General features: G+C 40.3%; 1 protein-coding gene, 1 long non-coding RNA gene and 128 other non-coding genes across 130 annotated transcripts; 129 read left to right on the top strand and 1 right to left on the bottom strand.

Annotated features, from left to right (window-relative positions):
* Positions 1-820: 820 nt before the first annotated feature.
* TRNAL-UAA (transfer RNA leucine (anticodon UAA)) lies at positions 821-903 on the top strand. Its single transcript has one exon. It is a non-coding gene; the product is annotated as a tRNA-Leu (tRNA).
* Positions 904-29,268: 28,365 nt separating this feature from the next.
* Positions 29,269-29,351, top strand: TRNAL-UAA (transfer RNA leucine (anticodon UAA)). The gene has a single exon. It is a non-coding gene; the product is annotated as a tRNA-Leu (tRNA).
* A 721-nt stretch (positions 29,352-30,072) lies between these two features.
* TRNAL-UAA (transfer RNA leucine (anticodon UAA)) lies at positions 30,073-30,155 on the top strand. The gene has a single exon. It is a non-coding gene; the product is annotated as a tRNA-Leu (tRNA).
* An 813-nt stretch (positions 30,156-30,968) lies between these two features.
* TRNAL-UAA (transfer RNA leucine (anticodon UAA)) lies at positions 30,969-31,051 on the top strand. Its single transcript has one exon. It is a non-coding gene; the product is annotated as a tRNA-Leu (tRNA).
* Positions 31,052-31,863: 812 nt separating this feature from the next.
* Positions 31,864-31,946, top strand: TRNAL-UAA (transfer RNA leucine (anticodon UAA)). Its single transcript has one exon. It is a non-coding gene; the product is annotated as a tRNA-Leu (tRNA).
* A 41,950-nt stretch (positions 31,947-73,896) lies between these two features.
* TRNAL-UAA (transfer RNA leucine (anticodon UAA)) lies at positions 73,897-73,979 on the top strand. Its single transcript has one exon. It is a non-coding gene; the product is annotated as a tRNA-Leu (tRNA).
* Positions 73,980-84,883: 10,904 nt separating this feature from the next.
* TRNAL-UAA (transfer RNA leucine (anticodon UAA)) lies at positions 84,884-84,966 on the top strand. Its single transcript has one exon. It is a non-coding gene; the product is annotated as a tRNA-Leu (tRNA).
* Positions 84,967-101,039: 16,073 nt separating this feature from the next.
* TRNAL-UAA (transfer RNA leucine (anticodon UAA)) lies at positions 101,040-101,122 on the top strand. The gene has a single exon. It is a non-coding gene; the product is annotated as a tRNA-Leu (tRNA).
* Positions 101,123-101,933: 811 nt separating this feature from the next.
* Positions 101,934-102,016, top strand: TRNAL-UAA (transfer RNA leucine (anticodon UAA)). Its single transcript has one exon. It is a non-coding gene; the product is annotated as a tRNA-Leu (tRNA).
* An 809-nt stretch (positions 102,017-102,825) lies between these two features.
* TRNAL-UAA (transfer RNA leucine (anticodon UAA)) lies at positions 102,826-102,891 on the top strand. The gene has a single exon. It is a non-coding gene; the product is annotated as a tRNA-Leu (tRNA).
* Positions 102,892-103,701: 810 nt separating this feature from the next.
* On the top strand, positions 103,702-103,784 carry TRNAL-UAA (transfer RNA leucine (anticodon UAA)). Its single transcript has one exon. It is a non-coding gene; the product is annotated as a tRNA-Leu (tRNA).
* Positions 103,785-104,595: 811 nt separating this feature from the next.
* Positions 104,596-104,678, top strand: TRNAL-UAA (transfer RNA leucine (anticodon UAA)). Its single transcript has one exon. It is a non-coding gene; the product is annotated as a tRNA-Leu (tRNA).
* Positions 104,679-105,487: 809 nt separating this feature from the next.
* TRNAL-UAA (transfer RNA leucine (anticodon UAA)) lies at positions 105,488-105,553 on the top strand. The gene has a single exon. It is a non-coding gene; the product is annotated as a tRNA-Leu (tRNA).
* Positions 105,554-106,363: 810 nt separating this feature from the next.
* TRNAL-UAA (transfer RNA leucine (anticodon UAA)) lies at positions 106,364-106,446 on the top strand. The gene has a single exon. It is a non-coding gene; the product is annotated as a tRNA-Leu (tRNA).
* An 811-nt stretch (positions 106,447-107,257) lies between these two features.
* Positions 107,258-107,340, top strand: TRNAL-UAA (transfer RNA leucine (anticodon UAA)). The gene has a single exon. It is a non-coding gene; the product is annotated as a tRNA-Leu (tRNA).
* A 1,685-nt stretch (positions 107,341-109,025) lies between these two features.
* On the top strand, positions 109,026-109,091 carry TRNAL-UAA (transfer RNA leucine (anticodon UAA)). The gene has a single exon. It is a non-coding gene; the product is annotated as a tRNA-Leu (tRNA).
* Positions 109,092-109,900: 809 nt separating this feature from the next.
* Positions 109,901-109,966, top strand: TRNAL-UAA (transfer RNA leucine (anticodon UAA)). Its single transcript has one exon. It is a non-coding gene; the product is annotated as a tRNA-Leu (tRNA).
* Positions 109,967-110,775: 809 nt separating this feature from the next.
* Positions 110,776-110,858, top strand: TRNAL-UAA (transfer RNA leucine (anticodon UAA)). The gene has a single exon. It is a non-coding gene; the product is annotated as a tRNA-Leu (tRNA).
* Positions 110,859-111,667: 809 nt separating this feature from the next.
* On the top strand, positions 111,668-111,750 carry TRNAL-UAA (transfer RNA leucine (anticodon UAA)). The gene has a single exon. It is a non-coding gene; the product is annotated as a tRNA-Leu (tRNA).
* An 810-nt stretch (positions 111,751-112,560) lies between these two features.
* On the top strand, positions 112,561-112,626 carry TRNAL-UAA (transfer RNA leucine (anticodon UAA)). The gene has a single exon. It is a non-coding gene; the product is annotated as a tRNA-Leu (tRNA).
* A 1,684-nt stretch (positions 112,627-114,310) lies between these two features.
* On the top strand, positions 114,311-114,393 carry TRNAL-UAA (transfer RNA leucine (anticodon UAA)). Its single transcript has one exon. It is a non-coding gene; the product is annotated as a tRNA-Leu (tRNA).
* Positions 114,394-115,201: 808 nt separating this feature from the next.
* On the top strand, positions 115,202-115,284 carry TRNAL-UAA (transfer RNA leucine (anticodon UAA)). Its single transcript has one exon. It is a non-coding gene; the product is annotated as a tRNA-Leu (tRNA).
* Positions 115,285-116,094: 810 nt separating this feature from the next.
* Positions 116,095-116,160, top strand: TRNAL-UAA (transfer RNA leucine (anticodon UAA)). The gene has a single exon. It is a non-coding gene; the product is annotated as a tRNA-Leu (tRNA).
* An 812-nt stretch (positions 116,161-116,972) lies between these two features.
* On the top strand, positions 116,973-117,055 carry TRNAL-UAA (transfer RNA leucine (anticodon UAA)). The gene has a single exon. It is a non-coding gene; the product is annotated as a tRNA-Leu (tRNA).
* A 2,560-nt stretch (positions 117,056-119,615) lies between these two features.
* On the top strand, positions 119,616-119,698 carry TRNAL-UAA (transfer RNA leucine (anticodon UAA)). Its single transcript has one exon. It is a non-coding gene; the product is annotated as a tRNA-Leu (tRNA).
* Positions 119,699-120,507: 809 nt separating this feature from the next.
* On the top strand, positions 120,508-120,590 carry TRNAL-UAA (transfer RNA leucine (anticodon UAA)). Its single transcript has one exon. It is a non-coding gene; the product is annotated as a tRNA-Leu (tRNA).
* An 807-nt stretch (positions 120,591-121,397) lies between these two features.
* TRNAL-UAA (transfer RNA leucine (anticodon UAA)) lies at positions 121,398-121,463 on the top strand. Its single transcript has one exon. It is a non-coding gene; the product is annotated as a tRNA-Leu (tRNA).
* A 1,690-nt stretch (positions 121,464-123,153) lies between these two features.
* TRNAL-UAA (transfer RNA leucine (anticodon UAA)) lies at positions 123,154-123,236 on the top strand. Its single transcript has one exon. It is a non-coding gene; the product is annotated as a tRNA-Leu (tRNA).
* Positions 123,237-124,043: 807 nt separating this feature from the next.
* Positions 124,044-124,109, top strand: TRNAL-UAA (transfer RNA leucine (anticodon UAA)). The gene has a single exon. It is a non-coding gene; the product is annotated as a tRNA-Leu (tRNA).
* Positions 124,110-124,919: 810 nt separating this feature from the next.
* Positions 124,920-125,002, top strand: TRNAL-UAA (transfer RNA leucine (anticodon UAA)). Its single transcript has one exon. It is a non-coding gene; the product is annotated as a tRNA-Leu (tRNA).
* Positions 125,003-126,686: 1,684 nt separating this feature from the next.
* Positions 126,687-126,769, top strand: TRNAL-UAA (transfer RNA leucine (anticodon UAA)). The gene has a single exon. It is a non-coding gene; the product is annotated as a tRNA-Leu (tRNA).
* An 807-nt stretch (positions 126,770-127,576) lies between these two features.
* Positions 127,577-127,642, top strand: TRNAL-UAA (transfer RNA leucine (anticodon UAA)). The gene has a single exon. It is a non-coding gene; the product is annotated as a tRNA-Leu (tRNA).
* An 812-nt stretch (positions 127,643-128,454) lies between these two features.
* TRNAL-UAA (transfer RNA leucine (anticodon UAA)) lies at positions 128,455-128,537 on the top strand. The gene has a single exon. It is a non-coding gene; the product is annotated as a tRNA-Leu (tRNA).
* Positions 128,538-129,345: 808 nt separating this feature from the next.
* Positions 129,346-129,411, top strand: TRNAL-UAA (transfer RNA leucine (anticodon UAA)). The gene has a single exon. It is a non-coding gene; the product is annotated as a tRNA-Leu (tRNA).
* An 812-nt stretch (positions 129,412-130,223) lies between these two features.
* Positions 130,224-130,289, top strand: TRNAL-UAA (transfer RNA leucine (anticodon UAA)). Its single transcript has one exon. It is a non-coding gene; the product is annotated as a tRNA-Leu (tRNA).
* Positions 130,290-131,101: 812 nt separating this feature from the next.
* TRNAL-UAA (transfer RNA leucine (anticodon UAA)) lies at positions 131,102-131,184 on the top strand. Its single transcript has one exon. It is a non-coding gene; the product is annotated as a tRNA-Leu (tRNA).
* Positions 131,185-131,991: 807 nt separating this feature from the next.
* On the top strand, positions 131,992-132,057 carry TRNAL-UAA (transfer RNA leucine (anticodon UAA)). Its single transcript has one exon. It is a non-coding gene; the product is annotated as a tRNA-Leu (tRNA).
* An 812-nt stretch (positions 132,058-132,869) lies between these two features.
* Positions 132,870-132,952, top strand: TRNAL-UAA (transfer RNA leucine (anticodon UAA)). Its single transcript has one exon. It is a non-coding gene; the product is annotated as a tRNA-Leu (tRNA).
* An 807-nt stretch (positions 132,953-133,759) lies between these two features.
* TRNAL-UAA (transfer RNA leucine (anticodon UAA)) lies at positions 133,760-133,825 on the top strand. Its single transcript has one exon. It is a non-coding gene; the product is annotated as a tRNA-Leu (tRNA).
* An 812-nt stretch (positions 133,826-134,637) lies between these two features.
* TRNAL-UAA (transfer RNA leucine (anticodon UAA)) lies at positions 134,638-134,703 on the top strand. Its single transcript has one exon. It is a non-coding gene; the product is annotated as a tRNA-Leu (tRNA).
* An 810-nt stretch (positions 134,704-135,513) lies between these two features.
* Positions 135,514-135,579, top strand: TRNAL-UAA (transfer RNA leucine (anticodon UAA)). Its single transcript has one exon. It is a non-coding gene; the product is annotated as a tRNA-Leu (tRNA).
* An 812-nt stretch (positions 135,580-136,391) lies between these two features.
* Positions 136,392-136,474, top strand: TRNAL-UAA (transfer RNA leucine (anticodon UAA)). Its single transcript has one exon. It is a non-coding gene; the product is annotated as a tRNA-Leu (tRNA).
* An 807-nt stretch (positions 136,475-137,281) lies between these two features.
* Positions 137,282-137,347, top strand: TRNAL-UAA (transfer RNA leucine (anticodon UAA)). Its single transcript has one exon. It is a non-coding gene; the product is annotated as a tRNA-Leu (tRNA).
* Positions 137,348-138,157: 810 nt separating this feature from the next.
* On the top strand, positions 138,158-138,223 carry TRNAL-UAA (transfer RNA leucine (anticodon UAA)). The gene has a single exon. It is a non-coding gene; the product is annotated as a tRNA-Leu (tRNA).
* An 813-nt stretch (positions 138,224-139,036) lies between these two features.
* Positions 139,037-139,102, top strand: TRNAL-UAA (transfer RNA leucine (anticodon UAA)). The gene has a single exon. It is a non-coding gene; the product is annotated as a tRNA-Leu (tRNA).
* Positions 139,103-139,912: 810 nt separating this feature from the next.
* On the top strand, positions 139,913-139,978 carry TRNAL-UAA (transfer RNA leucine (anticodon UAA)). The gene has a single exon. It is a non-coding gene; the product is annotated as a tRNA-Leu (tRNA).
* An 810-nt stretch (positions 139,979-140,788) lies between these two features.
* On the top strand, positions 140,789-140,871 carry TRNAL-UAA (transfer RNA leucine (anticodon UAA)). The gene has a single exon. It is a non-coding gene; the product is annotated as a tRNA-Leu (tRNA).
* Positions 140,872-141,680: 809 nt separating this feature from the next.
* TRNAL-UAA (transfer RNA leucine (anticodon UAA)) lies at positions 141,681-141,746 on the top strand. The gene has a single exon. It is a non-coding gene; the product is annotated as a tRNA-Leu (tRNA).
* Positions 141,747-142,557: 811 nt separating this feature from the next.
* Positions 142,558-142,640, top strand: TRNAL-UAA (transfer RNA leucine (anticodon UAA)). The gene has a single exon. It is a non-coding gene; the product is annotated as a tRNA-Leu (tRNA).
* An 809-nt stretch (positions 142,641-143,449) lies between these two features.
* On the top strand, positions 143,450-143,515 carry TRNAL-UAA (transfer RNA leucine (anticodon UAA)). The gene has a single exon. It is a non-coding gene; the product is annotated as a tRNA-Leu (tRNA).
* An 812-nt stretch (positions 143,516-144,327) lies between these two features.
* Positions 144,328-144,410, top strand: TRNAL-UAA (transfer RNA leucine (anticodon UAA)). Its single transcript has one exon. It is a non-coding gene; the product is annotated as a tRNA-Leu (tRNA).
* Positions 144,411-145,219: 809 nt separating this feature from the next.
* TRNAL-UAA (transfer RNA leucine (anticodon UAA)) lies at positions 145,220-145,285 on the top strand. The gene has a single exon. It is a non-coding gene; the product is annotated as a tRNA-Leu (tRNA).
* Positions 145,286-146,971: 1,686 nt separating this feature from the next.
* On the top strand, positions 146,972-147,054 carry TRNAL-UAA (transfer RNA leucine (anticodon UAA)). Its single transcript has one exon. It is a non-coding gene; the product is annotated as a tRNA-Leu (tRNA).
* An 809-nt stretch (positions 147,055-147,863) lies between these two features.
* On the top strand, positions 147,864-147,929 carry TRNAL-UAA (transfer RNA leucine (anticodon UAA)). The gene has a single exon. It is a non-coding gene; the product is annotated as a tRNA-Leu (tRNA).
* Positions 147,930-148,740: 811 nt separating this feature from the next.
* TRNAL-UAA (transfer RNA leucine (anticodon UAA)) lies at positions 148,741-148,823 on the top strand. The gene has a single exon. It is a non-coding gene; the product is annotated as a tRNA-Leu (tRNA).
* Positions 148,824-149,634: 811 nt separating this feature from the next.
* Positions 149,635-149,717, top strand: TRNAL-UAA (transfer RNA leucine (anticodon UAA)). Its single transcript has one exon. It is a non-coding gene; the product is annotated as a tRNA-Leu (tRNA).
* Positions 149,718-150,526: 809 nt separating this feature from the next.
* On the top strand, positions 150,527-150,592 carry TRNAL-UAA (transfer RNA leucine (anticodon UAA)). Its single transcript has one exon. It is a non-coding gene; the product is annotated as a tRNA-Leu (tRNA).
* Positions 150,593-151,403: 811 nt separating this feature from the next.
* TRNAL-UAA (transfer RNA leucine (anticodon UAA)) lies at positions 151,404-151,486 on the top strand. Its single transcript has one exon. It is a non-coding gene; the product is annotated as a tRNA-Leu (tRNA).
* A 1,683-nt stretch (positions 151,487-153,169) lies between these two features.
* On the top strand, positions 153,170-153,235 carry TRNAL-UAA (transfer RNA leucine (anticodon UAA)). Its single transcript has one exon. It is a non-coding gene; the product is annotated as a tRNA-Leu (tRNA).
* Positions 153,236-154,038: 803 nt separating this feature from the next.
* Positions 154,039-154,121, top strand: TRNAL-UAA (transfer RNA leucine (anticodon UAA)). Its single transcript has one exon. It is a non-coding gene; the product is annotated as a tRNA-Leu (tRNA).
* An 807-nt stretch (positions 154,122-154,928) lies between these two features.
* Positions 154,929-154,994, top strand: TRNAL-UAA (transfer RNA leucine (anticodon UAA)). Its single transcript has one exon. It is a non-coding gene; the product is annotated as a tRNA-Leu (tRNA).
* Positions 154,995-155,804: 810 nt separating this feature from the next.
* On the top strand, positions 155,805-155,887 carry TRNAL-UAA (transfer RNA leucine (anticodon UAA)). The gene has a single exon. It is a non-coding gene; the product is annotated as a tRNA-Leu (tRNA).
* A 1,687-nt stretch (positions 155,888-157,574) lies between these two features.
* Positions 157,575-157,657, top strand: TRNAL-UAA (transfer RNA leucine (anticodon UAA)). The gene has a single exon. It is a non-coding gene; the product is annotated as a tRNA-Leu (tRNA).
* Positions 157,658-158,464: 807 nt separating this feature from the next.
* Positions 158,465-158,530, top strand: TRNAL-UAA (transfer RNA leucine (anticodon UAA)). The gene has a single exon. It is a non-coding gene; the product is annotated as a tRNA-Leu (tRNA).
* Positions 158,531-159,342: 812 nt separating this feature from the next.
* TRNAL-UAA (transfer RNA leucine (anticodon UAA)) lies at positions 159,343-159,425 on the top strand. The gene has a single exon. It is a non-coding gene; the product is annotated as a tRNA-Leu (tRNA).
* An 809-nt stretch (positions 159,426-160,234) lies between these two features.
* Positions 160,235-160,317, top strand: TRNAL-UAA (transfer RNA leucine (anticodon UAA)). The gene has a single exon. It is a non-coding gene; the product is annotated as a tRNA-Leu (tRNA).
* A 1,687-nt stretch (positions 160,318-162,004) lies between these two features.
* On the top strand, positions 162,005-162,087 carry TRNAL-UAA (transfer RNA leucine (anticodon UAA)). Its single transcript has one exon. It is a non-coding gene; the product is annotated as a tRNA-Leu (tRNA).
* An 809-nt stretch (positions 162,088-162,896) lies between these two features.
* Positions 162,897-162,979, top strand: TRNAL-UAA (transfer RNA leucine (anticodon UAA)). Its single transcript has one exon. It is a non-coding gene; the product is annotated as a tRNA-Leu (tRNA).
* An 809-nt stretch (positions 162,980-163,788) lies between these two features.
* TRNAL-UAA (transfer RNA leucine (anticodon UAA)) lies at positions 163,789-163,871 on the top strand. The gene has a single exon. It is a non-coding gene; the product is annotated as a tRNA-Leu (tRNA).
* A 1,687-nt stretch (positions 163,872-165,558) lies between these two features.
* Positions 165,559-165,641, top strand: TRNAL-UAA (transfer RNA leucine (anticodon UAA)). Its single transcript has one exon. It is a non-coding gene; the product is annotated as a tRNA-Leu (tRNA).
* An 807-nt stretch (positions 165,642-166,448) lies between these two features.
* TRNAL-UAA (transfer RNA leucine (anticodon UAA)) lies at positions 166,449-166,514 on the top strand. Its single transcript has one exon. It is a non-coding gene; the product is annotated as a tRNA-Leu (tRNA).
* An 811-nt stretch (positions 166,515-167,325) lies between these two features.
* Positions 167,326-167,408, top strand: TRNAL-UAA (transfer RNA leucine (anticodon UAA)). The gene has a single exon. It is a non-coding gene; the product is annotated as a tRNA-Leu (tRNA).
* An 809-nt stretch (positions 167,409-168,217) lies between these two features.
* On the top strand, positions 168,218-168,283 carry TRNAL-UAA (transfer RNA leucine (anticodon UAA)). The gene has a single exon. It is a non-coding gene; the product is annotated as a tRNA-Leu (tRNA).
* Positions 168,284-169,968: 1,685 nt separating this feature from the next.
* TRNAL-UAA (transfer RNA leucine (anticodon UAA)) lies at positions 169,969-170,051 on the top strand. Its single transcript has one exon. It is a non-coding gene; the product is annotated as a tRNA-Leu (tRNA).
* A 1,685-nt stretch (positions 170,052-171,736) lies between these two features.
* On the top strand, positions 171,737-171,819 carry TRNAL-UAA (transfer RNA leucine (anticodon UAA)). The gene has a single exon. It is a non-coding gene; the product is annotated as a tRNA-Leu (tRNA).
* An 809-nt stretch (positions 171,820-172,628) lies between these two features.
* On the top strand, positions 172,629-172,711 carry TRNAL-UAA (transfer RNA leucine (anticodon UAA)). The gene has a single exon. It is a non-coding gene; the product is annotated as a tRNA-Leu (tRNA).
* An 812-nt stretch (positions 172,712-173,523) lies between these two features.
* Positions 173,524-173,606, top strand: TRNAL-UAA (transfer RNA leucine (anticodon UAA)). The gene has a single exon. It is a non-coding gene; the product is annotated as a tRNA-Leu (tRNA).
* Positions 173,607-174,416: 810 nt separating this feature from the next.
* On the top strand, positions 174,417-174,482 carry TRNAL-UAA (transfer RNA leucine (anticodon UAA)). Its single transcript has one exon. It is a non-coding gene; the product is annotated as a tRNA-Leu (tRNA).
* Positions 174,483-175,294: 812 nt separating this feature from the next.
* Positions 175,295-175,377, top strand: TRNAL-UAA (transfer RNA leucine (anticodon UAA)). Its single transcript has one exon. It is a non-coding gene; the product is annotated as a tRNA-Leu (tRNA).
* An 812-nt stretch (positions 175,378-176,189) lies between these two features.
* Positions 176,190-176,272, top strand: TRNAL-UAA (transfer RNA leucine (anticodon UAA)). The gene has a single exon. It is a non-coding gene; the product is annotated as a tRNA-Leu (tRNA).
* Positions 176,273-177,082: 810 nt separating this feature from the next.
* TRNAL-UAA (transfer RNA leucine (anticodon UAA)) lies at positions 177,083-177,148 on the top strand. Its single transcript has one exon. It is a non-coding gene; the product is annotated as a tRNA-Leu (tRNA).
* An 812-nt stretch (positions 177,149-177,960) lies between these two features.
* On the top strand, positions 177,961-178,043 carry TRNAL-UAA (transfer RNA leucine (anticodon UAA)). The gene has a single exon. It is a non-coding gene; the product is annotated as a tRNA-Leu (tRNA).
* Positions 178,044-178,855: 812 nt separating this feature from the next.
* On the top strand, positions 178,856-178,938 carry TRNAL-UAA (transfer RNA leucine (anticodon UAA)). Its single transcript has one exon. It is a non-coding gene; the product is annotated as a tRNA-Leu (tRNA).
* An 810-nt stretch (positions 178,939-179,748) lies between these two features.
* Positions 179,749-179,814, top strand: TRNAL-UAA (transfer RNA leucine (anticodon UAA)). The gene has a single exon. It is a non-coding gene; the product is annotated as a tRNA-Leu (tRNA).
* Positions 179,815-180,627: 813 nt separating this feature from the next.
* On the top strand, positions 180,628-180,710 carry TRNAL-UAA (transfer RNA leucine (anticodon UAA)). The gene has a single exon. It is a non-coding gene; the product is annotated as a tRNA-Leu (tRNA).
* Positions 180,711-181,520: 810 nt separating this feature from the next.
* Positions 181,521-181,586, top strand: TRNAL-UAA (transfer RNA leucine (anticodon UAA)). Its single transcript has one exon. It is a non-coding gene; the product is annotated as a tRNA-Leu (tRNA).
* An 812-nt stretch (positions 181,587-182,398) lies between these two features.
* Positions 182,399-182,481, top strand: TRNAL-UAA (transfer RNA leucine (anticodon UAA)). Its single transcript has one exon. It is a non-coding gene; the product is annotated as a tRNA-Leu (tRNA).
* Positions 182,482-183,291: 810 nt separating this feature from the next.
* Positions 183,292-183,357, top strand: TRNAL-UAA (transfer RNA leucine (anticodon UAA)). The gene has a single exon. It is a non-coding gene; the product is annotated as a tRNA-Leu (tRNA).
* Positions 183,358-184,169: 812 nt separating this feature from the next.
* On the top strand, positions 184,170-184,252 carry TRNAL-UAA (transfer RNA leucine (anticodon UAA)). The gene has a single exon. It is a non-coding gene; the product is annotated as a tRNA-Leu (tRNA).
* Positions 184,253-185,062: 810 nt separating this feature from the next.
* Positions 185,063-185,128, top strand: TRNAL-UAA (transfer RNA leucine (anticodon UAA)). The gene has a single exon. It is a non-coding gene; the product is annotated as a tRNA-Leu (tRNA).
* An 812-nt stretch (positions 185,129-185,940) lies between these two features.
* TRNAL-UAA (transfer RNA leucine (anticodon UAA)) lies at positions 185,941-186,023 on the top strand. Its single transcript has one exon. It is a non-coding gene; the product is annotated as a tRNA-Leu (tRNA).
* An 812-nt stretch (positions 186,024-186,835) lies between these two features.
* Positions 186,836-186,918, top strand: TRNAL-UAA (transfer RNA leucine (anticodon UAA)). Its single transcript has one exon. It is a non-coding gene; the product is annotated as a tRNA-Leu (tRNA).
* Positions 186,919-188,453: 1,535 nt separating this feature from the next.
* Positions 188,454-190,710, top strand: LOC142295080 (uncharacterized). The gene is made up of 3 exons (XM_075338151.1): positions 188,454-188,552; positions 189,350-189,787; positions 190,019-190,710. Exons 2-3 carry the CDS (start codon positions 189,350-189,352, stop codon positions 190,604-190,606), a joined length of 1,026 nt encoding a protein of 341 aa, XP_075194266.1. The 5' UTR covers positions 188,454-188,552; the 3' UTR covers positions 190,607-190,710.
* A 246-nt stretch (positions 190,711-190,956) lies between these two features.
* Positions 190,957-191,532, bottom strand: LOC142295081 (uncharacterized). The gene is made up of 3 exons (XR_012751359.1): positions 191,399-191,532; positions 191,263-191,313; positions 190,957-191,182 (listed from the first exon to the last, which is right to left on the bottom strand). It is a non-coding gene; the product is annotated as an uncharacterized LOC142295081 (long non-coding RNA).
* A 6,611-nt stretch (positions 191,533-198,143) lies between these two features.
* On the top strand, positions 198,144-198,226 carry TRNAL-UAA (transfer RNA leucine (anticodon UAA)). The gene has a single exon. It is a non-coding gene; the product is annotated as a tRNA-Leu (tRNA).
* Positions 198,227-199,914: 1,688 nt separating this feature from the next.
* On the top strand, positions 199,915-199,997 carry TRNAL-UAA (transfer RNA leucine (anticodon UAA)). The gene has a single exon. It is a non-coding gene; the product is annotated as a tRNA-Leu (tRNA).
* Positions 199,998-201,685: 1,688 nt separating this feature from the next.
* Positions 201,686-201,751, top strand: TRNAL-UAA (transfer RNA leucine (anticodon UAA)). Its single transcript has one exon. It is a non-coding gene; the product is annotated as a tRNA-Leu (tRNA).
* An 812-nt stretch (positions 201,752-202,563) lies between these two features.
* On the top strand, positions 202,564-202,646 carry TRNAL-UAA (transfer RNA leucine (anticodon UAA)). Its single transcript has one exon. It is a non-coding gene; the product is annotated as a tRNA-Leu (tRNA).
* An 811-nt stretch (positions 202,647-203,457) lies between these two features.
* Positions 203,458-203,540, top strand: TRNAL-UAA (transfer RNA leucine (anticodon UAA)). Its single transcript has one exon. It is a non-coding gene; the product is annotated as a tRNA-Leu (tRNA).
* An 812-nt stretch (positions 203,541-204,352) lies between these two features.
* On the top strand, positions 204,353-204,435 carry TRNAL-UAA (transfer RNA leucine (anticodon UAA)). The gene has a single exon. It is a non-coding gene; the product is annotated as a tRNA-Leu (tRNA).
* Positions 204,436-205,247: 812 nt separating this feature from the next.
* Positions 205,248-205,330, top strand: TRNAL-UAA (transfer RNA leucine (anticodon UAA)). The gene has a single exon. It is a non-coding gene; the product is annotated as a tRNA-Leu (tRNA).
* An 811-nt stretch (positions 205,331-206,141) lies between these two features.
* TRNAL-UAA (transfer RNA leucine (anticodon UAA)) lies at positions 206,142-206,224 on the top strand. The gene has a single exon. It is a non-coding gene; the product is annotated as a tRNA-Leu (tRNA).
* Positions 206,225-207,036: 812 nt separating this feature from the next.
* On the top strand, positions 207,037-207,119 carry TRNAL-UAA (transfer RNA leucine (anticodon UAA)). Its single transcript has one exon. It is a non-coding gene; the product is annotated as a tRNA-Leu (tRNA).
* An 813-nt stretch (positions 207,120-207,932) lies between these two features.
* On the top strand, positions 207,933-208,015 carry TRNAL-UAA (transfer RNA leucine (anticodon UAA)). The gene has a single exon. It is a non-coding gene; the product is annotated as a tRNA-Leu (tRNA).
* Positions 208,016-223,426: 15,411 nt separating this feature from the next.
* TRNAL-UAA (transfer RNA leucine (anticodon UAA)) lies at positions 223,427-223,509 on the top strand. Its single transcript has one exon. It is a non-coding gene; the product is annotated as a tRNA-Leu (tRNA).
* Positions 223,510-224,314: 805 nt separating this feature from the next.
* TRNAL-UAA (transfer RNA leucine (anticodon UAA)) lies at positions 224,315-224,397 on the top strand. The gene has a single exon. It is a non-coding gene; the product is annotated as a tRNA-Leu (tRNA).
* Positions 224,398-225,620: 1,223 nt separating this feature from the next.
* Positions 225,621-225,703, top strand: TRNAL-UAA (transfer RNA leucine (anticodon UAA)). Its single transcript has one exon. It is a non-coding gene; the product is annotated as a tRNA-Leu (tRNA).
* A 1,225-nt stretch (positions 225,704-226,928) lies between these two features.
* On the top strand, positions 226,929-227,011 carry TRNAL-UAA (transfer RNA leucine (anticodon UAA)). Its single transcript has one exon. It is a non-coding gene; the product is annotated as a tRNA-Leu (tRNA).
* A 1,225-nt stretch (positions 227,012-228,236) lies between these two features.
* Positions 228,237-228,319, top strand: TRNAL-UAA (transfer RNA leucine (anticodon UAA)). The gene has a single exon. It is a non-coding gene; the product is annotated as a tRNA-Leu (tRNA).
* Positions 228,320-229,546: 1,227 nt separating this feature from the next.
* On the top strand, positions 229,547-229,629 carry TRNAL-UAA (transfer RNA leucine (anticodon UAA)). Its single transcript has one exon. It is a non-coding gene; the product is annotated as a tRNA-Leu (tRNA).
* A 1,224-nt stretch (positions 229,630-230,853) lies between these two features.
* Positions 230,854-230,936, top strand: TRNAL-UAA (transfer RNA leucine (anticodon UAA)). Its single transcript has one exon. It is a non-coding gene; the product is annotated as a tRNA-Leu (tRNA).
* An 811-nt stretch (positions 230,937-231,747) lies between these two features.
* Positions 231,748-231,830, top strand: TRNAL-UAA (transfer RNA leucine (anticodon UAA)). The gene has a single exon. It is a non-coding gene; the product is annotated as a tRNA-Leu (tRNA).
* A 1,225-nt stretch (positions 231,831-233,055) lies between these two features.
* On the top strand, positions 233,056-233,138 carry TRNAL-UAA (transfer RNA leucine (anticodon UAA)). Its single transcript has one exon. It is a non-coding gene; the product is annotated as a tRNA-Leu (tRNA).
* A 1,225-nt stretch (positions 233,139-234,363) lies between these two features.
* Positions 234,364-234,446, top strand: TRNAL-UAA (transfer RNA leucine (anticodon UAA)). The gene has a single exon. It is a non-coding gene; the product is annotated as a tRNA-Leu (tRNA).
* Positions 234,447-235,257: 811 nt separating this feature from the next.
* On the top strand, positions 235,258-235,340 carry TRNAL-UAA (transfer RNA leucine (anticodon UAA)). The gene has a single exon. It is a non-coding gene; the product is annotated as a tRNA-Leu (tRNA).
* Positions 235,341-236,565: 1,225 nt separating this feature from the next.
* On the top strand, positions 236,566-236,648 carry TRNAL-UAA (transfer RNA leucine (anticodon UAA)). The gene has a single exon. It is a non-coding gene; the product is annotated as a tRNA-Leu (tRNA).
* Positions 236,649-237,874: 1,226 nt separating this feature from the next.
* TRNAL-UAA (transfer RNA leucine (anticodon UAA)) lies at positions 237,875-237,957 on the top strand. Its single transcript has one exon. It is a non-coding gene; the product is annotated as a tRNA-Leu (tRNA).
* Positions 237,958-241,369: 3,412 nt separating this feature from the next.
* On the top strand, positions 241,370-241,452 carry TRNAL-UAA (transfer RNA leucine (anticodon UAA)). Its single transcript has one exon. It is a non-coding gene; the product is annotated as a tRNA-Leu (tRNA).
* Positions 241,453-247,036: 5,584 nt separating this feature from the next.
* Positions 247,037-247,119, top strand: TRNAL-UAA (transfer RNA leucine (anticodon UAA)). The gene has a single exon. It is a non-coding gene; the product is annotated as a tRNA-Leu (tRNA).
* A 1,225-nt stretch (positions 247,120-248,344) lies between these two features.
* Positions 248,345-248,427, top strand: TRNAL-UAA (transfer RNA leucine (anticodon UAA)). Its single transcript has one exon. It is a non-coding gene; the product is annotated as a tRNA-Leu (tRNA).
* A 1,225-nt stretch (positions 248,428-249,652) lies between these two features.
* On the top strand, positions 249,653-249,735 carry TRNAL-UAA (transfer RNA leucine (anticodon UAA)). The gene has a single exon. It is a non-coding gene; the product is annotated as a tRNA-Leu (tRNA).
* An 812-nt stretch (positions 249,736-250,547) lies between these two features.
* On the top strand, positions 250,548-250,630 carry TRNAL-UAA (transfer RNA leucine (anticodon UAA)). The gene has a single exon. It is a non-coding gene; the product is annotated as a tRNA-Leu (tRNA).
* An 812-nt stretch (positions 250,631-251,442) lies between these two features.
* Positions 251,443-251,525, top strand: TRNAL-UAA (transfer RNA leucine (anticodon UAA)). The gene has a single exon. It is a non-coding gene; the product is annotated as a tRNA-Leu (tRNA).
* An 808-nt stretch (positions 251,526-252,333) lies between these two features.
* On the top strand, positions 252,334-252,419 carry TRNAL-UAA (transfer RNA leucine (anticodon UAA)). Its single transcript has one exon. It is a non-coding gene; the product is annotated as a tRNA-Leu (tRNA).
* An 812-nt stretch (positions 252,420-253,231) lies between these two features.
* TRNAL-UAA (transfer RNA leucine (anticodon UAA)) lies at positions 253,232-253,314 on the top strand. Its single transcript has one exon. It is a non-coding gene; the product is annotated as a tRNA-Leu (tRNA).
* Positions 253,315-254,126: 812 nt separating this feature from the next.
* Positions 254,127-254,209, top strand: TRNAL-UAA (transfer RNA leucine (anticodon UAA)). Its single transcript has one exon. It is a non-coding gene; the product is annotated as a tRNA-Leu (tRNA).
* A 12,068-nt stretch (positions 254,210-266,277) lies between these two features.
* TRNAL-UAA (transfer RNA leucine (anticodon UAA)) lies at positions 266,278-266,360 on the top strand. The gene has a single exon. It is a non-coding gene; the product is annotated as a tRNA-Leu (tRNA).
* Positions 266,361-267,172: 812 nt separating this feature from the next.
* TRNAL-UAA (transfer RNA leucine (anticodon UAA)) lies at positions 267,173-267,255 on the top strand. Its single transcript has one exon. It is a non-coding gene; the product is annotated as a tRNA-Leu (tRNA).
* An 812-nt stretch (positions 267,256-268,067) lies between these two features.
* On the top strand, positions 268,068-268,150 carry TRNAL-UAA (transfer RNA leucine (anticodon UAA)). The gene has a single exon. It is a non-coding gene; the product is annotated as a tRNA-Leu (tRNA).
* A 1,881-nt stretch (positions 268,151-270,031) lies between these two features.
* Positions 270,032-270,114, top strand: TRNAL-UAA (transfer RNA leucine (anticodon UAA)). The gene has a single exon. It is a non-coding gene; the product is annotated as a tRNA-Leu (tRNA).
* The last annotated feature ends 9,213 nt before the right edge of the window (positions 270,115-279,327 follow it).

Genomic DNA, 279,327 nt, shown 5'->3' with positions numbered 1-279,327 from the left:
TTTTTGTTTTTCTACATCATTCTTCACACATAAATTCACCATCAATATATACTAATATACATCATTTTTATTTATTTTTACTTTCTTTTATGACACACAAACCTTTGTCTTTTTATTATATTTAATTATATATTGAACACTTTAAACACAGTTTTTCTTTTTCCGTTTTTTTCTTTTTCTTTTTCCTCTTTTTCGTCCCTTTTTTTTCTCTCTTTTTTTTTCTCTTTTTTTCTGTTTGTCAATGTGGCAACTTTATCCACAGATGCACGTGTCTATGAGTCACGAAGGGGAGGATGACGTAATATCTGAATACGTGGCTGCATTCTAACACATATATAGGAGCGTAGGGCTCCTTGTTTGCTATAGTCTTTCTCTGTACATTGTCCTGATGATGAGGACGGATGTGTCCTCGAAACACGTAGACCTGTGTAAAAAATAAATAAAGGGATTTACTAAAAAGCATCTGGATTCCCTGTGGTTTGGCGCGGTATTTCAAACCTGCTTTCTCCTCTACCTTTTGGATAATCCCTACACTGCGGGACCGCTGCCTTCCACATTTACTACGTGCCTTCATAGGGGTTGTGACTTGCACGTGTCATACCGGGTAAAACCCTATTTGCGCCTTTTCTTTCCACAGTTATTCTCACCAAAGTTGGAGTATGAAATTTCCAGTGAAGACTATGGTCTACATTGGTGGCCGGTCTACAGCTCTTGATAAGTCACCTTATAAAAAAAAGCTATCTGTTCGTGCAAATGTAATGATTTCACTGTTTTTATCAATCATCAGCTCCAGTTACAAGCTAAAAGATGAAACACAACCACCAGGATGGCCGAGTGGTTAAGGCATTGGACCTAAGATCCAATGGATATGTATCCGCGTGGGTTCGAACCCCACTCCTGGTATGAGTTTTACTCTTGAAAATCTTCAAGGCATCTCAAAATCTACATAGTCTGAACAACAGAAAAGATATTGTTGCTCGGTAGCACAGTTGTACAGTATACCTGTAATATCCATGAACATTGCAATTAATTGAGTGGGGTTTTTATAATAAACTGAAGCTCTAGTACGACGTATGATGATTAGAGTTGAGCGTGGTTCGTGGTTTTAGGTTCTCCAGTTCACGGCTCAAGTGATTTTGGGGCTGTTCTAGATCGAACTAGAACTCGAGCTTTTTTGCTAAAGCTCGATAGTTCTAGATACGTTCGAGAAGGGTTCTAGCAGCAAAAAAAACAGCTAATTCCTAGCTGGCTTTCCGCTGTAATAGTGTAAGTCACTCTGTGACTCACACTATTATGACATTTCAGTGTATAGTGTGCGGGAACAGCGCATTCAGATCACTGCTGTTTGGATAATGGCGATCGCCATTTTTTTTTTTTTCCTTGTCTTCCTTCCCTAAGCGCGCGCGTGTAGTGGGGCGGGCCAGCATGTCAGCCAATCCCAGACACACACACAGCTAAGTGGACTTTTAGCCAGAGAAGCAATGGCATGTGTGATAGGATGTCCATGTCACATGTCCCTGCATTATAAAACCGGACATTTTCCTCCAGCACGCCATTATCTGCCTTCTGCGTCCTTGGTGTCAGACATCACTGGCGCAGCTCCTATCGCCGATACTGCTGTATACGCTCCATACACAGTGCTGGACAGCTTAGGGGTAGCACTTTCTATCAGTCCTTTTAAGGGCTCATACCGGCAGGGTCAGAGCCATAGGTGACAGAGTTTAAAACAGAGTTTAACAGCTACACAAGATGACAGCGTCTGTGTAGCTGAGGTCAGGGATTTCCTCACTGCATTTCCCCATTAGGAGGGATAGAAAAGCAGGCTTCCTTTCCTCTACCCAGAGACCCACAACCCTGCCACTGTACCCTCCTGCCCTTTGCACACTAAAACTCATTGTTACTAAGCCATTATACTGACAAACACTAAGTGAACTTAGTGGCATCCTAAACGTGCCTGTTGGACTGCTGTATTGCCCCAGTAGTGCAAAGATATTTGCAGCACGTCTGCCTGCATTGCACACTCCAACTCATTGTTACTAAGCCATTATACTAGCAAAGACTGAGTGAACTTAGTGGCATCCTAAACGTGGCTATTGGACTGCTGTATTGCCCCAGTAGTGCAAAGATATTTGCAGCACGTCTGCCTGCATTGCACACTCCAACTCATTGTTACTAAGCCATTATACTAGCAAAGACTGAGTGAACTTAGTGGCATCCTAAACGTGGCTATTGGACTTCTGTATAGTCCCACTAGTGCAAAGATATTTGCAGCACGTCTGTCTGCATTGCACACTCCAACTCATTGTTACTAAGCCATTATACTAGCAAAGACTGAGTGAACTTAGTGGCATCCTAAACGTGGCTATTGGACTTCTGTATAGTCCCACTAGTGCAAAGATATTTGCAGCACGTCTGCCTGCATTGCACACTCCAACTCATTGTTACTAAGCCATTATACTAGCAAACACTGAGTGAACTTAGTGGCATCCTAAACGTGGCTATTGGACTTCTGTATAGTCCCACTAGTGCAAAGATATTTGCAGCACCTCTGCCTGCATTGCACACTCAAACTCATTGTTACTAAGCCATTATACTAGCAAACACTGAGTGAACCTAGTGGCATCCTAAACGTGGCTGTTGGACTGCTGTATTGCCCCAGTAGTGCAAAGATATTTGCAGCACGTCTGCCTGCATTGCACACTAAAACTCATTGTTACTAAGCCATTATACTAGCAAACACTGAGTGAACTTAGTGGCATCCTAAACGGGGCTGTTGGACTGCTGTATTGCCCCAGTAGTGCAAAGATATTTGCAGCACGTCTGCCTGCATTGCACACTCCAACTCATTGTTACTAAGCCATTATACTAGCAAACACTGAGTGAACTTAGTGGCATCCTAAACGTGGCTATTGGACTTCTGTATAGTCCCAGTAGTGCAAAGATATTTGCAGCACGTCTGCCTGCATTGCACACTCCAACTCATTGTTACTAAGCCATTACACTAGCAAACACTGAGTGAACTTAGTGGCATCCTAAACGTGGCTATTGGACTTCTGTATAGTCCCACTAGTGCAAAGATATTTGCAGCACCTCTGCCTGCATTGCACACTCAAACTCATTGTTACTAAGCCATTATACTAGCAAACACTGAGTGAACCTACAGTCATGGCCAAAAATTTTGAGAATGCTACAAATATTAATTTTTACAAAGTCTACTGCTTAAGTTTTTCTAATGGCAATTTGCATATACTCCAGAATGTCATAAAGAGTGCAAGTAATTGCTGTTAAGCTGATCAAAGTCAATATTGCCTAAGAAAATGAACTTCAACCCCCAAAACACATTTCAACATCATTGCATTCCTGCCTTAAAAGGAGCAGCTAACATTGTTTTAGTGATTGTTCCATTAACACAGGTGTGGGTGTTGATGAGGACAGGACTGGCGATCAATCACTCATGATTAAGTAAGAATGACACCACTGGACACTTTAAAAGGAGGCTGGTGCTTGGTATCACTGTTTCTCTTCAGTTAACCATGGTTATCTCTAAAAAAACACGTGCAGCCATCATTGCTCTACACAAAAATGGCCGAACAGGGAAGAGTATCGCAGCTACAAAGATTGCACCTCAGTCAACAATCTATCGCATCATCAAGAACTTCAAGGAGAGAGCTTCCATTGTTGCCAAAAAAGCTCCAGGGCGCCCAAGAAGGACCAGCAAACGCGAGGACCGTATCTTAAAACTGTTTCAGCTGTGGGATTGGACTACCAGCAGTGCCGAGCTAGCTCAGCAATGGCAGCAGGCTGGTGTGAGTGCTTCTGCATGCACTGTGAGGCGGAGACTGCTTGAGCAAGGCCTGGTTTCAAGGAGGGCAGCAAAGAAGCCACTTCTCTCCATAAAAATATTCAGGGACCGACTGATATTCTGCAAAAGGTACAGGGAGTGGACTGCTGAGGACTGGGGTAAAGTCATTTTCTCAGATGAATCCCCTTTTCGATTGTTTGGGACATCTGGAAAACAGCTTATTAGGAGAAGAAGAGGTGAGCACTACCACCAGTCTTGTCTCATGCCAACTGTTAAGCATCCGGAAACAATTCATGTGTGGGGTTGCTTCTCAGCCAAGGGAATCGGCTCACTCACAGTCTTGCCTAAAAACACAGCCATGAACAAAGAATGGTACCAGAATGTCCTCCAAGAGCAACTTCTCCCAACTGTCCAAGAGCAGTTTGGCGCCCAACAATGCTCTTCCAGCATGATGGAGCACCTTGCCATAAAGCAAAGGTGATCACTAAATGGCTCATGGAACAAAACATAGAGATTTTGGGTCCATGGCCTGGAAACTCCCCAAATCTTAATCCCATTGAGAACTTGTGGGCAATCATCATGAGACAAGTGGACAAACAAAAACCAACAAATTCTGGCAAAATGCAAGCATTGCCTATGCAAGAATGGACAGCTATCAGTCAGGATTTGGTCCAGAAGTTGATTGAGAGCATGCCAGGGAGAATTGCAGAGGTCCTGAAGAAGAAGGGTCAACACTGCAAATATTGACTTGCTGCATTAACTCATTCTAACTGTCAATATAACCTTTTGGTACTCATAATATGATTGCAATTATATTTCTCTATGTGATGTAAACATCAGACAAACACAATTAAAAACCAGAGGGCAACAGATCATGTGAAAATATAATTTTGGTGTCATTCTCAAAACTTTTGGCCATGACTGTAGTAGCATCCTAAACGTGGTTGTTGGACTGCTGTATTGCCCCAGTAGTGCAAAGATATTTGCAGCACGTCTGCCTGCATTGCACACTAAAACTCATTGTTACTAAGCCATTATACTAGCAAACACTGAGTGAACTTAGTGGCATCCTAAACGTGGCTATTGGACTTCTGTATAGTCCCACTAGTGCAAAGATAATTGCAGCACGTCTGCCTGCATTGCACACTCCAACTCATTGTTACTAAGCCATTATACTAGCAAACACTGAGTGAACTTAGTGGCATCCTAAATGTGGCTATTGGACTTCTGTATAGTCCCACTAGTGCAAAGATATTTGCAGCACGTCTGCCTGTATTGCACACTCCAACTCATTGTTAGTAAGCCATTATACTAGCAAACACTGAGTGAACTTAGTGGCATCGTAAACATGGCTATTGGACTTCTGTACAGTCCCACTAGTGCAAAGATATTTGCAGCACGTCTGCCTGCATTGCACACTCCAACTCATTGTTACTAAGCCATTATACTAGCAAACACTGAGTGAACTAAGTGGCATCCTAAACGTGGCTGTTGGACTGCTGTATTGCCCCAGTAGTGCAAAGATATTTGCAGCACGTCTGCCTGCATTGCACACTCCAACTCATTGTTACTAAGCCATTATACTAGCAAACACTGAGTGAACTTAGTGGCATCCTAAACGTGGCTATTGGACTTCTGTATAGTCCCACTAGTGCAAAGATATTTGCAGCACGTCTGCCTGCATTGCACACTCCAACTCATTGTTACTAAACCATTATACTAGCAATTTATGCTGCCAGTTTAAGGGCCGTAGTTGCATTGTCAGGGATAATTATTCTGTATTATTCTGCTGTTAATAAAGCTAGACCACCGCTGCAATCTACACCACCTCTCAATTTTTACTACCACATTTTAAGTACACAATCTTGTCGCAATCAACATGAGTGGCAAAATGACAGATGCTGGTGGAAAGGGGAAGAGGCGTGTTGGAAAAGGAAAAAAAGGGTTTGTCCGTGGGGAAGGTGGCAAAGCTCCATTAACATCTGCTGAAGATAGACCATCTACCAGCAAAAGTAAGATGTCTACTACTTACCGTGGACAATCCGATGTGCTCCCTTTTTTACGGACACGAACAACAGGAACAAAGGTAGATGATGGCCAAAAAAGGAAAATGCTTGAATGGATCTCAAGTGGTCCAACAAGTGCCCTCTCAGCCACCTTAACTACCGCATCCAAAAAACACCAGTCCTCTGAGTTGTCATCCCAATCAAACTTGCTTTCTCCCAGCTCTGAAGTCTCCATCAGCCCTGCACAGTATGGTGGAACTGAGATGGCTGTGTCTGCAGAGCTGTTCAGTCACACTATAGCCTGGGAATCAGAGGTCTGCTCCCAAGCTAGAGTGAGTACAGACCAGGAAATGGTCTGCAGTGATGCCCAGAACCTTTGTGACTCTGATTCAGGCCGTGAGGACCAAGTTTCTGAGCATAATGTTGACCCTTTGTCACAAACTGTAACACCTGTGGTTATAGACAATGAGGAACATACTGATGACGATGAGACGCAGATACCAGATTGGGATGACAACTTAAATATTCGGTCAGGGCAAGAAGAGGCTCGGTCTGAGGGTGAGGGGAGTGCAAACACAACAATTGATGAGGAAGTTCTAGATCCCACCTACTGTCAACCCACAGTCAGGCACTCAAGGAGGTCAACAGAGGCGGTGGAGGAGGATGCAACCGACGACGAAGTTACCTTGCGCCTTCCTGGACAGAGTCGGAGCACTGGTAGCACGTCTACAACTGCATCATCAGCCACCACTCTGCCTCTGAGCACTAGTCGGGGGGGCTCAGCAGGTCGCATGCCCTCTAAGCCTTGCCTAGCCTGGTCCTTTTTTGACATAGAAAAAGGTCGCCCAAATTAAGTGATGTGTAAAATTTGTCGTGATTCTGTTAGTAGAGGTCAAAACCTCAGCAGTTTGTCAACTTCTTCCATGAATCGTCACATGAATAAATATCATAGGTCCCAGTGGGAAGCTCACCGTGCTGCAATGCGGCCTAGCGGAGCGAACCATCCACGGCCTGCCCCTTCCAGTGCATCCGTGCGCTCTTCATCTTCTAGGACTGTGGGGACAGCTGTCACACCTGGTTTTCCACGCACAACTTCCACCACTGTAACCGCAACAGGCAGTTTGCTTGGTAGGTCGTCAGTTGGTTTGGAAGGGGAAACAAGTGCGTGTGTACAGCTCTCTCAGACATCGATAGCACCAACGTTGGATGAAGGCAACATCATGTCTCCGACTGCACTTTCCTCACAAACCTGCATTTTTCCAGGGACACCCTACTCAACAACGTCTACACACAGCAGCCAGATCTCTGTCCCTCAGATGTGGACAAATAAAAGGGCATTTCCTGTGACCCATGACAAAGCTAAGAGGTTGACTTTATCCCTCTGTAAGCTCTTGGCTACCGAAATGCTGCCTTTCCGCCTGGTGGACACACAGGATTTTAGAGACCTTATGTCTGTCGCTGTGCCCCAGTACCAGATGCCCAGTCGCCACTACTTCTCTAAGAAAGGTGTGCCCGCGCTACACCAGTATGTCGCACACAACATCACCGCTTCCTTGAGAAACTCTGTGTGTGAACGGGTGCATTTTACCACCGATACTTGGACCAGTAAGCATGGACAGGGATGTTACATGTCGCTGACTGGGCACTGGGTAACTATGGTGATAGATGGTGAAGGGTCTGCTGCACAAGTCTTGCCGTCCCCACGACTTGTGTGTCAATCCTCTGTCTGTCCAAGTTCCGCCACTGCTTCTGCCTCCTCCACCTCATCTGTGTCCTCCACCTCCGCCCCAAGCCTGCCTGGTCAGGCCACCAGCGTTCTAACTGCGCAGAAGGAATCACGCACCCCTCATTACTATGCTGGCAGCAGAGTGCAACGTCATCAGGCGGTCTTTAGCTTGAGATGTCTTGGGAATAAGAGTCACACAGCTGAGGAGTTGTGGTCAGCTCTGCGGTCCGAGTTTAATAAATGGTTGTCTCCCCTCAACCTGCAGCCTGGTAAGGCCGTGTGCGACAATGCTGCAAACCTGGGTGCGGCCCTTCGCCTGGGCAAGGTGACACACGTACCTTGTATGGCTCACGTGTTAAACCTTGTTGTCCAGCAACTTTTAACACACTATCCCGGCCTAGATGGCCTTCTGACCAGGGCACGAAAACTGTCTGCTCACTTCCGCCGTTCAAGCGCCGCAGCTGAGCGACTTGCATCGCTAAAGAAGTCTTTCGGCCTGCCGGTTCATCGCCTGAAATGCGATGTGCCGACACGCTGGAATTCGACTCTCCACATGTTACAGCGACTGTGGCAGCACAGCCGAGCCCTGGTGCAATACGTCAAGACGTATAGCCTGGGCCAACGAGATGCAGAGGTGGGGCAAATCACCCTGATGGAATGGTCTCAGATCAAGGACCTATGCACCCTTCTGCACAGTTTCGACATGGCGACGAATATGTTTAGCGCTGACAATGCCATTATCAGCATGACAATTCCAGTCATTTACATGCTGGAGCACACGCTAAACACTATTCGGAGTCAGGGGGTGGGACAACAGGAAGGGGAGGAAGTACAGGAGGATTCATATGCGCAAGACATAACAACATCTCCAAGGTCCAGACGTTCATCATCACCAACGCGGTAGGCATGGGACCATGGGGGACAGGGATCAACAAGGGCGCATGGTAGCAGGCGAAATGTAGAGGAAGGTGCAGGAGAACATGAAGAAATGGAGGACGAACTGTCCATGGACATGGAAGACTCAGCGGATGAGGGAGACCTTGGTCAAATTTCAGTTGAAAGAGGTTGGGGGGAGATGTCAGAGGAAGAAAGAACGGTTAGCACCTCTATGCCACAAACACAGCGTGGACTTGGTCCGCATGGCTGCGCAAGACACATGAGTGCTTTCTTGCTGCACTACCTCCAACATGACCCTCGTATTGTCAAAATTAGAAGTGATGATGACTACTGGCTTGCCACACTATTATATCCCCGGTACAAGTCCAAATTTTGTGACATAATTCCAGCCATTGAAAGGGACGCACGTATGCAGGAGTATCAGCAGAAGCTGTTACTCCATCTTAGCTCGGCTTTTCCACCAAAGAACCGTGCAGGTGCAGGGAGTGAATCTCCCAGTTGTAACTTGACAAACATGGGACGGTCTCGTCATCTTCAACAGTCTACCCGTACCAGTAGGACTGTATCTGGTGCTGGTAACAGCAATTTTATGGAATCTTTTCATAATTTTTTTAGACCCTCCTTTTCAAGGCCAACAGAGACAACAAGTCTAAGGGTACTTTCACACTTGCGTTGAACGGTATCCGTTGCATTGCGTTGTGTAACGGATGCAACGGATGTGTTGCATATAGTGGCACAACGGATGCAACGGATGCTGCAAAACAACGCAATTCGTTTTGGTTTTTTTTTGGTTTTTTTTTTACAGTTTTACCAGCGGCAGACTATTGTGAATGATCAGCTGATCGCTCCCAGTAGCCGGCCGCCGGGTGATCAGCTGATCGCTCCCTGCAGCCGGCCGCCGGGTGATCAGCTGATCGCTCCCAGTAGCCGGCCGCCGGGTGATCAGCTGATCGCTCCCTGCAGCCGGCCGCCGGGTGATCAGCTGATCGCTCCCAGTAGCCGGCCGCCGGGTGATCAGCTGATCGCTCCCTGCAGCCGGCCGCCGGGTGATCAGCTGATCGCTCCCAGTAGCCGGCCGCCGGGTGATCAGCTGAGCGCTTTCACTTGCCGGCGCCCGGGCATGCCGGCGGGCGGGCGCTCAGCTGAGCGCTGTGACTTGCCGGCGGCCGGGCATGCTGACGGCCGGTCGCTCAGCTGAGCGCTGTCGCTTGCCGACGGCCGGGCGCTCAGCTGAACGTTCGGCCAGCGCAAGACAAAATAAAGTTTGATTTAAAAAAAAAAAAAAAGAGCATGCGCAGTGAATTCCAGAGGATTCCGCTGCTCAAAATAACGTTACATGCTGCGTTCCTCCCGCTGGGCGGAAGCAACGGAGCGTCGCCCAACGGAAGCAACGCAGGTCCTTTTGGTACAATCCGTCACCCATACAAGTCTATGGGAAACAGCGGAATCCGTTAACGGATTCCGCTGTTTTCCAAAAGGGCGGATTGTAACGGAAGGAAATAAACGCAAGTGTGAAAGTACCCTAACACATAGTCAACGGCTGGAGAGGATGATACAGGAGTATCTCCAAATGAACATCGATGCCATGACTTTGCAAATGGAGCCTTGCTCATTTTGGGCTTCAAATCTTGAAAAATGGCCAGAGCTCTCCACTTACGCATTGGAGATTTTGTCGTGTCCAGCTGCCAGCTTTCTCTCTGAACGTGTCTTCAGTGCTGCTGGGTGTGTGCTGACAGACAAGCACACGCGTCTGTCCAGTGACAATGTGGACAGACTAACGTTAATCAAAATGAACAAGTCATGGATCCACAAGGAATTTACTACCCCTGTGTCATCCTGGGGAGAGTAAATGCTTGTGGATTTGGAATGTGCTTGATGCAAATCAAAACATCCTGTTTGCAACTAGGGCACAAGTGCTGCCACTGATGGGGTGTCTGTGTGGCCCAATTTTTGGAAAAAAGGGAGACTCCGCTTGCAGTAACCCTTGCTTACATTGTTTTTAAAAATGATCCAAGATGAACAGAGCTGGGATCAGGAAAGACTTTGCTACCTACCCCGGTGTCATCCTGGGGACAGTTAATTATGGCGTATTTTTGAATGTGCTTGATGCAAATCAAAACATCCTGTTTGCAACTAGGGCACAAGTGCTGCCACTGAATGGGTGGGTGTGTGTGGGGCACAATTTTTGGAAAAAAGGGAGACTCCACTTGGAGTAACCCTTGCTTGCTGTGTTTTTTAAAAATGATCCAAGATGAACAGAGCTGGGATCAGGAAAGACTTTGCTACCTACCCCGGTGTCATCCTGGGGACGGTTAAGAATGGCGTATTTTTGAATGTGCTTGATGCAAATCTAGCTGTGAAGTGTACAACTAGGGCACAAGTGCTGCCACTGAATGGGTGGGTGTGTGTGGGGCACAATTTTTGGAAAAAAAGGGAGACTCCGCTTGGAGTAACCCTTACTTACATTGTTTTTAAAAATGATCCAAGATGAACAGAGCTGGGATCAGGAAAGACTTTGCTACCTACCCCGGTGTCATCCTGGGGACAGTTAATTGTGGCGTATTTTTGAATGTGCTTGATGCAAATCAAAACATCCTGTTTGCAACTAGGGCACAAGTGCTGCCACTGATGGGGTGTCTGTGTGGCCCAATTTTTTTAAAAAAGGGAGACTCCGCTTGGAGTAACCCTTACTTACATTGTTTTTAAAAATGATCGAAGATGAACAGAGCTGGGATCAGGAAAGACTTTGCTACCTACCCCGGTGTCATCCTGGGGACAGTTAATTATGGCGTATTTTTGAATGTGCTTGATGCAAATCTAGCTGTGAAGTGTACAACTAGGGCACAAGTGCTGCCACTGAATGGGTGGGTGTGTGTGGGGCGCAATTTTTGGAAAAAAAGGGAGACTCCGCTTGGAGTAACCCTTACTTACATTGTTTTTGAAAATGATGCAAGATGAACAGAGCTGGGATCAGGAAAGACTTTGCTACCTACCCCGGTGTCATCCTGGGGACAGTTAATTATGGCGTATTTTTGAATGTGCTTGATGCAAATCAAAACATCCTGTTTGCAACTAGGGCACAAGTGCTGCCACTGATGGGGTGTCTGTGTGGCCCAATTTTTTGAAAAAAGGGAGACTCCGCTTGGAGTAACCCTTGCTTGCTGTGTTTTTTAAAAATGATCCAAGATGAACAGAGCTGGGATCAGGAAAGACTTTGCTACCTACCCCGGTGTCATCCTGGGGACGGTTAAGAATGGCGTATTTTTGAATGTGCTTGATGCAAATCTAGCTGTGAAGTGTACAACTAGGGCACAAGTGCTGCCACTGAATGGGTGGGTGTGTGTGGGGCACAATTTTTGGAAAAAAAAGGGAGATTCCGCTTGGAGTAACCCTTACTTACATTGTTTTTAAAAATGATCCAAGATGAACAGAGCTGGGATCAGGAAAGACTTTGCTACCTACCCCGGTGTCATCCTGGGGACGGTTAAGGCTGGCATATTTTTGAATGTGCTTGATGCAAATCTAGCTGTGAAGTGTACAACTGGGGCACAAGTTCTGCCACTGAAGGGGTGAGTGTCTGTGTGGCCCAATTTTTGGAAAAAAGGGAGACTCCGCTTGGAGTCACCTTGCGGTGTTTTACATGATTTTAGAAGGGCGTGCCATGCCTATATCTGTGTCTCCTCTTTTTCCTTGTCCAGCTGTTTTGTTTTCGCATGAGTATATGTCACTTTCCCATGTGTTTGTGTTGTGTTGTGAGTTGTTTATCACCTTTTGGACACCTTTGAGGGTGTTTTCTAGGTGTTTTTATGTGTTTGTGATTGCCTGCCATTGTTTCCTATGCGGTTCGAGTTCGGTTCGTCGAACGTTCGACGAACCAAACTCGAATGGGACCTCCGTTCGGCGAACCGACCTCGAGCCGAACCGCGACCGGTTGGCTCATCTCTAATGGTGATCACTAGAGGAAGTTTCCAGTTTCAACCAAAGAAAAGCCATAGAAAAAAAATGTGGAAAGTTTTGGGAAAAAGATGTAGTTGATTTATTGAGGTAAATAATCGTACTGTAGCTCCAAAAGAAGTTTTAAAGCACATGATGTCAAAATAATATGAGCGAATCAGAAGTATGATAAAAGAAATTAGTATAAAACATGGTCTTCTAGAAAGGTTAGATCAAAAAAGGAAAAGGACAGGGTGCATAGGTAGTGATGAAATGTTAAATCTGCTTAGGAAAACATGGGGTATAGTGAAGTGACGAACTTGTCATTGACATTATGTAGAAAGATTAATTTGTATTAGGAAACTCAATTTTTTAACTTAGTGTTGTTGATAAATCCAGGTAACATTTTATTCCAATGATCAGTTTTGGTCATCATTCTAAACACAGAGCAAAAATGAAAGCCAATATACAGAGGAAAGTTAAAGTTGGAGTATGAAATTTCCAGTAAAGAGTATGGTCTACATTGGTGGCCGGTCTACAGCTCTTAATAAGTCACCTTATAATATAAAGCTGTTAGTGCAAATTTAATGATAGCACAGTTTTTATCAATCATCAGCTCCAGTTACAAGCTAAAGACTGTAACACAACCTCCAGGATGGCCGAGTGGTTAAGGCGTTGGACTTAAGATTAGAGATGAGCGAACCAGTCGCGGTTCGGCTCGAGCTCGGTTCGTCGAACGGAGGTCTAGTTCAGGTTCGGTTCGGCGAGCCACTCAAACCCATAGGAGGCAATCACAAACACTTAAAAAAACACCTAGAAAACACCCTCAAAGGTGTCCAAAAGGTGACAAACAACACAAACACATGGGAAAGTGACAAGGACATATACTCATGTGAAAACAAAAGAGCTGGACAAGGAAAAAGAGGAGGAGACACAGATATATGAGTATATGCAAGGGAACATCGATGCCATTACTGTGCAACTTGAGCCCTGTTCATTTTAGGCTTCCAATCTGGATAAATTGCCTGAGCTCATCACGTACGCCTTGGGGATCTTGTCGTGTCCCGCAGCCAGCGTTCTCTCTGAACGTGTCCTCAGTGCTGCTGGGGGTGTGCTGACAAATAAGCACACACGTCTGTCCACTGACAATGTGGACATACTAACGTTCACCAAGATGAGGAAGTCATGGCTCTCAGAGGACTTTTCTTCCCCTGGCTCAGCCAGGGGAGGCGAAAGGCACGTGTATTTTTGAAAGTGCTTCATGCAAAGTATCTTTTTCATCTTGAAAAGGGGGTTCAACTAATGGATGCCAGTCAAGTGGGGTGTGTATGGCCCAATTAGTGGAAACGAGGGAGACTGTGGTTGGAGTCCCCTCGCTTTTGAAAAAAGAACCAAGATGAACAAGTCATGGCTCTCAGAGGACTTTTCTTCCCCTGGGTCATCCAGGGGAGGCGAAAGGCATGTGTATTTTTGAGAACATCTGTCATGGTGGGACTGGCAGATTTCGATAAGGTGGTATATACTATGTTACCGCTATATAAAAAAATTAAGAAGAAAAGAAAGAGAAAGGTATATATCTTAATCGCCATTCGGTGTCCACCGTGCTCCCAGATGGAAAAGGAGAGGTTGGCAACTGGAAGGTTAGGTGGAGGATACAGAGCAGGTTGACTCTGAAACAAATAGTAGCCTGAACCGAGTTAGACACCACTTGGATCTGGAGACTGGGAGCCCTGTTAGCGTCACAGGGTCCACACGACCACCCAGCCCCGGAACTCCCTGTTAACAACACAGGGGCCATTGGGTACACTGTCTGTGTGCATAGGGGACATGTCGCGGGCAGGGAGGACGCCACTGCGCTGTGCTCGCTAACGCTCGGGTCCGGCGCTGCTGCTCGGTGGATCGAACGGTGGGCCGGATCCGGGGACTCGAGCGGCGCTCCTCGCCCGTGAGTGAAAGGTGTGGTTGGTTTGGGGGATTTAGTCCGTGACACCACCCACGGGTCGTGGTGAGGATGGGCACCACCGCTGCTGGTGACGGGGATCCCGGGAGCGATGGTAGGGAGCAGCTGAGATGTTGTTTTCCCCCTCCGTGGGTAGGGGTCGGTGGTCCCGGAGCCCGATGATGTGACGGGGAGGCAGGGTTGGTGAGGTGCAGGGTTGCAGGGACAGCGCGGCGCGGTGCCGGATGGCACGGGTGTACTCACTCAGCAAGAAAGGTACAAAGTCCTCGGTAAACCAAACGGCTGGATGGACGGGTCCCGCAGCCAGCTGCAGTGTCTTTCCCCTGACAGGTGATGGTGGCTGACTTTCCCTGCACCCTGATGTTCTCTTTTGACTACTATGGATTCCCAACGGTAGTCCGCTCCCCAGTGTATGGGTACTGGAGGAGCCCGTTTGCCCGCAGGCGCTGACTCTTGGGTCTCTAGACGTAGGCGGTAGCTGTATACCCTCACGGTGTGGGCGGTTGCCTTCAATAGGGAGTTTTGCTGTTAGGAAACCCCTGGGGTTCCAGTCACATTCGGATTTGTCTATTGTCGGCGACTCCAAGCCTGGTCGGGGTCCCATGGCCCAGCCTGTGTGTGCTGGCTTCACTTCGCTCCCCGGTCAGTACCGGCGGGCCAATGCCCGACTCCGGTCCTACGGTTCCGCGTTGCTTCACCACTCCTGCAGACGGCCACCACCGTCTGCCAACCTTGCTGTCAGTACCTGGGCCACAAACCCAGACACCCAAGTGTTTACTCCTCTCACTTCCACCTCCTGGACTAAACTCTTCTACTCCTCACTTCTAACTTCTAACTCTATCTGTCATTTTTCCCGCCTACAGGCCTGTGAACTCTTTGGTGGGTGGAGCCAACCGCTTAGCTCTGCCCCACCTGGTGTGGACATCAGACCCTGGAGGGAGGCAACAAGGGTTTTGTGTTTGGCTGGTGTCCCTATCTAATGGGGGTGGGGGTGTTTGTGTGTTATCTGTGACGACCTGGCTAGGCCAGGGTGCCACATTCCCCCTTGGTGAAATACAGACCGTCCGCGGGCTGCCCGTCCATCACCGGTTTTATTTTTCAAAGCTGTAAAAATATAAATTAACATGTAAAACATTTTAAACATATGTATTTTTGTGAGGACACTTAAACGTTGCACATATAAAACATTTTTAATGACGGACGGACGTCTTCCGCTCTCCCACCCAAGCAACCTAGCCCTGATGTTGCCCCTAAGAAGTGGGCAGCACCCCTTGACCACAGTCCAGGTTCAGCCTGCCCGAACGGGAACGGGTACGGTTACTCGCACCCGGCTGTCATTTCAGTGGACCCCACGTCCTTGGGGGACCCCTGACCCTGGAGCATGGCCACCGGTCCTGGTGGTAGCCGGGCCCCAGCCTGCTCTGTTGCGGGCCCTTCCTCCAATCTGCCTCTCCGGAGGCGGCTCCGACGGAAAATCACCCCTCAACTTATTTACAAGCCCACAAGTTCGTGGGTGGCCTGCCAGTTCTCGGCCATGTCCATGAGTAGTCTCTCATGCAGGGGGGGTAAAACTCAGAAAGTCCCTCCGGGGACAACTTGCCAGCAACGGCCGGAATAATCACATGGACAATCAGATGAAAGTTCACGGTTCATTAAAGTCATTCAATCAAACTGCTGAGGGTCCCAACTGCTTGCAATGGCGAACCGCTGCCACTACTTAAGGTCATACTCCTTTAGGACCTCTTCCTGCTCCACATCCGGACGGCTTGGTGGAGGAGGGGGTTGGGGCCGCATCCGCTCACTGCGGCTCTCCCTCTGCTTAACGTTCAGGGCGAACCAGCCCCTCTCTCCGCAGTGGCGGGTATAAGTCACTAGGTCGCCCGGCAATAGATCACGACCTGGATGGCCCGTGGGGAGGTGCGAATTGACATTGCGGCAGACCACAAATACTTCGGCCTCCAGGCCCGGCTCATAGATGAAGCCAAACCCCCTCCGTTGGTCGAACTGCCGGACTTGACCCTCGTACACCGGGCCCCGCACTCGAAAGGTGGCATGGCGGAGTGCATCCTTCTCTTTGATCACTTCCGCCATCACTTCGGCCCTCTGCTGCTCCCTGGCGGCAATCTCCCGGCCCAACGGGTTCGGTTCCCTGTCCCAATAAGGGACGTTGGCAGGCCCCTGCGCCCGAGTCGGGCCCCGCTGAACCGCACCCACACCGGACACTACCGGTTCTCTTTCGTGGGGGTCCTGCGGTGTCGTGGCCTGTACTGCTGCTTGGCATAGGCGGCCCGGCGCAGCCTCAGCCGAAGCGGGGGGATTCAGGGTTAGCTGACCTCACCGGTTAGGCCAGGCCGGTCTGTGGCGCCCAGCCTAGGCCAGGGCGCCACAGACACACCTGTGGACAGAAGGCGCATCAGCAGCAGGCCTGATTATGCCACTGGGCTGCACTAGCAGGACTGGTAGGACAGGAGCTGGTCTTAAACGTTCTGCATTACCAACTGTGGTGGCGGCCTGCATTGACGCCCTATCCCTGCCTACCTCTGGCCTAAAGCCACAATGGGTTCAACACATGGAGGTGTGCTCTTTTGGAGCATAATAGAAGACTGGGCACCTTCGTGTTGGCTCCAGCCCCTTTTATAACCTGGGTCCGCCCCAAACCAGGGTGGACCACAATGCACCTCCTGGAGACAAAAGCAGAGTGACACATCATGAGTGGCATAACTAGCATCCTATTTGGAACTGCCACTTGAATGATGACCTCATGGCTGCCACGACCCAAACACTTCACCAGTCATCGTCTGACCAACAACAATGAGGTGACAAGTCATAGGGGCGGGCCTCTGCAAGCCAGTTGGGAGTGGCCTGGCCACATCGTCAGGACACCTGATGCCCTGTGGTCTATATGGGCCCCCCACATCAGGGGCAGGTCCAAAGAGTTCATTACCGGACCTAGCCTCTGATGCAGTAAGTGTCTGAGCATGCTCAGTAGCATGAAATACAGTTTCTGAAAAAAGACTATCCGCTTCAGCATGCTGTCTAGGCACAACACAGGACTTAAGGCCCTGTCACACACAGAGATAAATCAGCGGCAGATCTGTGGTTGCAGTGAAATTGTGGACAATCAGTGCCAGGTTTGTGGCTGTGTACAAATGGAACAATATGTCCATGATTTCACTGCAACCACAGATCTGCCAAAGATTTATCTCTGTGTGTGACGGGGCCTTTAGACCCGACACGGAGTGCAAGTACCTGTGCAAAGAGGCTTTTCGCAGTAAGTGTGAAGCCCCACAGGTGTTGTGTCGGTGCATTACCTTCAGGAACTCCACGTGGAGTAAGTCTGGTCACAGGTAGGTTGCTTCTTTATACGTATTTTTGTGACACCACTCTTGGTATTGCGATCAGTGGGGACTGCCACTGCAGTGTAAGGGGACACTTGGGGCTGATGTTGGGTGCAGTTAGTTGTAGTGGCCTCCCGACAGTGAGGCAAGCCCCAGGGCCCTGTGTAAGTGTGTGGAACCGCAGGTCGCAGAATGACTCAGGCACAGTCCAAACGAGCATGCGCTGTAGCCCAAACATTCCACAGTGGTGTAAACCCAATCGCACTTGCTTCATAACTGCTCTCAAGTTTTCACCAGCCCTGCTGAATAAGGGGTAACAAAGATTGTTAAGTCTGCAGAGCCGTTCAGTCACACTGTAGCCTGGGAATGAGAGGTCTGCTCAAAAGCTGCAGTGAGTACAGACAAAGAAGTTCTTCTTCTTCTTCTTATTATTATTATTATTAATATTTATTTATAGAGCACCATTGATTCCATGGTGCTGTACATGACAAGGGGGTTACATACAGAATACATATACAAGTAACAATAGACAGACTGGTACAGAGGGCAGAGGACTCAGCCCTTGCGGGATTACATTGTAAAGTATTTTGGGGAGGAGACAGTAGGTGGGGTGTAGGTTGGGCAGAATCTCCGCACGGTGGTGGTGTCATTTAATGGTTATAGTAATTTATGAACAGATGAGTTTTCAGGTTCTGTTTGAAGCTTGCGGGTGTAGCAGATAATCTGATGTGTTAAGGCAGCGAGTTACAAGAGACAGGGGAAATTATCTGCACAGATGGCCAGACGGTTTGTGAGTTGGATCCAGGCCCCGATGAAGAAGGTGCTGAGCATAATGTACACCCTCATTTCCAAATCGTACATCATCCTGGTGGAGACAATGGGTAACATGATGAGGAGACTCATATACCTGATTGTAACGTCAACTTTGCTATTCGGTCAGGGCAGGAAGAGGTTGTCACAGAGGACTCAGGACGAGGGGAATGAAAACACACAGGGTGATGATGAGGTTGGAGACACCACTTACTGTCAAACCAAAGTGAGCCAATCGATGACGTCAGCAAAGGAGGTGGAGGAGGATGCTACTGACGACGAGTTTACTTTGTGTCTTCCTGGACAGAGACAAAGTACTGGAAGCACGTCAACAACCGAATCCTCGGCCACAACTCTGCCTATGAGCATAAGTCATGTTGGCTATGCAGTTCGCATGGGCTGTAAGCCTTGCCTAGCCTGGGAATTTTTTGGACATAGCAAAGGATCACCCAAGTCATGTAATCTGTAACAATCTCTAAGTAGAAGGCAAAAAATCTCAACTTCGAGTACTTCCACCATGAAGTGTCACATGGATATGAATTGATAGCGTGAGGATGTATTGCTCAGCTTTAGCCACTGTCAATGCAACATGCTTATTTGCCATTCATTGCATGCATTGTTGCAGACTACACACAAGGGGCTGCTGTTTTTTTGGAGCTGCTTTTCTCTGTTTGGTCACTATAGTAATAGCAAACAATCTTCGGGTGTGGACTTGGAGATGCTGTCTATGAACATAATGAAAAGATAAAGGTGTGTGTTACAGGAAGGAGCAACCACGGAAACACTTCGTTCAATTGTGAGGGGAGTCATTTTGTAGTTTGGTGAGGAGTACGCCAGTGAGCAGCATCCTGTCCCACAGACCAACATTCTTCCGGTGCTGTCTATACTGTTTACCATGAGAGGAGCGTAAAGTCTGTATTTATGGCAACTGGACATCACAGTACCCGGGTACGGTAGGCTGTGCCCAGACATTAATGCGTGCACGGAACACTTTATCAAAACACATATCTGTTCTGGGTAGGACAACTATATAGACAATCAGACTTACTGCCTCTGCACTGTCAAATTGTCACGTACAGTTTAAATCATAGAGGGACAGCGACGCATGTTTGCATTGACTGTTGCTTTTTAAGATTTCCATGACTGTGTTACAGAGCTGTGTGGTTTGCATTCACACTGTTATCATCTGCCTTATCTGTGAGGCTTCAGCTAACAAAGGTATTCAGGGTGGTTGATGTGTTTTGTCTATGTTTAGGTACATAACTGGGAAGCTCTTGTGATGCGCCACTAGTAAGTTGTGTTCACATGCACACACACACACACACACACACACACACACACACACACACACACACACACACACACACACACACACACACACATACACACACACACACACAATTACTGCTGCTACGCAGAGGGATCAGCAAGTAGTAGGCAACTGAATAGATTGTTCTATTATTTCAATTTTATGCATGGTTCTTATTGTTTGTTTTGGGAAAGTTAAACAATCATTTATGAACCCAACTGCATACAGTGCTTTGCATGTTGCATGGTTTTGGGGGAGCCCACCAAATACAAGACTTAAAATGAAGCATGTCGCAATGGGAATTTCACTGTTCTACAATGCGGCCTAGCGGGGCTGTGCTACCACCGCCTGCCCCATCAAGTGCATCTGCATGCTCTTCATCCTCTGTGACTGTGAGGACAGCAGTCACATATGCTTTTTCACACTGAACTTCCACCCCGTTACCCGTAAGCGGGAGTGTGATTGGCAGGTCATCACTTGTTTTGTAAGTGAAAACAGATGTATTGTTGAGCTGTCAGACATCGAGAGAACCACCATTGGATGAAGGAAGCATTATATCCACGCCTGCACCTTCGTCAAAGATTGGCTGGACTACCTGCAGTTAATAATTGCGTTCCACAAATAGAAAGGAGTGTAGAATGCCCATGTGTTGCACCTTGCTTGGCAGCAAAGGAACACTAACTTAGTATTCCAAACAATTTTAGGATGGCAGAAAAAGAGTCAGCTCTTTGGGCAAATTAAATAGCATGGCAAAAGTGGGCAGGTGGATACAGTGGCCGTGTCCTGTGGGAACCAGGACAGTAAAGGAAGCCTCACTTTCTATCCCTCCTAATATTGAAATGCAGCAAGGAATTCCATGAGTTTGCTATAAAAATAGCGTAGCAAAATGAGCAGGAGGGTGTAATGCAGAGGTGCTGGAAATTGCTTTGCACCTGTGGGGCACAAATGGAGTACAACAGCCACTTTTTGGATGCCACTAAGTTGCAGCATTTTTTGCTATTATTATAGCTAATTAAAAAATGAGCAGGAGGGTGTAATGCAGAGGTGCTGGAAATTGCTTTGCACCTGTGGGGCACAAATGGAGTACAACAGCCACTTTTTGGATGCCATTAAGTTGCAGCATTTTTTGCTATTATAATAGCTAATTAAAAAATGAGCAGGAGGGTGTAATGCAGAGGTGCTGGAAATTGCTTTGCACCTGTGGGGCACAAATGGAGTATAACAGCCACTTTTTGGATGCCACTAAGTTGCAGCATTTTTTGCTATTATTATAGCTTTTTAATAATTAGCAGGAGGGTGTAATGCAGAGGTGCTGGAAATTGCTTGGCACCAGTGGGACACTAATGAAGTCCAACAACCTCTTTTTGGATGCCACTAAGTTTCCTCAGTGTTTGCTATTATAATGGCTTAGTAAAAATGAGCTTGAGGGTGCAATGCAGAGGTGCTGGAAATTGCTTGGCACCAGTGGGACACTAATGAAGTCCAACAGCCACTTTTTGGATGCCACTAAGTTTCCTCAGTGTTTGCTATTATAATGGCTTTGTAAAAATGAGCTTGAGGGAGTAATGCAGAGGTGCTGGAAATTGCTTGCCACCAGTGGGGCACAAATGGAGTACAACAGCCACTTTTTGGATGCCACTAAGTTGCAGCATTTTTTGCTATTATTATAGCTTATTAAAAAATGAGCAGGAGGGTGTAATGCAGAGGTGCTGGAAATTGTTTGCCACCAGTGGGGCACAAATGGAGTACAACAAACACTTTTTGGATGCCACTAAGTTGCAGCATTTTTTGCTATTATTATAGATTATTAAAAATTAGCAGGAGGGTGTAATGCAGAGGTGCTGAAAATTGCATGCCACCAGTGGGACACTAATGAAGTCCAACAGCCACTTTTTGGATGCCACTAAGTTTCCTCAGTGTTTGCCATTATAATGGCTTAGTAAAAATGAGCTTGAGGGTGCAATGCAGAGGTGCTGGAAATTGCTTGGCACCAGTGGGACACTAATGGAGTCCAAGAGCAACTTTTTTGGATGCCACTAACTTGGAGCACTCTTTTCAATTAATATGGCTTTGGAAAAATGTGCAGGAGGGGAGAATGCAGAGGTGGTGGGACTTGCTTGGCACAAGTGCCACAATAAAGCAGGACAGCAGCCACTCTTTGGATGGCACTAACTGGCAGCAATCTGAAATTAAAAGGGCTTTGCTAAAAAGGGCAGGAGGGTACAGTGGCCGGGTTGTGGGTCAGTGTAGAGGAAAGGAAGCCTCACTTTCTATTTCTCCTAATGGTGAAATGCAGCAAGGAAGTCCCTGAGCTTAGCAACACAGACACTGTTATCTGTAGCTGTTAAAAACTGTTTTCACGGACCTGACTGTCACCTATGGCTCTGAGCCAGCTGTAATTAGCCCTTAAAAGGGCTGAAAAAAACTTCTTTTCCTATTCTGTATAGCGCTGTGTATAGAGCGTACACAGCAGGATCGACGGCAGGAGCTGCGTCTGCGGTGACTGTCACCCAGAAGCAGAAGGCAGATATTGGTGTCCAGATGGGCAGATGCCCGTATTTATAATGCAGATACATGTGACATGGAAATCCTATGACACATGCCTTTGCTTGTCTGGCAAAAAGTCCACTTAGCTGTGTGTGTGTCTGGAATTGGCTGACATGCTGGCCCGCCCCACTACACGCGCGCTTAGGGAAGGAAGGAAAAAAAAATGGCAATCGCCATTATCCCAGCAGCAGTGATCTGAAAATGCAGTCCCCACACACTATACGCTGAAATTTCATATTAGTGTGAGTCACAGAGTGACTTAAACTATTACAGCAAAAAGCCAGCTAGTAATTAGCTTGGCTTTTTACTGATAGAACCATTCTCGAACGTAACTTGAGCTAACGAACTTTTAGCAAAAAGATCGAGTTCTAGTTCGATCTAGAACACCCCCCAAAATCACTCGAACCGTGAACTGGAGAACCACGAACTGTGCTCAACTCTACTTAAGATCCAATGGATATGAATCCACGTGGGTTCGAACCCCACCCCTGGTATGAGTTTTACTCTTGACTATCTTCAAGGCATCTCAAAATCTACATAGGTCTGAACAACAGGAAAGATATTGTTGCTCGGTAGCACAATTGTATACCTGTAATATGCATGAATATTGCAATTACTTGAGTGGACGTTTTATAATAAACTGAAGCTCTAGTACGACGTATGATTATCACTAGAGGAAGTTTCCAGTTTCAACCAAAGAAAAGCTATTAAAAAAAATGTGGAAATTTTTGGGAAAAAGATGTAGTTGATTTATTGAGGTAAATGATCGTACTGTAGCTCCAAAAGAAGTTTTAAAGCACATGATGTCAAAATTATATGAGCGAATCAAAAGTATGATAAAAGAAATTTGTATAAAATATGGTCTTCTAGAAAGGTTAGATCAAACAAGAAAAAGGACAGGGTGCATAGGTAGTGATGAAATGTTAAATCTGCTTAGGAAAACATGGGGTATAGTGAAGTGATGAACTTGTCATTGACATTATTTGGAAAGATTAATTTGTATTAGGAAACTCAATTTTTTTAACTTAGCGTTGTTGATAAATCCAGGTAACATTTTATTCCAATGATCAGTTTTGGTCATCACTCTAAACATAGAGCAAAAATGAAAGCCAATATACATAGGAAAGTTAAAGTTGGAGGATGAAATTTCCAGTGAAGAGTATGGTCTACATTGGTGGCCGGTCTACAGCTCTTGATAAGTCACCTTATAAAAAAAAAAGCTATCCATTAGTGCAAATTTAACCTCATAACGACGGCCGTACGACTTAAAGCGGCGCCAAAACAGGGTACTTATTCTGTTCCGCCGCTTTAAAGCGTCGGTCCGAAAAAGCCCTGTAGCGCCCCCCAGCAACCAAAAATCTCGGGGGTTTCAGCTACCGGGGGTAGCTGAGACCTAAGATTATGAATCGGGGTGTTTTTTTTGGACCCCGATAATGTGATCGCCAGTATACACCGTATACCGATGTACACATAAAAAAAAAAGAAATGGCCGGTAAAACTGATTTCTTTTTCATCTGACGGGATCAAACCATTCAGATGAGAAAGAAATATAAACCCCTCGTGCCCCCAGAGTCCCCCCCCACCCCTACCCCCCCTCCTGAACAGTCAAAATGGCGCCGAAGCACACCGAAAACTGCCGCCGCCTCCGGCTCTGCATTCATTTCCCTCCGATCTGAAATGATCAAACATTTCAGATCAGATGGAAATGTCCTCCCCCTGACCCCTCCTCCGGTACACCGGAGCTTTCTGGTGCCCTGGAGCCCCCTCCGGTTCTCCAGAGCCGCCCCCCTTCCCCCCTTTGGAGGATGCAAGATGGCGACGCATAGCGCACAGTAGCGTCCGGCCGCCTTCATCCTGCTCTTTCTGCCGCATGTGACACGCCACATGCGACAGAAAAGTTGTCCCCAGGTCCCGCCAGGTCTCCCGCCATCACCCCCTGTCAGCCCCCGGTCTTCCCCATTACCTGTCTGCTGCTCCGTCCCCGCGATCACTCCGCCTCCTTCTGGAAAGCTGGCGGCGCATGTGCAGACAGCGGCTGTCAGCTGGATCCTTGCAAGCAGGGACACTGACCTCGCTGCTGCACATGCTGCTGTACTGTGGACCAGGGGAGAGTGAGTGCAGTAATCTGCAGCCACACTCCTCAAATGGAGAGCCTGCTGTTCTAGAAAATGGGGGGTACGTTCTGTGAGCGTGCCCCTCATATTCTGGAATGAGGTTACTGCAGGTCACTCTGCCCTAGGTTGGACCGGGGCAGTGTGAGTGCAGTATTCTCAGATTACTGCACCCACACTGCTCATGGAGAGCTTGCTCTTCCAGAAAATGGGGGATACGTTCCCTGAATGTGCCCCCATATTCGAGAAAGGTCCAGAGTCGTCGTGGGACCTCCAAAATGGATTACAGCGACCGGAATTTGCTTATTTTCAATAAATTGGTGAAAGAGGGAATGTTTCGGGGAGTGTTTTTTCAAATAATTTTTTTTTTTGTCTTTATTTTTTTCTATTACTGACTGGGTTAGTGATGTCGGGTATGTGTTTAGATGCTGTGACATCACTAACCCCAGGGCTTGATGCCAGGTGACATTACAGCTGGTATCACCCCGTATATTACCCCATTTGCCACCGCACCAGGGTGCGGGATGAGCTGGGGCAAAGTGCCAGGATTGGCGCATCTAATGGATGCGCCACGTCTGGGGCGGCTGTGGCCTGCTATTTTTAGGCTGGGAAGAGTCCAATAACCATGGCTCTTCCCACCCTGAGAATACCAGACCCCAGCTGTCCGCTTCACCTTGGCTGGTGATCTAAAGGGGGGGGGGACCCAACGCTTGTTTGTTTGTTTTTTTTAAAAAAAAAAAAAACGCCTGGGGAGCCCTCCAAATTGATCACCAGCCAAGGTGAAGCTGTCAGCTGTGGTTTGCAGGCTACAGCTGTCTGCTTTACCCTAGCTGGCTATCAAAAATAGGGGGGACCCCACGTCGTTTATTTTAATTATTCATTTTTTGGGGGGCTAAATATAAGGCTATGTTAGGGACCCCATAAATAAGAGATTACCGTGAAGTGGTTATGGGGCAGTAATGAATTGATCAATACATTAGCTAAATATCTCTTTTTTTGAAAAATAATCCTCAGCAGTTATGCAATATCACCAAAATATTTTTTTTTCCATTTTTCATATGGCTAGTTGATAGAGGTAACATTTGGTTAGGTACCCCATAAATAAGAGATTACCGTGAAGTGGTTATGGGGCAGTAATGAATTGATCAATACATTAGCTAAATATCTCTTTTTTTCAAAATAATACTCAGCAGTTATGCAATATCACCAAAAATGTTTCTTCCATTTTTCATATGGCTAGTTGTATTTTTCATTCTTTATGTATCATCAAGCAGTTATGCTTGTTCATATTACTCTGAATTTGGTGTGCAGCTTTCACTTCATATAGATTATGTATTTTTTGGCTAGCACCCTGTTCACATTTACAATGGAGTTCCAGCAGTCATTTTGATTGTTATGCAGTTTGTTTTTTTTCTGTCTGAGAACCCAGTCCCGCCCTTTGGCCATGATTATTCAACTTCCTATATAGCCAGGTCCCTTGCTTCCCATACACAGCAGGTTTCAGCTGCACATAGAGGTAACATTTGGTTAGGTACCCATGCACACAAGCAGGTTTTAACCGCATATAGAGGTAACATTTTGTTAGGGACCCCATAAATAAGAGATTACCGTGAAGTGGTTATGGGGCAGTAATGAATTGATCAATACATTAGCTAAATATCTCTTTTTTTTAAAAATAATCCTCAGAAGTTATGCAATATCACCAAAAAATTTTTTTTTTCCATTTTGCATATGGCTAGTTGTATTTTTCATTCTTCATGTATCATCAAGCAGTTATGCTTGTTCATATTACTCTGAATTTGGTGTGCAGCTTTCACTTCATATAAATACAAGGCTAGGCACCCTTTAGTGCCACATGAAAGGCACTAAAGGGCGCCAGCTTAGAATATGCAGGGGGTGTGACGTTATATTTGTTTGACATCTATCTATTCATCCATTGTAGCATTTTAGGCTGTGCGCCCACAATCGGGGTTTGCAGCGTTTTGGGTGCAGAGTGTTTTCCCTGCGTCCATAACGCTGCGTTGTGCAGTAAAAGCACAGTGGAAGGATTTTTAGAAATCCCATGCCCACTGTGCTTCTCTTCTCCACAGCATACACTGACCTGTGGTGCACCTTCCCGAACCTCAGCATGTCAATTTATGCTGTGGAGATGAGTGTTCTCAGGTAGCATAGAGCTCCACAGCAGCATGAACCCAAATCGTGGACATGGGCAGCTGCGTTCTCCCGTGGACAACACTCACATCTTTGTAGAAAGGCTGACACTGTGTACTAGACGCCGTGTCGCTGGATCATGGCCACATAGCCTAAAAGTGAGAAATTTGTTGCTACAGCAACATTTTTGTGAAGTACTTGTGGATTCAAAATGCTTACTATACTCCTGAATAAAATCCAGTTTCCAAAATGGGGTCACTTGTGGGGGATTTCTGCTGTATAGGCACCCAAGGGGCCCTGCCAATGTGACATGGTGCCCGCAATTTATTTAAACTTTTCCAGAATTCAAATGGTGCTCCTTCCTTTCCAAGCCCTCCCATTTATCCAAACAGAGGTTTTTGGCCACATGTGGGGTATCTCTGTGATCATAAGACATTGGATAACAACCTGTTGGGTCCACGGTTTGTTATTGCCTTTTCAAAAAGTAAAAAATTTGATGCTAAAGCAACATTTTTGTGAAAAAAATGAAAATTTTCAATATGGCAACCTAAGCTTATCAAATGCTGTGAAGTACTCTTGGATTCAAACTGCTCACTATACACCTAGATAAAAGCCTTGAGGTGTGTTGTTTCCAGAATGGGGTCACTTGTGGGGGACCTCCACTGTTTAGGCACCTTAGGGGCTTTCCAAATGCAACATAGCATCCGCTAATGATTCCAGCCAATTGTGCAGTCAAATGGCGCTCCTTCTCTTCCGAGCCCTGCTGTGCACCCAAACAGTTGATTTTCATCACACATAAGGTATCAGCATACTCAGGAGAAATTGCACAATAAATCTTATGCTGAATTTTTTCCTTTTACGCTTGTAAAAAAAAAGCTACCTGGTTGAAGTAACAATTTTGTGGTTAAAATGTATTTTTTTATTTTCACAGCTCAACATTATAAACTTCTGTGAAGTACCTGAGGGTTCAGGGTACTCACCAAACATCTAGATAAATTCCTTCAGGGGTCTATTTTCCAAAATGGGGCCACATGTTGGGGAGCTTCACTGTATAGGCACCTCAGGGGCTTTCCAAATGCAACATGGCATCCGCTATTGATTCCAGCCAATTTTGCAGTCAAATGGCACTCCTTCCCTTCCGAGCCCCGCCGTGTGCCCAAACAGTTGATTTCCACCACATATAAGGTATCGCCAAACTCAGGAGAAATTGCACAATAAATTTCATGGGGATTTTTTTCCTGTTATCCTTGTGAAAAAAAAGCTACCTGGTTGAAATAACAATTTTGTAGTAAAATGTTATTTTTTTATTTTGATGGCTCAACATTATAAAATTCTGTGAAGCACCTGGGGGTTCAGGGTACTCAACAAACATCTAGATAAATTCCTTGAGGGGCCTAGTTTCCAAAATGGGGTCATTTGTCCGGGGTTTCTGCTGTTTAGGTACCTTAGGGGACCTCCAAATGCGACATGGTGCCCGCAATCTTTTTCAGCCAAATTTCCTTTCCAAAATTCAAATATTGTTCCTTCCGTTCCAAGCCCTCCCATTTGTCCAAACAAAGGTTTCAGACCACATGTGAGGTATCACCGTGCTTATAATAAAGTGGGTAAAAAACCTTGAGGTCAAATATTTGGAATTACCTCTTGAAAAAGTGAGAAAATTGATGCTGAAGCAACATTTTTAAGAAAATTATTAAAATTTTCAATATAACAACGTAACGTTAACAAAATCTGTGAAGTACCTGTGGATCCAAAATGCTCACTATACGCCTAGATAGAAGCCTTGAGGGGTCTAGTTTCCAAAATGGCGTCACTTGTGAGGGGGTTTCTTCTGTTTAAGTACCTTAGCGGACCTGTAAATGCAACATGGTGCCCGCAATCTATTTCAGCCAAATTTGCTTTCCAAAATTCAAATATTGCTCCTTCTGTTCCGAGCCCTCCCATTTGTCCAAACAGAGGTTTCTGACCACATGTGGGGTATCCGTGTGTTCATAAGAAAGTGGGGAACATGTTTTGGGGTCCATTTTGTTGTGTTATTTCTTCTAAAAGTGAATAAATTTGGGTTAGAGCAACATTTTTAGGTAAAATTTAATTTTTGCTTTTTTTCATTCCACATTGCTTTTGTTCATGTGAAGCACCTGAAGGGTTAATAAACTTCTTGAATGTGGTTTTGAGTACTTTGGGGGGTGCAGTTTTTAGAATGGTGTCACTTTTGGGTTTTGTAAATTTTGATGTAAAAATGAGAAATCGCTGATAAATTTTGAACTCTTCTAACTTCCTAACAAAAAAAAATTTTTTTTCCAAAATTGTGCTTATGTAAACTAGACATGTGGGAAATGTTATTTATTAACTATTTTGTGTCACAGAAATCTCTGGTTTAACTGTATAAAAATTCAAAATTTTTGCCAAAATTCAATTTTTTTCATAAATAAACGCAAAAAATATTGTCCTAAATTTGGTACTAACATGAAGTACAATATGTGATGAAAAAACAGTCTCAGAATCACCGGGATTCGTTGAAGCGTTCCAGAGTTATAACCTCATGAAGTGACACTGGTCAGAATTGCAAAATATGGTCTGGTCAATAAGGTGAAAATTAGCTCCGTCTCTAAGGGGTTAATGATTGCACTGTTGTTATCAATCATCAGCTCCAGTTACAAGTTAAAGGCTAAAACACAACCACCAGAATGGCCGAGTGGTTAAGGTGTTGGACTTAAGATCCAATGGATATTTATCCGCGTGGGTTGGAACCCCACTTCTGGTATAAGTTTTACTCTTGAAAATCTTCAAGGCATCTCAAAATCTACATAGGTCTGAACAACAGGAAAGATATTGTTTCTCGGTAGCACAGTTTTATACCTGTAATATCCATGAATATTGCAATTAATTGAGTGGATGTTTTATAATAAACTGAAGCTCTAGTACGACGTATGATGATCACTAGAGGAAGTTTCCAGTTTCAACCAAAGAAAAGACATCTAAAAAAATAAATGTGGAATGTTTTGGGAAAAAGATGTAGTTGATTTATTGAGGTAAATAAATATGGTCTTCTAGAAAAGTTAGATCAAAAAAGGAAAAGGACAGGGTGCATAGGTAGTGATGAAATGTTAAATCTGCTTAGGAAAACATAGGGTATAGTGAAGTGACGAACTTTTCAATGACATTATGTGGAAAGACTAATTTGTATTAAGAAACTCAATTTTTATAACTTAGCGTTGTTGATAAATCCAGGTAACATTTTATTCCAATGATCAGTTTTGGTCATCACTCTAAACAAAGAGCAAAAATGAAAGCAAATATACAAAGGAAAGTTAAAGTTGGAGTATGAAATTTCCAGCGAAGAGTATGGTCTACATTGGTAGCCGGTCTACAGCTCTTGATAAGTCACCTTATAAAATAAAGCTATCTGTTAGTGCAAATTTAATGATTGCACTGTTTTTTTTAATCATCAGCTCCAGTTACAAGCTAAAAGCTGAAACACAACCACCAGGATTGCCGAGTGGTTAAGGCGTTGGACTTAAGATCCAATAGATATGTATTCGTGTGGGTTCAATCCCCACTCCTGGTATGAGTTTTGCTCTTGAAAATCTACAAGGCATCTCAAAATCGACATAGGTCTGAACAACAGGAAAGATATTGTTGCTCGGTAGCACAGTTGTATACCTATAATATCCATGAATATTGCAATTAATTGAGTTCTGGTTTTATAATAAACTGAAGCTCTAGTACGACGTATGATGGTCACTAGAGGAAGTTTCCAGTTTTAACCAAAGAAAAAACATCTAAAAAAAAATAAATGTGGAATGTTTTGGGAAAAAGATGTAGTTGATTTATTGAGGTAAATAATCGTACTGTAGCTCCAAAAGACGTTTTAAAGCACATGATGTTAAAATAATATGAGCGAGATAGAAGTATGATAAAAGAAATTTGTATAAAACATGGTCTTTTAGAAAGGTCAAATCAAAAAAGGAAAAGGACAGTGAGCATAGGTAGTGATGAAATGTTAAATCTGCTTAGGAAAACATGGAGTATAGTGAAGTGACGAACTTGTCATTGACATTATGTGGAAAGACTAAGATGTATAAAGAAACTCGATTTTTTTAACTTAGCGTTGTTGATAAATCCAGGTAACATTTTGTTCCAATGATCAGTTTTGGTCATCACTCTAAATATAGAGCAAAAATGAAAGCCAATATAGAGAAGAAAGTTAAAGTTGGAGTATGAAATTTCCAGTGATGAGTATGGTCTACATTGGTGGCCGGTCTACAGCTCTTGATAAGTCACCTTATAAAATAAAGCTATCTGTTAGTGCAAATTTAATGATTGCACTGTTGTTATCAATCATCAGCTCCAGTTACAAGCTAAAGACTGATACACAACCATCAGGATGGCCGAGTGGTTAAAGCGTAGGACTTAAGATCCAATGGATATGTACCTGCGTGGGTTCGAACCCCACTCCCGGTACGAGTTTTACTCTTGAAAATCTACAAGGCATCTCAAAAATCTATATAGGTCTGAACAACAGGAAAGATATTGTTTCACTGTAGCACAGTTTAATACCTGTAATATCCATTAATATTGCAATTAATTGAGTGGACGTTTTATAATAAACTGAAGCTCTAGTATGACATATGATGATCACTAGAGGAAGTTTCCAGTTTCAACCAAAGAAAAGACATCTAAAAAAAATAAATGTGGAATGTTTTGGGAAAAAGATGTAGTTGATTTATTAAGGTAAATATTCGTACTGTAGCTCCAAAAGAAGTTTTAAAGCACATGATGTCAAAATAATATGAGCGAATCAGAAGTATGATAAAAGAAAGTTGTATAAAATATGGTCTTCTAGAAAGGTTAGATCAAAAAAGGAAAAGGACAGGGTGCATAGGTAGTGATGAAATGTTAAATTTGCTTAGGAAAACATGTGGTATAGTGAAGTAACGAACTTGCATTGACATTATGTTGAAAGATTAATTTGTATTAGTAAACTCAATTTTTTTAACTTAGCGTTGTTGATAAATCAAGGTAACATTTTATTCCAATGATCAGTCTTGGTCATCACTCTAAACATAGAGCAAAAATGAAAGCCAATATACTGATGAAAGTTAAAGTTGGAGTATGAAATTTCCAGTGAAGAGTATGGTCTACATTGGAGGCCGGTCTACAGCTCTTGATAAGTCACCTTATAAAATAAAGCTATCTGTTAGTGCAAATTTAATGATTGCACTGTTTTTATTAATCATCAGCTCCAGTTACAAGCTGAAGGCAGAAACACAGCCACCAGATTTGCCGAGTGGTTAAGGCATTGGACTTAAGATCCAATGGATATGTATCCGCATGGGTTCAAACCCTATTTCTGGTATGAGTTTTACTCTGGAAAATCTTCAAAGCATCTCAAAATCTACATAGATCTGAACAACAAGAAAGATATTGTTGCTTGGTAGCACAGTTGTATACTTGTAATATCAATGAATATTGCAATTAATTGAGTGGAGGTTTTATAAAAAACTGAAGCTCTAGTACGACGTATGATGGTCACTAGAGGAAGTTTCCAGTTTCAACCAAAGAAAATACATCTAAAAAAAACAAATGTGGAATGTTTTGGGAAAAAGATGTAGTTGATTTATTGAGGTAAAAAATCGTACTGTAGCTCCAAAACAAGTTTTAAAGCACATGATGTCAAAACAATATGAGCGAATCAGAAATATGATAAAAGAAATTCCTATAAAATATGGTCTTCTAGAAAGGTTAGATCAAAAAAGTAAAAGGACAGGGTGCATAGGTAGTGATGAAATGTTAAATCTGCTTAAGAAAACATGGGGTATAGTGAAGTGACGAAATTGTCATTGACATTTTGTGAACTTATTAATTTGTATTAGGAAACTCGATTTTTTTTAGCTTAGCGTTGTTGATAAATCCAGGTAACATTTTATTCCAATGATCAGTTTTGGTCATCACTAGAGTTGAGCGCGGTTCGCGGTTCAATGTTCTCCAGTTCGCGGTTCGAGAGATTTTGGGGGCTGTTCTAGATCGAACTAGAACTCGAGCTTTTTGCTAAAGCTCGATAGTTCTAGATACGTTCGAGAACAGTTCTAGCAGCAAAAAGACAAGCTAATTACTAGCTGGCTTTTCGCTGTAATAGTGTAAGTCAATCTGTGACTCACACTATTATGAAATTTCAGCGTATAGTGTGCGGGAACAGCGCATTCAGATCACTGCTGTTTGGATAATGGCGATCGCCATTTTTTTTTTTTTCCTTGTGTTGCTTCCCTAAGCGCGCGCGTGTAGTGGGGCGGGCCAGCATGTCGGCCAATCCCAGACACACACACAGCTAAGTGGACTTTTAGCCAGAGAAGCAACGGCATGTGTGATAGGATGTCTATGTCACATGTCCCTGCATTATAAAAACAGACAATTTCCTCCAGCATGCCATTATCTGCCTTCTGTGTCTTGGTGTCAGTCACCGCTGGCGTAGCTCCTGTCTCTGATACTGCTGTGTACGCTCTATACACAGCGCTATACAGAATATGGATAGAAGTTTCTTTCAGCCCTTGTAAGGGCTAATACCGGCAGGGTCAGAGCCATAGGTGACAGTCAGGTCTGTGAAAACAGATTTTAACAGCTACACAAGATGACAGCGTCTGTGTAGCTAAGGTCAGGGATTTCCTCGCTGCATTTCCCCATTAGGAGGGATAGAAAGGGAGGCTTCCTTTCCTCTACCCAGACCCACAACCCTGCCACTGTACCCTCCTGCCCTTTGCACAGACAAACTCATTGTTACTAAGCCATTATACTAGCAAACACTGAGTAAACTTAGTGGCATCCTAAAAGTGGCTGTTGGACTTCCATTAGTGTCCCACTGGTGCAAACCTATGTGCAGCACCTCTTCATTGCACACTCAAACTCATTGTTACTAAGCCATTATACTAGCAAACACTGAGTAAACTTAGTGGCATCCTAAAAGTGGCTGTTGGACTTCCATATAGTGTCCCACTGGTGCAAAGCTATTTGCAGCACCACTGCATTGCACACTCAAACTCATTGTTACTAAGCCATTATACTAGCAAACACTGAGTAAACTTAGTGGCATCCTAAAAGTGGCTGTTGGACTTCCATTAGTTTCCCACTGGTGCAAACCTATGTGCAGCACCTCTGCATTGCACACTCAAACTCATTGTTACTAAGCCATTATACTAGCAAACATTAAGGAATAACGTTTGGAACTCCATTCTATGTCTGAACTGGGTGCAAAAACCTAAAAAACATCACTATGGGGAGATAAGGTATGCACACCAGTGACTATGGAAGGGGAATACATGTAATAGCAGAAACTGCTGTGTGAATACTGACATGAAAAATTCAATAGCTATTTGTAAGAATGAAATGTGAAAAATGGAACCGGCATTACTGCCATGAATATATGAATAAAGAGAAATTTAGCTACTGAATTGATCAATGCAATAGAGCCCCAACACTACGCCAAAGTATTTCTCTACATTGGGGTCCCTAGCTTGTGTGTGTCCTCTCATGCAGTTAAAAAAAAAAAAAAAAAAACTTACCATGTATGGGAAGCTGAGACCCAGGCTATATATACGATGTGGATTGGCAATAGGTGTGTGTGGGGAGGGTTCACAAACGAAAAACTACTAACATTAAGGAATAACGTTTGGAACTCCATTCTATGTCTGAACTGGGTGCAAAAACCTAAAAAACATCACTATGGGGAGATAAGGTATGCACACCAGTGACTATGGAAGGGGAATACATGTAATAGCAGAAACTGCTGTGTGAATATTGACATGAAAAATTCAATAGCTATTTGTAAGAATGAAATGTGAAAAATGGAACCGGCATTACTGCCATGAATATATGAATAAAGAGAAATTTAGCTACTGAATTGATCAATGCAATAGAGCCCCAACACTACGCCAAAGTATTTCTCTACGTTGGGGTCCCTAGCTTGTGTGTGTCCTCTCATGCAGTTAAAAAAAAAAACAAAAAAAAAAACAAAAAACTTACCGTATATGGGAAGCTGAGACCCAGGCTATATATACGATGTGGATTGGCAATAGGTGTGTGTGGGGAGGGTTCACAAACGAAAAACTACTAACATTAAGGAATAACGTTTGGAACTCCATTCTATGTCTGAACTGGGTGCAGTTTTTTTTTAACTGCATGAGAGGACACACACAAGCTAGGGACCCCAACGTAGAGAAATACTTTGGCGTAGTGTTGGGGCTCTATTGCATTGATCAATTCAGTAGCTAAATTTCTCTTTATTCATATATTCATGGCAGTAATGCCGGTTCCATTTTTCACATTTCATTCTTACAAATAGCTATTGAATTTTTCATGTCAGTATTCACACAGCAGTTTCTGCTATTACATGTATTCCCCTTCCATAGTCACTGGTGTGCATACCTTATCTCCCCATATTATACTAGCAAACACTGAGTAAACTTAGTGGCATCCTAAAAGTGGCTGTTGGACTTCCATTAGTGTCCCACTGGTGCAAACCTATGTGCAGCACCTCTGCATTGCACACTCAAACTCATTGTTACTAAGCCGTTATACTAGCAAACACTGAGTAAACTTAGTGGCATCCTAAAAGTGGCTGTTGGACTTCCATTAGTGTCCCACTGGTGCAAACCTATGTGCAGCACCTCTGCATTGCACACTCAAACTCATTGTTACTAAGCCGTTATACTAGCAAACACTGAGTAAACTTAGTGGCATCCTAAAAGTGGCTGTTGGACTTCCATTAGTGTCCCACTGGTGCAAACCTATGTGCAGCACCTCTGCATTGCACACTCAAACTCATTGTTACTAAGCCATTATACTAGCAAACTAAAAGGGTTTGTCCGTGGGGAAGGTGGCAAAGCTCCATTAACATCTGCTGAAGATAGACCATCTTCCAGCAAAAGTAAGATGTCTACTACTTACCGTGGACAATCCGATGTGCTCCCTTTTTTATGGACACGAACAACTGGAACAAAGGTAGATGATGGTCAAAAAAGGAAAATGCTTGAATGGATCTCAAGTGGTCCAACAAGTGCCCTCTCCGCCACCTCAACTTCCGCATCCAAAAAACACCATTCCTTTGAGTTGTCATCCCAATCACACTTGCTTTCTCCCAGCTCTGAAGTCTCCATCCGCCCTGCACAGTATGGTGGAACTGAGATGGCTGAGTCTGCAGAGCTGTTCAGTAACACTATAGCCTGGGAATCAGAGGTCTGCTCCCAAGCTACAGTGAGTACAGACCAGGAAATGGTCTGCAGTGATGCCCAGAACCTTTGTGACTCAGATTCAGGCCATGATGACCAAGTTTCTGAGCATAATGTTGACCCTTATTCACAAACTGAAACACCTGTTGTAATAGACAATGAGGAACATACTGATGACGATGAGATGCAGATACCAGATTGGGATGACAACTTAAATATTCGGTCAGGGCAAGAAGAGGCTCGGTCTGAGGGTGAGGGGAGTGCAAACACAACAATTGATGAGGAAGTTCTAGATCCCACCTACTGTCAACCCACAGTCAGGCCCTCGAGGAAGTCAACAGAGACGATGGAGGAGATTGCAACTGACGACGAAGTTACCTTGCGCCTTCCTGGACAGAGTCGGAGTACTGGTAGCATGTCTACAACTGCATCCTCAGCCACCACTGTGCCTCTGAGCACTAGTCGGGGTGGATCAGCAGGTCGCATGCCCTCTAAGCCTTGCCTAGCCTGGTCCTTTTTTGACATAGCAAAAGATCGCCCAAAATATGTGATCTGTAAAATTTGTCGTGATTCTGTTAGTAGAGGGCAAAACCTCAGCAGTTTGACAACTTCTTCCATGAATCGTCACATGAATAAATATCATATGTCCCAGTGAGAAGCTCACCGTGCTGCAATGCGGCCTAGCGGAGCAAACCATCCACCGCCTGCCCCTTCCAGTGCATCCACGCGCTCTTCATTTTCTAGGACTGTGGGGACAGCTGTCACACCTGGTTTTCCACTCACAACTTCCACCACTGTAACCGCAACAGGCAGTTTGCTTGGTAGGTCGTCAGTTGGTTTGGAAGGGGAAACAAGTGCGTGTGTACAGCTCTCTCAGACATCGATAGCACCAACGTTGGATGAAGGCAACATCATGTCTACGCCTGCACTTTCCTCACAAACCTGCATTTTTCCAGGGACACCCTACTCAACACCGTCTACACATAGCAGCCAGATCTCTGTCCCTCAGATGTGGACAAATAAAAGGCCATTTTCTGTGACCCATGACAAAGCTAAGAGGTTGACTTTATCCCTCTGTAAGCTCTTGGCTACCGAAATGCTGCCTTTCCGCCTGGTGGACACACAGGATTTTAGAGACCTTATGTCTGTCGCTGTGCCCCAGTACCAGATGCCCAGTCGTCACTACTTGTCTAAGAAAGGTGTGCCCGCGCTACACCAGCATGTCGCACACAACATCATCGCTTCCTTGAGAAACTCTGTGTGTGAACGGGTGCATTTCACCACCGATACTTGGACCAGTAAGCATGGACAGGGACGTTACATGTCGCTGACTGGGCACTGGGTAACTATGGTGATAGATGGTGAAGGGTCTGCTGCACAAGTCTTGCCGTCCCCACGACTTGTGTGTCAATCCTCTGTCTGTCCAAGTTCTGTCACTGCTTCTGCCTCCTCCACCTCATCTGGGTCCTTCACCTCCGCCCCAAGCCTACCTGGTCAGGCCACCAGCGTTCTCACTGCGTAGAAGGAATCACGCACCCCTCATTACTATGCTGGCAGCAGAGCGCAATGGCATCAGGCGGTCTTTAGCTTGACATGTCTTGGAAATAGGAGTCACACAGCGGATGAGTTGTGGGCAGCTCTGGAGACTGAGTTTAATAAATGGTTATCTCCACTTAACCTGCAGCCTGGTAAGGCCGTGTGCGACAATGCTGCAAACCTGGGTGCGGCCCTTCGCCTGGGCAAGGTGACACACGTGCCTTGTATGGCTCACGTGATGAACCTTGTTGTCCAGCAATTTTTAACACACTATCCCCGCCTAGATGGCCTTCTGAACAGGGCACGAAAACTGTCTGCTCACTTCCGCCGTTCAACCACCGCTGCTGAGTGACTTGCATCGCTCCAGAAGTCTTTCGGCCTGCCAGTTCATCGCCTGAAATGCGATGTGGCGACTAGAGTTGAGCGCGGTTCGTGGTTCTCCAGTTCGTGGCTCGAGTGATTTTGGGGGCTGTTCTAGGACGAACTAGAGCTCGAGCTTTTTTGCAAAAGCTCGATAGTTCTAGATACGTTCGAGAACGGTTCTAGCATCAAAAAAACCAGCTAATTCCTAGCTGGCTTTCCGCTGTAATAGTGTAAGTCACTCTGTGACTCACACTATTATGAGATTTCAGTGTATAGTGTGCGGGAACAGCGCATTCAGATCACTGCTGTATGTATAATGGCAATCGCCATTTTTTTTTTTTTCCTTGTCTTCCTTCCCTAAGCGCGCGCGTGTAGTGGGGAGGGCCAGCATGTCAGCCAATCCCAGACACACACACAGCTAAGTGGACTTTTAGCCAGAGAAGCAACGGCATGTGTGATAGGATGTCCATGTCACATGTCCCTGCATTATAAAAACGAGTATCTGCCCTTCCGGACGCCATTATCTCTTCTGCGTCCTTGGTGTCAGACATCACTGGTGCAGCTCCGTCCTGAGTCCTATCGCCGATACTGCTGTATGCGCTCCATACACAGCGCTGGACAGCTTAGGGATAGCACTTTCTATCAGTCCTTTTAAGGGCTCATACGGGCAGGGTCAGAGCCATAGGTGACAGGTCCTGAAAACAGAGTTTAACAGCTACACAAGATGACAGCGTCTGTGTAGCTAAGGTCAGGGATTTCCTTGCTGCATTTCCCCATTAGGAGGGATAGAAAGGCAGGCTTCCATTCCTCTACCCAGAGACCCACAACCCTGGCACTGTACCCTCCTGTCCTTTGCACACTCCAACTCATTGTTACTAAGCCATTATACTAGCAAACACTGAGTGTACCTAGTGGCATCCTAAACGTGGCTATTGGACTTCTGTATAGTCACACTAGTGCAAAGATATTTGCAGCACGTCTGCCTGCATTGCACACTCCAACTCATTGTAGCTAAGCCATTATACTAGCAAACACTGAGTGTACCTAGTGGCATCCTAAATGTGGCTATTGGACTTCTGTTTAGTCCCACTAGTGCAAAGATATTTGCAGCACCTCTGCCTGCATTGCACACTCCAACTCATTATAAATAAGCCATTATACTAGCAAACACTGAGTGTACCTAGTGGCATCCTAAACGTGGCTGTTGGACTGCTGTATAGTCCCAGTAGTGCACAGATATTTGCAGCACGTCTGCCTGCATTGCACACTCCAACTCATTATTACTAAGCCATTATACTAGCAAACACTGAGTGTACCTAGTGTCATCCTAAACGTGGCTATTGGACTTCTGTATAGTCCCACTAGTGCAAAGATATTTGCAGCACCTCTGCCTGCATTGCACACTCAAACTCATTGTTACTAAGCCATTATACTAGCAAACACTGAGTGTACCTAGTGGCATCCTAAACGTGGCTATTGGACTTCTGTATAGTCCCACTAGTGCAAAGATATTTGCAGCACCTCTACCTGCATTGCACACTCCAACTCATTGTAGCTAAGCCATTATACTAGCAAACACTGAGTGTACCTAGTGGCATCCTAAACGTGGCTATTGGACTTCTGTTTAGTCCCACTAGTGCAAAGATATTTGCAGCACCTCTACCTGCATTGCACACTCCAATTCATTATAACTAAGCCATTATACTAGCAAACACTGAGTGAACTTAGTGGCATCCTAAACGTGGCTGTTGGACTGCTGTATAGTCCCAGTAGTGCACAGATATTTGCAGCACGTCTGCCTGCATTGCACACTCAAACTCATTATAACTAAGCCATTATACTAGCAAACACTGAGTGAACCTAGTGGCATCCTAAACGTGGCTATTGGACTTCTGTATAGTCCCAGTAGTGCACAGATATTTGCAGCACGTCTGCCTGCATTGCACACTCAAACTCATTATAACTAAGCCATTATACTAGCAAACACTGAGTGAACCTAGTGGCATCCTAAACGTGGCTATTGGACTTCTGTATAGTCCCACTAGTGCAAAGATATTTGCAGCACATCTGCCTGCATTGCACACTCAAACTCATTGTTACTAAGCCATTATACTAGCAAACACTGAGTGTACCTAGTGGCATCCTAAACGTGGCTATTGGACTTCTGTATAGTCCCACTAGTGCAAAGATATTTGCAGCACGTCTGCCTGCATTGCACACTCCAACTCATTATAACTAAGCCATTATACTAGCAAACACTGAGTGAACTTAGTGGCATCTTAAACGTGGCTGTTGGACTGCTGTATAGTCCCAGTAGTGCACAGATATTTGCAGCACGTCTGCCTGCATTGCACACTCCAACTCATTATAACTAAGCCATTATACTAGCAAAAACTGCTGCAACTTAGTGGCATACAAAAAGTGGCTGTTGTACTCCATTTGTGCCCCACAGGTGCCAAGCTATTGTCACGCTCCCCGGTTCCTCTGCCATGCTCCCCGGCTCCCCTGCCATGCTCCCCGGCCCCTCTGCCTTGCTCACCGGCTCCCCTGCCACGCTTCCTCGCTCTCCGGTTACGCTCCGCCGCTCCCGTTCTAGGCTTCCCTGTCCCCCGCTCCACAGCCTTCATGCCCCATCACCTGCGGTCCCCAGGCAGCCCGGTCCTCGCTCCCGGCGCCCATCGGTAACGCTGAGCCAGCCCGGCACTCCTGCCTCCTGTGCACCGCTCCCTGCTCTGGCTTCTGGCACCCGGGCCTCGCGCATGCGCATTAGGGCATGCGCGCGGTCATTAACCCTCTCTTAAAGGGCCAGTGTCCTCCAACAGGATATTGAAGAATCAGGTACAGGGTATATAGGGGGATCCTTTCTAAGTGGGCGGGGCCTGTTCTTCGTGTTTGCTAAGCTAGGAGTCAGGTCTCCTTGTGTCTTGTGCCATACTTACCTATCTGTCTTGTAGAGTCACCCCCGTCTCGCCAACCGGTCATGACGACTCCCGAACCCCGAACGGTGACTGCCTGCCATCCCGTCAGTCCCTACCATCTTCGATCCCTGGATCCGTATGGTGACCCACCTCCTCGCTCCGTTGGTTCCGGATTCTGCCTGACGTCATCTCGGCCTCCGAACCTGAGCTCCGTCACCCGGACTACATTCAGAGACTCCGTGGTCCCAGGGACTTCTTCACTCCACTCCTCTGAACGGACTGTCCTGCTACCTGTAGTACTCCGGCTACCGGGCACCTTGCCCTCGGTGAGGTGTTCAGCCCAGTGGATCCACCTTCTGGGCCTACCCGTGCTCCTGGTCCTAACAGTAGGAACAGGCCATGGATCCCGCCGAAGCTCTAGCGGCCCAGCTGGGCAACTTGCAGCAGGAACTCGGACGACAGCGCGAGACCCAGTCCCGCATGCTGGCCTTCATGTCCTCGGTGGATACCCGCCTGAACACGCTGCAAACAACTGCCACGTCCCTGGCATCTCAGGATACTACAGCACAGGCCACGGCCACAGTTCCCGTAGCGGCTACCTCGGAAGCTTCTAAACTCCGCTTGGCCTCTCCACCCCGCTATGCCGGAGATCCCAAGACCTGCAGAGGATTCTTAAATCAGTGCTCCCTCCACTTTAAGCTGCTTCCGCACCTGTTTGCCTCCGACCAAGCCAAGGTGGCGTTTGTGATGTCCCATCTGGAGGGTGAGGCACTGGCCTGGATGAACCCCTTGTGGGAGAAGGAGGACCCTGTAACTGCGAACATCCAGGACTTCCTTCAGGCGTTTAGAACCACCTTTGACAAACCCGGACGTGCCGCCGCATCCGCCTCATCACTCCTCAGGCTACGTCAGGGGACCCTGACGGTGGGGCAGTATGCCATCCGCTTTCGCACCTTGGCCTCAGAATTGAGGTGGAACAATGAAGCCCTCACCGCCGCCTTCTGGGAAGGACTCTCCAGTCGTATTAAGGACGAGCTAGCAGGCCGCGATGTTCCTTCCACACTGGATGCCCTAATTGGATTAGCCACCCGCGTGGACCTCAGATTCCAGAAACGATCCAAAGAGGTGTCCCGCGAGAGACGTCCGATACGGCATTCCTCTCCTCCGCAGAAGCCCGTCGTACCTCAGTCGGCATCATCTGGCGTCTCTGTCCATGAACCCATGCAGATTGACCGTCTGAGGCAGTCCGAACAACGCCGAGCAGAACGGCTCGCTAAGGGTCTCTGCTTCTACTGCGGAGAGGGCACACACCTGCTACGTTCCTGTCCAGAGAGGCCGGGAAACTCCAAAGCCTAGGGTTGGTAGGAGAGGCCACCCTAGGTGCTGGGACTCTCTCAGACCCGGTTACGTGGACCGTTCAAGTGACAACGGGAGAGACGCGGTTCACGGCCGAAGCGTACCTAGATTCCGGGGCAGCAGGCAATTTCATCCAGCAGGCCACGGTGGACAAGTACTAAGTGCCGGTTACTCCACTCGACAAACCCCTCGTGATTGCCTCTGTAGATGGGAGACCCCTCTCTGACACCATCTCGTGGATCACCAAGCCAGTAGGACTACGTATCGGTGCCCTGCACACCCTGCACACTCTCTACGTCCTCCCACACATGTCTCATCAAATCCTGCTGGGACTCCCCTGGTTACGGACACACGAACCGTCGGTCAGCTGGCGTGCTGGTGAAATCACCCGATGGGGCTCCTCTTGCCATGAGAACTGCCTGAAGTTCATACAGCCCATCCGACGACCTCCGGTTCCGGAGTCCCTACCAGGACTGCCTTCGGCCTACTGGTCCTACGCGGACGTCTTTGATAAAAAGGAGTCAGAGGTACTGCCGCCACATCGTCCTTACGACTGTGCCATCGACTTACTCCCGGGAACTACACCACCTCGAGGACGGATATATCCTTTGTCTCCTGCTGAAACAAGGGCCATGTCTGCCTACATCACTGAAAACCTGGCAAGGGGATTCATCCGGAGATCCTCCTCTCCTGCCGGAGCAGGCTTCTTCTTCGTTAAGAAGAAAGAGGGTGACCTACGCCCATGCATTTGTCGCGGGTGGAGGAGGGGACGCCGCGCTCTCCCACTGCTCGGGTCCGGCTGCCGCGGCTGCTGCGGCCTGCCGCTGCTCGGTGGCTCGAGCGATGGGCCGGATCCCGGGGACTCGAGCGGCGCTCCTCGCCCGTGAGTGAAAGGCGGTTTTTGGGTGTGGGGATTGTTTATTGTCCGTGACGCCACCCACGGTTGTGGTGATTTGTTGACACCACCGCTGCTCTGTATGGGGATCCCGGGAGGGATGGTATGGAGCAGCCAGTTGTTGTGTTGCCCCTCCGTGGGTAGGGGTTGGTGATCCCGGGGCCCAGTGATGAGGTGGGTGATGCATGGCTTGGTGGGCGCAGGGACGCGGGGGCAGCGCTGTGCCTTGCGGCACTGTGGTACTCACTCAGCCTGAGACGATGACACAGTTCTCGGTAAAACACACGGCTGGAAAGACAGTTCCCACGGACGGCTGCACTTGCTCTCCCCAGTAGGTGACGGTGACGGTCCCTCTGTCCTGCACCTATGATGATAATGGTTGCGATGGGTTCCCACCGGTAACCCGCTCCCCGGCTTGGATATGGGCCGGAGGAGCCCTACTTTGCCCGCAGGCGCTGGCCCTGAGAAACTGGTGCCCTGGCGGTGGCGGTGTCTCTCCGTTGCGGTTGGACTGTTGCCTTCAATCGGGACTTGGTTGTTAGGAGACAGACGTCCCCTTCACTGACGGATTTGGCAAATTATGGCAACTCCTAGCCTTGCCGGGATCCGAAAGGCCCCTGCCCTGGTGCTGACTGTTCTTCGTATACTGCTCCAGACCGCCGGGTCACCACCCGTCCGCGGTCCTTCCAGCAACCTCCGAGCAGTCCCCCTGCAGACTATCACCGCCGTCTGCTGACCTTGCTGTCACTGTCCGGGGCACACACCCGGACTAACTTCAGGCTTTCCTAACTGTCACTTTCCACTGTCTCTACTCTCACTGTTTACTCCTTCCACTTCTTCCTCCAAACTCTATCTTGCTTCTTCTCACTTTCACTTCCCTAGCTTGACTGCCTGGTTTCTTCCCGCCTCCAGGGCTGTGAACTCCTCGGTGGGCGGAGCCAACCGCCTGGCCCACCCCCTGGTGTGAACATCAGCCCCTGGAGGAAGGCAACAAGGATTTTGGGTTAGCCTTGGTGTTCCTAACTGGGTGTAGGGTATGGTGGTGTTGTGACCTGTGACCCCTGGCTTGCCCAGGGCGTCACATTCCCCCTTAGCAAAATGCAGACCGTCCGCGGGCTGCCCGTCCAACACCGGTTTTATTTTCTGAAAAATATATAAAAAGGTAAAACGGTAACATAACAACTTATGACATCATCCCACATCGGGAGGTTCAGTACTTAAACGTTGCAAACGGTTTACGGTTACGGTCTCCGCTCTCTCCCACCCAAGCAACCTGGCCCTGATGCTGCCCCTAAAACCCAGGCAGCATCCCTTGACCCAAGTCCTGCACCAAGTCACCCGAGTGGGATCTGTCCTTCCCCTCCAGAGGGTAGCCACCGGTTCCTGTGGTGGCTGGGCCCCAGCCTGCTCTGCTGAGGGCCCTCCCTCCAACCTGCCTCTCCGGAGGCGGCAACTGTGGAAACGGTAACGGTAGAACAACTTATTTACATGCCACTAACGTTTGTGGTTGCCCTGCAAGTTCACGGGCTTGTCCATGGAAAGTTCTCCATGCAAAACTTTTTAAACGGTCCCCACGGGGACAACGGTGCCGGCAACGGCCGGTTTTCTCACAATCACTGTAGAATCAGGTGAAGCTTCGGTTCCATTTTTGCTTATCATTTTCATTTTTAACTTTCAAACACAAACATAGTGGTGGTCCCAACGGGGACTGGACAACGGTGCTCCGCTGCCCTACTCCAAGTCGTCAGCCTCATCTGAGGGAGGGGGCACGGCGCTCACTCGGGACTCCTGGCTGCCCCTTAGCTTAGCGTCCAGCGCAAACCACCCCCTCTCCCCGCAGTGCCGGGTGTATTGCACAATGTCGCCCGGCATTAGGTTATGGCCGGGATGCTCCTCAGGCAGGTGGGCATTCACATCCCGCCGGGCTACAAACACTTCGGCCTCCAGGCCCGGTTCGTATATAAACCCATAGCCCCGGCGGGCATCAAACCGCCTCACCTGCCCTTCGTACAGCGGGCCCCGGACCCGGAACGTTGCTTGACGGAGGCTCTCTTTCTCTCTAATTGCTCGGGCCACCAGCTCCGCCTTTTTCCTCTCTCTCTCACCGATCTCCAGGCCCAGCGGTACCGGCTCCCTGTCCCAACACGGCGCTGCTGCAAGCTCCGGCGCACAGGTCGGGCCCCGCGGGACATTCTGAACGTTGCCCACTGTCAGGGATCTGGGCGGCAAGTCCCGCGGTGTCTTGGCCTTGGGCGCCACCTTGCAGCGACAACCCGGCGCTACCTCAGCCGAGGTGTGGGGGAGGGGCACAGGGGCTTTCCGCAGCTGGGCCTCCGGCTCGGAATGGTTCATCAGCTCCGGCTCGGGGACTTTCTCTGGAGACGCCTCCGGTGCGGTTTTCGGAGCCTTCCAGGGCAACACCTCCGGTCGACCACGGGCTCCGGCTACAGGTCGGCCCGCCTGGCCGGGGATGCTGGGTATTGCTACCGGTTGCGGTGGTAGCGGCCCTAGTGGCGGGGTCACGGCTTCCGAGACGGGTGGCGAGGGAGGCAGCGGGGGGAGAGGGCTTGGACCGGGTCCCGCAGCCGCGATGACCGGCCCTTCAAGGGCATCGGGGCGTGGGTCACTCACCCTCCCTTCCTCCGCTTCCTCCTCGCGTCTCCGCACGGCTGCTATAACGTCCGCCATGTCGGTCTCCCACTCCTCCATGAGGAGCTGCATCCTGACCTGCAGCCGTTGGTAGAGCTGCGCGGTCCGGATCCCCACCCACGCCGCGGTTCCAGGCGCGGGGGCTACGGTGTCGCGGGACGGCATCCACATGCTGCTGGCAGCTTTTCCCAGGAACAAGATGTCTGCAGAGTCCTGGCGTCCCTGCTTTTATAGCTGCGCTCACATGCAGCCAGCCGCCATCGCGTCCCCCTTAGCTTCTTTCCGGCCCCTCCTCTATTGGGGCGGGGTTTTGGCCTTCGCGCCTCTGCTACTCGAGAAGACGCTCGAGCGGGAACTTTTCGCGCCAAAGATGGCGACTTCCGAAATTTATCAGCCGGATACCTCCGGCGGTCACAAGGCGCACCTCTACCCAACGGCAGAGCGGTAAGATCCTGTTCGTGACGCCAAGTTGTCGCGGGTGGAGGAGGGGACGCCACGCTCTCCAACTGCTCGGGTCCGGCTGCCGCGGCTGCTGCGGCCTGCCGCTGCTCGGTGGCTCGAGCGATGGGCCGGATCCCAGGGACTCGAGCGGCGCTCCTCGCCCGTGAGTGAAAGGGGGTTTTTGGGTGTGGGGATTGTTTATTGTCCGTGACGCCACCCACGGTTGTGGTGATTTGTTGACACCACCGCTGCTCTGTATGGGGATCCCGGGAGGGATGGTATGGAGCAGCCAGTTGTTGTGTTGCCCCTCCGTGGTTAGGGGTTGGTGATCCCGGGGCCCAGTGATGAGGTGGGTGATGCAGGGCTTGGTGGGCGCAGGGACGCGGGGGCAGCGCTGTGCCTTGCGGCACTGTGGTACTCACTCAGCCTGAGACGATGACACAGTTCTCGGTAAAACACACGGCTGGAAAGACGGTTCCCACGGACGGCTGCACTTGCTCTCCCCAGTAGGTGATGGTGACGGTCCCTCTGTCCTGCACCTATGATGATAATGGTTGCGATGGGTTCCCACCGGTAACCCGCTCCCCGGCTTGGATATGGGCCGGAGGAGCCCTACTTTGCCCGCAGGCGCTGGCCCTGAGAAACTGGTGCCCTGGCGGTGGCGGTGTCTCTCCGTTGCGGTTGGACTGTTGCCTTCAATCGGGACTTGGTTGTTAGGAGACAGACGTCCCCTTCACTGACGGATTTGGCAAATTATGGCAACTCCTAGCCTTGCCGGGATCCGAAAGGCCCCTGCCCTGGTGCTGACTGTTCTTCGTATACTGCTCCAGACCGCCGGGTCACCACCCGTCCGCGGTCCTTCCAGCAACCTCCGAGCAGTCCCCCTGCAGACTATCACCGCCGTCTGCTGACCTTGCTGTCACTGTCCAGGGCACACACCCGGACTAACTTCAGGCTTTCCTAACTGTCACTTTCCACTGTCTCTACTCTCACTGTTTACTCCTTCCACTTCTTCCTCCAAACTCTATCTTGCTTCTTCTCACTTTCACTTCCCTAGCTTGACTGCCTGGTTTCTTCCCGCCTCCAGGGCTGTGAACTCCTTGGTGGGCGGAGCCAACCGCCTGGCCCACCCCCTGGTGTGAACATCAGCCCCTGGAGGAAGGCAACAAGGATTTTGGGTTAGCCTTGGTGTTCCTAACTGGGTGTAGGGTATGGTGGTGTTGTGACCTGTGACCCCTGGCTTGCCCAGGGCGTCACACATTGACTACCGGGGATTAAACCAAATCACCATAAAAAATAAATACCCCCTGCCGCTCATCCCCGAATTGTTTGATCGGAATAAGCCCGCTACACACGATTCAATATATCTCACAATCCGTCGTTGGGGTCAAGTTGTAAGTGACGCACATCCGGCATCGTTTGTGAGGTATCTGCGTGTGACATCTACGTGCGATCAGGATTGAACGCAAAACCGTTGATCGCAAACACATCGTATCTTTGTCTAGAATTGAGCTTTTGTTGCACGAACCTAGTCAATTGTAACGTGTGACATCCCTCATACGATTTTGGTGTCTGATGCTATGTGTGCACGTGTGCGCTCTGCACCGCAGCTTAAAAAAGGTCCGCTTCAGAGCGCAGCTGGAAAGCTGCGTTCTGAAGCGCCTCACAATGTCTGTCATTCACTAATCTTTGTCAGTCGGTCACTATCTCTGTCCCTCACTCTCTGTCCATGTCAGTCTATCCCCCTCTCTCATATACTCACCGATCCCCGATCCCCGGCGCTGCACGGCGTTCACACTGCTCCGGCGGCTTTTACTGTTTTGAAAAAGCCGGCCGCCCATTAAACAATCTCGTATTCCCTGCTATCCCCGCCCACCGGCGCCTATGATTGGTTACAGTGAGACACGCCCCCACGCTGAGTGACAGGTGTCACACTGCACCCAATCACAGCAGCCGGTTGGCGTGTCTATACTGTGTAGTGAAATAAATAATTAAATAATTAAAAAAAACGGCGTGCGGTCCCCCCCAATTTTAAAACCAGCCAGATAAAGCCATACGACTGAAGGCTGGTATTCTCAGGATGGGGAGCTCCACGTTATGGGGAGCCCCCCAGCCTAACAATATCAGCCAACAGCCGCCCAGAATTGCCGCATACATTAGATGCGACAGTTCTGGGACTGTACCCGGCTCTTCCCGATTTGCCCTGGTGCGTTGGCAAATCGGGGTAATAAGGAGTTATTGGCAGCCCATAGCTGCCAATAAGTCCTAGATTAATCATGTCAGGCGTCTATGAGACACCTTCCATGATTAATCTGTAAATTACAGTAAATAAACACACACACACCCGAAAAATCATTTATTAGAAATAAAAACACAAACATATACCCTGGTTAACCACTTTAATCAGTCCCAAAAAAGCCCTCCATGTCCGGCGTAATCCAGGATGGTCCAGCGTCGCTTCCAGCGCTGCTGCATGGAGGTGACCGGAGCTGCAGAATACACCGCCGGTCCGGTCACCTCCACACAGCAACTGAAGACAGCCGTGCGATCAGCTGAGCTGTCACTGAGGTTACCTGCTGTCACTAGATCCAGCGGTGGCCGCGGGTAACCTCAGTGACAGCTCAGCTGATCTCGCTACTCACCTCAGTTGCTGCGTGGAGGTGAGAGGAGCGGCGGTGAGTATCGCGATCAGCTGAGCTGTCACTGAGGTTACCCGCGGCCACCGCTGGATCCAGTGACAGCGGGTAACCTCAGTGACAGCTCAGCTGATCGCACGGCTGTCTTCAGTTGCTGTGTGAAGCTGACCGGAGCAGCGGCGGTGTATTCTGCAGCTCCGGTCACCTCCATGCAGCAGCGCTGGAAGCGACGCTTGACCAACCTGGATTACGCCGGACATGGGGGCTTTTTTGGGCTGATTAAAGTGGTTAACCAGGGTATATGTTTGTGTTTTTATTTCTAATAAATGATTTTTCGGGTGTGTGTGTGTTTATTTACTGTAATTTACAGATTAATCATGGAAGGAATCTCGGGGAGACGCCTGACATGATTAATCTAGGACTTATTGGCAGCTATGGGCTGCCAATAACTCTTTATTACCCCGATTTGCCAACGCACCAGGGCAAATCGGGAAGAGCCGGGTACAGTCCCAGAACTGTCGCATCTAATGTATGCGGCAATTCTGGGCGGCTGTTGGCTGATATTGTTAGGCTGGGGGGCTCCCCATAACGTGGAGCTCCCCATCCTGAGAATACCAGCCTTCAGCCGTATGGCTTTATCTGGCTGGTTTTAAAATTGGGGGGGACCGCACGCCGTTCTTTTAATTATTTAATTATTTATTTCACTGCACAGTATAGACACGCCCACCGGCTGCTGTGATTGGGTGCAGTGTGACACCTGTCACTCAGCGTGGGGGCGTGTCTCACTGTAACCAATCATAGGCGCCGGTGGGTGGGGAAAGCAGGGAATACGAGATTGTTTAATGAGCGGCCGGCTTTTTCAAAATAGTAAAAGCCGCCGGAGCAGTGTGAATGCCGTGCAGCGCCGGTGATCGGGGATTGGTGAGTATATGAGAGAGGGCTGCTCAATTCAGTTACTCAGGAGATTAGTGGTCACCGGTGAGTCCTTCACAGGTGACCGCTAATCAGGGCGCGACACAGACAGAGCCGCAGCATGACAATGAAGTCGGGGGAAGTTCACCCGAGTTCATTCTGATCGTGCGGCTCTGTCTGTGTCTGCTGTCATCTGCCATTCAGCTCTGCTACATGGCTGTCTGTGTCTGCTGTCAGCGGCCATGTAGCAGAGCTGAATGGCAGATGACATAGTAAAAACGCATCCCTACACATTACACACGCTTGTCAAGTCCATAAATAAAAAAAAAAAAAAAAAGGTGCCCAATGCATATGTCACAGAACACATGATCTAAAGGATCGCACATAAAATTGATCAGTTTAACATAGACTACTAACGCTCGTGTGACAGCAAATGAACGACCTACGTGCAATCTCATAAGATCTCGTATGCAACCTGGGCGTGTCACATCGCAAATGCGATTGTACAACTAATTGCAACGTGTAAAGCAGGCTTTAGAGGAGCTCGTGTGTTTACCAAGTTGGATCTTCGGGGTGCCTACAACCTGGTCCGCATCCGCTCTGGGGACGAATGGAAGACCGCATTCAATACTCGCGATGGGCACTACGAATACTGTGTGATGCCCTTCGGCCTGTGTAACGCACCAGCAGTCTTTCAAGAATTGGTGAACGACGTGTTCCGGGACCTTCTCTACGTCTGTGTGGTGGTGTATCTGGATGACATCCTGGTCTTCTCTCCGGACCTCCAGACCCACAGAGAGAACGTGCAGCTGGTACTACAAAGACTGAGAGAGAATTGTCTGTACGCCAAGTACGAGAAGTGTGTCTTCGAGCAGTCCTCTCTTCCCTTCCTGGGTTACATAATGATACCGGTCTGCAGATGGACCCAGAGAAGGTCTCTTCCATTCTCAACTGGCCCCCTCCTTCCGGACTGAAGGCAATCCAACGGTTTCTTGGATTTGCGAACTATTACCGTCAGTTCATCCCTCACTTCTCTGCCCTGACTGCGCCTCTCTCCGCCTTGACCAAGAAGGGGGCTAATCCAAAGGACTGGTCACCTGCGGCCGACGCCGCGTTTGGCTCCCTGAAACAGGCGTTTGCTTCCTCTCCTGTGCTCCACTGTCCTGAGTTAAACCGACAGTTCACCTTGGAGGTGGATGCCTCCTCCTCGGGAGCCGGAGCAGTGCTCATGCAGAAGTCCTCCTCTGGGAAGATGGTTACTTGCGGTTTCTACTCCAAGAGCTTCTCAGCGCCTGAACGCAACTACACCATCGGTGACCGAGAGCTATTAGCAGTCAAACTGGCTCTGGAGGAGTGGCGCTACCTTCTGGAGGGAGCAGTGTACCCCGTGATCATTTACACGGACCACAAGAACCTGGAATACCTGCGGTCTGCTCAGCGACTGAACCCACGACAAGCCAGGTAGTCCTTGTTCTTTGCCAGGTTCGATTTTCAGCTCTATTTTCGGCCCGCGGATAAGAATGTGCGAGCAGATGCCTTGTCCAGGTCATTCGTGCCCATGGAACAGGAGGAGGAGACATCTCAGCCCATCATCTGCCCAAGTAACATCATTCCGGTGGCCCCTGTCACCCTGGCCCAGATACCGCCCGGGAAGACCTATGTCTCTGAGACTGACAGACAAAAAGTGTTGCATTGGGGTCATGCCTCGGAAATAGCCGGCCATGCTGGTCAGAAGAGAACATGGAGTACAATTGTACGTCACTACTGGTGGCCATCCCTTCGCACGGACGTCGCGTCCTTTGTCGCAGCCTGCTCCTCTTGTGCTCGGAACAAGATGCCCAAACACCTGCCATATGGTCGCCTTCTGCCTCTGCCAATTCCCTCCGTTCCGTGGCAACACATTGCTATGGACTTTATTACAGACTAACCCTTGTCCGCCGGACACACAGTCAAATGGGTTGTGGTGGATCGGTTCTCCAAAATGGCTCATTTCGTCCCTATGGCTGGATTGCCCTCTGCCCAGGAACTCGCTGATGCCTACATACAGCACATCTTCCGATTGCATGGCTTTCCATCACACATTGTGTCCGACAGAGGAACTCAGTTTACCTCCCGCTTCTGGAGGGCCCTCTGCAAACATCTGGGAGTGGCTCTGGACTTTTCTTCAGCCTACCATCCTCAGTCGAATGGCCAAGTGGAACGAGTCAATCAGATCCTGACCTCGTTCTTGCGTCACTACGTTAATACCCATCACGACAACTGGTCCACGCTTCTTCCTTGGGCTGAATTCTCCCATAACCACCACGTCAGTGAGTCCTCCTCCAGCTCTCCCTTCCATGTGGTTTACGGACTTCGGCCTTCCATCCCATTACCTGTATCTTCTTCCTCGGATGTCCCTGCTGCTGATGCTGTAGTCCGTGACTTTACAACAATTTGGGACTTTGTCAAGACGTCCCTTGGACGTGCTTCCCTGCGGATGAAGAGACACACAGACAAGAGGCGTCTGGATCCTCCGTGTTTCTCTCCAGGAGATCTGGTCTGGCTTGCTTCCAAGTACGTCCGATTGAAGCTACCATCATACAAGCTGGGTCCTCGCTACATCGGGCTGTTTAAAGTCATCAGCAAGATCAATGAGGTCTCCTACAAGCTGCAGCTCCCGGCCACGATGAGGATACCCAACTCCTTCCACGTCTCCCTGCTCAAGCCAGTTGTCCTTGGTCCCTTCTCCGCTGTTGCCAGTTCTGCTCTTCCTCCTATTGCTGATGATGACATCTATGCGGTAAGGGATATCGTGGCCATGAAGACCGTGCGGGGCCGACAGTTCTTCCTGGTGGACTGGGCTGGGTATGGTCCTGAGGATAGGTCCTGGGAACCCCGGGAGAATGTGGGTACTCCTCTGATATGTGCCTTCCTGTCCCGGTTGCGAGGAGGGGGCGTGGGGAGGGGGTACTGTCACGCTCCCCGGTTCCTCTGCCATGCTCCCCGGCTCCCCTGCCATGCTCCCCGGCTCCCCTGCCATGCTCCCCGGCTCCCCTGCCTTGCTCACCGGCTCCCCTGCCACGCTTCCCCGCTCTCCGGTTACGCTCCGCCGCTCCCGTGCCAGGCTTCCCGGTCCCCCGCTCCACAGCCTTCATGCCCCATCACCTGCGGTCCCCAGGCAGCCCGGTCCCCGCTCCCGGCGCCCATCGGTAACGCTGAGCCAGCCCGGCACTCCTGCCTCCTGTGCACCGCTCCCTGCTCTGGCTTCTGGCACCCGGGCCTCGCGCATGTGCATTAGGGCGCGCGCGCGGTCATTGACCCTCTCTTAAAGGGCCAGTGTCCTCCAACAGGATATTGAAGAATCAGGTACAGGGTATATAGGGGGATCCTTTCCAAGTGGGCGGGGCCTGTTCTTCGTGTTTGCTAAGCTAGGAGTCAGGTCTCCTTGTGTCTTGTGCCATACTTACCTATCTGTCTTGTAGAGTCGCCCCCGTCTCGCCAACCGGTCCTGACGACTCCCGAACCCCGAACGGTGACTGCCTGCCATCCCGTCAGTCCCTACCATCTCCGATCCCTGGATCCGTGTGGTGACCCACCTCCTCGCTCCGTTGGTTCCGGATTCTGCCTGACGTCATCTCGGCCTCCGAACCTGAGCTTCGTCACCCGGACTACCTTCAGAGACTCCGTGGTCCCAGGGACTTCTTCACTCCACTCCTCTGAACGGACTGTCCTGCTACCTGTAGTGCTCCGGCTACCGAGCACCTTGCCCTCGGTGAGGTGTTCAGCCCAGTGGATCCACCTTCTGGGCCTACCCGTCCTCCTGGTCCTAACAGCTATTTACAGCACCTGTGCATGACACCCTCCTGCTCTGTTTTTAATAAGCTATAATGATAGCAAAAAATACTGCCATTTAGTGGCATCATAGAACTGGATGTTGTATTCCATTATTGTCCCACTGGTGCCAAGCTATTTCTAGCACCTGTGCAGGACACCCTCCTGCTCTGTTTTTAATAAGCTATATTGATAGCAAAAAATACTGCCATTTAGTGGCATCATAGAACTGGCTGTTGTATTTCATTATTGTCCCACTGGTGCCAAGCTATTTCTAGTACCTGTGCAGGACACCCTCATGCACATTTTGCTACGCTAATGTTATAGCAAACTCAGGGAATTCCTTGCTGCATTTGATAATTCGGAGGGATAGAAAGTGAGGCTTTCTTTAGCTTTTCCTTCTGTTCATAGACAGCATCTCCAAGTCCACACCCGAAGAGCAATTTCTCCTCCACGTGTAAGTGTGGAGAGGCAGCTAGTGCGCATGTGTGTGCCGATTTACTCCAGCTGCAGCCTAACTACAGTGTTTTGCATAGTGAGTATGCTCAGCCTGACTGTGCCATTCCTGAGGCTAAGTCTTCATTTCGGGATACAGCGCATGCTCCCACAGTGTGAAAAGCCTCTTTGCACAGGTACTTGCATTCCGTGCCGGGTCTAAGTCCTGTTTTGTGCCGAGACACCATGCTAAAGCTGATAGTCTTTTTTCAGAGACTCTATTTCATGCAACTGACCATGCTCAGGCACTTACTGCATCAGAAACTAGGTCCAGTAATGAACTCTTTGGCCCTGCCCCTGATGTGGGGGGGCCCATATAAACCACAGGGCATCTGGTGTCCTGACGATGTGGTCAGGCCACTCCCAAATGGCTTGCAGAGGCCCACCCCTATGACTTGTCACCTCATTATTGATGGTCAGACGATGACTGGTGAGGTGTTTGTGTCGTGGCAGCCATGAGGTCATTATTGAAGTTGTGGTTCCAAATAGGACGCTAGTTATGCCACTCATGACGTGTCACTCTGCTTTTGTCTCCAGGAGGTGCATTGTGGTCCACCCAGGTTTGGGGCGGACCCAGGTTATAAAATGGGCTGGAGCCAACAAGGAGGTGCGCAGTCTTCTATTATGCTCCGAAAGAGCACACCTCCATGTGTTGAACCCATTGCGGCTTTAGGCCAGAGGTAGGCAGGGATAGGGCGTCGATGCAGGCCGCCACCACAGTTGGTAACGAAGAACGGTTAAGAAAGACCAGCTCCTGTCCTACAAGTCCTGCTTGTGCAGCCCAGTGGCATTAACAGGCCTGCTGCTGCTGATGCGCCTGCTGTCCACAGGTGTGGCCCCAATGCACACGGTCAGCATACTCAATGGCCCCTGTGATGTTAACAGGGAGTTCCTGGGCTGGGTGGGCGTGTGGACCCTGTGACACTAACAGGGCTCCCACTTTCAAGATCCGAGTGGCGTCTAACTCGGTTCAGGCAACTATTAGTTTCATAGCCACACAGCTCTGTATCCTCCACCTAACCTTCCAGTTGCCAACCTCTCCTTTTCCATCTGGGAGCACGGTGGACATTGACTGCTGATGGGGATATATACCTTTCTCTTTCTTTTCTTATTAATTTTCATTATATATTGCTAACATAGTATATACCACCTTATCCAAATCTGCCAGTCCCACCGTAACAGATGGTGTTTATTCATCAAATGTTACTTTTGCTTAACCACCAAACCCACGGACAAAAACCTTTTTCCCCTTTCCAACACACCTGTTCCCCTTTCCACCAGCATTTGTCCTTTTTCAACTCATTTGGTATATGACCAAAAGTGCAACTCTGCAGGGACACCGTACTCAATGCCATCTCAGCACAGCACAGCAGCCAGCCCTCGGTCCCTCAGATGTGGACAAGTAAAAGCCCATTTCCTCCTATCCATGACAAAGCGTTGAGATTCACTCTGTGCAGCACTGGTGTTTACTGGAAAAGCAGATCTAAGAATCCATACCACCTTCCGCAGATACTCCTGTATACGTGCGTCCCTTTCTATGGCTGGAATTATTTCTTGTACCGGGGATCTAACAGTGTGGCAACCCAGTAGTTAGCATTACTTCGAATTCGTACAATCCGAGGGTCATGTTGTAGGTAGTGCAGCAAGAAGGCGCTCATGTGTCTTGTGCATCCAGGAGGACCAAGTCCTTGTTGTGTTGGTGGCAGAGAGGTGAGAATCGTGCCTCCTTCCTCTGCCCTCTCCCCCCAACCTCGCACAACCGAAATGTGAGCAAGCTCTCACTCATCTGCTGAGTCTTCCATGCCCATCGCCAGTTCGTCCTCCATTTCTTCATGGGCTCCTGCACCTTCCTCCACAATTTTTGCTGATACTATGCGCCCTTGTTAATCCCTCTCCCCCACCGTCCCTTGACTTCCGCCTAGGTGCCGCTCACCGTCTGGACCTTGTAGACCTTATTATCCCTTCTGCATATGACTCCTTCTGTACTTCCTCCCCTTCCTCTTGGACCAACACCTGACTCCGAATAATGCATACAGTGTGCTCCATCTTGTAGATGACCAGAATTGTCACGCTGAGAATGGCATCGCCAGTGCTAAAAATCTTCGTTGATATTTGTAAACTGTGTAGAAGGGTGCATAGGTCCTTGATCTGACACCACTCCAGCAGCGTGATCTGCACCACCTCTGGATCAAGTTAGCCCAGGGTATACGTCATACCGTATTTCAGCAGGGCTCTGCGGTGCTGCCACAGACGCTGAAACATGTGCAGATTCAAATTCCTGCGTGTCAGCACATCGCATTTCAGGCGTTTAACCGCCAGACCCTAAGACTTCAGGAGCGATGAAAGTTGTTGAGCTGCTGGGTGCGAAGGATGAAAGTGAGCACATAGCAGCGTGCCCGCTGCACAAGGCCATGTAGGCCGGGATGGTATTTTAAAAATTGCTGGAGAATCAGATTCAACACGTGATCCATACAAGGCACGTGTGTCACATTGCCCTGACGAAGGGCCGCAGACAGGTTTGCATCATTGCCGCAGACGGCTGTTAAGTCACCAACGTAGTCCACTCAATCAATTTGTACTCCGGTCGCCAGGTGACAACGTGTTCCTTTCGTGCATAGTGCTGATGATGGGAAAGGAGTCGATGCCTGCGGCGCAGGTGGACGCAGGTTATGGTCACCCACTGGGTTGCGTTACCTTGACAGATTCAGAACCACAGGCTGAATGTAGGTGGTGGGTATCTCACAGATGAAGTACCATCATTCAGCTACAACCAATGGGAAGACACCACACCCTTTTTTAGACCCCTCCTGTCTGCAGACCACTGCCAGACAAAGCTATGAACCTCTTGTTACTGTTACCCCCAGTTCAGTTTTATGAGTTTGTGTGCTTGTTACCTGACTACTTTTCCTGCTTGCTGTTTATGTACCTCATTGGCCGATCCGCATTTCACCTCTGCTTCTTTTCTGATTAAGTCCTGGCCATCCAATTCTGTTCCTCTTACTCAATTAATGTTTTTGAGCCTGCATGACTACTATTCTCTGGAACTGCAGCCTTCCACAGGTATTGATCAACTTGGGCCCTGTGTAATTCCAAATCACTGTATAGGGGTTAAAGGGTTTCAGGGTTCTGGGTGTAATAATAATAATAATAATAATAATAATAATAATCTTTATTTCTATAGCGCCAACATATTCCGCAGCGCTTTACAATTCAGGAGGAACATATACATATCATATACATAAACATATACAAACAAGTAATAATTATAGAGGATACAATATTTAAAAGGAAAAATGGCAACCCTGCTCGTGAGAGCTTACAATCTACAATGAGATGGGGGGAGGGGCAAGGTACAAGTGTTTATTTAAAATGACAATCCAGCCAGCTCATGGGGGATAGATGATGGCTTCCTGGACCAGTTGGCCAGAGCCTTGAGATGCATTTGGGTGCCATGGAGTTTGACGTGGGGTTATGTTCTGAGAAGTTGTAGAGGGATTAGGTGAAATTAGTTTGGCTAGTGAGTGTGATAGGCCACCCTAAAAAGATGCGTTTTTAGGGAGCGTCTGAAGCTGTGTAAGTTGTGATTTGTCCTAACTTCTTGGGGTAGAGCGTTCCAGAGGTTTGGTGCAGCTCGGAAGAAGTCTTGGATTTGGGAGTGGGAGTTTCGAATTAGTGTGGATGTTAGTCGAAAGTCATTTGCAGAGCGTAGAGAACGGGTGGGATGATAGACAGAGAGGAGGGTGGAGATGTAGGGGGGTGCTGCACTGTGGAGAGCTTTGTGGGTGAGAACAAGCAGTTTGAATTGGATCCTGTGATATATGGGCAGCCAGTGCAATGACTGGCACAGAGCAGAGGCATCCAAGTAGCGGTTGGCCAGATAGGTGACCCTGGCTGCTGCATTAAGGATGGACTGTAGAGGAGAGAGTCTAGTTAGGGGGAGACCAATTAATAGAGAGTTACAGTAGTCAAGGCGAGAGTGGATCAGGGCCACGGTGAGGGTTTTTGTCGTTTCCATTGTGAGAAAGGGGCGTATTCTAGCGATGTTCTTGAGGTGCAAGCGGCAGGTGCGGGCAAGAGATTGTATGTGGGAGGTGAAGGAGAGATCAGTGTCAAGTATAACCCCCAGGCAGCGGGCTTGCGGCCTGGGACTTATCGTTGTGCCACACACAGAGAGGGAGATGTCAGGTTTAGGAAGGTTGGGAGATGGAGGGAAAAGCAGAAGTTCAGTTTTGGAAAGGTTAAGTTTCAGATAGAGAGCAGACATGGTGTTGCAAACTGCAGTCAGGCAGTCACTTGTGTTCTGTAGTACAGCGGGGGTGACCTCAGGGGATGAGGTGTATAGCTGTGTGTCATCAGCATAAAGATGGTACTGAAAGCCAAATCTGCTGATGGTCATTCCAATTGGGGCAGTGTAGAGGGAGAAAAGAAGAGGGCCAAGGACTGAACCTTGAGGGACCCCAACAGTGAGAGGGAGAGGAGAAGATGTGGAGCCAGCAAATGATACACTGAACGAGCGGCCAGAAAGATAGGAAGAGAACCAGGAAAGCACAGTGTCCTTTAGGCCAATAGAATGGAGCAAAGAGAGAAGGAGATGGTGGTCAACAGTGTCGAAGGCTGCAGAAAGGTCAAGAAGAATAAGCAGAGAGTGGTCACCGTTACGTTTTGCTGTCAATAGGTCATTGGTCACTTTGACAAGGGCAGTTTCTGTTGAGTGTAAAGGGCGGAAGCCAGACTGTAAAGGATCTAGAAGAGATCTAGAAGAGAGTGAGTGGAGAGGTAGCGGGTGAGACGAGAGTAGACCAGGCGCTCCAAGAGTTTAGAGATGAAGGAGAGATTGGAGACTGGTCTGTAGTTGCTTGTGCAGGACGGATCAAGGGAAGGTTTTTTTAATAATGGAGTAATAATAGAGTGTTTGAGGGAGGAAGGGAAGATACCAGAGGAGAGAGAGAGATTGAAGATTTTAGTTAGGTGAGTGGTGACAACCGGAGAGAGTGTCTGGAGTAGGCGTGAGGGGAAGGGATCAGTAGGGCAAGTGGTAGGATGAGAAGAAGAGAGGAGCCTGGAGACTTCCTCCTCTGTGACTGGGTCAAATGTGGAAAGTGAGCTGGATGGGATGTGGCGAGGGATGGGATTCACAAAGCTTGGTGACTGGGAGCTGATCTCTTGGCGGATGTTTTCTATTTTCTCTGTGAAATACGAGGCCAGGTCGTCAGCATGAAGGTCTGTGATAGGGGTCTGTGCTTTGGGACTGAGGAGGGAGTGAAAGGTGTCAAAGAGCTTTTTTGGATTGTTGGCTAGTGAGGAGATAAGGGTGGTGAAGTAGGTCTGTTTGGCGAGGTGAAGGGAAGAGTTGTAGGTCCTTAACATGAACTTGTAGTGGATGAAGTTTTCTGGTGTGCGGGATTTCCTCCATAGGCGCTCGGCACTCCTAGAGCATCGCTGGAGAAATCGAGTTTGTGATGTGAGCCAAGGTTGTTTTACTCGGTGTTTGGAGGTTCTGAGGGTGAGGGGTGCTACTTGGTCCAGGGTGCTTCTGAGTGTGTCATTGTAGTGCTTTATAGCCAGATTACGGCATGAAAGTGAGGAGATAGGGGATAGTGAGAAGTGTAGAGAGTCTGTAAGTGTTTGAGAGTCAATGGCCTGTAGGTTTCTGAATGTGTGATAGGTGGGAGTGTGCTGGGGCGGACGAGGGTTTGTGAGCTTGAAGGAGAGGATGTTGTGGTCAGAGAGGGGAAGAGGTGAGTTGTCAAAGTGAGAGATTGAGCAGAGGCGGAAAAAGACCAGGTCAAGGGTGTTACCATCTTCATGTGTCTCTGAGGATGAGAGTTGTGAGAGGCCAAGGGAGGTGGTGAGAGATAGAAGCTGGGATGCAGAAGGGGAGGAGGGGCTGTTCATGGGGATGTTAAAGTCTCCTAGGATGAGGGTTGGCAATTCAGAGGACATGAAGTGTGGCAGCCAGGCTGAAAAGTGGTCAAGGAACTGGGTGGTGAGCCTGGGGGACGGTATAGGACAGCTACTCTGAGGGGAAGGGGATGGAAGAGCCTGATGGTGTGAACCTCAAAGGATGGGAATGAGAGTGATGGAGCTGGGGGGATGACCTGGAAAGTGCATTGTGGATACAGGAGTAAGCCGACTCCACCACCATGTCTGTTTCCAGGTCTTGGTGAATGGGTAAAGTGTAAACCACCATGAGAGATGGCAGGGGAAGTAGTATCAGAATCCTGAATCCAGGTTTCAGTTAGGCCTAGTAAGTTAAGAGAGTTATTGAGAAAGAGGTTGTGGATATAAGGAAGCTTGTTACATACAGACCGTGGATTCCATAGAGCACAATTAAAAGAGGGAAGTGAGGGTGTACAGGGAATGTTAATAATATTATCAGGGTTTCTATGGGAGGTGGGGGAGGGGGTAAAGTTAGCATGGGGTGGACTGGGATTAGGAGAGATATCACCTGATAGAAGTAGGAGTAGAAGAAGGGTCAGATGGTTTTTGGACGTGTGACATGTCTTTTTGTGTGATACCCTGGAGCATGAAGGATTGAGGTTGTTCAGATAGGTGAAAAGAGCCTGGGAACTGTACATAGGAGAGGGGAGGAGAGAGGGGCTGATGTGGATGAGTGGTGGTGGAGGGGGGACAGGGCGGTGAAAGTGGGCAGTAAAGGCACATAGGATGATAGAGAGAGAAATAATAGTCATGGTGGAAACAGAGTGTCAAGGATTAGTTTACCTGACTCCTGCCCTGACTAACTGCCATTGAAGTAACTGCCCAGCACTTGGCAACGTTGGCACTTAGCAAAAGATGGCACGCATGCAGGCACCCCGCACGCGTGCACCCCTTAGAACAGCCCCAGATATATAGGGCAGACTAGAGGGGTAGGTGAGGGGGATTATGGGAGCTCAGCTTGTTAAGGAAAATTAACAAATGCTGATCACACCAGGGAATGATTAAGGAATCAAAGGAAACAGAACATTTCACCCCCACCCGGACTCTAGTCTACACAGATTCACACCTTCCACCATCAGATAAGATGTACAAAGAGGAAGATACAGTCATACATCAGTGAGTATTAAACATAATGTAAAAATGACATAGCATAAGTCACAGCAAGCAGAGATATATACCAGGAGAGTGAATTCAGCAGCAGAGGGGAGCAGACATTACACTTCAGCAGCAAGCCAGCTTGGTGAGTGGCTTGCCTCTAGCCTATCTTTTACAGCCCATCTGAGTGTGTCGATCCAGGCAGGCATTACACCGTGCCCTGTGCAGAAGGCCATGTAGGCCGGGATAGTGATTTAAAAATTGCTGGACAACCATGTTCAACACGTGAGCCATACAAGGCACGTGTGCCACATTGCCCTGAAGAAGGGTCGCAGACTGGTTTGCATCATTGTCGCAGCCAACCTTCCCTGGCTGCTGGTTGAGTGGAGACAACCATTGATGAAACTCGGTCTCACTCTCCAGAGCTAACCGTCCACAATTCCTCAGTGGTGTCTCACATTTCCCTACATTTCAAAGTAAACATTTGACCGCCTGATGGCCTTCAGCTCTGCTGCCAGCATAGTAAGGAGGTGTGTGGGATTCCTTGGGCGCAGTTACAAGGAAGGGTGGACTGACCACACAGGGTTTGGGCCGAGGTGGAGGACCCACATGAGGTTGAGGAGGCAGAAGCAGTGGAAGAACTTGTACATACAGAGGAAGGATTGACACACAAGTCGTGGGGACGGCAAGACTTGTACAGCATCTCTCACCATAGTTACCCAGTGCCCAGTCAGCAACATGTAACTCCCCTGTCCATGCTTACTGGTCCAAGTATCTGTGTTCACCCTGTCACACACAGAGTTTCTCAAGGAATTGGTGAGGTTGTGTGCGACCTACTGTGGTAGCGCGGGCATGCCTTTCTTGGAGAAGGAGTGACGACTGGCCATCGGCTCTTGGGGCACTGCAATGGGCATAAGGTCTCGAAAATCCTCGGTCTCAAAAGGGTGTAAAGGCAGCCTTTCTGTTGCCAACAAGTTGCAGATGATGTCTCCCTCGTTTACACTAATTGGGCCACACACACCCCACTTGACTGGCATCAGTTAACCCCCCTTTTGAAAAAGAAAAAGATGCTTTGCATGAAACACTCTCAAAAATACGCGTGCCTTTCCCATCCCCTGGCTGACCCAGGGGAAGAAAAGTCCTCTTTGAGCCATGACTTGTTCATCTTGGTTCTTTTAGAAACACAGCGAGGGGACTCCAACCACAGTCTCCCTCGTTGCCACTAATTGGGCCACACACACCCCACTTGACTGGCATCACTTGACCCCCCTTTTGAAAAAGAAAAAGATGCTTTGCATGAAACACTCTCAAAAATACACGTGCCTTTCCCGTCCCCTGGCTGACCCAGGGGAAGAAAAGTCCTCTGAGAGCCATGACTTGTTTATCTTGGTTCTTTTAGAAACACAGCGAGGGGACTCCAACCACAGTCTCCCTCGTTGCCACTAATTGGGCCACACACACCCCACTTGACTGGCATCACTTGACCCCCCTTTTGAAAAAGAAAAAGATGCTTTGCATGAAGCACTCTCAAAAATACGCGTGCCTTTCCCGTCCCCTGGCTGACCCAGGGGAAGAAAAGTCCTCTGAGAGCCATGACTTGTTCATCTTGGTTCTTTTAGAAACACAGCGAGGGGACTCCAACCACAGTCTCCCTCGTTGCCACTAATTGGGCCACACACACCCCACTTGACTGGCATCAGTTAACCCCCCTTTTGAAAAAGAAAAAGATGCTTTGCATGAAGCACTCTCAAAAATACGCGTGCCTTTCCCGTCCCCTGGCTGACCCAGGGGAAGAAAAGTCCTCTGAGAGCCATGACTTGTTCATCTTGGTTCTTTTAGAAACACAGCGAGGGGACTCCAACCACAGTCTCCCTCGTTGCCACTAATTGGGCCACACACACCCCACTTGACTAGCATCACTTGACCCCCCTTTTGAAAAAGAAAAAGATGCTTTGCATGAAGCACTCTCAAAAATACGCGTGCCTTTCCCGTCCCCTGGCTGACCCGGGGGAAGAAAAGTCCTCTGAGAGCCATGACTTGTTCATCTTGGTTCTTTTAGAAACACAGCGAGGGCACTCCAACCACAGTCTCCCTCGTTGCCACTAATTGGGCCACACACCACACTTGACTGGCATCAGTTGACCCCCCTTTTCAAAATGAAAAAGATGCTTTGCATGAAGCACTCTCAAAAATACGCGTGCCTTTCGCCTCCCCTGGCTGACCCAGGGGAAAAAAAGTCCTCTGAGAGCCATGTCCACATTGTCAGTGGACAGACACGTGTGCTTATCTGCCAGCAGACCCCCAGCAGCACTGAAGACAGGTTCCGAGAGAACGCTGGCTGCAGAACACAACAAGATCCCCAAGGCGTACGTGGCGAGCTCAGGCAATTTATCCAGATTGGAAGCCTAAAATGAGCAGGGCTCAAGTTGCACAGTAATGGCATCGATGTTTCCTTGCATATACTCATATATCTGTGTCTCCTCCTCTTTTTCCTTGTCCAGCTGTTTTGGTTTCGCATGAGTATATGTCCTTGTCACTTTCCCATGTGTTTGTGTTGTGTTGTGAGTTGTTTATCACCTTTTGGACACCTTTGAGGGTGTTTTCTAGGTGTTTTTATGTGTTTGTGATAGCCTGCCATTGTTTCCTATGCAGTTCGAGTTCGGTTCGTCGAACGTTCGACGAACCGAACTCGAACTGGAGCTCCGTTCGGCGAACCGACCTCGAGCCGAACCGCAACTGGTTCGCTCATCTCTAGTGGCGACACGCTGGAATTCGACTCTCCACATGTTACAGCAACTGTGGCAGCACCGCCGAGCCCTGGTGCAATACGTCATGACGTATAGCCTGGGCCAACGAGATGCAGAGGTGGGGCAGATCACCCTGATGGAGTGGTCTCAGATCAAGGACCTTTGCACCCTTCTGCACAGTTTCGACATGGCGATGATTATCTTTAGCGCTGACAATGCCATTATCAGCATGACAATTCCAGTCATTTATATGCTGGAGCACATGCTAAACACTATTCGGAGTCAGGGGGTGGGACAACAGGAAGGAGAGGAACTACAGGAGGATTCATATGCGCAAGACACAACAACATCACCAAGGTACAGACGTTCATCATCACCAACGCGGCAGGTATGGGACCATGGGGGACAGGGATCAACAAGGGCGCATGGTAGCAGGCGAAATGTTGAGGAAGGTGCAGGAGAACATGAAGAAATGGAGGACGAACTGTCCATGGACATGGAAGACTCAGCGGATGAGGGAGACCTTGGTCAAATTTCAGTTGAAAGAGGTTGAGGGGAGATGTCAGAGGAAGAAAGAACGGTTAGCACCTCTATGCCACAAACACAGCGTGGACTTGGTCTGCATGGCTGCGCAAGACACATGAGTGCCTTCTTGCTGCACTACCTCCAACATGACCCTCGTATTGTCAAAATTAGAAGTGATGATGACTACTGGCTTGCCACACTATTAGATCCCCGGCACAAGTCCAAATTTTGTGACATAATTCCAGCCATAGAAAGGGACACACGTATGCAGGAGTATCAGCAGAAGCTGTTACTCGATCTTAGCTCGGCTTTTCCACCAAACAACCGTGCAGGTGCAGGGAGTGAATCTCCCAGTTGTAACTTGACAAACATGGGACGGTCTCGTCATCTTCAACAGTCTACCCGTACCAGTAGGACTGTATCTGGTGCTGGTAACAGCAATTTTATTGAATCTTTTCATAATTTTTTTAGACCCTCCTTTGCAAGGCCACCAGAGACAACAAGTCTGACACATAGTCAACGGCTGGAGAGGATGATACAGGAGTATCTCCAAATGAACATCAATGCCATTACTTTGCAAATGGAGCCTTGCTCATTTTGGGCTTCAAATCTTGAAAAATGGCCAGAGCTCTCCACTTACGCCTTGGAGATTTTGTCGTGTCCAGCTGCCAGCGTTGTCTCTGAACGTGTCTTCAGTGCTGCTGGGTGTGTGCTGACAGATAAGAGCACGCGTCTGTCCAGTGACAATGTGGACAGACCAATGTTCATCAAAATGAACAATAGACAAATTAATCAACCAAAGCATTGCTCCATAAGATGTTATATGTAAAAAATAAATAAAGTCAATAATGGAGTAGGAGAGGACTAGGGCAGTCGTAACAAAGCACATAAACAGAGGAAGGAAGACGACCAAAGAGCCCAATTGCAAACAGTGATTCTTTATTAGGTTATTGGTGAGCGGCATACATAGCAAGAAAGACGCTGGCACAGGGTTTCCCAGAGTAAAAGTGAAATTGCACAATAGGTATAACCATAAATAGGGGTATATCATATACACAGTATAGAGAATGGTGAATCTCTATTCCTATAAGGATGGATACAAGGATATACACAGTATAAAAGCGGTGCAACCATACCCAATAAAGACTAAATAGTCATAACCATCCATTATAGAAGAGGATAAGCCAAAAGGATCACACATATAGGAATAGAGATTCACCATTCTCTATACTGTGTATATGATATACCCCTATTTATGGTTATACCTATTGTGCAATTTCACTTTTACTCTTGGAAACCCTGTGCCAGCGTCTTTCTTGCTATGTATGCCGCTCACCAATAACCTAATAAAGAATCACTGTTTGCAATTGGGCTCTTTGGTCGTCTTCCTTCCTCTGTTTATCAAAATGAACAAGTCATGGATCCACAAGGAATTTACTACCCCTGTGTCATCCTGGGGAGAGTAAATGCTTGTGTATTTTGAATGTGCTTGATGCAAATCTAGCTGTGAAGTGTACAACTAGGGCACAAGTGCTGCCACTGATGGGGTGTCTGTGTGGCCCATTTTTTGGAGAAAAGGGAGACTCTTCTTGGAGTAATTCTTGCTGTGTTTTTAAAAATGATCCAAGATGCACAGCGCTGGGATCAGGAAAGACTTTGCTACCTACCCCGGTGTCATCCTGGGGACGGTAAAGTATGGCGTATTTTTGAATGTGCTTGATGCAAATCTAGCTGTGAAGTGCACAACTGGGGCACAAGTGCTGCCACTGAAGGGGTGGGTGTGTGTGTGGCCCAATTTTTGGAAAAAAGGGAGACTCCGCTTGGAGTAACCCTTGCTTACATTGTTTTTAAAAATGATCCAAGATGCACAGAGCTGGGATCAGGAAAGACTTTGCTACCTATCCCGGTGTCATCCTGGGGACGGTAAAGTATGGCGTATTTTTGAATGTGCTTGATGCAAATCTAGCTGTGAAGTGTACAACTGGGGCACAAGTGCTGCCACTGAAGGGTTGGGTGTGTGTGTGGCCCAATTTTTGGAAAAAAGGGAGACTCCGCTTGGAGTAACCCTTGCTTACATTGTTTTTAAAAATGATCCAAGATGCACAGAGCTGGGATCAGCAAAAACTTTGCTACCTACCCCGGTGTCATCCTGGGGACGGTTAAGTATGGCCTATTTTTGAATGTGCTTGATGCAACTGTACCTGTGAAGTGAACAACTGGGGCACAAGTGCTGCCACTGAAGGGGTGGGTGTGTGTGTGGCCCAATTTTTGGAAAAAAAGGGAGACTCCGCTTGGAGTAACCCTTGCTTGCTGTGTTTTTTAAAAGGAGCCAAGATGAACAGAGCTGGGATCAGGAAAGACTTAGCTACCTACCCCAGTGTCATCCTGGGGACGGTCAAGGAAGGCGTATTTTTGAATGTGCTTGATGCAAATCTAGCTGTGAAGTGTACAACTGGGGCACAAGTGCTGCCACTGAAGGGGTGGGTGTGTGTGTAGCCCAATTTTTGGAAAAAAGGGAGACTCCACTTGGAGTAACCCTTGCTTGCTGTGTTTTTTAAAAGGAGCCAAGATGAACAAGTCATGGTTTAGCAAAGACTTTGCTACCTACCCCATGTGTCATTCTGGGGACGGTTAAGTATGGCATATTTTTGAATGTGCTTGATGCAAATGTACCTGTGAAGTGAACAACTGGGGCACATGTGCTGCCACTGAAGGGGTGGGTGTGTGTGTGGCCCAAGTTTTGGAAAAAAGTGAAACTCCGCTTGGAGTAACCCTTGCTTGCTGTGTTTTTTAAAAGGAGCCAAGATGAACAGAGCTGGGATCAGGAAAGACTTAGCTACCTACCCCGGTGTCATCCTGGGGACGGTTAAGGATGGCGTATTTTTGAATGTGCTTGATGCAAATCTAGTTGTGAAGTGTACAGCTGGGGCACAAGTGCTGCCAATGAAGGGGTGGGTGTGTGTGTGGCCCAATTTTTGGAAAAAAGGGAGACTCCGCTTGGAGTCACCTTGCGGTGTTTTACATGATATTAGAAGGGCGTGCCATGCCTATATCTGTAACACGGAGAAAAAGCTGTGGAAAAACAAGCGCATAGGGTCTTACCCCAATATGTGAGGGGTGGGGGTGGGGGAGTGAAACTACTCACCAGATGTAGTTGTGAGAAGCCACAACTACTGTAATCGCATGTATCACACAATCCAAGGCTGCAGCCACCAAAACGGTAGATAACAGAGAGCACAAGAGAGTGGTGTTTTAATGCCGCGCCAATAGATCACTTCAGATGATGTTCAGACCAGTGTTACTTTATTGTTTTCCAGGTCAACGCGTTTCTGGGGCATCTGCCCCCTTCATCAGGACCACCAAAGAAACAGATAACATCCAATCTGTCTAGTACAGACAATGTATACAATATATAGAAACATTGACATCACAGGCACATCCCCTAAAGAAAAAAACGAGCGGGAAGGACTGCCACGTTGCATGGAATGACGTCAAACAAACACTTAACATAAAAAAAAAAAAAAAAAAAAAAAAAAAAAAAAAAAAAAAAAAAACCAACACAACAAATAAAAATAAAAATAAAGATTCATCCATATTTGACATGTATTAACATATATTTCCTTATACAGGGATACACATTATTTTCCGTATTGTGTAAAAGAGAAATAAATATATATATATATGCGCAATAAAAGACAAATAAAGAAAAGTGTGTAAAACCATTCATCTGCAATATGTGAAATAATACGTGTACACCCATGGATATTAAACTTGTCTTATACGCCGGACAAGTCAGCGATTTCACAAGGGAGGGATGAGAACCCTCGATTTAATATGTGTAATCCACTTCAGACATTTCAAAGCCACGGCATTATAACCTGCCGCCACCTGTGCTTTTACATCTTTCAACCACCACCATGAAACAGCAAGTGCAGTGTGCCTAACAAAAGAACTAAAGAGATTCAGAAGAACCGCTTCTGATCTGTGAACTCAGACCGCAGTTCAACCCAGGACAAGACCGTGGGAAAAAAAGCAAGAGAGCATGCGCCGAAGCAAAGTACAGGTAGTGAGCCGGCACAAGTTCACGGGAGTGCAGGAGCGTGGGAACCAAAACCATTACGCATGCTCAGCCAATCTAATTCATAGACGCCCTGCAACAACCTATAGAACCCGTATAACCTCAGACTTTGAGCCGACCATGAGATTACTCATGATCGCGCTAAGATCACACTAGGGTCAAAGAAACCACAAAACTAACAATAGTGATTTAAAAGCACATCGCCTGTGAACCGGCGAGAATCACAAACCCCCGTGTGGGACAAACAGATAGAATATGGTACAACCTTAAAAATCAGGGTATTTAACCAACATATAAATATAAAAAATTTGCATAAGCAACCATAAATATACACATATACAAACAGTAAAACTGGTGGTCCACTAAAACCGATACACAGAATTTCACAAGTTATGACAATAAAAACAACATAAAATCGCCTAAGAAAGCATAAAACATACACCAAACAAATATTAAAATACATCAGTGAAATAGGTCTGTGACCTCATTGAGGCCATGGGGTTTTAACGTATTAAGTTTATAAATCCAGTACGTCTCTTTTTTGTTTAGGGTCTCCATCCTATTTGCAACTGACACAGGTACATGCTCAATAGGGGTCACTTTCAAGGCGATTTTCTTGTCATGGAAAATGGTGGTATGACGGGACAAACCATGTAACATATACCCTATTTTAATATTATGTCTATGAGAATTGATGCGGTTATGGAGGGCTTGGATCGTCCTCCCCACGTACCGTTTGTCACAGTCACATTCAATCAGATATATGACATAGTCCGATTGACACGTGAGATGTCCTCGTATACTAAACTCAATACCCCCAGGATCACATCCGAAGCTAACCCGCCCATGCTGGATGGACCTGCAGCAAAGGCAGTTTTTGGTCATACATTTATATGATCCCATGGGTTTGTTTGTCCCTACACAACTGGGGGGACCCCTTAACCTGCTAGGAGCCAGCTGGTTTTTAATCGTCATGGCCCTACGGAAGGTCACCCCCGGTCGGGATGGCAGAACGCCCTTAAGGTAAGGGTCATTACATATAACTGGCCAGTGTTTTCTTAAAATCCCCTTAATGACCTCTCCATCACAGCTAAAAGTGGTTAAAAAATTGGATGAAAAACTCCCATTGGTGGGGGTGGGTACCACTCTACCAGATCCATTGTCAACATCAAGGCTCAAATTCCGCCCCTGGCCTCTAGCTTCTTGATATGCCTTCTTAACTAACGTTAGCGGATATTTCTTCTCCAAAAATCTCTCTCTAAGAATCTTCGCCTGATTAGAATCAATACCAAAGGATACGAAGGAACTGTACGCTAGACATTGATTTTAATAATCAGGCGAAGATTCTTAGAGATACGAGGACATCTCACGTGTCAATCGGACTATGTCATATATCTGATTGAATGTGACTGTGACAAACGGTACGTGGGGAGGACGATCCAAGCCCTCCATAACCGCATCAATTCTCATAGACATAATATTAAAATAGGGTATATGTTACATGGTTTGTCCCGTCATACCACCATTTTCCATGACAAGAAAATCGCCTTGAAAGTGACCCCTATTGAGCATGTACCTGTGTCAGTTGCAAATAGGATGGAGACCCTAAACAAAAAAGAGACGTACTGGATTTATAAACTTAATACGTTAAAACCCCATGGCCTCAATGAGGTCACAGACCTATTTCACTGATGTATTTTAATATTTGTTTGGTGTATGTTTTATGCTTTCTTAGGCGATTTTATGTTGTTTTTATTGTCATAACTTGTGAAATTCTGTGTATCGGTTTTAGTGGACCACCAGTTTTACTGTTTGTATATGTGTATATTTATGGTTGCTTATGCAAATTTTTTATATTTATATGTTGGTTAAATACCCTGATTTTTAAGGTTGTACCATATTCTATCTGTTTGTCCCACACGGGGGTTTGTGATTCTCGCCGGTTCACAGGCGATGTGCTTTTAAATCACTATTGTTAGTTTTGTGGTTTCTTTGACCCTAGTGTGATCTTAGCGCGATCATGAGTAATCTCATGGTCGGCTCAAAGTCTGAGGTTATACGGGTTCTATAGGTTGTTGCAGGGCGTCTATGAATTAGATTGGCTGAGCATGCGTAATGGTTTTGGTTCCCACGCTCCTGCACTCCCGTGAACTTGTGCCGGCTCACTACCTGTACTTTGCTTCGGCGCATGCTCTCTTGCTTTTTTTCCCACGGTCTTGTCCTGGGTTGAACTGCGGTCTGAGTTCACAGATCAGAAGCGGTTCTTCTGAATCTCTTTAGTTCTTTTGTTAGGCACACTGCACTTGCTGTTTCATGGTGGTGGTTGAAAGATGTAAAAGCACAGGTGGCGGCAGGTTATAATGCCGTGGCTTTGAAATGTCTGAAGTGGATTACACATATTAAATCGAGGGTTCTCATCCCTCCCTTGTGAAATCGCTGACTTGTCCGGCGTATAAGACAAGTTTAACCCTTTCACGACCGGCCGATTTTTCGCTTTCCGTTTTTTTTTTTCGCCATTCTTTTTCTGAGAGACGTAACTTTTTTATTTTTCAGTCAATATGGTCATGTGAGGGCTCATTTTTTGCGGAACGAGCTGTACTTTTAAATGAAACCATCAGTTTTACCATATTATGTACTAGAAAATGGCAAAAAAATTCCAAATGCTGAAAAATTGCAAAAAAAGTGCGATAGCACTATGGTTTTTGAGATATTTTATTCACTGTGTTCACTATATGGTAAAACTGATGTGTGGGTGGGATGCCTCAGGTCAGTGCGAGTTCGTAGACACCAAACATGTATAGGTTTACTTTTATATAAGGGGTTAAAAAAAAATCGGAAGTTTGTCCGAAAAAAGTGGCGCACATTTTACGCCATATTCCGTGACCCGTAGCGTTCTCATTTTTCGGGATCTTAGGCTCAATGACGGCTTATTTTTTCCGTCTCGAGCTGACGTTTTTAACGGTACCATTTTTGCGCAGATGCTACGTTTTGATCGCCTCTTATTGCATTTTGCGCAAAAGTTGTGGCGACAAAAAAACGTCGTTTTGGCGTTTGGAATTTTTTTGCCGCTACGCCGTTTACTGATCAGATTAATTGATTTTATATTTTGATAGATCGGGCGTTTCTGAACGCGGCGATACCAAATGTGTGTATATTTTTTATTTTTTTAACCCTTTAATTTTTAATGGGGCGAATGGGGGGTGATTTGAACTTTTAGGTTTTTTTGTTTTTTTTTAATTTTTTAAAACTTATTTTTTTACTTTTTTTTTTTATTTTACTAGTCCCCCTAGGGGGCTATTGCGATCAGCATTCCGATCGCTCTGCAGTATCTGCTGATCACAGCTGGAAGGCTGTAAACAGCAGATACGCTGTCTTTCTCTTTTGCTGTGCTCCGGGCACAGCGAAAGTGAAACCAATTCATGTGTAGTACAGGAGTCATCACATGACCCTGTACTACCATGGCAACTATCGGGAGTCACGTGATCGCGTCACGTGACTTCCGGTTTCGGCGGTAAGTAAAACTTTACCGCGATTGCGCTTATAATGGCGCTGTCATGTATTGACAGCGCCATTATAAGGGGTTAATCGGCACGAGCAGATAACGATTCTGCTCGTGCCTAGCAGGCACACATCTCAGCTGTGAAAATCAGCTGAGATGTGTGCCGATCGCGGCATGCTGCCGCCGGAGGACCGCGGGCAGTAAGATTATGTCATTTAGGACGTAATTTTACGGCCCGCGGTCGTTAAGGGGTTAATATCCATGGGTGTACACGTATTATTTCACATATTGCAGATGAATGGTTTTACACACTTTTCTTTATTTGTCTTTTATTGCGCATATATATATATATTTATTTCTCTTTTACACAATACGGAAAATAATGTGTATCCCTGTATAAGGAAATATATGTTAATACATGTCAAATATGGATGAATCTTTATTTTTATTTTTATTTGTTGTGTTGGTTTTTTTTTTTTTTTTTTTTTTTTTTTTTTTTTTTTTTTATGTTAAGTGTTTGTTTGACGTCATTCCATGCAACGTGGCAGTCCTTCCCGCTCGTTTTTTTCTTTAGGGGATGTGCCTGTGATGTCAATGTTTCTATATATTGTATACATTGTCTGTACTAGACAGATTGGATGTTATCTGTTTCTTTGGTGGTCCTGATGAAGGGGGCAGATGCCCCAGAAACGCGTTGACCTGGAAAACAATAAAGTAACACTGGTCTGAACATCATCTGAAGTGATCTATTGGCGCGGCATTAAAACACCACTCTCTTGTGCTCTCTGATGCCTATATCTGTGTCTCCTCCTCTTTTTCCTTGTCCAGCTCTTTTGTTTTCACATGAGTATATGTCCTTGTCACTTTCCCATGTGTTTGGGTTGTGTTGTGAGTTGTTTGTCACCTTTTGGACACCTTTGAGGGTGTTTTCTAGGTGTTTTATGTGTTTGTGATTGCTTGCCATTGTTTCCTATGTGATTCGAGTTCGGTTCGTCGAACCGAACTCGAACGAGACGTCCGTTCGGCGAACCAAACTTGAGCCGAACCGCGACCGGTTCGCTCATCTCTAGTCATCACTCTAAACATAGAGCAAAAATGAAAGCCAATATACAGAGGAAAGTTAAAGTTGGAGTATGAAATTTTTCGTGAAGTGTATGGTCCACATTGGTGGCCGGTCTACAGCTCTTGATAAGTTACCTTATAAAATAAAGCTATCTGTTAGTGCAAATTTAATGATTGCACTGTTTTTATCAATCATCAGCTCCAGTTACAAGCTAAAGGCTGAAAAACAACCACCATTATGGCCTAGTGGTTAAGGTGTTGGACTTAAGATCCAATGGATATGTATCCGTGTAAGTTCAAACCTAACTCCTTTTATGAGTTTTCTTCTTGAAAATCTTCAAGGCATCTCAAAATCTACATAGGTGTGAACAACAGGAAAGATATTGTTGCTCGGTAGCACAGTTGTATACCTGTAATATCCATGAATATTGCAATTAATTGAGTGGAGGTTTTATAATAAACTGAAGCTCTAGTACGAAGTATGATGATCAAAAGAGGAGGTTTCCAGTTTCAACCAAAGAAAAGACATTTTAAAAAAATGAATGTGGAATGTTTGGGGAAAAAGATGTAGTTGATTTATTGAGGTAAAAAAATTGTACTGTATCTACAAAAGAAGTTTTAAAGCATATGATGTAAAAAAAATAATATGAGCGAATCAGAAGTATGATAATAGAAATTTGTATCAAATATGGTCTTCTAGAAAGGTTAGATCAAAAAAGGAAAAGGACAGGGTGCATAGGTAGTAATGAAATGTTAAATCTGCTTAAAAAACATGGGGTATAGTGAAGTGACGAACTTGTTATTGACATTATGTGGAAAGATTCATTTGTATTAGGAAACTCGATTTTTTTAACTTAGTGTTGTTGATAAATCCAGGTAACATTTTATTCCAATGATCATTTTTATTCATCACTCTAAACATAGAGCAAAAATGAAAGCCAATATACAGAGAAAAGTTAAAGTTGGAGTATGAAATTTCCAGTGAAGAGTATGGTCTACATTGTTGGCCGGTCTACAGCTCTTGATAAGTCACCTTATAAAATAAAGCTATCTGTCAGTGCAAATTTAATGATTGCACTCTTTGTTATCAATCATCAGCTCCAGTTACAAGCAAAAGGATGAAATACAACCACCAGGATGGCCGAGTGGTTAAGGCGCTGGACTTAAGATCCAATGGATATGTATCTGCGTGGGTTCGAACCCCACTCCTGGTATGAGTTTTACTCTTGAAAATCTTCAAGGCATCTCAAAATCTACATAGGTCTGAACAACAGGAAAGATATTGTTTCTCGGTAGCACAGTTGTATCCATAAATATTGCAATTAATTGAGTGGAGGTTTTATAATAAACTGAAGCGTTAGTATGATGTATGATGAGGAATAGAGGATGTTTCCAGTTTCAACCAAAGAAACGACATCCAAAAAAAAATAAATGTGGAATGTTTTGGGATAAAGATGTAGTTGATTTATTGAAGTAAATATTCGTACTGTAGCTCCAAAATAAGTTTTAAAGCACATGATGTCAAAATAATATGAGCGAATCAGAAGTATGATAAAAGAAATTAGTAGAAAATATGGTCTTCTAGAAAGGTTAGATTAAAAAAGGAAAAGGACAGGGTGCATAGGTAGTGATGAAATGTTGAATCTGCTTAGGAAAACATGGGGTATAGTGAAGTGACGAACTTGTCATTGACATTATGTGGAAAGATTCATTTGTATTAGAAAACTCGATTTTTTTAACTTAGCGTTGTTGATAAATCCAGGTAATATTTTATTCCAATGATCAGTTTTGGTCAACACTAGAGTTGAGCGCGGTTCGCGGTTCGAGGTTCTCCAGTTCGCGGTTCGAGTGTTTTTGGGGGCTGTTCTAGATCGAACTAGAATTCGAGCTTTTTGCTAAAGCTCGATAGTTCTAGATACGTTCGAGAACGGTTCTAGCAGCAAAAAGACAAGCTAAGAGTCACACTAATATGAAATTTCAGCGTATAGTGTGCGGGAACAGCGCATTCAGACCACTGCTGTATGTATAATGGCGATCGCCATTTTTTTTTTTTTTTCCTTGTCTTCCTTCCCTAAGCGCGCGCGTGTAGTGGGGCGGGCAGGCATGTTAGCCAATCCCAGACACACACACAGCTAAGTGGACTTTTAGCCAGAGAACCAATTGAATGTGTGATAGGATGTCCATGTCACATGTCCCTGCATTATAAAAACGAGTATCTGCCCGTCCGGACACCATTATCTCTTCTGCGTCTGGGTGTCAGTTACCGCTGGCGCAGCTCCTGTCTCCGATACTGCTGTGTACGCTCTATACACAGCGCTATACAGAATAGGGATAGAAGTTTCTTTCAGCCCTTGTAAGGGCTAATACCGGCAGGATCAGAGCCATAGGTGACAGTCAGGTCCGTGAAAACAGATTTTAACAGCTACACAAGATGACAGCGTCTGTGTAGCTAAGGTCAGGGATTTCCTCGCTGCATTTCCCCATTAGGAGGTATAGAAAGGGAGGCTTCCTTTCCTCTACCCAGACCCACAACCCTGCCACTGTACCATCCTGCCCTTTGCACACTCAAACTCATTGTTACTTAGCCATTATACTAGCAAACACTGAGGAAACTTAGTGGCATCCTAAGCGTGGCTGTTGGACTTCTGTATTGTCCCACTAGTGCAAAGATATTTGCAGCACGTCTGCCTGCATTGCACATTCAAACTCATTGTTACTAAGCCATTATACTAGCAAACACTGAGGAAACTTAGTGGCATCCTAAAAGTGGCTGTTGGACTTCCATTAGTGCCCCACTGGTGCCAAGCTATTTCTAGCACCTCTGCATGACACCCTCCTGCTCTGTTTTTAATAAGCTATAATGATAGCAAAAAATGCTGCCATTTAGTGGCATACAAGAAGTGGCTGTTGTACTCCATTAGTGCCCCACTGGTGCCAAGCTATTTCTAGCACCTCTGCATGACACCCTCCTGCTCTGTTTTTAATAAGCTATAATAATAGCAAAAAATGCTGCCATTTAGTGGCATACAAGAAGTGGCTGTTGTACTCCAATAGTGCCCCACTGGTGCAAATCTATGTGCAGCACCTCTGCATGACACCCTCCTGCTCTGTTTTTAATAAGCTATAATGATAGCAAAAAATGCTGCCATTTAGTGGCATCATAAAAGTGGCTGTTGGACTTCATTATTGTTCCACTAGTGCAAAGATATTTGCAGCACGTCTGCCTGCATTGCACACTCAAACTCATTGTTACTAAGCCATTATAATACCAAACACTGAGTAAACTTAGTTGCATCCTAAAAGTGGCTGTTGGACTTCATTAGTGTCCCACTGGTGCAAAGCTATTTCTAGCACCTCTGTATGACACCCTCCTGCTCTGTTTTTAATAAGCTATAATAATAGCAAAAAATGCTTCCATTTAGTGGCATACAAGAAGTGGCTGTTGTACTCCATTAGTGTCCCACTGGTGCCAAGCTATTTCTAGCACCTCTGCATGACAGCCTCCTGCTCTGTTTTTAATAAGCTATAATGATAGCAAAAAATGCTGCCATTTAGTGGCATACAAGAAGTGGCTGTTGTATTCCATTATTGTCCCACTGGTGCCAAGCTATTTCTAGCACCTCTGCATGACACCCTCCTGCTCTGTTTTTAATAAGCTATAATAATAGCAAAAAATGCTGCCATTTAGTGGCATACAAGAACTGGCTGTTGTATTCCATTATTGTCCCACTGATGCCAAGCTATTTCTAGCACCTCTGCATGACACCCTCCTGCTCTGTTTTTAATAAGCTATAATAATAGCAAAACATGCTGCCATTTAGTGGCATACAAGAACTGGCTGTTGTACTCCATTATTGTCCCACTGGTGCCAAGCTATTTCTAGCACCTCTGCATGACACCCTCCTGCTCTGTTTTTAATAAGCTATAATAATAGCAAAAAATGCTGCCATTTAGTGGCATACAAGAACTGGCTGTTGTATTCCATTATTGTCCCACTGGTGCCAAGCTATTTCTAGCACCTCTGCATGACACCCTCCTGCTCTGTTTTTAATAAGCTATAATAATAGCAAAAAATGCTGCCATTTAGTGGCATACAAGAACTGGCTGTTGTATTCCATTATTGTCCCACTGGTGCCAAGCTATTTCTAGCACCTCTGCATGACACCCTCCTGCTCTGTTTTTAATAAGCTATAATAATAGCAAAAAATGCTGCCATTTAGTGGCATACAAGAACTGGCTGTTGTATTCCATTATTGTCCCACTGGTGCCAAGCTATTTCTAGCACCTCTGCATGACACCCTCCTGCTCTGTTTTTATAAGCTATAATAATAGCAAAAAATGCTGCCATTTAGTGACTTAAAAGAAGTGACTGTTGGACTTCCATTAGTGTCCCACTGGTGCAAATCTATTTGCAGCACCACTGCATTTCACACTCATGCACATTTTGCTACGCTAATTTTATAGCAAACTCAGGGAATTCCTTGCTGCATTTGATCATTCGGAGGGATAGAAAGTGAGGCTTCTTTTACTGTCCTGGTACCCACAGAACACGGCCACTCTACCCACCTGTCCACTTTTGCCACGCTATTTAATTTGCCCAAAGAGCTGACTCTTTTTCTGCCTTCCTAAAATTGTCTGTAATACTAAGTTAGTGTTCCTTTGCTGCCAAGCAAGGTACAACACATGTGCATTCTACACTCCTTTCCATTTCTGGAATGCAATTATTAAATGCAGGTAGTCCAGCCAATCTGTGACGAAGGTGCAGGTGTAGATATAATGTAGCCTGCATCCAATGTTGGTTTTCCCGATGTCTGACAGCTCAACAATACCATCTGTTTCCACTTCCAAAACAAGTGATGACCTGCCAATCACACTCCCTGTTGCGTGTAAAGGGGTGGAAGTTCAGTGTGAAAAACCATGTGAGACTGCTGTCCCCACAGTCACAGAGGATGAAGAGCACGCAGATGCACTTGATGGGGCAGGCGGTGGTTGCACAGGCACGCTAGGCCGCATTGTAGCACAGTGAAATTCACATTGCGACTTATGCTTCATTTTAAGTCGTGTACAGGGTGGGCTCCCCAGTATGCAGCAAAACCAGGCAACAGGAAAAGGACTCTAGTCAGTTGGGTTGATAAATGATTGTTTAACTTTACCAAAACAAACAATAAGAACCATGCATACAATTTAAATAATTGAACAATCTATTCTGTTGCCTACTACCTGCTAATCCCTCTGCGTAGCAGTAATTGTGTGTTTGTGCGTGTGTGTGTTTGTGTGTGCGAACACGAATTACCAGTGGCGCATCACAAGAGCTTCCCAGTTATCTACGTAAACATAGACAAAACACATTACCCCCCCGAATACCCTTGTTAGCTGAAGCCTCACAGATAAGGCAGATGATAACAGTGTGAATGCAAACCACACAGCTCTGCAACACAGTCATGGAAATCTTGAAAATCAACAGTCAATGCAAACATGTGTCGCTGTCCCTCTATGATTTAAACTGTACGTGACAATTTGACAGTGCAGAGGCAGCAAGTCTTATTGTCTATAAATAGTCGGCCTACCCGGAACAGATATGTGTTTTGCTAATAAAACAAAGTGTTGCGTGCCTGCATTATTGTCTGGGCACAGCTTACCGTACCCGGGTACTGTGATGTCCAGTTGCCAGAAATACAGACTTTACGCTCCTCTCACGGTAAGCAGTATAGACAGCACCGTAAGAATGTTGGTCTGTGGCACAGGATGCTGCTCACTGGCGTTACGGTACTCCTCACCAAACTCCAAAATGACTCCCCTCACAATTGAACGAAGTGTTTCCGCGGTGGCTCCTTGCTGTAACACACACCTTTAGCTTTTCCTTCTGTTCATAGACAGCATCTCCAAGTCCACACCCGAAGAGCAATTTCTCCTCCACGTCTAAGTGTGGAGAGGCAGCTAGTGCGCATGCGTGTGCCGATTTACCCCAGCCGCAGCCTAACTACAGTGTTTCGCCTAGTGAGTATGCTCAGCCTGACTGTGCCATTCCTGAGGCTAAGTCTTCATTTCGGGATACAGCGCATGCTCCCACACTTAGTGCGAAAAGCCTCTTTGCACAGGTACTTGCATTCCGTGCCGGGTCTAAGTCCTGTTTTTTGCCTAGACACCATGCTAAAGCTGATAGTCTTTTTTCAGAGACTCTATTTCATGCTACTGAGTATGCTCAGGCACTTACTGCATCAGAGACTAGGTCCGGTAATGAACTCTTTGGCCCTGCCCCTGATGTGGGGGCCCATATATACCACAGGGCATCAGGTGTCCTGACGATGTGGCCAGGCCACTCCCAAATGGCTTGCAGAGGCCCGCCCCTATGACTTGTCACCTCATTTTTGATGGTCAGACGATGACTGGTGAGGTGTTTGTGTCGTGGCAGCCATGAGGTCATTATTGAAGTTGCGGTTCCAAATAGGACGCTAGTTATGCCACTCATGACGTGTCACTCTGCTTTTGTCTCCAGGAGGTGCATTGTGGTCCACCCTGGTTTGGGGCGGACCCAGGTTATAAAACGGGCTGGAGCCAACAAGGAGGTGCGCAGTCTTCTATTATGCTCCGAAAGAGCACACCTCCATGTGTTGAACCCATTGCGGCTTTAGGCCAGAGGTAGGCAGGGATAGGGCGTCGATGCAGGCCGCCACCACAGTTGGTAACGCAGAATGGTTAAGACCAGCTCCTGTCCTACAAGTCCTGCTTGTGCAGCCCAGTGGCATTAACAGGCCTGCTGCTGCTGATGCGCCTGCTGTCCACAGGTGTGGCCCCAATGCACACGGTCAGCGTACTCAATGGCCCCTGTGATGTTAACAGGGAGTTTCTGGGCTGGGTGGGTGTGTGGACCCTGTGACGCTAACAGGGCTCCCACTTTCAAGATCCGAGTGGCGTCTAACTCGGTTCAGGCTACTAGTAGTTTCATAGCCACACAGCTCTGTATCCTCCACCTAACCTTCCAGTTGCCAACCTCTCCTTTTCCATCTGGGAGCACGGTGGACATTGACTGCTGATGGGGATATATACCTTTCTCTTTCTTTTCTTATTAATTTTCGTTATATAGCGGTAACATAGTATATACCACCTTATCCAAATCTGCCAGTCCCACCGTAACAGATGGTGTTTCTTCAGCAAATGTTACTTTTGCTTAACCACCAAATCCACGGACCAAAACTTTTTTCCCCTTTCCAACACACCTGTTCCCCTTTCCACCAGCATCTGTCCTTTTTCAACTCATTTTGTATATGACCAAAAGTGCAACTCTGCAGGGACACCGTACTCAATGCCATCTCAGCACAGCAGCCAGCCCTCGGTCCCTCAGATGTGGACAAGTAAAAGACCATTTCCTCCTATCCATGACAAAGCGTTGAGATTCACTCTGTGCAGCACTGGTGTTTAGTGGAAAAGCAGACCTAAGATTGCGTACCACCTTCTGCAGATACTCCTGTATATGTGCGTCCCTTTCTATGGCAGGAATTATTTCGCCAAATTTTGTCTTGTACCGGGGATCTAACAGTGTGGCAACCCAGTAGTTAGCATTACTTCGAATTCGTACAATCTGAGGGCCATGTTGTAGATAGTGCAGCAAGAAGGCGCTCATGTGTCTTGTGCATTCAGGAGGACCAAGTCATTGGTGTGTTGGTAGCAGAGAGGTGAGAATCGTGCCTCCTTCCTCTGCCCTCTCCCCCCAACCTCGCACAACCGAAATGTGAGCAAGCTCTCACTCATCTGCTGAGTCTTCCATGCCAATCGCCAGTTCGTCCTCCATTTCTTCATGGGCTCCTGCACCTTCCTCAACACTTTTTGCTGATACTATGCGCCCTTGTTAATCCCTCTCCCCCACCATGACTGCCGCCTAGGTGCCGCTGACCATCTGGACCTCGTAGATCTTGTTATCCCTTCCGCATATGACTCCTCCTATACTTCCTCCCCTTCCTCTTGTCCCAACACCTGACTCCGAATAATGCTTACAGTGTGCTCCATCATGTAGATGACCAGAATTGTCACACTGAGAATGGCATTGCCAGTGCTAAACATCTTCGTCGACATTTGTAAACTGTGTAGAAGGGTGCATAGGTCCTTGATCTGACACCACTCCAGCAGCGTGATCTGTACCACCTCTGGATCAAGTTAGGCCAGGCTATATGCCATAACGTATTGCAGCAGGGTTCGGCGGTGCTGCCACAAACGCTGCAACATGTGCAGATTCAAATTCCTGCGTGTCGGCACATCGCATTTCAGGCGTTTAACCACCAGACCTAAAGACTTCTGGAGCGACGAAAGTTGTTGAGCTGGTGTGTGCGAACAATGGAAGTGAGTACATAGCGAGCGTGCCCGCTGCACAAGGCCATGTAGGCCGAGATGGTGTTTTAAAAATTGCTGGAGAATTAGATTCAACACGTGAGCCACACAAGGCACATGTGTCACATTGTCACGGCAAAGGGCCGCACCCATGTTTGCATCATTGTCACACTCGGCCTTCCCTGGCTGCTGGTTGAGTGGAGACAACCATTGATGAAACTTGGTCTCCAGAGCTAACCGTCCACAACTTCTCAGCGGTGTGACTCACATTTCCCATACATTTCAAAGTAAACAATTGACCGCATGATGGCATTGAGCTCTGCTGCCAGCATAGTAAGGAGGAGGTGTGTGGTTTTCCTTGTGCGCAGTTACAAGGAAGGGTGCCCTGACCACACAGGGTTTGGGCCGAGGTGAAGGACCCACACGAGGTTGAGGAGGCAGAAGCAGTGTATTAACTTCTACATACAGAGGAAGGATTGATACAACTCGTGGGGACAGCAAGACTTGTACAGCAGACCATTCTCCATCTCTCCCCATAGTAACCCATTGCCCAGTCAGCGACATGTAACACCCCTGTCCATGCTTACTGGTCCAAGTATCTGTAGTGAAATGCACCCTGTCATACAGTTTCTCAAAGAAGCGGTGATGTTTGGTGCAACATGCTGGTGTAGCGCGTGCACGCCTTTGTTGGAGAAGCCTGAGCATCGGCTCTTGGGGCACTGCGATGGGCATAAGGTCTCAAAAATCCTCGGTTAAAAAGGATGGAAAGGAAGCATTTTGGTAGCCAACAGTTTGCAGATGCTGAAAGTCAAGCTCTAAGCCATGTCATGCCCTTCTAAAAGCATGTAAAACACAGCAAGGGGACTCCAACCACAGTCTCCCTCGTTTCCACTAATTGGGCCACACACACCCCACTTGACTGGCATCAGTTGACCCCCATTTTCAAGATGAAAAAGATGCTTTGCATGAAGCACTCTCAAAAATACGCATGCCTTTCGCCTCCCCTGGATGAGCCAGGGGAAGAAAAGCCCTCTGAGAGCCATGACTTGTTCATCTTGGTTCTTTTTTCAAAAGCGAGGGGACTCCAACCACAGTCTCCCTCATTTCCATTAATTGGGCCACACACACCCCACTTGACTGGCATCAGTTGACCCCCATTTTCAAGATGAAAAAGATGTTTTGCATGATGCACTCTCAAAAATACACGTGCCTTTCGCCTCCCCTGGCTGAGCCAGGGGAAGAAAAGTCCTCTGAGAGCCATGACTTGTTCATCTTGGTGAACGTTAGTCTGTCCACATTGTCAGTGGACAGATGCATGTGCTTAGCTGTCAGCACACCCCCAGCAGCACTGAGGACACGTTCCGAGAAAACGCTGGCTGCCGAACACAACAAGATCCCCAAGGCGTACGTGGTGAGCTCAGGCAATTTATCCAGATTGGAAGCCTAAAATGAGCAGGCCTCAAGTTGCACAGTAATGGCATGGATGTTCCCTTGCATATACCCCTATCTGTGTCTCCTCTTTTTCCTTGTCCAGCTGTTTTGTTTTCGCATGAGTATATGTCCTTGTCACTTTCCCATGTGTTTGTGTTGTGTTGTCAATTGTTTGTCACCTTTTGGACACCATTGAGGGTGTTTTCTAGGTGTTTTTATGTGTTTGTGATTGCCTGCCATTGTTTCCTATGCGGTTCGAGTTCGGTTCGTCGAACGTTCGCCGAACTGAACTCGAACGAGACCTCCGTTCGACGAACCGAACCCGAGCCGAACCACGGCCGGTTCGCTCATCTCTAGTCAACACTCTAAACATAAAGCAAAAATGAAAGCCAATATACAGAGGAAAGTTAAAGTTGGAGTATGAAATTTCCAGTGAAGAGTATGGTCTACATTGGTGGCCAGTCTACAGCGCTTGATAAGTCGCCTTAAAAAATAAAGCTGTTAGTGCAAATTTAATGATTGCACTGTTTTTATCAATCATCAGCTCCAGTTACAAGCTAAAGGTTGACAAAACCACTAGGATGGCCGAGTGGTTAAAGCGTTGAACTTAAGATCCAGCGGCTATGTATCCACGTAAGTTTGAACCCCACTCCTGGTATGAGTTTTACTCTTGAAAATCTTCAAGGCATCTCAAAATCTACATAGGTCTGAACAACAGGAAAGATATTGTTGCTCGGTAGCACAATTGTATAGCTGTAATATCCATGAATATTGCAATTCATTGAGTGGATGTTTTATAATAAACTGAAGTTTTAGTACGACGAATGATGATCACTAGAGGAAGTTTCCAGTTTCAACCAAATAAAAGACATCTAAAATAAATAAATGTGGAATGTTTTGGGATAAAGATGTAGTTAATTTATTGAGGTAAATAATCGTACGGTAGCTCCAAAAGAAGTTTTAAAGCACATGATGTCAAAATAATATGAGCGAATCAGAAGTATGATAAAAGAAATTTGTATAAAATATGGTCTTCTAGAAAGGTTAGATCAAAAAAGGAAAAGGACAGGGTGCATAGGTAGTGATGAAATGTTAAATCTGCTTAGGAAAACATGGAGTATAGTGAAGCGACGAACTTGTCATTGACATTATGTGGAAAGATTATTTTGTATTAGAAAACTCGATTTGTTTAACTTAGCGTTGTTGATAAATCCAGGTAACATTTTATTCCAATGATCAGTTTTGGTCATCTTTCTAAACATAGAGCAAAAATGAAAGCCAATATACAGAGGAAAGTTAAAGTTGGAGTATGACATTTCCAGTGAAGAGTATGGTCTACATTGGTGGCCGGTCTACAGCTCTTGATAAGTCACCTTATAAAATAAATCTATCTGTTAGTACAAATTTAATGATTGCACTGTTTTTATTAATCATCAGCTCTAGTTGCAAGCTAAAGACTGAAAATCAACCACCATGATGGCCGAGTGGTTAAGGCGTTGGATTTAAGATCCAGTAGCTATGTATCCGCGTGGGTTCACACCCCTCTCCTGGTATGAGTTTTACTCTTGAAAATCTTCAAGGCATCTCAAAATCTACATAGGTCTGAACAACAGGAAAGATATTGTTGCTCGGTAGCACAGTTGTATACCTGTATTATCCATGAATATTGCAATTAATTGAGTGGATGTTTTATAATAAACTGAAGCTCTAGTACGACGTATGTTGATCACTAGAGGAAGTTTCCATTTTCAAGCAAAGAGAAGACATCTAAAAAAAACAAATGTGGAATGTTTTGGGAAAAAGATGTAGTTGATTTATTGAGGTAAATAATCGTACTGTAGCTCCAAAAGAAGTTTTAAAGCACATGATGTCAAAATAATATGAGTGAATCAGAAGTATGATAAAAGAAATTTGTATAAAATATGGTCTTCTAGAAAGGTTAGATCAAAAAAGGAAAAGGACAGGGTGCATAGGTAGTGATGAAATGTTGAATCTGCTTAGGAAAACATGGAGTATAGTGAAGTGACGAACTCGTCATTGACATTATGTGGAAAGATTAATTTGTATTAGGAAACTCGATTTTTTTAACTTAGCGTTGTTGATAAATCCAGGTAACATTTTATTCCAATGATCAGTTTTGGTCATCTTTCTAAACATAGAGCAAAAATGAAAGCCAATATACAGAGGAAAGTTAAAGTTGTAGTATGAAATTTATAGTGAAGAGTATGGTCTACATTGCTGACCAGTTTACGGCTCTTGATAAGTCACCTTATAAAATAAAGCTATCTGTTAGTGCAAATTTAATGATTGCACTGTTTTTATCAATCATCAGCTCCAGTTACAAGCTAAAGACTGTAACACAGCCACCAGGATGGCCGAGTGGTTAAGGCGTTGGAATTAAGATCCAATGGATATGAATCTGCGTAGGTTAGAACCCCACTCCTGGTATGAGTTTTACTCTTGAAAATCTTCAAGGCATCTCAAAATCTACATAGGTCTGAATGAAAGGAAAGATTTTGTTGCTCGGTTGCACAATTGTATACTTGTAATATCCATGAATATTGCAATTAATTGAGTGGATGTTTTATAATAAACTGAAGCTCTAGTACGACGTATGATGATCACTAGAGGAAGTTTCCAGTTTCAACCAAAGAAAAGACATCTAAAAAAAACAAATGTGGAATGTTTTGGGAAAAAGATGTAGTTGATTTATTGAGGTAAATAATCGTACTGTAGCTCCAAAAGAAGTTTTAAAGCACATGATGTAAAAATAAGATGAGCGAATCAAAAGTATGATAAAAGAAATTTGTATAAAATTTGGTCTTCTAGAAAGGTTAGATCAAAAAAGGAAAAGGACAGGGTGCATAGGTAGTGATGAAATGTTGAATCTGCTTAGGAAAACATGGGGTATAGTGAAGTGACGAACTTGTCATTGACATTATGTGGAAAGATTAATTTGTATTAGGAAACTCGATTTTTCTAACTTAGCATTGTTGATGCATGCCTTGAGCAGCCGTTCGAGGGTGAATATGTCTGCACTCGATGCAAGCATGTTGCGTATTTGGAAGCCAAGGTAACTGATCTAAATAAGCAGCTTTCAACACTCAGGGGCATTGCAAACCTGGAGAGGAGTTTAGAGCTCACTGAGCTTTCTCTGGCTGGGGCCAGTGATATGGAGGAGAGTGGAGGTGGAGAAGATCAGGACCCAGAGGTAGGTAGTTGGGTAACAGTTAGAAGAAGAGGTAGGGGGAAAAGTGTCAGGGAGCCTAGTCCTGACCTGGCACAACCTAGTAAATATGCCTGTTTGGCTGATATTAGGAATGAAGGGCCAGGACTAGGGTCACTACAGCAGGACGTTGCTCCTAGCAACCAGGAAAACAACTGCTGTAGGAAGGAGGGAAATAGGAGTGCAGCAAAGCCCAGACAGATGTTCGTGGTAGGGGACTCTATAATTAGGCGGACAGACAGGGTCATCTGTTGCCGAGACCGTGAATGCCGAACAGTGTGTTGTCTGCCGGGTGCTCGGGTTCGGCATATTGCGGATCGGATAGACAGATTGTTGGGTGGGGCTGGGGAAAACCCAGCGGTCATGGTGCACATTGGTACTAATGACAAAGTTAGAGGCAGGTGGAAGGTCCTTAAAAATGATTACAGGTAACTAGGAGAGAAGCTGATGTCCAGGACCTCCAAGGTGGTGTTTTCAGAAATACTACCGGTGCCACGAGCGTCACTAGAAAGACAGCGGGAGCTTAGGGAGATAAATACGTGGCTTAGAAATTGGTGCAGGAAGGAAGGGTTCGGGTTCATGGAGAACTGGGCTGACTTCTCAGTCGGCTACAGGCTCTACGGTAGGGACGGGCTGCACCTCAATGGGGAAGGGGCAGCTGTGCTGGGGGAGAAAATGGTCAGACGGATGGAAGAGCTTTTAAACTAGGATCTGGGGGAAGGGAGGGTAGTGGAGCAAAAAAGGGGATAGATAGAGCAGATAGAGACAGTGAGATGGTAGGGGTCAATGAAGAATTAGGGGGGATGGGACATGCAAGGAACGTAGGGAGGCTAGGAGTAATAAAGGTGTTAATAGGATTAAATGTCTACTGGCAAATGCAAGAAGTCTTGCAAACAAAATGAATGAATTGGAGACTCTTATGTCAACCATGGATTATGATATGGTCGGTATTACGGAAACCTGGCTGGATGAAAGCCATGACTGGGTGATAAACATACAGGGTTATAGTACATTTAGGAGGGACAGGAAAGACAAAAAAGGTGGTGGGGTGTGTATATTTATCAAATCTAACCTAAAACCTGTGTTGAATGATGACATTGGGGGGAACTGCAACAATGTAGAGTCAGTATGGGTAAATGTACATGGGGAGGGGAATAATGGAAAAATTGTAATTGGAGTTTGCTATAAGCCTCCTAACATACCTGAACATATAGAGGGTGAAATGCTGGAACAAATTGAAAAGGCAGCTAATAATAATAATCGGATTCTTATTATGGGGGATTTCAACTATCCAGACATACAGTGGGACATAGAATCTTCTGGTTGTGCTAAAAGCTGTAAATTCTTATCTACCATTCAAGACAATTACCTCTCTCAGATGGTAGATGAACCGACGAGGGGAGATAATTTGCTAGATTTGGTCCTGTCAAATAGACCGGATACAATTTCAGATCTACAGGTCCGGGAGCACTTGGGCACCAGCGATCATAATATGGTAAGCTTTAACGTAATATTCAATAAAACATTTCAAAGGGGAAATGCTAAAACCTGGAATTTTAGGAAAGCTGATTTCAACAAATTAAGGGAAGAGCTTAAATGTGTAGATTGGGACAAAGTCATGGTAACTGGGGATACTGAACATAAATAGGGAAAGTTTAAGGATATACTGCTAGAGTCCTGTAAAAAACGTATACCCTCTGGTAATAAAACGTCCCGGAATAAAAAGAAACCACTATGGATAAATAAGACTGTACAAAGTATAATAAAACAAAAACAAAGGGCATTTAAAATCTTGAAGGCTGAGAATACAGAAATAGCATTTCAGGAGTATAAAGATATCAATAGGCAATGCAAAAAAGAAATCAAACAAGCAAAACTAGCTACTGAAACAAAAATCGCCAATGACATTAAAATAAATCCCAAAATCTTTTATAAATACATTAATGCCAAAAGGAAAACAAAGGATAGTATTGGCCCCTTAAAATATAATAACAAGTTAGTTATAGAGGACAAAGAAAAGACTGAGATATTAAATAGGCATTTCTCTTCTGTGTTCACAAAGGAACTGACTGTAGCAGGCATCATTCAACAAGTGAAAAATCAAAGTTCACAACCCGATATAATTAATTTAACACAAGAAGAAGTACGCCTACGTCTGAGTAAATTAAACATTGACAAATCCCCAGGGCCCGATGGCATTCATCCACGAATATTAAGGGAATTGAGCTCCGTAATTGACAGACCGCTGTATCTTATCTTTTTAGACTCGCTTGTAACAGGGTTGGTGCCTCAGGATTGGAGGATTGCTGATGTGGTACCGATATTTAAGAAAGGTAAGAGGGTAGATCCAGGCAACTACCGTCCAGTAAGCCTGACATCAGTAGTATGCAACGTTTTTGAGGGCATTTTAAGGGATGACATGCAAAAATATGTTGCAGAAAATAATATAATAACTGACAGACAGCATGGATTCATGAAAGATAAATCGTGTCTAACCAACCTGTTGGGGTTCTATGAGGGGGTAAGTGCAAACCTGGATATTGGTAATGCAGCTGATGTGATTTATTTGGACTTTGCAAAGGCATTTGATACTGTACCACATAATAGCCTTATACTAAAGCTCCAGAAGCAAGGACTAGGGGAAACTATATGTAACTGGGTAAGGAATTGGCTAAAAGATAGAAAACAAAGAGTAGTCATAAATGGAACATTCTCTAAATGGGCTATAGTCAGCAGTGGGGTGCCGCAGGGATCTGTGCTAGGACCAATTCTTTTTAATCTCTTTATTAATGACCTTGTGGATGGGATTGATAGTAAAGTGTCAGTCTTTGCTGATGACACCAAACTATGTAGGATATTAAAAACTGACCTTGATAGTATAATATTACAAAAAGATCTGGATAAGATGTCAGAATGGGCAGATACTTGGCAAATGAGATTTAATATTGATAAATGTAAAGTAATGCACCTAGGACGGAGTAATCCTATAACTGCGTATACATTAAATGGAAGTAAACTCGGGACTACAGAACAGGAGAAGGACTTGGATATTCTCATTACAAATAAGCTAAGCAGCAGCACTCAATGTCAAGCAGCAGCTGCAAAAGCAAACAAGATTCTAGGGTGTATAAAAAGAGAGATTAGATCCCGTGATCCCAACGTATTGTTACCCCTCTATAAATCACTTGTAAGGCCACATCTGGAATATGGGATTCAGTTTTGGGCTCCACATTTTAAAAAGGACATTCAGAAGTTAGAGTCAGTTCAAAGGCGGGCAACTAGACTACTACAAGGAATGGAAGGCCTCCCATATGATGACAGGTTGAAAAAGTTAGATATGTTTAGCTTAGAAAAAAGACGTCTCAGAGGAGATCTCATTTATATGTATAAATACATGTGTGGTCAATATAAAGGACTGGCACATGACTTATTTCTTCCGAAGACAATACTAAGGACCAGGGGGCATTCACTGCGAGTGGAAGAAAACCGATTCCGACAGCTAAATAGGAAAGGGTTCTTTACAGTTAGAGCAGTCAGATTGTGGAATGCCCTATCACAAGAGGTAGTAATGGCAGATACTATAACAGCTTTCAAAAAAAGGCTGGATGATTTCCTCAGTACACACAACATTGTTGGTTATAAACGACTTTGTGACCAAATGTAGAACTGGTGGAGGAAGGTTGAACTAGATGGACCTAGGTCTTTTTTCAACCTTAGTAACTATGTAACTATGATAAATCCAGGTAAAATTTTATTCCAATGATCAGTTTTGGTCATCTTTCTAAACATAGAGCAAAAATGATAGCCAATGTACAGAGGAAAGTTAAAGTTGGAGTATGAAATTTCCAGTGAAGAGTATGGTCTACATTGGTGGCTGGTCTACAGCTCTTGATAAGTCACCTTATAAAATAAAGCTGTTATTGCAAATTTAATGATTGCACTGTTTTTATCAATCATCAGTTCCCGTTACAAGCTAAAGGTTGAAACACAACCAACAGGATGGCCGAGTGGTTAAGGTGTTGGACTTAAGATTCTATGGATATGTATCCGCGTAGGTTAGAACCCCACTCCTAGTATGAATTTTACTCTTGAAAATCTTCAAGGCATCTCAAAATCTACATAGGTCTGAACAACAAGAAAGATATTGTTGCTCGGTAGCACAGTTGTATACCTGTAATATCCATGAATATTGCAATTAATTGAGTGGATGTTTTATAATAAACTGAAGCTCTAGTACGACGTATGATGATCACTAGAGGAAGTTTCCAGTTTCAACCAAAGAAAAGACATCTAAAAAAAAATAAATGTGGACTGTTTTGGGAAAAAGATGTAGTTAGTTTATTGAGGTAAATAATCGTACTGTAGCTCCAAAACAAGTTTTAAAGCACATGATGTCAAAATAATATGAGAGAATCAGAAGTATGATAAAAGAAATTTCTGTAAAATATGGTCTTCTAGAAAGGTTAGATCAAAAAAGGAAAAGGATAGGGTGCATAGGTAGTGATGAAATGTTAAATCTGCTTAGGAAAACATGGGGTATAGTGAAGTGACGAACTTGTCATTGATATTATGTGTAAAGATTATTTTTTATTAGGAAACTCAATTTGTTTAACTTAGCGTTGTAGATAAATCCAGATAACATTTTATTCCAATGATCAGTTTTGGTCATCACTCTAAACATAGAGCAAAAATGAAAGCCAATATACAGAGGAAAGTTAAAGTTGGAGTATGAAATTTCCAGTGAAGAGTATGGTCTACATTGGTGGCTGGTCTACAGCTCTTGATAAGTCACCTTATAAAACAAAGCAATCTGTTAGTACAAATTTAATGATTGCACTGTTTTTATTAATCATCAGCTCTAGTTGCAAGCTAAAGGCTGAAAAACAACCACCATGATGGCCTAGTGGTTAAGGTGTTGGACTTAAGACCCAATGGTTATGTATCTGCGTGGGTTCGTACCCCAATCCTGGTATGCGTTTTACTCTTGAAAATCTTCAAGGCATCTCAAAATCTACATAGGTCTGAACAACAGGAAAGATTTTGTTGCTCGGTAGAACAATTGTATACCTATAATATCCATGAATATTGCAATTAATTGAGTGCATGTTTTATAATAAACTTAAGCTCTAGTACGACGTATGATGATCACTAGAGGAAGTTTCCAGTTTCAACCAAAGAAAAGACATCTAAAAAAAACAAATGTGGAATGTTTTGGGAAAAAGATGTAGTTGATTTATTGAGGTAAACAATCGTACTGTAGCTCCAAAATAAGTTTAAAGCACATGATGTCAAAATAAAATGAGCGAATCAGAAGTATGATAAAAGAAATTTGTATAAAATATGGTCTTCTAGAAAGGTTAGATCAAAAAAGGAAAAGGACAGGGTGCGTAGGTAGTGATGAAATGTTGAATCTGCTTAGGAAAACATGGGTAATAGTGAAGTGACGAACTTGTCATTGACCTTATGTGGAAAGATTAATTTGTATTAGGAAACTCGATTTTTTTAACTTAGCGTTGTTGAAAAATCCAGGTAACATTTTTATTCCAATGATGAGTTTTGGTCATTACTAGAGATGAGCGAACCGGTCGCGGTTCGGCACGAGTTCGGTTCGCCGAAAGGGCGTCTCGTTCGAGTTAGGTTCGGCGAACGTTCAACGAACCGAACTCGAACTGCATAGGAAACAATGGCAGGCAATCACAAACACATAAAAACACCTAGAAAACACCCTCAAAGGTGTCCAAAAGGTGACAAACAACTCACAACACAACACAAACACATGGGAAAGTGACAAGGACATATACTCATGCGAAAACAAAAGAGCTGGGCAAGGAAAAAGAGGAGGAGACACAGATATAGGCATGGCACGCCCTTCTAAAATCATGTAAAACACCGCAAGGTGACTCCAAGTGGAGTCTCCCTTTTTTCCAAAAAGTGGGCCACACACACACCCACCCCTTCAGTGGCAGCACTTGTGCGCCAGTTGTACACTTCACAGCTAGATTTGCATCAAGCACATTCAAAAATACGCCATACTTAATCGTCCCCAGGATGACACCGGGGTAGGTAGCAAAGTCTTTGCTGAACCATGACTTGTTCATCTTGGCTCCTTTTAAAAAACACGGCAAGCAAGAGTTACTCCAAGCGGAGTCTCCCTTTTTTCCAAAAATTGGGCCACACACACCCACCCCTTCAGTGGCAGCACTTGTGTCCCAGTTGTACACTTCACAGCTAGATTTGCATCAAGCACATTCAAAAATACGCCATACTTAACCATCCCCAGGATGACACCGGGGTAGGTAGCAAAGTCTTCCCTGATCCCAGCTCTGTTCATCTTGGATCATTTTTAAAAACAATGTAAGCAAGGGTTACTCCAAGTGGAGTCTCCCTTTTTTCCAAAAATTGGGCCACACACACCCATCCCTTCAGTGGCAGCACTTGTGCCCCAGTTGTACACTTCACAGCTAGATTTGCATCAAGCACATTCAAAAATACGCCATACTTAACCGTCCCCAGGATGACACCAGGGTAGGTTGCAAAGTCTTTCCTGATCCCAGCTCTGTGCATCTTGGATCATTTTTAAAAACAATGTAAGCAAGGGTTACTCCAAGCGGAGTCTCCCTTTTTTCCAAAAAATGGGCCACACACACCCATCCCTTCAGTGGCAGCACTTGTGCCCCAGTTGTACACTTCACAGCTAGATTTGCATCAAGCACATTCAAAAATACGCCATACTTAACCGTCCCCAGGATGACACCAGGGTAGGTTGCAAAGTCTTTCCTGATCCCAGCTCTGTGCATCTTGGATCATTTTTAAAAACAATGTAAGCAAGGGTTACTCCAAGCGGAGTCTCCCTTTTTTCCAATAATTGGGCCACACAGACACTCACCCCTTCAGTGGCAGCACTTGTGCCCTAGTTGCAAACAGGATGTTTTGATTTGCATCAAGCACATTCAAAATCCACAAGCATTTACTCTCCCCAGGATGACACAGGGGTAGTAAATTCCTTGTGGATCCATGACTTGTTCATTTTGATGAACGTTAGTCTGTCCACATTGTCACTGGACAATGGCTTATCTGTTAGCACACACCAGCAGCACTGAAGACACGTTCAGAGACAACACTGGCAGCTGGACACTACATAATCTCCAAGGCGTAAGTGGAGAGCTCTGGCCATTTTTGAAGATTTGAAGCCCAAAATGAGCAAGGCTCCATTTGCAAAGTCATGGCATCGATGTTCATTTGGAGATACTCCTGTATCATCCTCTCCAGCCGTTGACTATGTGTCAGACTTGTTGTATCTGGTGGCCTCGCAAAGGAAGGTCTAAAAAAATTATGAAAAGATTCAATAAAATTGCTGTTACCAGCACCAGATACGGTGCTACTGGTACGGGTAGACTGTTGAAGATGAAGAGACCGTCCCATGTTTGTCAAGTTACAACTGTGAGATTCACTCCCTGCACCTGCACGGTTGTTTGGTGGAAAAGCCGAGCTAAGATCGAGTAACAGCTTCTGCTGATACTCCTGCATAAGTGCGTCCCTTTCTATGGCTGGAATTATGTCACAAAATTTGGACTTGTACCGGGGATCTAATAGTGTCAATACGAGTGACAATACGAGGGTCATGTTGGAGGTAGTGCAGCAAGAAGGCGCTCATGTGTCTTGCGCAGCCATGCGGACCAAGTCCACGCTGTGTTTGTGGCATAGAGGTGCTAACCGTTCTTTCTTCCTCTGACATCTCCCCCCAACCTCTTTCAACTGAAATTTGACCAAGGTCTCCCTCATCCGCTGAGTCTTCCATGTCCATGGACAGTTCGTCCTCCATTTCTTCATGTTCTCCTGCACCTTCCTCAACATTTCGCCTGCTACCATGCGCACTTGTTGATCCCTGTCCCCCATGGTCCCATGCCTGCCGCGTTGGTGATGATGAACATCTGGACCTTGGTGATGTTGTTGTGTCTTGCGCATATGAATCCTCCTTTAGTTCCTCCTCTTCTTGTTGTCCCACCCCCTGACTCCGAATAGTGTTTAGCGTGTGCTCCAGCATGTAAATGACTGGAATTGTCATGCTGATAATGGCATTGTCAGCGCTAAACATAGTCGTCACCATGTCGAAATTGTGCAGAAGGGTGCAAAGGTCCTTGATCTGAGACCACTCCATCAGGGTGATCTGCCCCACCTCTGCATCTCGTTGGCCCAGGCTATACGTCATGACGTATTGCACCAGGGTTCGGCGGTGCTGCCACAGTCGCTGTAACATGTGGAGAGTCGAATTCCAGCGGGTCAGCACATCGCATTTCAGGCGATGAACCGGCAGGCCGAAAGACTTCTGGAGCGATGCAATTTGCTCAGCTGCGGTGGTTGAACAGCGGAAGTGAGCAGACAGTTTTCGTGCCCTGGTCAGAAGGCCATCTAGGCAGGGATAGTGTGTTAAAAATTGCTGGACAACAAGGTTCAACACGTGAGCCATACAAGGCACGTGTGTCACCTTGCCCACGCGAAGGTCCGCACCCAGGTTTGCAGCATTGTCGCACACAGCCTTACCAGGCTGCAGGTTGAGTGGAGACAACCATTTATTAAACTCAGTCTCCAGAGCTGCTCACAACTCAGCCGCTGTGTGACTCCTATTTCCAAGACATGTCAAGCTAAAGACCGCCTGATGCCGTTGCGCTCTGCTGCCAGCATAGTAATGAGGGGTGCGTGATTCCTTCTGCGCAGTGAGAACGCTGGTGGCCTGACCAGGCAGGCTTGGGGCGGAGGTGGAGGACCCAGATGAGGTGGAGGAGGCAGAAGCAGTGGCGGAACTTGGACAGACAGAAGATTGACACACAAGTCGTGGGGACGGCAAGACTTGTGCAGCAGACCCTTCACCATCTATCACCATAGTTACCCAGTGCCCAGTCAGCGACATGTAACGTCCCTGTCCATGCTTACTGGTCCAAGTATCGGTGGTGAAATGCACCCGTTCACACACAGAGTTTCTCAAGGAAGCGGTGATGTTGTATGCGACATGCTGGTGTAGCGCAGGCACACCTTTCTTAGAGAAGTAGTGGCGACTGGGCATCTGGTACTGGGGCACAGCGACAGACATAAGGTCTCTAAAATCCTGTGTGTCCACCAGGCGGAAAGGCAGCATTTCGGTGGCCAAGAGCTTACAGAGGGATAAAGTCAACCTCTTAGCTTTGTCATGGGTCGCAGGAAATGGCCTTTTATTTGTTCACATCTGAGGGACAGAGATCTGGCTGCTGTGTGTAGACGGTGTTGAGTAGGGTGTCCCTGGAAAAATGCAGGTTTGTGAGGAAAGTGCAGGTGTAGACATGATGTTGCCTTCATCCAACGTTGGTGCTATCGATGTCTGAGAGAGCTGTACACACGCACTTGTTTCCCCTTCCAAACCAACTGACGACCTACCAAGCAAACTGCCTGTTGAGGTGACAGTGGTGGAAGTTGTGCGTGGAAAACCAGGTATGACAGCTGTCCCCACAGTCCTAGAAGATGAAGAGCGCGTGGATGCACTGGAAGGGGCAGGCGGTGGATGGTTCGCTCTGCTAGGCCCCATTGCAGCACGGTGAGCTTCCCACTGGGACATATGATATTTATTCATGTGACGATTCATGGAAGAAGTTGTCAAACTGCTGAGGTTTTGCCCTCTACTAACAGAATCACGACAAATTTTACAGATCATATAATTTGAGCGATCTTTTGCTATGTCAAAAAAAGGACAAGGCTAGGCAAGTCTTAGAGGGCATGCGACCTGCTGATCCACCCCGACTAGTGTTCAGAGGCACAGTGGTGGCTGAGGATGCAGTTGTAGACGTGCTACCAGTACTCCGACTCTGTCCAGGAAGGCGCAAGGTAACTTCGTCGTCAGTTGCATCCTCCTCCACCGTCTCTGTTGACCTCCTCGAGGGCCTGACTGTGGATTGACAGTAGGTGGGATCTAGAAGTTCCTCATCAATTGTTGTGTTTGCACTCCCCTCACCCTCAGACCGAGCTTCTTCTTGCCCTGACCAAATATTTAAGTTGTCATCCCAATCTGGTATCTGCGTCTCATCGTCATCAGTATGTTCCTCATTGTCTATAACAACAGGTGTTACAGTTTGCGAAAAAGGGTCAACATTATGCGCAGAAACTTGGTCCTCACGGCCTGAATCAGAGTCACAAAGGTTCTGGGCATCACTGCAGACCATTTCCTGGTCTGTACTCACTGTAGCTTGGGAGCAGACCTCTGATTCCCAGGCTATAGTGTGACTGAACAGCTCTGCAGACTCAGCCATCTCAGTTCCACCATAATGTGCAGGGCGGAATGGAGACTTCAGAGCTGGGAGAAAGCAAGTTTGATTGGGATGACAACTCAGAGGACTGGTGTTTTTTGGATGCAGTAGTTGAGGTGGCGGAGAGGGCACTTGTTGGACCACTTGAGATCCATTCAAGCATTTTCCTTTTTTGGCCATCATCTACCTTTGTTCCAGTTGTTCGTGTCCATAAAAAAGGGAGCACATCGGATTGTCCACGGTAAGTAGTAGACATCTTACTTTTGCTGGAAGATGGTCTATCTTCAGCAGATGTTAATGGAGCTTTGCCACCTTCCCCACGGACAAACCCTTTTTTTCCTTTTCCAACACGCCTCTTCCCCTTTCCACCAGCATCTGTCATTTTGCCACTCATTTTGATTGCGACAAGATTGTGCACTTAAAATGTGGTAGTAAAAATTGAGAGGTAATGTAGATTGCAGCGGTGGTCTATCTTTATTAACAGCAGAATAAATAACAATAACTATGCCTGACAATGCAACTATGGCCCTTAAACTGGCAGCATAGTTTGCTAGTATAATGGCTTAGTAACAATGAGTTTGAGTGTGCAATGCAGAGGTGCTGCAAATATCTTTGCACTAGTGGGACAATAATGAAGTACAACAGCCACTTTTAGGATGCCACTAAGTTTACTCAGTGTTTGCTAGTATAATGCCTTAGTAGCAATGAGTTTGAGTGTGCAATGCAGAGGTGCTGCAAATATCTTTGCACTATTGGAACAATAATGAAGTCCAACAGCCACTTTTAGGATGCCACTAAGTTTATTTAGTGTTTGCTAGTATAATGCCTTAGTAGCAATGAGTTTGAGTCTGCAATGCAGAGGTGCTGCAAATATCTTTGCACTAGTGGGACAATAATGAAGTCCAACAGCCACTTTTAGGATGCCACTAAGTTTCCTCAGTGTTTGCTAGTATAATGACTTAGTAACAATGAGTTTGAGTGTGCAATGCAAAGGTGCTGCACATAGATTTGCACCAGTGGGACACTAATGGAAGTCCAACAGCCACTTTTAGGATGCCACTAAGTTTCCTCAGTGTTTGCTAGTATAATGGCTTAGTAACAATGAGTTTGAGTGTGCAATGCAGAGGTGCTGCACATAGGTTTGCACCAGTGGGACACTAATGGAAGTCCAACAGCCACTTTTAGGATGCCATTAAGTTTACTCAGTGTTTGCTAGTATAATGGCTTAGTAACAATGAGTTTGAGTGTGCAATGCAGAGGTGCTGCACATAGGTTTGCACCAGTGGGACACTAATGGAAGTTTAACAGCCACTTTTAGGATGCCATCAAGTTTACTCAGTGTTTTCTAGTATAATGTCTTAGTAACAATGAGTTTGAGTGTGCAATGCAGAGGTGCTGCACATAGATTTGCACCAGTGGGACACCATTGGAAGTCCAACAGCCACTTTTATGATGCCACTAAGTTTCCTCAGTGTTTGCTAGTATAATGGCTTAGTAACAATGAGTTTGAGTGTGCAATGGAGAGGTGCTGGAAATATCTTTGCACTAGTGGGACAATAATGAAGTCCAACAGCCACTTTTAGGATGCCACTAAGTTTACTCAGTGTTTGTTAGTATAATGCCTTAGTAACAATGAGTTTGAGTGTGCAATCCAGAGGTGCTGCAAATATCTTTGCACTAGTGGGACAATAATGAAGTCCAACAGCCACTTTTAGGATGCCACTAAGTTTCCTCAGTGTTTGCTAGTATAATGGCTTAGTAACAATGAGTTTGAGTGTGCAATGCAGAGGTGCTGCACATAGATTTGCACTAGTGGGACACTAATGAAAGTCCAACAGCCACTTTTAGGATGCCACTAAGTATTCTCAGTGTTTGTTAGTATAATGGCTTAGTAACAATGAGTTTGAGTGTGCAATGCAGAGGTGCTGTACATAGGTTTGCACCAGTGGGACACTAATGGAAGTCCAACAGCCACTTTTAGGATGCCACTAAGTTTACTCAGTGTTTGCTAGTATAATGGCTTAGTAACAATGAGTTTGAGTGTGCAATGCAGAGGTGCTGCACATAGGTTTGCACCAGTGGGACACTAATGGAAGTCCAACAGCCACTTTTAGGATGCCACTAAGTTTCCTCAGTGTTTGCTAGTATAATGGCTTAGTAACAATGAGTTTGAGTGTGCAATGCAGAGGTGCTGTACATAGGTTTGCACCAGTGGGACACTAATGGAAGTCCAACAGCCACTTTTAGGATGCCACTAAGTTTACTCAGTGTTTGCTAGTATAATGGCTTAGTAACAATGAGTTTGAGTGTGCAATGCAGAGGTGCTGCACATAGGTTTGCACCAGTGGGACACTAATGGAAGTGCAACAGCCACTTTTAGGATGCCACTAAGTTTACTCAGTGTTTGCTAGTATAATGGCTTAGTAACAATAAGTTTGATTGTGCAATGCAGAGGTGCTGCACATAGGTTTGCACCAGTGGGACACTAATGGAAGTCCAACAGCCACTTTTAGGATGCCACTAAGTTTACTCAGTGTTTGCTAGTATAATGACTTAGTAACAATGAGTTTGATTGTGCAATGCAGAGGTGCTGCACATAGGTTTGCACCAGTGGGACACTAATGGAAGTCCAACAGCCACTTTTAGGATGCCACTAAGTTTACTCAGTGTTTGCTAGTATAATGACTTAGTAACAATGAGTTTGAGTGTGCAATGCAGTGGTGCTGCAAATAGCTTTGCACCAGTGGGACACTAATGGAAGTCCAACAGCCACTTTTAGGATGCCACTAAGTTTACTCAGTGTTTGCTAGTATAATGGCTTAGTAACAATTTGTTTGAGTGTGCAATACAGAGGTGCTGCACATAGGTTTGCACTAGTGGGACACTAATGGAAGTCCAACAGCCAATTTTAGGATGCCACTAAGTTTACTCAGTGTTTGCTAGTATAATGGCTTAGTAACAATGAGTTTGAGTGTGCAATGCAGAGGTGCTGCACATAGGTTTGCACCAGTGGGACACTAATGGAAGTTCAACAGCCACTTTTAAGATGCCACTAAGTTTACTCAGTGTTTGCTAGTAAAATGGCTTAGTAACAATGAGTTTGAGTGTGCAAAGGGCAGGAGGGTACAGTGGCAGAGTTGTGGGTCTGGGTAGAGGAAAGGAATCCTCCCTTTCTATCCCTCCTAATGGGGAAATGCAGCGAGGAAATCCCTGACCTTAGCTACACAGATGCTGTCATCATGTGTAGCTGTTGAAATCTGTTTTCACTGACCTGACTGTCACCTATGGCTCTGACCCTGCCGGTATTAGCCCTTACAAGGACTAATAGAAACTTCTATACCTATTCTGTATAGCGCTGTGTATAGAGCGTACACAGTAGTATCGGAGACAGGAGCTACGCCAGCGGTGACTGACACCAAGACGCAGAAGGCAGATAATGGCGTGCTGGAGGAAAATGTCCGTTTTTATAATGCATGGACATGTGACATGGACATCCTATCACACATGTCGTTGCTTCTCTGGCTAAAAGTCCACTTAGCTGTGTGTGTGTCTGGGATTGGCTTACATGCTGGCCCGCCCCACTACACGCGCGCGCTTAGGGAAGGAAGACAAGGAAAAAAAAAAAATGGCGATCGCCATTATCCCAACAGCAGTGATCTGAATGCGCTGTTCCCGCACACTATACGGTGAAATTTCATAATAGTGTGAGCCACAGAGTGACTTACACTATTACAGTGGAAAGCCAGCTAGTAATTAGCTTGTCTTTTTGCTGCTAGAACCGATCTCGAACGTATCTAGAACTATCGAGCTTTAGCAAAAAGCTCGAGTTCTAGTTCGATCTAGAACAGCCCCCAAAATCACGTGAGCCGCGAACTGGAGAACCTCGAACCGCGAACCGCGCTCAACTCTAGTCATTACTCTAAACATAGAGCAAAATGAAAGCCACAATACAGAGGAAAGTTAAAGTTGGAGTATGATATTTCCAGTGAAGAGTATGGTCTACATTGGTGGCCGGTCTACAGCTCTTGATAAGTCACCTTATAAAATAAAGCTATCTGTTAGTGCAAATTTAACGAATGCACTGTTTTTAATCAATCCTCAGCTCCAGTTACAAGCTAAAGGCTGAAACACAACCACCAGGATGGCCGAGTGGTAAAAGCGTTGGACTTAAGATCCAATGGATATGTATCCGTGTGGTTTTCAATCCCATGCCTGGTATGAGCTTTACTCCAGAAGATCTTTAAGGCATAATCTATATAGGTCCGAACAGCAGGAAAGATATCGTTGCTCGGTAGCACAGTTGTATACCTGTAATAACCATGAATATTGCAATAAATTGAGTGGAGGTTTTATAATAAACTGAAGCTCTAGTACAACGTATGATGATCACTAGAGGAAGTTTCAAGTTTCAACCAAAGAAAAGACATAAAAAAAAACAAATGTGGAATCTTTTGGGAAAAAGAAGTAGTTGATTTATTGAGGTAAACAATCATACTGTAGCTCCAAAAGACATTTTAAAGCACGTGATGTCAAAATAATATGAGCGAATCAGAAGTATGATAAAAGAAATTTGTATAAAATATGGTCTTCTAGAAAGGTTAGATCAAAAAAGGAAAATGACAGGGTGCATAGGTTGTGATGAAATGTTAAATCTGCTTAGGAAAACATGGAGTATAGTGAAGTGACGAACTTGTCATTGACATTATGTAGAAAGATTAATTTGTATTAGGAAACTCGATTTTTTTAACTTAGCGTTGTTGATAAATCCAGGTAACATTTTATTCCAATGATCAGTTTTGGTCATCTTTCTAAACATAGAGCAAAAATGAAAGCCAATATACAGAGGAAAGTTAAAGTTGGAGTATGAAATTTCCAGTGAAGAGTATGGTCTACATTGGTGGCCGGTCTACAGCTCTTGATAAGTCACCTTATAAAATAAAGCTATCTGTTAGTGCAAATTTAATGATTGCACTATTTTTATCAATCATCAGCTCCAGTTACAATCTAAAAGCTGACACACAACCACCAGGATGGCCGAGTGGTTAAGGCGTTGGACTTAAGATCCAATGGATATGTATCCGCGTGGGTTCGAACCTCACTCCTGGTATGAGTTTTACTCTTGAAAATCTTCAAGGCATCTCAAAATATACATAGGTCTGAACAGCAGGAAGATATTGTTGCCCGGTAGCACAGTTGTATACCTGTAATAACCATGAATATTGCAATTAATTGAGTGGAGGTTTTATAATAAACTGAAGCTCTAGTACAACGTATGATGATCACTAGAGGAAGTTATAAGTTTCAACCAAAGAAAAGACATCTAAAAAAAACAAATGTGGAATCTTTTGGGAAAAAGAAGTAGTTGATTTATTGAGGTAAACAATCATACTGTAGCTCCAAAAGACGTTTTAAAGCACGTGATGTCAAAATAATATGAGCGAATCAGAAGTATGATAAAAGAAATTTGTATAAAATATGGTCTTCTAGAAAGGTTAGATCAAAAAAGGAAAATGAAAGGGTGCATAGGTAGTGATGAAATGTTAAATCTGCTTAGGAAAACATGGAGTATAGTGAAGTGACGAACTTGTCATTGACATTATGTAGAAAGATTAATTTGTATTAGGAAACTCGATTTTTTTAACTTAGCGTTGTTGATAAATCCAGGTAACATTTTATTCCAATGATCAGTTTTGGTCATCTTTCTAAACATAGAGCAAAAATGAAAGCCAATATACAGAGGAAAGTTAAAGTTGGAGTATGAAATTTCCAGTGAAGAGTATGGTCTACATTGGTGGCCGGTCTACAGCTCTTGATAAGTCACCTTATAAAATAAAGCTATCTGTTAGTGCAAATTTAATGATTGCACTATTTTTATCAATCATCAGCTCCAGTTACAATCTAAAAGCTGACACACAACCACCAGGATGGCCGAATGGTTAAGGCGTTGGACTTAAGATCCAATGGATATGTATCCGCGTGGGTTCGAACCCCACTCCTGGTATGAGTTTTACTCTTGAAAATCTTCAAGGCATCTCAAAATATACATAGGTCTGAACAGCAGGAAGATATTGTTGCCCGGTAGCACAGTTGTATACCTGTAATAACCATGAATATTGCAATTAATTTAGTGGAGGTTTTATAATAAACTGAAGCTCTAGTACAACGTATGATGATCACTAGAGGAAGTTTCAAGTTTCAACCAAAGAGAAAACATAAAAAAAAAACAAATGTGGAATCTTTTGGGAAAAAGAAGTAGTTGATTTATTGAGGTAAACAATCATACTGTAGCTCCAAAAGACGTTTTAAAGCACGTGATGTCAAAATAATATGAGCGAATCAGAAGTATGATAAAAGAAATTTGTATAAAATATGGTCTTCTAGAAAGGTTAGATCAGAAAAGGAAAATGACAGGGTGCATAGGTAGTGATGAAATGTTAAATCTGCTTAGGAAAACATGGAGTATAGTGAAGTGACGAACTTGTCATTGACATTATGTAGAAAGTTTAATTTGTATTAGGAAACTCGATTTTTTTAACTTAGCGTTGTTGATAAATCCAGGTAACATTTTATTCCAATGATCAGTTTTGGTCATCTTTCTAAACATAGAGCAAAAATGAAAGCCAATATACAGAGGAAAGTTAAAGTTGGAGTATGAAATTTCCAGTGAAGAGTATGGTCTACATTGGTGGCCGGTCTACAGCTCTTGATAAGTCACCTTATAAAATAAAGCTCTGTTAGTGCAAATTTAATGATTGCACTATTTTTATCAATCATCAGCACCAGTTACAATCAAAAAGCAAACACACAACCACCAGGATGGCCGAGTGGTTAAGGCGTTGGACTTAAGATCCAATGGTTCGAACCTCACTCCTGGTATGAGTTTTACTCTTGAAAATCTTCAAGGCATCTCAAAATATACATAGGTCTGAACAGCAGGAAGATATTGTTGCCCGGTAGCACAGTTGTATACCTGTAATAACCATGAATATTGCAATTAATTTAGTGGAGGTTTTATAATAAACTGAAGCTCTAGTACAACGTATGATGATCACTAGAGGAAGTTTCAAGTTTCAACCAAAGAAAAGACATAAAAAAAAACAAATGTGGAATCTTTTGGGAAAAAGAAGTAGTTGATTTATTGAGGTAAACAATCATACTGTAGCTCCAAAAGACATTTTAAAGCACGTGATGTCAAAATAATATGAGCGAATCAGAAGTATGATAAAAGAAATTTGTATAAAATATGGTCTTCTAGAAAGGTTAGATCAAAAAAGGAAAATGACAGGGTGCATAGGTTGTGATGAAATGTTAAATCTGCTTAGGAAAACATGGAGTATAGTGAAGTGACGAACTTGTCATTGACATTATGTAGAAAGATTAATTTGTATTAGGAAACTCGATTTTTTTAACTTAGCGTTGTTGATAAATCCAGGTAACATTTTATTCCAATGATCAGTTTTGGTCATCTTTCTAAACATAGAGCAAAAATGAAAGCCAATATACAGAGGAAAGTTAAAGTTGGAGTATGAAATTTCCAGTGAAGAGTATGGTCTACATTGGTGGCCGGTCTACAGCTCTTGATAAGTCACCTTATAAAATAAAGCTATCTGTTAGTGCAAATTTAATGATTGCACTATTTTTATCAATCATCAGCTCCAGTTACAATCTAAAAGCTGACACACAACCACCAGGATGGCCGAGTGGTTAAGGCGTTGGACTTAAGATCCAATGGATATGTATCCGCGTGGGTTCGAACCTCACTCCTGGTATGAGTTTTACTCTTGAAAATCTTCAAGGCATCTCAAAATATACATAGGTCTGAACAGCAGGAAGATATTGTTGCCCGGTAGCACAGTTGTATACCTGTAATAACCATGAATATTGCAATTAATTGAGTGGAGGTTTTATAATAAACTGAAGCTCTAGTACAACGTATGATGATCACTAGAGGAAGTTATAAGTTTCAACCAAAGAAAAGACATCTAAAAAAAACAAATGTGGAATCTTTTGGGAAAAAGAAGTAGTTGATTTATTGAGGTAAACAATCATACTGTAGCTCCAAAAGACGTTTTAAAGCACGTGATGTCAAAATAATATGAGCGAATCAGAAGTATGATAAAAGAAATTTGTATAAAATATGGTCTTCTAGAAAGGTTAGATCAAAAAAGGAAAATGAAAGGGTGCATAGGTAGTGATGAAATGTTAAATCTGCTTAGGAAAACATGGAGTATAGTGAAGTGACGAACTTGTCATTGACATTATGTAGAAAGATTAATTTGTATTAGGAAACTCGATTTTTTTAACTTAGCGTTGTTGATAAATCCAGGTAACATTTTATTCCAATGATCAGTTTTGGTCATCTTTCTAAACATAGAGCAAAAATGAAAGCCAATATACAGAGGAAAGTTAAAGTTGGAGTATGAAATTTCCAGTGAAGAGTATGGTCTACATTGGTGGCCGGTCTACAGCTCTTGATAAGTCACCTTATAAAATAAAGCTATCTGTTAGTGCAAATTTAATGATTGCACTATTTTTATCAATCATCAGCTCCAGTTACAATCTAAAAGCTGACACACAACCACCAGGATGGCCGAATGGTTAAGGCGTTGGACTTAAGATCCAATGGATATGTATCTGCGTGGGTTCGAACCCCACTCCTGGTATGAGTTTTACTCTTGAAAATCTTCAAGGCATCTCAAAATATACATAGGTCTGAACAGCAGGAAGATATTGTTGCCCGGTAGCACAGTTGTATACCTGTAATAACCATGAATATTGCAATTAATTTAGTGGAGGTTTTATAATAAACTGAAGCTCTAGTACAACGTATGATGATCACTAGAGGAAGTTTCAAGTTTCAACCAAAGAGAAAACATAAAAAAAAAACAAATGTGGAATCTTTTGGGAAAAAGAAGTAGTTGATTTATTGAGGTAAACAATCATACTGTAGCTCCAAAAGACGTTTTAAAGCACGTGATGTCAAAATAATATGAGCGAATCAGAAGTATGATAAAAGAAATTTGTATAAAATATGGTCTTCTAGAAAGGTTAGATCAGAAAAGGAAAATGACAGGGTGCATAGGTAGTGATGAAATGTTAAATCTGCTTAGGAAAACATGGAGTATAGTGAAGTGACGAACTTGTCATTGACATTATGTAGAAAGTTTAATTTGTATTAGGAAACTCGATTTTTTTAACTTAGCGTTGTTGATAAATCCAGGTAACATTTTATTCCAATGATCAGTTTTGGTCATCTTTCTAAACATAGAGCAAAAATGAAAGCCAATATACAGAGGAAAGTTAAAGTTGGAGTATGAAATTTCCAGTGAAGAGTATGGTCTACATTGGTGGCCGGTCTACAGCTCTTGATAAGTCACCTTATAAAATAAAGCTCTGTTAGTGCAAATTTAATGATTGCACTATTTTTATCAATCATCAGCACCAGTTACAATCAAAAAGCAAACACACAACCACCAGGATGGCCGAGTGGTTAAGGCGTTGGACTTAAGATCCAATGGTTCGAACCTCACTCCTGGTATGAGTTTTACTCTTGAAAATCTTCAAGGCATCTCAAAATATACATAGGTCTGAACAGCAGGAAGATATTGTTGCCCGGTAGCACAGTTGTATACCTGTAATAACCATGAATATTGCAATTAATTTAGTGGAGGTTTTATAATAAACTGAAGCTCTAGTACAACGTATGATGATCACTAGAGGAAGTTTCAAGTTTCAACCAAAGAAAAGACATAAAAAAAAACAAATGTGGAATCTTTTGGGAAAAAGAAGTAGTTGATTTATTGAGGTAAACAATCATACTGTAGCTCCAAAAGACATTTTAAAGCACGTGATGTCAAAATAATATGAGCGAATCAGAAGTATGATAAAAGAAATTTGTATAAAATATGGTCTTCTAGAAAGGTTAGATCAAAAAAGGAAAATGACAGGGTGCATAGGTTGTGATGAAATGTTAAATCTGCTTAGGAAAACATGGAGTATAGTGAAGTGACGAACTTGTCATTGACATTATGTAGAAAGATTAATTTGTATTAGGAAACTCGATTTTTTTAACTTAGCGTTGTTGATAAATCCAGGTAACATTTTATTCCAATGATCAGTTTTGGTCATCTTTCTAAACATAGAGCAAAAATGAAAGCCAATATACAGAGGAAAGTTAAAGTTGGAGTATGAAATTTCCAGTGAAGAGTATGGTCTACATTGGTGGCCGGTCTACAGCTCTTGATAAGTCACCTTATAAAATAAAGCTATCTGTTAGTGCAAATTTAATGATTGCACTATTTTTATCAATCATCAGCTCCAGTTACAATCTAAAAGCTGACACACAACCACCAGGATGGCCGAGTGGTTAAGGCGTTGGACTTAAGATCCAATGGATATGTATCCGCGTGGGTTCGAACCTCACTCCTGGTATGAGTTTTACTCTTGAAAATCTTCAAGGCATCTCAAAATATACATAGGTCTGAACAGCAGGAAGATATTGTTGCCCGGTAGCACAGTTGTATACCTGTAATAACCATGAATATTGCAATTAATTGAGTGGAGGTTTTATAATAAACTGAAGCTCTAGTACAACGTATGATGATCACTAGAGGAAGTTATAAGTTTCAACCAAAGAAAAGACATCTAAAAAAAACAAATGTGGAATCTTTTGGGAAAAAGAAGTAGTTGATTTATTGAGGTAAACAATCATACTGTAGCTCCAAAAGACGTTTTAAAGCACGTGATGTCAAAATAATATGAGCGAATCAGAAGTATGATAAAAGAAATTTGTATAAAATATGGTCTTCTAGAAAGGTTAGATCAAAAAAGGAAAATGAAAGGGTGCATAGGTAGTGATGAAATGTTAAATCTGCTTAGGAAAACATGGAGTATAGTGAAGTGACGAACTTGTCATTGACATTATGTAGAAAGATTAATTTGTATTAGGAAACTCGATTTTTTTAACTTAGCGTTGTTGATAAATCCAGGTAACATTTTATTCCAATGATCAGTTTTGGTCATCTTTCTAAACATAGAGCAAAAATGAAAGCCAATATACAGAGGAAAGTTAAAGTTGGAGTATGAAATTTCCAGTGAAGAGTATGGTCTACATTGGTGGCCGGTCTACAGCTCTTGATAAGTCACCTTATAAAATAAAGCTATCTGTTAGTGCAAATTTAATGATTGCACTATTTTTATCAATCATCAGCTCCAGTTACAATCTAAAAGCTGACACACAACCACCAGGATGGCCGAATGGTTAAGGCGTTGGACTTAAGATCCAATGGATATGTATCTGCGTGGGTTCGAACCCCACTCCTGGTATGAGTTTTACTCTTGAAAATCTTCAAGGCATCTCAAAATATACATAGGTCTGAACAGCAGGAAGATATTGTTGCCCGGTAGCACAGTTGTATACCTGTAATAACCATGAATATTGCAATTAATTTAGTGGAGGTTTTATAATAAACTGAAGCTCTAGTACAACGTATGATGATCACTAGAGGAAGTTTCAAGTTTCAACCAAAGAGAAAACATAAAAAAAAAACAAATGTGGAATCTTTTGGGAAAAAGAAGTAGTTGATTTATTGAGGTAAACAATCATACTGTAGCTCCAAAAGACGTTTTAAAGCACGTGATGTCAAAATAATATGAGCGAATCAGAAGTATGATAAAAGAAATTTGTATAAAATATGGTCTTCTAGAAAGGTTAGATCAGAAAAGGAAAATGACAGGGTGCATAGGTAGTGATGAAATGTTAAATCTGCTTAGGAAAACATGGAGTATAGTGAAGTGACGAACTTGTCATTGACATTATGTAGAAAGTTTAATTTGTATTAGGAAACTCGATTTTTTTAACTTAGCGTTGTTGATAAATCCAGGTAACATTTTATTCCAATGATCAGTTTTGGTCATCTTTCTAAACATAGAGCAAAAATGAAAGCCAATATACAGAGGAAAGTTAAAGTTGGAGTATGAAATTTCCAGTGAAGAGTATGGTCTACATTGGTGGCCGGTCTACAGCTCTTGATAAGTCACCTTATAAAATAAAGCTCTGTTAGTGCAAATTTATTGATTGCACTATTTTTTATCAATCATCAGCACCAGTTACAATCTAAAATCAAACACACAACCACCAGGATGGCCGAGTGGTTAAGGCGTTGGACTTAAGATCCAATGGTTCGAACCCCATCTTGGTATGAGTTTTACTCTTGAAAATCTTCAAGGCATCTCAAAATATTCATAGGTCTGAACAGCAGGAAAGATATTGTTGCCCGGTAGCACAGTTGTATACCTGTAATAACCATGAATATTGCAATTAATTGAGTGGAGGTTTTATAATAAACTGAAGCTCTAGTACAACGTATGATGATCACTAGAGGAAGTTATAAGTTTCAACCAAAGAAAAGACATCTAAAAAAAACAAATGTGGAATCTTTTGGGAAAAAGAAGTAGTTGATTTATTGAGGTAAACAATCATACTGTAGCTCCAAAAGACGTTTTAAAGCACGTGATGTCAAAATAATATGAGCGAATCAGAAGTATGATAAAAGAAATTTGTATAAAATATGGTCTTCTAGAAAGGTTAGATCAAAAAAGGAAAATGACAGGGTGCATAGGTAGTGATGAAATGTTAAATCTGCTTAGGAAAACATGGAGTATAGTGAAGTGACGAACTTGTCATTGACATTATGTAGAAAGATTAATTTGTATTAGGAAACTCGATTTTTTTAACTTAGCGTTGTTGATAAATCCAGGTAACATTTTATTCCAATGATCAGTTTTGGTCATCTTTCTAAACATAGAGCAAAAATGAAAGCCAATATACAGAGGAAAGTTAAAGTTGGAGTATGAAATTTCCAGTGAAGAGTATGGTCTACATTGGTGGCCGGTCTACAGCTCTTGATAAGTCACCTTATAAAATAAAGCTCTGTTAGTGCAAATTTAATGATTGCACTATTTTTATCAATCATCAGCACCAGTTACAATCAAAAAGCTAACACACAACCACCAGGATGGCCGAGTGGTTAAGGCGTTGGACTTAAGATCCAATGGTTCGAACCTCACTCCTGGTATGAGTTTTACTCTTGAAAATCTTCAAGGCATGTCAAAATATTCATAGGTCTGAACAGCAGGAAGATATTGTTGCCCAGTAGCACAGTTGTATACCTGTAATAACCATGAATATTGCAATTAATTGAGTGGAGGTTTTATAATAAACTGAAGCTCTAGTACAACGTATGATGATCACTAGAGGAAGTTTCAAGTTTCAACCAAAGAAAATACATAAAAAAAAACCAAATGTGGAATCTTTTGGGAAAAAGAAGTAGTTGATTTATTGAGGTAAACAATCATACTGTAGCTCCAAAAGACGTTTTAAAGCACATGATGTCAAAATATTATGAGCGAATCAGAAGTATGATAAAAGAAATTTGTATAAAATATGGTCTTCCAGAAAGGTTAGATCAAAAAAGGAAAAGTACAGGGTGCATAGGTAGTGATGAAATGTTAAATCTGCTTAGGAAAACATGGAGTATAGTGAAGTGACGAACTTGTCATTGATATTATGTGGAAAGATTAATTTGTATTAGGAAACTCGATTTTTTTAACTTAGCGTTGTTGATAAATCCAGGTAACATTTTATTCCAATGATCAGTTTTGGTCATCTTTCTAAACATAGAGCAAAAATGAAAGCCAATATTCAGAGGAAAGTTAAAGTTGGAGTATGAAATTTCCAGTGAAGAGTATGGTCTACATTGGTGGCCGGTCTACAGCTCTTGATAAGTCACCTTATAAAATAAAGCTCTGTTAGTGCAAATTTAATGATTGCACTATTTTTATCAATCATCAGCACCAGTTACAATCTAAAATCAAACACACAACCACCAGGATGGCCGAGTGGTTAAGGCGTTGGACTTAAGATCCAATGGTTCGAACCCCACTCCTGGTATGAGTTTTACTCTTGAAAATCTTCAAAACATCTCAAAATATTCATAGGTCTGAACAGCAGGAAAGATATTGTTGCCCGGTAGCACAGTTGTATACCTGTAATAACCATGAATATTGCAATTAATTGAGTGGAGGTTTTATAATAAACTGAAGCTTTAGTACAACGTATGATGATCACTAGAGGAAGTTATAAGTTTCAACCAAAGAAAAGACATCTAAAAAAAACAAATGTGGAATCTTTTGGGAAAAAGTAGTTGATTTATTGAGGTAAACAATCATACTGTAGCTCCAAAAGACGTTTTAAAGCACGTGATGTCAAAATAATATGAGCGAATCAGAAGTATGATAAAAGAAATTTGTACAAAATATGGTCTTCTAGAAAGGTTAGATCAAAAAAGGAAAATGACAGGGTGCATAGGTAGTGATGAAATGTTAAATCTGCTTAGGAAAACATGGAGTATAGTGAAGTGACGAACTTGTCATTGACATTATGTAGAAAGATTAATTTGTATTAGGAAACTCGATTTTTTTAACTTAGCGTTGTTGATAAATCCAGGTAACATTTTATTCCAATGATCAGTTTTGGTCATCTTTCTAAACATAGAGCAAAAATGAAAGCCAATATACAGAGGAAAGTTAAAGTTGGAGTATGAAATTTCCAGTGAAGAGTATGGTCTACATTGGTGGCCGGTCTACAGCTCTTGAAAAGTCACCTTATAAAATAAAGCTATCTGTTAGTGCAAATTTAATGATTGCACTATTTTTATCAATCATCAGCTCCAGTTACAATCTAAAAGCTGACACACAACCACCAGGATGGCCGAGTGGTTAAGGCGTTGGACTTAAGATCCAATGGATATGTATCCGCGTGGGTTCGAACCCCACTCCTGGTATGAGTTTTACTCTTGAAAATCTTCAAGGCATCTCAAAATCTACATAGGTCTGAACAGCAGGAAAGATATTGTTGCCCGGTAGCACAGTTGTATACCTGTAATAACCATGAATATTGCAATTAATTGAGTGGAGGTTTTATAATAAACTGAAGCTCTAGTACGACGTATGATGATCACTAGAGGAAGTTTAAAGTTTCAACCAAAGAAAAGACATAAAAAAAACAAATGTGGAATCTTTTGGGAAAAAGAAGTAGTTGATTTATTGAGGTAAACAATCATACTGTAGCTCCAAAAGACGTTTTAAAGCACGTGATGTCAAAATAATATGAGCGAATCAGAAGTATGATAAAAGAAATTTGTATAAAATATGGTCTTCTAGAAAGGTTAGATCAAAAAAGGAAAATGACAGGGTGCATAGGTAGTTATGAAATGTTAAATCTGCTTAGGAAAACATGGAGTATAGTGAAGTGACGAACTTGTCATTGACATTATGTAGAAAGATTAATTTGTATTAGGAAACTCGATTTTTTTAACTTAGCGTTGTTGATAAATCCAGGTAACATTTTATTCCAATGATCAGTTTTGGTCATCTTTCTAAACATAGAGCAAAAATGAAAGCCAATATACAGAGGAAAGTTAAAGTTGGAGTATGAAATTTCCAGTGAAGAGTATGGTCTACATTGGTGGCCGGTCTACAGCTCTTGATAAGTCACCTTATAAAATAAAGCTCTGTTAGTGCAAATTTAATGATTGCACTATTTTTTATCAATCATCAGCACCAGTTACAATCAAAAAGCAAACACACAACCACCAGGATGGCCGAGTGGTTAAGGCGTTGGACTTAAGATCCAATGGATATGTATCCGCGTGGGTTCGAACCCCACTCCTGGTATGAGTTTTACTCTTGAAAATCTTCAAGGCATCTCAAAATCTACATAGGTCTGAACAGCAGGAAAGATATTGTTGCCCGGTAGCACAGTTGTATACCTGTAATAACCATGAATATTGCAATTAATTGAGTGGAGGTTTTATAATAAACTGAAGCTCTAGTACGACGTATGATGATCACTAGAGGAGGTTTCAAGTTTCAACCAAAGAAAAGACATCTAAAAAAAACAAATGTGGAATCTTTTGGGAAAAAGATGTAGTTGATTTATAGAGGTAAACAATCATACTGTAGCTCCAAAAGAAGTTTTAAAGCACATGATGTCAAAATAATATGAGCGAATCAGAAGTATGATAAAAGAAGTTTGTATAAAATATGGTCTTCCAGAAAGGTTAGATCAAAAAAGGAAAAGTACAGGGTGCATAGGTAGTGATGAAATGTTAAATCTGCTTAGGAAAACATGGAGTATAGTGAAGTGACGAACTTGTCATTGATATTATGTGGAAAGATTAATTTGTATTAGGAAACTCGATTTTTTTAACTTAGCGTTGTTGATAAATCCAGGTAACATTTTATTCCAATGATCAGTTTTGGTCATCTTTCTAAACATAGAGCAAAAATGAAAGCCAATATTCAGAGGAAAGTTAAAGTTGGAGTATGAAATTTCCAGTGAAGAGTATGGTCTACATTGGTGGCCGGTCTACAGCTCTTGATAAGTCACCTTATAAAATAAAGCTCTGTTAGTGCAAATTTAATGATTGCACTATTTTTATCAATCATCAGCACCAGTTACAATCAAAAAGCAAACACACAACCACCAGGATGGCCGAGTGGTTAAGGCGTTGGACTTAAGATCCAATGGTTCGAACCTCACTCCTGGTGTGAGTTTTACTCTTGAAAATCTTCAAGGCATCTCAAAATATACATAGGTCTGAACAGCAGGAAGATATTGTTGCCCGGTAGCACAGTTGTATACCTGTAATAACCATGAATATTGCAATTAATTTAGTGGAGGTTTTATAATAAACTGAAGCTCTAGTACAACGTATGATGATCACTAGAGGAAGTTTCAAGTTTCAACCAAAGAAAAGACATAAAAAAAAACAAATGTGGAATCTTTTGGGAAAAAGAAGTAGTTGATTTATTGAGGTAAACAATCATACTGTAGCTCCAAAAGACGTTTTAAAGCACGTGATGTCAAAATAATATGAGCGAATCAGAAGTATGATAAAAGAAATTTGTATAAAATATGGTCTTCTAGAAAGGTTAGATCAAAAAAGGAAAATGACAGGGTGCATAGGTAGTTATGAAATGTTAAATCTGCTTAGGAAAACATGGAGTATAGTGAAGTGACGAACTTGTCATTGACATTATGTAGAAAGATTAATTTGTATTAGGAAACTCGATTTTTTTAACTTAGCGTTGTTGATAAATCCAGGTAACATTTTATTCCAATGATCAGTTTTGGTCATCTTTCTAAACATAGAGCAAAAATGAAAGCCAAGATACAGAGGAAAGTTAAAGTTGGAGTATGAAATTTACAGTGAAGAGTATGGTCTACATTGGTGGCGGGTCTACAGCTCTTGATAAGTCACCTTATAAAATAAAGCTCTGTTAGTGCAAATTTAATGATTGCTCTATTTTTATCAATCATCAGCACCAGTTACAATCTAAAATCAAACACACAACCACCAGGATGGCGAGTGGTTAAGGCGTTGGACTTAAGATCCAATGGTTCGAACCTCACTCCTGGTATGAGTTTTACTCTTGAAAATCTTCAAGGCATCTCAAAATATACATAGGTCTGAACAGCAGGAAGATATTGTTGCCCGGTAGCAGAGTTGTGTACCTGTAATAACCATGAATATTGCAATTAATTGAGTGGAGGTTTTATAATAAACTGAAGCTCTAGTACAACGTATGATGATCACTAGAGGAAGTTTCAAGTTTCAACCAAAGAAAAGACATAAAAAAAAAACAAATGTGGAATCTTTTGGGAAAAAGAAGTAGTTGATTTATTGAGGTAAACAATCATACTGTAGCTCCAAAAGACGTTTTAAAGCACGTGATGTCAAAATAATATGAGCGAATCAGAAGTATGATAAAAGAAATTTGTAAAAATATGGTCTTCTAGAAAGGTTAGATCAAAAAAGGAAAATGACAGGGTGCATAGGTAGTGATGAAATGTTAAATCTGCTTAGGAAAACATGGAGTATAGTCAAGTGACGAACTTGTCATTGACATTATGTAGAAAGATGAATTTGTATTAGGAAACTCGATTTTTTTTAACTTAGCGTTGTTGATAAATCCAGGTAACATTTTATTCCAATGATCAGTTTTGGTCATCTTTCTAAACATAGAGCAAAAATGAAAGCCAATATACAGAGGAAAGTTAAAGTTGGAGTATGAAATTTCCAGTGAAGAGTATGGTCTACATTGGTGGCCGGTCTACAGCTCTTGATAAGTCACCTTATAAAATAAAGCTATCTGTTAGTGCAAATTTAATGATTGCACTATTTTTATCAATCATCAGCTCCAGTTACAATCTAAAAGCTGACACACAACCACCAGGATGGCCGAGTGGTTAAGGCGTTGGACTTAAGATCCAATGGATATGTATCCGCGTGGGTTCGAACCCCACTCCTGGTATGAGTTTTACTCTTGAAAATCTTCAAGGCATCTCAAAATCTACATAGGTCTGAACAGCAGGAAAGATATTGTTGCCCGGTAGCAGAGTTGTATACCTGTAATAACCATGAATATTGCAATTAATTGAGTGGAGGTTTTATAATAAACTGAAGCTTTAGTACAACGTATGATGATCACTAGAGGAAGTTATAAGTTTCAACCAAAGAAAAGACATCTAAAAAAAACAAATGTGGAATCTTTTGGGAAAAAGTAGTTGATTTATTGAGGTAAACAATCATACTGTAGCTCCAAAAGACGTTTTAAAGCACGTGATGTCAAAATAATATGAGCGAATCAGAAGTATGATAAAAGAAATTTGTATAAAATATGGTCTTCTAGAAAGGTTAGATCAAAAAAGGAAAATGACAGGGTGCATAGGTAGTTATGAAATGTTAAATCTGCTTAGGAAAACATGGAGTATAGTGAAGTGACGAACTTGTCATTGACATTATGTAGAAAGATTAATTTGTATTAGGAAACTCGATTTTTTTAACTTAGCGTTGTTGATAAATCCAGGTAACATTTTATTCCAATGATCAGTTTTGGTCATCTTTCTAAACATAGAGCAAAAATGAAAGCCAATATACAGAGGAAAGTTAAAGTTGGAGTATGAAATTTCCAGTGAAGAGTATGGTCTACATTGGTGGCCGGTCTACAGCTCTTGATAAGTCACCTTATAAAATAAAGCTCTGTTAGTGCAAATTTAATGATTGCACTATTTTTTATCAATCATCAGCACCAGTTACAATCAAAAAGCAAACACACAACCACCAGGATGGCCGAGTGGTTAAGGCGTTGGACTTAAGATCCAATGGATATGTATCCGCGTGGGTTCGAACCCCACTCCTGGTATGAGTTTTACTCTTGAAAATCTTCAAGGCATCTCAAAATCTACATAGGTCTGAACAGCAGGAAAGATATTGTTGCCCGGTAGCACAGTTGTATACCTGTAATAACCATGAATATTGCAATTAATTGAGTGGAGGTTTTATAATAAACTGAAGCTCTAGTACGACGTATGATGATCACTAGAGGAAGTTTCAAGTTTCAACCAAAGAAAAGACATCTAAAAAAAACAAATGTGGAATCTTTTGGGAAAAAGATGTAGTTGATTTATAGAGGTAAACAATCATACTGTAGCTCCAAAAGAAGTTTTAAAGCACATGATGTCAAAATAATATGAGCGAATCAGAAGTATGATAAAAGAAGTTTGTATAAAATATGGTCTTCCAGAAAGGTTAGATCAAAAAAGGAAAAGTACAGGGTGCATAGGTAGTGATGAAATGTTAAATCTGCTTAGGAAAACATGGAGTATAGTGAAGTGACGAACTTGTCATTGATATTATGTGGAAAGATTAATTTGTATTAGGAAACTCGATTTTTTTAACTTAGCGTTGTTGATAAATCCAGGTAACATTTTATTCCAATGATCAGTTTTGGTCATCTTTCTAAACATAGAGCAAAAATGAAAGCCAATATTCAGAGGAAAGTTAAAGTTGGAGTATGAAATTTCCAGTGAAGAGTATGGTCTACATTGGTGGCCGGTCTACAGCTCTTGATAAGTCACCTTATAAAATAAAGCTCTGTTAGTGCAAATTTAATGATTGCACTATTTTTATCAATCATCAGCACCAGTTACAATCAAAAAGCAAACACACAACCACCAGGATGGCCGAGTGGTTAAGGCGTTGGACTTAAGATCCAATGGTTCGAACCTCACTCCTGGTATGAGTTTTACTCTTGAAAATCTTCAAGGCATCTCAAAATATACATAGGTCTGAACAGCAGGAAGATATTGTTGCCCGGTAGCAGAGTTGTGTACCTGTAATAACCATGAATATTGCAATTAATTGAGTGGAGGTTTTATAATAAACTGAAGCTCTAGTACAACGTATGATGATCACTAGAGGAAGTTTCAAGTTTCAACCAAAGAAAAGACATAAAAAAAAAACAAATGTGGAATCTTTTGGGAAAAAGAAGTAGTTGATTTATTGAGGTAAACAATCATACTGTAGCTCCAAAAGACGTTTTAAAGCACGTGATGTCAAAATAATATGAGCGAATCAGAAGTATGATAAAAGAAATTTGTATAAAATATGGTCTTCTAGAAAGGTTAGATCAAAAAAGGAAAATGACAGGGTGCATAGGTAGTGATGAAATGTTAAATCTGCTTAGGAAAACATGGAGTATAGTCAAGTGACGAACTTGTCATTGACATTATGTAGAAAGATGAATTTGTATTAGGAAACTCGATTTTTTTTAACTTAGCGTTGTTGATAAATCCAGGTAACATTTTATTCCAATGATCAGTTTTGGTCATCTTTCTAAACATAGAGCAAAAATGAAAGCCAATATACAGAGGAAAGTTAAAGTTGGAGTATGAAATTTCCAGTGAAGAGTATGGTCTACATTGGTGGCCGGTCTACAGCTCTTGATAAGTCACCTTATAAAATAAAGCTATCTGTTAGTGCAAATTTAATGATTGCACTATTTTTATCAATCATCAGCTCCAGTTACAATCTAAAAGCTGACACACAACCACCAGGATGGCCGAGTGGTTAAGGCGTTGGACTTAAGATCCAATGGATATGTATCCGCGTGGGTTCGAACCCCACTCCTGGTATGAGTTTTACTCTTGAAAATCTTCAAGGCATCTCAAAATCTACATAGGTCTGAACAGCAGGAAAGATATTGTTGCCCGGTAGCAGAGTTGTATACCTGTAATAACCATGAATATTGCAATTAATTGAGTGGAGGTTTTATAATAAACTGAAGCTCTAGTACGACGTATGATGATCACTAGAGGAAGTTTCAAGTTTCAACCAAAGAAAAGACATCTAAAAAAAACAAATGTGGAATCTTTTGGGAAAAAGATGTAGTTGATTTATAGAGGTAAACAATCATACTGTAGCTCCAAAAGAAGTTTTAAAGCACATGATGTCAAAATATTATGAGCGAATCAGAAGTATGATAAAAGAAATTTGTATAAAATATGGTCTTCCAGAAAGGTTAGATCAAAAAAGGAAAAGTACAGGGTGCATAGGTAGTGATGAAATGTTAAATCTGCTTAGGAAAACATGGAGTATAGTGAAGTGACGAACTTGTCATTGATATTATGTGGAAAGATTAATTTGTATTAGGAAACTCGATTTTTTTAACTTAGCGTTGTTGATAAATCCAGGTAACATTTTATTCCAATGATCAGTTTTGGTCATCTTTCTAAACATAGAGCAAAAATGAAAGCCAAGATACAGAGGAAAGTTAAAGTTGGAGTATGAAATTTACAGTGAAGAGTATGGTCTACATTGGTGGCCGGTCTACAGCTCTTGATAAGTCACCTTATAAAATAAAGCTCTGTTAGTGCAAATTTAATGATTGCACTATTTTTATCAATCATCAGCACCAGTTACAATCTAAAATCAAACACACAACCACCAGGATGGCGAGTGGTTAAGGCGTTGGACTTAAAATCCAATGGTTCGAACCTCACTCCTGGTATGAGTTTTACTCTTGAAAATCTTCAAGGCATCTCAAAATATACATAGGTCTGAACAGCAGGAAGATATTGTTGCCCGGTAGCACAGTTGTATACCTGTAATAACCATGAATATTGCAATTAATTTAGTGGAGGTTTTATAATAAACTGAAGCTCTAGTACAACGTATGATGATCACTAGAGGAAGTTTCAAGTTTCAACCAAAGAAAAGACATAAAAAAAAACAAATGTGGAATCTTTTGGGAAAAAGAAGTAGTTGATTTATTGAGGTAAACAATCATACTGTAGCTCCAAAAGACGTTTTAAAGCACGTGAAGTCAAAATAATATGAGCGAATCAGAAGTATGATAAAAGAAATTTGTATAAAATATGGTCTTCTAGAAAGGTTAGATCAAAAAAGGAAAATGACAGGGTGCATAGGTAGTGATGAAATATTAAATCTGCTTAGGAAAACATGGAGTATAGTGAAGTGACGAACTTGTCATTGACATTATGTAGAAAGATTAATTTGTATTAGGAAACTCGATTTTTTTAACTTAGCGTTGTTGATAAATCCAGGTAACATTTTATTCCAATGATCAGTTTTGGTCATCTTTCTAAACATAGAGCAAAAATGAAAGCCAAGATACAGAGGAAAGTTAAAGTTGGAGTATGAAATTTACAGTGAAGAGTATGGTCTACATTGGTGGCCGGTCTACAGCTCTTGATAAGTCACCTTATAAAATAAAGCTCTGTTAGTGCAAATTTAATGATTGCACTATTTTTATCAATCATCAGCACCAGTTACAATCTAAAATCAAACACACAACCACCAGGATGGCGAGTGGTTAAGGCGTTGGACTTAAGATCCAATGGTTCGAACCTCACTCCTGGTATGAGTTTTACTCTTGAAAATCTTCAAGGCATCTCAAAATATACATAGGTCTGAACAGCAGGAAGATATTGTTGCCCGGTAGCACAGTTGTGTACCTGTAATAACCATGAATATTGCAATTAATTGAGTGGAGGTTTTATAATAAACTGAAGCTCTAGTACAACGTATGATGATCACTAGAGGAAGTTTCAAGTTTCAACCAAAGAAAAGACATAAAAAAAAACCAAATGTGGAATCTTTTGGGAAAAAGAAGTAGTTGATTTATTGAGGTAAACAATCATACTGTAGCTCCAAAAGACGTTTTAAAGCACGTGATGTCAAAATAATATGAGCGAATCAGAAGTATGATAAAAGAAATTTGTATAAAATATGGTCTTCTAGAAAGGTTAGATCAAAAAAGGAAAATGACAGGGTGCATAGGTAGTGATGAAATGTTAAATCTGCTTAGGAAAACATGGAGTATAGTCAAGTGACGAACTTGTCATTGACATTATGTAGAAAGATGAATTTGTATTAGGAAACTCGATTTTTTTTAACTTAGCGTTGTTGATAAATCCAGGTAACATTTTATTCCAATGATCAGTTTTGGTCATCTTTCTAAACATAGAGCAAAAATGAAAGCCAATATACAGAGGAAAGTTAAAGTTGGAGTATGAAATTTCCAGTGAAGAGTATGGTCTACATTGGTGGCCGGTCTACAGCTCTTGATAAGTCACCTTATAAAATAAAGCTATCTGTTAGTGCAAATTTAATGATTGCACTATTTTTATCAATCATCAGCTCCAGTTACAATCTAAAAGCTGACACACAACCACCAGGATGGCCGAGTGGTTAAGGCGTTGGACTTAAGATCCAATGGATATGTATCCGCGTGGGTTCGAACCCCACTCCTGGTATGAGTTTTACTCTTGAAAATCTTCAAGGCATCTCAACATATACATAGGTCTGACCAGCAGGAAGATATTGTTGCCCGGTAGCACAGTTGTATACCTGTAATAACCATGAATATTGCAATTAATTGAGTGGAGGTTTTATAATAAACTGAAGCTCTAGTACGACGTATGATGATCACTAGAGGAAGTTTCAAGTTTCAACCAAAGAAAAGACATAAAAAAAACAAATGTGGAATCTTTTGGGAAAAAGAAGTAGTTGATTTATTGAGGTAAACAATCATACTGTAGCTCCAAAAGACGTTTTAAAGCACGTGATGTCAAAATAATATGAGCGAATCAGAAGTATGATAAAAGAAATTTGTATAAAATATGGTCTTCTAGAAAGGTTAGATCAAAAAAGGAAAATGACAGGGTGCATAGGTAGTGATGAAATGTTAAATCTGCTTAGGAAAACATGGAGTATAGTGAAGTGACGAACTTGTCATTGACATTATGTAGAAAGATTAATTTGTATTAGGAAACTCGATTTTTTTAACTTAGCGTTGTTGATAAATCCAGGTAACATTTTATTCCAATGATCAGTTTTGGTCATCTTTCTAAACATAGAGCAAAAATGAAAGCCAATATACAGAGGAAAGTTAAAGTTGGAGTATGAAATTTCCAGTGAAGAGTATGGTCTACATTGGTGGCCGGTCTACAGCTCTTGATAAGTCACCTTATAAAATAAAGCTATCTGTTAGTGCAAATTTAATGATTGCACTATTTTTATCAATCATCAGCTCCAGTTACAATCTAAAAGCTGACACACAACCACCAGGATGGCTGAGTGGTTAAGGCGTTGGACTTAAGATCCAATGGATATGTATCCGCGTGGGTTCGAACCCCACTCCTGGTATGAGTTTTACTCTTGAAAATCTTCAAGGCATCTCAAAATATACATAGGTCTGAACAGCAGGAAGATATTGTTGCCCGGTAGCACAGTTGTATACCTGTAATAACCATGAATATTGCAATTAATTGAGTGGAGGTTTTATAATAAACTGAAGCTCTAGTACGACGTATGATGATCACTAGAGGAAGTTTCAAGTTTCAACCAAAGAAAAGACATAAAAAAAACAAATGTGGAATCTTTTGGGAAAAAGAAGTAGTTGATTTATTGAGGTAAACAATCATACTGTAGCTCCAAAAGACGTTTTAAAGCACGTGATGTCAAAATAATATGAGCGAATCAGAAGTATGATAAAAGAAATTTGTATAAAATATGGTCTTCTAGAAAGGTTAGATCAAAAAAGGAAAATGACAGGGTGCATAGGTAGTGATGAAATGTTAAATCTGCTTAGGAAAACATGGAGTATAGTGAAGTGACGAACTTGTCATTGACATTATGTAGAAAGATTAATTTGTATTAGGAAACTTGATTTTTTTAACTTAGCGTTGTTGATAAATCCAGGTAACATTTTATTCCACTGATCAGTTTTGGTCATCTTTCTAAACATAGAGCAAAAATGAAAGCCAATATACAGAGGAAAGTTAAAGTTGGAGTATGAAATTTCCAGTGAAGAGTATGGTCTACATTGGTGGCCGGTCTACAGCTCTTGATAAGTCACCTTATAAAATAAAGCTCTGTTAGTGCAAATTTAATGATTGCACTATTTTTATCAATCATCAGCACCAGTTACAATCTAAAATTAAACACACAACCACCAGGATGGCCGAGTGGTTAAGGCGTTGGACTTAAGATCCAATGGTTCGAACCCCACTCCTGGTATGAGTTTTACTCTTGAAAATCTTCAAGGCATCTCAAAATATTCATAGGTCTGAACAGCAGGAAAGATATTGTTGCCCGGTAGCACAGTTGTATACCTGTAATAACCATGAATATTGCAATTAATTGAGTGGAGGTTTTATAATAAACTGAAGCTCTAGTACAACGTATGATGATCACTAGAGGAAGTTATAAGTTTCAACCAAAGAAAAGACATCTAAAAAAAACAAATGTGGAATCTTTTGGGAAAAAGAAGTAGTTGATTTATTGAGGTAAACAATCATACTGTAGCTCCAAAAGACGTTTTAAAGCACGTGATGTCAAAATAATATGAGCGAATCAGAAGTATGATAAAAGAAATTTGTATAAAATATGGTCTTCTAGAAAGGTTAGATCAAAAAAGGAAAATGACAGGGTGCATAGGTAGTGATGAAATGTTAAATCTGCTTAGGAAAACATGGAGTATAGTGAAGTGACGAACTTGTCATTGACATTATGTAGAAAGATTAATTTGTATTAGGAAACTCGATTTTTTTAACTTAGCGTTGTTGATAAATCCAGGTAACATTTTATTCCAATGATCAGTTTTGGTCATCTTTCTAAACATAGAGCAAAAATGAAAGCCAATATACAGAGGAAAGTTAAAGTTGGAGTATGAAATTTCCAGTGAAGAGTATGGTCTACATTGGTGGCCGGTCTACAGCTCTTGATAAGTCACCTTATAAAATAAAGCTATCTGTTAGTGCAAATTTAATGATTGCACTATTTTTATCAATCATCAGCTCCAGTTACAATCTAAAAGCTGACACACAACCACCAGGATGGCCGAGTGGTTAAGGCGTTGTACTTAAGATCCAATGGTTCGAACCTCACTCCTGGTATGAGTTTTACTCTTGAAAATCTTCAAGGCATCTCAAAATATACATAGGTCTGAACAGAAGGAAGATATTGTTGCCCGGTAGCACAGTTGTATACCTGTAATAACCATGAATATTGCAATTAATTGAGTGGAGGTTTTATAATAAACTGAAGCTCTAGTACAACGTATGATGATCACTAGAGGAAGTTATAAGTTTCAACCAAAGAAAAGACATCTAAAAAAAACAAATGTGGAATCTTTTGGGAAAAAGAAGTAGTTGATTTATTGAGGTAAACAATCATACTGTAGCTCCAAAAGACGTTTTAAAGCACGTGATGTCAAAATAATATGAGCGAATCAGAAGTATGATAAAAGAAATTTGTATAAAATATGGTCTTCTAGAAAGGTTAGATCAAAAAAGGAAAATGACAGGGTGCATAGGTAGTGATGAAATGTTAAATCTGCTTAGGAAAACATGGAGTATAGTGAAGTGACGAACTTGTCATTGACATTATGTAGAAAGATGAATTTGTATTAGGAAACTCGATTTTTTTTAACTTAGCGTTGTTGATAAATCCAGGTAACATTTTATTCCAATGATCAGTTTTGGTCATCTTTCTAAACATAGAGCAAAAATGAAAGCCAATATACAGAGGAACGTTAAAGTTGGAGTATGAAATTTCCAGTGAAGAGTATGGTCTACATTGGTGGCCGGTCTACAGCTCTTGATAAGTCACCTTATAAAATAAAGCTATCTGTTAGTGCAAATTTAATGATTGCACTATTTTTATCAATCATCAGCTCCAGTTACAATCTAAAAGCTGACACACAACCACCAGGATGGCCGAGTGGTTAAGGCGTTGGACTTAAGATCCAATGGATATGTATCCGCGTGGGTTCGAACCCCACTCCTGGTATGAGTTTTACTCTTGAAAATCTTCAAGGCATCTCAAAATATACATAGGTCTGAACAGCAGGAAGATATTGTTGCCCGGTAGCACAGTTGTATACCTGTAATAACCATGAATATTGCAATTAATTGAGTGGAGGTTTTATAATAAACTGAAGCTCTAGTACGACGTATGATGATCACTAGAGGAAGTTTCAAGTTTCAACCAAAGAAAAGACATAAAAAAAACAAATGTGGAATCTTTTGGGAAAAAGAAGTAGTTGATTTATTGAGGTAAACAATCATACTGTAGCTCCAAAAGACGTTTTAAAGCACGTGATGTCAAAATAATATGAGCGAATCAGAAGTATGATAAAAGAAATTTGTGTAAAATATGGTCTTCTAGAAAGGTTAGATCAAAAAAGGAAAATGACAGGGTGCATAGGTAGTGATGAAATGTTAAATCTGCTTAGGAAAACATGGAGTATAGTGAAGTGACGAACTTGTCATTGACATTATGTAGAAAGATTAATTTGTATTAGGAAACTCGATTTTTTTAACTTAGCGTTGTTGATAAATCCAGGTAACATTTTATTCCACTGATCAGTTTTGGTCATCTTTCTAAACATAGAGCAAAAAAGAAAGCCAATATACAGAGGAAAGTTAAAGTTGGAGTATGAAATTTCCAGTGAAGAGTATGGTCTACATTGGTGGCCGGTCTACAGCTCTTGATAAGTCACCTTATAAAATAAAGCTATGTTAGTGCAAATTTAATGATTGCACTATTTTTATCAATCATCAGCACCAGTTACAATCAAAAAGCAAACACACAATCACCAGGATGGCCGAGTGGTTAAGGCGTTGGACTTAAGATCCAATGGTTCGAACCTCACTCCTGGTATGAGTTTTACTCTTGAAAATCTTCAAGGCATCTCAAAATATACATAGGTCTCAACAGCAGGAAGATATTGTTGCCCGGTAGCACAGTTGTATACCTGTAATAACCATGAATATTGCAATTAATTGAGTGGAGGTTTTATAATAAACTGAAGCTCTAGTACAACGTATGATGATCACTAGAGGAAGTTTCAAGTTTCAACCAAAGAAAAGACATAAAAAAAACCAAATGTGGAATCTTTTGGGAAAAAGAAGTAGTTGATTTATTGAGGTAAACAATCATACTGTAGCTCCAAAAGATGTTTTAAAGCACGTGATGTCAAAATAATATGAGCGAATCAGAAGTATGATAAAAGAAATTTGTATAAAATATGGTCTTCTAGAAAGGTTAGATCAAAAAAGGAAAATGACAGGGTGCATAGGTAGTGATGAAATGTTAAATCTGCTTAGGAAAACATGGAGTATAGTGAAGTGACGAACTTGTCATTGACATTATGTAGAAAGATTAATTTGTATTAGGAAACTCGATTTTTTTAACTTAGCGTTGTTGATAAATCCAGGTAACATTTTATTCCAATGATCAGTTTTGGTCATCTTTCTAAACATAGAGCAAAAATGAAAGCCAATATACAGAGGAAAGTTAAAGTTGGAGTATGAAATTTCCAGTGAAGAGTATGGTCTACATTGGTGGCCGGTCTACAGCGCTTGATAAGTCACCTTATAAAATAAAGCTATCTGTTAGTGCAAATTTAATGATTGCACTATTTTTATCAATCCTCAGCTCCAGTTACAATTTAAAAGCTGACACACAACCACCAGGATGGCCGAGTGGTTAAGGCGTTGGACTTAAGATCCAATGGATATGTATCCGCGTGGGTTCGAACCCCACTCCTGGTATGAGTTTTACTCTTGAAAATCTTCAAGGCATCTCAAAATATACATAGGTCTGAACAGCAGGAAGATATTGTTGCCCGGTAGCACAGTTGTATACCTGTAATAACCATGAATATTGCAATTAATTGAGGGGAGGTTTTATAATAAACTGAAGCTCTAGTACGACGTATGATGATCACTAGAGGAAGTTTCAAGTTTCAACCAAAGAAAAGACATAAAAAAAACAAATGTGGAATCTTTTGGGAAAAAGAAGTAGTTGATTTATTGAGGTAAACAATCATACTGTAGCTCCAAAAGACGTTTTAAAGCACGTGATGTCAAAATAATATGAGCGAGTCAGAAGTATGATAAAAGAAATTTGTATAAAATATGGTCTTCTAGAAAGGTTAGATCAAAAAAGGAAAATGACAGGGTGCATAGGTAGTGATGAAATGTTAAATCTGCTTAGGAAAACATGGAGTATAGTGAAGTGACGAACTTGTCATTGACATTATGTAGAAAGATTAATTTGTATTAGGAAACTCGATTTTTTTAACTTAGCGTTGTTGATAAATCCAGGTAACATTTTATTCCACTGATCAGTTTTGGTCATCTTTCTAAACATAGAGCAAAAATGAAAGCCAATATACAGAGGAAAGTTAAAGTTGGAGTATGAAATTTCCAGTGAAGAGTATGGTCTACATTGGTGGCCGGTCTACAGCTCTTGATAAGTCACCTTATAAAATAAAGCTCTGTTAGTGCAAATTTAATGATTGCACTATTTTTATAAATCATCAGCACCAGTTACAATCAAAAAGCAAACACACAACCACCAGTATGGCCGAGTGGTTAAGGCGTTGGACTTAAGATCCAATGGTTCGAACCTCACTCCTGGTATGAGTTTTACTCTTGAAAATCTTCAAGGCATCTCAAAATATACATAGGTCTGAACAGCAGGAAGATATTGTTGCCCGGTAGCACAGTTGTATACCTGTAATAACCATGAATATTGCAATTAATTGAGTGGAGGTTTTATAATAAACTGAAGCTCTAGTACAACGTATGATGATCACTAGAGGAAGTTTCAAGTTTCAACCAAAGAAAAGACATAAAAAAAAACCAAATGTGGAATCTTTTGGGAAAAAGAAGTAGTTGATTTATTGAGGTAAACAATCATACTGTAGCTCCAAAAGACGTTTTAAGGCACGTGATGTCAAAATAATATGAGCGAATCAGAAGTATGATAAAAGAAATTTGTATAAAATATGGTCTTCTAGAAAGGTTAGATCAAAAAAGGAAAATGACAGGGTGCATAAGTAGTGATGAAATGTTAAATCTGCTTAGGAAAACATTGAGTATAGGGAAGTGAAGAACTTGTCATTGACATTATGTAGAAAGATTAATTTGTATTAGGAAACTCGATTTTTTTAACTTAGCGTTGTTGATAAATCCAGGTAACATTTTATTCCAATGATCAGTTTTGGTCATCTTTCTAAACATAGAGCAAAAATAAAAGCCAATATACAGAGGAAAGTTAAAGTTGGAGTATGAAATTTCCAGTGAAGAGTATGGTCTACATTGGTGGCCGGTCTACAGCTCTTGATAAGTCACCTTATAAAATAAAGCTATCTGTTAGTGCAAATTTAATGATTGCACTATTTTTATCAATCATCAGCTCCAGTTACAATCTAAAAGCTGACACACAACCACCAGGATGGCCGAGTGGTTAAGGCGTTGGACTTAAGATCCAATGGATATGTATCCGCGTGGGTTCGAACCCCACTCCTGGTATCAGTTTTACTCTTGAAAATCTTCAAGGCATCTCAAAATATAGATAGGTCTGAACAGCAGGAAGATATTGTTGCCCGGTAGCACAGTTGTATACCTGTAATAACCATGAATATTGCAATTAATTGAGTGGAGGTTTTATAATAAACTGAAGCTCTAGTACGACGTATGATGATCACTAGAGGAAGTTTTAAGTTTCAACCAAAGAAAAGACATAAAAAAAACAAATGTGGATTCTTTTGGGAAAAAGAAGTAGTTGATTTATTGAGGTAAACAATCATACTGTAGCTCCAAAAGACGTTTTAAAGCACGTGATGTCAAAATAATATGAGCGAATCAGAAGTATGATAAAAGAAATTTGTATAAAATATGGTCTTCCAGAAAGGTTAGATCAAAAAAGGAAAAGTACAGGATGCATAGGTAGTGATGAAATGTTAAATCTGCTTAGGAAAACATGGAGTATAGTGAAGTGACGAACTTGTCATTGATATTATGTGGAAAGATTAATTTGTATTAGGAAACTCGATTTTTTTAACTTAGCGTTGTTGATAAATCCAGGTAACATTTTATTCCAATGATCAGTTTTGGTCATCTTTCTAAACATAGAGCAAAAATGAAAGCCAATATTCAGAGGAAAGTTAAAGTTGGAGTATGAAATTTCCAGTGAAGAGTATGGTCTACATTGGTGACCGGTCTACAGCTCTTGATAAGTCACCTTATAAAATAAAGCTCTGTTAGTGCAAATTTAATGATTGCACTATTTTTATCAATCATCAGCACCAGTTACAATCTAAAATCAAACACACAACCACCAGGATGGCCGAGTGGTTAAGGCGTTGGACTTAAGATCCAATGGTTCGAACCCCACTCCTGGTATGAGTTTTACTCTTGAAAATCTTCAAGGCATCTCAAAATATTCATAGGTCTGAACAGCAGGAAAGATATTGTTGCCCGGTAGCACAGTTGTATACCTGTAATAACCATGAATATTGCAATTAATTGAGTGGAGGTTTTATAATAAACTGAAGCTCTAGTACAACGTATGATGATCACTAGAGGAAGTTATAAGTTTCAACCAAAGAAAAGACATCTAAAAAAAACAAATGTGGAATCTTTTGGGAAAAAGAAGTAGTTGATTTATTTAGGTAAACAATCATACTGTAGCTCCAAAAGACGTTTTAAAGCACGTGATGTCAAAATAATATGAGCGAATCAGAAGTATGATAAAAGAAATTTGTATAAAATATGGTCTTCTAGAAAGGTTAGATCAAAAAAGGAAAATGACAGGGTGCATAGGTAGTGATGAAATGTTAAATCTGCTTAGGAAAACATGGAGTATAGTGAAGTGACGAACTTGTCATTGACATTATGTAGAAAGATTAATTTGTATTAGGAAACTCGATTTTTTTAACTTAGCGTTGTTGATAAATCCAGGTAACATTTTATTCCAATGATCAGTTTTGGTCATCTTTCTAAACATAGAGCAAAAATGAAAGCCAATATACAGAGGAAAGTTAAAGTTGGAGTATGAAATTTCCAGTGAAGAGTATGGTCTACATTGGTGGCCGGTCTACAGCTCTTGATAAGTCACCTTATAAAATAAAGCTATCTGTTAGTGCAAATTTAATGATTGCACTATTTTTATCAATCATCAGCTCCAGTTACAATCTAAAAGCTGACACACAACCACCAGGATGGCCGAGTGGTTAAGGCGTTGGACTTAAGATCCAATGGATATGTATCCGCGTGGGTTCGAACCCCACTCCTGGTATGAGTTTTACTCTTGAAAATCTTCAAGGCATCTCAAAATATACATAGGTCTGAACAGCAGGAAGATATTGTTGCCCGGTAGCACAGTTGTATACCTGTAATAACCATGAATATTGCAATTAATTGAGTGGAGGTTTTATAATAAACTGAAGCTCTAGTACGACGTATGATGATCACTAGAGGAAGTTTTAAGTTTCAACCAAAGAAAAGACATAAAAAAAACAAATGTGGATTCTTTTGGGAAAAAGAAGTAGTTGATTTATTGAGGTAAACAATCATACTGTAGCTCCAAAAGACGTTTTAAAGCACGTGATGTCAAAATAATATGAGCGAATCAGAAGTATGATAAAAGAAATTTGTATAAAATATGGTCTTCTAGAAAGGTTAGATCAAAAAAGGAAAATGACAGGGTGCATAGGTAGTGATGAAATGTTAAATCTGCTTAGGAAAACATGGAGTATAGTGAAGTGACGAACTTGTCATTGACATTATGTAGAAAGATTAATTTGTATTAGGAAACTCGATTTTTTTTAACTTAGCGTTGTTGATAAATCCAGGTAACATTTTATTCCACTGATCAGTTTTGGTCATCTTTCTAAACATAGAGCAAAAATGAAAGCCAATATACAGAGGAAAGTTAAAGTTGGAGTATGAAATTTCCAGTGAAGAGTATGGTCTACATTGGTGGCCGGTCTACAGCTCTTGATAAGTCACCTTATAAAATAAAGCTCTGTTAGTGCAAATTTAATGATTGCACTATTTTTATCAATCATCAGCACCAGTTACAATCTAAAATCAAACACACAACCACCAGGATGGCCGAGTGGTTAAGGCGTTGGACTTAAGATCCAATGGTTCGAACCCCACTCCTGGTATGAGTTTTACTCTTGAAAATCTTCAAGGCATCTCAAAATATTCATAGGTCTGAACAGCAGGAAAGATATTGTTGCCCGGTAGCACAGTTGTATACCTGTAATAACCATGAATATTGCAATTAATTGAGTGGAGGTTTTATAATAAACTGAAGCTCTAGTACAACGTATGATGATCACTAGAGGAAGTTATAAGTTTCAACCAAAGAAAAGACATCTAAAAAAAACAAATGTGGAATCTTTTGGGAAAAAGAAGTAGTTGATTTATTGAGGTAAACAATCATACTGTAGCTCCAAAAGACGTTTTAAAGTACGTGATGTCAAAATAATATGAGCGAATCAGAAGTATGATAAAAGAAATTTGTATAAAATATGGTCTTCTAGAAAGGTTAGATCAAAAAAGGAAAATGACAGGGTGCATAGGTAGTGATGAAATGTTAAATCTGATTAGGAAAACATGGAGTATAGTGAAGTGACTAACTTGTCATTGACATTATGTAGAAAGATTAATTTGTATTAGGAAACTCGATTTTTTTAACTTAGCGTTGTTGATAAATCCAGGTAACATTTTATTCCAATGATCAGTTTTGGTCATCTTTCTAAACATAGAGCAAAAATGAAAGCCAATATACAGAGGAAAGTTAAAGTTGGAGTATGAAATTTCCAGTGAAGAGTATGGTCTACATTGGTGGCCGGTCTACAGCTCTTGATAAGTCACCTTATAAAATAAAGCTATCTGTTAGTGCAAATTTAATGATTGCACTATTTTTATCAATCATCAGCTCCAGTTACAATCTAAAAGCTGACACACAACCACCAGGATGGCCGAGTGGTTAAGGCGTTGGACTTAAGATCCAATGGTTCGAACCCCACTCCTGGTATGAGTTTTACTCTTGAAAATCTTCAAGGCATCTCAAAATATTCATAGGTCTGAACAGCAGGAAAGATATTGTTGCCCGGTAGCACAGTTGTATACCTGTAATAACCATGAATATTGCAATTAATTGAGTGGAGGTTTTATAATAAACTGAAGCTCTAGTACAACGTATGATGATCACTAGAGGAAGTTATAAGTTTCAACCAAAGAAAAGACATCTAAAAAAAACAAATGTGGAATCTTTTGGGAAAAAGAAGTAGTTGATTTATTGAGGTAAACAATCATACTGTAGCTCCAAAAGACGTTTTAAAGCACGTGATGTCAAAATAATATGAGCGAATCAGAAGTATGATAAAAGAAATTTGTATAAAATATGGTCTTCTAGAAAGGTTAGATCAAAAAAGGAAAATGACAGGGTGCATAGGTAGTGATGAAATGTTAAATCTGCTTAGGAAAACATGGAGTATAGTGAAGTGACGAACTTGTCATTGACATTATGTAGAAAGATTAATTTGTATTAGGAAACTCGATTTTTTTAACTTAGCGTTGTTGATAAATCCAGGTAACATTTTATTCCACTGATCAGTTTTGGTCATCTTTCTAAACATAGAGCAAAAATGAAAGCCAATATACAGAGGAAAGTTAAAGTTGGAGTATGAAATTTCCAGTGAAGAGTATGGTCTACATTGGTGGCCGGTCTACAGCTCTTGATAAGTCACCTTATAAAATAAAGCTATCTGTTAGTGCAAATTTAATGATTGCACTATTTTTATCAATCATCAGCTCCAGTTACAATCTAAAAGCTGACACACAACCACCAGGATGGCCGAGTGGTTAAGGCGTTGGACTTAAGATCCAATGGATATGTATCCGCGTGGGTTCGAACCCCACTCCTGGTATGAGTTTTACTCTTGAAAATCTTCAAGGCATCTCAAAATATACATAGATCTGAACAGCAGGAAGATATTGTTGCCCGGTAGCACAGTTGTATACCTGTAATAACCATGAATATTGCAATTAATTGAGTGGAGGTTTTATAATAAACTGAAGCTCTAGTACGACATATGATGATCACTAGAGGAAGTTTTAAGTTTCAACCAAAGAAAAGACATAAAAAAAACAAATGTGGATTCTTTTGGGAAAAAGAAGTAGTTGATTTATTGAGGTAAACAATCATACTGTAGCTCCAAAAGACGTTTTAAAGCACGTGATGTCAAAATAATATGAGCGAATCAGAAGTATGATAAAAGAAATTTGTATAAAATATGGTCTTCTAGAAAGGTTAGATCAAAAAAGGAAAATGACAGGGTGCATAGGTAGTGATGAAATGTTAAATCTGCTTAGGAAAACATGGAGTATAGTGAAGTGACGAACTTGTCATTGACATTATGTAGAAAGATTAATTTGTATTAGGAAACTCGATTTTTTTAACTTAGCGTTGTTGATAAATCCAGGTAACATTTTATTCCACTGATCAGTTTTGGTCATCTTTCTAAACATAGAGCAAAAATGAAAGCCAATATACAGAGGAAAGTTAAAGTTGGAGTATGAAATTTCCAGTGAAGAGTATGGTCTACATTGGTGGCCGGTCTACAGCTCTTGATAAGTCACCTTATAAAATAAAGCTCTGTTAGTGCAAATTTAATGATTGCACTATTTTTATCAATCATCAGCACCAGTTACAATCTAAAATCAAACACACAACCACCAGGATGGCCGAGTGGTTAAGGCGTTGGACTTAAGATCCAATGGTTCGAACCCCACTCCTGGTATGAGTTTTACTCTTGAAAATCTTCAAGGCATCTCAAAATATTCATAGGTCTGAACAGCAGGAAAGATATTGTTGCCCGGTAGCACAGTTGTATACCTGTAATAACCATGAATATTGCAATTAATTGAGTGGAGGTTTTATAATAAACTGAAGCTCTAGTACAACGTATGATGATCACTAGAGGAAGTTATAAGTTTCAACCAAAGAAAAGACATCTAAAAAAAACAAATGTGGAATCTTTTGGGAAAAAGAAGTAGTTGATTTATTGAGGTAAACAATCATACTGTAGCTCCAAAAGACGTTTTAAAGCACGTGATGTCAAAATAATATGAGCGAATCAGAAGTATGATAAAAGAAATTTGTATAAAATATGGTCTTCTAGAAAGGTTAGATCAAAAAAGGAAAATGACAGGGTGCATAGGTAGTGATGAAATGTTAAATCTGCTTAGGAAAACATGGAGTATAGTGAAGTGACGAACTTGTCATTGACATTATGTAGAAAGATTAATTTGTATTAGGAAACTCGATTTTTTTAACTTAGCGTTGTTGATAAATCCAGGTAACATTTTATTCCAATGATCAGTTTTGGTCATCTTTCTAAACATAGAGCAAAAATGAAAGCCAATATACAGAGGAAAGTTAAAGTTGGAGTATGAAATTTCCAGTGAAGAGTATGGTCTACATTGGTGGCCGGTCTACAGCTCTTGATAAGTCACCTTATAAAATAAAGCTATCTGTTAGTGCAAATTTAATGATTGCACTATTTTTATCAATCATCAGCTCCAGTTACAATCTAAAAGCTGACACACAACCACCAGGATGGCCGAGTGGTTAAGGCATTGGACTTAAGATCCAATGGATATGTATCCGCGTGGGTTCGAACCCCACTCCTGGTATGAGTTTTACTCTTGAAAATCTTCAAGGCATCTCAAAATATACATAGGTCTGAACAGCAGGAAGATATTGTTGCCCGGTAGCACAGTTGTATACCTGTAATAACCATGAATATTGCAATTAATTGAGTGGAGGTTTTATAATAAACTGAAGCTCTAGTACGACGTATGATGATCACTAGAGGAAGTTTCAAGTTTCAACCAAAGAAAAGACATAAAAAAAACAAATGTGGAATCTTTTGGGAAAAAGAAGTAGTTGATTTCTTGAGGTAAACAATCATACTGTAGCTCCAAAAGACGTTTTAAAGCACGTGATGTCAAAATAATATGAGCGAATCAGAAGTATGATAAAAGAAATTTGTATAAAATATGGTCTTCTAGAAAGGTTAGATCAAAAAAGGAAAATGACAGGGTGCATAGGTAGTGATGAAATGTTAAATCTGCTTAGGAAAACATGGAGTATAGTGAAGTGACGAACTTGTCATTGACATTATGTAGAAAGATTAATTTGTATTAGGAAACTCGATTTTTTTAACTTAGCGTTGTTGATAAATCCAGGTAACATTTTATTCCAATGATCAGTTTTGGTCATCTTTCTAAACATAGAGCAAAAATGAAAGCCAATATACAGAGGAAAGTTAAAGTTGGAGTATGAAATTTACAGTGAAGAGTATGGTCTACATTGGTGGCCGGTCTACAGCTCTTGATAAGTCACCTTATAAAATAAAGCTTTGTTAGTGCAAATTTAATGATTGCACTATTTTTATCAATCATCAGCATCAGTTACAATCTAAAATCAAACACACAACCACCAGGATGGCCGAGTGGTTAAGGCGTTGGACTTAAGATCCAATGGTTCGAACCCCACTCCTGGTATGAGTTTTACTCTTGAAAATCTTCAAGGCATCCCAAAATATTCATAGGTCTGAACAGCAGGAAAGATATTGTTGCCCGGTAGCACAGTTGTATACCTGTAATAACCATGAATATTGCAATTAATTGAGTGGAGGTTTTATAATAAACTGAAGCTCTAGTACAACGTATGATGATCACTAGAGGAAGTTATAAGTTTCAACCAAAGAAAAGACATCTAAAAAAAACAAATGTGGAATCTTTTGGGAAAAAGAAGTAGTTGATTTATTGAGGTAAACAATCATACTGTAGCTCCAAAAGACGTTTTAAAGCACGTGATGTCAAAATAATATGAGCGAATCAGAAGTATGATAAAAGAAATTTGTATAAAATATGGTCTTCTAGAAAGGTTAGATCAAAAAAGGAAAATGACAGGGTGCATAGGTAGTGATGAAATGTTAAATCTGCTTAGGAAAACATGGAGTATAGTGAAGTGACGAACTTGTCATTGACATTATGTAGAAAGATTAATTTGTATTAGGAAACTCGATTTTTTTAACTTAGCGTTGTTGATAAATCCAGGTAACATTTTATTCCAATGATCAGTTTTGGTCATCTTTCTAAACATAGAGCAAAAATGAAAGCCAATATACAGAGGAAAGTTAAAGTTGGAGTATGAAATTTCCAGTGAAGAGTATGGTCTACATTGGTGGCCGGTCTACAGCTCTTGATAAGTCACCTTATAAAATAAAGCTATCTGTTAGTGCAAATTTAATGATTGCACTATTTTTATCAATCATCAGCTCCAGTTACAATCTAAAAGCTGACACACAACCACCAGGATGGCCGAGTGGTTAAGGCGTTGGACTTAAGATCCAATGGTTCGAACCCCACTCCTGGTATGAGTTTTACTCTTGAAAATCTTCAAGGCATCTCAAAATATTCATAGGTCTGAACAGCAGGAAAGATATTGTTGCCCGGTAGCACAGTTGTATACCTGTAATAACCATGAATATTGCAATTAATTGAGTGGAGGTTTTATAATAAACTGAAGCTCTAGTACAACGTATGATGATCACTAGAGGAAGTTATAAGTTTCAACCAAAGAAAAGACATCTAAAAAAAACAAATGTGGAATCTTTTGGGAAAAAGAAGTAGTTGATTTATTGAGGTAAACAATCATACTGTAGCTCCAAAAGACGTTTTAAAGCACGTGATGTCAAAATAATATGAGCGAATCAGAAGTATGATAAAAGAAATTTGTATAAAATATGGTCTTCTAGAAAGGTTAGATCAAAAAAGGAAAATGACAGGGTGCATAGGTAGTGATGAAATGTTAAATCTGCTTAGGAAAACATGGAGTATAGTGAAGTGACGAACTTGTCATTGACATTATGTAGAAAGATTAATTTGTATTAGGAAACTCGATTTTTTTAACTTAGCGTTGTTGATAAATCCAGGTAACATTTTATTCCACTGATCAGTTTTGGTCATCTTTCTAAACATAGAGCAAAAATGAAAGCCAATATACAGAGGAAAGTTAAAGTTGGAGTATGAAATTTCCAGTGAAGAGTATGGTCTACATTGGTGGCCGGTCTACAGCTCTTGATAAGTCACCTTATAAAATAAAGCTCTGTTAGTGCAAATTTAATGATTGCACTATTTTTATCAATCATCAGCACCAGTTACAATCTAAAATCAAACACACAACCACCAGGATGGCCGAGTGGTTAAGGCGTTGGACTTAAGATCCAATGGTTCGAACCCCACTCCTGGTATGAGTTTTACTCTTGAAAATCTTCAAGGCATCTCAAAATATTCATAGGTCTGAACAGCAGGAAAGATATTGTTGCCCGGTAGCACAGTTGTATACCTGTAATAACCATGAATATTGCAATTAATTGAGTGGAGGTTTTATAATAAACTGAAGCTCTAGTACAACGTATGATGATCACTAGAGGAAGTTATAAGTTTCAACCAAAGAAAAGACATCTAAAAAAAACAAATGTGGAATCTTTTGGGAAAAAGAAGTAGTTGATTTATTGAGGTAAACAATCATACTGTAGCTCCAAAAGACGTTTTAAAGCACGTGATGTCAAAATAATATGAGCGAATCAGAAGTATGATAAAAGAAATTTGTATAAAATATGGTCTTCTAGAAAGGTTAGATCAAAAAAGGAAAATGACAGGGTGCATAGGTAGTGATGAAATGTTAAATCTGCTTAGGAAAACATGGAGTATAGTGAAGTGACGAACTTGTCATTGACATTATGTAGAAAGATTAATTTGTATTAGGAAACTCGATTTTTTTAACTTAGCGTTGTTGATAAATCCAGGTAACATTTTATTCCAATGATCAGTTTTGGTCATCTTTCTAAATATAGAGCAAAAATGAAAGCCAATATACAGAGGAAAGTTAAAGTTGGAGTATGAAATTTCCAGTGAAGAGTATGGTCTACATTGGTGGCCGGTCTACAGCTCTTGATAAGTCACCTTATAAAATAAAGCTATCTGTTAGTGCAAATTTAATGATTGCACTATTTTTATCAATCATCAGCTCCAGTTACAATCTAAAAGCTGACACACAACCACCAGGATGGCCGAGTGGTTAAGGCGTTGGACTTAAGATCCAATGGATATGTATCTGCGTGGGTTCGAACCCCACTCCTGGTATGAGTTTTACTCTTGAAAATCTTCAAGGCATCTCAAAATATACATAGGTCTGAACAGCAGGAAGATATTGTTGCCCGGTAGCACAGTTGTATACCTGTAATAACCATGAATATTGCAATTAATTGAGTGGAGGTTTTATAATAAACTGAAGCTCTAGTACGACGTATGATGATCACTAGAGGAAGTTTCAAGTTTCAACCAAAGAAAAGACATAAAAAAAACAAATGTGGAATCTTTTGGGAAAAAGAAGTAGTTGATTTATTGAGGTAAACAATCATACTGTAGCTCCAAAAGACGTTTTAAAGCACGTGATGTCAAAATAATATGAGCGAATCAGAAGTATGATAAAAGAAATTTGTATAAAATATGGTCTTCTAAAAAGGTTAGATCAAAAAAGGAAAATGACAGGGTGCATAGGTAGTGATGAAATGTTAAATCTGCTTAGGAAAACATGGAGTATAGTGAAGTGACGAACTTGTCATTGACATTATGTAGAAAGATTAATTTGTATTAGGAAACTCGATTTTTTTAACTTAGCGTTGTTGATAAATCCAGGTAACATTTTATTCCAATGATCAGTTTTGGTCATCTTTCTAAACATAGAGCAAAAATGAAAGCCAATATACAGAGGAAAGTTAAAGTTGGAGTATGAAATTTACAGTGAAGAGTATGGTCTACATTGGTGGCCGGTCTACAACTCTTGATAAGTCACCTTATAAAATAAAGCTCTGTTAGTGCAAATTTAATGATTGCACTATTTTGATCAATCATCAGCACCAGTTACAATCTAAAATCAAACACACAACCACCAGGATGGCCGAGTGGTTAAGGCGTTGGACTTAAGATCCAATGGTTCGAACCCCACTCCTGGTATGAGTTTTACTCTTGAAAATCTTCAAGGCATCTCAAAATATTCATAGGTCTGAACAGCAGGAAAGATATTGTTGCCCGGTAGCACAGTTGTATACCTGTAATAACCATGAATATTGCAATTAATTGAGTGGAGGTTTTATAATAAACTGAAGCTCTAGTACAACGTATGATGATCACTAGAGGAAGTTATAAGTTTCAACCAAAGAAAAGACATCTAAAAAAAACAAATGTGGAATCTTTTGGGAAAAAGAAGTAGTTGATTTATTGAGGTAAACAATCATACTGTAGCTCCAAAAGACGTTTTAAAGCACGTGATGTCAAAATAATATGAGCGAATCAGAAGTATGATAAAAGAAATTTGTATAAAATATGGTCTTCTAGAAAGGTTAGATCAAAAAAGGAAAATGACAGGGTGCATAGGTAGTGATGAAATGTTAAATCTGCTTAGGAAAACATGGAGTATAGTGAAGTGACGAACTTGTCATTGACATTATGTAGAAAGATTAATTTGTATTAGGAAACTCGATTTTTTTAACTTAGCGTTGTTGATAAATCCAGGTAACATTTTATTCCAATGATCAGTTTTGGTCATCTTTCTAAACATAGAGCAAAAATGAAAGCCAATATACAGAGGAAAGTTAAAGTTGGAGTATGAAATTTACAGTGAAGAGTATGGTCTACATTGGTGGCCGGTCTACAGCTCTTGATAAGTCACCTTATAAAATAAAACTCTGTTAGTGCAAATTTAATGATTGCACTATTTTTATCAATCATCAGCACCAGTTACAATCTAAAATCAAACACACAACCACCAGGATGGCTGAGTGGTTAAGGCGTTGGACTTAAGATCCAATGGTTCGAACCCCACTCCTGGTATGAGTTTTACTCTTGAAAATCTTCAAGGCATCTCAAAATATTCATAGGTCTGAACAGCAGGAAAGATATTGTTGCCCGGTAGCACAGTTGTATACCTGTAATAACCATGAATATTGCAATTAATTGAGTGGAGGTTTTATAATAAACTGAAGCTCTAGTACAACGTATGATGATCACTAGAGGAAGTTATAAGTTTCAACAAAAAGAAAAGACATCTAAAAAAAACAAATGTGGAATCTTTTGGGAAAAAGAAGTAGTTGATTTATTGAGGTAAACAATCATACTGTAGCTCCAAAAGACGTTTTAAAGCACGTGATGTCAAAATAATATGAGCGAATCAGAAGTATGATAAAAGAAATTTGTATAAAATATGGTCTTCTAGAAAGGTTAGATCAAAAAAGGAAAATGACAGGGTGCATAGGTAGTGATGAAATGTTAAATCTGCTTAGGAAAACATGGAGTATAGTGAAGTGACGAACTTGTCATTGACATTATGTAGAAAGATTAATTTGTATTAGGAAACTCGATTTTTTTAACTTAGCGTTGTTGATAAATCCAGGTAACATTTTATTCCAATGATCAGTTTTGGTCATCTTTCTAAACATAGAGCAAAAATGAAAGCCAATATACAGAGGAAAGTTAAAGTTGGAGTATGAAATTTCCAGTGAAGAGTATGGTCTACATTGGTGGCCGGTCTACAGCTCTTGATAAGTCACCTTATAAAATAAAGCTATCTGTTAGTGCAAATTTAATGATTGCACTATTTTTATCAATCATCAGCTCCAGTTACAATCTAAAAGCTGACACACAACCACCAGGATGGCCGAGTGGTTAAGGCGTTGGACTTAAGATCCAATGGTTCGAACCCCACTCCTGGTATGAGTTTTACTCTTGAAAATCTTCAAGGCATCTCAAAATATTCATAGGTCTGAACAGCAGGAAAGATATTGTTGCCCGGTAGCACAGTTGTATACCTGTAATAACCATGAATATTGCAATTAATTGAGTGGAGGTTTTATAATAAACTGAAGCTCTAGTACAAAGTATGATGATCACTAGAGGAAGTTATAAGTTTCAACCAAAGAAAAGACATCTAAAAAAAACAAATGTGGAATCTTTTGGGAAAAAGAAGTAGTTGATTTATTGAGGTAAACAATCATACTGTAGCTCCAAAAGACGTTTTAAAGCACGTGATGTCAAAATAATATGAGCGAATCAGAAGTATGATAAAAGAAATTTGTATAAAATATGGTCTTCTAGAAAGGTTAGATCAAAAAAGGAAAATGACAGGGTGCATAGGTAGTGATGAAATGTTAAATCTGCTTAGGAAAACATGGAGTATAGTGAAGTGACGAACTTGTCATTGACATTATGTAGAAAGATTAATTTGTATTAGGAAACTCGATTTTTTTAACTTAGCGTTGTTGATAAATCCAGGTAACATTTTATTCCAATGATCAGTTTTGGTCATCTTTCTAAACATAGAGCAAAAATGAAAGCCAATATACAGAGGAAAGTTAAAGTTGGAGTATGAAATTTCCAGTGAAGAGTATGGTCTACATTGGTGGCCGGTCTACAGCTCTTGATAAGTCACCTTATAAAATAAAGCTCTGTTAGTGCAAATTTAATGATTGCACTATTTTTATCAATCATCAGCACCAGTTACAAACAAAAAGCAAACACACAACCACCAGGATGGCCGAGTGGTTAAGGCGTTGGACTTAAGATCCAATGGTTCGAACCTCACTCCTGGTATGAGTTTTACTCTTGAAAATCTTCAAGGCATCTCAAAATATACATAGGTCTGAACAGCAGGAAGATATTGTTGCCCGGTAGCACAGTTGTATACCTGTAATAACCATGAATATTGCAATTAATTGAGTGGAGGTTTTATAATAAACTGAAGCTCTAGTACAACGTATGATGATCACTAGAGGAAGTTTCAACTTTCAACCAAAGAAAAGACATAAAAAAAACCAAATGTGGAATCTTTTGGGAAAAAGAAGTAGTTGATTTATTGAGGTAAACAATCATACTGTAGCTCCAAAAGACGTTTTAAAGCACGTGATGTCAAAATAATATGAGCGAATCAGAAGTATGATAAAAGAAATTTGTATAAAATATGGTCTTCTAGAAAGGTTAGATCAAAAAAGGAAAATGACAGGGTGCATAAGTAGTGATGAAATGTTAAATCTGCTTAGGAAAACATGGAGTATAGTGAAGTGACGAACTTGTCATTGACATTATGTAGAAAGATTAATTTGTATTAGGAAACTCGATTTTTTTAACTTAGCGTTGTTGATAAATCCAGGTAACATTTTATTCCAATGATCAGTTTTGGTCATCTTTCTAAACATAGAGCAAAAATGAAAGCCAATATACAGAGGAAAGTTAAAGTTGGAGTATGAAATTTCCAGTGAAGAGTAGGGTCTACATTGGTGGCCGGTCTACAGCTCTTGATAAGTCACCTTATAAAATAAAGCTATCTGTTAGTGCAAATTTAATGATTGCACTATTTTTATCAATCATCAGCTCCAGTTACAATCTAAAAGCTGACACACAACCACCAGGATGGCCGAGTGGTTAAGGCGTTGGACTTAAGATCCAATGGATATGTATCCGCGTGGGTTCGAACCCCACTCCTGGTATGAGTTTTACTCTTGAAAATCTTCAAGGCATCTCAAAATATACATAGGTCTGAACAGCAGGAAGATATTGTTGCCCGGTAGCACAGTTGTATACCTGTAATAACCATGAATATTGCAATTAATTGAGTGGAGGTTTTATAATAAACTGAAGCTCTAGTACGACGTATGATGATCAATAGAGGAAGTTTCAAGTTTCAACCAAAGAAAAGACATCTAAAAAAAACAAATGTGGAATCTTTTGGGAAAAAGATGTAGTTGATTTATAGAGGTAAACAATCATACTGTAGCTCCAAAAGAAGTTTTAAAGCACATGATGTCAAAATATTATGAGCGAATCAGAAGTATGATAAAAGAAATTTGTATAAAATATGGTCTTCCAGAAAGGTTAGATCAAAAAAGGAAAAGTACAGGGTGCATAGGTAGTGATGAAATGTTAAATCTGCTTAGGAAAACATGGAGTATAGTGAAGTGACGAACTTGTCATTGATATTATGTGGAAAGATTAATTTGTATTAGGAAACTCGATTTTTTTAACTTAGCGTTGTTGATAAATCCAGGTAACATTTTATTCCAATGATCAGTTTTGGTCATCTTTTTAAACATAGAGCAAAAATGAAAGCCAATATTCAGAGGAAAGTTAAAGTTGGAGTATGAAATTTCCAGTGAAGAGTATGGTCTACATTGGTGGCCGGTCTACAGCTCTTGATAAGTCACCTTATAAAATAAAGCTCTGTTAGTGCAAATTTAATGATTGCACTATTTTTATCAATCATCAGCACCAGTTACAATCTAAAATCAAACACACAACCACCAGGATGGCCGAGTGGTTAAGGCGTTGGACTTAAGATCCAGTGGTTCGAACCCCACTCCTGGTATGAGTTTTACTCTTGAAAATCTTCAAGGCATCTCAAAATATTCATAGGTCTGAACAGCAGGAAAGATATTGTTGCCCGGTAGCACAGTTGTATACCTGTAATAACCATGAATATTGCAATTAATTGAGTGGAGGTTTATAATAAACTGAAGCTCTAGTACAACGTATGATGATCACTAGAGGAAGTTATAAGTTTCAACCAAAGAAAAGACATCTAAAAAAAACAAATGTGGAATCTTTTGGGAAAAAGAAGTAGTTGATTTATTGAGGTAAACAATCATACTGTAGCTCCAAAAGACGTTTTAAAGCACGTGATGTCAAAATAATATGAGCGAATCAGAAGTATGATAAAAGAAATTTGTATAAAATATGGTCTTCTAGAAAGGTTAGATCAAAAAAGGAAAATGACAGGGTGCATAGGTAGTGATGAAATGTTAAATCTGCTTAGGAAAACACGGAGTATAGTGAAGTGACGAACTTGTCATTGACATTATGTAGAAAGATTAATTTGTATTAGGAAACTCGATTTTTTTAACTTAGCGTTGTTGATAAATCCAGGTAACATTTTATTCCAATGATCAGTTTTGGTCATCTTTCTAAACATAGAGCAAAAATGAAAGCCAATATACAGAGGAAAGTTAAAGTTGGAGTATGAAATTTCCAGTGAAGAGTATGGTCTACATTGGTGGCCGGTCTACAGCTCTTGATAAGTCACCTTATAAAATAAAGCTATCTGTTAGTGCAAATTTAATGATTGCACTATTTTTATCAATCATCAGCTCCAGTTACAATCTAAAAGCTGACACACAACCACCAGGATTGCCGAGTGGTTAAGGCGTTGGACTTAAGATCCAATGGATATGTATCCGCGTGGGTTCGAACCCCACTCCTGGTATGAGTTTTACTCTTGAAAATCTTCAAGGCATCTCAAAATATACATAGGTCTGAACAGCAGGAAGATATTGTTGCCCGGTAGCACAGTTGTATACCTGTAATAACCATGAATATTGCAATTAATTGAGTGGAGGTTTTATAATAAACTGAAGCTCTAGTACGACGTATGATGATCACTAGAGGAAGTTTCAAGTTTCAACCAAAGAAAAGACATAAAAAAAACAAATGTGGAATCTTTTGGGAAAAAGAAGTAGTTGATTTATTGAGGTAAACAATCATACTGTAGCTCCAAAAGACGTTTTAAAGCACGTGATGTCAAAATAATATGAGCGAATCAGAAGTATGATAAAAGAAATTTGTATAAAATATGGTCTTCTAGAAAGGTTAGATCAAAAAAGGAAAATGACAGGGTGCATAGGTAGTGATGAAATGTTAAATCTGCTTAGGAAAACATGGAGTATAGTGAAGTGACGAACTTGTCATTGACATTATGTAGAAAGATTAATTTGTATTAGGAAACTCGATTTTTTTAACTTAGCGTTGTTGATAAATCCAGGTAACATTTTATTCCAATGATCAGTTTTGGTCATCTTTCTAAACATAAAGCAAAAATGAAAGCCAATATACAGAGGAAAGTTAAAGTTGAAGTATGAAATTTACAGTGAAGAGTATGGTCTACATTGGTGGCCGGTCTACAGCTCTTGATAAGTCACCTTATAAAATAAAGCTATCTGTTAGTGCAAATTTAATGATTGCACTATTTTTATCAATCATCAGCTCCAGTTACAATCTAAAAGCTGACACACAACCACCAGGATGGCCGAGTGGTTAAGGCGTTGGACTTAAGATCCAATGGTTCGAACCCCACTCCTGGTATGAGTTTTACTCTTGAAAATCTTCAAGGCATCTCAAAATATTCATAGGTCTGAACAGCAGGAAAGATATTGTTGCCCGGTAGCACAGTTGTATACCTGTAATAACCATGAATATTGCAATTAATTGAGTGGAGGTTTTATAATAAACTGAAGCTCTAGTACAACGTATGATGATCACTAGAGGAAGTTATAAGTTTCAACCAAAGAAAAGACATCTAAAAAAAACAAATGTGGAATCTTTTGGGAAAAAGAAGTAGTTGATTTATTGAGGTAAACAATCATACTGTAGCTCCAAAAGACGTTTTAAAGCACGTGATGTCAAAATAATATGAGCGAATCAGAAGTATGATAAAAGAAATTTGTATAAAATATGGTCTTCTAGAAAGGTTAGATCAAAAAAGGAAAATGACAGGGTGCATAGGTAGTGATGAAATGTTAAATCTGCTTAGGAAAACACGGAGTATAGTGAAGTGACGAACTTGTCATTGACATTATGTAGAAAGATTAATTTGTATTAGGAAACTCGATTTTTTTAACTTAGCGTTGTTGATAAATCCAGGTAACATTTTATTCCAATGATCAGTTTTGGTCATCTTTCTAAACATAGAGCAAAAATGAAAGCCAATATACAGAGGAAAGTTAAAGTTGGAGTATGAAATTTCCAGTGAAGAGTATGGTCTACATTGGTGGCCGGTCTACAGCTCTTGATAAGTCACCTTATAAAATAAAGCTATCTGTTAGTGCAAATTTAATGATTGCACTATTTTTATCAATCATCAGCTCCAGTTACAATCTAAAAGCTGACACACAACCACCAGGATTGCCGAGTGGTTAAGGCGTTGGACTTAAGATCCAATGGATATGTATCCGCGTGGGTTCGAACCCCACTCCTGGTATGAGTTTTACTCTTGAAAATCTTCAAGGCATCTCAAAATATACATAGGTCTGAACAGCAGGAAGATATTGTTGCCCGGTAGCACAGTTGTATACCTGTAATAACCATGAATATTGCAATTAATTGAGTGGAGGTTTTATAATAAACTGAAGCTCTAGTACGACGTATGATGATCACTAGAGGAAGTTTCAAGTTTCAACCAAAGAAAAGACATAAAAAAAACAAATGTGGAATCTTTTGGGAAAAAGAAGTAGTTGATTTATTGAGGTAAACAATCATACTGTAGCTCCAAAAGACGTTTTAAAGCACGTGATGTCAAAATAATATGAGCGAATCAGAAGTATGATAAAAGAAATTTGTATAAAATATGGTCTTCTAGAAAGGTTAGATCAAAAAAGGAAAATGACAGGGTGCATAGGTAGTGATGAAATGTTAAATCTGCTTAGGAAAACATGGAGTATAGTGAAGTGACGAACTTGTCATTGACATTATGTAGAAAGATTAATTTGTATTAGGAAACTCGATTTTTTTAACTTAGCGTTGTTGATAAATCCAGGTAACATTTTATTCCAATGATCAGTTTTGGTCATCTTTCTAAACATAAAGCAAAAATGAAAGCCAATATACAGAGGAAAGTTAAAGTTGAAGTATGAAATTTACAGTGAAGAGTATGGTCTACATTGGTGGCCGGTCTACAGCTCTTGATAAGTCACCTTATAAAATAAAGCTATCTGTTAGTGCAAATTTAATGATTGCACTATTTTTATCAATCATCAGCTCCAGTTACAATCTAAAAGCTGACACACAACCACCAGGATGGCCGAGTGGTTAAGGCGTTGGACTTAAGATCCAATGGTTCGAACCCCACTCCTGGTATGAGTTTTACTCTTGAAAATCTTCAAGGCATCTCAAAATATTCATAGGTCTGAACAGCAGGAAAGATATTGTTGCCCGGTAGCACAGTTGTATACCTGTAATAACCATGAATATTGCAATTAATTGAGTGGAGGTTTTATAATAAACTGAAGCTCTAGTACAACGTATGATGATCACTAGAGGAAGTTATAAGTTTCAACCAAAGAAAAGACATCTAAAAAAAACAAATGTGGAATCTTTTGGGAAAAAGAAGTAGTTGATTTATTGAGGTAAACAATCATACTGTAGCTCCAAAAGACGTTTTAAAGCACGTGATGTCAAAATAATATGAGCGAATCAGAAGTATGATAAAAGAAATTTGTATAAAATATGGTCTTCTAGAAAGGTTAGATCAAAAAAGGAAAATGACAGGGTGCATAGGTAGTGATGAAATGTTAAATCTGCTTAGGAAAACATGGAGTATAGTGAAGTGACGAACTTGTCATTGACATTATGTAGAAAGATTAATTTGTATTAGGAAACTCGATTTTTTTAACTTAGCGTTGTTGATAAATCCAGGTAACATTTTATTCCAATGATCAGTTTTGGTCATCTTTCTAAACATAGAGCAAAAATGAAAGCCAATATACAGAGGAAAGTTAAAGTTGGAGTATGAAATTTCCAGTGAAGAGTATGGTCTACATTGGTGGCCGGTCTACAGCTCTTGATAAGTCACCTTATAAAATAAAGCTCTGTTAGTGCAAATTTAATGATTGCACTATTTTTATCAATCATCAGCACCAGTTACAATCAAAAAGCAAACACACAACCACCAGGATGGCCGAGTGGTTAAGGTGTTGGACTTAAGATCCAATGGTTCGAACCTCACTCCTGGTATGAGTTTTACTCTTGAAAATCTTCAAGGCATCTCAAAATATACATAGGTCTGAACAGCAGGAAGATATTGTTGCCCGGTAGCACAGTTGTATACCTGTAATGACCATGAATATTGCAATTAATTGAGTGGAGGTTTTATAATAAACTGAAGCTCTAGTACAACGTATGATGATCACTAGAGGAAGTTTCAACTTTCAACCAAAGAAAAGACATAAAAAAAACCAAATGTGGAATCTTTTGGGAAAAAGAAGTAGTTGATTTATTGAGGTAAACAATCATACTGTAGCTCCAAAAGACGTTTTAAAGCACGTGATGTCAAAATAATATGAGCGAATCAGAAGTATGATAAAAGAAATTTGTATAAAATATGGTCTTCTAGAAAGGTTAGATCAAAAAAGGAAAATGACAGGGTGCATAAGTAGTGATGAAATGTTAAATCTGCTTAGGAAAACATGGAGTATAGTGAAGTGACGAACTTGTCATTGACATTATGTAGAAAGATTAATTTGTATTAGGAAACTCGATTTTTTTAACTTAGCGTTGTTGATAAATCCAGGTAACATTTTATTCCAATGATCAGTTTTGGTCATCTTTCTAAACATAGAGCAAAAATGAAAGCCAATATACAGAGGAAAGTTAAAGTTGGAGTATGAAATTTCCAGTGAAGAGTAGGGTCTACATTGGTGGCCGGTCTACAGCTCTTGATAAGTCACCTTATAAAATAAAGCTATCTGTTAGTGCAAATTTAATGATTGCACTATTTTTATCAATCATCAGCTCCAGTTACAATCTAAAAGCTGACACACAACCACCAGGATGGCCGAGTGGTTAAGGCGTTGGACTTAAGATCCAATGGATATGTATCCGCGTGGGTTCGAACCCCACTCCTGGTATGAGTTTTACTCTTGAAAATCTTCAAGGCATCTCAAAATATACATAGGTCTGAACAGCAGGAAGATATTGTTGCCCGGTAGCACAGTTGTATACCTGTAATAACCATGAATATTGCAATTAATTGAGTGGAGGTTTTATAATAAACTGAAGCTCTAGTACGACGTATGATGATCAATAGAGGAAGTTTCAAGTTTCAACCAAAGAAAAGACATCTAAAAAAAACAAATGTGGAATCTTTTGGGAAAAAGATGTAGTTGATTTATAGAGGTAAACAATCATACTGTAGCTCCAAAAGAAGTTTTAAAGCACATGATGTCAAAATATTATGAGCGAATCAGAAGTATGATAAAAGAAATTTGTATAAAATATGGTCTTCCAGAAAGGTTAGATCAAAAAAGGAAAAGTACAGGGTGCATAGGTAGTGATGAAATGTTAAATCTGCTTAGGAAAACATGGAGTATAGTGAAGTGACGAACTTGTCATTGATATTATGTGGAAAGATTAATTTGTATTAGGAAACTCGATTTTTTTAACTTAGCGTTGTTGATAAATCCAGGTAACATTTTATTCCAATGATCAGTTTTGGTCATCTTTTTAAACATAGAGCAAAAATGAAAGCCAATATTCAGAGGAAAGTTAAAGTTGGAGTATGAAATTTCCAGTGAAGAGTATGGTCTACATTGGTGGCCGGTCTACAGCTCTTGATAAGTCACCTTATAAAATAAAGCTCTGTTAGTGCAAATTTAATGATTGCACTATTTTTATCAATCATCAGCACCAGTTACAATCTAAAATCAAACACACAACCACCAGGATGGCCGAGTGGTTAAGGCGTTGGACTTAAGATCCAATGGTTCGAACCCCACTCCTGGTATGAGTTTTACTCTTGAAAATCTTCAAGGCATCTCAAAATATTCATAGGTCTGAACAGCAGGAAAGATATTGTTGCCCAGTAGCACAGTTGTATACCTGTAATAACCATGAATATTGCAATTAATTGAGTGGAGGTTTATAATAAACTGAAGCTCTAGTACAACGTATGATGATCACTAGAGGAAGTTATAAGTTTCAACCAAAGAAAAGACATCTAAAAAAAACAAATGTGGAATCTTTTGGGAAAAAGAAGTAGTTGATTTATTGAGGTAAACAATCATACTGTAGCTCCAAAAGACGTTTTAAAGCACGTGATGTCAAAATAATATGAGCGAATCAGAAGTATGATAAAAGAAATTTGTATAAAATATGGTCTTCTAGAAAGGTTAGATCAAAAAAGGAAAATGACAGGGTGCTTAGGTAGTGATGAAATGTTAAATCTGCTTAGGAAAACATGGAGTATAGTGAAGTGACGAACTTGTCATTGACATTATGTAGAAAGATTAATTTGTATTAGGAAACTCGATTTTTTTAACTTAGCGTTGTTGATAAATCCAGGTAACATTTTATTCCAATGATCAGTTTTGGTCATCTTTCTAAACATAGAGCAAAAATGAAAGCCAATATACAGAGGAAAGTTAAAGTTGGAGTATGAAATTTCCAGTGAAGAGTATGGTCTACATTGGTGGCCGGTCTACAGCTCTTGATAAGTCACCTTATAAAATAAAGCTATCTGTTAGTGCAAATTTAATGATTGCACTATTTTTATCAATCATCAGCTCCAGTTACAATCTAAAAGCTGACACACAACCACCAGGATGGCCGAGTGGTTAAGGCGTTGGACTTAAGATCCAATGGATATGTATCCGCGTGGGTTCGAACCCCACTCCTGGTATGAGTTTTACTCTTGAAAATCTTCAAGGCATCTCAAAATATACATAGGTCTGAACAGCAGGAAGATATTGTTGCCCGGTAGCACAGTTGTATACCTGTAATAACCATGAATATTGCAATTAATTGAGTGGAGGTTTTATAATAAACTGAAGCTCTAGTACGACGTATGATGATCAATAGAGGAAGTTTCAAGTTTCAACCAAAGAAAAGACATCTAAAAAAAACAAATGTGGAATCTTTTGGGAAAAAGATGTAGTTGATTTATAGAGGTAAACAATCATACTGTAGCTCCAAAAGAAGTTTTAAAGCACATGATGTCAAAATATTATGAGCGAATCAGAAGTATGATAAAAGAAATTTGTATAAAATATGGTCTTCCAGAAAGGTTAGATCAAAAAAGGAAAAGTACAGGGTGCATAGGTAGTGATGAAATGTTAAATCTGCTTAGGAAAACATGGAGTATAGTGAAGTGACGAACTTGTCATTGATATTATGTGGAAAGATTAATTTGTATTAGGAAACTCGATTTTTTTAACTTAGCGTTGTTGATAAATCCAGGTAACATTTTATTCCAATGATCAGTTTTGGTCATCTTTCTAAACATAGAGCAAAAATGAAAACCAATATTCAGAGGAAAGTTAAAGTTGGAGTATGAAATTTCCAGTGAAGAGTATGGTCTACATTGGTGGCCGGTCTACAGCTCTTGATAAGTCACCTTATAAAATAAAGCTATCTGTTAGTGCAAATTTAATGATTGCACTATTTTTATCAATCATCAGCTCCAGTTACAATCTAAAAGCTGACACACAACCACCAGGATGGCCGAGTGGTTAAGGCGTTGGACTTAAGATCCAATGGATATGTATCCGCGTGGGTTCGAACCCCACTCCTGGTATGAGTTTTACTGTTGAAAATCTTCAAGGCATCTCAAAATATACATAGGTCTGAACAGCAGGAAGATATTGTTGCCCGGTAGCACAGTTGTATACCTGTAATAACCATGAATATTGCAATTAATTGAGTGGAGGTTTTATAATAAACTGAAGCTCTAGTACGACGTATGATGATCAATAGAGGAAGTTTCAAGTTTCAACCAAAGAAAAGACATCTAAAAAAAACAAATGTGGAATCTTTTGGGAAAAAGATGTAGTTGATTTATAGAGGTAAACAATCATACTGTAGCTCCAAAAGAAGTTTTAAAGCCCATGATGTCAAAATATTATGAGCGAATCAGAAGTATGATAAAAGAAATTTGTATAAAATATGGTCTTCTAGAAAGGTTAGATCAAAAAAGGAAAATGACAGGGTGCATAGGTAGTGATGAAATGTTAAATCTGCTTAGGAAAACATGGAGTATAGTGAAGTGACGAACTTGTCATTGATATTATGTGGATAGATTAATTTGTATTAGGAAACTCGATTTTTTTAACTTAGCGTTGTTGATAAATCCAGGTAACATTTTATTCCAATGATCAGTTTTGGTCATCTTTTTAAACATAGAGCAAAAATGAAAGCCAATATTCAGAGGAAAGTTAAAGTTGGAGTATGAAATTTCCAGTGAAGAGTATGGTCTACATTGGTGGCCGGTCTACAGCTCTTGATAAGTCACCTTATAAAATAAAGCTCTGTTAGTGCAAATTTAATGATTGCACTATTTTTATCAATCATCAACACCAGTTACAATCTAAAATCAAACACACAACCACCAGGATGGCCGAGTGGTTAAGGCGTTGGACTTAAGATCCAATGGTTCGAACCCCACTCCTGGTATGAGTTTTACTCTTGAAAATCTTCAAGGCATCTCAAAATATTCATAGGTCTGAACAGCAGGAAAGATATTGTTGCCCAGTAGCACAGTTGTATACCTGTAATAACCATGAATATTGCAATTAATTGAGTGGAGGTTTATAATAAACTGAAGCTCTAGTACAACGTATGATGATCACTAGAGGAAGTTATAAGTTTCAACCAAAGAAAAGACATCTAAAAAAAACAAATGTGGAATCTTTTGGGAAAAAGAAGTAGTTGATTTATTGAGGTAAACAATCATACTGTAGCTCCAAAAGACGTTTTAAAGCACGTGATGTCAAAATAATATGAGCGAATCAGAAGTATGATAAAAGAAATTTGTATAAAATATGGTCTTCTAGAAAGGTTAGATCAAAAAAGGAAAATGACAGGGTGCTTAGGTAGTGATGAAATGTTAAATCTGCTTAGGAAAACATGGAGTATAGTGAAGTGACGAACTTGTCATTGACATTATGTAGAAAGATTAATTTGTATTAGGAAACTCGATTTTTTTAACTTAGCGTTGTTGATAAATCCAGGTAACATTTTATTCCAATGATCAGTTTTGGTCATCTTTCTAAACATAGAGCAAAAATGAAAGCCAATATACAGAGGAAAGTTAAAGTTGGAGTATGAAATTTCCAGTGAAGAGTATGGTCTACATTGGTGGCCGGTCTACAGCTCTTGATAAGTCACCTTATAAAATAAAGCTATCTGTTAGTGCAAATTTAATGATTGCATTATTTTTATCAATCATCAGCTCCAGTTACAATCTAAAAGCTGACACACAACCACCAGGATGGCCGAGTGGTTAAGGCGTTGGACTTAAGATCCAATGGATATGTATCCGCGTGGGTTCGAACCCCACTCCTGGTATGAGTTTTACTCTTGAAAATCTTCAAGGCATCTCAAAATATTCATAGGTCTGAACAGCAGGAAAGATATTGTTGCCCAGTAGCACAGTTGTATACCTGTAATAACCATGAATATTGCAATTAATTGAGTGGAGGTTTTATAATAAACTGAAGCTCTAGTACAACGTATGATGATCACTAGAGGAAGTTATAAGTTTCAACCAAAGAAAAGACATCTAAAAAAAATAAATGTGGAATCTTTTGGGAAAAAGAAGTAGTTGATTTATTGAGGTAAACAATCATACTGTAGCTCCAAAAGACGTTTTAAAGCACGTGATGTCAAAATAATATGAGCGAATCAGAAGTATGATAAAAGAAATTTGTATAAAATATGGTCTTCTAGAAAGGTTAGATCAAAAAAGGAAAATGACAGGGTGCATAGGTAGTGATGAAATGTTAAATCTGCTTAGGAAAACATGGAGTATAGTGAAGTGACGAACTTGTCATTGACATTATGTAGAAAGATTAATTTGTATTAGGAAACTCGATTTTTTTAACTTAGCGTTGTTGATAAATCCAGGTAACATTTTATTCCAATGATCAGTTTTGGTCATCTTTCTAAACATAGAGCAAAAATGAAAGCCAATATACAGAGGAAAGTTAAAGTTGGAGTATGAAATTTCCAGTGAAGAGTATGGTCTACATTGGTGGCCGGTCTACAGCTCTTGATAAGTCACCTTATAAAATAAAGCTCTGTTAGTGCAAATTTAATGATTGCACTATTTTTATCAATCATCAGCACCAGTTACAATCAAAAAGCAAACACACAACCACCAGGATGGCCTTGTGGTTAAGGCGTTGGACTTAAGATCCAATGGTTCGAACCTCACTCCTGGTATGAGTTTTACTCTTGAAAATCTTCAAGGCATCTCAAAATATACATAGGTCTGAACAGCAGGAATATATTGTTGCCCGGTAGCACAGTTGTATACCTGTAATAACCATGAATATTGCAATTAATTGAGTGGAGGTTTTATAATAAACTGAAGCTCTAGTACGACGTATGATGATCACTAGAGGAAGTTTCAAGTTTCAACCAAAGAAAAGACATAAAAAAAACAAGTGTGGAATCTTTTGGGAAAAAGAAGTAGTTGATTTATTGAGGTAAACAATCATACTGTAGCTCCAAAAGACGTTTTAAAGCACGTGATGTCAAAATAATATGAGCGAATCAGAAGTATGATAAAAGAAATTTGTATAAAATATGGTCTTCTAGAAAGGTTAGATCAAAAAAGGAAAATGACAGGGTGCATAGGTAGTGATGAAATGTTAAATCTGCTTAGGAAAACATGGAGTATAGTGAAGTGACGAACTTGTCATTGACATTATGTAGAAAGATTAATTTGTATTAGGAAACTCGATTTTTTTAACTTAGCGTTGTTGATAAATCCAGGTAACATTTTATTCCAATGATCAGTTTTGGTCATCTTTCTAAACATAGAGCTAAAATGAAAGCCAATATACAGAGGAAAGTTAAAGTTGGAGTATGAAATTTCCAGTGAAGAGTATGGTCTACATTGGTGGCCGGTCTACAGCTCTTGATAAGTCACCTTATAAAATAAAGCTCTGTTAGTGCAAATTTAATGATTGCACTATTTTTATCAATCATCAGCACCAGTTACAATCAAAAAGCAAACACACAACCACCAGGATGGCCGAGTGGTTAAGGCGTTGGACTTAAGATCCAATGGTTCGAACCTCACTCCTGGTATGAGTTTTACTCTTGAAAATCTTCAAGGCATCTCAAAATATACATAGGTCTGAACAGCAGGAAGATATTGTTGCCTGGTAGCACAGTTGTATACCTGTAATAACCATGAATATTGCAATTAATTGAGTGGAGGTTTTATAATAAACTGAAGCTCTAGTACAACGTATGATGATCACTAGAGGAAGTTTCAACCAAAGAAAAGACATAAAAAAAACCAAATGTGGAATCTTTTGGGAAAAAGAAGTAGTTGATTTATTGAGGTAAACAATCATACTGTAGCTCCAAAAGACGTTTTAAAGCACGTGATGTCAAAATAATATGAGCGAATCAGAAGTATGATAAAAGAAATTTGTATAAAATATGGTCTTCTAGAAAGGTTAGATCAAAAAAGGAAAATGACAGGGTGCATAAGTAGTGATGAAATGTTAAATCTGCTTAGGAAAACATGGAGTATAGTGAAGTGACGAACTTGTCATTGACATTATGTAGAAAGATTAATTTGTATTAGGAAACTCGATTTTTTTAACTTAGCGTTGTTGATAAATCCAGGTAACATTTTATTCCAATGATCAGTTTTGGTCATCTTTCTAAACATAGAGCAAAAATGAAAGCCAATATACAGAGGAAAGTTAAAGTTGGAGTATGAAATTTCCAGTGAAGAGTATCGTCTACATTGGTGGCCGGTCTACAGCTCTTGATAAGTCACCTTATAAAATAAAGCTATCTGTTAGTGCAAATTTAATGATTGCACTATTTTTATCAATCATCAGCTCCAGTTACAATCTAAAAGCTGACACACAACCACCAGGATGGCCGAGTGGTTAAGGCGTTGGACTTAAGATCCAATGGATATGTATCCGCGTGGGTTTGAACCCCACTGCTGGTATGAGTTTTACTCTTGAAAATCTTCAAGGCATCTCAAAATATACATAGGTCTGAACAGCAGGAAGATATTGTTGCCCGGTAGCACAGTTGTATACCTGTAATAACCATGAATATTGCAATTAATTGAGTGGAGGTTTTATAATAAACTGAAGCTCTAGTACGACGTATGATGATCACTAGAGGAAGTTTCAAGTTTCAACCAAAGAAAAGACATAAAAAAAACAAGTGTGGAATCTTTTGGGAAAAAGAAGTAGTTGATTTATTGAGGTAAACAATCATACTGTAGCTCCAAAAGACGTTTTAAAGCACGTGATGTCAAAATAATATGAGCGAATCAGAAGTATGATAAAAGAAATTTGTATAAAATATGGTCTTCTAGAAAGGTTAGATCAAAAAAGGAAAATGACAGGGTGCATAGGTAGTGATGAAATGTTAAATCTGCTTAGGAAAACATGGAGTATAGTGAAGTGACGAACTTGTCATTGACATTATGTAGAAAGATTAATTTGTATTAGGAAACTCGATTTTTTTAACTTAGCGTTGTTGATAAATCCAGGTAACATTTTATTCCAATGATCAGTTTTGGTCATCTTTCTAAACATAGAGCAAAAATGAAAGCCAATATACAGAGGAAAGTTAAAGTTGGAGTATGAAATTTCCAGTGAAGAGTATGGTCTACATTGGTGGCCGGTCTACAGCTCTTGATAAGTCACCTTATAAAATAAAGCTCTGTTAGTGCAAATTTAATGATTGCACTATTTTTATCAATCATCAGCACCAGTTACAATCAAAAAGCAAACACACAACCACCAGGATGGCCGAGTGGTTAAGGCGTTGGACTTAAGATCCAATGGTTCGAACCTCACTCCTGGTATGAGTTTTACTCTTGAAAATCTTCAAGGCATCTCAAAATATACATAGGTCTGAACAGCAGGAAGATATTGTTGCCTGGTAGCACAGTTGTATACCTGTAATAACCATGAATATTGCAATTAATTGAGTGGAGGTTTTATAATAAACTGAAGCTCTAGTACAACGTATGATGATCACTAGAGGAAGTTTCAAGTTTCAACCAAAGAAAAGACATAAAAAAAACCAAATGTGGAATCTTTTGGGAAAAAGAAGTAGTTTATTTATTGAGGTAAACAATCATACTGTAGCTCCAAAAGACGTTTTAAAGCACGTGATGTCAAAATAATATGAGCGAATCAGAAGTATGATAAAAGAAATTTGTATAAAATATGGTCTTCTAGAAAGGTTAGATCAAAAAAGGAAAATGACAGGGTGCATAAGTAGTGATGAAATGTTAAATCTGCTTAGGAAAACATGGAGTATAGTGAAGTGACGAACTTGTCATTGACATTATGTAGAAAGATTAATTTGTATTAGGAAACTCGATTTTTTTAACTTAGCGTTGTTGATAAATCCAGGTAACATTTTATTCCAATGATCAGTTTTGGTCATCTTTCTAAACATAGAGCAAAAATGAAAGCCAATATACAGAGGAAAGTTAAAGTTGGAGTATGAAATTTCCAGTGAAGAGTATCGTCTACATTGGTGGCCGGTCTACAGCTCTTGATAAGTCACCTTATAAAATAAAGCTATCTGTTAGTGCAAATTTAATGATTGCACTATTTTTATCAATCATCAGCTCCAGTTACAATCTAAAAGCTGACACACAACCACCAGGATGGCCGAGTGGTTAAGGCGTTGGACTTAAGATCCAATGGATATGTATCCGTGTGGGTTCGAACCCCACTGCTGGTATGAGTTTTACTCTTGAAAATCTTCAAGGCATCTCAAAATATACATAGGTCTGAACAGCAGGAAGATATTGTTGCCCGGTAGCACAGTTGTATACCTGTAATAACCATGAATATTGCAATTAATTGAGTGGAGGTTTTATAATAAACTGAAGCTCTAGTACGACGTATGATGATCACTAGAGGAAGTTTCAAGTTTCAACCAAAGAAAAGACATCTAAAAAAAACAAATGTGGAATCTTTTGGGAAAAAGATGTAGTTGATTTATAGAGGTAAACAATCATACTGTAGCTCCAAAAGAAGTTTTAAAGCACATGATGTCAAAATATTATGAGCGAATCAGAAGTATGATAAAAGAAATTTGTATAAAATATGGTCTTCCAGAAAGGTTAGATCAAAAAAGGAAAAGTACAGGGTGCATAGGTAGTGATGAAATGTTAAATCTGCTTAGGAAAACATGGAGTATAGTGAAGTGACGAACTTGTCATTGATATTATGTGGAAAGATTAATTTGTATTAGGAAACTCGATTTTTTTAACTTAGCGTTGTTGATAAATCCAGGTAACATTTTATTCCAATGATCAGTTTTGGTCATCTTTCTAAACATAGAGCAAAAATGAAAACCAATATTCAGAGGAAAGTTAAAGTTGGAGTATGAAATTTCCAGTGAAGAGTATGGTCTACAGTGGTGGCCGGTCTACAGCTCTTGATAGGTCACCTTATAAAATAAAGCTCTGTTAGTGCAAATTTAATGATTGCACTATTTTTATCAATCATCAGCACCAGTTACAATCTAAAATCAAACACACAACCACCAGGATGGCCGAGTGGTTAAGGCCTTGGACTTAAGATCCAATGGTTTGAACCCCACTCCTGGTATGAGTTTTACTCTTGAAAATCTTCAAGGCATCTCAAAATATTCATAGGTCTGAACAGCAGGAAAGATATTGTTGCCCGGTAGCACAGTTGTATACCTGTAATAACCATGAATATTGCAATTAATTGAGTGGAGGTTTTATAATAAACTGAAGCTCTAGTACAACGTATGATGATCACTAGAGGAAGTTATAAGTTTCAACCAAAGAAAAGACATCTAAAAAAAACAAATGTGGAATCTTTTGGGAAAAAGAAGTAGTTGATTTATTGAGGTAAACAATCATACTGTAGCTCCAAAAGACGTTTTAAAGCACGTGATGTCAAAATAATATGAGCGAATCAGAAGTATGATAAAAGAAATTTGTATAAAATATGGTCTTCTAGAAAGGTTAGATCAAAAAAGGAAAATGACAGGGTGCATAGGTAGTGATGAAATGTTAAATCTGCTTAGGAAGACATGGAGTATAGTGAAGTGACGAACTTGTCATTGACATTATGTAGAAAGATTAATTTGTATTAGGAAACTCGATTTTTTTAACTTAGCGTTGTTGATAAATCCAGGTAACATTTTATTCCAATGATCAGTTTTGGTCATCTTTCTAAACATAGAGCAAAAATGAAAGCCAATATACAGAGGAAAGTTAAAGTTGGAGTATGAAATTTCCAGTGAAGAGTATGGTCTACATTGGTGGCCGGTCTACAGCTCTTGATAAGTCACCTTATAAAATAAAGCTATCTGTTAGTGCAAATTTAATGATTGCACTATTTTTATCAATCATCAGCTCCAGTTACAATCTAAAAGCTGACACACAACCACCAGGATGGCCGAGTGGTTAAGGCGTTGGACTTAAGATCCAATGGATATGTATCCTCGTGGGTTCGAACCCCACTCCTGGTATGAGTTTTACTCTTGAAAATCTTCAAGGCATCTCAAAATATACATAGGTCTGAACAGCAGGAAGATATTGTTGCCCGGTAGCACAGTTGTATACCTGTAATAACCATGAATATTGCAATTAATTGAGTGGAGGTTTTATAATAAACTGAAGCTCTAGTACGACGTATGATGATCACTAGAGGAAGTTTCAAGCTTCAACCAAAGAAAAGACATAAAAAAAACAAATGTGGAATCTTTTGGGAAAAAGAAGTAGTTGATTTATTGAGGTAAACAATCATACTGTAGCTCCAAAAGATGTTTTAAAGCACGTGATGTCAAAATAATATGAGCGAATCAGAAGTATGATAAAAGAAATTTGTATAAAATATGGTCTTCTAGAAAGGTTAGATCAAAAAAGGAAAATGACAGGGTGCATAGGTAGTGATGAAATGTTAAATCTGCTTAGGAAAACATGGAGTATAGTGAAGTGATGAACTTGTCATTGACATTTTGTAGAAAGATTAATTTGTATTAGGAAACTCGATTTTTTTAACTTAGCGTTGTTGATAAATCCAGGTAACATTTTATTCCAATGATCAGTTTTGGTCATCTTTCTAAACATAGAGCAAAAATGAAAGCCAATATACAGAGGAAAGTTAAAGTTGGAGTATGAAATTTACAGTGAAGAGTATGGTCTACATTGGTGGCCGGTCTACAGCTCTTGATAAGTCACCTTATAAAATAAAGCTCTGTTAGTGCAAATTTAATGATTGCACTATTTTTATCAATCATCAGCACCAGTTACAATCTAAAATCAAACACACAACCACCAGGATGGCCGAGTGGTTAAGGCGTTGGACTTAAGATCCAATGGTTCGAACCCCACTCCTGGTATGAGTTTTACTCTTGAAAATCTTCAAGGCATCTCAAAATATTCATAGGTCTGAACAGCAGGAAAGATATTGTTACCCGGTAGCACAGTTGTATACCTGTAATAACCATGAATATTGCAATTAATTGAGTGGAGGTTTTATAATAAACTGAAGCTCTAGTACAACGTATGATGATCACTAGAGGAAGTTATAAGTTTCAACCAAAGAAAAGACATCTAAAAAAAACAAATGTGGAATCTTTTGGGAAAAAGAAGTAGTTGATTTATTGAGGTAAACAATCATACTGTAGCTCCAAAAGACGTTTTAAAGCACGTGATGTCAAAATAATATGAGCGAATCAGAAGTATGATAAAAGAAATTTGTATAAAATATGGTCTTCTAGAAAGGTTAGATCAAAAAAGGAAAATGACAGGGTGCATAGGTAGTGATGAAATGTTAAATCTGCTTAGGAAAACATGGAGTATAGTGAAGTGACGAACTTGTCATTGACATTATGTAGAAAGATTAATTTGTATTAGGAAACTCGATTTTTTTAACTTAGCGTTGTTGATAAATCCAGGTAACATTTTATTCCAATGATCAGTTTTGGTCATCTTTCTAAACATAGAGCAAAAATGAAAGCCAATATACAGAGGAAAGTTAAAGTTGGAGTATGAAATTTCCAGTGAAGAGTATGGTCTACATTGGTGGCCGGTCTACAGCTCTTGATAAGTCACCTTATAAAATAAAGCTATCTGTTAGTGCAAATTTAATGATTGCACTATTTTTATCAATCATCAGCTCCAGTTACAATCTAAAAGCTGACACACAACCACCAGGATGGCCGAGTGGTTAAGGCGTTGGACTTAAGATCCAATGGATATGTATCCGCGTGGGTTCGAACCCCACTCCTGGTATGAGTTTTACTCTTGAAAATCTTCAAGGCATCTCAAAATATACATAGGTCTGAACAGCAGGAAGATATTGTTGCCCGGTAGCACAGTTGTATACCTGTAATAACCATGAATATTGCAATTAATTGAGTGGAGGTTTTATAATAAACTGAAGCTCTAGTACGACGTATGATGATCACTAGAGGAAGTTTCAAGTTTCAACCAAAGAAAAGACATAAAAAAAACAAATGTGGAATCTTTTGGGAAAAAGAAGTAGTTGATTTATTGAGGTAAACAATCATACTGTAGCTCCAAAAGACGTTTTAAAGCACGTGATGTCAAAATAATATGAGCGAATCAGAAGTATGATAAAAGAAATTTGTATAAAATATGGTCTTCTGGAAAGGTTAGATCAAAAAAGGAAAATGACAGGGTGCATAAGTAGTGATGAAATGTTAAATCTGCTTAGGAAAACATGGAGTATAGTGAAGTGACGAACTTGTCATTGACATTATGTAGAAAGATTAATTTGTATTAGGAAACTCGATTTTTTTAACTTAGCGTTGTTGATAAATCCAGGTAACATTTTATTCCAATGATCAGTTTTGGTCATCTTTCTAAACATAGAGCAAAAATGAAAGCCAATATACAGAGGAAAGTTAAAGTTGGAGTATGAAATTTCCAGTGAAGAGTATCGTCTACATTGGTGGCCGGTCTACAGCTCTTGATAAGTCACCTTATAAAATAAAGCTATCTGTTAGTGCAAATTTAATGATTGCACTATTTTTATCAATCATCAGCTCCAGTTACAATCTAAAAGCTGACACACAACCACCAGGATGGCCGAGTGGTTAAGGCGTTGGACTTAAGATCCAATGGATATGTATCCGTGTGGGTTCGAACCCCACTGCTGGTATGAGTTTTACTCTTGAAAATCTTCAAGGCATCTCAAAATATACATAGGTCTGAACAGCAGGAAGATATTGTTGCCCGGTAGCACAGTTGTATACCTGTAATAACCATGAATATTGCAATTAATTGAGTGGAGGTTTTATAATAAACTGAAGCTCTAGTACGACGTATGATGATCACTAGAGGAAGTTTCAAGTTTCAACCAAAGAAAAGACATCTAAAAAAAACAAATGTGGAATCTTTTGGGAAAAAGATGTAGTTGATTTATAGAGGTAAACAATCATACTGTAGCTCCAAAAGAAGTTTTAAAGCACATGATGTCAAAATATTATGAGCGAATCAGAAGTATGATAAAAGAAATTTGTATAAAATATGGTCTTCCAGAAAGGTTAGATCAAAAAAGGAAAAGTACAGGGTGCATAGGTAGTGATGAAATGTTAAATCTGCTTAGGAAAACATGGAGTATAGTGAAGTGACGAACTTGTCATTGATATTATGTGGAAAGATTAATTTGTATTAGGAAACTCGATTTTTTTAACTTAGCGTTGTTGATAAATCCAGGTAACATTTTATTCCAATGATCAGTTTTGGTCATCTTTCTAAACATAGAGCAAAAATGAAAACCAATATTCAGAGGAAAGTTAAAGTTGGAGTATGAAATTTCCAGTGAAGAGTATGGTCTACAGTGGTGGCCGGTCTACAGCTCTTGATAGGTCACCTTATAAAATAAAGCTCTGTTAGTGCAAATTTAATGATTGCACTATTTTTATCAATCATCAGCACCAGTTACAATCTAAAATCAAACACACAACCACCAGGATGGCCGAGTGGTTAAGGCCTTGGACTTAAGATCCAATGGTTTGAACCCCACTCCTGGTATGAGTTTTACTCTTGAAAATCTTCAAGGCATCTCAAAATATTCATAGGTCTGAACAGCAGGAAAGATATTGTTGCCCGGTAGCACAGTTGTATACCTGTAATAACCATGAATATTGCAATTAATTGAGTGGAGGTTTTATAATAAACTGAAGCTCTAGTACAACGTATGATGATCACTAGAGGAAGTTATAAGTTTCAACCAAAGAAAAGACATCTAAAAAAAACAAATGTGGAATCTTTTGGGAAAAAGAAGTAGTTGATTTATTGAGGTAAACAATCATACTGTAGCTCCAAAAGACGTTTTAAAGCACGTGATGTCAAAATAATATGAGCGAATCAGAAGTATGATAAAAGAAATTTGTATAAAATATGGTCTTCTAGAAAGGTTAGATCAAAAAAGGAAAATGACAGGGTGCATAGGTAGTGATGAAATGTTAAATCTGCTTAGGAAGACATGGAGTATAGTGAAGTGACGAACTTGTCATTGACATTATGTAGAAAGATTAATTTGTATTAGGAAACTCGATTTTTTTAACTTAGCGTTGTTGATAAATCCAGGTAACATTTTATTCCAATGATCAGTTTTGGTCATCTTTCTAAACATAGAGCAAAAATGAAAGCCAATATACAGAGGAAAGTTAAAGTTGGAGTATGAAATTTCCAGTGAAGAGTATGGTCTACATTGGTGGCCGGTCTACAGCTCTTGATAAGTCACCTTATAAAATAAAGCTATCTGTTAGTGCAAATTTAATGATTGCACTATTTTTATCAATCATCAGCTCCAGTTACAATCTAAAAGCTGACACACAACCACCAGGATGGCCGAGTGGTTAAGGCGTTGGACTTAAGATCCAATGGATATGTATCCTCGTGGGTTCGAACCCCACTCCTGGTATGAGTTTTACTCTTGAAAATCTTCAAGGCATCTCAAAATATACATAGGTCTGAACAGCAGGAAGATATTGTTGCCCGGTAGCACAGTTGTATACCTGTAATAACCATGAATATTGCAATTAATTGAGTGGAGGTTTTATAATAAACTGAAGCTCTAGTACGACGTATGATGATCACTAGAGGAAGTTTCAAGTTTCAACCAAAGAAAAGACATAAAAAAAACAAATGTGGAATCTTTTGGGAAAAAGAAGTAGTTGATTTATTGAGGTAAACAATCATACTGTAGCTCCAAAAGATGTTTTAAAGCACGTGATGTCAAAATAATATGAGCGAATCAGAAGTATGATAAAAGAAATTTGTATAAAATATGGTCTTCTAGAAAGGTTAGATCAAAAAAGGAAAATGACAGGGTGCATAGGTAGTGATGAAATGTTAAATCTGCTTAGGAAAACATGGAGTATAGTGAAGTGATGAACTTGTCATTGACATTTTGTAGAAAGATTAATTTGTATTAGGAAACTCGATTTTTTTAACTTAGCGTTGTTGATAAATCCAGGTAACATTTTATTCCAATGATCAGTTTTGGTCATCTTTCTAAACATAGAGCAAAAATGAAAGCCAATATACAGAGGAAAGTTAAAGTTGGAGTATGAAATTTCCAGTGAAGAGTATGGTCTACATTGGTGGCCGGTCTACAGCTCTTGATAAGTCACCTTATAAAATAAAGCTATCTGTTAGTGCAAATTTAATGATTGCACTATTTTTATCAATCATCAGCTCCAGTTACAATCTAAAAGCTGACACACAACCACCAGGATGGCCGAGTGGTTAAGGCGTTGGACTTAAGATCCAATGGATATGTATCCGCGTGGGTTCGAACCCCACTCCTGGTATGAGTTTTACTCTTGAAAATCTTCAAGGCATCTCAAAATATACATAGGTCTGAACAGCAGGAAGATATTGTTGCCCGGTAGCACAGTTGTATACCTGTAATAACCATGAATATTGCAATTAATTGAGTGGAGGTTTTATAATAAACTGAAGCTCTAGTACGACGTATGATGATCACTAGAGGAAGTTTCAAGTTTCAACCAAAGAAAAGACATAAAAAAAACAAATGTGGAATCTTTTGGGAAAAAGAAGTAGTTGATTTATTGAGGTAAACAATCATACTGTAGCTCCAAAAGACGTTTTAAAGCACGTGATGTCAAAATAATATGAGCGAATCAGAAGTATGATAAAAGAAATTTGTATAAAATATGGTCTTCTAGAAAGGTTAGATCAAAAAAGGAAAATGACAGGGTGCATAGGTAGTGATGAAATGTTAAATCTGCTTAGGAAAACATGGAGTATAGTGAAGTGACGAACTTGTCATTGACATTATGTAGAAAGATTAATTTGTATTAGGAAACTCGATTTTTTTAACTTAGCGTTGTTGATAAATCCAGGTAACATTTTATTCCAATGATCAGTTTTGGTCATCTTTCTAAACATAGAGCAAAAATGAAAGCCAATATACAGAGGAAAGTTAAAGTTGGAGTATGAAATTTACAGTGAAGAGTATGGTCTACATTGGTGGCCGGTCTACAGCTCTTGATAAGTCACCTTATAAAATAAAGCTATCTGTTAGTGCAAATTTAATGATTGCACTATTTTTATCAATCATCAGCTCCAGTTACAATCTAAAAGCTGACACACAACCACCAGGATGGCCGAGTGGTTAAGGCGTTGGACTTAAGATCCAATGGATATGTATCCGCGTGGGTTCGAACCCCACTGCTGGTATGAGTTTTACTCTTGAAAATTTTCAAGGCATCTCAAAATATACATAGGTCTGAACAGCAGGAAGATATTGTTGCCCGGTAGCACAGTTGTATACCTGTAATAACCATGAATATTGCAATTAATTGAGTGGAGGTTTTATAATAAACTGAAGCTCTAGTACGACGTATGATGATCACTAGAGGAAGTTTCAAGTTTCAACCAAAGAAAAGACATCTAAAAAAAACAAATGTGGAATCTTTTGGGAAAAAGATGTAGTTGATTTATAGAGGTAAACAATCATACTGTAGCTCCAAAAGAAGTTTTAAAGCACATGATGTCAAAATATTATGAGCGAATCAGAAGTATGATAAAAGAAATTTGTATAAAATATGGTCTTCCAGAAAGGTTAGATCAAAAAAGGAAAAGTACAGGGTGCATAGGTAGTGATGAAATGTTAAATCTGCTTAGGAAAACATGGAGTATAGTGAAGTGACGAACTTGTCATTGATATTATGTGGAAAGATTAATTTGTATTAGGAAACTCGATTTTTTTAACTTAGCGTTGTTGATAAATCCAGGTAACATTTTATTCCAATGATCAGTTTTGGTCATCTTTCTAAACATAGAGCAAAAATGAAAACCAATATTCAGAGGAAAGTTAAAGTTGGAGTATGAAATTTCCAGTGAAGAGTATGGTCTACAGTGGTGGCCGGTCTTCAGCTCTTGATAGGTCACCTTATAAAATAAAGCTCTGTTAGTGCAAATTTAATGATTGCACTATTTTTATCAATCATCAGCACCAGTTACAATCTAAAATCAAACACACAACCACCAGGATGGCCGAGTGGTTAAGGCCTTGGACTTAAGATCCAATGGTTCGAACCCCACTCCTGGTATGAGTTTTACTCTTGAAAATCTTCAAGGCATCTCAAAATATTCATAGGTCTGAACAGCAGGAAAGATATTGTTGCCCGGTAGCACAGTTGTATACCTGTAATACCCATGAATATTGCAATTAATTGAGTGGAGGTTTTATAATAAACTGAAGCTCTAGTACAACGTATGATGATCACTAGAGGAAGTTATAAGTTTCAACCAAAGAAAAGACATCTAAAAAAAACAAATGTGGAATCTTTTGGGAAAAAGAAGTAGTTGATTTATTGAGGTAAACAATCATACTGTAGCTCCAAAAGACGTTTTAAAGCACGTGATGTCAAAATAATATGAGCGAATCAGAAGTATGATAAAAGAAATTTGTATAAAATATGGTCTTCTAGAAAGGTTAGATCAAAAAAGGAAAATGACAGGGTGCATAGGTAGTGATGAAATGTTAAATCTGCTTAGGAAAACATGGAGTATAGTGAAGTGACGAACTTGTCATTGACATTATGTAGAAAGATTAATTTGTATTAGGAAACTCGATTTTTTTAACTTAGCGTTGTTGATAAATCCAGGTAACATTTTATTCCAATGATCAGTTTTGGTCATCTTTCTAAACATAGAGCAAAAATGAAAGCCAATATACAGAGGAAAGTTAAAGTTGGAGTATGAAATTTCCAGTGAAGAGTATGGTCTACATTGGTGGCCGGTCTACAGCTCTTGATAAGTCACCTTATAAAATAAAGCTATCTGTTAGTGCAAATTTAATGATTGCACTATTTTTATCAATCATCAGCTCCAGTTACAATCTAAAAGCTGACACACAACCACCAGGATGGCCGAGTGGTTAAGGCGTTGGACTTAAGATCCAATGGATATGTATCCGCGTGGGTTCGAACCCCACTCCTGGTATGAGTTTTACTCTTGAAAATCTTCAAGGCATCTCAAAATATACATAGGTCTGAACAGCAGGAAGATATTGTTGCCCGGTAGCACAGTTGTATACCTGTAATAACCATGAATATTGCAATTAATTGAGTGGAGGTTTTATAATAAACTGAAGCTCTAGTACGACGTATGATGATCACTAGAGGAAGTTTCAAGTTTCAACCAAAGAAAAGACATAAAAAAAACAAATGTGGAATCTTTTGGGAAAAAGAAGTAGTTGATTTATTAAGGTAAACAATCATACTGTAGCTCCAAAAGACGTTTTAAAGCACGTGATGTCAAAATAATATGAGCGAATCAGAAGTATGATAAAAGAAATTTGTATAAAATATGGTCTTCTAGAAAGGTTAGATCAAAAAAGGAAAATGACAGGGTGCATAGGTAGTGATGAAATGTTAAATCTGCTTAGGAAAACATGGAGTATAGTGAAGTGACGAACTTGTCATTGACATTATGTAGAAAGATTAATTTGTATTAGGAAACTCGATTTTTTTAACTTAGCGTTGTTGATAAATCCAGGTAACATTTTATTCCAATGATCAGTTTTGGTCATCTTTCTAAACATAGAGCAAAAATGAAAGCCAATATACAGAGGAAAGTTAAAGTTGGAGTATGAAATTTCCAGTGAAGAGTATGGTCTACATTGGTGGCCGGTCTACAGCTCTTGATAAGTCACCTTATAAAATAAAGCTCTGTTAGTGCAAATTTAATGATTGCACTATTTTTATCAATCGTCAGCACCAGTTACAATCTAAAATCAAACACACAACCACCAGGATGGCCGAGTGGTTAAGGCGTTGGACTTAAGATCCAATGGTTCGAACCCCACTCCTGGTATGAGTTTTACTCTTGAAAATCTTCAAGGCATCTCAAAATATTCATAGGTCTGAACAGCAGGAAAGATATTGTTGCCCGGTAGCACAGTTGTATACCTGTAATAACCATGAATATTGCAATTAATTGAGTGGAGGTTTATAATAAACTGAAGCTCTAGTACAACGTATGATGATCACTAGAGGAAGTTATAAGTTTCAACCAAAGAAAAGACATCTAAAAAAAACAAATGTGGAATCTTTTGGGAAAAAGAAGTAGTTGATTTATTGAGGTAAACAATCATACTGTAGCTCCAAAAGACGTTTTAAAGCACGTGATGTCAAAATAATATGAGCGAATCAGAAGTATGATAAAAGAAATTTGTATAAAATATGGTCTTCTAGAAAGGTTAGATCAAAAAAGGAAAATGACAGGGTGCATAGGTAGTGATGAAATGTTAAATCTGCTTAGGAAAACATGGAGTATAGTGAAGTGACGAACTTGTCATTGACATTATGTAGAAAGATTAATTTGTATTAGGAAACTCGATTTTTTTAACTTAGCGTTGTTGATAAATCCAGGTAACATTTTATTCCAATGATCAGTTTTGGTCATCTTTCTAAACATAGAGCAAAAATGAAAGCCAATATACAGAGGAAAGTTAAAGTTGGAGTATGAAATTTCCAGTGAAGAGTATGGTCTACATTGGTGGCCGGTCTACAGCTCTTGATAAGTCACCTTATAAAATAAAGCTATCTGTTAGTGCAAATTTAATGATTGCACTATTTTTATCAATCATCAGCTCCAGTTACAATCTAAAAGCTGACACACAACCACCAGGATGGCCGAGTGGTTAAGGCGTTGGACTTAAGATCCAATGGATATGTATCCGCGTGGGTTCGAACCCCACTCCTGGTATGAGTTTTACTCTTGAAAATCTTCAAGGCATCTCAAAATATACATAGGTCTGAACAGCAGGAAGATATTGTTGCCCGGTAGCACAGTTGTATACCTGTAATAACCATGAATATTGCAATTAATTGAGTGGCGGTTTTATAATAAACTGAAGCTCTAGTACGACGTATGATGATCACTAGAGGACGTTTCAAGTTTCAACCAAAGAAAAGACATCTAAAAAAAACAAATGTGGAATCTTTTGGGAAAAAGATGTAGTTGATTTATAGAGGTAAACAATCATACTGTAGCTCCAAAAGAAGTTTTAAAGCACATGATGTCAAAATATTATGAGCGAATCAGAAGTATGATAAAAGAAATTTGTATAAAATATGGTCTTCCAGAAAGGTTAGATCAAAAAAGGAAAAGTACAGGGTGCATAGGTAGTGATGAAATGTTAAATCTGCTTAGGAAAACATGGAGTATAGTGAAGTGACGAACTTGTCATTGATATTATGTGGAAAGATTAATTTGTATTAGGAAACTCGATTTTTTTAACTTAGCGTTGTTGATAAATCCAGGTAACATTTTATTCCAATGATCAGTTTTGGTCATCTTTTTAAACATAGAGCAAAAATGAAAGCCAATATTCAGAGAAAAGTTAAAGTTGGAGTATGAAATTTCCAGTGGAGAGTATGGTCTACATTGGTGGCCGGTCTACAGCTCTTGATAAGTCACCTTATAAAATAAAGCTCTGTTAGTGCAAATTTAATGATTGCACTATTTTTATCAATCATCAGCACCAGTTACAATCTAAAATCAAACAAACAACCACCAGGATGGCCGAGTGGTTAAGGCGTTGGACTTAAGATCCAATGGTTCGAACCCCACTCCTGGTATGAGTTTTACTCTTGAAAATCTTCAAGGCATCTCAAAATATTCATAGGTCTGAACAGCAGGAAAGATATTGTTGCCCGGTAGCACAGTTGTATACCTGTAATAACCATGAATATTGCAATTAATTGAGTGGAGGTTTATAATAAACTGAAGCTCTAGTACAACGTATGATGATCACTAGAGGAAGTTATAAGTTTCAACCAAAGAAAAGACATCTAAAAAAAACAAATGTGGAATCTTTTGGGAAAAAGAAGTAGTTGATTTATTGAGGTAAACAATCATACTGTAGCTCCAAAAGACGTTTTAAAGCACGTGATGTCAAAATAATATGAGCGAATCAGAAGTATGATAAAAGAAATTTGTATAAAATATGGTCTTCTAGAAAGGTTAGATCAAAAAAGGAAAATGACAGGGTGCATAGGTAGTGATGAAATGTTAAATCTGCTTAGGAAAACATGGAGTATAGTGAAGTGACGAACTTGTCATTGACATTATGTAGAAAGATTAATTTGTATTAGGAAACTCGATTTTTTTAACTTAGCGTTGTTGATAAATCCAGGTAACATTTTATTCCAATGATCAGTTTTGGTCATCTTTCTAAACATAGAGCAAAAATGAAAGCCAATATACAGAGGAAAGTTAAAGTTGGAGTATGAAATTTCCAGTGAAGAGTATGGTCTACATTGGTGGCCGGTCTACAGCTCTTGATAAGTCACCTTATAAAATAAAGCTCTGTTAGTGCAAATTTAATGATTGCACTATTTTTATCAATCATCAGCACCAGTTACAATCAAAAAGCAAACACACAACCACCAGGATGGCCGAGTGGTTAAGGCGTTAGACTTAAGATCCAATGGTTCGAACCTCACTCCTGGTATGAGTTTTACTCTTGAAAATCTTCAAGGCATCTCAAAATATACATAGGTCTGAACAGCAGGAAGATATTGTTGCCCGGTAGCACAGTTGTATACCTGTAATAACCATGAATATTGCAATTAATTGAGTGGAGGTTTTATAATAAACTGAAGCTCTAGTACAACGTATGATGATCACTAGAGGAAGTTTCAAGTTTCAACCAAAGAAAAGACATAAAAAAAACCAAATGTGGAATCTTTTGGGAAAAAGAAGTAGTTGATTTATTGAGGTGAACAATCATACTGTAGCTCCAAAAGACGTTTTAAAGCACGTGATGTCAAAATAATATGAGCGAATCAGAAGTATGATAAAAGAAATTTGTATAAAATATGGTCTTCTAGAAAGGTTAGATCAAAAAAGGAAAATGACAGGGTGCATAGGTAGTGATGAAATGTTAAATCTGCTTAGGAAAACATGGAGTATAGTGAAGTGACGAACTTGTCATTGACATTATGTAGAAAGATTAATTTGTATTAGGAAACTCGATTTTTTTAACTTAGCGTTGTTGATAAATCCAGGTAACATTTTATTCAAATGATCAGTTTTGGTCATCTTTCTAAACATAGAGCAAAAATGAAAGCCAATATACAGAGGAAAGTTAAAGTTGGAGTATGAAATTTCCAGTGAAGAGTATGGTCTACATTGGTGGCCGGTCTACAGCTCTTGATAAGTCACCTTATAAAATAAAGCTATCTGTTAGAGCAAATTTAATGATTGCACTATTTTTATCAATCATCAGCTCCAGTTACAATCTAAAAGCTGACACACAACCACCAGGATGGCCGAGTGGTTAAGGCGTTGGACTTAAGATCCAATGGATATGTATCCGCGTGGGTTCGAACCCCACTCCTGGTATGAGTTTTACTCTTGAAAATCTTCAAGGCATCTCAAAATATACATAGGTCTGAACAGCAGGAAGATATTGTTGCCCGGTAGCACAGTTGTATACCTGTAATAACCATGAATATTGCAATTAATTGAGTGGAGGTTTTATAATAAACTGAAGCTCTAGTACGACGTATGATGATCACTAGAGGAAGTTTCAAGTTTCAACCAAAGAAAAGACATAAAAAAAACAAATGTGGAATCTTTTGGGAAAAAGAAGTAGTTGATTTATTGAGGTAAACAATCATACTGTAGCTCCAAAAGACGTTTTAAAGCACGTGATGTCAAAATAATATGAGCGAATCAGAAGTATGATAAAAGAAATTTGTATAAAATATGGTCTTCTAGAAAGGTTAGATCAAAAAAGGAAAATGACAGGGTGCATAGGTAGTGATGAAATGTTAAATCTGCTTAGGAAAACATGGAGTATAGTGAAGTGACGAACTTGTCATTGACATTATGTAGAAAGATTAATTTGTATTAGGAAACTCGATTTTTTTAACTTAGCGTTGTTGATAAATCCAGGTAACATTTTATTCCAATGATCAGTTTTGGTCATCTTTCTAAACATAGAGCAAAAATGAAAGCCAATATACAGAGGAAAGTTAAAGTTGGAGTATGAAATTTCCAGTGAAGAGTATGGTCTACATTGGTGGCCGGTCTACAGCTCTTGATAAGTCACCTTATAAAATAAAGCTCTGTTAGTGCAAATTTAATGATTGCACTATTTTTATCAATCATCAGCACCAGTTACAATCAAAAAGCAAACACACAACCAAAAGGATGGCCGAGTGGTTAAGGTGTTGGACTTAAGATCCAATGGTTCGAACCTCACTCCTGGTATGAGTTTTACTCTTGAAAATCTTCAAGGCATCTCAAAATATACATAGGTCTGAACAGCAGGAAGATATTGTTGCCCGGTAGCACAGTTGTATACCTGTAATAACCATGAATATTGCAATTAATTGAGTGGAGGTTTTATAATAAACTGAAGCTCTAGTACAACGTATGATGATCACTAGAGGAAGTTTCAAGTTTCAACCAAAGAAAAGACATAAAAAAAAACCAAATGTGTAATCTTTTGGGAAAAAGAAGTAGTTGATTTATTGAGGTAAACAATCATACTGTAGCTCCAAAAGACGTTTTAAAGCACGTGATGTCAAAATAATATGAGCGAATCAGAAGTATGATAAAAGAAATTTGTATAAAATATGGTCTTCTAGAAAGGTTAGATCAAAAAAGGAAAATGACAGGGTGCATAGGTAGTGATGAAATGTTAAATCTGCTTAGGAAAACATGGAGTATAGTGAAGTGACGAACTTGTCATTGACATTATGTAGAAAGATTAATTTGTAATAGGAAACTCGATTTTTTTTAACTTAGCGTTGTTGATAAATCCAGGTAACATTTTATTCCAATGATCAGTTTTGGTCATCTTTCTAAACATAGAGCAAAAATGAAAGCCAATATACAGAGGAAAGTTAAAGTTGGAGTATGAAATTTCCAGTGAAGAGTATGGTCTACATTGGTGGCCGGTCTACAGCTCTTGATAAGTCACCTTATAAAATAAAGCTATCTGTTAGTGCAAATTTAATGATTGCACTATTTTTATCAATCATCAGCTCCAGTTACAATCTAAAAGCTGACACACAACCACCAGGATGGCCGAGTGGTTAAGGCGTTGGACTTAAGATCCAATGGATATGTATCCGCGTGGGTTCGAACCCCACTCCTGGTATGAGTTTTACTCTTGAAAATCCTCAAGGCATTTCAAAATATACATAGGTCTGAACAGCAGGAAGATATTGTTGCCCGGTAGCACAGTTGTATACCTGTAATAACCATGAATATTGCAATTAATTGAGTGGAGGTTTTATAATAAACTGAAGCTCTAGTACGACATATGATGATCACTAGAGGAAGTTTCAAGTTTCAACCAAAGAAAAGACATAAAAAAAACAAATGTGGAATCTTTTGGGAAAAAGATGTAGTTGATATATTGAGGTAAACAATCATACTGTAGCTCCAAAAGAAGTTTTAAAGCACATGATGTCAAAATAATATGAGCGAATCAGAAGTATGATAAAAGAATTTTGTATAAAATATGGTCTTCTAGAAAGGTTAGATTAAAAAAGGAAAAGGACAGGGTGCATAGGTAGTGATGAAATGTTAAATCTGCTTGAGAAAACATGGAGTATAGTGAGGTGACGAACTTGTCATTGACATTATGTGGAAAGATTAATTTGTATTAGGAAACTCAATTTTTTTAACTTAGCGTTGTTGATAAATCCAGGTAACATTTTATTCCAATGATCAGTTTTGGTCATCTTTCTAAACATAGAGCAAAAATGAAAGCCAATATACAGAGGAAAGTTAAAGTTGGAGTATGAAATTTCCATTGAAGAGTATGTTCTACATTGGTGGCCGGTCTACAGCTCTTGATAAGTCACCTTATAAAATAAAGCTATCTGTTACTGCAAATTTAATGATTGCACTATTTTTATCAATCATCAGCTCCAGTTACAATCTAAAAGCTGACACAGAACCACCAGGGTGGCCGAGTGGTTAAGGCGTTGGACTTAAGATCCAATGGATATGTATCCGCGTGGGTTCGAACCCCACTCCTGGTATGAGTTTTACTCTTGAAAATCTTCAAGGCATCTCAAAATCTACATAGGTCTGAACAGCAGGAAAGATATTGTTGCCCGGTAGCACAGTTGTATACCTGTAATAACCATGAATATTGCAATTAATTGAGTGGAGGTTTTATAATAAACTGAAGCTCTAGTACGACATATGATGATCACTAGAGGAAGTTTCAAGTTTCAACCAAAGAAAAGACATCTAAAAAAAACTAATGTGGAATCTTTTGGGAAAAAGATGTAGTTGATTTATAGAGGTAAACAATCATACTGTAGCTCCAAAAGAAGTTTTAAAGCACATGATGTCAAATTAATAAGAGCGAATCAGAAGTATGATAAAAGAAATTTGTATAAAATATGGTCTTCTAGAAAGGTTAGATCAAAAAAGGAAAAGTACAGGGTGCATAGGTAGTGATGAAATGTTAAATCTGCTTAAGAAAACATGGAGTATAGTGAAGTGACGAACTTGTCATTGACATTATGTAGAAAGATTAATTTGTATTAGGAAACTCGATTTTTTAAACTTAGCGTTGTCTATAAATCCAGGTAACATTTTATTCCAATGATCAGTTTTTATCATCTTTCTAAACATAGAGCAAAAATGAAAGCCAATATACAGAGGAAAGTTAAAGTTGGAGTATGAAATTTCCATTGAAGAGTATGTTCTACATTGGTGGCCGGTCTACAGCTCTTGATAAGTCACCTTATAAAATAAAGCTATCTGTTACTGCAAATTTAATGATTGCACTATTTTTATCAATCATCAGCTCCAGTTACAATCTAAAAGCTGACACACAACCACCAGGGTGGCCGAGTGGTTAAGGCGTTGGACTTAAGATCCAATGGATATGTATCCGCGTGGGTACGAACCCCACTCCTGGTATGAGTTTTACTCTTGAAAATCTTCAAGGCATCTCAAAATCTACATAGGTCTGAACAGCAGGAAAGATATTGTTGCCCGGTAGCAGAGTTGTATACCTGTAATAACCATGAATATTGCAATTAATTGAGTGGAGGTTTTATAATAAACTGAAGCTCTAGTACGACATATGATGATCACTAGAGGAAGTTTTAAGTTTCAACCAAAAAAAAGACATCTAAAAAAAACAAATGTGGAATCTTTTGGGAAAAAGATGTAGTTGATTATTAGAGGTAAACAGTCATACTGTAGCTCCAAAAGAAGTTTTAAAGCACATGATGTCAAAATAATATGAGCGAATCAGAAGTATGATAAAAGAAATTTGTATAAAATATGGTATTCCAGAAAGGTTAGATCAAAAAAGGAAAAGTACAGGGTGCATAGGTAGTGATGAAATGTTAAATCTGATTAGGAAAACATGGAGTATAGTGAAGTGACGAACTTGTCATTGACATTATGTGGAAAGATTAATTTGTATTAGGAAACTCGATTTTTTTAACTTAGCGTTGTTGATAAATCCAGGTAACATTTTATTCCAATGATCAGTTTTGGTCATCTTTCTAAACATAGAGCAAAAATGAAAGCCAATATTCAGAGGAAAGTTAAAGTTGGAGTATGAAATTTCCAGTGAAGAGTATGGTCTACATTGGTGGCCGGTCTACAGCTCTTGATAAGTCACCTTATAAAATAAAGCTCTGTTAGTGCAAATTTAATGATTGCACTATTTTTATCAATCATCAGCACCAGTTACAATCTAAAAGCTAACACACAACCACCAGGATGGCCGAGTGGTTAAGGCGTTGGACTTAAGATCCAATGGTTCGAACCCCACTCCTGGTATGAGCTTTACTCTTGAAAATCTTCAAGGCATCTCAAAATATACATAGGTCTTAACAGCAGGAAAGATATTGTTGCCCAGTAGCACAGTTGTATACCTGTAATAACCATGAATATTGCAATTAATTGAGTGGAGGTTTTATAATAAACTGAAGCTCTAGTACAACGTATGATGATCACTAGAGGAAGTTTCAAGTTTCAACCAAAGAAAAGACATCTAAAAAAAACAAATGTGGAATCTTTTGGGAAAAAGAAGTAGTTGATTTATTGAGGTAAACAATCATACTGTAGCTCCAAAAGACGTTTTAAAGCACGTGATGTCAAAATAATATGAGCGAATCAGAAGTATGATAAAAGAAATTTGTATAAAATATGGTCTTCTAGAAACGTTAGATCAAAAAAGGAAAAGTACAGGGTGCATAGGTAGTGATGAAATGTTAAATCTGCTTAGGAAAACATGGAGTATAGTGAAGTGATGAACTTGTCATTGACATTATGTAGAAAGATTAATTTGTATTAGGAAACTCGATTTTTTTAACTTAGCGTTGTTGATAAATCCAGGTAACATTTTATTCCAATGATCAGTTTTGGTCATCTTTCTAAACATAGAGCAAAAATGAAAGCCAATATACAGAGGAAAGTTAAAGTTGGAGTATGAAATTTCCAGTGAAGAGTATGGTCTACATTCGTGGCCGGTCTACAGCTCTTGATAAGTCACCTTATAAAATAAAGCTATCTGTTAGTGCAAATTTAATGATTGCACTATTTTTATCAATCATCAGCTCCAGTTACAATCGAAAAGCTGATACACAACCACCAGGATGGCCGAGTGGTTAAGGCGTTGGACTTAAGATCCAATGGATATGTATCCGCGTGGGTTCGAACCCCACTCCTGGTATGAGTTTTACTCTTGAAAATCTTCAAGGCATCTCAAAATCTACATAGGTCTGAACAGCAGGAAAGATATTGTTGCCCGGTAGCACAGTTGTCTACCTGTAATAACCATGAATATTGCAATTAATTGAGTGGAGGTTTTATAATAAACTGAAGCTCTAGTACGACGTATGATGATCACTAGAGGAAGTTTCAAGTTTCAACCAAAGAAAAGACATCTAAAAAAAGCAAATGTGGAATCTTTTGGGAAAAAGATGTAGTTGATTTATAGAGGTAAACAATCATACTGTAGCTCCAAAAGAAGTTTTAAAGCACATGATGTCAAAATAATATGAGCGAATCAGAAGTATGATAAAAGAAATTTGTATAAAATATGGTCTTCCAGAAAGGTTAGATCAAAAAAGGAAAAGTACAGGGTGCATAGGTAGTGATGAAATGTTAAATCTGCTTAGGAAAACATGGAGTATAGTGAAGTGACGAACTTGTCGTTGACATTATGTGGAAAGATTAATTTGTATTAGTACACTCGATTTTTTTAACTTAGCGTTGTTGATAAATCCAGGTAACATTTTATTCCAATGATCAGTTTTAGTCATCTTTCTAAACATAGAGCAAAAATGAAAGCCAATATACAGAGGAAAGTTAAAGTTGGAGTATGAAATTTCCAGTGAAGAGTATGGTCTACATTGGTGGCCGGTCTACAGCTCTTGATAAGTCACCTTATAAAATAAAGCTATCTGTTAGTGCAAATTTAATGATTGCACTATTTTTATCAATCATCAGCTCCAGTTACAATCTAAAAGCTGACACACAACCACCAGGATGGCCGAGTGGTTAAGGCGTTGGACTTAAGATCCAATGGATATGTATCCGCGTGCGTTCGAACCCCACTCCTGGTATGAGTTTTACTCTTGAAAATCTTCAAGGCATCTCAAAATCTACATAGGTCTGAACAGCAGGAAAGATATTGTTGCCCGGTAGCACAGTTGTATACCTGTAATAACCATGAATATTGCAATTAATTGAGTGGAGGTTTTATAATAAACTGAAGCTCTAGTACGACGTATGATGATCACTAGACGAAGTTTCAAGTTTCAACCAAAGAAAAGACACCTAAAAAAAACAAATGTGGCATCTTTTGGGAAAAAGATGTAGTTGATTTATAGAGGTAAACAATCATACTGTAGCTCCAAAAGAAGTTTTAAAGCACATGATGTCAAATTAATATGAGCGAATCAGAAGTATGATAAAAGAAATTTGTATAAAATATGGTCTTCCAGAAAGGTTAGATCAAAAAAGGAAAAGTACAGGGTGCATAGGTAGTGATGAAATGTTAAATCTGATTAGGAAAACATGGAGTATAGTGAAGTGACGAACTTGTCATTGACATTATGTGGAAAGATTAATTTGTATTAGGAAACTCGATTTTTTTAACTTAGCGTTGTTGATAAATCCAGGTAACATTTTATTCCAATGATCAGTTTTGGTCATCTTTCTAAACATAGAGCAAAAATGAAAGCCAATATTCAGAGGAAAGTTAAAGTTGGAGTATGAAATTTCCAGTGAAGAGTATGGTCTACATTGGTGGCCGGTCTACAGCTCTTGATAAGTCACCTTATAAAATAAAGCTCTGTTAGTGCAAATTTAATGATTGCACTATTATTATCAATCATCAGCACCAGTTACAATCTAAAAGCTAACACACAACCACCAGGATGGCCGAGTGGTTAAGGCGTTGGACTTAAGATCCAATGGTTCGAACCCCACTCCTGGTATGAGCTTTACTCTTGAAAATCTTCAAGGCATCTCAAAATATACATAGGTCTTAACAGCAGGAAAGATATTGTTGCCCGGTAGCACAGTTGTATACCTGTAATAACCATGAATATTGCAATTAATTGAGTGGAGGTTTTATAATAAACTGAAGCTCTAGTACAACGTATGATGATCACTAGAGGAAGTTTCAAGTTTCAACCAAAGAAAAGACATCTAAAAAAAACAAATGTGGAATCTTTTGGGAAAAAGAAGTAGTTGATTTATTGAGGTAAACAATCATACTGTAGCTCCAAAAGACGTTTTAAAGCACGTGATGTCAAAATAATATGAGCGAATCAGAAGTATGATAAAAGAAATTTGTATAAAATATGGTCTTCTAGAAACGTTAGATCAAAAAAGGAAAAGTACAGGGTGCATAGGTAGTGATGAAATGTTAAATCTGCTTAGGAAAACATGGAGTATAGTGAAGTGATGAACTTGTCATTGACATTATGTAGAAAGATTAATTTGTATTAGGAAACTCGATTTTTTTAACTTAGCGTTGTTGATAAATCCAGGTAACATTTTATTCCAATGATCAGTTTTGGTCATCTTTCTAAACATAGAGCAAAAATGAAAGCCAATATACAGAGGAAAGTTAAAGTTGGAGTATGAAATTTCCAGTGAAGAGCATGGTCTACATTCGTGGCCGGTCTACAGCTCTTGATAAGTCACCTTATAAAATAAAGCTATCTGTTAGTGCAAATTTAATGATTGCACTATTTTTATCAATCATCAGCTCCAGTTACAATCGTAAAGCTGATACACAACCACCAGGATGGCCGAGTGGTTAAGGCGTTGGACTTAAGATCCAATGGATATGTATCCGCGTGGGTTCGAACCCCACTCCTGGTATGAGTTTTACTCTTGAAAATCTTCAAGGCATCTCAAAATCTACATAGGTCTGAACAGCAGGAAAGATATTGTTGCCCGGTAGCACAGTTGTCTACCTGTAATAACCATGAATATTGCAATTAATTGAGTGGAGGTTTTATAATAAACTGAAGCTCTAGTACGACGTATGATGATCACTAGAGGAAGTTTCAAGTTTCAACCAAAGAAAAGACATCTAAAAAAAGCAAATGTGGAATCTTTTGGGAAAAAGATGTAGTTGATTTATAGAGGTAAACAATCATACTGTAGCTCCAAAAGAAGTTTTAAAGCACATGATGTCAAAATAATATGAGCGAATCAGAAGTTTGATAAAAGAAATTTGTATAAAATATGGTCTTCCAGAAAGGTTAGATCAAAAAAGGAAAAGTACAGGGTGCATAGGTAGTGATGAAATGTTAAATCTGCTTAGGAAAACATGGAGTATAGTGAAGTGACGAACTTGTCGTTGACATTATGTGGAAAGATTAATTTGTATTAGTACACTCGATTTTTTTAACTTAGCGTTGTTGATAAATCCAGGTAACATTTTATTCCAATGATCAGTTTTAGTCATCTTTCTAAACATAGAGCAAAAATGAAAGCCAATATACAGAGGAAAGTTAAAGTTGGAGTATGAAATTTCCAGTGAAGAGTATGGTCTACATTGGTGGCCGGTCTACAGCTCTTGATAAGTCAGCTTATAAAATAAAGCTATCTGTTAGTGCAAATTTAATGATTGCACTATTTTTATCAATCATCAGCTCCAGTTACAATCTAAAAGCTGACACACAACCACCAGGATGGCCGAGTGGTTAAGGCGTTGGACTTAAGATCCAATGGATATGTATCCGCGTGCGTTCGAACCCCACTCCTGGTATGAGTTTTACTCTTGAAAATCTTCAAGGCATCTCAAAATCTACATAGGTCTGAACAGCAATAAAGATATTGTTGCCCGGTAGCACAGTTGTATACCTGTAATAACCATGAATATTGCAATTAATTGAGTGGAGGTTTTATAATAAACTGAAGCTCTAGTACGACGTATGATGATCACTAGACGAAGTTTCAAGTTTCAACCAAAGAAAAGACACCTAAAAAAAACAAATGTGGCATCTTTTGGGAAAAAGATGTAGTTGATTTATAGAGGTAAACAATCATACTGTAGCTCCAAAAGAAGTTTTAAAGCACATGATGTCAAATTAATATGAGCGAATCAGAAGTATGATAAAAGAAATTTGTATAAAATATGGTCTTCCAGAAAGGTTAGATCAAAAAAGGAAAAGTACAGGGTGCATAGGTAGTGATGAAATGTTAAATCTGCTTAGGAAAACATGGAGTATAGTGAAGTGACGAACTTGTCATTGACATTATGTGGAAAGATTAATTTGTATTAGGAAACTCGAGTTTTTTAACTTTGCGTTGTTGATAAATCCAGGTAACATTTTATTCCAATGATCAGTTTTGGTCATCTTTCTAAACATAGAGCAAAAATGAAAGCCAATATTCAGAGAAAAGTTAAAGTTGGAGTATGAAATTTCCAGTGAAGAGTATGGTCTACATTGGTGGCCGGTCTATAGCTCTTGATAAGTCACCTTATAAAATAAAGCTCTGTTAGTGCAAATTTAATGATTGCACTATTTTTATCAATCATCAGCACCAGTTACAATCTAAAAGCAAACACACAACCACCAGGATGGCCGAGTGGTTAAGGCGTTGGACTTAAGATCCAATGGTTCGAACCCCACTCCTGGTATGAGTTTTACTCTTGAAAATCTTCAAGGCATCTCAAAATATACATAGGTCTGAACAGCAGGAAAGATATTGTTGCCCGGTAGCACAGTTGTATACCTGTAATAACCATGAATATTGCAATTAATTGAGTGGAGGTTTTATAATAAACTGAAGCTCTAGTACAATGTATGATGATCACTAGAGGAAGTTTCAAGTTTCAACCAAAGAAAAGACATCTAAAAAAAACAAATGTGGAATCTTTTGGGAAAAAGATGTAGTTGATTTATAGAGGTAAACAATCATACTGTAGCTCCAAAAGAAGTTTTAAAGCACATGATGTCAAATTAATATGAGCGAATCAGAAGTATGATAAAAGAAATTTGTATAAAATATGGTCTTCTAGAAAGGTTAGATCAAAAAAGGAAAAGTACAGGGTGCATAGGTAGTGATGAAATGTTAAATTTGCTTAGGAAAACATGGAGTATAGTGAAGTGACGAACTTGTCATTGACATTATGTGGAAAGATTAATTTGTATTAGGAAACTCGATTTTTTTTAACTTAGCGTTGTTGATAAATCCAGGTAACATTTTATTCCAATGATCAGTTTTGGTCATCTTTCTAAACATAGAGCAAAAATGAAAGCCAATATACAGAGGAAAGTTAAAGTTGGAGTATGAAATTTCCAGTGAAGAGTATGGTCTACATTGGTGGCCGGTCTACAGCTCTTGATAAGTCACCTTATAAAATAAAGCTATCTGTTAGTGCAAATTTAATGATTGCACTATTTTTATCAATCATCAGCTCCAGTTACAATCTAAAATTAAACACACAACCACCAGGATGGCCGAGTGGTTAAGGCGTTGGACTTAAGATCCAATGGATATGTATCCGCGTGGGTTCGAACCCCACTCCTGGTATGAGTTATACTCTTGAAAATCTTCAAGGCATCTCAAAATCTACATAGGTCTGAACAGAAGGAAAGATATTGTTGCCCGGTAGCACAGTTGTATACCTGTAATAACCATGAATATTGCAATTAATTGAGTGGATGTTTTATAATAAACTGAAGCTCTAGTACGATTTATGATGATCACTAGAGGAAGTTTCAAGTTTCAACCAAAGTAAAGACACCTAAAAAAAACAAATGTGGAATCTTTTGGGAAAAAGATGTAGTTGATTTATAGAGGTAAACAATCATACTGTAGCTCCAAAAGAAGTTTTAAAGCACATGATGTCAAAATAATATGAGCGAATCAGAAGTATGATAAAAGAAATTTGTTTAAAATATGGTCTTCCAGAAAGGTTAGATCAAAAAAGGAAAAGTACAGGGTGCATAGGTAGTGATGAAATGTTAAATCTGCTTAGGAAAACATGGAGTATAGTGAAGTGACGAACTTGTCATTGACATTATGTGGAAAGATTAATTTGTATTAGGAAACTCGAGTTTTTTAACTTTGCGTTGTTGATAAATCCAGGTAACATTTTATTACAATGATCAGTTTTGGTCATCTTTCTAAACATAGAGCAAAAATGAAAGCCAATATACAGAGGAAAGTTAAAGTTGGAGTATGAAATTTCCAGTGAAGAGTATGGTCTACATTGGTGGCCGGTCTATAGCTCTTGATAAGTCACCTTATAAAATAAAGCTCTGTTAGTGCAAATTTAATGATTGCACTATTTTTATCAATCATCAGCACCAGTTACAATCTAAAAGCAAACACACAACCACCAGGATGGCCGAGTGGTTAAGGCGTTGGACTTAAGATCCAATGGTTCGAACCCCACTCCTGGTATGAGTTTTACTCTTGAAAATCTTCAAGGCATCTCAAAATATACATAGGTCTGAACAGCAGGAAAGATATTGTTGCCCGGTAGCACAGTTGTATACCTGTAATAACCATGAATATTGCAATTAATTGAGTGGAGGTTTTATAATAAACTGAAGCTCTAGTACAATGTATGATGATCACTAGAGGAAGTTTCAAGTTTCAACCAAAGAAAAGACATCTAAAAAAAACAAATGTGGAATCTTTTGGGAAAAAGATGTAGTTGATTTATAGAGGTAAACAATCATACTGTAGCTCCAAAAGAAGTTTTAAAGCACATGATGTCAAATTAATATGAGCGAATCAGAAGTATGATAAAAGAAATTTGTATAAAATATGGTCTTCTAGAAAGGTTAGATCAAAAAAGGAAAATGACAGGGTGCATAGGTAGTGATGAAATGTTAAATCTGCTTAGGAAAACATGGAGTATAGTGAAGTGACGAACTTGTCATTGACATTATGTGGAAAGATTAATTTGTATTAGGAAACTCGAGTTTTTTAACTTTGCGTTGTTGATAAATCCAGGTAACATTTTATTCCAATGATCAGTTTTGGTCATCTTTCTAAACATAGAGCAAAAATGAAAGCCAATATTCAGAGAAAAGTTAAAGTTGGAGTATGAAATTTCCAGTGAAGAGTATGGTCTACATTGGTGGCCGGTCTACAGCTCTTGATAAGTCACCTTATAAAATAAAGCTATCTGTTAGTGCAAATTTAATGATTGCACTATTTTTATCAATCATCAGCTCCAGTTACAATCTAAAATTAAACACACAACCACCAGGATGGCCGAGTGGTTAAGGCGTTGGACTTAAGATCCAATGGATATGTATCCGCGTGGGTTCGAACCCCACTCCTGGTATGAGTTATACTCTTGAAAATCTTCAAGGCATCTCAAAATCTACATAGGTCTGAACAGTAGGAAAGATATTGTTGCCCGGTAGCACAGTTGTATACCTGTAATAACCATGAATATTGCAATTAATTGAGTGGATGTTTTATAATAAACTGAAGCTCTAGTACGATGTATGATGATCACTAGAGGAAGTTTCAAGTTTCAACCAAAGTAAAGACACCTAAAAAAAACAAATGTGGAATCTTTTGGGAAAAAGATGTAGTTGATTTATAGAGGTAAACAATCATACTGTAGCTCCAAAAGAAGTTTTAAAGCACATGATGTCAAAATAATATGAGCGAATCAGAAGTATGATAAAAGAAATTTGTTTAAAATATGGTCTTCCAGAAAGGTTAGATCAAAAAAGGAAAAGTACAGGGTGCATAGGTAGTGATGAAATGTTAAATCTGCTTAGGAAAACATGGAGTATAGTGAAGTGACGAACTTGTCATTGACATTATGTGGAAAGATTAATTTGTATTAGGAAACTCGAGTTTTTTAACTTTGCGTTGTTGATAAATCCAGGTAACATTTTATTACAATGATCAGTTTTGGTCATCTTTCTAAACATAGAGCAAAAATGAAAGCCAATATACAGAGGAAAGTTAAAGTTGGAGTATGAAATTTCCAGTGAAGAGTATGGTCTACATTGGTGGCCGGTCTACAGCTCTTGATAAGTCACCTTATAAAATAAAGCTCTGTTAGTGCAAATTTAATGATTGCACTATTTTTATCAATCATCAGCACCAGTTACAATCTAAAAGCAAACACACAACCACCAGGATGGCCGAGTGGTTAAGGCTTTGGACTTAAGATCCAATGGTTCGAACCCTACTCCTGGTATGAGTTTTACTCTTGAAAATCGTCAAGGCATCTCAAAATATACATAGGTCTGAACAGCAGGAAAGATATTGTTGCCCGGTAGCACAGTTGTATACCTGTAATAACCATGAATATTGCAATTAATTGAGTGGAGGTTTTATAATAAACTTAAGCTCTAGTACAACGTATGATGATCACTAGAGGAAGTTTCAAGTTTCAACCAAAGAAAAGACATCTAAAAAAAACAAATGTGGAATCTTTTGGGAAAAAGAAGTAGTTGATTTATTGAGGTAAACAATCATACTGTAGCTCCAAAAGACGTTTTAAAGCACGTGATGTCAAAATAATATGAGCGAATCAGAAGTATGATAAAAGAAATTTGTATAAAATATGGTCTTCTAGAAAGGTTAGATCAAAAAAGGAAAATGACAGGGTGCATAGGTAGTGATGAAATGTTAAATCTGCTTAGGAAAACATGGAGTATAGTGAAGTGACGAACTTGTCATTGACATTATGTAGAAAGATTAATTTGTATTAGGAAACTCGATTTTTTTAACTTAGCGTTGTTGATAAATCCAGGTAACATTTTATTCCAATGATCAGTTTTAGTCATCTTTCTAAACATAGAGCAAAAATGAAAGCCAATATACAGAGGAAAGTTAAAGTTGGAGTATGAAATTTCCAGTGAAGAGTATGGTCTACATTGGTGGCCGGTCTACAGCTCTTGATAAGTCACCTTATAAAATAAAGCTATCTGTTATTGCAAATTTAATGATTGCACTATTTTTATCAATCATCAGCTCCAGTTACAATCTAAAAGCTGGCAAACAACCACCAGGATGGCCGAGTGGTTAAGGCGTTGGACATAAGATCCAATGGATATGTTTCCGAGTGGGTTCGAACCCCACTCCTGGTATGAGTTTTACTCTTGAAAATCTTCAAGGCATCTCAAAATCTACATAGGTCTGAACAGCAGGAAAGATATTGTTGCCCGGTAGCACAGTTGTATACCTGTAATAGCCATGAATATTGCAATTAATTGAGTGGAGGTTTTATAATAAACTGAAGCTCTAGTACGACGTATGATGATCACTAGAGGAAGTTTCAAGTTTCAACCAAAGAAAAGACATCTAAAAAAAACAAATGTGGAATCTTTTGGGAAAAAGATGTAGTTGATTTATTGAGGTAAACAATCATACTGTAGCTCCAAAAGACGTTTTAAAGCACATGATGTCAAATTAATATGAGCGAATCAGAAGTATGATAAAAGAAATTTGTATAAAATATGGTCTTCTAGAAAGGTTAGATCAAAAAAGGAAAAGTACAGGGTGCATAGGTAGTGATGAAATGTTAAATCTGCTTAGGAAAACATGGAGTATAGTGAAGTGACGAACTTGTCATTGACATTATGTGGAAAGATTAATTTGTATTAGGAAACTCGAGTTTTTTAACTTTGCGTTGTTGATAAATCCAGGTAACATTTTATTACAATGATCAGTTTTGGTCATCTTTCTAAACATAGAGCAAAAATGAAAGCCAATATACAGAGGAAAGTTAAAGTTGGAGTATGAAATTTCCAGTGAAGAGTATGGTCTACATTGGTGGCCGGTCTACAGCTCTTGATAAGTCACCTTATAAAATAAAGCTCTGTTAGTGCAAATTTAATGATTGCACTATTTTTATCAATCATCAGCACCAGTTACAATCTAAAAGCAAACACACAACCACCAGGATGGCCGAGTGGTTAAGGCTTTGGACTTAAGATCCAATGGTTCGAACCCTACTCCTGGTATGAGTTTTACTCTTGAAAATCGTCAAGGCATCTCAAAATATACATAGGTCTGAACAGCAGGAAAGATATTGTTGCCCGGTAGCACAGTTGTATACCTGTAATAACCATGAATATTGCAATTAATTGAGTGGAGGTTTTATAATAAACTTAAGCTCTAGTACGACGTATGATGATCACTAGAGGAAGTTTCAAGTTTCAACCAAAGAAAAGACATCTAAAAAAAACAAATGTGGAATCTTTTGGGAAAAAGAAGTAGTTGATTTATTGAGGTAAACAATCATACTGTAGCTCCAAAAGACGTTTTAAAGCACGTGATGTCAAAATAATATGAGCGAATCAGAAGTATGATAAAAGAAATTTGTATAAAATATGGTCTTCTAGAAAGGTTAGATCAAAAAAGGAAAATGACAGGGTGCATAGGTAGTGATGAAATGTTAAATCTGCTTAGGAAAACATGGAGTATAGTGAAGTGACGAACTTGTCATTGACATTATGTAGAAAGATTAATTTGTATTAGGAAACTCGATTTTTTTAACTTAGCGTTGTTGATAAATCCAGGTAACATTTTATTCCAATGATCAGTTTTAGTCATCTTTCTAAACATAGAGCAAAAATGAAAGCCAATATACAGAGGAAAGTTAAAGTTGGAGTATGAAATTTCCAGTGAAGAGTATGGTCTACATTGGTGGCCGGTCTACAGCTCTTGATAAGTCACCTTATAAAATAAAGCTATCTATTAGTGCAAATTTAATGATTGCACTATTTTTATCAATCATCAGCTCCAGTTACAATCTAAAAGCTGGCAAACAACCACCAGGATGGCCGAGTGGTTAAGGCATTGGACTTAAAATCCAATGGATAAGTTTCCGAGTGGGTTCGAACCCCACTCCTGGTATGAGTTTTACTCTTGAAAATCTTCAAGGCATCTCAAAATCTACATAGGTCTGAACAGCAGGAAAGATATTGTTGCCCGGTAGCACAGTTGTATACCTGTAATAGCCATGAATATTGCAATTAATTGAGTGGAGGTTTTATAATAAACTGAAGCTCTAGTACGACGTATGATGATCACTAGAGGAAGTTTCAAGTTTCAACCAAAGAAAAGACATCTAAAAAAAACAAATGTGGAATCTTTTGGGAAAACGATGTAGTTGATTTATTGAGGTAAACAATCATACTGTAGCTCCAAAAGACGTTTTAAAGCACATGATGTCAAATTAATATGAGCGAATCAGAAGTATGATAAAAGAAATTTGTATAAAATATGGTCTTCTAGAAAGGTTAGATCAAAAAAGGAAAATGACAGGGTGCATAGGTAGTGATGAAATGTTAAATCTGCTTAGGAAAACATGGAGTATAGTGAAGTGACGAACTTGTCATTGACATTATGTGGAAAGATTAATTTGTATTAGGAAACTCGATTTTTTTAACTTAGCGTTGTTGATAAATCCAGGTAACATTTTATTCCAGTGATCAGTTTTGGTCATCTTTCTAAACATAGAGCAAAAATGAAAGCCAATATACAGAGGAAAGTTAAAGTTGGAATATGAAATTTCCAGTGAAGAGTATGGTCTACATTGATGGCCGGTCTACAGCTCTTGATAAGTCACCTTATAAAATAAAGCTATCTATTAGTGCAAATTTAATGATTGCACTATTTTTATCAATCATCAGCTCCAGTTACAATCTAAAAGCTGACACACAACCACCAGGATGGCCGAGTGGTTAAGGCGTTGGACTTAAGATCCAATGGATATGTATCCGCGTGGGTTCGAACCCCACTCCTGGTATGAGTTTTACTCTTGAAAATCTTCAAGGCATCTCAAAATATACATAGGTCTGAAGAGCAGGAAAGATATTGTTGCCCGGTAGCACAGTTGTATAATTGTAATAACCATGAATACTGCAATTAATTGATTGGAGGTTTTATAATAAACTGAAGCTCTAGTACAACGTATGATGATCACTAGAGCAAGTTTCAACTAAAGAAAAGACATCTAAAAAAAACAAATGTGGAATCTTTTGGGAAAAAGATGTAGTTGATTTTTAGAGGTCAACAATCATACTGTAGCTCCAAAAGAAGTTTTAAAGCACATGATGTCAAAATAATATGAGCGAATCAGAAGTATGATAAAAGAAATTTGTATAAAATATGGTCTTCCAGAAAGGTTAGATCAAAAAAGGAAAAGTACAGGGTGCAAAGGTAGTGATGAAATGTTAAATTTGCTTAGGAAAACATGGAGTATAGTGAAGTGACGAACTTGTCATTGACATTATGTGGAAAGATTAATTTGTATTAGGAAACTCGATTTTTTTAACTTAGCGTTGTTGATAAATCCAGGTAACATTTTATTCCAATGATCAGTTTTGGTCATCTTTCTAAACATAGAGCAAAAATGAAAGCCAATATTCAGAGGAAAGTTAAAGTTGGAGTATGAAATTTCCAGTGAAGAGTATGGTCTACATTGGTGGCCGGTCTAAAACTCTTGATAAGTCACCTTATAAAATAAAGCTCTGTTAAGGTCCAGTCACACATAACGAGATCGTGAACGAGATCGCTACTACGTCACACTTTCTGGATCGTTTATGAGTCGTTGTTGAAATCGCATGTTGGGTGTCACACATAACGAGTTTATGAACGAGCATGCGTCCCGTATAACGATCTTTGAAATCGCTGGGACCCTGTCACACAGCTACTATGTTAACGATTCCAATCCCATTAGGGGCGTAGTAAAATGCAGTGAGTCACGTAGGCGTGCATTTGTGTCGCCTTTTCCGCTTTCATTGGCGGCCAATACTGCGTTCTGATTGGGCGGCCGGGCGGGCGTCGCCTTTTCCACCCCCTCCGCTCTGATTGATAAGGACCCTGTCACACAGCTACTATGTTAACGATTCCAATCCCATTATGCAGTGAGTCACGTAGGCGTGCATTTGCGTCGCCTTTTCCATACCCTCCTCCGCTTTCTTTGGCGGCCAATACTGCGTTCTGATTGGGCGGCCGGGCGGGCGTCGCCTTTTCCACCCCCTCCGCTCTGATTGATAAGGACCCTGTCACACAGCTACTATGTTAACGATTCCAATCCCATTATGCAGTGAGTCACATTTGCGTCGCCTTTTCCATACCCCCCTCCGCTTTCATTGGCGGCCAATACTGCGTTCTGATTGGGCATGCAGGGGGCGTATCTAGCGGTTAAATTTTGGATCGCGTCCACCCTTTGTCACTTCTTTTGCGCTTTGCTTTGAGATAGAACCTGCGTCTCCACCCTGATTCCTTCGTCCATTGTACCCGGACGCTTTGTTGGTGTGTTTTTCGGATCGAAGCCGCAGTTGCACCTGGAGTATCCTTGCAGTGCTGTCGAGTGTCGGTGAGATCGTATTTGCGATTCCGCTTGGATTCTACATTGATATACACTTCTTTGAAAAGGTAGGTCTTTTTTCTTGTTGGGGGGGTGGGCTTTTTTTTGAATAATGTTCTTGCTGTTAAGATATATGTTAATATTTATTATGTGAGTTGATTGCTGTTAGATATATGTTAATAGTTATTATGTGAGTTAATTAAAGTTGCTGGCTTTTATCTGTGCGTGTATAATGCCTTTTAAAGAGGGGTCTCTCCATAGTGCTGTTTGTAATGTGTCCTATCCTAGCATTGCTGGCTCTTTTGTCTCTCATTAAATAAAATATAGAAATGTGGCACTCCTTCTATAGTCGCTGGTGCTTGGATAGGGTCCCACCCCAGATCAAAAAATGAAAAAAATCCAGCACTCAAAGCATTTAACTGAAATTGTTTTATATTTTATTCATGGATCTCTGTAATTATTAAAGACGTTTCCGTCATCCGACCTTCATCAGTTTACGCATAAAAGGTTCTGTAGAAATATATGAAAAAGCTGGACCAGAGGAAAAAGCTGCCCGTCCCGGTCTGCAGTCAATGTCACATACTGTCTACAGAACCTTTTCTGTGTAAACTGATGAAGGTCGGATGACCGAAACGTCTTTAATAATTACACAGATCCATGAATAAAATATAAAACAATTTCAGTTGAATGCTTTGAGTGCTGGATTTTTTTCATCTTTTGTCTCTCAGCTACAGCCGCCATTTTGTGTTTCTGCCACACATAGGGGCGGCCATTTTAGTCTCTGCCACACCATAACCACAAATTGTGATCGGTTTATTGCAACTTCTTTTATGTTTACATATAAATTTTTCATTCTTTATTTCAGATGGCTTATTATAACAAAGAAGACTTTGTGCGTGAGCTGTTGGATTTGTATCAATCACTGCCCTGCTTGTGGAGAATCAAATCCACAGAATATTCAGACAGAATAAAAAAACAAGCCGCCTATGCCCAACTGGTGGATCTTTTTAAAAAACACAGTGGAGGCGAGGCGGTGGATGTCAAAGTAGTAAAAAAGAAGATCCAAGGCTTGAGGACTGTATATAAGAAAGAAGCAAATAAGGTGGACAAATCAAAAAAGTCAGGGGCCGGCACTGACCAGGTATATGTTTCTCCCTTGTGGTATTTCAATCTCCTGGAATTCACAAGGGACCAGGAGCTACCACGAATGATGGAAAGCTCCTACCAAAGAAACGTAGACCTGGAAGCAGACATTGAAAACGATGACATCCCGATCGATGACAACACCTCCGCTGTTGTAGATGTAAGTACCTTATTTGCTTCACGTTACATAGTATTCAAACTTTTTATGTACATGCCATTGAGGAACACAAAATAGTAACTTATTGTTGCCATGATTTATTGTGCAGTTTGGAAATGTTATCCCTTCCAGTTCAGATAAGTACACTCCAATACAATTTTGTCACACTTTAATTAAATTTACTAACTATTAATGTATGACTTTTAATTAACATTTATTTTTCTGTTCCCGCAGAACCCTCAGACAGATATGGTGAGGCCCCAATTGAATGAGAACCCCACCACATCGAGCGAGCCTATTGTGGAGGATAATGAGGCACCTGCACCCTCTGGTGAAATGCGGCGAAGACAGTTACGCAAAAAGAAGGCCAACACCCCTGTGACATCGGCTGAATTTTATTCTTTGGCAACCCAACTGCTATCACAGCCAAAAAGCACCCCAGTCGATAGCTTTGCCGCATTTGCATCGGACAGACTCTGCAAATTGGATTCCACACAGAGGGAGCAAGCCGAAAGACTGATGTTGGAAGTCCTAAGAAAGGCAGGCCGAGGAGAACTGGATGACAATGACACGATATGCAAGAAGAACCAGTCCCATGATTCTAATACATGGATTCCTCGCCAGCCCCTGCAAAGTACACCGAACAGGATGCATCCACCACGCTTGCAGCTTGACCACCCCCCACAGTATCCCCCCCCACAGTATCCCCCCCCACAGTTTCCCCCCCCACATTATCCCAGGTATTCAAATGATTCATTTTTAAGCCAACTGTCATCTCCCACCCGGCCTGAATATGTCCACCAATATGAAGACGGCCACTAAATTTTGTTATTGTTGTTGTTTTGTTATTTGAAATTAATTTCAATTGATTGTTATATTTTCATTGTAATAATAAATTTATGTTGTTTCAATCTTGCTGCCTGCGTTACTTAATTCAGCATATGGTTGTGATGCCCTGGCAAAACACGGTAGTTACAGAGATTGTACCATACTCCACCCTCATTGGCATACCACCACACAACCCACACACTCATGTACAGCAAACAACCAGTAAAGCCTAGTCACCCCCCTCGTGGATAATGGGATTGGTGCATCTATACAGATGCCTACATGTAATATGATGTTTGTGAGTGGTGAGTTTGTGAGTGGTGATAGCTGTTAACTTGCTTTATGCAATGAGACATACCAAACAGCAGATATCAATTTCAAATTTTTTATAACACATGAATATGGATACAATAACAAAAAAAAAAAAACGTTAGTTGCTGCTGCCCTCCCCTTGTCCAGCCACATAACGGGCCAGCAGCGCCGCATGCCGCTCCACTCTGGCCATCAGCCTCCTGTGGGCCGACAAAATCCTTCTTTGGGAGGACATGATTTCGGCCAAAGTGGGTATGCCTATGGAGGGAATGGTAAAATTAATAAATCATAATTTTTATTTCTGCTTATTATTACAAAGTAGGAGATTCATGACTTACGGTTATCCCCCTCGTCCGATACAGACTCACTTATGGAGCCTGGACTAGCATCTATGATAACAAAAAACACTTTATAGTACTCAACAGCTTTTTGTTTTGTACTTTATATGGCGTTAATGTTATATTAAAAAATTACCGGGGGGCGATCCGGCCGGTGGCCCCTGTGGGTGGTACTCCTCCTCCTCCTCCTCCTCCTCCTCTGGTGGCTGTAGATCCACCGGGGGCTCGGGCACATGCTCTCCCTCCTCTGCGGCCCCTTGCTCCTCTGGGGGTTCTTAAGAAAATATAAAGTTTAATGTGGTTGCGTTATGATACATATAGGACTGTGGGGGGTACATTGAAATATATGGCGGACTACGTAGCCTACCTTATACAAGGACTATGGGGGTGAATTTGAACACATTGTGGAATATGTGGTGCAGTATAATATATGGAGAACTCTGGGGTGAATGAAACTTCATGGAGAACTCTAGGAAATTCATTACAGTTCATGGAGGACTATGGGATGCATTCTAATATCTGAAGGGTTATGTGGAACCCTTTATACTATATGGAAGGCTATGTGGGGGCCAATATTGTATTTGGAGAACTAGATATGAGGGGGTACAAAAATACAAGCAGGAGATGGAATTTTTTTGTGCTGAGGGAAAAAGACCCACTACCCACAGCACCCGGCTTTGCCATGCTCTCTCTGATATGGGAAAAGCTGGGTGGTGAGGGAATGATGTTTTGCCAAGCATGGCGAAGCTGGGTGCCAAGGACAAGAGGTATATCAGAACATATGAAAACTGTGTGCTGATAGAGGGTTGTCAGTTCATGGGAAATATATATATATATATATATATATATATATATAATAAATATATATACATTAAAATATATATATTTATTATTTAAATATTATCTGTATATATTTATTTTTATAATTATATATATATATAATTAATATATTATATATTTTTATAATTATATATATATATAATTAATATATGATATATTTTTATAATTATATATAGATATATATTATGTATATTTTTTTTTATTATTATATATATCTAAATATATTTTTCGAATTGTATCTATATATCTATATATATATATATATATATATATATTTTATATGTTTTATATATATATATATAATCTATCGATCTATAAAATAGATTATATATATATAATTTTAATTAAGTAAAAGGATATATATATCATAAATATATACATTTAAATCAATATATTTATTACTTATTATATATGTATATTTTCTTATATTTATATATAATTAATATGAATTATATATATATTTAATTTAAAAATATATGTATAGACTTATATATATATGATATATATATATATATTATTTATATATGTATTATATATTTATATATTTATTTTTAGAATAAATATATATATATACATATATATATATAGATAGATAGATAGATAGATAGATAGATAGAGATATATATATATATATATATATATATATAAAAATAAATAGATATATATTTAAGAACACCATTATACGTTGCCAAGGCACACTCATCTGCGCCTACCTTGGTTTTGTAACTCTGCTTGTATGGCAGAGATCCGGGCACTGGAGCGGTACCGCAGATCCGCTAATTTTTTTCGGATCTGGGCGCAGGTGCGCTCCAAATGAAATCTCCTCCTCAACCCACGTTGGATCCTGCGCAATACCGCTTTCTTATGGAGAAGTGGATGCTCTTGCGCCTCACGGCAATCATAATCGCGAGCATCCACTTCTCTAATTAGGTAACGGACCTCCGCCTCTCCCCAAGCTGTTGCCCTCCTGCGTGCCGCCATTGTTCGCTGGTGTGTCTACGTAGCAAACGCAGTTGCGTCACCCGCGGTAACGCCTCTTCACATCTGATTCGACCGATAGCGTCACGTGAACGCTAGCTCCAATCAGATTGGGGTGGACGTTGTTGATCCTGCTCCAGCCAATGGCCGCCGTCGGCCATGGCGGGATTGTTGATTTGTGAAATATTACAATGCTATGTTTGAAGGTGAAAGTGCGACGCACTTTTAACAAATCAGAATGATCTTTGCTGCAGAAATGAGATCGCGCCATGACGCAAATGCTGTGTCAAGGGGTCGTGGTATCACACACTGCGAGCGCACATACAATTATAAGAAATCGAAAAAGAGATGTCGTTTGAAGGTTTCGGGGACGCACAAACGTCCCCGTTTAAAAACCCCAAATGAAAATATATAAGGCTTCATATTCATAATTTGGGGCCTCCGGGGGTGATGTAACGGCAGCAATGGTGGTACTGCTCCCCACAGTAGCCCTTAATAGTGAATGAATGACAAACAAATCTTGTGGAAAGTTAAAACAACTGTTTATTAAAGTAATCATTTTGCAAAAATGACATTTTATTATAAATGTGATGAACATAACAATACAAGTAACCATATATTTTAAAATTAGTATAAATGTGATGAACATAATACAAGTAACCATATATTTTTTAAAATTAAGAAGGGAAGTTTCTAAAACCAATCAATACAAGAAAATAAAACTCAGCATAATAAATGTGCTCAATACAAGTTTATCTAATGCTGCCACGTAATTGCACCAGGACCATTAAAATATTGGCAGTACTTTTCTCGACAGGCCTTCGCATCATCGGTATTTCTGCCGGGCGCCAATGGTTGAAGTCCTGCGATTGCGGGATCTTCAGAATGCCATTCGCCAAGCACCACTTCGCCATTTAAGTCATCAGAGTCTACAAAGCCTGTTGGACAGTACGTAATAGCATCTCGCCGTCGAAGAAAGTTGTGAAGGGCGCAACAGGCCAAAACAACTGCGTCTATTGATGGTAGACTCAGGTTAATTGGTGTGTGGAAAACGCGGAAGCGATTTGCCATTATCCCAAAGGCATTTTCCACAACCCTGCGTGCCCTTGATAATCTATAATTGAACCTTTGTCTTTCCGCCGTTAGACTTTTCTGTGGGAATGGTTTCATGAGATTGGGATGAAGTGGGAAGGCTTCATCGCCCACAAATACAAAGTTAAGGTTTGCGGTAGTGTCAGAGTTGGGGGGCAAATGCAGTTCACCATTTTGCAAACGCTCACCAAAGCCTGTGTGTTCTAAAACCCCACCGTCAGAAACCCGGCCATTCATGCCAACATCAACAGCAATAAATTCGTAATTGGCATTCACAAGGGCCATTAGGATGATGCTGAAATAGCCCTTATAGTTATAAAAATAGGAGCCGCTGTTCAGTGGTTGAGTGATCCGCACATGTTTCCCGTCCAAAGCACCACCACAGTTTGGGAACTGCCAAAGGTGTTCAAAATCGGTGGCAATCTTCTGCCATTCCTCCACAGTTTTGGGGAACTCAATGTAGTTACGCAGACTGTGGAAAATTGCTCTACATGTCTCCGGAATAAGAATGCTGAGCAGGGACCTTGAAATTGCAGAAGAAAAATGTAAGTCTTGCAGGGAGCGTCCGGTGGCCAGGAAACGCAGCGTGACTGCCAATCTTTCATCTGCCGGGATGGCAGCACGCATCGCTGTATTCTTGCGCTGAATAATTGGCGTAACTCTTTCGAGTAAAAGGCTAAATGATTCTTCTGACATCCGCAGAAAATTGCGGAAATCCTGAGGATTATTTTCCTGGAGCTCTCTTAGCAGTTGCATGTGGGAGTATTTGTACCTCTTCTGCAGCCACTCTCTGGTCCACATGCGGCGCTTTCGTTTGGAACGCCTCTGTTCCACTTCACGTAGCCGACCGGCCTCAAACATCAATGCAGCACCCAGCACAACACGCTGCATGTCGTTCATGTTGTCCACACTGCAAAAAAACATGTAAAGATGAGAAAAGTTGCTATAAACCAATCACATTTTTTGGGGGGTGTAAAAGAGACACTAAAATGGCCGCCCCCATAGAAGTGCACCACTTCTAACTGTGTCAGAGAAACAAATGGCGGCTGTAACTGTGTCAGAGAAACAAAATGGCGGCTGTAACTGTGTCAGAGAAACAAAATGGCGGCTGTAACTGTGTCAGAGAAACAAAATGGCGGCTGTAACTGTGTCAGAGAAACAAAATGGCGGCTGTAACTGTGTCAGAGAAACAAAATGGCGGCTGTAACTGTGTCAGAGAAACAAAATGGCGGCTGTATCAGAGAGACAAAATAACCAGCAATACTACATAAGGACACATAAAAGGACGATGGACGCACAAAAGGACATATGTGTACAGATAACAACCAACCACTTTGATGATCCGCAAAAATAATTACTATCTATAAACACAAATACTTTCCATACTATAACAAAAACATGGAACAAGTAACATAGACTTTACGAAAATGACTTACCACGTCCAGAAAATGCAGCCGTCTATGCTATCTATTAATAATCGCAGTTTCGATCCTCCCAGCGACACGCTCGGGAACGAATGAGGGATATACAAGTGCAGATGCGGCTTTGATCCGAAAACCAAGCAAGCGGGAACAAAGCACGAATGAATCTGTAATACAGCGACACGCTCGGGAATGAATGAGGGAAGATGCAGCTTTGATCCGAAAACCAAGCAAGCGGGAACAAAGCACGAATGAATCTGGGTGTAGTCACCGGTTTGCTCCTAGAAGACTCAAAAGGGAACAAAGCATGAAGTGATACCCAATCAGAGCGCAATAGTGTTCTCATTGCTAACCAATCGTTGCAGAGAGGGGGCGCGGAAATGGCGACGTAACTAAACACTATTGTTCTCAGCGCCAACCAATGGGCGCAGAAGGGGCGTGGAAACGGGGACGCAACAACACGCCTTCGTGCATCTCATCTAGGTCGTCAACGAAATCGTAAATAGGGTGTCAAACATACAGATTCATGCAGCCCAGCAGGACTCCAACGAGCCAAAAATGGCCCAAGCTGTTCGGCATCGATCAGCGATTTCGCAGCAGGGGGTGAATCGTTGGTACGTGTCAAACATGACGAGATCGCAATTGAAGTCGTTCTTGCGTCACAGAAACTGTGACGTAGTAACGATCTCGTTGTACGATCTCGTTATGTGTGAAGTGGCCTTTAGTGCAAATTTAATGATTGCACTATTTTTATCAATCATCAGCACCAGTTATAATCTAAAAGCAAACACACAACCACCAGGATGGCCGAGTGGTTAAGGCTTTAAACTTAAGATCCAATGGTTCGAACCCTACTCCTGGTATGAGTTTTACTCTTGAAAATCTTCAAGGCATCTCAAAATATACATAGGTCTGAACAGCAGGAAAGATATTGTTGCCCGGTAACACAGTTGTATACCTGTAATAACCATGAATATTGCAATTAATTGAGTGGAGGTTTTATAATAAACTGAAGCTCTAGTACAACGTATGATGATCACTAGAGGAAGTTTCAAGTTTCAACCAAAGAAAAGACATCTAAAAAACAAATGTGGAATCTTTTGGGAAAAAGAAGTAGTTGATTTATTGAGGTAAACAATCATACTGTAGCTCCAAAAGACGTTTTAAAGCACGTGATGTCAAAATAATATGAGCGAATCAGAAGTATGATAAAAGAAATTTGTATAAAATATGGTCTTCTAGAAAGGTTAGATCAAAAAAGCAAAATGACAGGGTGCATAGGTAGTGATGAAATGTTAAATTTGATTAGGAAAACATGGAGTATAGTGAAGTGACGAACTTGTCATTGACATTATGTAAAAAGATTAATTTGTATTAGGAAACTCGATTTTTTTAACTTAGCGTTGTTGATAAATCCAGGTAACATTTTATTCCAATGATCAGTTTTGGTCATCTTTCTAAACATAGAGCAAAAATGAAAGCCAATATACAGAGGAAAGTTAAAGTTGGAATATGAAATTTCCAGTGAAGAGTATGGTCTACATTGGTGGCCGGTCTACAGCTCTTGATAAGTCACCTTATAAAATAAAGCTATCTATTAGTGCAAATTTAATGATTGCACTATTTTTATCAATCATCAGCTCCAGTTACAATCTAAAAGCTGACACACAACCACCAGGATGGCCGAGTGGTGAAGGCTTTGGACTTAAGATATAATTGTTCGAACCCTACTCCTGGTATGAATTTTACTCTTGAAAATCTTCAAGGCATCTCAAAATATACATAGGTCTGAACAGCAGGAAAGATATTGTTGCCCGGTAGCACAGTTGTATACCTGTAATAACCATGAATATTGCAATTAATTGAGTGGAGGTTTTATAATAAACTGAAGCTCTAGTACAACGTATGATGATCACTAGAGGAAGTTTCAAGTTTCAACCAAAGAAAAGACATCTAAAAAAACAAATGTGGAATCTTTTGGGAAAAAGAAGTAGTTGATTTATTGAGGTAAACAATCATACTGTAGCTCCAAAAGACGTTTTAAAGCACGTGATGTCAAAATAATATGAGCGAATCAGAAGTATGATAAAAGAAATTTGTATAAAATATGGTCTTCTAGAAAGGTTAGATCAAAAAAGGAAAATGACAGGGTGCATAGGTAGTGATGAAATGTTAAATCTGCTTAGGAAAACATGGAGTATAGTGAAGTGACGAACTTGTCATTGACATTATGTAGAAAGATTAATTTGTATTAGGAAACTCGATTTTTTTAACTTAGCGTTGTTGATAAATCCAGGTAACATTTTATTCCAATGATCAGTTTTAGTCATCTTTCTAAACATAGAGCAAAAATGAAAGCCAATATACAGAGGAAAGTTAAAGTTGGAGTATGAAATTTCCAGTGAAGAGTATGGTCTACATTGGTGGCCGGTCTACAGCTCTTGATAAGTCACCTTATAAAATAAAGCTATCTGTTAGTGCAAATTTAATGATTGCACTATTTTTATCAATCATCAGCTCCAGTTACAATCTAAAAGCTGACAAACAACCACCAGGATGGCCGAGTGGTTAAGGCGTTGGACTTAAGATCCAATGGATATGTATCCGCGTGGGTTCGAACCCCACTCTTGGTATGAGTTTTACTCTTGAAAATCTTCAAGGCATCTCAAAATCTACATAGGTCTCAACAGCAGGAAAGATATTGTTGCCCGGTAGCACAGTTGTATACCTGTAATAACCATGAATATTGCAAGTAATTGAGTGGAGGTTTTATAATAAACTGAAGCTCTAGTACGACGTATGATGATCACTAGAGGAAGTTTCAAGTTTCAACCAAAGAAAAGACATCTAAAAAAAACAAATATGGAATCTTTTGGGAAAAAGATGTAGTTGATTTATAGAGGTAAACAATCATACTGTAGCTCCAAAAGAAGTTTTAAAGCACATGATGTCAAAATAATATGAGCGAATCAGAAGTATGATAAAAGAAATTTGTATAAAATATGGTCTTCCAGAAAGGTTAGATCAAAAAAGGAAAAGTACAGGGTGCATAGGTAGTGATGAAATGTTAAATCTGCTTAGGAAAACATGGAGTATAGTGAAGTGACGAACTTGTCATTGACATTATGTGGAAAGATTAATTTGTATTAGGAAACTCGATTTTTTTAACTTAGCGTTGTTGATAAATCCAGGTAACATTTTATTCCAATGATCAGTTTTGGTCATCTTTCTAAACATAGAGCAAAAATGAAAGCCAATATACAGAGGAAAGTTAAAGTTGGAGTATGAAATTTCCAGTGAAGAGTATGGTCTACATTGGTGGCCGGTCTACAGCTCTTGATAAGTCACCTTATAAAATAAAGCTCTTTTAGTGCAAATTTAATAATTGCACTATTTTTATCAATCATCAGCACCAATTACAATCTAAAAGCAAACACACAACCACCAGGATGGCTGAGTGGTTAAGGCGTTGGACTTAAGCTCCAATGGTTCGAACCCCACTCCTGGTATGAGTTTTACTCTTGAAAATCTTCAAGGCATCTCAAAATATACATAGGTCTGAACAGCAGGAAAGATATTGTTGCCCGGTAGCACAGTTGTATACCTGTAATAACCATGAATATTGCAATTAATTGAGTGGAGGTTTTATAATAAACTGAAGCTCTAGTACGACGTATGATGATCACTAGAGGAAGTTTCAAGTTTCAACCAAAGAAAAGACATCTAAAAAAAACAAATGTGGAATCTTTTGGGAAAAAGATGTAGTTGATTTATTGAGGTAAACAATCATACTGTAGCTCCAAAAGACGTTTTAAAGCACATGATGTCAAATTAATATGAGCGAAGCAGAAGTATGATAAAAGAAATTTGTATAAAATATGGTCTTCTAGAAAGGTTAGATCAAACAAGGAAAAGTACAGGGTGCATAGGTAGTGATGAAATGTTAAATTTGCTTAGGAAAACATGGAGTATAGTGAAGTGACGAACTTGTCATTGACATTATGTGGAAAGATTAATTTGTATTAGGAAACTCGATTTTTTTAACTTAGCGTTGTTGATAAATCCAGGTAACATTTTATTCCAATGATCAGTTTTGGTCATCTTTCTAAACATAGAGCAAAAATGAAAGCCAATATACAGAGGAAAGTTAAAGTTGGAGTATGAAATTTCCAGTGAAGAGTATGGTCTACATTGGTGGCCGGTCTACAGCTCTTGATAAGTCACCTTATAAAATAAAGCTATCTGTTAGTGCAAATTTAATAATTGCACTTTTTTTATCAATCATCAGCTCCAGTTACAATCTAAAAGCTGACTCACAACCACCAGGATGGCCGAGTGGTTAAGGCGTTGGACTTAAGATCCAATGGATATGTATCCGCGTGGGTTCGAACCCCACTCCTGGTATGAGTTTTACTCTTGAAAATCTTCAAGGCATCTCAAAATCTACATAGGTCTGAACAGCAGGAAAGATATTGTTGCCCGGTAGCACAGTTGTATACCTGTAATAGCCATGAATATTGCAATTAATTGAGTGGAGGTTTTATAATAAACTGAAGCTCTAGTACGACGTATGATGATCACTAGAGGAAGTTTCAAGTTTCAACCAAAGAAAAGACATCTAAAAAAAACAAATGTGGAATCTTTTGGGAAAAAGATGTAGTTGATTTATTGAGGTAAACAATCATACTGTAGCTCCAAAAGACGTTTTAAAGCACATGATGTCAAATTAATATGAGCGAATCAGAAGTATGATAAAAGAAATTTGTAGAAAATATGGTCTTCTAGAAAGGTTAGATCAAAAAAGGAAAAGTACAGGGTGCATAGGTAGTGATGAAATGTTAAATTTGCTTAGGAAAACATGGAGTATAGTGAAGTGACGAACTTGTCATTGACATTATGTAAAAAGATTAATTTGTATTAGGAAACTCGATTTTTTTAACTTAGCGTTGTTGATAAATCCAGGTAACATTTTATTCCAATGATCAGTTTTGGTCATCTTTCTAAACATAGAGCAAAAATGAAAGCCAATATACAGAGGAAAGTTAAAGTTGGAATATGAAATTTCCAGTGAAGAGTATGGTCTACATTGGTGGCCGGTCTACAGCTCTTGATAAGTCACCTTATAAAATAAAGCTATCTATTAGTGCAAATTTAATGATTGCACTATTTTTATCAATCATCAGCTCCAGTTACAATCTAAAAGCTGACACACAACCACCAGGATGGCCGAGTGGTTAAGGCGTTGGACTTAAGATCCAATGGTTCGAACCCCACTACTGGTATGAGTTTTACTCTTGAAAATCTTCAAGGCATCTCAAAATATACATAGGTCTGAACAGCAGGAAAGATATTGTTGCCCGGTAGCACAGTTGTATACCTGTAATAACCATGAATATTGCAATTAATTGAGTGGAGGTTTTATAATAAACTGAAGCTCTAGTACGACGTATGATGATCACTAGAGGAAGTTTCAAGTTTCAACCAAAGAAAAGACATCTATAAAAAACAAATGTGGAATCTTTTGGGAAAAAGATGTAGTTGATTTATAGAGGTAAACAATCATACTGTAGCTCCAAAAGAAGTTTTAAAGCACATGATGTCAAAATAATATGAGCGAATCAGAAGTATGATAAAAGAAATTTGTATAAAATATGGTCTTCCAGAAAGGTTAGATCAAAAAAGGAAAAGTACAGGGTGCATAGGTAGTGATGAAATGTTAAATCTGCTTAGGAAAACATGGAGTATAGTGAAGTGACGAACTTGTCATTGACATTATGTGGAAAGATTAATTTGTATTAGGAAACTCGATTTTTTTAACTTAGCGTTGTTGATAAATCCAGGTAACATTTTATTCCAATGATCAGTTTTGGTCATCTTTCTAAACATAGAGCAAAAATGAAAGCCAATATACAGAGGAAAGTTAAAGTTGGAGTATGAAATTTCCAGTGAAGAGTATGGTCTACATTGGTGGCCGGTCTACAGCTCTTGATAAGTCACCTTATAAAATAAAGCTCTGTTAGTGCAAATTTAATAATTGCACTATTTTTATCAATCATCAGCACCAATTACAATCTAAGAGCAAACACACAACCACCAGGATGGCTGAGTGGTTAAGGCGTTGGACTTAAGATCCAATGGTTCGAACCCCACTCCTGGTATGAGTTTTACTCTTGAAAATCTTCAAGGCATCTCAAAATATACATAGGTCTGAACAGCAGGAAAGATATTGTTGCCCGGTAGCACAGTTGTATACCTGTAATAACCATGAATATTGCAATTAATTGAGTGGAGGTTTTATAATAAACTGAAGCTCTAGTACGACGTATGATGATCACTAGAGGAAGTTTCAAGTTTCAACCAAAGAAAAGACATCTAAAAAAAACAAATGTGGAATCTTTTGGGAAAACGATGTAGTTGATTTATTGAGGTAAACAATCATACTGTAGCTCCAAAACACGTTTTAAAGCACATGATGTCAAATTAATATGAGCGAAGCAGAAGTATGATAAAAGAAATTTGTATAAAATATGGTCTTCTAGAAAGGTTAGATCAAAAAAGGAAAAGTACAGTGTGCATAGGTAGTGATGAAATGTTAAATTTGCTTAGGAAAACATGGAGTATAGTGAAGTGACGAACTTGTCATTGACATTATGTGGAAAGATTAATTTGTATTAGGAAACTCGATTTTTTTAACTTAGCGTTGTTGATAAATCCAGGTAACATTTTATTCCAATGATCAGTTTTGGTCATCTTTCTAAACATAGAGCAAAAATGAAAGCCAATATACAGAGGAAAGTTAAAGTTGGAGTATGAAATTTCCAGTGAAGAGTATGGTCTACATTGGTGGCCGGTCTACAGCTCTTGATAAGTCACCTTATAAAATAAAGCTATCTGTTAGTGCAAATTTAATAATTGCACTATTTTTATCAATCATCAGCTCCAGTTACAATCTAAAAGCTGACACACAACCACCAGGATGGCCGAGTAGTTAAGGCATTGGACTTAAGATCCAATGGATGTGTATCCGCGTGGGTTCGAACCCCACTCCTGGTATGAGTTTTACTCTTGAAAATCTTCAAGGCATCTCAAAATATACATAGGTCTGAACAGCAGGAAAGATATTGTTGCCCGGTAGCACAGTTGTATACCTGTAATAACCATGAATATTGCAATTAATTGAGTGGAGGTTTTATAATAAACTGAAGCTCTAGTACAACGTATGATGATCACTAGAGGAAGTTTCAAGTTTCAACCAAAGAAAAGACATCTAAAAAAACAAATGTGGAATCTTTTGGGAAAAAGAAGTAGTTGATTTATTGAGGTAAACAATCATACTGTAGCTCCAAAAGACGTTTTAAAGCACGTGATGTCAAAATAATATGAGCGAATCAGAAGTATGATAAAAGAAATTTGTATAAAATATGGTCTTCTAGAAAGGTTAGATCAAAAAAGGAAAATGACAGGGTGCATAGGTAGTGATGAAATGTTAAATCTGCTTAGGAAAACATGGAGTATAGTGAAGTGACGAACTTGTCATTGACATTATGTAGAAAGATAAATTTGTATTAGGAAACTCGATTTTTTTAACTTAGCGTTGTTGATAAATCCAGGTAACATTTTATTCCAATGATCAGTTTTGGTCATCTTTCCAAACATAGAGCAAAAATGAAAGCCAATATACAGAGGAAAGTTAAAGTTGGAGTATGAAATTTCCAGTGAAGAGTATGGTCTACATTGGTGGCCGGTCTACAGCTCTTGATAAGTCACCTTATAAAATAAAGCTATCTGTTAGTGCAAATTTAATGATTGCACTATTTTTATCAATCATCAGCTCCAGTTACAATCTAAAAGCTGACACACAACCACCGGGATGGCCGAGTGGTTAAGGCGTTGGACTTAAGATCCAATGGATATGTATCCGCGTGGGTTCGAACCCCACTCCTGGTATGAGTTTTACTCTTGAAAATCTTCAAGGCATCTCAAAATCTACATAGGTCTGAACAGCAGGAAAGATATTGTTGCCCGGTAGCACAGTTGTATACCTGTAATAACCATGAATATTGCAATTAATTGAGTGGAGGTTTTATAATAAACTGAAGCTCTAGTACGACGTATGATGATCACTAGAGGAAGTTTCAAGTTTCAACCAAAGAAAAGACATCTAAAAAAAACAAATGTGGAATTATTTGGGAAAAAGATGTAGTTGATTTATTGATGTAAACAATCATACTGTAGCTCCAAAAGACGTTTTAAAGCACATGATGTCAAATTAATATGAGCGAATCAGAAGTATGATAAAAGAAATTTTTATAAAATATGGTCTTCTAGAAAGGTTAGATCAAAAAAGGAAAAGTACAGGGTGCATAGGTAGTGATGAAATGTTAAATTTGCTTGTGAAAACATGGAGTATAGTGAAGTGACGAACTTGTCATTGACATTATGTGGAAAGATTAATTTGTATTAGGAAATTCGATTTTTTTAACTTAGCGTTGTTGATAAATCCAGGTAACATTTTATGCCAATGATCAGTTTTGGTCATCTTTCTAATTATAGAGCAAAAATGAAAGCCAATATACAGAGGAAAGTTAAAGTTGGAGTATGAAATTTCCAGTGAAGAGTATGGTCTACATTGGTGGCCGGTCTACAGCTCTTGATAAGTCACCTTATAAAATAAAGCTATCTGTTAGTGCAAATTTAATGATTGCACTATTTTTATCAATCATCAGCTCCAGTTACAATCTAAAAGCTGACACACAACCACCAGGATGGCCGAGTGGTTAAGGCGTTGGACTTAAGATCCAATGGATATGTATCCGTGTGGGTTTGAACCCCACTCCTGGTATGAGTTTTACTCTTGAAAATCTTCAAGGCATCTCAAAATCTACATAGGTCTGAACAACAGGAAAGATATTGTTGCTCGGTAGCACAGTTGTATACCTGTAATAACCATGAATATTGCAATTAATTAAGTGGAGTTTTTATAATAAACTGAACCTCTAGAACGACGTATGTTGATCACTAGAGGAAGTTTCCAGTTTCAACCAAAGAGAAGACATCTAAAATAAATAAATGTGGAATGTTTTGGGATAAAGATGTAGTTAATTAATTGAGGTAAATAATCGTACAGTAGCTCCAAAACACGTTTTAAAGCACATGATGTCAAAATAATGTGAGCGAAGCAGAAGTATGATAAAAGAAATTTGTATAAAATATGGTCTTCTAGAAAGGTTAGATCAAAAAAGGAAAAGTACAGTGTGCATAGGTAGTGATGAAATGTTAAATTTGCTTAGGAAAACATGGAGTATAGTGAAGTGACGAACTTGTCATTGACATTATGTGGAAAGATTAATTTGTATTAGGAAACTCGATTTTTTTAACTTAGCGTTGTTGATAAATCCAGGTAACATTTTATTCCAATGATCAGTTTTGGTCATCTTTCTAAACATAGAGCAAAAATGAAAGCCAATATACAGAGGAAAGTTAAAGTTGGAGTATGAAATTTCCAGTGAAGAGTATGGTCTACATTGGTGGCCGGTCTACAGCTCTTGATAAGTCACCTTATAAAATAAAGCTATCTGTTAGTGCAAATTTAATAATTGCACTATTTTTATCAATCATCAGCTCCAGTTACAATCTAAAAGCTGACACACAACCACCAGGATGGCCGAGTGGTTAAGGCATTGGACTTAAGATCCAATGGATGTGTATCCGCGTGGGTTCGAACCCCACTCCTGGTATGAGTTTTACTCTTGAAAATCTTCAAGGCATCTCAAAATATACATAGGTCTGAACAGCAGGAAAGATATTGTTGCCCGGTAGCACAGTTGTATACCTGTAATAACCATGAATATTGCAATTAATTGAGTGGAGGTTTTATAATAAACTGAAGCTCTAGTACAACGTATGATGATCACTAGAGGAAGTTTCAAGTTTCAACCAAAGAAAAGACATCTAAAAAAACAAATGTGGAATCTTTTGGGAAAAAGAAGTAGTTGATTTATTGAGGTAAACAATCATACTGTAGCTCCAAAAGACGTTTTAAAGCACGTGATGTCAAAATAATATGAGCGAATCAGAAGTATGATAAAAGAAATTTGTATAAAATATGGTCTTCTAGAAAGGTTAGATCAAAAAAGGAAAATGACAGGGTGCATAGGTAGTGATGAAATGTTAAATCTGCTTAGGAAAACATGGAGTATAGTGAAGTGACGAACTTGTCATTGACATTATGTAGAAAGATAAATTTGTATTAGGAAACTCGATTTTTTTAACTTAGCGTTGTTGATAAATCCAGGTAACATTTTATTCCAATGATCAGTTTTGGTCATCTTTCCAAACATAGAGCAAAAATGAAAGCCAATATACAGAGGAAAGTTAAAGTTGGAGTATGAAATTTCCAGTGAAGAGTATGGTCTACATTGGTGGCCGGTCTACAGCTCTTGATAAGTCACCTTATAAAATAAAGCTATCTGTTAGTGCAAATTTAATGATTGCACTATTTTTATCAATCATCAGCTCCAGTTACAATCTAAAAGCTGACACACAACCACCGGGATGGCCGAGTGGTTAAGGCGTTGGACTTAAGATCCAATGGATATGTATCCGCGTGGGTTCGAACCCCACTCCTGGTATGAGTTTTACTCTTGAAAATCTTCAAGGCATCTCAAAATCTACATAGGTCTGAACAGCAGGAAAGATATTGTTGCCCGGTAGCACAGTTGTATACCTGTAATAACCATGAATATTGCAATTAATTGAGTGGAGGTTTTATAATAAACTGAAGCTCTAGTACGACGTATGATGATCACTAGAGGAAGTTTCAAGTTTCAACCAAAGAAAAGACATCTAAAAAAAACAAATGTGGAATTATTTGGGAAAAAGATGTAGTTGATTTATTGATGTAAACAATCATACTGTAGCTCCAAAAGACGTTTTAAAGCACATGATGTCAAATTAATATGAGCGAATCAGAAGTATGATAAAAGAAATTTTTATAAAATATGGTCTTCTAGAAAGGTTAGATCAAAAAAGGAAAAGTACAGGGTGCATAGGTAGTGATGAAATGTTAAATTTGCTTGTGAAAACATGGAGTATAGTGAAGTGACGAACTTGTCATTGACATTATGTGGAAAGATTAATTTGTATTAGGAAATTCGATTTTTTTAACTTAGCGTTGTTGATAAATCCAGGTAACATTTTATGCCAATGATCAGTTTTGGTCATCTTTCTAATTATAGAGCAAAAATGAAAGCCAATATACAGAGGAAAGTTAAAGTTGGAGTATGAAATTTCCAGTGAAGAGTATGGTCTACATTGGTGGCCGGTCTACAGCTCTTGATAAGTCACCTTATAAAATAAAGCTATCTGTTAGTGCAAATTTAATGATTGCACTATTTTTATCAATCATCAGCTCCAGTTACAATCTAAAAGCTGACACACAACCACCAGGATGGCCGAGTGGTTAAGGCGTTGGACTTAAGATCCAATGGATATGTATCCGTGTGGGTTTGAACCCCACTCCTGGTATGAGTTTTACTCTTGAAAATCTTCAAGGCATCTCAAAATCTACATAGGTCTGAACAACAGGAAAGATATTGTTGCTCGGTAGCACAGTTGTATACCTGTAATAACCATGAATATTGCAATTAATTAAGTGGAGTTTTTATAATAAACTGAACCTCTAGAACGACGTATGTTGATCACTAGAGGAAGTTTCCAGTTTCAACCAAAGAGAAGACATCTAAAATAAATAAATGTGGAATGTTTTGGGATAAAGATGTAGTTAATTAATTGAGGTAAATAATCGTACAGTAGCTCCAAAACAAGTTTTAAAGCACATGATGTCAAAATAATGTGAGCGAATCAGAAGTATGATAAAAGAAATTTGTATAACATATGGTCTTCTAGAAAGGTTAGATCAAAAAAGGAAAAGGACAGGGTGCATAGGTAATGATGAAATGTTAAATATGCTTATAGAAAACATGGGGTATAGTGAAGTGACAAACTTGTCATTGACATTATGTGGAAAGATTAATTTGTATTAGGAAACTCGATTTTTTTAACTTAGCGTTGTTGATAAATCCAGGTAACATTTTATTCCAATGATCAGTTTTGGTCATCTTTCTAAACATAGAGCAAAAATGAAAGCCAATATACAGAGGAAAGTTAAAGTTGGAGTATGAAATATCCAGTGAAGAGTATGGTCTACATTGGTGGCCAGTCTACAGCTCTTGATAAGTCGCTTTATAAAATAAAGCTATCTGTTAGTGCAAATGTAATGATTGCACTATTTTTATCAATCATCAGCTCCAGTTACAATCTAAAGGCTGCCACACAACCACCAGGATGGCCGAGTGGTTAAGGTGTTGGACTTAAGATCCAATGGATATGTATCCGCGTGGGTTCGAACCCCACTCCTGGTATGAGTTTTACTTTTGAAAATCTTCAAGGCATCTCAAAATCTACATAGGTCTGAACAGCAGGAAAGATATTGTTGCTCGGTAGCACAGTTGTATACCTGTAATAACCATGAATATTGCAATTAATTGAGTGGAGGTTTTATAATAAACTGAAGCTCTAGTACGACGTATGATGATTAGGGATGAGCGAGCATGCTTGTTACTACTCGGTACTCGCACGAGTATCACTGTACTCGGGCTACTCGGCGGGGACCGAGTAATCTCGTGATACTCGTGCTGTACTCGTGGTCTTCATTTCTGCATGTTGGCGCTCTTTTGAGAGCCAGCCCTCATGCAGGGATTGGCTGGCAGACCACTGCAATGCCACAGCCCTGTTAGTTGTGGAACTGCAGTGATTGGCCGTCCTGCACAGCGTGACCGAGCCTTTATACCGGCCGGCGCGCTGTGCTCTGCTCACAGCCATCCAGACAGTCAGTGCAGGGAGAGTGTCGCTGCTTCAGGGAAAGGTTTGCGGCCCTTTATAGCTATTTCCGTAGCAGGGCTGCAAACAGTGTGACCAAAAGTCCTTCTCAGGACTATTCTAGTTGTATACAGGCAGGCAGGGTATAGCCAGGTCGGAGTACAGTAGCAGAGTCCTTGTCAGGACTATTGTTGCTGTATACAGGCAGGGTATAGCCAGGTTGGAATACAGGCTAGTGACCAAAAGAGTCCTTGTCAGGACTATTGTAGCAGTATACAGGCAGGCAGGCAGGGTATATAGCCATTCCTAGTGGTGACCGTATACCAGCCTTCATCATATCTGGGGCTGGTGTACACAGTCTAAAACAGTCCTGATAGTGTCAGACTTCTCAGCAATTGTTGCTCCTAAAACCTGTTAGGTTCTTAGTGCGTCCGTGCTTGCATTTAAAAACCGCACGTGTGTGCCTGTCGGTGGCAGCATACAAGTGCACTTGTGTGCGTTTTTAACAAACTATTATATAACGCACAAGTGTAGTGTATAATACACGTCAGTCAGCAGTGGCTGATAGTGTCAGAGTTCTTAATTTTTGCTCCTAAAACCTGTTAGGTTCTTAGTGCGTCCGTGCTTGCATTTAAAAACCGCACGTGTGTGCCTGTCGGTGGCAGCGTACAGGTGCACTTGTGTGCGTTTTTACCAAACTATTATATAACGCACAAGTGTAGTGTATAATACACGTCAGTCAGCAGTGGCTGATAGTGTCAGAGTTCTTAATTTTTGCTCCTAAAACCTGTGTTAGGTTCTTAGTGCGTCCGTGCTTGCATTTAAAAACCGCACGTGTGTGCCTGTCGGTGGCAGCGTACAGGTGCACTTGTGTGCGTTTTTACCAAACTATTATATAACGCACAAGTGTAGTGTATAATACACGTCAGTCAGCGGTGGCTGGTAGTGTCAGAGTTCTTAATTTTTGCTCCTAAAACCTGTGTTAGGTTCTTAGTGCGTCCGTGCTTGCATTTAAAAACCGCACGTGTGTGCCTGTCGGTGGCAGCGTACAGGTGCACTTGTGTGCGTTTTTACAAAAATATTATATAACGCACAAGTGTAGTGTATAATACACGTCAGTCAGCAGTGGCTGATAGTGTCAGAGTTCTTAATTTTTGCTCCTAAAACCTGTGTTAGGTTCTTAGTGCGTCCGTGCTTGCATTTAAAAACCGCACGTGTGTGCCTGTCGGTGGCAGCATACAGGTGCACTTGTGTGCGTTTTTACAAAAATATTATATAACGCACAAGTGTAGTGTATAATACACGTCAGTCAGCAGTGGCTGATAGTGTCAGAGTTCTTAATTTTTGCTCCTAAAACCTGTGTTAGGTTCTTAGTGTGTCCGTGCTTGCATTTAAAAACCGCACGTGTGTGCCTGTCGGTGGCAGCGTACAGGTGCACTTGTGTGCGTTTTTACAAAAATATTATATAACGCACAAGTGTAGTGTATAATACACGTCAGTCAGCAGTGGCTGATAGTGTCAGAGTTCTTAATTTTTGCTCCTAAAACCTGTGTTAGGTTCTTAGTGCGTCCGTGCTTGCATTTAAAAACTGCACGTGTGTGCATATCGGTGGCAGCGTACAGGTGCACTTGTGTGCATTTTTACAAAAATATTATATAACGCACAAGTGTAGTGTATAATACACGTCAGTCAGCAGTGGCTGATAGTGTCAGAGTTCTTAATTTTTGCTCCTAAAACCTGTGTTAGGTTCTTAGTGCGTCCGTGCTTGCATTTAAAAACCGCACGTGTGTGCCTGTCAGTGGCAGCGTACAGGTGCACTTGTGTGCGTTTTTACAAAAATATTATATAACGCACAAGTGTAGTGTATAATACACGTCAGTCAGCAGTGGCTGATAGTGTCAGAGTTCTTAATTTTTGCTCCTAAAACCTGTGTTAGGTTCTTAGTGCGTCCGTGCCTGCATTTAAAAACCGCACGTGTGTGCCTGTCGGTGGCAGCGTACAGGTGCATGATTTGCACAAACTTTGATATAACGCCCAAGTCTAGTGAATACACGTCAGCACAGCATTGCAAAATGCGCAAGGGCGTTGGCAAGGAACAAGGAAGTGGACGTGATGGTGGTGCAGGCAGAGGCCGAGGTCGTGGGCAAGCTCTAATTTTGCCACAACAAAGGGCCACAGCTAGTCGCTCGCACGTCCTGTCCCAAATTCTTGGGGACCGCAGCAGTACACCGCTCTTGAACCAAGACCAGTGTCAACAGGTTGTTAGTTGGATAGCGGATAATGCTTCCAGTCAGATTGGCACCACCACAAACACTCTGTCTTCCACACGGTTGTTATGGTTAATATTTTATATTAAGTTTGATTATCATTTAAGCAATTTATATATCTATATATCTTTGATAATTTTGTACTTTTATATTAGCTTCATAAGTGTTATTCATAAAAGCAATAACACAGGGTGTACTCTTTGTTATAAGGATGCTTTTGTCTCAAATGTCTTTATTAATGAAGGTCCAGAAAACTGGACAGAACTAGATTTTTAGGAATGCAGCAGGATCCATAATTTACGATTTTGTTATTTTCAACTTTCATTCCATTTTTGGTCATGTACTAAGCCGTCCCCTTTTCTTTTGTGGTGTTAATAAACTACTGTCTGGGCATCTGAGATTCAGACAAAGCCTGGTACACGGACATTAACTGTGTGTTCGTGTGTTTGTCTCCGATGCATCGCTATTAATTGGACCAACACTGGCAGATCTGGAGATCACTTTGTATCTCACCCTAAATTAGCTCTCCCAAGAAAGTGGTTTCCACGACAGAACATGGTGCAGAAACCTGGGATGGTTAGCTGGACCTCTCTGTGACCCGACTACAAAGACCTTCCCAGGAACCACTGAACAAAATCCGCGGTGAGTAACCCATTGTGTTACAAATGTTTCAGTGCTTTCTGGAGGTCCGAGACGGGTACGTAGTGGTCCAACAAGACCATTCTTATCAAACCTCTGCCAGTGTTTGGATTTTGTGTGTATGATTGAAATAATAGAGATATGCCATCTGTGATCTGTTATATGTATGAATGTGTTTTTAAATGTGCGAATGATTGTTGAAGGAAATTGAATGAAGAGTATATCATCTCAGCAGTTGAAAGATTATATGTTGTCCTGTGTTTTCTATATGACTGTTATCTCTGGAATTATATTTTAAGCTATGAGGATCCTTTAATGTGGGACTGATTGATGTTTGAGTGACGGATGTATTGTAAAAATCTGATAAACCATTGTGCTGGTGTTTATGTTCTCTTCAATTTGCATTTAAGATGGGAATTGGCTTAATAGGAGGTGTAGTTTGTAATCATCCAGTTTATCCAGACAAAGAAACATATAGCCATTAGCCAGAGAGGGAAAACTTATTGAAGATTTTATTTTTGGAGCTGCGCCCTCTACAGGACAAGAAAGGGAACTTGTTTGAGTAGTTGAAATCTGATATGCTCTTGTCTGGATACACTGTCTCTTTTGTGTTTGATGTAATCTGTTTGAGTCAGAGGTAGATGGAGATTTTGTAGGAAATTAGCTTAGTCTCCCATGATATATTATACTGAGAAGTAGAAGTAATCCCAATAACTGTTGGTAGTAGAGTTTATGAATTGTTATTTGTTTGGTTCTGTATCAGAATTGTACGGGTACAGAGGGCTGGTAACCTGATGCTTCCTAGAAATTCTTCTCTTGCGAGAACAGTGGTTCTGGGAGTAGAAATCCTTCTCTTGCGAGCAAATTGGTGCTGGGAGAAGAGTAGAGTCTTCTGCGGTTAAGACTCTATGGCCCATTTCAGTTCTACGGTTAACTGCGGGCATTGAAGTTGCAGTCAGAGGACTGGCAGCTATAGGATGTAATCAGCCTCAGAGGTACCACCCATGTCCCTACAAAGGGTATAGAAGAAAGACGAAAAGGGAATGAAGCAATGGATTGATGCAAAATGTTATTGGAATTTTTTTTGTTTTGGGAGATGTTTTTTTTCTGCAAATGTGAAGACTGTTTGAAAGATAAAAACAAACAGGTTAGAATGTGGTAAAGTATCCAAGCGTCTCTCACTGAGTGACCATAAATCAGATTAAACCATTCATGGTGGTGTATATGTAATCTGTGATAGTATAAAGGCCCAGGGAACGCTGCAGTCTCTATAACTGATGTAAAACCTGTGCTGCCTCCCCCCTTCAGCACCCCTGCCATATGCAGGATCATTGGGATAGACCTGCAGACACTGTGGCCAACACAGTCCCTCTGGAGCTAATATTGCGTGTCCTGTGTTTCCCCATGCCCAGGCATATTGTCCTTGCTACCTAGATCCTGAATCTCCTGTAAAATTACCCTTACATTTAGAACATATCTCCAGGGTATTCAGGAGGTATATCTGGCCACATAGGAAAACCTAATCTTGGTAACTTTCCAGAGAATGGAGTTTAACAGAGGATTAGACACTGGTTTTAGCCAGAATAAGCGACAAGATTTGTTGCAGATTGTAGCATAGGACCATACTCAGTTTTGGGTATGAACATAATGATAAGATTCATGGACTATTGCTGCGGTGTGTTATAAATGCCCATAGACCTGCAGTCCAGGGCACTGTACCAGTCTCCCAAAGTGGAGCAATATAAAATGGATGTATTTGAGGGAAATATCCCCTGGGTAGCTGAACTAGAAAGGAAAGCGTTAATTTGGCCCTCCTGCAGCCAAGTAGAAGAAAAGGGAGGGGTAGAGGGGGAATCCACCACAAGAAGGAGATAAGAGACTAAACTACAGGAATACACAAAAGAGTGAGGAAAAAAAAAATAGCCTATATGTAACCATTATAGAGGAGAAATAACACAATAATGTTTATTGATAACAAGTAAAATGGTGCAGTGGGTACAACCGAGAAAGGGCAGCATCACAACAATCAAAATATGTAAAAGGAATATTTATAATGTTGGATTATAATGGAATGTTTATAATGATGACCACAAGCAGCAATGTGAATAGACCCATATTGACCTATAATGATACAAAAAACAGTATGCGTTATAAAAAGTAACATGCTGCGTGTGTATGTAAGGCAATGAGTTTATAGAACAGAATGGAATGATGGTGAAGTATATTACAGCAGCAATGTATGAAGAACCATACAAAAGTAAATGGTGTAAATGTAAGGTGCTAAAAAAAAAATAAAAAAAAAAAATGAGAAAATGTGCAAGCAGTAGCAATGCTAAATGTGTCAGCTAAAAAGACTGAAGGTATGTCATCCATGCTGCATAGGAAGATAGCACAATGTGTGAGAGGATGGTGCCTCGCTACGGACATCTTGTTGGTGTGTGATGTCCAGAACCAATGTGTGGTTTTGTGATTAGTGTCACCTTCATCAGGGTGTGGAGTTGTCACAGCCGTAGAGGCTTTAAGGGCTTAGACTACAGCAATGTAAAAGGTTGGGCTTGTGGGCAAAAAGGTTTTTTTGTTTTTTTGAGGGGACAAATGTCCCAAAAATGCAACAACTACTATCGTGACCCCCACCACCATAGGAAACTGACAATTCAGACGTCTCCCACAACCCCATTGTCATCCCCCGGGGACTATATTCATTGTTCCTATTTTGTGACCCAGGTTTTAGTTTTCTCATATTCACTTATTAATTTAAGGACAGACGTGTTGCAGAAAATTGGGACCTGCATATAATTTACCCTAATTGGGCCCAAGGTGACCACCCCCCCCCCTTAAAAGAAGGCACTCTGTGTAGTCTCCGAATCCTGACTGACAATTCCCAAAGCTAGTTGTTTGACTTGAGAATAAATCCAGACAGTTGTGTTCATATAAGCAAAATAGACGTGGGAAAAACCTTTAACCCTTTACCGCCACAAGCAGGTTGGACATATAGCCAGCGTCCTCACCCAAGAACATGGTGGCAGACAGCACCCTCCAGAGTATTACTCTGGGATACTACATTCAGTTATTACAGTGACCCCTGCTTGTGTAAGAGCTGGGCAGCTGTTTCAGGACTCTATTAGAAAGACAGAGGACATAGTGTTAAGCTGCCCCCTCACTCCAAGCTCCTCATGCTGTATCTGAAAGACTCCAACAGGCTCAGACCCACCATCTTTCAGTATAAAGGCCGGACAAATATTAAGCTTTTCCCTCTTTACATTCCCCCATAATGCTCTCAAACTGTAATGGTCTAAATCCAGCTGCATGATTAACAGTGGATTGTAGAAAAGGGAGGAGAATATTTGGATGGGGAAGTGGGAGGGACCGTGAGCCAAGACCTGTCCCTGTGGGAGGGACCATGAGACAAGACATGTCCCTGAGGGAGGGACCATGAGACAAGACATGTCCCTGTGGGAGAGACCATGAGACAAGACTTGCCCCTGTTTTTCAAACTAGCAGATGAAGAAGTTCAGTTTGATATGACACATGACTGTCAGGCATTGGTGGAGGCAGAAACAGAGGACTTGACAAATATCACTGATGTACCACTCACTAACCCCTCTGCTGAGTATTTTATAGATGGTTCCAGAGCTTTGGACAATGATCAAGGACTGTTCATCACCGGGTATGCAGTAGTCCACAATGGTAAGGCAGTAAGAACCACTCCCCTCGAGCTACTCTGCACAAGAGGTTGAGCTGAAGGCATTCGCTGTAATGTGCAGTCTGGGAAAAGGTAAGAAGAGCAATGTATTTTCTGACTCACAATATGCTTTTGGGGTAGCACACGACTTTGGCGCCATTTGGCGAAGCCATAATTTCCTGACCTCTGCTGGCAAACCCATAAAGAATGCGCAGGCGGTAGAGCAGCTACTGACAGCACTCACCCTTCCCCGAAGGGCAGCCATAGTCAAAGTATCGGCACACACACGGGAACAAACTCCCCTTGCAGTAGGGAATGCACTGGCCGACAAGGCGGCTAAAGAAGCAGCAAGACTACCTCTGACAGACATACTGGCCATAACAGACATAGCCCTCTCAGGGAGCTTAGTGACCGATAGTGCGGGGTGCCCCCTTACAGCAAAGGAGGCTGGCACCGTACCGGCCCCAGTGGCTGTTGATCGTGAACTATTGCAGGTCTTCCAGACCCAGGCCCCCTCAAACGAACAGAATGCGTGGGTCAAAGTGGGCGCTGTACGGTCAGAGTCAGGGGTATGGCAGGTAAACACCCGGATTTGCCTCCCACGCTGCCTGTTCCCCATGATGGCTGCCCTGGCACATTCTCCGGTGCAAAGGTGTGACGTGTGCGGTAGTGCTGCAAAACTGATGTGCCCCAGGGTTCCCGAATATGGCTGCAAAGTATGTCTTGTTTGTGCAAAACACAGCCCCGGTAGGCCTATTTGAGTTCCGCAGAAATTCAGCACCAAAACCAGATTACTCATTTCAGAGACTGCAGGTGGACTACATACTGCTGCCTAAGGTGGGTACTTATGAATATGTCCTGGTATGTCTGAAGCTTAGACCGTGATGAAAGATAATACAAAGACCACAATTACCATCAAGAAAGTAATAAGTAAGGTGGTTTGCAGATATGGGTTTCCCAAAACTATTGAAAGTAACAAAGGTGCTTACTTCAATGGAGAATTAAATGAAACAGATCATGGCTGCTTTGGGAATAGAACAAGCTTTCCACGTTCCCTTTGACCCACAAAGTAGTGGGAAGGTGGAACGCTTTAACGGTACTCTTAAATTAAAGTGCATGGAGGAAACACACTTGTCCTGGGTAGATTGCTTGCCCACCACATTGCTTTCAGTGAGAACTGCCCGAAGAGGTATAAAGAAGCTGTCCCCATATGAATTAATGTTTGGTAGTATTCCTGAGACAGAATTATATTTCCTACAGCAATTGCAGGCCTCGTATGCTTTTCTCACTGAATATGTCGCTGAGTTGCACAAACATCTGACTGTTACTCATAACTGTGTTCTTTCCTCCATCCCAGACCCCATGTTTATAAGCGGCACACACACACCGGCACCAGGTGACTGGGTCGTGGTCAAGAGACACATAAAGAGACCATTGGAGCCTAGATCCAGGGAGCCATTCTAAGTGCCACTGCCACTTCTGTCAAGATCCAAGGCAAAGATACAAAGATAACCACTCTGCCTTTTGGATTATGCTGATGGCAACTGTACCTCTTGTCCTATCAATGAGGCACTAAAAGAGGACTGTGATAACAAACTGATAAAGCATCACCAAGTTCTGTTCCAAGATATGGACTCTAAAGCACTAAGAACTGTTGGATATGCACTCCGAGCCCAATATCTTCTAATTCTACGCCATATCTTGCAGATCCCCTGACCCTATATGAGGACTATAAGTTACGCCTGTGATGCTCCCACTCTTAGGACTGGAAAAACTGTGAGAGTACTTCAATTACTCGTGATTATTTGTAATGATAGTTGTTTCCAGAAAAGTGACCATGGATGTTTTGAGCAATAGTGAACTGTGGTTTACACATTCTGTGTAGACTTGTGAACAACTTTACCAATTTAACTAACATTTTGAGTCTAAGACATCCTGAAGGAATGAGGTCTGTCTCAAAAACTGCTGAAATTTGTGTACCAAAACTTCGAAGCAAAGGACGTTTGACTGATATGTGTTGTGTTGGGAGAACCACTGACATAATACACTGCATAATGCCTAAGGATTTATATCTAGTATGTGGTCACCAGGCCTATAAATGACTTCCCCGGGGCGCAGAGGGGATCGACACCTCTGCACGCCTTATGCCGCTACCTTCATATTTCCTCATGGTGTTCTAGATATAAGTGCTTTACCTAAACATTCCCTATATAACCGAGCTGCAGACAAATGTATCCGACAATTTGGTTCTCAGGTATCACTGGGTGGCTGATGGGCATTCTACAGATGGGAATGTTGATACTACTAGTGTATGTAGCTGCAAGAATTGGTATATTTGTTGTGACAACATTATGTAAAGAGACTCGTAAGATCAAACATCACAGGCCGTCAGTTAACACATCTGCAAAACATCAAAGTGCTCCCTTGGTAAACATATATGATGAAGTTTACAAACAAGATATCTATCGGTGAACGGGGTTGGCCCCTTCATGCTGTCACAGCATGGGGATATAGCTGATGGATAAATTGTCTGTAAATAATAAAAAGGGAGGAATTGTTATGGTTAATATTTTATATTAAGTTTGATTATCATTTAAGCAATTTATATATCTATATATCTTTGATAATTTTGTACTTTTATATTAGCTTAATAAGTGTTATTCATAAAAGCAATAACACAGGGTGTACTCTTTGTTATAAGGATGCTTTTGTCTCAAATGTCTTTATTAATGAAGGTCCAGAAAACTGGACAGAACTAGATTTTTAGGAATGCAGCAGGATCCATAATTTACGATTTTGTTATTTTCAACTTTCATTCCATTTTTGGTCATGTACTAAGCCGTCCCCTTTTCTTTTGTGGTGTTAATAAACTACTGTCTGGGCATCTGAGATTCAGACAAAGCCTGGTACACGGACATTAACTGTGTGTTCGTGTGTTTGTCTCCGATGCATCGCTATTAATTGGACCAACACTGGCAGATCTGGAGATCACTTTGTATCTCACCCTAAATTAGCTCTCCCAAGAAAGTGGTTTCCACGACACGGTCAAGTGTCAGTAGCCGTGATACTGCACCGCACATTTCAGAACCTGATCCTCCTTCCTACCACAAGGCTGAGTACACGTCCTCGGACATTAATGATCCCACACTTGGACACTCGGAAGAGCTGTTCACGTTTCCATTCGCACATTCTGGCCTCTCGCCAGCTCATGTTGAAGTGGGTCATGAGGAGATCGTATGTACAGATGGCCAAATATTTGAGCAGCCACGTTCTCACGAAGTTGGCAACGTGTCTCAACAAGGGGTGGACGATGATGAGACACAATTGTCAGGAAGTCAGGAGGAGGAGCAGGGTGCGGAAGAGGAAGACGACGTGGTGGATGATCCAGTAACTGACCCAACCTGGCAGGAGGATATGCAGAGCGAGGACAGCAGTGCACAGGGGGAGGGAGGCGTAGCATCCCAACAGGCAGTAAGAAGCAGGGTGGTGGCTCCAGGCAGAAGTCAGGCAACCGTTCCCCGGAACAACAACACGACACAAGGTGCCTGTACAAATGTTAGGTTTTCCCGAGTCTGGCAGTTTTTTAAGTTGGATCCAGATGATTCTAAAAAGGCCATTTGCAACACCTGCCGTGCCAGCATCAGCAGGGGTACCAAAACTAGCAGCCTGACCACCACCAGCATGATCAGGCACATGTCAGCCAAGCACCCGACTTTGTGGGAAGTACAACAGAGTCGAGGAGCAGTGCTTGCTAATGTCACTGCTACGTCTTCGCTGGTTGTGCATGCGAGCCAATCCCCTGTCCATGCTGCCTGCGAACAAGCCTCCTCCGGTCCTGCACCTGCAGTTGCCTATGCAGAAATAACACCATCATCAAGCACGTCCTTGTCCCAGCGCAGCGTTCAGTTATCCATTCAGCAAACCTTTGAACGCAGGCGCAAATACACTGCCAACACCCCACATGCCACAGTTCTAAATGCTAACATTTCGCGACTGCTTGCGCTGGAAATGTTGCCTTTTAGGCTGGTGGAGACAGAAGCATTCCGCGACCTGATGGTGGCAGCTGTCCCACGTTACTCGGTCCCCAGCCGCCACTATTTCTCCCGGTGTGCCGTCCCCGCGTTGCATAACCACGTGTCACAAAACATCACACGTGCCCTGAACAACGCTGTTTCACCCAAAGTCCACCTAACCACAGACACGTGGACAAGTGCTTGTGGGCAAGGCCGCTACATCTCCTTGATGGCACACTGGGTTAATATTGTGGAAGCTGGGACCCAGTCTGAGCGAGGGACGGAACACGTCCTTCCCACACCAAGGTTTGCAGGCCCTACCTCAGTCAGTGTTTCACCCACACTCTACAGCTCCGGAATGTCATGCTCTTCAGCCTCCTCCTCCTGCGCATCCTCATCCACTGTACCCTCCACACCAGTCCCAAGCTGGAAGCACTGCAGCACTGCCTCTGCGAAGCGGCAACAGGCTGTGCTGAAGCTAATCTGCATAGGTGACAAACCACACAATGCAGAAGAGCTGTTGACAGCTCTGAAACAGCAGGCAGATCACTGGCTCACACCTCTGAACCTAAAGCCAGGAAAGGTCGTGTGTGACAATGGCCGGAACCTGGTGGCGGCTTTGAGGCGAGGCCAGCTGACACATGTTCCATGCGTGGCCCATGTGCTCAACCTCGTGGTTCAGCGGTTTCTAAAGTCATACCCAGAGCTGTCTGATCTGCTGGTAAAAGTTCGCCGCCTGTCTGCACATTTTCGAAAGTCACCTACTGCTTCAGCCAGCCTTGCCGGCTTTCAGCGCAGTTTGCATCTTCCGGCTCACAGACTGGTGTGTGATGTCCCCACGCGTTGGAATTCAACTCTGCACATGTTGGTCAGGATATGTGAGCAGAAGAGGGCAGTTGTTGAGTACCTGCATCACCTAAGCCGTCGGGAAATGGGTCAAACTCCACACATAACACCTGAGGAGTGGAGATGGATGTCCGACCTATGTTCCATCCTCCAAAACTTTGAGGACTCCACCAAGATGGTGAGTGGTGATGACGCCATTATTAGCGTCACCATACTGCTACTCTGCCTTCTAAAATGGTCTCTGCTCAAAACCAAACATGATGCATTGCAGGCGGAGCGCGATGAGTTGCAGCAAGAAACAGTAGTGGGTGTGGGTGATAACACACAGCCCAGCCTCGTCTCATCACAACGTGCAGTGGAGGACTATGACGAGGAGGAGGATGAAGACATGGAGCAAATCTCCGGCCAAATTGAGGATATGACATGCACACCAGTCATATCCTCGGTTCAGCGTGGCTGGCCAGAGGACAGGGTAGATGAGGAGGAGGAGAAGGAGGAAGAGGAGGAGGACAGCATGTTCAGTCAACGTGTTGGTCAGGCTACTGAAGTCCTGGCTGTTAAGAGTCTGGCGCACATGGCTGACTTTATGGTAAGCTGCCTGTCTCGTGACCCTAGCGTTAAGAACATCTTGGCCGACAATCATTACTGGTTGGTAACACTGTTAGACCCACGCTACAAGGAGAACTTTATGTCTCTTATTCCCGAGGCGGAGAGGTCAACCAAAATGCAGCAGTTCCGGAAGGCCATAGTCACGGAAGTAGGCAAAGCATTCCCCTCACAAAACGCTAGCGGCATAATTCAGGAATCAGTGGACAACCAAGGCGTACAGCCGAGAGAGGCACAAGTCCAATCCGCCAGAGGTAGGGGAACAGTCTTTAAGATGTGGGACAGTTTTCTCAGCCCCTCACGTACCACAGCCCCTGAGGTGCGGAGTAGTGCCACAAGAAATCCTAAGTTTGCCCAGATGCTCAAGGAGTACCTTGCAGATCGAACAACTGTACTCCGACATTCCTCTGTGCCTTACAATTATTGGGTATCCAAGGTGGACACATGGCATGAATTGGCTCTCTACGCCTTGGAAGTCCTGGCCTGCCCTGCCGCTAGCGTTTTGTCAGAGCGTGTTTTTAGTGCCGCAGGTGGAATCATTACAGATAAACGCACCCGCCTTTCAACTGAAAATGCTGACAGGCTGACTCTGATCAAGATGAACAAGGGTTGGATTGGGCCAGACTTCACCACACCACCAGCAAATGAGAGCGGAATTTAAAGTTTGTAACGGGAATTTGCCATGTACCTCCAGTCACCCATGGGTACACACTTCTAGACTTTGGATAATCGCTGGACTGCTCCTCCTTCTCCTCATGCGCCACCATGATGACCGTTACAAGAGTTAGGCCTTTGTTTCAGGTATACCCCCAGTGGTAAATTTTTTTGCCCATTCTTTGCAGAATGGACATTACAACGACAGGAGACCCGCTCCTTTGCAATGGGAACAATGTTTTGAGGCCCTCATGCACGTCTCTATGCAGGGACAACGTGGAGCCTCCCAATTTTTGGCTGCCCTGCCAAAAGGCTATACTACAAAAGACCCACTTCCTTCCAATGGGCACTTCAGGTTTACAGGCCCTCATGCACGTCTCTATCCAGGGACAACATGGAGCCTCCCAATTTTTGGCTGCCCTGCCTAAGGGCTATACTACAATAGACCCACTTCCTTCCAATGGGCACTTCAGGTTAACAGGCCCTCATGCACGTCTCTATCCAGGGACAACGTGGAGCCTCCCAATTTTTGGCTGCCCTGCCTAAGGGCTATACTACAATAGACCCACTTCCTTCCAATAGGCATTTCAGGTTTACAGGCCCTCATGCACGTCTGTATGCAGAGTCATTGGTGAACCTCACAATTTTGGACTGCCCTGGCAAAGGAAAATACTACAAAGACTCAGTTCCTCAAAATGGGCACATTAGACTCAGAGGCCTTTATGTACGTCTCTTCTCAGGGACATCGGAGTGCCACACAATGTTTTACGTAAAATCTTTCATGTATTGATCTCAAAAAGTAACATACATTAGCTCTATCTCACTATTGGGTATGTGCCCTTAACATTTCCGCCATGAAAATTCATTTTGGTGTCATTTTGGAAGGTTTTCTGGTGAGTCCGTAAAAATGGCGTAAAACGCGGACAAAATTGTTCACAGCTGTGACTCTTGAGTGATAAATGCTTCAAGGGGTCTTCCCCATGCTGTTGCCATGTCATTTGAGCACTCTTCGGAGACTTTTGTGCCATTTTTAGGGTTTCTACATGCTGCCGGTGGTCATTTCACAAAAATACTCGGGTCTCCCATAGGATAACATTGGGCTCGTTGCTCGGGCCGAGTACACGAGTATCTTAGGAGGCTCGGCCCGAGCTTCGAGCACCCGAGCTTTTTAGTACTCGCTCATCACTAATGATGATCACTAGAGGAAGTTTCAAGTTTCAACCAAAGAAAAGACATCTAAAAAAAACAAATGTGGAATGTTTTGAGAAAAAGATGTAGTTGATTTATTGAGGTAAACAATCATACTGAAGCTCCAAAAAAAGTTTTAAAGCACATGATGTCAAAATAATATGAGCGAATCAGAAGTATGATAAAAGAAATTTGTATAAAATATGGTCTTCTAGAAAGGTTAGATCAAAAAAGGAAAAGGACAGGGTGCATAGGTAGTGATGAAATGTTAAATCTACTTAGGAAAACATAAGGTATAGTGAAGAGACGAACTTGTCATTGACATTATGTGGAAAGATTAATTTGTATTAGGAAACTCGATTTTTTAACTTAGCGTTGTTGATAAAGCCAGGTAACATTTTATTCCAATGATCAGTTTTGGTCATCTTTCTAAACATAGAGCAAAATTGAAAGCCAATATACAGAGGAAAGTAAAAGTTGGAGTATGAAATTTCCAGTGAAGAGTATGGTCTACATTGGTGACCGGTCTACAGCTCTTGATAAGTCACCTTATAAAATTAAGGTATCTGTTAGTGCAAATTTATCAAAAGTATGATAAAAGAAATTTGTATAACATATGGTCTTCTAGAAAGGTTAGATCAAAAAAGGAAAAGGACAGGGTGCATAGGTAGTGATGAAATGTTAAATATGCTTAGGAAAACATGGGGTATAGTGAAGTGACAAACTTGTCATTGACATTATGTGGAAAGATTAATTTGTATTAGGAAACTCGATTTTTTTAACTTAGCGTTGTTGATAAATCCAGGTAACATTTTATTCCAATGATCAGTTTTGGTCATCTTTCTAAACATAGAGCAAAAATGAAAGCCAATATACAGAGGAAAGTTAAAGTTGGAGTATGAAATTTCCAGTGAAGAGTATGGTCTACATTGGTGGCCGGTCTACAGCTCTTGATAAGTCGCCTTATAAAATAAAGCTATCTGTTAGTGCAAATTTAATGATTGCACTATTTTTATCAATCATCAGCTCCAGTTACAATCTAAAGGCTGCCACACAACCACCAGGATGGCCGAGTGGTTAAGGCGTTGGACTTAAGGTCCAATGGATATGTATCCGCGTGGGTTCGAACCCCACTCCTGGTATGAGTTTTACTCTTGAAAATCTTCAAGGCATCTCAAAATCTACATAGGTCTAAACAGCAGGAAAGATATTGTTGCTCGGTAGCACAGTTGTATACGTGTAATAACCATGAATATTGCAATTAATTGGGTGGAGGTTTTATAATAAACTGAAGCTCTAGTACGACGTAGGATGATCACTAGAGCAAGTTTCAACCAAAGAATAGACATCTAAAAAAAACAAATGTGGAATGTTTTGGGAAAAAGATGTAGTTGATTTATTGAGGTAAACAATCATACTGTAGCTCCAAAAGAAGTTTTAAAGCACATGATGTCAAAATAATATGAGCGAATCAGAAGTATGATAAAAGAAATTTGTATAAAATATGGTCTTCTAGAAAGGTTAGATCAAAAAAGGAAAATGACAGGGTGCATAGGTAGTGATGAAATGTTAAATGTGCTTAGGAAAACATGGGGTATAGTGAAGTGACAAACTTGTCATTGACATTATGTGGAAAGATTAATTTGTATTAGGAAACTCGATTTTTTTAACTTAGCGTTGTTGATAAATCCAGGTAACATTTTATTCCAATGATCAGTTTTGGTCATCTTTCTAAACATAGAGCAAAAAAGAAAGCCAATATACAGAGGAAAGTTAAAGTTGGAGTATGAAATATCCAGTGAAGAGTATGGTCTACATTGGTGGCCGGTCTACAGCTCTTGATAAGTCGCCTTATAAAATAAAGCTATCTGTTAGTGCAAATTTAATGATTGCACTATTTTTATCAATCATCAGCTCCAGTTACAATCTAAAGGCTGACACACAACCACCAGGATGGCCGAGTGGTTAAGGCGTTGGTCTTAAGATCCAATGGTTATGTATCCGCGTGGGTTCAAACCCCACTCCTGGTATGAGTTTTACTCTTGAAAATCTTCAAGGCATCTCAAAATCTACATAGGTCTGAACAGCAGGAAAGATATTGTTGCTCGGTAGCACAGTTGTATACCTGTAATAACCATGAATATTGCAATTAATTGAGTGGAGGTTTTATAATAAACTGAAGCTCTAGTACGACGTATGATGATCACTAGAGGAAGTTTCAAGTTTCAACCAAAGAAAAGACATCTAAAAAAAACAAATGTGGAATGTTTTGGGAAAAAGATGTAGTTGATTTATTGAGGTAAACAATCATACTGTAGCTCCAAAAGAAGTTTTAAAGCACATGATGTCAAAATAATATGAGCGAATCAGAAGTATGATAAAAGAAATTTGTATAAAATATGGTCTTCTAGAAAGGTTAGATCAAAAAAGGAAAAGGACAGGGTGCATAGGTAGTGATGAAATGTTAAATCTACTTAGGAAAACATAAGGTATAGTGAAGAGACGAACTTGTCATTGACATTATGTGGAAAGATTAATTTGTATTAGGAAACTCGATTTTTTAACAGCGTTGTTGATAAATCCAGGTAACATTTTATTCCAATGATCAGTTTTGGTCATCTTTCTAAACATAGAGCAAAATTGAAAGCCAATATACAGAGGAAAGTAAAAGTTGGAGTATGAAATTTCCAGTGAAGAGTATGGTCTACATTGGTGGCCGGTCTACAGCTCTTGATAAGTCACCTTATAAAATAAAGCTATCTGTTAGTGCAAATTTATCAAAAGTATGATAAAAGAAATTTGTATAACATATGGTCTTCTAGAAAGGTTAGATCAAAAAAGGAAAAGGACAGGGTGCATAGGTAGTGATGAAATGTTAAATATGCTTAGGAAAACATGGGGTATAGTGAAGTGACAAACTTGTCATTGACATTATGTGGAAAGATTAATTTGTATTAGGAAACTCGATTTTTTTAACTTAGCGTTGTTGATAAATCCAGGTAACATTTTATTCCAATGATCAGTTTTGGTCATCTTTCTAAACATAGAGCAAAAATGAAAGCCAATATACAGAGGAAAGTTAAAGTTGGAGTATGAAATATCCAGTGAAGAGTATGGTCTACATTGGTGGCCGGTCTACAGCTCTTGATAAGTCGCCTTATAAAATAAAGCTATCTGTTAGTGCAAATTTAATGATTGCACTATTTTTATCAATCATCAGCTCCAGTTACAATCTAAAGGCTGACACACAGCCACCAGGATGGCCGAGTGGTTAAGGCGTTGGACTTAAGATCCAATGGATATGTATCCGCGTGGGTTCGAACACCACTCCTGGCGTGAGTTTTACTCTTGAAAATCTTCAAGGCATCTCAAAATTTACATAGGTCTGAAAAGCAGGAAAGATATTGTTGCTCGGTAGCACAGTTGTATACCTGTAATAACCATGAATATTGCAATTAATTGAGAGGAGGTTTTATAATAAACTGAAGCTCTAGTACGACGTATGATGATCACTAGAGGAAGTTTCAAGTTTCAACCAAAGAAAAGACATCTGAAAAAAATAAATGTACAATGTTTTGAGAAAAAGATGTAGTTGATTTATTGAGGTAAACAATCATACTGAAGCTCCAAAAGAAGTTTTAAAGCACATGATGTCAAAATAATATGAGCGAATCAGAAGTATGATAAAAGAAATTTGTATAAAATATGGTCTTCTAGAAAGGTTAGATCAAAAAAGGAAAAGGACAGGGTGCATAGGTAGTGATGAAATGTTAAATCTACTTAGGAAAACATAAGGTATAGTGAAGAGACGAACTTGTCATTGACATTATGTGGAAAGATTAATTTGTATTAGGAAACTCGATTTTTTAACTTAGCGTTGTTGATAAATCCAGGTAACATTTTATTCCAATGATCAGTTTTGGTCATCTTTCTAAACATAGAGCAAAATTGAAAGCCAATATACAGAGGAAAGTAAAAGTTGGAGTATGAAATTTCCAGTGAAGAGTATGGTCTACATTGGTGACCGGTCTACAGCTCTTGATAAGTCACCTTATAAAATAAAGCTATCTGTTAGTGCAAATTTATCAAAAGTATGATAAAAGAAATTTGTATAACATATGGTCTTCTAGAAAGGTTAGATCAAAAAAGGAAAAGGACAGGGTGCATAGGTAGTGATGAAATGTTAAATATGCTTGGGAAAACATGGGGTATAGTGAAGTGACAAACTTGTCATTGACATTATGTGGAAAGATTAATTTGTATTATGAAACTCGATTTTTTTAACTTAGCGTTGTTGATAAATCCAGGTAACATTTTATTCCAATGATCAGTTTTGGTCATCTTTCTAAACATAGAGCAAAAATGAAAGCCAATATACAGAGGAAAGTTAAAGTTGGAGTATGAAATATCCAATGAAGAGTATGGTCTACATTGGTGGCCGGTCTACAGCTCTTGATAAGTCGCCTTATAAAATAAAGCTATCTGTTAGTGCAAATTTAATGATTGCACTATTTTTATCAATCATCAGCTCCAGTTACAATCTAAAGTATGACACACAGCCACCAGGATGGCCGAGTGGTTAAGGCGTTGGACTTAAGATCCAATGGATATGTATCCGCGTGGGTTCGAACACCACTCCTGGCGTGAGTTTTACTCTTGAAAATCTTCAAGGCATCTCAAAATTTACATAGGTCTGAACAGCAGGAAAGATATTGTTGCTCGGTAGCACAGTTGTATACCTGTAATAACCATGAATATTGCAATTAATTGAGTGGAGGTTTTATAATATACTGAAGCTCTAGTACGACGTATGATGATCACTAGAGGAAGTTTCAAGTTTCAACCAAAGAAAAGACATCTAAAAAAAACAAATGTGGAATGTTTTGAGAAAAAGATGTAGTTGATTTATTGAGGTAAACAATCATACTGAAGCTCCAAAAGAAGTTTTAAAGCACATGATGTAAAAATAATATGAGCGAATCAGAAGTATGATAAAAGCAATTTGTATAAAATATGGTCTTCTAGAAAGGTTAGATCAAAAAAGGAAAAGGACAGGGTGCATGGGTAGTGATGAAATGTTAAATCTACTTAGGAAAACATAAGGTATAGTGAAGAGACGAACTAGTCATTGACATTATGTGGAAAGATTAATTTGTATTAGGAAACTCGATTTTTTAACTTAGCGTTGTTGATAAATCCAGGTAACATTTTATTCCAATGATCAGTTTTGGTCATCTTTCTAAACATAGAGCAAAATTGAAAGCCAATATACAGAGGAAAGTAAAAGTTGGAGTATGAAATTTCCAGTGAAGAGTATGGTCTACATTGGTGACCGGTCTACAGCTCTTGATAAGTCACCTTATAAAATAAAGCTATCTGTTAGCGCAAATTTATCAAAAGTATGATAAAAGAAATTTGTATAACATATGGTCTTCTAGAAAGGTTAGATCAAAAAAGGAAAAGGACAGGGTGCATAGGTAGTGATGAAATGTTAAATATGCTTGGGAAAACATGGGGTATAGTGAAGTGACAAACTTGTCATTGACATTATGTGGAAAGATTAATTTGTATTATGAAACTCGATTTTTTTAACTTAGCGTTGTTGATAAATCCAGGTAACATTTTATTCCAATGATCAGTTTTGGTCATCTTTCTAAACATAGAGCAAAAATGAAAGCCAATATACAGAGGAAAGTTAAAGTTGGAGTATGAAATATCCAGTGAAGAGTATGGTCTACATTGGTGGCCGGTCTACAGCTCTTGATAAGTCGCCTTATAAAATAAAGCTATCTGTTGGTGCAAATTTAATGATTGCACTATTTTTATCAATCATCAGCTCCAGTTACAATCTAAAGGCTGACACACAGCCACCAGGATGGCCGAGTGGTTAAGGCGTTGGACTTAAGATCCAATGGATATGTATCCGCGTGGGTTCGAACACCACTCCTGGCGTGAGTTTTACTCTTGAAAATCTTCAAGGCATCTCAAAATTTACATAGGTCTGAACAGCAGGAAAGATATTGTTGCTCGGTAGCACAGTTGTATACCTGTAATAACCATGAATATTGCAATTAATTGAGTGGAGGTTTTATAATATACTGAAGCTCTAGTACGACGTATGATGATCACTAGAGGAAGTTTCAAGTTTCAACCAAAGAAAAGACATCTAAAAAAAACAAATGTGGAATGTTTTGAGAAAAAGATGTAGTTGATTTATTGAGGTAAACAATCATACTGAAGCTCCAAAAGAAGTTTTAAAGCACATGATGTCAAAATAATATGAGCGAATCAGAAGTATGATAAAAGCAATTTGTATAAAATATGGTCTTCTAGAAAGGTTAGATCAAAAAAGGAAAAGGACAGGGTGCATGGGTAGTGATGAAATGTTAAATCTACTTAGGAAAACATAAGGTATAGTGAAGAGACGAACTAGTCATTGACATTATGTGGAAAGATTAATTTGTATTAGGAAACTCGATTTTTTAACTTAGCGTTGTTGATAAATCCAGGTAACATTTTATTCCAATGATCAGTTTTGGTCATCTTTCTAAACATAGAGAAAAATTGAAAGCCAATATACAGAGGAAAGTAAAAGTTGGAGTATGAAATTTCCAGTGAAGAGTATGGTCTACATTGGTGACCGGTCTACAGCTCTTGATAAGTCACCTTATAAAATAAAGCTATCTGTTAGCGCAAATTTATCAAAAGTATGATAAAAGAAATTTGTATAACATATGGTCTTCTAGAAAGGTTAGATCAAAAAAAGGAAAAGGACAGGGTGCATAGGTAGTGATGAAATGTTAAATATGCTTAGGAAAACATGGGGTATAGTGAAGTGACAAACTTGTGATTGACATTATGTCAAAAGATTAATTTGTATTAGGAAACTCGATTTTTTTTAACTTAGCGTTGTTGATAAATCCAGGTAACATTTTATTCCAATGATCAGTTTTGGTCATCTTTCTAAACATAGAGCAAAAATGAAAGCCAATATACAGAGGAAAGTTAAAGTTGGAGTATGAAATATCCAGTGAACAGTATGGTCTACATTGGTGGCCGGTCTACAGCTCTTGATAAGTCGCCTTATAAAATAAAGCTATCTGTAAGTGCAAATTTAATGATTGCACTATTTTTATCAATCATCAGCTCCAGTTACAATCTAAAGGCTGCCACTCAACCACCAGGATGGCCGAGTGGTTAAGGCGTTAGACTTAAGATCCAATGGATGTGTATCCGCGTGGGTTCGAACCCCACTCCTGGTATGAGTTTTACTCTTGAAAATCTTCAAGGCATCTCAAAATCTACATAGGTCTGAACAGCAGGAAAGATATTGTTGCTCGGTAGCACAGTTGTATACCTGTAATAACCATGAATATTGCAATTAATTGAGTGGAGGTTTTATAATAAACTGAAGCTCTAGTACGACGTATGATGATCACTAGAGGGAAGTTTCAAGTTTCAACCAAAGAAAAGACATCTAAAAAAACAAATGTGGAATGTTTTGAGAAAAAGATGTAGTTGATTTATTGAGGTAAACAATCATACTGAAGCTCCAAAAGAAGTTTTAAAGCACATGATGTCAAAATAATATGAGCGAATCAGAAGTATGACAAAAGAAATTTGTATAAAATATGGTCTTCTAGAAAGGTTAGATCAAAAAAGGAAAAGGACAGGGTGCATAGGTAGTGATGAAATGTTAAATCTACTTAGGAAAACATAAGGTATAGTGAAGAGACGAACTTGTCATTGACATTATGTGGAAAGATTATTTGTATTAGGAAACTCGATTTTTTAACTTAGCGTTGTTGATAAATCCAGGTAAAATTTTATTCCAATGATCAGTTTTGGTCATCTTTCTAAACATAGAGCAAAATTGAAAGCCAATATACAGAGGAAAGTAAAAGTTGGAGTATGAAATTTCCAGTGAAGAGTATGGTCTACATTGGTGACCGGTCTACAGCTCTTGATAAGTCACCTTATAAAATAAAGCTATCTGTTAGTGCAAATTTATCAAAAGTATGATAAAAGAAATTTGTATAACTTATGGTCTTCTAGAAAGGTTAGATCAAAAAAGGAAAAGGACAGGGTGCATAGGTAGTGATGAAATGTTAAATATGCTTAGGAAAACATGGGGTATAGTGAAGTGACAAACTTGTCATTGACATTATGTGGAAAGATTAATTTGTATTAGGAAACTCGATTTTTTTAACTTAGCGTTGTTGATAAATCCAGGTAATATTTTATTCCAATGATCAGTTTTGGTCATCTTTCTAAACATAGAGCAAAAATGAAAGCCAATATACAGAGGAAAGTTAAAGTTGGAGTATAAAATATCCAGTGAACAGTATGGTCTACATTGGTGGCCGGTCTACAGCTCTTGATAAGTCGCCTTATAAAATAAAGCTATCTGTTAGTGCAAATTTAATGATTGCACTATTTTTATCAATCATCAGCTCCAGTTACAATCTAAAGGCTGGCACACAACCACCAGGATGGCCGAGTGGTTAAGGCGTTGGACTTAAGATCCAATGGATATGTATCCGTGTGGGTTCGAACCCCACTCCTGGTATGAGTTTTACTCTTGAAAATCTTCAAGGCATCTCAAAATCTACATAGGTCTGAACAGCAGGAAAGATATTGTTGCTCGGTAGCACAGTTGTATACCTGTAATAACCATGAATATTGCAATTAATTGAGTGGAGGTTTTATAATAAACTGAAGCTCTAGTACGACGTATGATGATCACTAGAGGAAGTTTCAAGTTTCAACCAAAGAATAGACATCTAAAAAAACCACTTGTGGAATGTTTTGGGAAAAAGATGTAGTTGATTTATTGAGGTAAACAATCATACTGTAGCTCCAAAAGAAGTTTTAAAGCACATGATGTCAAAATAATATGAGCGAATCAGAAGTATGACAAAAGAAATTTGTATAAAATATGGTCTTCTAGAAAGGTTAGATCAAAAAAGGAAAAGGACAGGGTGCATAGGTAGTGATGAAATGTTAAATCTACTTAGGAAAACATAAGGTATAGTGAAGAGACGAACTAGTCATTGACATTATGTGGAAAGATTAATTTGTATTAGGAAACTCGATTTTTTAACTTAGCGTTGTTGATAAATCCAGGTAACATTTTATTCCAATGATCAGTTTTGGTCATCTTTCTAAACATAGAGCAAAATTGAAAGCCAATATACAGAGGAAAGTTAAAGTTGGAGTATGAAATTTCCAGTGAAGAGTATGGTCTACATTGGTGACCGGTCTACAGCTCTTGATAAGTCGCCTTATAAAATAAAGCTATCTGTTAGTGCAAATTTAATGATTGCACTATTTTTATCAATCATCAGCTCCAGTTACAATCTAAAGTACGACACACAGCCACCAGGATGGCCGAGTGGTTAAGGCGTTGGACTTAAGATCCAATGGATATGTATCCGCGTGGGTTCGAACACCACTCCTGGCGTGAGTTTTACTCTTGAAAATCTTCAAGGCATCTCAAAATTTACATAGGTCTGAACAGCAGGAAAGATATTGTTGCTCGGTAGCACAGTTGTATACCTGTAATAACCATGAATATTGCAATTAATTGAGTGGAGGTTTTATAATATACTGAAGCTCTAGTACGACGTATGATGATCACTAGAGGAAGTTTCAAGTTTCAACCAAAGAAAATACATCTAAAAAAAACAAATGTGGAATGTTTTGAGAAAAAGATGTAGTTGATTTATTGAGGTAAACAATCATACTGAAGCTCCAAAAGAAGTTTTAAAGCACATGATGTAAAAATAATATGAGCGAATCAGAAGTATGATAAAAGCAATTTGTATAAAATATGGTCTTCTAGAAAGGTTAGATCAAAAAAGGAAAAGGACAGGGTGCATGGGTAGTGATGAAATGTTAAATCTACTTAGGAAAACATAAGGTATAGTGAAGAGACGAACTAGTCATTGACATTATGTGGAAAGATTAATTTGTATTAGGAAACTCGATTTTTTAACTTAGCGTTGTTGATAAATCCAGGTAACATTTTATTCCAATGATCAGTTTTGGTCATCTTTCTAAACATAGAGCAAAATTGAAAGCCAATATACAGAGGAAAGTAAAAGTTGGAGTATGAAATTTCCAGTGAAGAGTATGGTCTACATTGGTGACCGGTCTACAGCTCTTGATAAGTCACCTTATAAAATAAAGCTATCTGTTAGCGCAAATTTATCAAAAGTATGATAAAAGAAATTTGTATAACATATGGTCTTCTAGAAAGGTTAGATCAAAAAAGGAAAAGGACAGGGTGCATAGGTAGTGATGAAATGTTAAATATGCTTGGGAAAACATGGGGTATAGTGAAGTGACAAACTTGTCATTGACATTATGTGGAAAGATTAATTTGTATTATGAAACTCGATTTTTTTAACTTAGCGTTGTTGATAAATCCAGGTAACATTTTATTCCAATGATCAGTTTTGGTCATCTTTCTAAACATAGAGCAAAAATGAAAGCCAATATACAGAGGAAAGTTAAAGTTGGAGTATGAAATATCCAGTGAAGAGTATGGTCTACATTGGTGGCCGGTCTACAGCTCTTGATAAGTCGCCTTATAAAATAAAGCTATCTGTTAGTGCAAATTTAATGATTGCACTATTTTTATTAATCATCAGCTCCAGTTACAATCTAAAGGCTGACACACAGCCACCAGGATGGCCGAGTGGTTAAGGCGTTGGACTTAAGATCCAATGGATATGTATCCGCGTGGGTTCGAACACCACTCCTGGCGTGAGTTTTACTCTTGAAAACCTTCAAGGCATCTCAAAATTTACATAGGTCTGAACAGCAGGAAAGATATTGTTGCTCGGTAGCACAGTTGTATACCTGTAATAACCATGAATATTGCAATTAATTGAGTGGAGGTTTTATAATATACTGAAGCTCTAGTACGACGTATGATGATCACTAGAGGAAGTTTCAAGTTTCAACCAAAGAAAAGACATCTAAAAAAAACAAATGTGGAATGTTTTGAGAAAAAGATGTAGTTGATTTATTGAGGTAAACAATCATACTGAAGCTCCAAAAGAAGTTTTAAAGCACATGATGTCAAAATAATATGAGCGAATCAGAAGTATGATAAAAGCAATTTGTATAAAATATGGTCTTCTAGAAAGGTTAGATCAAAAAAGGAAAAGGACAGGGTGCATGGGTAGTGATGAAATGTTAAATCTACTTAGGAAAACATAAGGTATAGTGAAGAGACGAACTAGTCATTGACATTATGTGGAAAGATTAATTTGTATTAGGAAACTCGATTTTTTAACTTAGCGTTGTTGATAAATCCAGGTAACATTTTATTCCAATGATCAGTTTTGGTCATCTTTCTAAACATAGAGAAAAATTGAAAGCCAATATACAGAGGAAAGTAAAAGTTGGAGTATGAAATTTCCAGTGAAGAGTATGGTCTACATTGGTGACCGGTCTACAGCTCTTGATAAGTCACCTTATAAAATAAAGCTATCTGTTAGCGCAAATTTATCAAAAGTATGATAAAAGAAATTTGTATAACATATGGTCTTCTAGAAAGGTTAGATCAAAAAAAGGAAAAGGACAGGGTGCATAGGTAGTGATGAAATGTTAAATATGCTTAGGAAAACATGGGGTATAGTGAAGTGACAAACTTGTGATTGACATTATGTCAAAAGATTAATTTGTATTAGGAAACTCGATTTTTTTAACTTAGCGTTGTTGATAAATCCAGGTAACATTTTATTCCAATGATCAGTTTTGGTCATCTTTCTAAACATAGAGCAAAAATGAAAGCCAATATACAGAGGAAAGTTAAGTTGGAGTATGAAATATCCAGTGAACAGTATGGTCTACATTGGTGGCCGGTCTACAGCTCTTGATAAGTCGCCTTATAAAATAAAGCTATCTGTAAGTGCAAATTTAATGATTGCACTATTTTTATCAATCATCAGCTCCAGTTACAATCTAAAGGCTGCCACTCAACCACCAGGATGGCCGAGTGGTTAAGGCGTTAGACTTAAGATCCAATGGATGTGTATCCGCGTGGGTTCGAACCCCACTCCTGGTATGAGTTTTACTCTTGAAAATCTTCAAGGCATCTCAAAATCTACATAGGTCTGAACAGCAGGAAAGATATTGTTGCTCGGTAGCACAGTTGTATACCTGTAATAACCATGAATATTGCAATTAATTGAGTGGAGGTTTTATAATAAACTGAAGCTCTAGTACGACGTATGATGATCACTAGAGGGAAGTTTCAAGTTTCAACCAAAGAAAAGACATCTAAAAAAACAAATGTGGAATGTTTTGAGAAAAAGATGTAGTTGATTTATTGAGGTAAACAATCATACTGAAGCTCCAAAAGAAGTTTTAAAGCACATGATGTCAAAATAATATGAGCGAATCAGAAGTATGACAAAAGAAATTTGTATAAAATATGGTCTTCTAGAAAGGTTAGATCAAAAAAGGAAAAGGACAGGGTGCATAGGTAGTGATGAAATGTTAAATCTACTTAGGAAAACATAAGGTATAGTGAAGAGACGAACTTGTCATTGACATTATGTGGAAAGATTATTTGTATTAGGAAACTCGATTTTTTTAACTTAGCGTTGTTGATAAATCCAGGTAACATTTTATTCCAATGATCAGTTTTGGTCATCTTTCTAAACATAGAGCAAAAATGAAAGCCAATATACAGAGGAAAGTTAAAGTTGGAGTATAAAATATCCAGTGAACAGTATGGTCTACATTGGTGGCCGGTCTACAGCTCTTGATAAGTCGCCTTATAAAATAAAGCTATCTGTTAATGCAAATTTAATGATTGCACTATTTTTATCAATCATCAGCTCCAGTTACAATCTAAAGGCTGGCACACAACCACCAGGATGGCCGAGTGGTTAAGGCGTTGGACTTAAGATCCAATGGATATGTATCCGTGTGGGTTCGAACCCCACTCCTGGTATGAGTTTTACTCTTGAAAATCTTCAAGGCATCTCAAAATCTACATAGGTCTGAACAGCAGGAAAGATATTGTTGCTCGGTAGCACAGTTGTATACCTGTAATAACCATGAATATTGCAATTAATTGAGTGGAGGTTTTATAATAAACTGAAGCTCTAGTACGACGTATGATGATCACTAGAGGAAGTTTCAAGTTTCAACCAAAGAATAGACATCTAAAAAAACCACTTGTGAAATGTTTTGGGAAAAAGATGTAGTTGATTTATTGAGGTAAACAATCATACTGTAGCTCCAAAAGAAGTTTTAAAGCACATGATGTCAAAATAATATGAGCGAATCAGAAGTATGACAAAAGAAATTTGTATAAAATATGGTCTTCTAGAAAGGTTAGATCAAAAAAGGAAAAGGACAGGGTGCATAGGTAGTGATGAAATGTTAAATCTACTTAGGAAAACATAAGGTATAGTGAAGAGACGAACTAGTCATTGACATTATGTGGAAAGATTAATTTGTATTAGGAAACTCGATTTTTTAACTTAGCGTTGTTGATAAATCCAGGTAACATTTTATTCCAATGATCAGTTTTGGTCATCTTTCTAAACATAGAGCAAAATTGAAAGCCAATATACAGAGGAAAGTTAAAGTTGGAGTATGAAATTTCCAGTGAAGAGTATGGTCTACATTGGTGACCGGTCTACAGCTCTTGATAAGTCACCTTATAAAATAAAGCTATCTGTTAGTGCAAATTTATCAAAAGTATGATAAAAGAAATTTGTATAACATATGGTCTTCTAGAAAGGTTAGATCAAAAAAGGAAAAGGACAGGGTGCATAGGTAGTGATGAAATGTTAAATATGCTAAGGAAAACATGGGGTATAGTGAAGTGACAAACTTGTCATTGACATTATGTGGCAAGATTAATTTGTATTAGGAAACTCGATTTTTTTAACTTAGCGTTGTTGATAAATCCAGGTAACATTTTATTCCAATGATCAGTTTTGGTCATCTTTCTAAACATAGAGCAAAAATGAAAGCCAATATACAGAGGAAAGTTAAAGTTGGAGTATAAAATATCCAGTGAACAGTATGGTCTACATTGGTGGCCGGTCTACAGCTCTTGATAAGTCGCCTTATAAAATAAAGCTATCTGTTAGTGCAAATTTAATGATTGCACTATTTTTATCAATCATCAGCTCCAGTTACAATCTAAAGGCTGGCACGCAACCACCAGGATGGCCGAGTGGTTAAGGCGTTGGACTTAAGATCCAATGGAAATGTATCCGTGTGGGTTCGAACCCCACTCCTGGTATGAGTTTTACTCTTGAAAATCTTCAAGGAATCTCAAAATCTACATAGGTCTGAACAGCAGGAAAGATATTGTTGCTCGGTAGCACAGTTGTATACCTGTAATAACCATGAATATTGCAATTAATTGAGTGGAGGTTTTATAATAAACTGAAGCTCTAGTACGACGTATGATGATCACTAGAGGAAGTTTCAAGTTTCAACCAAAGAATAGACATCTAAAAAAACCACTTGTGGAATGTTTTGGGAAAAAGATGTAGTTGATTTATTGAGGTAAACAATCATACTGTAGCTCCAAAAGAAGTTTTAAAGCACATGATGTCAAAATAATATGAGCGAATCAGAAGTATGACAAAAGAAATTTGTATAAAATATGGTCTTCTAGAAAGGTTAGATCAAAAAAGGAAAAGGACAGGGTGCATAGGTAGTGATGAAATGTTAAATCTACTTAGGAAAACATAAGGTATAGTGAAGAGACGAACTAGTCATTGACATTATGTGGAAAGATTAATTTGTATTAGGAAACTCGATTTTTTAACTTAGCGTTGTTGATAAATCCAGGTAACATTTTATTCCAATGATCAGTTTTGGTCATCTTTCTAAACATAGAGCAAAATTGAAAGCCAATATACAGAGGAAAGTTAAAGTTGGAGTATGAAATTTCCAGTGAAGAGTATGGTCTACATTGGTGACCGGTCTACAGCTCTTGATAAGTCACCTTATAAAATAAAGCTATCTGTTAGCGCAAATTTATCAAAAGTATGATAAAAGAAATTTGTATAACATATGGTCTTCTAGAAAGGTTAGATCAAAAAAAGGAAAAGGACAGGGTGCATAGGTAGTGATGAAATGTTAAATATGCTTAGGAAAACATGGGGTATAGTGAAGTGACAAACTTGTAATTGACATTATGTGAAAAGATTAATTTGTATTAGGAAACTCGATTTTTTTAACTTAGCGTTGTTGATAAATCCAGGTAACATTTTATTGCAATGATCAGTTTTGGTCATCTTTCTAAACATAGAGCAAAAATGAAAGCCAATATACAGAGGAAAGTTAAAGTTGGAGTATGAAATATCCAGTGAAGAGTATGGTCTACATTGGTGGCCGGTCTGCAGCTCTTGATAAGTCGCCTTATAAAACAAAGCTATCTGTTAGTGCAAATTTAATGATTGCACTATTTTTATCAATCATCAGCTCCAGTTACAATCTAAAGGCTGCCACACAACCACCAGGATGGCCGAGTGGTTAAGGCGTTGGACTTAAGATCCAATGGAAGTGTATCCGTGTGGGTTCGAACCCCACTCCTGGTATGTGTTTTACTCTTGAAAATCTTCAAGGCATCTCAAAATCTACATAGGTCTGAACAGCAGGAAAGATATTGTTGCTCGGTAGCACAGTTGTATACCTGTAATAACCATGAATATTGCAATTAATTGAGTGGAGGTTTTATAATAAACTGAAGCTCTAGTACGACGTATGATGATCACTAGAGGAAGTTTCAAGTTTCAACCAAAGAAAAGACATCTAAAAAAACAAATGTGGAATGTTTTGAGAAAAAGATGTAGTTGATTTATTGAGGTAAACAATCATACTGAAGCTCCAAAAGAAGTTTTAAAGCACATGATGTCAAAATAATATGAGCGAATCAGAAGTATGATAAAAGAAATTTGTATAAAATATGGTCTTCTAGAAAGGTTAGATCAAAAAAGGAAAAGGACAGGGTGCATAGTTAGTGATGAAATGTTAAATCTACTTAGGAAAACATAAGGTATAGTGAAGAGACGAACTTGTCATTGACATTATGTGGAAAGATTAATTTGTATTAGGAAACTCTATTTTTTAACTTAGCGTTGTTGATAAATCCAGGTAACATTTTATTCCAATAATCAGTTTTGGTCATCTTTCTAAACATAGAGCAAAAATGAAAGCCAATATACAGAGGAAAGTTAAAGTTGGAGTATGAAATTTCCAGTGAAGAGTATGGTCTACATTGGTGGCCGGTCTACAGCTCTTGATAAGTCGCCTTATAAAATAAAGCTATCTGTTAGTGCAAATTTAATGATTGCCCTATTTTTATCAATCAGCAGCTCCAGTTACAATCTCAAGGTTGTCACACAGCCACCAGGATGGCCGAGTGGTTAAGGCGTTGGATTCAATGGATATGTATCCGCGTGGGTTCGAACCCCACTCCTGGTATGCGTTTTACTCTTGAAAATCTTCAAGGCATCTCAAAATTTACATAGGTCTGAACAGCAGGAAAGATATTGTTGCTCGGTAGCACAGTTGTATACCTGTAATAAATATGAATATTGCAATTAATTGAGTGGAGGTTTTATAATAAACTGAAGCTCTGGTACGACGTATGATGATCACTAGAGGAAGTTTCAAGTTTCAACCAAAGAATAGACATCTAAAAAAACCACTTGTGGAATGTTTTGGGAAAAAGATGTAGTTGATTTATTGAGGTAAACAATCATACTGTAGCTCCAAAAGAAGTTTTAAAGCACATGATGTCAAAATAATATGAGCGAATCAGAAGTATGACAAAAGAAATTTGTATAAAATATGGTCTTCTAGAAAGGTTAGATCAAAAAAGGAAAAGGACAGGGTGCATAGGTAGTGATGAAATGTTAAATCTACTTAGGAAAACATAAGGTATAGTGAAGAGACGAACTAGTCATTGACATTATGTGGAAAGATTAATTTGTATTAGGAAACTCGATTTTTTAACTTAGCGTTGTTGATAAATCCAGGTAACATTTTATTCCAATGATCAGTTTTGGTCATCTTTCTAAACATAGAGCAAAATTGAAAGCCAATATACAGAGGAAAGTTAAAGTTGGAGTATGAAATTTCCAGTGAAGAGTATGGTCTACATTGGTGACCGGTCTACAGCTCTTGATAAGTCACCTTATAAAATAAAGCTATCTGTTAGTGCAAATTTATCAAAAGTATGATAAAAGAAATTTGTATAACATATGGTCTTCTAGAAAGGTTTGATCAAAAAAGGAAAAGGACAGGGTGCATAGGTAGTGATGAAATGTTAAATATGCTTAGGAAAACATGGGGTATAGTGAAGTGACAAACTTGTCATTGACATTATGTGGAAAGAATAATTTGTATTAGGAAACTCAATTATTTTAACTTAGCGTTGTTGATAAATCCAGGTAACATTTTATTCCAATGATCAGTTTTGGTCATCTTTCTAAACATAGAGCAAAATTGAAAACCAATATACAGAGGAAAGTTAAAGTTGGAGTATGAAATATCCAGTGAAGAGTATGGTCTACATTGGTGGCCGGTCTACAGCTCTTGATAAGTCGCCTTATAAAATAAAGCTATCTGTTAGTGCAAATTTAATGATTGCACTATTTTTATCAATCATCAGCTCCAGTTACAATCTAAAGGTTCACACACAGCCACCAGGATGGCCGAGTGGTTAAGGCGTTGGATCCAATGGATATGTATACGCGTGGGTTCGAACCCCACTCCTGGTATGCGTTTTACTCTTGAAAATCTTCAAGGCATCTCAAAATTTACATAGGTCTGAACAGCAGGAAAGATATTGTTGCTCGGTAGCACAGTTGTATACCTGTAATAACCATGAATATTGCAATTAATTGAGTGGAGGTTTTATAATAAACTGAAGCTCTAGTACGACGTATGATGATCACTAGTGGAAGTTTCAAGTTTCAACCAAAGAATAGACATCTAAAAAAAACAAATGTGGAATGTTTTGAGAAAAAGATGTAGTTGATTTATTGAGGTAAACAATCATACTGAAGCTCCAAAAGAAGTTTTAAAGCACATGATGTCAAAATAATATGAGCGAATCAGAAGTATGATAAAAGAAATTTGTATAAAATATGGTCTTCTAGAAAGGTTAGATCAAAAAAGGAAAAGGACAGGGTGCATAGGTAGTAATGAAATGTTAAATCTACTTAGGAAAACATAAGGTATAGTGAAGAGACGAACTAGACATTGACATTATGTGGAAAGATTAATTTGTATTAAGAAACTCGATTTTTTAACTTAGCGTTGTTGATAAATCCAGGTAACATTTTATTCCAATGATCAGTTTTGGTCATCTTTCTAAACATAGAGCAAAATTGAAAGCCAATATACAGAGGAAAGTAAAAGTTGGAGTATGAAATTTCCAGTGAAGAGTATGGTCTACATTGGTGACCGGTCTACAGCTCTTGATAAGTCACCTTATAAAATAAAGCTATCTGTTAGTGCAAATTTATCAAAAGTATGATAAAAGAAATTTGTATAACATATGGTCTTCTAGAAAGGTTAGATCAAAAAAGGAAAAGGACAGGGTGCATAGGTAGTGATGAAATGTTAAATATGCTTAGGAAAACATGGGGTATAGTGAAGTGACAAACTTGTCATTGACATTATGTGGAAAGATTAATTTGTATTAGGAAACTCGATTTTTTTAACTTAGCGTTGTTGATAAATCCAGGTAACATTTTATTCCAATGATCAGTTTTGGTCATCTTTCTAAACATAGAGCAAAATTGAAAGCCAATATACAGAGGAAAGTTAAAGTTGGAGTATGAAATATCCAGTGAACAGTATGGTCTACATTGGTGGCCGGTCTACAGCTCTTGATAAGTCGCCTTATAAAATAAAGCTATCTGTTAGTGCAAATTTAATGATTGCACTATTTTTATCAATCATCAGCTCCAGTTACAATCTAAAGGCTGCCACACAACCACCAGGATGGCCGAGTGGTTAAGGCGTTGGACTTAAGATCCAATGGATATGTATCCGCTTGGGTTCGAACCCCACTCCTGGTAAGATTTTTACTCTTGAAAATCTTCAGGGCATCTCAAAATCTACATAGGTCTGAACAGCAGGAAAGATATTGTTGCTCGGTAGCACAGTTGTATACCTGTAATAACCATGAATATTGCAATTAATTGAATGGAGGTTTTATAATAAACTGAAGCTCTAGTACGACGTATGATGATCACTAAAGGAAGTTTCAACCAAAGAAAAGACATCTAAAAAAAACAAATGTGGAATGTTTTGAGAAAAAGATGTAGTTGATTTATTGAGGTAAACAATCATACTGAAGCTCCAAAAGAAGTTTTAAAGCACATGATGTCAAAATAATATGAGCGAATCAGAAGTATGATAAAAGAAATTTGTATAAAATATGGTCTTCTAGAAAGGTTAGATCAAAAAAGGAAAAGGACAGGGTGCATAGGTAGTGATGAAATGTTAAATGTGCTTAGGAAAACATGGGGTATAGTGAAGTGACGATCTTGTCATTGACATTATGTGGAAAGATTAATTTGTATTAGGAAACTCGATTTTTTTAACTTAGCGTTGTTGATAAATCCAGGTAACATTTTATTCCAATGATCAGTTTTGGTCATCTTTCTAAACATAGAGCAAAAATGAAAGCCAATATACAGAGGAAAGTTAAAGTTGGAGTATGAAATTTCCAGTGAAGAGTATGGTCTACATTGGTGGCCGGTCTACAGCTCTTGATAAGTCGCCTTATAAAATAAAGCTATCTGTTAGTGCAAATTTAATGATTGCACTATTTTTATCAATCATCAGCTCCAGTTACAATCTAAAGGTTGACACACAGCCACCAGGATGGCCGAGTGGTTAAGGCGTTGGATCCAATGGATATGTATCCGCGTGGGTTCGAACCCCACTCCTGGTATGCGTTTTACTCTTGAAAATCTTCAAGGCATCTCAAAATCTACATAGGTCTTAACATCAGGAAAGATATTGTTGCTCGGTAGCACAGTTGTATACCTGTAATAACCATGAATATTGCAATTAATTGAGTGGAGGTTTTATAATAAACTGAAGCCCTAGTACGACGTATGATGATCACTAGAGGAAGTTTCAACCAAAGAAAAGACATTTAAAAAAAACAAATGTGGAATGTTTTGAGAAAAAGATGTAGTTGATTTATTGAGGTAAACAATCATACTGAAGCTCCAAAAGAAGTTTTAAAGCACATGATGTCAAAATAATATGAGCGAATCAGAAGTATGATAAAAGAAATTTGTATAAAATATGGTCTTCTAGAAAGGTTAGATCAAAAAAGGAAAAGGACAGGGTGCATAGGTAGTGATGAAATGTTAAATGTGCTTAGGAAAACATGGGGTATAGTGAAGTGACGATCTTGTCATTGACATTATGTGGAAAGATTAATTTGTATTAGGAAACTCGATTTTTTTAACTTAGCGTTGTTGATAAATCCAGGTAACATTTTATTCCAATAAATAAGTTTTGGTCATCTTTCTAAACATAGAGCAAAAATGAAAGCCAATATACAGAGGAAAGTTAAAGTTGGAGTATGAAATTTCCAGTGAAGAGTATGGTCTACATTGGTGGCCAGTCTACAGCTCTTGATAAGTCTCCTTATAAAATAAAGCTATCTGTTAGTGGAAATTTAATGATTGCACTATTTTTCTCAATCATCAGCTCCAGTTACAATCTAAAGGTTGACACACAGCCACCAGGATGGCCGAGTGGTTAAGGCGTTGGATCCAATGGATATGTATCCGCCTGGGTTCGAACCCCACTCATGGTATGCGTTTTACTCTTGAAAATCTTCAAGGCATCTCAAAATTTACATAGGTCTGAACAGCAGGAAAGATATTGTTGCTCGGTAGCACAGTTGTATACCTGTAATAACCATGAATATTGCAATTAATTGAGTGGAGGTTTTATAATAAACTGAAGCTCTAGTACAACGTATGATGATCACTAGAGGAAGTTTCAACCAAAGAAAAGACATCTAAAAAAAACAAATGTGGAATGTTTTGAGAAAAAGATGTAGTTGATTTACTGAGGTAAACATTCATACTGAAGCTCTAAAAGAAGTTTTAAAGCACATGATGTCAAAATAATATGAGCGAATCAGAAGTATGATAAAAGAAATTTGTATAAAATATGGTCTTCTAGAAAGGTTAGATCAAAAAAGGAAAAGGACAGGGTGCATAGGTAGTAATGAAATGTTAAATCTACTTAGGAAAACATAAGGTATAGTGAAGAGAGGAACTAGTCATTGACATTATGTGGAAAGATTAATTTGTATTAGGAAACTCGATTTTTTAACTTAGCGTTGTTGATAAATCCAGGTAACATTTTATTCCAGTGATCAGTTTTGGTCATCTTTCTAAACATAGAGCAAAATTGAAAGCCAATATACAGAGGAAAGTAAAAGTTAAAGTATGAAATTTCCAGTGAAGAGTATGGTCTACATTGGTGACCGGTCTACAGCTCTTGATAAGTCACCTTATAAAATAAAGCTATCTGTTAGTGCAAATTTATCAAAAGTATGATAAAAGAAATTTGTATAACATATGGTCTTCTAGAAAGGTTAGATCAAAAAAGGAAAAGGACAGGGTGCATAGGTAGTGATGAAATGTTAAATATGCTTAGGAAAACATGGGGTATAGTGAAGTGACAAACTTGTCATTGACATTATGTGGAAAGAATAATTTGTATTAGGAAACTCAATTATTTTAACTTAGCGTTGTTGATAAATCCAGGTAACATTTTATTCCAATGATCAGTTTTGGTCATCTTTCTAAACATAGAGCAAAATTGAAAGCCAATATACAGAGGAAAGTTAAAGTTGGAGTATGAAATATCCAGTGAAGAGTATGGTCTACATTGGTGGCCGGTCTACAGGTCTTGATAAGTCGCCTTATAAAATAAAGCTATCTGTTAGTGCAAATTTAATGATTGCACTATTTTTATCAATCATCAGCTCCAGTTACAATCTAAAGTTTGACACACAGCCACCAGGATGGCCGAGTGGTTAAGGCGTTGGATCCAATGGATATGTATCCGCGTGGGTTCGAACCCCACGCCTGGTATGCGTTTTACTCTTGAAAATCTTCAAGGCATCTCAAAATCTACATAGGTCTGAACAGAAGGAAAGATATTGTTGCCCGGTAGCACAGTTGTATACCTGTAATAACCATGAATATTGCAATTAATTGAGTGGAGGTTTTATAATAAACTGAAGCTCTAGTACAACGTATGATGATCACTAGAGGAAGTTTCAAGTTTCAACCAAGGAAAAGACATCTAAAAAAAACAAATGTGGAATGTTTTGAGAAAAAGATGTAGTTGATTTACTGAGGTAAACATTCATACTGAAGCTCTAAAAGAAGTTTTAAAGCACATGATGTCAAAATAATATGAGCGAATCAGAAGTATGATAAAAGAAATTTGTATAAAATATGGTCTTCTAGAAAGGTTAGATCAAAAAAGGAAAAGGACAGGGTGCATAGGCAGTAATGAAATGTTAAATCTACTTAGGAAAACATAAGGTATAGTGAAGAGAGGAACTAGTCATTGACATTATGTGGAAAGAATAATTTGTATTAGGAAACTCGATTTTTTAACTTAGCGTTGTTGATAAATCCAGGTAACATTTTATTCCAATGATCAGTTTTGGTCATCTTTCTAAACATAGAGCAAAATTGAAAGCCAATATACAGAGGAAAGTAAAAGTTAAAGTATGAAATTTCCAGTGAAGAGTATGGTCTACATTGGTGACCGGTCTACAGCTCTTGATAAGTCACCTTATAAAATAAAGCTATCTGTTAGTGCAAATTTATCAAAAGTATGATAAAAGAAATTTGTATAACATATGGTCTTCTAGAAAGGTTAGATCAAAAAAGGAAAAGGACAGGGTGCATAGGTAGTGATGAAATGTTAAATATGCTTAGGAAAACATGGGGTATAGTGAAGTGACAAACTTGTCATTGACATTATGTGGAAAGAATAATTTGTATTAGGAAACTCAATTATTTTAACTTAGCGTTGTTGATAAATCCAGGTAACATTTTATTCCAATGATCAGTTTTGGTCATCTTTCTAAACATAGAGCAAAATTGAAAACCAATATACAGAGGAAAGTTAAAGTTGGAGTATGAAATATCCAGTGAAGAGTATGGTCTACATTGGTGGCCGGTCTACAGCTCTTGATGAGTCGCCTTATAAAATAAAGCTATCTGTTAGTGCAAATTTAATGATTGCACTATTTTTATCAATCATCAGCTCCAGTTACAATCTAAAGGTTGACACACAGCCACCAGGATGGCCGAGTGGTTAAGGCGTTGGATCCAATGGATATGTATACGCGTGGGTTCGAACCCCACGCCTGGTATGCGTTTTAATCTTGAAAATCTTCAAGGCATCTCAAAATCTACATAGGTCTGAACAGCAGGAAAGATATTGTTGCTCGGTAGCACAGTTGTATACCTGTAATAACCATGAATATTGCAATTAATTGAGTGGAGGTTTTATAATAAACTGAAGCTCTAGTACGACGTATGATGATCACTAGAGGAAGTTTCAAGTTTCAACCAAAGAAAAGACATCTAAAAAAAACAAATGTGGAATGTTTTGAGAAAAAGATGTAGTTGATTTATTGAAGTAAACAATCATACTGAAGCTCCAAAAGAAGTTTTAAAGCACATGGTGTCAAAATAATATGATCGAATCAGAAGTATGATAAAAGAAATTTGTATAAAATATGGTCTTCTAGAAAGGTTAGATCAAAAAAGGAAAAGGACAGGGTGCATAGATAGTAATGAAATGTTAACTCTACTTAGGAAAACATAAGGTATAGTGAAGAGACGAACTAGTCATTGACATTATGTGGAAAGATTAATTTGTATTAGGAAACTCGATCTTTTAACTTAGCGTTGTTGATAAATCCAGGTAACATTTTATTCCAATGATCAGTTTTGGTCATCTTTCTAAACATAGAGCAAAATTGAAAGCCAATATACAGAGGAAAGTAAAAGTTGGAGTATAAAAATTTCCAGTGAAGAGTATGGTCTACATTGGTGACCGGTCTACAGCTCTTGATAAGTCACCTTATAAAATAAAGCTATCTGTTAGTGCAAATTTATCAAAAGTATGATAAAAGAAATTTGTATAACATATGGTCTTCTAGAAAGGTTAGATCAAAAAAGGAAAAGGACAGGGTGCATAGGTAGTGATGAAATGTTAAATATGCTTAGGAAAACATGGGGTATAGTGAAGTGACAAACTTGTCATTGACATTATGTGGAAAGATTAATTTGTATTAGGAAACTCGATTTTTTTAACTTAGCGTTGTTGATAAATCCAGGTAACATTTTATTCCAATGATCAGTTTTGGTCATCTTTCTAAACATAGAGCACAAATGAAAGCCAATATACAGAGGAAAGTTAAAGTTGGAGTATGAAATATCCAGTGAACAGAATGGTCTACATTGGTGGCCGGTCTACAGCTCTTGATAAGTCGCCTTATAAAATAAAGCTATCTGTTAGTGCAAATTTAATGATTGCACTATTTTTATCAATCATCAGCTCCAGTTACAATCTAAAGGCTGCCACACAAGCACCAGGATGGCCGAGTGGTTAAGGCGTTGGACTTAAGATCCAATGGATATGTATCTGCGTGGGTTCGAACCCCACTCCTGGTATGAGTTTTACTCTTGAAAATCTTCAAGGCATCTCAAAATCTACATAGGTCTGAACAGCAGGAAAGATATTGTTGCTCGGTAGCACAGTTGTATACCTGTAATAACCATGAATATTGCAATTAATTGAGTGGAGGTTTTATAATAAACTGAAGCTCTAGTACGACGTATGATGATCACTAGTGGAAGTTTCAAGTTTCAACCAAAGAAAAGACATCTAAAAAAAACAAATGTGGAATGTTTTGAGAAAAAGATGTAGTTGATTTATTGAGGTAAACAATCATACTGAAGCTCCAAAAGAAGTTTTAAAGCATATGATGTCAAAATAATATGAGCGAATCAGAAGTATGACAAAAGAAATTTGTATAAAATATGGTCTTCTAGAAAGGTTAGATCAAAAAAGGAAAAGGACAGGGTGCATAGGTAGTGATGAAATGTTAAATATGCTTAGGAAAACATGGGGTATAGTGAAGAGACGAACTAGTCATTGACATTATGTGGAAAGATTAATTTGTATTAGGAAACTCGATCTTTTAACTTAGCGTTGTTGATAAATCCAGGTAACATTTTATTCCAATGATCAGTTTTGGTCATCTTTCTAAACGTAGAGCAAAATTGAAAGCCAATATACAGAGGAAAGTAAAAGTTGGAGTATGAAATTTCCAGTGAAGAGTATGGTCTACATTGGTGACCGGTCTACAGCTCTTGATAAGTCACCTTATAAAATAAAGCTATCTGTTAGTGCAAATTTATCAAAAGTATGATAAAAGAAATTTGTATAACATATGGTCTTCTAGAAAGGTTAGATCAAAAAAGGAAAAGGACAGGGTGCATAGGTAGTGATGAAATGTTAAATATGCTTAGGAAAACATGGGGTATAGTGAAGTGACAAACTTGTCATTGACATTATGTGGAAAGATTAATTTGTATTAGGAAACTCGATTTTTTTAACTTAGCGTTGTTGATAAATCCAGGTAACATTTTATTCCAATGATCAGTTTTGGTCATCTTTCTAAACATAGAGCAAAAATGAAAGCCAATATACAGAGGAAAGTTAAAGTTGGAGTATGAAATATCCAGTGAACAGTATGGTCTACATTGGTGGCCGGTCTACAGCTCTTGATAAGTCGCCTTATAAAATAAAGCTATCTGTTAGTGCAAATTTAATGATTGCACTATTTTTATCAATCATCAGCTCCAGTTACAATCTAAAGGCTGCCACACAACCACCAGGATGGCCGAGTGGTAAAGGCGTTGGACTTAAGATCCAATGGATGTGTATCCGCGTGGGTTCTAACCCCACTCCTGGTATGAGTTTTACTCTTGAAAATCTTCAAGGAATCTCAAAATCTACATAGGTCTGAACAGCAGGAAAGATATTGTTGCTCGGTAGCACAGTTGTATACCTGTAATAATCATGAATATTGCAATTAATTGAGTGGAGGTTTTATAATAAACTGAAGCTCTAGTACGACGTATGATGATCACTGGAGGAAGTTTCAAGTTTCAACCAAAGAAAAGACATCTAAAAAAACAAATGTGGAATGTTTTGAGAAAAAGATGTAGTTGATTTATTGAGGTAAACAATCATACTGTAGCTCCAAAAGAAGTTTTAAAGCACATGATGTCAAAATAATATGAGCGAATCAGAAGTATGACAAAAGAAATTTGTATAAAATACGGTCTTCTAGAAAGGTTAGATCAAAAAAGGAAAAGGACAGGGTGCATAGGTAGTGATGAAATGTTAAATCTACTTAGGAAAACATAAGGTATAGTGAAGAGACAAACTTGTCATTGACATTATGTGGAAAGATTAATTTGTATTAGGAAACTCGATTTTTTTAACTTAGCGTTGTTGATAAATCCAGGTAACATTTTATTCTAATGATCAGTTTTGGTCATCTTTCTAAACATAGAGCAAAATTGAAAGCCAATATGCAGAGGAAAGTAAAAGTTGGAGTATGAAATTTCCAGTGAAGAGTATGGTCTACATTGGTGACCGGTCTACAGCTCTTGATAAGTCACCTTATAAAATAAAGCTATCTGTTAGTGCAAATTTATCAAAAGTATGATAAAAGAAATTTGTATAACATATGGTCTTCTAGAAAGGTTAGATCAAAAAAGGAAAAGGACAGGGTGCATAGGTAGTGATGAAATGTTAAATATGCTTAGGAAAACATGGGGTATAGTGAAGTGACAAACTTGTCATTGACATTATGTGGAAAGATTAATTTGTATTAGGAAACTCGATTTTTTTAACTTAGCGTTGTTGATAAATCCAGGTAACATTTTATTCCAATGATCAGTTTTGGTCATCTTTCTAAACATAGAGCAAAAATGAAAGCCAATATACAGAGGAAAGTTAAAGTTGGAGTATGAAATATCCAGTGAACAGTATGGTCTACATTGGTGGCCGGTCTACAGCTCTTGATAAGTCGCCTTAAAAAATAAAGCTATCTGTTAGTGCAAATTTAATGATTGCACTATTTTTATCAATCATCAGCTCCAGTTACAATCTAAAGGCTGCCACACAACCACCAGGATGGCCGAGTGGTTAAGGCGTTGGACTTAAGATCCAATGGATATGTATCCACGTGGGTTCGAACCCCACTCCTGGTATGAGTTTTACTCTTGAAAATCTTCAAGGCATCTCAAAATCTACATAGGTCTGAACAGCAGGAAAGATATTGTTGCTCGGTAGCACAGTTGTATACCTGTAATAACCATGAATATTGCAATTAATTGAGTGGAGCTTTTATAATAAACTGAAGCTCTAGTACGACGTATGATGATCACTAGAGGAAGTTTCAAGTTTCAACCAAAGAATAGACATCTAAAAAAACCAAATGTGGAATGTTTTGGGAAAAAGATGTAGTTGATTTATTGAGGTAAACAATCATACTGTAGCTCCAAAAGAAGTTTTAAAGCACATGATGTCAAAATAATATGAGCGAATCAGAAGTATGACAAAAGAAATTTGTATAAAATACGGTCTTCTAGAAAGGTTAGATCAAAAAAGGAAAAGGACAGGGTGCATAGGTAGTGATGAAATGTTAAATGTGCTTAGGAAAACATGGGGTATAGTGAAGTGACAAACTTGTCATTGACATTATGTGGAAAGATTAATTTGTATTAGGAAACTCGATTTTTTTAACTTAGCGTTGTTGATAAATCCAGGTAACATTTTATTCCAATGATCAGTTTTGGTCATCTTTCTAAACATAGAGCACAAATGAAAGCCAATATACAGAGGAAAGTTAAAGTTGGAGTATGAAATATCCAGTGAACAGAATGGTCTACATTGGTGGCCGGTCTACAGCTCTTGATAAGTCGCCTTATAAAATAAAGCTATCTGTTAGTGCAAATTTAATGATTGCACTATTTTTATCAATCATCAGCTCCAGTTACAATCTAAAGGCTGCCACACAACCACCAGGATGGCCGAGTGGTTAAGGCGTTGGACTTAAGATCCAATGGATATGTATCCACGTGGGTTCGAACCCCACTCCTGGTATGAGTTTTACTCTTGAAAATCTTCAAGGCATCTCAAAATCTACATAGGTCTGAACAGCAGGAAAGATATTGTTGCTCGGTAGCACAGTTGTATACCTGTAATAACCATGAATATTGCAATTAATTGAGTGGAGGTTTTATAATAAACTGAAGCTCTAGTACGACGTATGATGATCACTAGAGGAAGTTTCAAGTTTCAACCAAAGAATAGACATCTAAAAAAACCAAATGTGGAATGTTTTGAGAAAAAGATGTAGTTGATTTATTGAGGTAAACAATCATACTGTAGCTCCAAAAGAAGTTTTAAAGCACATGATGTCAAAATAATATGAGCGAATCAGAAGTATGACAAAAGAAATTTGTATAAAATATGGTCTTCTAGAAAGGTTAGATCAAAAAAGGAAAAGGACAGGGTGCATAGGTAATGATGAAATATTAAATATGCTTAGGAAAACATGGGGTATAGTGAAGTGACAAACTTGTGATTGACATTATGTGGAAAGATTAATTTGTATTAGGAAACTCGATTTTTTTAACTTAGCGTTGTTGATAAATCCAGGTAACATTTTATTCCAATGATCAGTATTGGTCATCTTTCTAAACATAGAGCAAAAATGAAAGCCAATATACAGAGGAAAGTTAAAGTTGGAGTATGAAATATCCAGTGAACAGAATGGTCTACATTGGTGGCCGGTCTACAGCTCTTGATAAGTCGCCTTAAAAAATAAAGCTATCTGTTAGTGCAAATTTAATGATTGCACTATTTTTATCAATCATCAGCTCCAGTTACAATCTAAAGGCTGCCACACAACCACCAGGATGGCCGAGTGGTTAAGGCGTTGGACTTAAGATCCAATGGATATGTATCCGCGTGGGTTCGAACCCCACTCCTGGTATGAGTTTTACTCTTGAAAATCTTCAAGGCATCTCAAAATCTACATAGGTCTGAACAGCAGGAAAGATATTGTTGCTCGGTAGCACAGTTGTATACCTGTAATAACCATGAATATTGCAATTAATTGAGTGGAGGTTTTATAATAAACTGAAGCTCTAGTACGACGTATGATGATCACTAGAGGAAGTTTCAAGTTTCAACCAAAGAAAAGACATCTAAAAAAACAAATGTGGAATGTTTTGAGAAAAAGATGTAGTTGATTTATTGAGGTAAACAATCATACTGAAGCTCCAAAAGAAGTTTTAAAGCACATGATGTCAAAATAATATGAGCGAATCAGAAGTATGATAAAAGAAATTTGTATAAAATATGGTCTTCTAGAAAGGTTAGATCAAAAAAGGAAAAGGACAGGGTGCATAGGTAGTGATGAAATGTTAAATCTACTTAGGAAAACATAAGGTATAGTGAAGAGACGAACTTGTCATTGACATTATGTGGAAAGATTAATTTGTATTAGGAAACTCGATTTTTTTAACTTAGCGTTGTTGATAAATCCAGGTAACATTTTATTCCAATGATCAGTTTTGGTCATCTTTCTAAACAAAGAGCAAAAATGAAAGCCAATATACAGAGGAAAGTTAAAGTTGGAGTATGAAATATCCAGTGAACAGAATGGTCTACATTGGTGGCCGGTCTACAGCTCTTGATAAGTCGCCTTAAAAAATAAAGCTATCTGTTAGTGCAAATTTAATGATTGCACTATTTTTATCAATCATCAGCTCCAGTTACAATCTAAAGGCTGCCACACAACCAACAGGATGGCCGAGTGGTTAAGGCGTTGGACTTAAGATCCAATGGATATGTATCCGCGTGGGTTCGAACCCCACTCCTGGTATGAGTTTTACTCTTGAAAATCTTCAAGGCATCTCAAAATCTACATAGGTCTGAACAGCAGGAAAGATATTGTTGCTCGGTAGCACAGTTGTATACCTGTAATAACCATGAATATTGCAATTAATTGAGTGGAGCTTTTATAATAAACTGAAGCTCTAGTACGACGTATGATGATCACTAGAGGAAGTTTCAAGTTTCAACCAAAGAATAGACATCTAAAAAAACCAAATGTGGAATGTTTTGGGAAAAAGATGTAGTTGAATTATTGAGGTAAACAATCATACTGTAGCTCCAAAAGAAGTTTTAAAGCACATGATGTCAAAATAATATGAGCGAATCAGAAGTATGACAAAAGAAATTTGTATAAAATATGGTCTTCTAGAAAGGTTAGATCAAAAAAGGAAAAGGAGAGGGTGCATAGGTAGTGATGAAATGTTAAAAGTGCTTAGGAAAACATGGGGTATAGTGAAGTGACAAACTTGTCATTGACATTATGTGGAAAGATTAATTTGTATTAGGAAACTCGATTTTTTTAACTTAGCGTTGTTGATAAATCCAGGTAACATTTTATTCCAATGATCAGTTTTGGTCATCTTTCTAAACATAGAGCAAAAATGAAAGCCAATATACAGAGGAAAGTTAAAGTTGGAGTATGAAATATCCAGTGAACAGAATGGTCTACATTGGTGGCCGGTCTACAGCTCTTGATAAGTCGCCTTATAAAATAAAGCTATCTGTTAGTGCAAATTTAATGATTGCACTATTTTTATCAATCATCAGCTCCAGTTACAATCTAAAGGCTGCCACACAACCACCAGGATGGCCGAGTGGTTAAGGCCTTGGACTTAAGATCCAATGGATATGTATCCGCGTGGGTTCGAACCCCACTCCTGGTTTGAGTTTTACTCTTGAAAATCTTCAAGGCATCTCAAAATCTACATAGGTCTGAACAGCAGGAAAGATATTGTTGCTCGGTAGCACAGTTGTATACCTGTAATAACCATGAATATTGCAATTAATTGAGTGGAGGTTTTATAATAAACTAAAGCTCTAGTACGACGTATGATGATCACTAGAGGAAGTTTCAAGTTTCAACCAAAGAATAGACATCTAAAAAAACCAAATGTGGAATGTTTTGGGAAAAAGATGTAGTTGATTTATTGAGGTAAACAATCATACTGTAGCTCCAAAAGAAGTTTTAAAGCACATGATGTCAAAATAATATGAGCGAATCAGAAGTATGACAAAAGAAATTTGTATAAAATATGGTCTTCTAGAAAGGTTAGATCAAAAAAGGAAAAGGACAGGGTGCATAGGTAGTGATGAAATGTTAAATGTGCTTAGGAAAACATGGGGTATAGTGAAGTGACAAACTTGTCATTGACATTATGTGGAAAGATTAATTTGTATTAGGAAACTCGATTTTTTTAACTTAGCGTTGTTGATAAATCCAGGTAACATTTTATTCCAATGATCAGTTTTGGTCATCTTTCTAAACATAGAGCAAAAATGAAAGCCAATATACAGAGGAAAGTTAAAGTTGGAGTATGAAATATCCAGTGAACAGAATGGTCTACATTGGTGGCCGGTCTACAGCTCTTGATAAGTCGCCTTATAAAATAAAGCTATCTGTTAGTGCAAATTTAATGATTGCACTATTTTTATCAATCATCAGCTCCAGTTACAATCTAAAGGCTGCCACACAACCACCAGGTTTGCCGAGTGGTTAAGGCGTTGGACTTAAGATCCAATGGATATGTATCCGCGTGGGTTCGAACCCCACTCCTGGTATGAGTTTTACTCTTGAAAATCTTCAAAGCATCACAAAATTTACATAGGTCTGAACAGCAGGAAAGATATTGTTGCTCGGTAGCACAGTTGTATACCTGTAATAACCATGAATATTGCAATTAATTGAGTGGAGGGTTTATAATAAACTGAAGCTCTAGTACGACGTATGATGATCACTAGAGGAAGTTTCAAGTTTCAACCAAAGAAAAGACATCTAAAAAAACAAATGTGGAATGTTTTGAGAAAAAGATGTAGTTGATTTATTGAGGTAAACAATCATACTGAAGCTCCAAAAGAAGTTTTAAAGCACATGATGTCAAAATAATATGAGCGAATCAGAAGTATGATAAAAGAAATTTGTATAAAAATATGGTCTTCTAGAAAGGTTAGATCAAAAAAGGAAAAGGACAGGGTGCATAGGTAGTGATGAAATGTTAAATCTACTTAGGAAAACGTAAGGTATAGTGAAGAGACGAACTTGTCATTGACATTATGTGGAAAGATTAATTTGTATTAGGAAACTCGATTTTTTAACTTAGCGTTGTTGATAAATCCAGGTAACATTTTATTCCAATGATCAGTTTTGGTCATCTTTCTAAACATAGAGCAAAATTGAAAGACAATATACAGAGGAAAGTAAAAGTTGGAGTATGAAATTTCCAGTGAAGAGTATGGTCTACATTGGTGACCGGTCTACAGCTCTTGATAAGTCACCTTATAAAATAAAGCTATCTGTTAGTGCAAATTTATCAAAAGTATGATAAAAGAAATTTGTATAACATATGGTCTTCTAGAAAGGTTAGATCAAAAAAGGAAAAGGACAGGGTGCATAGGTAGTGATGAAATGTTAAATTTGCTTAGGAAAACATGGGGTATAGTGAAGTGACAAACTTGTCATTGACATTATGTGGAAAGATTAATTTGTATTAGGAAACTCTATTTTTTTAACTTAGCGTTGTTGATAAATCCAGGTAACATTTTATTCCAATGATCAGTTTTGGTCATCTTTCTAAACATAGAGCAAAAATGAAAGCCAATATACAGAGGAAAGTTAAAGTTGGAGTATGAAATATCCAGTGAAGAGTATGGTCTACATTGGTGGCCGGTCTACAGCTCTTGATAAGTCGCCTTATAAAATAAATCCAATGGATATGTATCCGCGTGGGTTCGAACCCCACTCCTGGTATGAGTTTTACTCTTGAAAATCTTCAAGGCATCTCAAAATCTACATAGGTCTGAACAGCAGGAAAGATATTGTTGCTCGGTAGCACAGTTGTATACCTGTAATAACCATGAATATTGATATTAATTGAGTGGAGGTTTTATAATAAACTGAAGCTCTAGTACGACGTATGATGATCACTAGAGGAAGTTTCAAGTTTCAACCAAAGAATAGACATCTAAAAAAAACAAATGTGGAATGTTTTGGGAAAAAGATGTAGTTGATTTATTGAGGTAAACAATCATACTGAAGCTCCAAAGGAAGTTTTAAAGCACATGATGTCAAAATAATATGAGCGAATCAGAAGTATGATAAAAGAAATTTGTATAAAATATGGTCTTCTAGAAAAGTTAGATCAAAAAAGGAAAAGGACAGGGTGCATAGGTAGTGATGAAATGTTAAATCTACTTAGGAAAACATAAGGTATAATGAAGAGACGAATAGAGATGAGCGAACTGGTCCCGGTTCGGCTCGAGGCCGGTTCGCCGAACGGGGGTCCCGTTCGAGTTCGGTTCGTCGAACGTTCGACGAACCGAACTCGAACGTATAGGCTAGAATGGGAGGCAATCACAAACACATAAAAATGCGTTATAAATGTTCACAAACAGTTAATAAACATTGCCATAACACTTACCGGTCCTCGCGATCCCTTCTGCACTCTGTTTCCTGCCGCTATTCCATCCGATGATCGCTGAATCCTCCCGGTGACCTGCACTGCCAGCAGAGATGCAGGACCTATCGTGACGTCAAAATAGCCATGTGACCAGTCACGTGGCTATTATCTCATTGGCTACAGACTGGTCACATGACTATGACACGTCATGTAGGACCTGCGAGTGCATCTCTCCGGTACACGGTGCACATATGTGTATCGCCGTGTACCGGCGACATGCTCTAGCACACGGTCGACTCCCCGTTCCGTTAGGGACCGGCTGACACAGCCGGTCATTAACGGAGATCACCGTTGCCATAGCAACGCAGTTAGCGGTGACGTCACCGCTAACCGCGGCTCCGAGAGCACCGTTGCTATGGTAACGCGTCTGTCAGCGTTACCGCTAGCAGCCAGCACTGATCACTCACGGAGTGAAGGCTGCACGCTGCTTCCCGATTGTAGTGATGATTGTAGTGAGGATGGAGGTTCCCCAGCCCCAAGTGATGAGCTGGTGAACCTTATCCTTAATATAAAAAAAGCAACAATAAGAGGATAATGTCCTCCAAAAATCAAGTATTACTCACAGCAAGTTGGGCTGCAGTGTGTACATCGCCCTGGCCAAAAACTGATGCTCTAGCAGGATACAGCTAAACCCCCACTAAGTGGAGGCACCACAGGTGCAGGAGAAGCAGATCACACACACACCTTCATGGAATGGAGGGGAGGTGACTGCTAGATGATAAAACTGCACACAAGTGGCTTGCATAGAGCGCTGTTCACATGCAGATGACACAGTCACAAACCCGCAGCCTATTAGGTAACGCCCTTCTATTAGATCAGGCGGGCTGCCAAGCCGTACTCCACTGTATATCATGCACGGACAGACACTCTACAATGCAAGGCCCAACAGAAAGGGGCCTGGCTGTATCCTGTACAAACAAAAAAATATGAGGTTTTTGTTGGTATTTATGGCCATAAAACGTAAGCCTACACCCTCGTCAAGGGACCTCATGTCTGTAGGTCCCTACACTAAATATAAAAAAAGCAACAATAAGAGGATAATGTCCTCCAAAAATCAAGTATTACTCACAGCAAGTTGGGCTGCAGTGTGTACATCGCCCTGGCCAAAAACTGATGCTCTAGCAGGATACAGCTAAACCCCCACTAAGTGGAGGCACCACAGGTGCAGGAGAAGCAGATCACACACACACCTTCATGGAATGGAGGGGAGGTGACTGCTAGATGATAAAACTGCACACAAGTGGCTTGCATAGAGCGCTGTTCACATGCAGATGACACAGTCACAAACCCGCAGCCTATTAGGTAACGCCCTTCTATTAGATCAGGCGGGCTGCCAAGCCGTACTCCACTGTATATCATGCACGGACAGACACTCTACAATGCAAGGCCCAACAGAAAGGGGCCTGGCTGTATCCTGTACAAACAAAAAAATATGAGGTTTTTGTTGGTATTTATGGCCATAAAACGTAAGCCTACACCCTCGTCAAGGGACCTCATGTCTGTAGGTCCCTACACTAAATATAAAAAAAGCAACAATAAGAGGATAATGTCCTCCAAAAATCAAGTATTACTCACAGCAAGTTGGGCTGCAGTGTGTACATCACCTCATATTTTTTTGTTTGTACAGGATACAGCCAGGCCCCTTTCTGTTGGGCCTTGCATTGTAGAGTGTCTGTCCGTGCATGATATACAGTGGAGTACGGCTTGGCAGCCCGCCTGATCTAATAGAAGGGCGTTACCTAATAGGCTGCGGGTTTGTGACTGTGTCATCTGCATGTGAACAGCGCTCTATGCAAGCCACTTGTGTGCAGTTTTATCATCTAGCAGTCACCTCCCCTCCATTCCATGAAGGTGTGTGTGTGATCTGCTTCTCCTGCACCTGTGGTGCCTCCACTTAGTGGGGGTTTAGCTGTATCCTGCTAGAGCATCAGTTTTTGGCCAGGGCGATGTACACACTGCAGCCCAACTTGCTGTGAGTAATACTTGATTTTTGGAGGACATTATCCTCTTATTGTTGCTTTTTTTATATTTAGTGTAGGGACCTACAGACATGAGGTCCCTTGACGAGGGTGTAGGCTTACGTTTTATGGCCATAAATACCAACAAAAACCTCATATTTTTTTGTTTGTACAGGATACAGCCAGGCCCCTTTCTGTTGGGCCTTGCATTGTAGAGTGTCTGTCCGTGCATGATATACAGTGGAGTACGGCTTGGCAGCCCGCCTGATCTAATAGAAGGGCGTTACCTAATAGGCTGCGGGTTTGTGACTGTGTCATCTGCATGTGAACAGCGCTCTATGCAAGCCACTTGTGTGCAGTTTTATCATCTAGCAGTCACCTCCCCTCCATTCCATGAAGGTGTGTGTGTGATCTGCTTCTCCTGCACCTGTGGTGCCTCCACTTAGTGGGGGTTTAGCTGTATCCTGCTAGAGCATCAGTTTTTGGCTAGGGCGATGTACACACTGCAGCCCAACTTGCTGTGAGTGAACCTTATCCTTCCTCACTACAATCGTCACTACTACTACTACACTAGTGATGATTGTAGTGAGGATGGAGGTTCCCCAGCCCCAAGTGATGAGCTGGTGAACCTCATCCTCACTACAATCGTCACTACTACTACACTAGTGATGATTGTAGTGAGGATGGAGGTTCCCCAGCCCCAAGTGATGAGCTGGTGAATCTCATCCTTCCTCACTACAATCGTCACTACTACTACACTAGTGATGATTGTAGTGAGGATGGAGGTTCCCCAGCCCCAAGTGATGAGCTGGTGAATCTCATCCTTCCTCACTACAATCGTCACTACTACTACACTAGTGATGATTGTAGTGAGGATGGAGGTTCCCCAGCCCCAAGTGATGAGCTGGTGAATCTCATCCTCACTACAATCGTCACTACTACTACACTAGAAAGAAAGAAGACAGAAGAGCAGGATCGTGGAGGGCTGACAGGGGGTAATAAAGATGGAGTCTCTAATGTGTCTGTGTATTTATTTCTATTAAAGTATTTTTTCTCTGTGTAGTGTCTTTTTTTTAACCCTTTATTGGAGATTCTTAATGGCCGGGTCAAACGTGCCTGACATTAAGAATCTCTGGCTTAATACTGGCTGGTAAAACAAAGCCAGTATTAACTCAGGATTACCCAAGAAGCCACCCGGCTACAGGGCTGTTGGAAGAGTTGGATACAGCGCCAGATGATGGCGCTTCTATGAGAGCGCCATTTTCTGGGACGGCTGCAGACTGAAATCCGCAGCAGAGGCGCCCACAAACCTCGGGCTAACCTGTGCTGCGGATTCCAATCCCCAGCTGCCTAGTTGTACCCGGCTGGACACAAAAATAGGGCGAAGCCCACGTCATTTGTTTTTTAATTATTTCATGAAATAAGTGAAATAATTAAAAAAAACGGGCTTCCCTATATTTTTGGTTCCCAGCCGGGTACAAATAGGCAACTGGGGGTTGGAGGCAGCCCGTGGCTGCCAGCTGTACCTGGCTAGCATACAAAAATATGGCGAAGCCCACGTCATTTTTTTGGTGGGCAAAAAAATTCTGCATACAGTCCTGGATGGAGTATGCTGAGCCTTGTAGTTCTGCAGCTGCTGTCTGCTCTTCTCCATACAGACAGACAGCAGCTGCAGAACTACAAGGCTCAGCATACTCCATCCAGGACTGTATGCAGAAGTTTTTTGCCCCCTGAAAAAATTATGTGGGCTTCGCCATATTTTTGTATGCTAGCCAGGTACAGCAGGCAGGTACGGCTGCCCCCAACCCCCAGTTGCCTATTTGTACCCGGCTGGGAACCAAAAATAAAGGGAAGCCCTTTTTTTATTATTTCATGAATTTCATGAAATAATTAGAAAACAAATGACGTAGGCTTCGCCCCATTTTTGTGTCCAGCCAGGTACAACTAGGCAGCTGGGGATTGGAATCCGCAGCACAGGTTGGCCTGAGTTTTCTGGGCCCCACTGCTGCGAATTGCAGTCTGCAGCCGCCTCAGAAAATGGCATTTTCATAGAAGCGCCATATTCTGGCGCTGTATCCAACTCTTCCAGCACCTGCCTGCTATACCTGGCTAGCATACAAAAATATGGCGAAGCTCACGTCCTTTTTTTGTAGTTTTTTGGCAAAAAAAATAAAAAATGCTTCCCTGGATTTTCCATTGCCAGTGAAGGTAACACCAAGCAGTGGGGGTTAGCAGCCAGTAGCTGCTTGGATTACCCTTAGCTAGCAATACAAAAAATGCAGCGGGAGCCCATATTTATTTTTTTTAATTATTTATATAAATAACTAAAAATAAAATGGGCTTCCCTGTATTTTGATTGCTGGACATCACAGTGCTGTAAAAATAAATCTTTAAAAAAATGACGTAGCGCTCCGCGGTATTTTTGATTCTCAGCGCAGATAAAGCAGACAGCTATGGGTTGCCACCCCCATCTGCCTGCCGTTACCTTGGTTGGCAATCAAAATACAGGGAAGCCCATTAATTTTTTCTATTTAAAAAATAGTTAAAAAAAAAAAATGACGTTGGGTCCCCCCATTTTTGATAGCCAGCTAGGGTAAAGCAGACGGCTGTACCCTAAAAACCACAGCTGGCAGCTTTACCGTGGTTGGGGATCCAATGTGGAGGTCCCCTCAGGCTCTTTTTTATAATTATTTTATAAATATTAATAATTACACAAAAAAAGTAGGGTCCCCTCCAAATTGGATCACCAGCCAAGGTAAAGCGGACAGCTGTGGTCTGGTATTCTCAGGGTGGGAAGGTCCATAGTTATTGGGCCTTCACAGCCTAAAAATAGCAGGCCGCAGGCACCCCAGACGTGGCGCATCCACTAGATGCGCCAATCCTGGCGCTTCACCCCAGCTCATCCCGTGCCCTGGTGCAGTGGCAAACGGGGTAATAAATCGGGTTGATACTAGCTGTAAAGTCACCTGAGATCAAGCCCAGCAGTTTGTGATGTCATGGCGTCTATTAGATACCCAACATCATAAACTGTCAGTACTAACAAAAAACAAAAAATTGACAAAAGAAATTTATTTGAAAAAACAGTCCCCAAAACATTTCCTCTTTCACCAATTTATTGTAAGAAAAAAAATAAAGGGGTCCCACGACGACTCTGGACCGTCTAGAATATGGGGGGGAGACACTCAGGGAATGTATCCCCCATTTTCTAGGAGTGCGGACCCTTCATGTGAGGAGTGTGGGTGCAATGAATCTGCACTCACTCTCCCCGGGTCCACAGCAGCAGAGTCCATGTCGTAATGGTTGCTACCAAAGCTGCAATGCCCTGCTCATGAGGTAAGGGCATGCCTAATCAGGAGAACTACTGTAGCGGAAGCTCTGCTCACTGGTATATAGGTGCTCAGAGGTAATAATAGATAAAATTAGTGAGTAACCTCGGCACTCTAAATCTCCCAGACTAAGTCAGTAAGTCCCAATGGATAGTAATGCAAAATCACTCTTTATTGGTCCGTATTAAGAACATTTTTTTTTTCATAAGCATATATGTTTTTGTCCAAAACAAGTTACAATTGACGTTTCGGCCTGAGCCTTCGTCAGATTGGACTTATCTGCATGTAATCATGAAAAATGACAATAATCAGTATCACATAAGAGTGAGAGAACAATAACATAAACTCGAACAATGTAGAGGTACAATTGGCATGCAGCAAAAAAATTGCAACACAGCAAGAAATGAAACACATGATACAAATGTCATAATTCAGTACAAGGACAATATAGTAATGACAAATATGGGGTTAGAGTAGACTTAGACAGCTCTGGTACGAAAGAGATGTCAATCATAAAGTAACATGTGCAGTAGGTGTAGAGCTACAGTATGCATGGCAGAGCTAATGGGTAGACCGACCATAGAAAAAGAACGGAGAAAAAGTGGAGAAAAAGTGGAGAAAAAGTGGAGAAAAAGTGGAGAAAAAGTGGAGAAAAAAATGGAGAAACAGTGGAGAAAAAGTGGAGAAAAAGTGGAGAATAAGTGGAGAATAAGTGGAGAAAAAGTGGAGAAAAAGTGGAGAAAAAGTGGAGAAAAAAATGGAGAAAAAGTGGAGAAAAAGTGGAGAATAAGTGGAGAAAAAAATGGAGAAAAAGTGGAGAATAAGTGGAGAATAAGTGGAGAAAAGGTGGAGAAAAAGTGGAGAAAAAGTGGAGAAAAAGTGGAGAAAAAAATGGAGAAAAAGTGGAGAAAAAGTGGAGAATAAATGGAGAAAAAGTGAAGAAAAAGTGGAGAAAAAAATGGAGAAAAAGTGGAGAAAAAGTGGAGAATAAGTTGGGAATAAATGGAGAAAAAGTGGAGAAAAGTGGAGAATAAGTGGAGAATAAGTGGAGAAAAGGTGGAGAAAAAGTGGAGAAAAAGTGGAGAAAAAGTGGAGAAAAAAATGGAGAAAAAGTGGAGAAAAAGTGGAGAATAAATGGAGAAAAAGTGAAGAAAAAGTGGAGAAAAAAATGGAGAAAAAGTGGAGAAAAAGTGGAGAATAAGTTGGGAATAAATGGAGAAAAAGTGGAGAAAAGTGGAGAATAAGTGGAGAATAAGTGGAGAAAAAGTAGAGAATAAGTGGAGAAAAAGTGGAGAAAAAGTGGAGAAAAAAAATGGAGAAAAAGTGGAGAAAAAGTGGAGAAAAAGTAGAGAATAAGTGGAGAAAAAGTGGAGAAAAAGTGGAGAAAAAAAATGGAGAAAAAGTGGAGAAAAAGTGGAGAAAAAAATGGAGAAAAAGTGGAGAAAAAGTGGAGAATAAATGGAGAAAAAGTGGAGAATAAGTGGAGAAAAAGTGGAGAATAAGTGGAGAAAAAGTGGATCAAAAATGGAGAAAAAGTGGAGAACAACTGGAGAAAAAGTGGAGAAAAAAATGGAGAAAAAGTGGAGAAAAAGTGGAGAATAAATGGAGAAAAAGTGGAGAAAAAGTGGAGAAAAAGTGGAGAATAAGTGGAGAAAAATGGAGAATAAGTGGACAAAAAGTGGAGAAAAAGTGGAGAAAAAGTGGAGAAAAAGTGGAGAATAAATGAAGAAAAAGTGGAGAAAAAGTGGAGAATAAGTGGAGAAAAAGTGGAGAAAAAGTGGAGAAAAAAATGGAGAAAAAGTGGAGAATAAATGGAGAAAAAGTGGAGAAAAAAATGGAGAAAAAGTGGAGAAAAAGTGGAGAATAAGTTGGGATTAAATGGAGAAAAAGTGGAGAAAAAGTGGAGAAAAAGTGGAGAATAAGTGGAGAATAAGTGGAGAAAAAGTGGAGAAAAAGTGGAGAAAAAGTGGAGAAAAAGTGGAGAATAAATGGAGAAAAAGTGGAGAAAAAAATGGAGAAAAAGTGGAGAAAAAGTGGAGAAAAAGTGGAGAAAAAGTGGAGAAAAAGTGGAGAAAAAGTGGAGAAAAAGTGGAGAAAAAGTGGAGGAAAAAGTGGAGGAAAAAGTGGAGAATAAATGGAGAAAAAGTGGAGAAAAAAATGGAGAAAAAGTGGAGAAAAAGTGGAGAAAAAGTGGAGAAAAAGTGGAGAAAAAGTGGAGAAAAAGTGGAGAAAAAGTGGAGAAAAAGTGGAGAAACAAATGGAGAAAAAGTGGAGAAAAAGTGAAGAATAAACGGAGAAAAAGTGGAGAAAAAGTGGAGAAAAAGTGGAGAAAAAGTGGAGAAAAAGTGGAGAAAAAGTGGAGAATAAATGGAGAAAAAGTGGAGAAAAAAATGGAGAAAAAGTGGAGAATAAATGGAGAAAAAGTGGAGAAAAAAATGGAGAAAAAGTGGAGAAAAAGTGGAGAAAAAGTGGAGAAAAAGTGGAGCACCCTTTGGTGCCTTTCATGTGGCACTAAGGGGTGCTTAGCTTTGTATTTAGCCAAAAAAATGAAAAAAAAAATGACGTAGGGTTCCCCCTAGTTTTGTAGCCAGCTAGGGTAAAGCAGACGGCTGCAGCCTGCAGACCACAGCTGGCAACCTCACCTTGTTTGGTAATCCAAAACTGAGGGCACCCCACGCTGTTATTTTAAATTAAATAAATAATTTAAAAAAAAAAAAACACGTAGGGGTCCCCCAAAATTGGATCACCAGCCAAGGTAAAGCAGACAGCTGGGGCCTGATATTCTCAGACTAGGGAGGTCCATGGTTATTGGACTCTCCCAAGCCTAAAAATAGCAGGCCGCAGCCGCCCCAGAAGTGGCGCATCCATTAGATGCGCCAATCCTGGTGCTTCGCCCCAGCTCATCCCGCGCCCTGGTGCGGTCGCAAACGGGGTAATATATGGGGTTAATACCAGATGTGTAATGTCACCTGGCATCAAGCCCTGGGGTTGGTGAGGTCAGGCGTCTATCAGATACCCGACATCACCAACCCAGTCAGTAATAAAAAAAAATAGACGACAAACACATTTTTATTTGAAAAAACACTCCCCAAAACATTCCCTCTTTAACCAATTTATTAGAAAGAAAAACAAATCCAGGTCTGGTGTAATCCAAGGGGTTGCCATGACGATCCACACTGTCCCAGTCAATGAAGAGCAGGATGTTCCCCATTGGCTGGGAGAGCAATGCAGTGACCTGAGCTAACATCAATGGGTCAGCCCAGGTCACCATGACAAGTGCTGCTGTCAGCGAGGTACATTACCTGCGCTGATCTCCAGCACACTGACAGCCCCTGTCACTGAGGTCAATGACCGGCGCCTTCACATCAAGTATCGCGAGAGGTCCGTGACGTCACCGCCAGTGTCAGTCTCGGGTCGGAAGCGATAGGTGATGTGACAAGTGGCGGCCATGGAGGACAGTGACAGCGCTGAGGTCGGGATGGCGGGACTTCATCACCGCAGGTAAGCCGAGCGGGGGGGGGGGGAGAGTGTGTGTGTGTGTGCGTGTGTGTATATGTATGTATACATGCCGCGGGCAGGAGGGGGCGGAGTGAGCAGAGCGGGAAGTGTGGGCTTCCTGCACGTAACTAAGATAAACATCGGGTTACTAACCAAAGCGCTTTGCTTGGATACCCGATGTTTATCTTGGTTACCAGCTTGTGGCAGGCTGCCAGCGATGGCTCCTGCACACTGTAGCTGGGAGGGGGGGGGGTGTGCGTGAGTGAGAGTGTGTGTGTGTGTGTGTGTATATGTATGTATACATGCCGCGGGCAGGAGGGGGCGGAGTGAGCTGAGCGGGAAGTGTGGGCTTCCTGCACGTAACTAAGATAAACATCGGGTTACTAACCAAAGCGCTTTGCTTGGATACCCGATGTTTATCTTGGTTATCAGCTTCTGGCAGGCTGCCAGCGATGGCTCCTGCACACTGTAGCTGTAAAAAGCCCTGCTTTTTGCTGCTAGAACCGTTCTCGAACGTATCTAGAACTATCGAGCTTTTGCAAAAAGCTCGAGTTCTAGTTCGATCTCGAACAGCCCCAAAAATCACTCGAGCTTAGAACTGGAGAACTTCGAACCACGAACCGCGCTCAACTCTAGAGACAAACTTGTCATTGACATTATGTGGAAAGATTAATTTGTATTAGGAAACTCGATTTTTTAACTTAGCGTTGTTGATAAATCCAGGTAACATTTTATTCCAATGATCAGTTTTGGTCATCTTTCTAAACATAGAGCAAAATTGAAAGCCAATATACAGAGGAAAGTAAAAGTTGGAGTATGAAATTTCCAGTGAAGAGTATGGTCTACATTGGTGGCCGGTCTACAGCTCTTGATAAGTCACCTTATAAAATAAAGCTATCTGTTAGTGCAAATTTATCAAAAGTATGATAAAAGAAATTTGTATAACATATGGTCTTCTAGAAAGGTTAGATCAAAAAAGGAAAAGGACAGGGTGCATAGGTAGTGATGAAATGTTAAATATGCTTAGGAAAACATTGGGTATAGTGAAGTGACAAACTTGTCATTGACATTATGTGGAAAGATTAATTTGTATTAGGAAACTCGATTTTTTTAACTTAGCGTTGTTGATAAATCCAGGTAACATTTTATTCCAATGATCAGTTTTGGTCATCTTTCTAAACATAGAGCAAAAATGAAAGCCAATATACAGAGGAAAGTTAAAGTTGGAGTATGAAATATCCAGTGAACAGTATGGTCTACATTGGTGGCCGGTCTACAGCTCTTGATAAGTCGCCTTATAAAATAAAGCTATCTGTTAGTGCAAATTTAATGATTGCACTATTTTTATCAATCATCAGCTCCAGTTACAATCTAAAGGCTGCTAAACAACCACCAGGATGGCCGAGTGGTTAAGGCGTTGGACTTAAGATCCAATGGATATGTATCCGCGTGGGTTCGAACCCCACTCCTGGTATGAGTTTTACTCTTGAAAATCTTCAAGGCATCTCAAAATCTACATAGGTCTGAACAGCAGGAAAGATATTGTTGCTCGGTAGCACAGTTGTATACCTGTAATAACCATGAATATTGCAATTAATTGAGTGGAGGTTTTATAATAAACTGAAGCTCTAGTACGACGTATGATGATCACTAGAGGAAGTTTCAAGTTTCAACCAAAGAAAAGACATCTAAAAAAAACAAATGTGGAATGTTTTGAGAAAAAGATGTAGTTGATTTATTGAGGTAAACAATCATACTGAAGCTCCAAAAGAAGTTTTAAAGCACATGATGTCAAAATAATATGAGCGAATCAGAAGTATGATAAAAGAAATTTGTATAAAATATGGTCTTCTAGAAAGGTTAGATCAAAAAAGGAAAAGGACAGGGTGCATAGGTAGTGATGAAATGTTAAATATGCTTAGGAAAACATTGGGTATAGTGAAGTGACAAACTTGTCATTGACATTATGTGGAAAGATTAATTTGTATTAGGAAACTCGATTTTTTTAACTTAGCGTTGTTGATAAATCCAGGTAACATTTTATTCCAATGATCAGTTTTGGTCATCTTTCTAAACATAGAGCAAAAATGAAAGCCAATATACAGAGGAAAGTTAAAGTTGGAGTATGAAATATCCAGTGAACAGTATGGTCTACATTGGTGGCCGGTCTACAGCTCTTGATAAGTCGCCTTATAAAATAAAGCTATCTGTTAGTGCAAATTTAATGATTGCACTATTTTTATCAATCATCAGCTCCAGTTACAATCTAAAGGCTGCCACACAACCACCAGGATGGCCGAGTGGTTAAGGCGTTGGACTTAAGATCCAATGGATATGTATCCGCGTGGGTTCGAACCCCACTCCTGCTATGAGTTTTACTCTTGAAAATCTTCAAGGCATCTCAAAATCTACATAGGTCTGAACAGCAGGAAAGATATTGTTGCTCGGTAGCACAGTTGTATACCTGTAATAACCATGAATATTGCAATTAATTGAGTGGAGGTTTTATAATAAACCGAAGCTCTAGTACGACGTATGATGATCACTAGAGGAAGTTTCAAGTTTCAACCAAAGAAAAGACATCTAAAAAAAACAAATGTGGAATGTTTTGAGAAAAAGATGTAGTTGATTTATTGAGGTAAACAATCATACTGAAGCTCCAAAAGAAGTTTTAAAGCACATGATGTCAAAATAATATGAGCGAATCAGAAGTATGATAAAAGAAATTTGTATAAAATATGGTCTTCTAGAAAGGTTAGATCAAAAAAGGAAAAGGACAGGGTGCATAGGTAGTGATGAAATGTTAAATCTACTTAGGAAAACATAAGGTATAGTGAAGAGACGAACTTGTCATTGACATTATGTGGAAAGATTAATTTGTATTAGGAAACTCGATTTTTTTAACTTAGCGTTGTTGATAAATCCAGGTAACATTTTATTCCAATGATCAGTTTTGGTCATCTTTCTAAACATAGAGCAAAAATGAAAGCCAATATACAGAGGAAAGTTAAAGTTGGAGTATGAAATATCCAGTGAACAGTATGGTCTACATTGGTGGCCGGTCTACAGCTCTTGATAAGTCGCCTTATAAAATAAAGCTATCTGTTAGTGCAAATTTAATGATTGCACTATTTTTATCAATCATCAGCTCCAGTTACAATCTAAAGGCTGCCACACAACCACCAGGATGGCCGAGTGGTTAAGGCGTTGGACTTAAGATCCAATGGATATGTATCCGCGTGGGTTCGAACCCCACTCCTGGTATGAGTTTTACTCTTGAAAATCTTCAAGGTATCTCAAAATCTACATAGGTCTGAACAGCAGGAAAGATATTGTTGCTCGGTAGCACAGTTGTATACCTGTAATAACCATGAATATTGCAATTAATTGAGTGGAGGTTTTATAATAAACTGAAGCTCTAGTACGACGTATGATGATCACTAGAGGAAGTTTCAAGTTTCAACCAAAGAATAGACATCTAAAAAAAACAAATGTGGAATGTTTTGGGAAAAATATGTAGTTGATTTATTGAGGTAAACAATCATACTGTAGCTCCAAAAGAAGTTTTAAAGCACATGATGTCAAAATAATATGAGCGAATCAGAAGTATGATGTGAAGATGTATTTTACCCTCTCACTGTATATGCTGTGATACTATGTCATGATATGTATATTTCCCTGGTTGTATTAGATGTAATTCATGTATTTTCTTGGGGGAGCTACTGGTTTCAATGTGTCTCTCTCATACAATTGTAGTCTTGGCATCTAATGTGATTATGTAAATAGCCTGTCCTCTTCTTTCCAGAGTTGTGTATCTAATCTGTAATTGCATTGGCCAGTGAAGGAATACTGTGGCTGGCAGACATATCGGAGCCCTGTGATGGACCAAACCATTGATGATAGGATGTGTGACCCCTACCCCCTGAGCAAACATGGTGGGCTGGTCAAGCAGCACAGACAATGCATTTCCCTTTTTGTAACTTCAGAGTGAGCTGAAACTTGAAGAGAGCAGGAGCCCCAGCCTGGGTGGCTGTGGACACGGACGGAGCTAGGCCTGTGTGGCGGCCCGTGGGATTGTGTGGAACTCTTTGGACTACTGTAAGGACGATTGCTTTGTTATCCGGTCCGAGGATTGTCGGGAAGGGCCCCCGAATCTGTTTTATGTGGACTTATCGTGTGCTGTTCCAGTGTTCTTGTGAATAAACCTGTTGGATCGTCCCTCGGCCTCGTCCATCCTTTGCTCTCTTGTACACGCCCGTTACATATGATAAAAGAAATTTGTATAAAATATGGTCTTCTAGAAAGGTTAGATCAAAAAAGGAAAAGGACAGGGTGCATAGGTAGTGATGAAATGTTAAATCTACTTAGGAAAACATAAGGTATAGTGAAGAGACGAGCTTGTCATTGACATTATGTGGAAAGATTAATTTGTATTAGGAAACTCGATTTTTTAACTTAGCGTTGTTGATAAATCCAGGTAACATTTTATTCCAATGATCAGTTTTGGTCATCTTTCTAAACATAGAGCAAAATTGAAAGCCAATATACAGAGGAAAGTAAAAGTTGGAGTATGAAATTTCCAGTGAAGAGTATGGTCTACATTGGTGACCGGTCTACAGCTCTTGATAAGTCACCTTATAAAATAAAGCTATCTGTTAGTGCAAATTTATCAAAAGTATGATAAAAGAAATGTGTATAACATATGGTCTTCTAGAAAGGTTAGATCAAAAAAGGAAAAGGACAGGGTGCATAGGTAGTGATGAAATGTTAAATATGCTTAGGAAAACATGGGGTATAGTGAAGTGACAAACTTGTCATTGACATTATGTGGAAAGATTAATTTGTATTAGGAAACTCGATTTTTTTAACTTAGCGTTGTTGATAAATCCAGGTAACATTTTATTCCAATGATCAGTTTTGGTCATCTTTCTAAACATAGAGCAAAAATGAAAGCCAATATACAGAGGAAAGTTAAAGTTGGAGTATGAAATATCCAGTGAACAGTATGGTCTACATTGGTGACCGGTCTACAGCTCTTGATAAGTCGCCTTATAAAATAAAGCTATCTGTTAGTGCAAATTTAATGATTGCACTATTTTTATCAATCATCAGCTCCAGTTACAATCTAAAGGCTGCCACACAACCACCAGGATGGCCGAGTGGTTAAGGCGCTGGACTTAAGATCCAATGGATATGTATCCGCGTGGGTTCGAACCCCACTCCTGGTATGAGTTTTACTCTTGAAAATCTTCAAGGCATCTCAAAATCTACATAGGTCTGAACAGCAGGAAAGATATTGTTGCTCGGTAGCACAGTTGTATACCTGTAATAACCATGAATATTGCAATTAATTGAGTGGAGGTTTTATAATAAACTGAAGCTCTAGTACGACGTATGATGATAACTAGAGGAAGTTTCAAGTTTCAACCAAAGAATAGACATCTAAAAAAAACAAATGTGGAATGTTTTGTGAAAAAGATGTAGTTGATTTATTGAGGTAAACAATCATACTGTAGCTCCAAAAGAAGTTTTAAAGCACATGATGTCAAAATAATATGAGCGAATCAGAAGTATGATAAAAGAAATTTGTATAAAATATGGTCTTCTAGAAAGGTTAGATCAAAAAAGGAAAAGGACAGGGTGCATAGGTAGTGATGAAATGTTAAATCTACTTAGGAAAACATAAGGTATAGTGAAGTGACAAACTTGTCATTGACATTATGTGGAAAGATAAATTTGTATTAGGAAACTCGATTTTTTTAACATAGCGTTGTTGATAAATCCAGGTAACATTTTATTCCAATGATCAGTTTTGGTCATCTTTCTAAATATAGAGCAAAATTGAAAGCCAATATACAGAGGAAAGTAAAAGTTGGAGTATGAAATTTCCAGTGAAGAGTATGGTCTACATTGGTGACCGGTCTACAGCTCTTGATAAGTCACCTTATAAAATAAAGCTATCTGTTAGTGCAAATTTATCAAAAGTATGATAAAAGAAATTTGTATAACATATGGTCTTCTAGAAAGGTTAGATCAAAAAAGGAAAAGGACAGGGTGCATAGGTAGTGATGAAATGTTAAATATGCTTAGGAAAACATAAGGTATAGTGAAGTGACAAACTTGTCATTGACATTATGTGGAAAGATTAATTTGTATTAGGAAACTCGATTTTTTTAACTTAGCGTTGTTGATAAATCCAGGTAACATTTTATTCCAATGATCAGTTTTGGTCATCTTTCTAAACATAGAGCAAAAATGAAAGCCAATATACAGAGGAAAGTTAAAGTTGGAGTATGAAATATCCAGTGAAGAGTATGGTCTACATTGGTGGCCGGTCTACAGCTCTTGATAAGTCGCCTTATAAAATAAAGCTATCTGTTAGTGCAAATTTAATGATTGCACTATTTTTATCAATCATCAGCTCCAGTTACAATCTAAAGACTGCCACACAACCACCAGGATGGCCAAGTGGTTAAGGCGTTGGACTTAAGATTAGAGTTGAGTGCAGTTCGAGGTTCTTCAGTTCTAAGCTCGAGTGATTTTGTTGCCTGTTCTAGATCGAACTAGAAGTCGAGCTTTTTGCAAAAGCTCGATAGTTCTAGAAACGTTCGAGAACGGTTCTAGCAGCAAAAAAACAGCTAATTCCTAGCTGGCTTTCCGCTGTAATAGTGTAAGTCACTCTGTGACTCACACTATTATGACATTTCAGTGTATAGTGTGCGGGAACAGCGCCTTCAGATCACTGCTGTTTGTATAATGGCGATCACAATTTTTTTTTTTTTCCTTGTCTTCCTTCCCTAAGCGCGCGCGTGTAGTGGGGCGGGCCAGCATGTCAGCCAATCCCTAAGGTCAACCATCCTTGCTCACATAGTCTTTTACTAGGCAATGCTCCCACTAGCCAGATTCCTACTCCACACTGATGAGGGGCAAATACCCCGAAACGGCTGTCTGTGGATGGATACCATGTTTGGCATAGGTGGTCTCCTTGACTGGAGACTGCCCTTCCCGTGGTTGTTCCTTCCCGGTGAAAGACCTGGCTAGTTTCCTGCCAGCGTTGAGAAACATGTGATGGTGTCTCCGCAGGCCTTCTTGCTTTGAATATTTCCCAGGGGGCATTGCTCTAGAATCACTGCGTTGAGAAACACGTGATGGTGTCTCCGCAGTGGTGGATGTTGATCTCCCTAAGGTCAACCATCCTTGCTCACATAGCCAATCCCAGACACACACACAGCTAAGTGGACTTTTAGCCAGAGAAGCAAAGGCATGTGTGATAGGATGTCCATGTCACATGTCCCTGCGTTATAAAACCGGACATTTTCCTCCAGGACGCCATTATCTCTTCTGCGTCCTTGGTGTCAGACATCACTTGGGCAGCTGCGTCCTGAGTCCTATCGCTGATACAGCTGTATGCGCTCCATACACAGCGCTGGACAGCATAGGGATAGCACTTTCCATCAGTCCTTTTAAGGGCTCGTACCGGCAGGGTCAGAGCCATAGGTGACAGGTCCTGAAAACAGCGACAGCGTCTGTGTAGCAAAGGTCAGGGACTTCGTCGCTGCATTTCCCCATTAGGAGGGATAAAAAGGCAGGCTTCCATTCCTCTACCCAGAGCCCCACAATCCTGGCACTGTACCCTCCTGTCCTCTGCACACTCCAACTCATTATAACTAAGCCATTATACTAGCAAACACTCAGTGTACCTAGTGGCATCCTAAACGTGGCTATTGGACTTTGCTATAGTCCCACTAGTGCAAAGACATTTGCAGCACCTCTGCCTGCTGTCAGGTTTCCAGGTTTTCCAGTTCTCTTTTGAATGAGCTTGCCCTCGGTTAAGATGGAGTTTACTGTTCTGTTGCCCTACTTCCTGTCCAGCTGCTTAAAAGGCCACCTCTAAGCCTAGTCCAGTGCCTGAGTATACTGCTTGCTGTGTGCTCCTGCTTTGCTGCTGCTAAATCCTGTTTGCCTTTGGATCCTCCTAAAGACTACCGACCGACCGACACTGGACCTTACCCGGTTTCTCAAGCTGTACCCGGATTCCGTCTGCCATCTTCGGTCAGCACTCTGCCCGGTTCTCTCTGGTTCGTAACCACTCTGGACATTCATTCCGTACGGACACTCCTGGACTTTTACCGCTTGCCCCTTGTGTCCCGGCTGCTGCGCATTTAGGCCTTCCGGGGTGATTGCCGGACAGTCCCTGTATAGGGGTTCGCTCTGGTGGTCTCCCTGGGGGAGTCCGGTGCGTGGCCCCGGGAATTCCCTTCGCTCCGTTTCGGGAAGGTATTGTGTGTATTTGTACCGCTGTTTTCCGTTGTGTATCTACCGTGGTTACATGGTATAAATTATCTTGTACCAAGAACTCGTCTCTGATTGTCATTGCCCTACGCTATCGAAATCCTCAGAACATATATAAGTATTACACCTGCATTGCACACTCCAACTCATTATAACTAAGCCATTATACTAGCAAACACTCAGTGTACCTAGTGGCATCCTAAACGTGGCTATTGGACTTTGCTATAGTCCCACTAGTGCAAAGAGATTTGCAGCACCTCTGCCTGCATTGCACACTCCAACTCATTATAACTAAGCCATTATACTAGCAAACACTCAGTGTACCTAGTGGCATCCTAAACGTAGCTGTTCGACTGTTGTCTAGTCACACTAGTGCAAAGACATTTGCAGCACCTCTACCTGCATTGCACACTCCAACTCATTATAACTAAGCCATTATACTAGCAAACACTCAGTGTACCTAGTGGCATCCTAAACGTGGCTATTGGACTGTTGTCTAGTCACACTAGTGCAAAGACATTTGCAGCACCTCTGCCTGCATTGCACACTCCAACTCATTATAACTAAGCCATTATACTAGCAAACACTCAGTGTACCTAGTGGCATCCTAAACGTGGCTATTGGACTTTGCTATAGTCCCACTAGTGCAAAGACATTTGCAAAACCTCTACCTGCATTGCACACTCCAACTCCTTATAACTAAAGCATTATACTAGCAAACACTCAGTGTACCTAGTGGCATCCTAAACGTGGCTATTGGACTTTGCTATAGTCCCACTAGTGCAAAGACATTTGCAGCACCTCTGCCTGCATTGCACACTCCAACTCATTATAACTAAGCCATTATACTAGCAAACACTCAGTGTACCTAGTGGCATCCTAAACGTGGCTATTGGACTTTGCTATAGTCCCACTAGTGCAAAGACATTTGCAGCACCTCTACCTGCATTGCACACTCCAACTCATTATAACTAAGCCATTATACTAGCAAACAATCAGTGTACCTAGTGGCATCCTAAACGTGGCTATTGGACTGTTGTCTAGTCACACTAGTGCAAAGACATTTGCAGCACCTCTGCCTGCATTGCACACTCCAACTCATTATAACTAAGCCATTTTACTAGCAAACACTCAGTGTACCTAGTGGCATCCTAAACGTGGCTATTGGACTTTGCTATAGTCCCACTAGTGCAAAGACATTTGCAGCACCTCTACCTGCATTGCACACTCCAACTCCTTATAACTAAAGCATTATACTAGCAAACACTCAGTGTACCTAGTGGCATCCTAAACGTGGCTATTGGACTTTGCTATAGTCCCACTAGTGCAAAGACATTTGCAGCACCTCTGCCTGCATTGCACACTCCAACTCATTATAACTAAGCCATTATACTAGCAAACACTCAGTGTACCTAGTGGCATCCTAAACGTGGCTGTCACGCTCCCCGGGTCCTCGGCTCCCCTCCCCGGGTCCTCAGCTCCGCTCCCCGGCTCACCTGCCACGCTCCCCTCGTCCCAGCCTCCGGTGCCCGTCCTCCATAGGTCCTCTGGTCGCCGATCCCGGCGTCCGACATCTTCCCAGGCCCTGGCCGGCTCTCCTGCGTCCTCCTCGCAGCCTCCTTCCCTGGCTTCTGGCACCCGGGCCGCGCGCATGCGCATTAGGGCACGCGCGCGGTCACTGACCCTTTCTTAAAGGGCCAGCGTCCAGTAACAGGAAATGAGGTTAGTCAGGTTCAGGGTATAAAGGGGGTTCTTGTCCAAGGGGGCGGGGCCTGATCTTCGTGTTCCCTGAGCTAGGAGTCAGGTCTCCTGGTGTTTATGTGCCTGTACTCACCTATCTCTCTTTGTAGAGCCGTACCTGCCTCGCCATCCAGTCTGCCGTATCCCGAACCCCGCACGCTGTCCGTCTGCCATCCGACAGCACCTGCCATCTCGGATCCCTGCGGTGACCCGTCATCTTGCTCCAAGAGGTGCCGGACTCCGCCTGATATCATCTCGGCCTCCGAACCTGAGCTACGTCACCAAGACTACCTTCTGTGACTCCGTGGTCCCAGGGACTCCTCCGCTGTCTTCACTTGCACGGACTATCCTGCTGCCCTTCAGTGCTTCAGCTGCCGGACTCCCTACCTCCATCTTAGAGTTCGGTCCAGTGGATCCACCTCCTGGGTCTGCCCGACCGCCCGGCCGTGACAGTAAGATCAGGCCATGGATCCCGCTGCTGCACTAATGGCCCTGCAAGAGGAACTCCAACGCCAGCGTGAAGTCCAGACCCGCATGCTGCAATTCATGACCTCCGTGGACACCCGCCTGTACACATTACAAGCATCAATGACGCCTGCGGCACCCAGGTCCCCCGCCAGGCAAGCCATGGCTCCCGTACCAGTGGCAGCCTCTTCAGATGCTTCCCGACTCCGTTTGGCGTCACCTCCTCGGTATGCTGGAGATCCCAAGACCTGCAGGGGCTTCATAAACCAATGTTCCCTTCACTTCACGCAGCTGCCACATCTGTTCGCCTCCGACCAAGCCAAGGTCGCCTTTATAATGTCCCACCTAGAGGGCGAGGCGCTGGCGTGGATGAACCCCTTGTGGGAGAAGGAGGACCCCATGACCAAGGATCTTCAACAGTTCCTACAGGCCTTCCGCAGTACCTTTGACGAGCCAGGACGCGCCTCTGCCTCTGCTTCATCACTCCTCCGCCTACGTCAAGGGACACTGACGGTGGGTCAATACGCCATCCGTTTCCGCACTTTGGCTTCAGAACTCGGGTGGAATAATGAGGCCCTAACAGCCGCCTTCTGGGAAGGACTCTCGAGTCGCATCAAGGATGAGTTGGCGGGTCGGGACGTGCCCTCCACCCTAGATGCACTGATCGCCCTAGCAACTCGTGTGGACATACGTTTTCAGGAGCGCTCCAAAGAGCTATCTCGGGAGAGACGCCCGGTACGGCATTCTCCTCCTCCGCAGAAGTCCTCCGTTCCTCAGTCATCAACAGCTGGGATTCCCGTCCACGAGCCCATGCAGATCGACCGAGTGCGGCAGTCTGAACGACGTCGAGCAGAGCGGCTCGCCCAGGGCCTCTGCTTTTACTGTGGTGAGGACACCCACCTGCTACGCTCCTGTCCAGAGAGGCCGGGAAACTCCAAAGCCTAGGGTTGGTAGGAGAGGCCACCCTAGGTGCTGGGACCCTCTCTGACCCAGTTACATGGACAGTGCAAGTGACCACGGGAGAGACGCGGTTCACGGCTGATGCCTACCTCGATTCCGGGGCAGCAGGCAATTTCATCCAGCAGGCCACGGTGGACAAGTACCGGGTGCCTGTCATGCCACTCGACAAACCCCTAGTGATTGCCTCGGTGGATGGGAGGCCTCTCTCTGATACCATCTCCTTGATCACCAGGCCTGTCGAACTACGCATCGGTGCTCTTCACACCGAGAACATCGCTCTCTACGTTCTCCCACACATGTCCCACCAGATCCTGTTGGGACTCCCATGGTTGCGGACACATGAACCATCGGTTAGCTGGGGTACTGGCGAAGTCACCCGTTGGGGCTCTTCGTGTCATGAGAGGTGCCTAAAGTCCATACCACCCCTCCGACGACCTCCGGTTCCTGAGACCCTAACGGGGCTGCCTTCGGCCTATTGGTCCTTTGCCGATGTCTTTGACAAAAAGGAATCCGAGGTACTGCCGCCACATCGACCATACGATTGTGCCATTGACCTGCTTCCAGGGACAACCCCACCTAGAGGACGGATATATCCTTTATCTCCAGCCGAAACCAGGGCCATGTCAGATTACATCTCAGAGAGCCTAGCAAGAGGGTTCATTCGGAGATCCTCCTCTCCTGCTGGAGCAGGTTTCTTCTTTGTCAAGAAGAAAGAGGGAGACTTACGCCCATGCATAGACTACCGGGGTCTCAATCAAATCACCGTGAAAAACAAATACCCCCTGCCGCTCATTCCCGAATTATTTGACCGGCTTAGAGGAGCTCGTGTGTTCACCAAGCTGGATCTTCGGGGTGCTTACAATCTGGTACGCATCCGCTCTGGTGACGAATGGAAAACCGCGTTTAATACGCGCGATGGACATTATGAGTACTGCGTGATGCCCTTCGGTCTGTGTAACGCTCCTGCCGTCTTCCAAGAACTGGTGAACGACGTGTTTCGGGACCTTCTCTACATCTGTGTGGTTGTTTATCTAGATGACATCCTTGTCTTCTCTCCGGACCTCCAAACCCACAGAGAAAACGTACAGCTGGTCTTACAAAGACTGAGAGAGAATCGCCTGTACGCAAAGTATGAGAAGTGTGTCTTTGAGCAGTCTTCCCTCCCCTTTCTGGGGTACATCATCTCTGATACTGGACTGCAGATGGACCCCAAGAAGGTCTCCGCCATCATCAACTGGCCTCCGCCTTCTGGACTGAAGGCAATCCAACGCTTCCTGGGATTCGCCAACTACTACCGCCAGTTTATCCCGCACTTCTCTGCCTTGACCGCTCCTCTCTCCGCTTTGACCAAAAAGGAGGCTAATCCTAAGGACTGGTCACCTGCGGCAGACGCCGCATTTTGTTCTTTGAAGCGAGCATTCGCCTCCGCCCCTGTACTCCACCGACCGGAGTTAAACCGCCAGTTCACCTTGGAGGTGGATGCCTCCTCCTCAGGAGCCGGAGCAGTGCTCATGCAAAAATCCTCCTCCGGGAAGATGGTGACCTGCGGTTTCTTCTCTAAGAGCTTCTCAGCACCCGAACGTAATTACACCATCGGTGACCGAGAACTACTGGCGGTCAAACTGGCTCTGGAGGAGTGGCGCTACCTCCTGGAAGGAGCAGTGTACCCCGTGATTATCTACACGGACCACAAAAACCTGGAATACCTGCGGTCCGCTCAGCGACTGAACCCACGGCAAGCCAGGTGGTCCTTATTCTTTGCCAGGTTTGACTTCCAGCTCCACTTCCGACCAGCGGACAAGAATGTACGCGCTGATGCCTTGTCTAGGTCTCTCATGCCCATGGAACAGGAGGAAGAGACTATCCAGCCTATCATCTCTCCTAGCAAGATTGTTCCGGTGGCTCCTGTCACTCTGGCCCAGATACCACCTGGGAAGACCTATGTCTCGGAGACCGACAGGCTAACGGTCTTACACTGGGGTCATACCTCAAAAACAGCCGGCCATGCAGGCCAGAAGAGAACATGGGGTGCGATTGTACGCCATTACTGGTGGCCATCTCTTCGCACGGACGTCGCCGCCTTTGTCTCTGCCTGCTCCTCTTGTGCCAGAAACAAGACGCCCAAACACCTCCCACATGGCCGCCTTCTGCCTCTGCCGATACCTTCGATTCCGTGGCAACACATAGCAATGGACTTTATTACGGACTTGCCATTGTCATCCGGGCACACAGTCATATGGGTCGTGGTGGACCGGTTCTCAAAAATGGCCCATTTCGTTCCTATGGCTGGACTGCCCTCTGCTCAGGAACTCGCGGACGCTTTTATACAACACATCTTCCGCTTGCATGGCTTTCCATTACACATCGTATCAGACAGAGGAACTCAGTTCACCTCCCGCTTCTGGAGGGCTCTCTGTAACCATCTGGGAGTGACTCTGGACTTTTCATCTGCATACCATCCTCAGTCTAATGGCCAAGTAGAGAGGGTCAATCAAATCTTGACCTCATTTCTACGTCACTATGTTAACGCCCATCACGACGACTGGTCCGCTCTTCTACCTTGGGCTGAATTCTCCCACAACCACCACATCAGTGAGTCGTCCTCCAGCTCTCCCTTCCATGTTGTTTACGGACTTCAGCCTTCCATCCCATTGCCTGTATCCCCCTCTTCGGATGTCCCTGCTGCAGATACAGTAGCCCGTGACTTTGCCACCATTTGGGACTCTGTCAAGGTGTCTCTAGGACGTGCTTCCCTGCGGATGAAGAGACACGCAGACAAGAAACGCCTGGATCCTCCGTGTTTCTCTCCTGGAGACCTCGTCTGGCTTTCTTCCCAGTACGTCCGCCTGAAGATACCTTCATACAAGCTGGGTCCTCGCTACATTGGGCCGTTTAAAGTCCTCACCAGGATCAATGAGGTCTCCTACAAGCTGCAGCTCCCGGCCACGATGAGGATACCCAACTCGTTCCACGTCTCCCTGCTC

Source organism: Anomaloglossus baeobatrachus, chromosome 3, assembly GCF_048569485.1.
Source record: "Anomaloglossus baeobatrachus isolate aAnoBae1 chromosome 3, aAnoBae1.hap1, whole genome shotgun sequence".
Taxonomy (NCBI): Eukaryota; Metazoa; Chordata; class Amphibia; order Anura; family Aromobatidae; genus Anomaloglossus; species Anomaloglossus baeobatrachus.
The sequence above is the reverse complement of the archived record's forward strand: the minus strand, read 5'-3'. Positions and strand labels throughout refer to the sequence as shown.

Bases quoted from the DNA above. Each gene is read 5' to 3' on its own strand.
- LOC142295080 (XM_075338151.1), top strand. From the start codon at position 189,350: ATGGCTTATTATAACAAAGAAGACTTTGTGCGTGAGCTGTTGGATTTG. The intron at 189,788-190,018 runs GTAAGTACCTTA...CTGTTCCCGCAG, and splicing joins ACACCTCCGCTGTTGTAGAT to AACCCTCAGACAGATATGGT.